The following is a 288,358-nucleotide window of genomic DNA, read 5'->3' on the forward strand; positions in this document are numbered from 1 at the left end:
GAGTCAAGATAACCACTAGGCATAATTTACAGTCTGAACAAACTATGTATTAAGAACCTAACTTGCACTAAATGAAGCAGAAATTAAATAAGATAGGACCACTGAAATGGCGGTTGCCATCATATTCCATTACCGACATTTTTTCCATATATGATATATATAAACAACTCACACTACGTTATATATACGTGTTCTGTTTGTATTATTTATATTACTGTATATGACATTACTATGATTCACAGTTTCACACAACAGCGTAGATATTTAACAAAGAAAAATATGCTTTTTAAACAGCGTGGGAACTGTGTTTGTCCCAATGGTGGTGACATCTAACGGAATACTAGCTTTGAAAGCACCCCATTGTATAATACAATGCATTTAACAGACATCTCAGCAAAAAGTTACCACCTTAATGTTTATTTAAAATATGAACACTGAAGAAACAAAATGTATATTTTAATATCAACAGTCTGCATCATTTAACGTACAAGAGGATATTAATGTGTAATAAAGTCGCACACGGGACAAGTGCCCCAGTCCCGATGGCAGAAGAGCAGACTAGATCTACCGTAGCTGCAGCTCTCGCCAGAGAGCCCACTGGGTCTTTTCTTCTCACTGTTGCCAGGTTCTGCGGCACCTGAAGGAGTTCCATCAGGTTCCTCCTCTGCCCCTGTCCCAAGTAGGAGCTCAGGAAGTGCCCACCAGGGCTGCCTGGCTGAAGGAGTGCCCATTGAGTCTTCCTCTCGCCCCTGGACTGGAGTTCCGGCAGGGTTCGTCAAACCCGCCAAGCTGGGGAGCAGGCCACTGTTCGCTCCCCCTCTGTGACTCCCGGAGCTCCTACCGAGGGCAGTGCCTCTTGCTCAGCCCGCCCTTCCTGTGGCAGTGAGGTGTCTTTCTCCCTGCCTCTCTTCTCAAGAGGGTGGGATCTGCTCCCCCGCAGGTACCCCACCAGAGACCAGTCAGGGCGAGATGTCCCCGAGGCCAGGTGTCCTGTCACTGCAGCCCCTCCTTTGCCGCTGAACTCCCCCGGAGCAAGAGGCCGTAGTCCACCCCTGACAGCCTCCTTCTGCAGGTAAGGCCGCAGTCCCCGGAGCCAGCAGGACGCCCCTGATGCCTGCTGTAGCTGCCAGACCTCTCCCAGTGCAGGCAGCCGCAGTCCCCTCCTGACAGCCGCTCCTGCTGGACGGGATTGCGGCCCAGCCAGGGCATCGCCTTCGCAGCTGACCCTCAGCCCGGGCCTCCCCAGGTTTGCCCCCAGGACCTCGACTACAACTAAGGGCCAGCACCGTGCTGTGCACTTCCTGGCCCTATTTGGCCCTAGCCCAGAGGGCTCTGCCTTGCCCAGGGACTCTGTAGAAAGAGGGCCACCCACCACACCACTCACCAACTCCCGCAGGACCCGTGGTGACCTTGCAGGTGACCTACTCCTGGATACACTCCGGACGGCCCGCCCCCAATGCCGCCTGCGGCTTCCGGCATAAGGGCCTCCTGCCCGGTGTACCCGAGTGCCTTGCTCCGCCTCCCCTGTGAGTAAAAGATTCTGAGGTTGTTTGTCCTCTAGCGACTGTGAGAAATGATCCCCTGTGTATCAGCCCCCCCTCCTTTTCCCCAGTGCTCCAAGTGTTCCCCCTCTGCCCCTCCCCATTACCTTCCCGAGTGGAACAGTGAACAGAGAAACTCACATGCGTAGTGTGTGGCGCCAGACCAAGGGCTGTCCCCAAGTATGAACTATCCCCCCCAAGTGCTATACACATCAGACTTGTCTCCCCCCTCCACAGTACCAGTGTCGTGTCTCTCTCCCCCCCCCCCATTCTCGTGGTTGTAGTATATAGCCTCCCCTCGGAACTGGCTATGTCAATGTAAGCTGAAGGTGGTACGTAAGGTATACTTCCAGTAATCAGCCCCCGTGAGAAATCCATACCGCCATAGTATTCTCCCCCCATTTCCGGCCCATGTCACGCGAATAGGTAGTAGGTGTTATATTCCCCCGTCCTACGTCACGCGCATGTAGCATAAGGATAGCCATGATATCGTCTGTGTCACGCAGATGCATATAACTAGCACAGGCGTCCATTTATGTTAGGCGAGCATATATAAGGACCTGAATATACTGCCGTCTGTGTCACGCATTTGGGTATACTGATTTTCATGTGATTGTACTTGCCACATACATGAGGACAGAGCACACCTGGTGTCTTGAATGGGCCATATGTGTATCACTGTGTGGGAATTGCCCTGTATGAGAAAAGGTAGTGTTCTGTGCATTGGTCATACTCACTTAACTAGGTGGCAACATTTAGTGTAAGAACTAATCTTCTGAGCCATCTTGTTGTTTTGTATCACGTAGTTTTGATCACGGATTGTGGTGTGTAATTGAATATTGTTAATATATAAGTGTGTCTCTGATCAGCTGTGTTTGGACTTTCCTTCCTTGCCTGTGGCTGACCCGGTCAAGAACAAAGAACCCAAGGTCGCACCGTACCTGAGCCTGAGAAGTTGGTACTCAGAATGCACTGTATATTGCTGGTGGCTAGCGGTGGTTCTTGATCCGGCAGTAGAACAGCAAGGAAAGAGAAAATCATAAACATGGCTCCCAAACCACATGCGCAACTCCCCAAGTTCGATTCCAAACTCTACAACATACACACCTACACGTCCATGATCAAAGCTACAGTATACTAGATATAAGGTTTGAGAATGACCGTGAGAAGATAGCTGTTATACTTCCCCACCTTAGAAAAATTGTTTCAAGTATAGCCACGAAAACAGTCCCGGAGTTGAAATGGGACCAATTCCAACAAATTGTGATACAAGCCGTCACACCCTTGCTAGGGAAAGTCGTTGCTTTTTCCCAGTGAGACGCACTAACATATGATGGAAATCTAGATGACACCCTCATCTAAACCCGACGTCTCGTTCCCCAGTGTTGTTAGGAAACACTTCACCACATCCGACCCGACTGGGGATATCGACAGGGACATCCAGTTGGTGAGGCGCCTACTTGCTGCCTGCACCATCCCTCAACAAATAGGGGTGGTAAGCCAAATCCCCATCCACAAACCACCCCCCACCAAACCATGAACGCCCCCCGCAAACCCGCCGTCCCCGGAACCTCCTGCTTTACCAAGAGCCATCCCCTCCAAAAAACACCCCTGTCCTAGGGAGACGTCCAACCTTATCTCCATAAACCCCTGGGAGTTTGCCGCATGCAGCCACCACTGCCCCATACATGACATCCGGGAGCAGCTGAAAGCTGCCAGACGTAGGGCAACAAACCAGGGGTGCCGCAAAGTGTCGGCCATTGAGGACGACCCACCGGACGAACCAACACCCCCCATCAATGCTCGCGACACTGAAGAGGCAGAACTAGGTGGCGAGGGAGAGGGCGCCTCACCCCAACTGGATTTTTAGGACTGCCCCCGCACCTCCCCACGATGGCAGGGGCCACCTCGCACAAATATTGCCCTCCGGTCTACGATAAGGTCAGGCTGAACAGGGTGAAAGCTTGATTGCCGGTTGAAACGGGAGCAGCCAGATCATGCTTGTACCACCATTTCTACTCCCATCACTCCAAAGCCTTCGGTCCTCTCCTCCCCACCTTGGCCCACCTTGTAGACGCAGGGGACTGCCCCCTGCCTATCTGTGGGGAGACACAGGCCCGCCATGTCCAGACACACCAGAAAGCAACCACCCAACATCAGTTCACTATATTTGACTCTACTTGCCGTGCCTATGATGGTTACCTGGGGTTGGATTTGCTACAGAAACTCTGGGCCAACATCGATTACCAAGGACGGCGGCTGCACTTCAACAAACCATCAAATCCACCTCCACAAACCCTCTGCACGTGCAACACCACGACGCCACCACCCTCACCGGACACCACCTACCCGCTCCCCCTTCCCCCACTCGATGCCATCCCCCATCCTCCTGCCTCATCCCCCACCTTCCTCGCCACCATCGCCTGTACCGTCACCATTCCCTTCCACCACGAGGCCTGGCTCCCCTTGCACCGACCTGCCGGAAACCATGTAGTATTCTCCCCAACTCCCCCGGTGGGCACCACCGCCTCCTGCCTTCTGTGCTCCATCTTCCTCACCTCCCCCCCCACCTCGCCGCAGTCCACGCGGTTAACCTTTCCACGTCATCCCTCACCCTCCCTAAGGGACTGGTGGTGGGAGAAATGGAAGAGGCTGAGCCCTGCACCGTCCCCCCCAACCTCCCATCCTTACCCCCCCTTCCCCGACCACTTCTCCCCTCAACAATCGGACAATCTTAGACACCTCATCCTGGACTTTCAGGACATCTCATCGGGACCCACAGACATTGGCCACACCACCTTCCTACACAACTGGATCCCCCATCTGGCAACCCTCACACCGGAAAAATCAACGGGCAGAGGAAGACCGGCAGGTCCAGGACATGTTAGTTGCCGGTGTCATATCACCCTCAACAAGCCCATGGTCCTCCCCCATCATCCTTGTGAAAAAAAAGAACAGGATGCTGCACTTTTGTGTAGATTATCGCTGCCTCAATGATGTCACAATCATAGATGCCACCCCCTTGCCTAGAATCAATGACTCTTTAGACTCCCTCTATGGGGCGTCCCAGTTCTCTACTCTGGATCTCCACTCAGGATACTGGCAGGTCCCCGTCCACCTCAAGGACTGAGGAAAAACGGCTTTCTCCACTAGCAACGAGAAGCACTATGAATTCAATGTGCTCCCCGTCAGCCTCTGTAACACCCCCACCACATTCTCCCGATTGGTGGAGTCTGTACTCAGCGGCCTCACTTGGGAGATATGCCTTGCCTACCTAGATGACGTTATCATCTTTAGCAAGACCTGGGCTGACCACCTCCACCACCTACGCCGGGTCTTCTCTAGGATACGCCAGGCAGTGCTTAAACTCCGCCACTCCAAGTGCATTTTGGCCCAACACTCAGTCTCCTTCCTGGGGCACGTCATGTCTAGGGAAGACATAGCCCCAGACCCCAAGAAACTCAGGGCCATCGCTGAACGCCCCCTGCCCCAAAACGTACATGAGGTCCACACAGTCGTAGGCCTCGCCTCCTACTACAGGTGCATTGTGAAAGGATTTGCAACCATCGCCAAGCTGCTACACGACCTCACCAAAAAGGGGGAGCCATTCACATGGACAGAAGATCGCCTCCAGGCCTTCCAGACCCTCAGAGATAAATTAATCACAGCCCCTATAGTGGCATTCCCTGACTATACTATCCCCTTCCGCATGTACACTGACGTATCACTCGTGGCCATCGGCGCTGTTTTAGTCCAAGTACAAGACGGCAAGGAGTACATCATCACCTGTGCCAGCTGCATCCTCAATCAGGCAAAACGTAACTATGGGGCTACAAAGCGAGAGTGCCTAGGCTTCCTATGGGGACTCGAATACTTCTGCGCTTACCTGGCAGGGACCCACATTACCATCATCATGGATCATCAATCTCTCCAATGGTTGCGCCAATCCGACACCAAAAATGCACAGATGATCCGTTGGAGAGAGACTCTAGAGGGGTTTACTTTCGACATCGTATACCGACCCGGCAAACTCCACACTAATGCCGATTCTCTCTCCTGGATCCCTGTAAATGCCATCCAGGCCACACCCACCCTCATGCAACGCTGGCAAGCCCAGGATGGCCCCGACTGGATGCCAGCCCATATCTTCTCCAAATTGCAATGGCACAGCGATTTCCTATACACCCACTCCGGCCACATCGCCCTTGACCCCGACGCCACCCTGAACACTCTCACGCACCTCCATGCCGATAACGGAATCCATCTCGGCACAAAGAAATTACTTCAAGTCTTTAACAACACCTTCTGGTCACCAAACCCCTCCAAACTCGTGCAACAAGTCGTGAAAGCCTGCCAAGCGTGTGCTCTAGGAAAGGATACCACCAGAACACCTGGCCTGTCTGGCCACCTCGTAGCCAGCAAACCCTGGCAACTACTGTCCATAGATGATGTCAGCCCCCTCCCATCTAAATCAGACTGCAGATACATAATTACATTCGTAGACACATACTCCAAATTCTTGATCGTGTGCCCGGCGAAAGAACATCACGCCTTCACCCTTACCCGCCATGTGTTCCCATATTTTGGTATCCCTCAGGCCCTTCACTCAGACAATGCGCCAGAGTTCACAGGCAAAATCTGGGCCGAGCTATCCACCCTCTTCGGGTACAATATCACACTCCTCACCGTACTGGCCCCAAGGAAATGGCATCTGTGAATGCAGTCACCGCACCCTACTCAATCAAGTGCGGACCAGGATCCAAGCCACACAAAACAACAACTGGCCAGCACACGTCAAAATAATACAATGGGGCATGAACACCTGCCCACGCGAGGATGGAATCACACCCCACGAGCGGGTATTTGGCAAGGCACCCCTGCTTTTACCCCTCCAACACCACTTACAAGTCCCTGCCAACCCTACCTCATCTGACCTTCACCATCTCAAACAAAAGCTCCACCACCTCCAAGCCACACAAGACCTAGCCCCTGACACCACACCTACCAACCCCAATAAACAGGGCATTTTGTCATGGTTGCCACCCTGCCAACTCCACACAAGCTAGCCCCCTGCAACACAGGCCCCTACGAGATCGTAAACGTCCCCACAACACCACTCGCATCTACCAGAACCGCCACATGCGTTGCTCCCCAGCACCAAACACACCACCACCCCTGCCACACTGCCCGCCAACCTCACCCCCCAGCTCCCCGCTGGAGTCGGAAAATTCCTACTCCTGCTACCTTTCCCTTTCATTCTCCTCCCCCAACACTCCCACCATGTCCGCCACCCCCACCCTGGCCACTCCCCCTCCCCTTGCTCACATCTGGGCTGCCGACATCCTCCCCCTTCCCACAATCAACCCTCCCCCCGCCTCCCCCCTCGAGCCCTGTGCCCCATAGAGAGCCATCCCCCCACTACGTACCCCTCCCACCACCTCCCCGCCACCCTCTCCTACAACCACCTCTATCCACCCTCTGCCAGCATCCATCCCCGTACCTGTCCCCGCCTCCGACGCCCACCACCAACCCCACCACACACCCCCACCATAATCACACTTCCCTCCACCTAGCCCCACCATACCGCTTGCACACCCACCCAAAACCTCCTCCTCCCCACCCATGCCTGTCCTCACCACCACCCGCACCAGATCAGGCAGATTATCCCACCCTCCAGCCCGGTACACCCACGCCCCCTCCCCACCATCAACCCCCCACCCCTAACAATGCTTCTCTCACCCTCGAATCACGCCATTCCCCTTTGAGTATCCCAATTGTCCGCCCCACTAAACCAATTAGCCGGAGACGTCCTCTTAAAAGCATGGCAGCCTCATCCCTCTCCAGTCTCCAACCGGACACAATCCACCATGCCCCTCCACCCTTGCACCCGAAATGAGAATCAAACATATTTTCTGGACCCCAAATGTAGGATGCAAGTGCTGCATCAAGGGCACCACACAGCTTCTCCACCTCCTGTGGCACACACTCATACCATCCATCCTCATCATCATCTACTCCCCGTACCAGCAGCCCAACCAGACCACCCACTGGACGACTCTCCTACACCACCTCACGCCCTCACACCTCACCCCCACTGTCGACTTTTTACAACCCCAGTCACGGGGACATGACTTCCACCCCCGCTGCGGTGGTGAAATACCCACGCGGCGGGGTAAGCCCCACACCACCACCCCAGGAGGAGAGTACAGGGGGGTGACACCCATCCCACAACGAGATGACGGGGAGGCCATTTTACCTGACGAGCCGTCCAGGCAGGAACAACATATCTCCCCCATGACCCGATGCCCCTCTTCCCCACAGCCAGACCACTGAGCAGCATATAGTGAAAGTACACTACACTCCAGAGGAGGAAACACTCGCTAGAATTGGGGTGGGACTTGCATACGAAAAGTCCCAAGCAAGCCCTCAGATGCTGTATCCACCAGATTGGCCTCCATAAAAGGAGAGCATTCAGGAGGAGCCTCTAGACTTGCTACACCCCAGAGGAGTAGCGACACAGTAGCACCCACCAGGTCTACTCTGGGTGGAGTGATCACCGGTTCTCCATCCTCTGCCACCCACCTTTGGGAGCTGGCACGTAGGCACGTCCCAAGGACGACCTTCACCGGGACTCCCCAGGAGGAAGGCAGGCCCAGGGATAGACTCCACTTGAGCTACCATTCGGGACAGGCCACCGGTCGTCCCCCAAGGCTGCCCCAACCACAATGAACAGAGGACGGACTCCACCGGAGCTGCGGCCTAGGCCAAGAGTGCCCACCAGGCCTCCCCCTCCCGTCGTCCCCGGGACAGGTGCCCCAGTCCTGATGGCAGAAGAGTAGACTCCACCGGAGCTGCGGCTGTCGCCAAGAGAGCCCATCAAGCCTCTTCTTCCTGCTGTTACCAGGTTCTGTGGCACCTGAAGGAGTTCCATCAGGTTCCTCCTCTGCCCCTGTCCCGAGTTGGAGCTTAGGCAGTGCCCACCAGGGGTGCCTGGCTGAAGGAGTGCCCATCGGGTCTCCGTTTTGCACCCCGGACCGGAGTTTCGGTAGGGTTTGTCAGGCCCGCCAAGGTGGGGAACAGGCCACAGGTCGCTCCCCCCCTATGACTCCCGGAGCTCCTACTGAGGGCAATGCCTCTTGCTCAGCCCGCCCTTCCTGTGGCAGGGCAAGGCGCCCTTCTCCCTGCCTCTCTTCTCAAGAGGGTGGGATCTGCTCCCCCGCAGGTACCCTGCCAGAGACCAGTCAGGGCAAAACGTCCCCGAGGCCAGGTGTCCTGTCACTGCAGCCCCTCCTTCGCCGCCCCCAGGAGCTGCCGGACTCCCCCGGAATGAGAGGCCGCAGTCCACCCCTGACGACCTCCTCCCGCAGAAGAGTCCACAGCCCCCAGAGCTAGCGGAATGCCCCTGACGCCTGCTGTAGCTGCCGGACCTCTCCTGGCACAGGCAGCTGGAGTCCCCTCCTGACAGCCGCCCCTGCCGGACAAGATCGCGGCCCAGCCAGGGTGCTGCCCTCTCCGCAGCTGACCCTGTGCCTGGGCCTCCCCAGATCCGCCCCAGGACCCTGACTACGACTAAGGGTCAATGCTGTGCTGTGCCTCCTGGCCCTATTCAGCCATAGCCCAGAGGGTCCTGCCTTGCCCAGGGCCTCTGTAGAAAGAGGGCCACCCACCACACCACCCACCAACTCCCACAGGACCTGTGGCGACCTTGCATGTGACCTACCCCTGGACTACATTCTGGACGGCCTGTCCCCAACGGCCGGACGCCACCTGCGGCTCCCGGCGTAAGGGCCTCCTGCCCGGTGTACCCGAGTCCCTCGCTCTGCCTCCCCCGGGAGTAAAAGACTCCCTGTGAGTAAAAGACTGAGACACAATCCCCAGTGCATCAGCCCTCTCCCTTTTCCCCAGTGCTCCCAGTGTTCCCCCTCTCCCCTCCCCGTTACCTCCCCTGTGTGGAACAGTGAACAGAGAAACTCTCACGCGGAGTGTGTGGTGCCAGACCCCGGGCTGTTCCCAAGTGTGAACTATTCCCCCCAGTGCTATACACAGTGGACTCGTCCCCCCCCCCCCACCGTAGTACCAGTGTTGTGTGTGTCTCTCCCCCCCCCCTCTCGTTCTTGTAGTTGTCATATGTAGCCCCCCCTTGGACCTGGCTATGTCAAAATAAGCCGAAGGTGGTACGTAAGGCATACTCCCAGTAATCAGCCCCCGTGAGAAATCCATACTGCCATAGTATTCCCCCCCCCCCTTTCCAACCCATGTCACGTGAATAGACAGTAGGTGTTATATTCCCCCGTCCTACGTGAAGCGCACGTAGCATAAGGATAGCTAGGATATCGTCTGTGTCATGCAGATGCATATAACTAGCATAATAGTCCATTCACGTTACGCGAGCATATATAAGGACCTGAATATACTGCTGTCTATGTCACGCGTTTGGGTATACTGAGATACATGTGATTGTACATGTCCCATACCTGAGGACAGAGCACACCTGGTGTATCGTATGGGCAATACGTGTATGACTGAGTGGGAATCGCCCTGTATGAGAAAAGGTAGAGTACTGTGCATTGGTCATACCCGCTGAACTCAATCAATCAATCAATCAATCATTTCCTGTGGCACCCCACGGGATGCATAGGGCCTCAACGAACTCTCTCCACCAATATTTGTCTCTTGCCATCTCCTTCAGGTCCCACCAACACTCCACTCCTGCTTCTTTTTTCATTGTCCTCAACCAGGTTTCCCTCGGCCTACCTCTACCTCTTCTTCCTCTAGCAGTCCACTCTGGCACATCCTGTATTAAACTACCTTCTTTTCTGTATATGTGCCTCAGCCACTTCCAGCGAGACAGTCTCACATATTCATTACCTGGTTCCACTCTCGTCATATCCCTTACTCTTGCATTTGTAACGCTATCTTGCCGCTTTACCCCAAGAATCCTTCTAAGTATTTTATTCTCAAATCCTAATACTTTCTGATCTGTTGCAATTGTACTGTACCATGACTCATGCCTGTATATTAAAATTGGTCTAACCATGGACTTGTAAATTTTCACTTTAGTATGTACCGAAAGCATATTATTATTCCAAAGAGATTTCAACATTCCAACAGCTCGCCAAGCCTGTCTAATCCTCTCCTCAATTTCATTGTTTAATGATCCATTAGTTGATACAACTGTTCCCAGATATTTAAAGTTTTCTACGTTCTTCACCACATTATTCCCAATTACACAATCGATTTGGTTCTCCACGTTCATATTAATAATTTCAGTCTTTCCACAATTTATTACCAATCCCACTTTTTCTCCTTCCTCCACCAGACAATCAAGCATCCTCTGCATCTCGTAAATACTTCCGCAAATCAGTACAATATCATCAGCATAGTCCAAATCCATCAGCTTCTTATTTTCTTTCCAGTTAATTCCTGCACCTGTTCTCCTTACAACCTTTTTCATAACATAATCCATAACCAAAACAAACAACAATGGCGAAAGAACTCCTCCTTGAATCACTCCTGACCTAACTTGAAATGGATCACTTAAAGAACCACCCACCATTACCTTACAAAAAGTACCTTCATGCAGGCTTCTAATAATATTTACAAACTTTTCTGGTATACCATAGAATCTCATAATTTTCAACACAGCTCCACGTGAAACACTATCAAACGCCTTTTCAAAATCCACAAAACACTTACTAAGTGACATTTTCATCTCATTAGCTTGTTGCATTAGATGCCTAACAATAAAAATCTGATCATTACAACCTCGACCCTTTCTAAATCCCGCTCGTTCTTCTCTTAAAATTTTATCAATTACTGGCTCAATTCTGTTCAACAAGATTTTGGAAAAGACTTTTGCAACTACAGGTGTCAAAGTTATCCCCCTCCAATTGCCACACACACTTAAATCCCTTTTTTGGTATTTTTATAATCACTCCATTTTTCCACTCTTCTGGAATTCCACCATTATCCCAAGGCACATTAAAAAGTTTCAAAAGCGCATTCATCAACTCGTCATTTTCCACCTTCAGCATTTCAGGGAATATTCCATCCTCTCCTGGGGCCTTAAAATTCTTTTTATAGATTTTGCTACCTCTTCCAAAGTTATATCCCCTGTTTCTATCTGCAAATCTCTCTCGGCTGGCAAAATGTCCTCTTCAGCTGGGATTGGTCTATTTAGAACAGATTCAAAGTGCTCTTTCCACCTTCCTTTTATATCTAAATCTTTAGTCATCAAATTACCATTTCTATCTCGTACAGGTATTTCCTTCCTTCTCTTTTCAGTCCCAGTTAACTCCTTTATGGCCTGATACGCTGCTCCTGTGCTCTGACCGTCATTTTTACTTAATTTAATTTCTGTCTCTGTCGCCTTTTCATCATATAGTCTCCTCTTATCACGTCTAACGAGTCTTTTTACTTCAGAATGTAAACTCCAGTACTTTGCTCCAAGTACTTCAACTACCTGGCCATCAACATGTTGTTCTTCACTTCCTAACTTAGTCTCTTTCCTTTTCTGAATTGCATTCCATGTTTCATCTGACATCCACTTTTTCCTTCTCGCTTTTCCCTTTTTCTTAATAGTAACCTTAGCACTCTCATGCAAAACCTCTTTTACCTCTCTCCACATTTGATTAATATCATTGTCTTCAGATTCCATCAACGTCGGCAGGACTAGAAACCTGTTCCTACATTCCCATCGAAACTTTTCCCTCGTGCTCTCATCACATCTCAGCTCATCCAAATCTTAATTATTACCTCCTGTACAATTACCATTAACGTTTCTCTTAAGTTTTATTTTAATCTTTGACACAACAAGTTGATGATCACTACCTATATCTGCCCCCCTCCATACGCAAACATCTTGCAAAATAACTCCTATGCCTTCTGCTAATTGCAATGTGGTCAATCTGGTTACAATATTTACCACATGGTGAAATCCAAGTAGTCTTATGTATTTTTCTATGCTCAAAGATAGTTCCACCCATTATAAGGTCATTTGCCAAACAAAAGCTTCCAAAGCGCACCCCATTTTCGTTCCTTATACCAACACCCTCCTTACCCATACAATCTTCAAAGCCATCCCTACTACTGCCAACAATCGCATTAAAATCACCAATGCAAACTAACGCATCATGTCTTGCCACTCTATTCACTGCATCCTGCAGCTTCTCATAAAAGTCATCCTTCATTTCATCAGCGGCCTCATTTGTCGGAGCGTACCCTACTGATATTACCATGGTCAGATTTTAAACGAGCATAAAGCAAGCGCTCATTAATTGGTTCAAACTCACATACTGCCTTACAAGCATCTCTACTCAGCAGTAAGCCTACTCCTTGATAATGATTTCCATCACTTCTGCCAGAAACCAACATGGTAATACCATCTTCCAAATACCCGCTGAACTAGGTGGAAACATTTAGTGTAATAACTAGTCTTCTGAGCCATTTTACTTTTTTGTATAACGTAGTTTTGATCACGGATTGTGGTGTGTAATTGGTTATTGTTAATATATGTGTGTCTTTGACCAGTTGTGTTTGGACTTTCCTTCCTTGCCTGTGGCTGACCCGGTTGAGAACAAAGAACCCAAGGTTGCACCATGCCTGAGCCTGAGAAGTTGGGACTCAGAATACACTGCATTAACAATATATAGTTTTATTCTTGCTGCCAAACGATTTTACCATTTAGAATACTAATACTGAAGGGTATTAATGAAGCTGTATCATCATCCAGTTCAGTCCCCCCTAAGCTGAACAAAGTCGTCGGAATAAAGAATAAAATGATTTACGTCATCAGAGTGAAGGAAGTAGTTTAATCGCCCTCATGTAGCTGCACACGCCCAAGGCTAACTTGTAATTGTCTTCTTGTTTTTTTCCTCATATAAATCAAGGTACAGCATACGAATCATGCAAATACTGGACTTAAAAACCTTGGCTAATCGCCACAATGTTTAGTAAATGAACTGAAATACCCGCTGTGGCAAACCACCGCCAAGACGTCGTGACCCCCACCCCAGGAGACCACGGAGGGGTTTGTAAGGAGCGCATATCGTCCCGACCAGATAGACATACGTCCCCTACCGCCCCGCGCCTGTATTACCTGCAACAGACCCAGCGGGAAGATTTCAGTCCGAGGGCACTACCTCCCATCCGGACTAGCCCTCGACAGGTTCAGGGTGGGACTAAGAATCTAGTCCCAGGCAGCACCCCTGTGACGGCCTCCAGCTGCACACAAGAAGGAGACGGTCTCAGCTGCTCACAAAAAGGAGACGGCCTCAGATGATCGCAAAAAGGAGATGGCAGCAGCCAGTCACAAAGAGGAGATGGCCTCAGCCACTCCCAAAAAGACGGCCTCAGCCGCTCCCAAAAAGAGACAGCCTCTAGCCACTCGGGTGCTGCTCCATCCCCCTCTCCTCCTGCAGGAACCAGCGATGGTCTTCAGCCAGGTCTGGGAAGAGACAGGTATGTCCCCTCTCTTTCTGCAGCCACCAACGGAAATAAGACACTGGTGACAGTCTCCAGCCGAACCAGCAGGCAGGTGACAGCCTCCGCTCCCACCTCGACTGCATGTCACTCCCTCTGCCTGGCACCACTGACGGCATCTAGCCGCGCCCATGGTCAGGTGACGGCCTCCGCCCACACCCTGCCCACGGTCCTGCTCAGAAGTAGGGATCCGGCGACAGCCTCCAGCTGTACCGCCAGGAAAGGGACGGCCTCTAGCCGCCCTCCCCCTGCTCTTCTTCACCGAGGCAGCCTCCAGAAGGATCCCCTTGGCCTGGAGGAAGTGTGGCACGGCCCTGTGCCACCCCTAGGAGTGTGTGCTATCCAGCCGGCACCCATGGGAGACAACCACTTGAAGGACTCCTGCCCGAGGCGACGTCACAGTCTGGCACTGACAGCAGCCCAGCAGGAGGGAGACCGCAGACGCCGGACTCCCCAAGGTGCCCCTATTCCCCTGGAGCTTCCTCTCCAGCTCCAGGCAACTCTCTCCCCAGAGTAGGCCCGGGCAAGAGCGCCTGCTCAGTCTGTTCGGTCCCACCCCAGAGGACCAGACCACTCTGGCCAGCCCCACGAGTAAAGGGCCCCTCACCATGCCCGACCACAGCCCCCAACTGACAATGTCACCACTGAGGGTCATCCCGTGGCCCTTGAGGGAAGAGACACCTGATGGGTACCCTCCAACACCTGGAACTCAACCGGTCCCCATAGTCTGACTGGAACCCCTCGGCCTGCCCAGCGTAGTAGTGACTGCCCAGTGTAAAAGTGACAATAGTACTTACAGAGCCAACACACAGTGCAGAAATGGTGCCCTAATTAACAGTCCAACATAATGTTGTGCCCAGGTGCAAGACAGTGTTGTTTGAGTGCCCATACTACTGTCTAATATCTAATGAGATGCTAGAATTCACACTGATGTACAAGCCCAACTAACACTGTGTAAAGTTAATATCTTGCGTCATACAGTGTCTGTTCAGTATCCTGCGTGATACTCACTAACCAGTCAGGACCCTATAGTCTGTCCAGCCCAAGTGATAATAAATAATGAATTGTGTGTAATTTCCATTTGTATTGTATAAAGGTTGTGACTTGGTTAATATACGTATAAAGGTGTTGCCTAGAGTTTTTGTGTCCTGCTCTTCTCATTGTGTATTCCAGCTCCGGTCTCGAGAGAGGACCCCGGCTTGATTGCAGGTGCTTTAAGAATGAGAAGTCGCCCTTAAAACACCTATGGTCGTACCATTCTAAAGTGGCGGTTTGGGTGGGGCACGAACCTCTGTACAGTGTTGTCACGTTTTCCATACTCATGATGCGTCTCTCTCTCTCTCTCTCTCCTTGGGGGATGTGCATCATCCTAGGGAATTTTGTTTATGTCTTATAAACTTGTGCTTTCATTTCTTTATTTTGTTTTTTATTATATTGTTTTACATATGGCGCCAGATGACCTCGGTGTTACGGCGCCTTTTCATTCAATCATTCTCGCTATCCTTCCTTCCCTCCCTTCATCTTTCCCTCAGCTTGACAATGCACTCAACACTGCCCCTTGCCTGCCTTCTCTCTCTCTCTCTCTCTCTCCTTGGGGAGATGTGCGTCACTCTTGGGAATTTTGTTTCTTTTATGAGTGACTTATAAACTTGTGCTTTCACTTCTTTATTTTGTTTTTATTATATATAATTATGTTTAAAAATATTATTGTTTTACATGTGGCACCAGATGACCTCGTTGTTGTGGCGCCATGATTTGTTTTCATTCAATCACTCTCTCCCTCCTTCCTTCCCTCCCTTCCTCCATCTCTCACTAATCTGCACTCAACACTGCCCCTGGTCTGCCTCCCCCCCCCTCTCTCTCTCTCGTCTGTGTTTTGGATACATTTTGGTTATTTTCTTTTACGTTATAATGTACATATTGTAAATTTGACTTTATTTCCACACCACCCAGGAGGTTAAAGTCTTGGCGTTTTTTTTTTTTTAAGAGGTGTCCCCAAACAGGCTTATTCCTCTATCCCTCACAGATGACCAGGTCGGGCTGGGTGTGTGAGTGTTGCCGCTCATGAGGGTTTAATGCATATATTTTTTTTTACTAAGAAACTGGCATATTTTTGCTTATAATCCTGCATATTATCTTATAATCATAATTGTGACATTATTACCAACCCCAGAAATATGGTAACAGACAATAAAAGTGAATATTTTTTTTAAAGCAACACTGTAAAATAATTATGCCACGTTTCTGTATTGCCGTATAAATATTTTACGCATAATCGGTTTACTGTTCTTTCATATATTATAATACACACATTACCGTTATATTCTTATGTTTATCTTATTGTGATGCCTATTACATATATCTGAGCCGTTCACTTAGCGGGTATGGAACACGTGGCACCACTGTACAGAGGTTCGTGCCCCACCCAAACCGCCACTTAAGATTGGTACCACCATAGTGTAACGTGAACTGTATGCACATTTGCCTTCACCGACAGCTAGCAAAAAGTGAGCTATGTATCATCCAAGCATGAGGACGGTAGCCTATGACTTATGGAAACAGATGTCAAGTGGCAGTATTTGGCAGATAGTAAATTTCAGAAAACTAGGGCTATGACAAGCTTCAAGAAAGCACTATTTTTACTTAAAAAGATGATACGAATGTAGGTATGAAGGCCAATTGCACTGAACTCATCAGTAACACAACGAAATGACTGTGTGAAAGGGACTGCCAGATGGAAGCCCAATGTATGCCTAGGCAAAATAGCCAGCCAAAAGAATTCATTCATGGGTGTGATATTTTTTATCAATGAGTATTTTAGTGACTTTAACCCGCTGCATACCAGCTATTTCTAGTCCTCTGGGTCACCCCAGTGCTGGCCATTTTTAAATTTTATTTATTTTTTTTGTGGCTAATATGATAGATTTTGATGTGGAAACAACAAATTTCGCCATTAAAATCCTCACCGAGGCTCAAAAATGAGTTTTATTAAGTCCTACATACTCGTGTACAGGTATAGTCGCTCTCTCACGCTCACCACGTACGTGAGAGAAAGCCGTTTCCTATGTAAGGTGTACTCAGGTATGCTGGGAAAGTATAGCAATGTTCAGTACACTTTTCTGATCACTTATTACTTCAGCATCTATCACAATTTGTGTGTCTGTCTCACTGTGAATGCATTATCTTACACTTACTTGAAGATATGTACAACCTGGGGGTAGGGGGGTTTTCAAGAATACTCCCCCAGTATCCCTGCTTGTCGTAAAAGGCGACTAAAAGGGTTGGCGGAGGGTTAGTGCCCCTCCCCGGAAAACAACTAACTAAAAATAACAAACAAGATGCCTCGGACAAGGACTTGACCAAACGATGACGACCAAGGACCGGACAAAGGACTTGGTAATGTGTACATGGAATGTAAGAGGAGCGAATGATGACGTGAGAGACTGTCCAGGTGCTTGAGGATGCGAAAGTGGGTGTATGTGGAATAACTGAAAATGGAGAGGAGAAAGTGTGAGAGAATGGGAGTATGGATGGGGTATATGTGCAGGAGTAGGTGAGAATGAGAGGGCAAAGGAAGGAGTGTGTATAGTTGTGAGTAAAAGATGGAAGAAGAGCATAAGACAGTATGGATCAGTTGGGTCAAGGATTGTGTGGGTAAAGTTGAAAGTTGGAATACAAATGTGGGCGATTGTGTGTGTGTGTGCGCCAACGCAAGATCGTGCTAGAAGAGTGAGAGAAGAGTTCTGGACAAATGTGGAAGTGTGCATGGAAAAGTTTGGAAGGAATGAGAGAGTGTTTTTGATCGGTGATATGAATGGTAAAGTTGGTAATGTGAAGGTGGATGGAATAGTTGGTGAGTGGGGTGTGCCTGCTGAGATAGATGAGAATGGGAGTGCGTTAGTGGACATCTGTGCTGGGAGTGGGTTGGTAATAGCCAATACCCTCTTCAGGCATAAAATGATCCACAGGTATACATGGCGAGTGATGAGAAGGGTGGGTGGTGAACTGAATGAAAGGAAGGCAATGATTGATTATGTGTGTGTGGATGAAAGGATGCGAAGATGTATATTGGATGCAAGAGTTTATAGAGGTTGGGGGAGTGGCCTTTCTGACCACTAATTGGTGGTGGCCAGAATTAGGATGCAAGTAAGATGGAGGAATAGAAGAAGGGAAAGACGAGAGGAAGGAGTAGTTGCAAGGAGAGTGGAAAGGTTACAAGAGGATGAGAAAAAGGCAGAGTATAAGAGAGAAGTGGAGGAACGATTGGGCAAATATGAATTGGAGCAGATGGGAGACGTGGAAGGTGTGTGTAAGATATTTACAGAAGAAATATGTGCAGCATGTGATGTGGTGTGTGGAAGGAAGAGAAGACGGAGGGGGGTGCAAGGAACAGCGTGGTGGACTGAAGAGGTGAAACAGGCTGTGGCACAAAAGAAGAAAGCATACAATGAATGGATGAGAAATAGGGGCGTGGAAGAAGTTGAGAGGCAGAAGAGAGAGTTATATGTGGAAAGGAAGAGAGAGGTGAAAAGATTAGTAAGAGAGAGTAAGAAGAGAGTGGATGAGGAATTTGGAAGGAATTTGAGTGTAAAGTGGAGGGACTGTAAGAAAATGTTCTGGAGAGAAGTGAAAAGAGTAAGACAGGGTGGAAGTGAAGTTAGCAGGGAGTGAAAGATAAACATGGTAGATTACTAGTGGAGAAGGGAGAAAAAGTGAGCAGATGGAGAGAACACTTTAAGGAATTGTTGAACGTAGAGGATGGAAGTAATGCGAGTATAGGTGGCTGGGGAATGGCTGGGAGAAGGAGGGAGGTGAGAAGACAGGTAGAAATCAGTAGGATAGAGGTTGTGGAAGCAATGAAGAAAGTTAAATCGGGGAAAGCCCCAGGAATTGATGGAGTGTGTGGTGAGATGCTGAAGCATGGGGGAGAGATAGTAGTAGAATGGATGTGGAAGATGTGCAGATTGGCCTGGGAGGAAGGTAGAGTCCCGGAGGATTGGAAGTCAGGTATAATTATTCCCTTGTACAAAGGAAAAGGGGAAAAAGAAGTGTGTGGTAATCATAGGGGCATTTGTCTTCTTAGTATAATAGGAAAAGTGTATGGTAGGATACTTATAGACAGAGTTAGAGAAAGAACAGAGAAATTAGTTGGAGAAGAACAGGGAGGCTTTAGGAAGGGAAGAGGTTGTGTAGATCAGATATTCATTCTTAGATCTTTAGTGGAAAAGTTTCTAGAGAAGGGAAAGAAGTTGTATGCGGCTTTCATGGATTTGGAGAAAGCATATGACAGGGTGGATAGACAAGGATTGTGGAAAGTGTTAAGAATATATGGAGTAGATGGGAAGTTGTTGAATGCTGTGAAGAGTATGTATGATGGTGCTAAGGCTGCAGTGCGTGTGGATGGTGAACTAAGTGAATTTTTCTCTTTGAAAGTTGGTTTGAAACAGGGATGTGTCATGTCTCCATGGTTGTTCAATCTGTACATGGATGGGGTAATAAAAGAGGTACAAGGTAGGGTAGTGGATGTTGGAGTGGCCCTGGTGAGAGAGGATAGTGTTTGGAAACTCCCTGTACTGTTGTATGCAGATGATACTGTGTTGTTGAGTGAAGATGAAGGGGAGCTGCAAGGCTTGGTGGATGAGTTTGAGAGAGTGTGTAAGAAACGGAACCTAAAGGTGAATGTAGGGAAGAGTAAAGTGATGGTCTTTGAGAGAGGTGAAGTCAGTGAATGTATAGCGAGGTTGGATGGTGAGGAATTGGAAAATGTGAGTACGTTTAAGTATTTGGGTAGTGTGATGAGTAAGGATGGAGGTTTGGAGGGTGAAGTGCTTGAAAGGGTACAGCAGGGAAGAAAGGTTGCTGGTTCCTTGAAAGCAGTGATAAGAAACAGGGAAGTGAGCATGGAAGTAAAAAAGTTACTACATGACAGTATTGTGATACCAACTCTAACGTACAGAAGTGAAGCTTGGACGTTGTTGGAAGGACACAAGTCAAGAGTGAGAGCAGTGGAAATGAGTTATTTAAGAGGAGCTTGTGGAGTCACGTGGAGAGACAGGCTGACGAATGAGGATATAAAGGAGCGTTGTGGTGTTGATGTGGATGTGATAGGAAGCGTTGTGAGGAACACACTGAGGTGGTTTGGCCATGTGGAGAGGATGGAGGGTGAAAGACTGATGAAGAGAGTGTATGTGAGTGAGGTGGAGGGTGGAAGAGGGAGGGGGAGACCGAGGATGAGATGGAGGGATGGGGTGGAGAGGTATATGAGAGAGGGGGGTGTGAGTTGGGAGCAGGGTAGTGAAATGGCGGGGGATAGGGCGACTTGGAGGCGATTTGTTTGTGGCCACCCCAAACGGGATTGAGGCGTCTGGCAATAGATAGATAGATAGATAGATGTACAACCTGACTTCATTATGTACAATCCTGGCACTTACAAGAAGGTATTTACAACTTGACTTCACTATATAGTCCTTACACCTACAAGAAAATATTTATAACTTACATTTACATGAAAATATTTACAAAATGCCTTCATTATGTACAGCACTGGGTGAGGCACACAGGCAAAGTGAGTCTGAGCGAGCGTGAGAGGGGAAGCGAGTGAGTGTATGGCCTTGACAGCCTGGGAGATGGTAGAGGAACAGTTACCTTACATGCCTGCCAATTTTTACTCGTGAATCTTGAAAAATGTGGTCACAGTGAAGTTTTTTATTTTAGACCGTTTTAAAACGGCACTGGGACTGGCCAGATTAATGGTCTATAGTGTTGCTAACTCTTGTAAGTTTACCCAGACATACAGAGTAGTCACAACAGTTATGTTACTTTTTCAGGTCTAGGACCGAGTTCTGGCTCACAAGCTAGGTGGCAGACGACACCTGGAAATCCCTCATTGGAACACTGTTCTTAGCTTGCTGTTTCTGTGTTGATGTTACTTGCGTAAGCTAAGCAGTGGGCAATGGCACTATATTTTAGCTGCACAGTGGAATATGGCACTATATTTTCCGAATCCATCAGCTGATTTCAAAAGGGGTCGATGAAGGCTGTATAAAACCTGACCCTTTTCAAAAGCTGTGTGAATAAAGTCCTCTGGTGATAGCAAGAATAAATGAAAGAAAAACATTTGGGAGCTGAATGCTAATCACCTGTCAGAATATGCTGTTGACCAAGTTACAAGCACAGCTCTGCCAGGGGAGGCCTGTGTCCACCTTTGGTGAGGCCAAGGGGCAGCGCCCCCTCTGAGGGGGGCATGGGGGCTCATCACACATAGGGGCGGGACCCCTCTGGGAAGGGGCTGGGTGGTGCTGCCCCCCCCAGGGGCTGTGGGGCACAACTCCCAGGGGTGGGCTGGGGGATGACACCACCTCCAGGGGAAAGGGGGGGCCAGGGGTCAGTGCCCCCCCAGGGCTGGCACCACCCTCTGGGGGGGCTGGGGGATGGGGCCCCCCAAGGGGGGACTGGATAGCAACACTCCTCCCTGGGGGGCCAGAAGATTTTGGCCATATCTTGATACCCTGAAAGTTTCATGTTGATAGCTCAAGCTGTTCATGAGAAATAAATATGAACCTAAAGGCAGGCAACAAACACTAGTTGACCTTCGGCAGCCATTTTGCTGACCTTGACCTTGACCCCAATGCCCATTTTCAAACTCATCCAAGATTTTGGCCATATCTTGATACCCTGAAGATTTTACGTTGATAGCTGAAGCTGTTCTTTAAATATAATGGTGCTAAATACAGACAATAAAAACTAGTTGACCTTTGGCAGCCATTTTGCAGACCTTGACCCCAACTGCACATTTTCGAACTCGTCCATCTTGATACCCTGAAGGTTTCATGTTGATGGCTCAAGCCATTCATGAAATATAATGAGAACAGATACACACACACACACACACACACACACACACGGACAAAAACATTATTGCTCTGCCTTGGTAAAAGCGGGTGATAACTATCGGATACCAAGAAGAGAGGGTAGAGGTTCTGCCACTACCATAACCCTCAATCTCACTTTCAAACACTACCGCAATGTTTTCTTTTGTATCCATTGAGTACAGTACAGTAATTCCTCATTTCACTCCTGTTGACTTCTCTTCCATTTCAGAATACAGTACAGCACTCATAAGTTCTGTTACACAGTTGATCCTGCTTATACCTGCAGCTGTTCTGAAAAACAGCACTCATAAGTTCTGTTACACAATTGATCCTGCTTATACCTGCAGCTGTTCTTAGCCATGTGTATATTTTATAAGCTAGAAAGTTCTCTGTCATCCCCATGTGAAAATCTCAATAAAACACTTTCATGCATGGTTGTCTTTACCATCATGCAAACCTTCCTATCTTTCATAATTTTCTCCAGGTACTCTTTTTTCCTAAAGTGATCTCATATTAACCTTACACTCCATTATGTAACATTTATTCAGAATAGCTTCCATTCATTTCATCACCCAAGCTTTTGTTATTGTTTTGTTGATGGAAAAGAGAACTACTGATACATCTCTCTCCCTCTCTTCTTAGTTTAGAACACATACACAACAATTTGCATATTCAATTAAATGTACAAATGTTAGGATCAAAGATGCAATAAAACAACTCTTACTGTACAAGATAAAGCATATCCACTTCTGCACTTTTATTACTAACCAATTACAGGAATACTCCACATGAGTTCCCTTGCAACCAATCATACATTACACTATCTTCTTTTTTTCCAGCATAACTAAATGAGATCTATGATTTTTCTAATAAAGTGAACTCCATTTCTTGAAATATATCTGACAGTGCTTTAAGAAATTAAGGGGAATTAATTCTTGAGTACAAATAAAGAAACTTGCTCTACTCAACATACGGGCTTTTGGTATTATCAAACAGCCATCACAAGTAAATGTACAGACTATCTTTCCTGCTTTCACATTTTATAAAACATCAGTCATTAATTATTTTAATGACTGGTAAATTTTTAACTTAAACCAACAAAAGATGCAGCTTGGCAAGAATAGGGTAAACTCAAAGCACTTGCATTCTTCACACACTCAACTTAAAATAACAGCAGGATTCACATACGCTTGCTCCCAAGTACATTAAAATAAACAATGGCTTTATGACTCCAATTAAATGAGTGTTGGGCTGACATGACCTGGCAACACTGCAGGACCAGAGGCAGTTGTGCTGATATGGTGACAGTGAACTTCATCCTTTACAATCTGCATCAATATTCATGATACCACAGTATACTGACACTGACAATCTTGACCTAAGAAACACAAACAATTTACAATCAATTCCCAACCATAACTATTTGTTTTCTCAGGAAAGACAAGGAAGGGTAAGTAGAGAATCTTACCACATGTTTTTTCCTGTGGGGGAAAAAAAAAGTTATGGCATGGAATAATAATAATAACCATGTGAATCTCAGCCCTGGGTTATACTGGAAAATATGTACTTTCACAATTCCTATACTGTTAACTTAAATCTATCCCCATAGTTTGTATGTTCTCAGAACTACACACATTCAACACTTCCTTTATGACCTCTTACAATATGGCACCAAGACAGACTGATAAACCAGGATCCAGAATAAATATCACCTACCAGTCAAAGAGGTGCAGCTTGTAACCACAAACAATCATTGTACTATCCAAACTTTAGGAATAGAAATAACAAGTACATTTTTCAACTAGCTATGCAATTGATGGTAGACCTCTTTGTAAGGACACAGTATTACACTGATACACTGTTATTCACTGACAATAGGCAACAATATAAACTGACCAACGTATCAGAATGGTAAGGTCACCCAAAGTCATTGAAAGATGCTATAATATACAGGAAGCTTGATATCTTGCACCTGTGTTCTAAAAGCTTTACAAGATGTTGGTGAACCTGAGGTTTGCTGAATCCCACTGACGGTAACACTCATTAGTGGACTGCTGCAGTTCACTGTAACTCACTGCAAGTCCTATTGGTCACTGCACAATAGCCAGATCAAAGGCAGTCCTGCAAACAACAGAGGAGTGTGTAATACAATCGTCATCATTCCTCCTTTTCTTCTTATCATCATCATAATCATAATCCTAACCCAAACCCCCATCAATGAAATGGGGTGAGGTATGACTTGGAAAGCACAAAAGTGGGAGAGTTACACTATCAAGCAGCATGCCCAGTGAAATGCACAGCACAATCATTCACACATCATCCCAGCCTGCATTATTCTGGCTCCACCTAACAAGCAGAACCATTTTTGCATTATTATTTTATTGTTTCATTATGGATGCACTTCATACACATGTGAGACAGTCATTCAGTCAACTACCACATTAACCTTAGGCATCTGCAAAACTATTCACAAATTGTCGAAATGTGCTCCAGACCTGCAGTGAGACCATAAATGGATGCTTTTTCAAAAAAACACTTCCTGTATTCCTTAGCAAAGTCTGACTGTAGCTGTATATGTACTGAAACTCTTGAGTGACAGTAATCCACTGAACTCTATCATATGGTGTGGCTTTCTCATGGGTAGCACCACATAGTTTGCGTGCCCGTTGCCAGGGGCCCAGGGCAGCACTGATGATGCTTATGCACTGAACCTGACGCCCACGTCTTTTGAAAGCAGCCAACGAATTTGGAAAATTCAGTGCCATGGTCCAATGCGCAGCTAAAACATAGTGCCATGACCCACTGCTCAGCTTAGGTAAGCAACAGCAAAACAGAAACAGCAAGCTAAGAACAGCATTCCAATTGCATTTCCATGGTGGAGGCGACAAGTGCAGGTGTTTCAATGTGGCGGCCAAAGTCACACACTCATTGCGGAGATAACCCCTCCATACTATAGAGCTCGGTGCACAGTAATTCCTCTCCCATATAGTACGGTAGACTGGAAATCCAAACTGCATTTCATGTGAAATAAGTTTTTCATATTTGTGTTCAGATCTTTCCAACTGCCAGGGGATGTGATAAAGTAAAAATATGTCAATTTTCAGGTTGATATAAGCCATATGCATATATTTTATTTTTTCCATACACCAATTTTATGGGCATAATATAAAAGAGAGGACACTGCAGTAAGGGTGTGCAAATTTTTAGGTAAATATTTACCACAGTTTGGCCATTAAGAGCTTGGATATCTTATTTTCAAAATGGAATTTATGCAAAAATGCAGCTACCATAAGTATTCACCATAAACAGATTTTATGAGTACCGCATGAAAGAATGCATGTATAAAAAATATGCAACACAAAATCAGCCCAGTATCTACCTCGTAGAGCCATTATGAAGTTTGGTGTGTTAGAACTTGACCTTCCATCATAACAATGACTTATGAGGCTTGCTAGGGGTTGGCTGTGAACAATCAAAAGGCTCCAGATACCTCCACATGATATTTTTCAAGTCATTCATCAATAATCGACCCCAAAACAATGTTCAGAAAATTTAATTTTCAACCCTACACTGGAGCTGTATGTCGCAGTTCATCTTGGAATGGCTGTGGCTGCACGCTGCAATAAATGGGCTAACTGGACCTATGAGGAGGTGGCTGGTCACAGGTCCTTGGCACAGCTTTAGCTGTGGGTGTGTGATTCTAAAGGGTAGTAACTGAGAAGATTACTCGGCTGCCCAGCATAGAGGTAAAAAGGGGGAATACAAGGCAAAATTGGAGTCTGGATAATCTAAATAGTGCTGAAAGGAAGAATATGGTACTTAAGGTGGCAATCCGGATAAAGAGGGAAAACAGGAGTATCATAAGGTGAGTGTGTGAAGAATGATGAAGGAAAGGTAGCAGTGGAAAGTGACGATACAGTATTAAAGACATCTGGAGAGAGCATTATAACCGGTTGCTAAATGAGGAGTTTGATTGGAACAGGGAAGGTTTGGAGTCAGCAGATCCAGTGTTTGACCCTTGGCCTTTGATTGATGCTGCTACTGTGAGTAGGGCAATAGGCAACATGCAGTTGGGGAAGGCAGCGGGTGTGTTTGGGTTGACTGCTGAAGTGCTGAAGGCCTCATGAGATATAGGAGTAGGTTTAGTTACTGATCTGATAAAAACAATTACATATGAGTGTGTTGTCCCAGATGACTATATAGCTGAAGAGTATGATTGTAACCACTACAACAGCCAATATATATTGATAACTGGGTCTGGTTAGTAAGACCTGGGATCACACCATATCAGGGGAAGGGCGATGTCCTGGAAAGAGGAAATTAAAGAGGCATAAAACTTTTGAACCTGATAATGATGCTAACAGAGTCCTACAAGGGAGAGAATGAACACTGATGTGATGCAGTTTAGGTAGGTTTATGTCAGGCAAATGGACCATGGATGCCATATTCACTGTCCCACAGCTTCAGGAAAATATGAACAAAAGAAAAGGGAGTTGTACTTTGTTTTTGTTGATTTGGAGAAGACATTGAGAGCATCCCTAGGGAGGTGGTGAAGTGGGGCAGTAAGAAAGCTTGGGATCATGGTGTGGCAGGTTTCAGTGGTTATGGCTATGTATGTGGGTGGTTTTCCCAGGTTAGAGTGAATGGAGATTTGAGTGATGAGTTTTCCAAAAATGTTGGCATGCATCAGGGGTAAGTCTTGAGATCCTTATTGCTTGTTAATGATGCCTGAAACTCTCACGTGACTTCAAAGATGGACTTCCATGGGAGATGTTGTATACTGATGACTCAATGTTGACTGCAGAAAATGAAAAGGAGGTGGAGGAAAGATTTCAGAAATGGAGAGATAGAATGGGGGGGGGGGGGACAGGTCTGAGAGTAAATGTGGATAAAACATAAGTGATGATATCTACACTCAATTTTTTCTATTGAGGCGAAGATGCACTTGACAGGCTGATGATGACTGGCTGAATGCAACATGTCCAAGTAACATCGCTGTATTTCAAATATTTACCAGTTTCGATTCACATTACCTGGTAATTATCTGAAATACAGTGATGTTAATCAGAAATGTTGCACTCAGCCAATCGTCACCAACCTGTCAAGTGCATCTTCGCCTCAATAAAAAAACTGAGTGGTAGTCAAAGCACTGGGAGTATGGCTATGTGCAGTTTTCACAAAAAGTGTGGGATGTAACTCCATCTTGTGCAGTGTTTGCGGTAAGTGTGTGCGTAAGACATGTAGTGGAATTTGAGGTAGATTGTGAAATAATGCTGATTTTGTGTGTGCAGTGTGTCGGGAAAAGCATACAGTATAGAGATTGTCAGGCATGAAAGGATTCATCTTATCGGAGAATCTCTTGAGTGTGTGGAAGTTTTGTTATTTGGGAAACATATTATGTGCTGGAGGTGGGCTGGAGTTAGCTCTGCGATTAGAGTAGGGAGTGGCTAGAGGGAGCTGTTGCCTCACCTGACACTAACAGGGCCCTCCCTCCATGCTAAGGGATTTTTGTATGTCCCATGTGTTAGGAGTGTAATGCTGTACAGCAGACCTGGGCAGTAATGGAAAAGAATATTTGTTGGCTTAAACATAAAGAAACAACGATGATCATATAAATAAATGTGCAGTGCATTCGTGAATGGGAGGCTTGGGGGGGGGGGGGCTAGGATAATGATTGAAGAGCTGAGAGGGATGGGACTGATGTAGTGATGATATGGGGTAGACTGAGATGGTTTGGTTGTGTTGAGAGGATGGAGGATGAAAAATGGTGTGGAGGGTGAAAAGTGTGAATATCAGGGGAAGGGCTGCACGAGGCAGACCGAAAAAGACCTGGGACGAGGCCATAGAGTGTGATTTCAGGGATAAGGGACTGAATAGGGATGCTGCCAGATATAATGCAGCATGGAAAGCTGCCATTAGGTGACCAAGGCCAACATGTGCAAGCATGTTGGAGCCTTTATAATTGAGAAGATAATAAATTATTCTAAATTTAATACACTGTAAGAAAAGAAAGGAAAATAATGAAGTAAAGGTCTATCTATCTATCTATTGCCAGACGCCTCAATCCCGTTCGGGGTGGCCACAAACAAATCGCCTCCACGTCGCCCTGTCCCCAGCCATTTCACAACCCAGCTCCCAACTCACACCCCCCTCTCTCATATACCCCTCCACCCCATCCCTCCATTTCATCCTCGGCCTCCCCCTCCCTCTACCCCCCTCCACCTCACTCACACTCTCTTCGTCAGTCTTTCACCCTCCATTCTCTCCACATGGCCAAACCACCTCAGTGTATTCCTCCTAATGCTTCCTATCACATCCACACCACAACGCTCCTTTATATCCTCATTTGTCAGCCTGTCTCTCCATGTGACTCCACAGGCTTCTCTTAAATAACTCATTTCCACTGCTCTCTCTCTTGACTTGTGTCCTTCCAGCAACGTCCAAGCTTCACTTCCATACGTTAGAGTTGGTATCACAATACTGTCATGTAGTAACTTTTTCACTTCCATGCTCACTTCCCTGCTTCTTATCACTGCTTTCAAGGAACCAGCAACCTTTTTTTCCTGCTGTACCCTTTCAAGCACTTCACCCTCCAAACCTCCATCCTTACTCATCACACTACCCAAGTACTTAAACGTACTCACATTTTCCAATTCCTCATCATCCAACCTCGCTGTACATTCACTGACTTCACCTCTCTCAAAGACCATCACTTTACTCTTCCCTACATTCACCTTTAGATTCCATTTCTTACACACTCTCCCAAACTCATCCACCAAGCCTTGCAGCTCTCCTTCGTCTTCAATCAACAACACAGTATCATCTGCAAACAAAAGTACATGGAGTTTCCAAACACTACCCTCTCTCACCAGGGCCACCCCAACATCCATTACCCTACCTTGTACCTCTTTTATTAACCCCTAAAACGCGGCTGTGTACGCGCGATCCCCCCGCTGTGGCGGGGTTGTAGCGGGGTCTGAGTACCTGTGGGAAAATATTTGCCAAAAATCATAGATTAACCCTAGAGCATTAAAATTTTTATGGCATATAGTACTTACATTCAGCTTTCTCCTGAGCCACATGTTGAGCCTTCGTTGACTACCAAAGGCCTTGTGAAGACTTGCAAAGTTGGGTAACAAAGTCTTCACTCTCACACCTCCAGAAACCCGGTTTTCTTTCTACCACAGCCTCAATCTGTCACAGTACACTTTATACAACAACGTACAGGTTGTTTGGAATCCGTATTTGTAAATAAGCACTGAAAATAAGGCTAAAATGAACGGAGCGCACGGCCGACATACAGCGCGGTAGCGATCTTCCCGTCACTATTGTCACATTTGCCTTTTCTCGGCAAAAAACACGTATACTACATTTTTTTTCATCATAGGACTTCGCAAACGTTTGCCTGTCACTATTACGGCCATAAAAATCACTGTCACTGCCAGTATTGTGGATTGGGACTGAGGAAGACCACCGCGGCGCGAGTTTATTCAGCCTTACGGCAGGCACTTTATTCTCGCTCCTGTCGGCCACTAGCACTTCATTTCTATCGCTCACTTTCACTGTATCTGTTCTTTTTTTTGCCTTATTCATCAGTGTCACTCTCCAGTGTTATAAAAATAATATTTTCTACACAACAAACTGTCACTGTCAGAACATAGAATAGGAAAATATGCTTTCATCTTCTTACACTGGAGTGACTGTCACTCGCAATACTTATATTATTACTATGTACAATTATTTACACCAAAAAACACTGTCACTGTCAGTGCTTTTACAAGTACATACACTAATTTACACTCATCAGGCTGTCACTGTCAGCACGTAAAAGAAAACTAAACAATATTATCACTGTCACTCTCAGTATTATTTCAAAGAATCTTACCCTTATTTTCAAAATCTACTTAGGCTGTGGTAGTCAAAGAAACACGGGTAAGCACAGAGGGGAACTTTGCACTCTTTGCACTGCAAGGAGGTGCGCCTAAAGGTTCTTTCCTGCCTGGTAGTGTGGCTGCACACATGACACCTCCTCAGTGCTTTCCCCCTCTTTGCAGTGGCTGGCAGTGGCTCCAGGCGGTGTCGCTGAAGGTAGGCCATACACTGTAGGCGGTCTGGAGGTGTGTGAGGGTGGCGTTTGGGACCTGCAGAAAGAACCTGGCCGTAACGCTGAAGCAGCTGGTAGACACAAGTCTTGGAAAATCGTCTGAGAGAGTAATTGGCTGGCTTCCTGTTCTTGATTTTATACAGGATGAAGGCGTTCAACATGCACATATCAATCAAGTGCAAGAACACCTTCCTGTACCAACGACGATTTTTCCTCAGGCAGTCAATCTCTCCAATCATCATATCAGACTTGTCCACCAGCCGCATATTGACGTTATAGTCAATGACAGCATCAGGCTTCATCACAGGCTCGCCAGTCCTTCTGTCAACCTTCCCTGTTGCCAGCATTTCACCTTTGTGTACTGTGGTGAGCATGTTCACGACTCTCTTATCATGCCACCTGATTGCAAGCATCTTGTCAGATTTCTTCAGGTGCACGTCTCCCCGCTTTGACTTTTCAGCCTCGAGGAAGGCAGGGTAATGTGCCCTTTTGCTTCTGACAGTGCCACAGGAGCCGACGCCATGTTCAGAGAGGTACTTGGCGAGTTTAGGAGCGGTATAGTAATTGTCCGTATACAGGACATGATTCTCGCCAAAGTACTTTTCCAAAAGCACTTTCACCACAGAACCAGAGAATCCAAGGGGGTCAGTCTTATCCAAATCGACATTGCTGGCGGTGTAAATGACGAAGTCAAGGATGAACCCCGTCTTGCAGTCGCACAGCACGAAAAACTTGATTCCAAAGCGGTGGCGTTTGCTTGGAATGTACTGGACGAACCGAAGACGGCCCCTGAACAATACCAAGGACTTGTCAATCACGACTTTCTTGAAAGGGCGCAGGAACCTCGTAAACTTATCCTTGATCATGTTCAGGATTCCCCTCACTTTCCATAATGGGTCAGTTTGGGAAGGCTCATCATTGTTCGCGAAGTGAAGATAAGTCATCAGCTGCCTAAAACGATCGCGGCTCATGTATTTATTGAAAATGGGTGTTGGGCACAGCTCGTCGGAAGTCCAGTATTCTTCTAACTTGTGTTTCCAGTTGTGCGGCATTAGCAACATCAATCCAATAAATACAAAAAGCTCGCGGATCGTAAGAGGCACCCATGCTGCCATCCGCGACGTGGATGGTGTGGCCGCCTCACCTTCTCCTTCGCGAACTGGAGCACATTGCCCCTCGTACCTGTTTGTCTCGGTACAGATGTGCTCCATAACCTCGTCGTCAAGGAAGGCCAACAGGTAGTCAAGGCATTCACCATCCTCGTCCACAGGGAAGTCAGCCTGAAGTCCACACCCACTGTCGTCAAAGGGCAGATCCTCCGGCACAAAATCTGATCCCTCTGACCACAAGAAGGCATCCAGCGTTCCCTGCCTAGGCTGGGAGGTGCTTGGGGCGGCAGGGGGGGTGAGGCAGGTCGTGTGGGAGTGGGTGAGGCAGGCGGGGCAACAGTATGTGAGGCAGAGGCTATCCCAGGTCGTGTTGGTGTTGTGGTGGTGGTGGTGGTGGTGGGGGGGACATTATCACTGGGCTCAAGGTCACTTGCGGTGGCATGACTGCTGAGTTGCCTAGTGCGAGTTCCCTCCCTACGAGCTAGCCTTATACTAAGGGACTTAACTCTACCAAGACGAACACTAGGCCTACGAAAACCTCTCAAATGTAATGTTGCACGTTTACTTCCCTTTCTTGGTGGTGAAGGAGACTCCGACGACTCAGGAGACAGGGCAGCAGAGGAGGAGGACGAGAGAACAGGGCTGGGAGTAGGTGGCGGGCTTGCGGTGGCGTGACGTGGAGTAGGGGACAATGGCGGTGAGCTGGGGTCACCGGTCCTTTCCCGTTTTTCCCCCTTCCCATACTCGAGGCCCCTTCTCACCGGAGCCTTCCCTGCTGAGGTGCTGGGCACTGACACACTCTCCTCCGGCACAGAAACAATCACTTCTGGCCCGGACTCTGCACTGGATTGTGTGTCAGACTCAGCCAGGCTCGACCACACACCGACGTCACTGCCATAATCCACTGAGGCTTTCAAAAGTTCTGAGGCTATTGCAGAGTCACTTAGCCCCTTAGTAGTTCCTGGTAAGGTTTTGAAGGGGGTTGAGGTCACAAAACCCTTTTTCGGAGGGCTAGAAGGCACAGACTCGGAAGAGCTCGAGTTAGACATGGTGTCACCGTGGCAGATTTGCGTGGACTGACGCTATTCTGGGGCAAACTGCGCGAAAAAATGACAGTGTGACAACTGGGGAAACAAGCATTTCCCAGTAGCAAAAAGTGCTTGCGAGATGACGGCGCAGATTGACACGTATCAGCCGTCCGCGCGTTGCCATATCGCACGACGAGGGAGGGCCGCGCATCGGTGCGTCGGTGGGTAAAAAAAATGAGACTTGGCAACAACCGAGGTCAGTAGTACAAAGGTCAAGTGTGCTAAACGTAGCTCACGGGTGGCGGGACTGATAGACAATACCAGCTGGAGCATGCTTGCCCGCGGTTATTCAAAATTAACTCAAATCGCAAATGCGACGACCCGCCGTTCTGCCCTCTGGGCCGACCGTCGCAAATGCGACGATCCGCGTTTTAGGGGTTAACCCATCCATGTACAGATTGAACAACCATGAAGACATGACACATCCCTGTTTCAACCCAACTTTCAAAGAGAAAAATTCACTCAGTTCACCATCCACATGCACTGCAGCCTTAGCACCATCATACATACTCCTCACAGCATTCAACAACATCCCATCTACTTCATATATTCTTAATACTTTCCACAATCCTTGTCTATCCACCCTATCATATGCTTTCTCCAAATCCATGAAAGCCGCATACAACTTCTTTCCCTTCTCTAGAAGCTTTTCCACTAAAGATCTAAGAATGGATATCTGATCTACACAACCTCTTTCCTTCCTAAAGCCTCCCTGTTTTTCTCCAACTACTGTAATTCCTCTGTTCTTTCTCTAACTCTGTCAATAAGTATCCTACCATACACCTTTCCTATTATACTAAGAAGACAGATGCCCCTATGATTACCACAAACTTCTTTTTCCCCTTTTCCTTTGTACAAGGGAATAATTATACCTGACTTCCAATCCTCTGGGACTCTACCTTCCTCTCAGGCCAATCTGCACATTTTCCACCTCCATTCTACTACTATCTCTCCCCCATACTTCAGCATTTCATCACACACTCCATCAATTCCTGGGGCTTTCCCCAATTTAACTTTCTTCATTGCTTCCACAACTTCTATCCTACTGATTTCTTCTGTCTTCACACCTCCCTCCTTCTCCAAGCCATTCCCCAGCCACTTATACTCGCATTACTTCCATCCTGTATGTTCAACAATTCCTTAAAGTGTTCTCTCCATCTGCTCACTTTTTCTCCCTTCTCCACTAGTAATCTACCATTTTTAGCTTTCACTCCCCTGCTAACTTCACTTCCACCCTGTCTTACTCTTTTCACCTCTTTCCATAACATTTTCTTTCAGTCCCTCCACTTTACACTCAAGTTCCTTCCAAATTCCTCATCCACTCTCTTCTTACTCTCTCTTACTACTCTTTTCGCCTCTCTCTTTCTTTCTACATATAACTCTCTCTTCCGCCTCTCAACTTCTTCCATGCCCCTATTTCTTATCCATTCATTGTATGCTTTCTTCTTTTGTGTCACAGCCTGTAGAGGTGTGGGCAGAATAAAACAAAATTGCTTAACACAAATTTTGTATAATCACAGGTAGTTAAATGTGTCCACATTCACATAACAGACGTTAAAAATAACTATAACCATGCATAGCTACATGGAATGTAAGGGATGCAAATGATGAGGTGAAAGAGGGGGACTGTCCAGGTGCTTGAAGGTGTGGAAGTGGATGTACTCGTATGTGGATTAACTGAAACTAAATGGGGAGGTGAGAGTGTGAGAGAATTGGAGTATGGATGGGGTATGTGTGCAGGAGTAGGTGAGAATGAGAGGGCAAAAGAAGGAGTGTGTACTGTTGTGAGTAACAAATGGAAGGAGAATATACGAGAGTATGGATCAGCTGGCTCAAGGATTGTGTAGGTAAGATTGAAAGTTGGATTACAAATGTGGGCGATTGTGTGCGTGTATGCACCAACACAAGATATGCAAGCAGAGTGAAAGAAGAGTTCTGGACAAATGTGGAAGAGTGTATGGAAAAGTTTGAAAGGAATAAGAGTGTTTTTCACCGTAAAATGTGGCTTGGGATAGGATGCGCAATCAGACATCTTCTTTTAATCAAACACTAGAGTAAAGGGAAGGCGATAGAGAAATATAAATTGTATATATGTTTAAGTCTTGGCGGAAATATTTACCTTGTTGGTATACTTTAATGTAATCAATACTGTTTTATTGAGGTGTATAATGTACATGGTACAGTTATGATGCTTCTATTCATGTATAAATCCCAGTTGTCTGTGGAGGTTTAGCACCTCTGATTTTGCTGACCCAGCACCACACCCAGAGGGGACGCCGGCTAGCTAGGGCAGGAAGCATGTATCATTACAACAAGAGGGACGTACAACTCTGAGCTCTCTGGGTCGCAGTTGTATCTTTCTGTGGCCAATAAACAGAGATTTAATCTGCTCAGTTTCAGTTCACCTGCACACGCTACCTTTTAAATTCCTCCAACAGGATCCTACGCCGATTCCCACCATCTCCAGTGTGTGAGAGGACGTTTTGGTGGAGTGTGTCAGCCGGAAGTGACTTTGACCAGGCGCAACGTTATAACCTTGCTTGGAACTGCGAGGTCACGACTCAGCTGATATATATATAAATTGGTGATCAGCTGTGGGGTTCCAAGCTGATATATTAGTGACTAGTTGAGGAATCCATACAGCCGAAACATATTTTTGGTTGCAGTGGCAGGATTCCTGCCTGCTGTTACATGCAGGAACAGCATGATGGAATGAAGAGGTGAGACAGGTTGTGGTACAAAAGAAGAAAGCACATAGTGAGTGGATGAGAAACAGAGACGTGGAAGAAGTTGATGAAGAGAAGAGAGAGGTGAAATGATCAGTAAGAGAGAGTGCAAAGAGGGTGGATAAGAATTTGGAAGGAATTTGAGTGTAAAGTGGAGAGAATGAAAGAAAATATTTTGGAAAGAGGAAATGAGAGTTAGACAGGGTGCCAAAGAAGTTAGTTGGGGAGTGAAAGATAAAAATGTCACATTACTAATGGAGAAGGGAGAAAAAGTGAGCAGATGGAAAGAACACTTTAAGGAAATGTTGAATATAGAGAATTAAAGTGAAGCAAGTGTAAGTGGCTGGGGAATGGCTGGGAGAAGGAGGGATGTGAGAAGTGAGGAAGAAATCAGTAGGATAGAAGTTGTGGAAGCAATTAAGAAAGTTAAAATGGGGAAAGCACCAGGAATTGCTGGAGTGCGTGGTGAAATGCTGAAGCATGGGGGAGAGATACCAGTAGAATGGATGTGGAAGACGTGCAGATTGGCCTGTGAGGAAGGTAGAGTTCCAGAGGATTGGAAGTCATGTATAATTATTCCTCTGTACAAAGGAAAAAGAAGTGTGTGGTAATCACTGGGACATTTGTCTTCTTAGTGTAATAGGAGAAGTATATGGTAGGATACTTATTGACAGAGTTAGGGAAATAACAGTTGGAGAAGAACAGGGAGGTTTTAGGAAGGGACAAGTGTTCGTGAGCCCTTCAGGCCCTTCGCACTTGCTCCTGTGGAGGGCTCTCGAGTTTATATGCTGTTCTAGGATAACGTTGTCACTTGGATTTTTTGCAGCTAACCAATTGATCGTGTTATTTGCAGCTTCAGGAATGGAACCCAAGTTGTCAGAACGCAAGTCCAAAATACGTTTGTTGTACCTGTGGGCAAAAAATTCTACAGAGATCCTATGCCGGGCACCAGGAGCAGCATTTTTTGGTCAATATGTGATCGCTCATTAAATATAGTGAATGTTTTTCAATCGTGATAGGACCAGGTTTTTTCACATCTGCGAATTTTTTGCTAATTTTGGTGCGATTTGAATGTGTAGTTTTGGTTGCCCAAAACACACACAAACACACAAACACACACACACACACACACACACACACACACACACACACACACAGCTACTGCTATAGTATATTAGAAGAGGTGGTGTAGATCAGATATTCATTATTAGATCTTTGGTGGAAAAGTTTCTAGAGAAGGGAAAGAAGTTGTGTGCGGCCTTCATGGATTTGGAGAAAGCATATGACTGGGTGGATAGACAAGGATTAAGGAAAGTATCAAGAATATATGGAGTAGACAGGAAGTTGCTGAATGCTGTGAAGAGTATGTATGAGGGTGCTAAGGCTGCAGTGCATGTGGATAGCGAACTTAGTGAATTTTTCTACTTGAAGGTTGGATTGAAATGGGGATGTGTCATGTCTCCATGGTTGTTCAATCTGTATATGGATGGGGTAATAAAAGACATACAAGGCAGGGCAGTGGATGCTGGAGTGGCCCTAATGAGAGAGGGCAGTGCTTTGAAATTTCCTGTACTGTTGTTTGCAGATGATATTGTGTTGTTAAGTGAAGATGAAGGGGAGCTGCAAGGCTTGGTGGATGAGTTTGGGAGAGTGTGCAGGAAATGGAATCTAAATGTGAATGTAGGGAAGAGTAAAGTTATGGCCTTTGAGTGAAGTGAAGTCAGTGAATGTACAGTGAGGCTGAATGAGGAGGAAATGGAAAATGTGAGTGCATTTAAGTATTTGGGTACTGTGATGGGTAAGGATGGAAGTAAGTGCTTGAAAGGGTACAACAAGGAAGAAAGGTTGCTGATTCCTTGAAGGCAGTGATAAGAAACAGGGAAGTGAGCATGGAAGTGAAAGTTAGTCTATCTATCTATCTATCTATAGCCCGATGCCCTAATCCCACAAAGGGCGGCCGCAGACAAAACGCCTCCAAGTCGCTCTGTCACCCACCATTTGACTACCCTCCCCCCAACTCACTCCCCCCTCCCTCATATACCTCTCAAGTCCATCCCTCCATCTCATCCTCAGTCTACCCCTCCCTCTCCCTCCCTCCATCTCACCTACATACACCCTCTTAGTCAGTCTTTCATTCTCCATTCTCTCCACATGTCCAAACCACCTTAGTGTATTTCTCCTAATCTTCTCAACCACATCCACATCCACCCCACAACGTTCCTTCACTTCTTCATTCGTCAACTTGTCCCTCCATGTCACTCCACATGCTCCTCTCAAGTAACTCATTTCCACTGCTCTCACTCTTGTCTTGTTCCCCTCTTGAAAGGTTCAAGTCTCGCTTCCATACGTCAGGGTATGGATCACAATACTATCATGCAGTGACTTCTTAGTACATGATAGCATTGTGATACCAACTCTATTAATGAGGAGAGCATATGTGAGTACGATGGAGCAGGGGAGAGGGAGGGGGAGGCTGAGGATGAGATGAAGAGGAGAGGTATATGAGAGACGGGAGTGTGCACTGGGAGCAGGGCAGTGAAATGGTAGGTGACTGGGTGACATGGAGGTGAATTGCTTGTGGTCATCCCTTACGGGATTAAGGCATCTGGCAATAGATAGATACAGTAAAACCTATATTTAATGGCACCCTAGGGGGTCCTAAGCATGACGAAAAAAACGAAATTCCGTTAGATTGGGGCTTACACCTATCAATACCCCCGGAACTCACGCAAACACATTTTTTTACACATTTTTAAGCATATAAACATGTGCAGACATATAAAATCAATTTAAAAAATTTATATTTAGAACAAAAGAAAGCAGGTATGTGTGTTGTTGTAGTAAAGTACTGTACAGTAATCCAGGTAAGTACAGTACAGTACAGTTGAGTCTTCATACAACACGTGATAGGTTATGCAGAACCTCGTGCAAAATCGATTTCATGCTGAAAAGTGACATATATTTACATATAACATAGGAGGTTAGGTTCTAGGAGCCTCATATTTTTCGTTAAAAATATATTTAAAGATAGATTACTAGAAATACGTCTGTCTTAAGAAGACAGTGTGTTTACATACGACCTCACCAACTGGACATGTCAGTGCATAGCTACTACAGTCTAACTTAACCTAATTGATTAGTTTTGCCCCCTAATACTCCCCATAAAAATTTTAATCACCAAGGATTGCCACTAAGCCTCTTGAAAGTCTATCTATCTGTCTATTGCCAGATGCCTCAATCCCGTTCAGGGTGGCCACAAACAAATCGCCTCCACGTCACCCTGTCCCTCGCCATTTCACTGCCCTGCTCCCAACTCACACCCCTCTCTCTCACATACCTCTCCATCCCATCCCTCCATCTCATCCTCGGCCTCCCCCTCCCTCTCCCCCCCTCCACCTCACTCACATACACTATCTTCATCAGTCTTTCACCCTCCATCCTCTCCACATGGCCAAACCACCTCTTGAAAGTCCTCATTAGAAATCAAGCATAAACTTGACCTAAACAACACGTGAATAATGGCCGGCCAGCATCACGCATATTTCGTTACGAATCACTTTCGGTACTAATAAAAAGAAAATACAGTGTCAAACTTTTTGAAAGCCATTAGTCATCAACAATAAAGGAAAATGAAATATAAAGAAGTCATCAGCATGGAGTGATTGCGTATGTTCTGGTGCCAATATTGTTTCCCATGACTAGTTGTAGTTTCACACTATTGTTGCATATTACAGTACATATAAAGTTGTTTATTCATAATTAACAATATGCAACGTAGTATGAATGATAAACAAACAAACACCATTTCACTGTAAAGTGTAGCTTGGGATGGGATGCGCAATCAGACATCTGTTTTTAATCACAAACCTACAGTAAAGGGAAGGCGATAGAGAAATATGAACTGTATATATGTTTAAGTCTTGGGGGAAATATTTACCTTGTTGGTATACCTTAATGTAATCAATACTATTTTATTGACGTGTATAATGTACATGGTATAATTATGATGCTTCTATTCATGTATAAATCCCAGTTGTCTGTGGGGTTTGGCATCTCTATTTTATGCTGATTCCAGTGCCACTCCCCAGTGGGGGAAGGCGGCTAACAGCAGAACGCATTTATCATTCAAACGAGAGGGACGTACATCTCTGAGCTCTCTCTGTGGCCAATAAAGAGAGATTTAATCTGCTCAGTTTCAGTTCACCTTGCACACGCTACCTCTACATTCCTTCAACAGGATTCTACACCGATTCCCACCATCTCCAGTGTGTGAGAAGACGTTTTGGTGGAGTGTGTCAGCCGGAGGTGACTTAACCAGGAGCAACGTTATAATCTTGCTTGGAACTGTGAGGTCACGACTCAGCTGATATATAATAAACTGGTGATCAGCTGTGGGGTTCCAAGCTGATATATTAGTGACTAGTTGAGGAATTCCATAGCCGAAATGATTACAGTGGCGAGATTCCTATGCTGCGATACACGTATCTCACTTCTCAGATACACACAAATGTAGAAATCATGAAAAATAAACAAGTCAGCCACACAGTATAATTTGTATGACAGTATAATTCACAAGAACTGAGCTCACATAATTATCTTGCCTAACTGTTTATGTCAACACGTAGTGTCTTCACGTATCGTAAGATCCAAATTTACTTGACTAAAGATTGTCAGTTTATAACAAAAAGATTGAGCACAAAGCCTTTTTTCTTTTTTTCACACTCATTGCACTAAAGGTGAATACATGAATTTTACTGCTCCATCATTAACTTTTTTTTCCAACAAAGAAAACTATCCACATCGTAATCATCCTGACTCATTTTATCTGTCTGATCATTTGCATTTAAGCTGCAATGCTACACGCCACTTCGTCCAACAATTTTACATTTTCATTTAGAATAAATGCTTGTGTTCATAGCACTTTCAGGGTGCTTAGGCATAACTAAAGTTAGTTTGGAACTATGTGCTCGGTTCTGAGAGGAAACGAGGAGCAAGGTAATAAGCAAATAAACTTCTCATCACAGCGACCGTTCACACAACACTGAGGTAGGCAGCAGGCTGTGGCTGGTGGTATGGGGGTCAAGTGGGTCGGGTTGGGTCAAGGAAACCAATCAGTGACCGACAAAAGCATAACACACGAGTTGTATCTGGAAATCCAATACCAAAACACCCATTTCCCACAATTTCTCTCGCACAATTGAGTGGTATTACCGTGCTATTATATAATTATGGGAGAAATTAAATGCTCGTGTTATTGTAAGATCGTTTCGTTTCGCCTCGTCTTAAATAGGGACTCTACTGTAATCCAGGTAAGTATTAGCTGGCAGGTTGGAGTAGAATAGATGGCACTACATAAATTATGAAGTCTATAACACTAGTTCATAAATCTAACCTTACATGCTAATTTTTTTCACTTTGGGGTCAGGCTAGGCGGGAGGAAGACTGGGTGTGCATAAACATACCCAGCTGGCGAGAAACTGCAAACAGACGATCGAGACGCACGCGGTGCCCACCACATTTGAATTTCTAATTTTTACCCATTTTGGGGGAAATTTTACATTTTTTTGGCATAAATAATCCTCAGGAGATTTCTGCCGTTTGTTTGGGGTTGCCGTTAGAATGAATGCCGTTAAATCGAGGTTTTACTGTAGATAGGTAGATGACTGTTAGGAAGTGCACATGACCGATATCGCACTACACCTGAGGCAGAGATCTGGCAAGAGGGTATACATCATACTGTTGATATATGTCATCAGCAATATTATTTTCATGACATTTCATTGGACTTATGGTATATAACGACACCTGATATATATCCAGCACTCTAGCACAGCACCAACATTACGGCATGTTTGTTTCTAAGACGGATGTATAAGTTTTATAGTCCACTTATCTATACCCAGATGTAATAATCCCATAATGGGTGGCCGTTTGACTTTGAGTTAGTTATTTTATGGGGAGGGACACTAACCCTCTGCCAACCCACTTGCTGACACATAGGGAACATGTATGTGTTGGTTATATGGTTACCACCCAGCACTGGAAATGGTTTCCTGGCTTACAGGAAACCATCTGGCTTGTCACTCAATGTAAAGCCACCTCCAAAGGAAAGAAAAGTAAGAAAGTGACAGGAAAGATGGAAGAAACAGGAAGAGAAGAGGACAAACACAGAAAATGATAATGGTGAAGGAAGAAGTCGATAGCACTACATCACGTGAGTGGATGACGATCACTACCACCTACCACAGAAATTTACAGATGTACAGTATGTACAGTACACCTTCAATATAATGAACTAATTGGTACCAGGCGATAGTTCGTTAAAGCGTGAACGTGGCTGTGGTAACATAGAGAATAAGAAGAAATTAGGGAGAAAACAGAATGGAGAGAGAGAGAGACAATCAACAATTAATTAAGGAGTCTTCATACAGAATGTCTGATCTCATGGTAGCAATTTATGGTGATGCAGCTTCATTAGAATATTCGATATACAAGTCTTGTGACATGATATTGTATTACAAATAATTACCACAGTTTGTTATTTCATTTTTTTCTTGTCATTCAATGTACTGCAGTTCAAGCACACATGCATGCACACACACAAACACACACACAAACATTCCCGAAGCAATGAACCCGAATGCCAAAGCTCCACACACTCACCTCCTCATTCATTCCCTTCTTACTTCCTGTCTCCGCCCCCCTCCCCTCCCTAAGAATCAATTAAAGCATCATCTACGAAAACTGTAATTTGAGTCCAAAAACTTAGTCTCACACCACCTGAAAGGGAAAGAAAAGTAACAAAAGTGACAAGAAAGACTGGAGGAAAAGGAAGATAAGGAGGGCAGACACAGAAAAAGAATAATAAAGGTGAAGAAAGAAATAGGCGGCATTACATCAAGTGAGTGGATCATGGTCACCATCACCTACCACCAAATGACAATCACAAAAAATAAAGGCCAATAAACAGTTACAAGAACTGGTTCATCTTAAAAATCCATGCTTGCAATGAGGACTTTCAATTCACCAGCAGACACCAGGTGACGGCACTGTCAATAAGTAAACACTGTTGGGTTTGTCCTTGAGTCACTTGATTGCATATCAAGTATCACCATGACTCATGCAAATATAAAATCATATAAAATAAAGGCCAATAAACAGCTACAAACACTTGTTCATCTTAAATATTCATGCCTGCATTGAGGAATTTCAGTTACATGCATCAGCAGACACCAGGTGGCAGAACTGTCAGCACTGTATGTAAACACAAGAGTTGTGGTTGTCCTTGAAGTTTTTCATAAATACTCTGAATAAACATTCAAGTGTATCTTATTTTTCACAATCTATCACCAATTTTAGTTTAAAAGTTTTTTATTGAATATTCTACCAGCGATAGGCAATTTATAAGATAACTTGCTGTAATAAGTGACTGTCCTGAACAGAGCCAGAGCTATCTCCAGTCTAACCTCAATACATTCATCTTTGAAGACGCATGGGGATTTTTCAGTGTACTTTTTAAGGGGGGGGGGGGGGAGGAATGCATCGTATACACTGCAAAATACAGTAACTGGGGGGAAGCCCAACCTGAAAAAGCCATTAGTGCATTATATCCAATGGTCCTGCCATACAGTGGAATTTCATGCACATTATGGAAAATAAATGAGTGCAACAGCATATTATTAGACTAAAAATTAAAACTATACCCATTTTACACTAACCTGGCCCATAATTTCAACATTTTGCTGCTTACTTTACATCCTTGTTATAGAAGCTCTTCATGACAAGTACATTATTACTATACAGTGATCCCTCAATTATCCGGACGTGTTCAGTATCCAGACGCTAACTAGACCTTGGCTCTATTACACCAACATCTGATTTTACTTGCTATTATCCAGATGTAAAAGTGCCCGAGAACTTCGGCCGGCCAGCCAACACGTCCAAACATTGGGTATCGTGGCCACTGGGCTCGAGCTATAAGCAGGAAGTAGTCTGTAACCCACAACCTGTCCGTCTGCCCCTGTACTGAATGGTCAAAGCCGCGCGCTTATCTGATCACTCCCAATGAACCTCCAGCACCCAAGCAATACGACTGTAAGCCGCAAGCGGTGTCAAAACGTCTGTACGCATCCCCACTCAACAAGTGGTGTCAAAACGTCTGTACGCATCCCCACTCAATGCCTAGTATCGTGCAGCCACCTGGGTAGCCCCTTCCTCACTGCCACCACCATCGAACAGAGACCACAAGCCACGAGTACATGTTCAGTGACAGCGCCTGTCCGCCTCTCTACCGAAGGTCGAAAATCACATGGCCACTGGGAGACACTCACACCATACACACAAAAAGAGAGAGAGAGAGAGAGAGAGAGAGAGAGAGAGAGAGAGAGAGAGAGAGAAAGAGAGAGAGAGAGAGAGAGGGAGATTCCTTCCCATGCTGATTACAATATCAATACAGAAATTTCTGTACCAATGCATATGATAGTACTGTACTGTACACAGTACAGTACTGTATATGTGTATGTACAATACACTACAATACTGTAGAATACACTTCCATTCGGTATGGGTATTCGTTTCAATACCACAGTCAGCCACCTTTGCCAAGCAGCCCTACTGGGATAGGATAGGATGGGTTTGGTAAGGTCAGGTAAAGCTAACCTATGTAATTATGCCTGGGAAACACATTAAGCATATCTTCGAGAAAATCCTATGGTTATTTTTTGAGCGTGGTTCCTGGCTGAGGGGTACAGGTGGCCACTGCCCATGTAAAACAGACCACAAGCCATGAGTACAGTACATGTTCGGTGACAGCACCCATCCGCCTCTCTACTAAAGGTCAAAAGTCGCGTGGCCACCGGGAGACACACATGCACACACCACACACACAAAAAGAGAGATTCCTTCCCATGCTATGATTACAATAGAAGTACAGTGAGTCCTCGAAATATGAAAACCCGAAGTACGAAATTTCAATGGTATGAAATCGATTAATATAGGACAAATTCCACAGTACTGTACGAAAACATCTGTCTTGATGATACGAAAATCGATACTCGATACGAAAGGAAATGCAGAGATAGCCCGATTATCCAGACTATATGATGTGAAGAAGTGCCCAAATAGTCTGAAATCATGATTAATCTGGCGGAAACAAAACACAAGTACTGTTAGATTGATTTATTTACTGGTAAATGTACAATGAAAGACAACTATCTTCCCAGCTCAGTCTGAAGAAAATTTACACCAGGCAAAATACAATGAAAACCCTGTTTCTACTAGTGCGTGTTTCAAATGATTCGATTTTTCCACGCTATATTCGTCAGACTTTGGGAGGATACTTGTGTCTTTCATTGTACACTTGAAGCAGCAGAAAGACCTTACCAATTCAATGCATAATCCTCCAGCTTGTTTCTGTAATTTTCTGACAACTTTCAGTTTGGCAAATTACTTTTTCTTGCTGAAAAATTTCCTCCCTGTTACAGTATTATCGTCACTTTCCCCTACGATCGTTTCCAGTGCAGTGGTAGAAACTCAATATGCTCAAAGGTGGATATCGTTTCTCAATTTCCCAACTGGAGGTTAGGTTAGGTTAAAATTATTAGGTACAGATAAGCTCGGTTAGACCAGGTTTAGTTAAACACTTAGGGAAGAACAGTCCTTTCCGCTATTTATGTTAACGAAATAAACAAGAGTTGTCACACCAGAACAGCTAAAAATGATGGGGAAACAGATTTAATAAGAAACGTTTACTGTATTTACCAACCCATAAATAATCTGAAAAATATAACAGACTGTCAGGAAGAACTGATTTGGTAAGATGCTTTTATTGCTTAAAGAAAAACGTATGTTTAGCCCCCTCAATGGCTGTGGGTTCAGATATTTGCTTGCTCCCGTGGTCAGCCTTGGGACCATTTTTTCAAAATTCTAAAATCAATTTCTTTTTCTTACATATGTGAAAAGATTCGTCTGGCACACCTGGCTCCCCCCCCCCCCCGCAAACCCATCCTGTGATTTGCTATGAATCGTGTAAGAATTAATAAAATTAGGATGCGTGTTACATCAGCATCGAAACATCAGCGAAAACATCTGGGACAAAGCGAACTGTGAACGCCACACTGCATGAGGTGGTAGCGTAGGGTTATGTAAATACACCAGTGACCCTCGTTCCCTTCCCATAATTGCTCGCAGTTTTTTATAGCTCACCCTAACTCAATGTCACTGACACCAGTACAGTAAGGCATTGTTCAGGGCCAGCAGCTATGAAAGTGATAATGGAATACATTATTGTTTCTATCAGTCCTCTCTCTTTCACACATACACATAAGAACAAACAAAAGAATGAGCAGTAAATGTACACTAACTCTAAGGAGCAGAAATAACTGTGCTCAGTCAGTCCGAAATATACTGGGAAGAGTGATATCGAACAAAGAATGTGGAACTGAAGGCTAACCTATGAGAACATGTGGGACGAAAGAGTAAATTTTTTCCGATTAGCAAACATTTTTGTTCCATATCGTCTCTAAACACTGTAAAACCCATAATCTTTCACGTAAGCATACACTCAACCCTCGGCTATCACAGGTTCTGCTATAGCGTATCTCGCTATCACGCCTATATAAAAAACTACCCAAATACCTTCATCATGCACTAAATGCCTGCTATTGTTCACTGCAAATGTTCGAAAATTTCAAAAGGGCCAGGCTCCAGTGCTCTGCCAAGCCAACAAAAGCTTCACTCCGTGATTGGTCGTGTGACGTCAGCGCCAGCCGAGCACTGATTGGCCGCCCGACTGAGTTTCCTGCCCTCCAAACCATTCAAGTGTGCACCCTCAGACCGTGAACAGTGATAACAAGAACAATAACCTTTTTTATGATATGACCATGGCCAACATACCCCCTCCCCATCCCCCTACCATCACCCAACATAATGCTGTGGCACCTGGCAGGGAAATAAAGAAGAGGAAGAACCTAAGTTATGCAGATAAACTGGAAATACGAAACTTATAGAGAACGGTGAGACCAAGCAAAGTGTGGGGAAGAAACATAACATCAATGAATCAACTGTGAGGGGTATTTATAAGAATTGTGATCACATCATAAAACATGCTCATTTTTAGACTATTATATATTAATATGTGGTACAAAAAAAGTATCTTAGGGGTAAATATTGAGGTCATGGCACCAATTAGAATTATTACCCTAAGTTCTTCAATTCGGCTATCATGGTTTCGGCTATAGCGCAACCATAGCGGGACCAACTGGGTGTGATAGCTGAGGGTTGAGTGTACAGCCTAAAGACCTTACCGATTCCCTTCATATTCCTCTAGTTTGTCTTCTATATTTTTCTGACTATTTTGAGGGTGGTAAATTATGTTCTCTTGCTGAAAGAAACTTACTCAAAATTAGGGCGCATGTAACGTAAGCATGTTAAACATCAGCAAATACATCTGGAGTGAAGAGAACGCCTGACTGATGGGATGGTAGAGTAGGGTCATGTACACACACCAGTGACCTTCATTCCCTTCCCATAATTGTTTGCAGTTTTTTATAATGCCCTAACTCGACGTCAATGACACCGAAACAGTGAAGTGTTGTTCAAGGCTGGCAGCTATGAAGGAGTTAATGGAATACTGTATGAAAAACTCAAAATGGGCGAGGTGCATAGCGCTGCACTCGCATGCCGAAAGAAAACGAACTAACCCTTCTCTGGTAAGCAAATTTTCGCGCACTTCTCAGTTGAGTTCACGTCCCTCTTCTCCTCACAGCCTCGCTGTATGTGAGGATATTTTTGCAGCCCTTCACCTTTTCGTATTGTTTTGCTATGCCTCCCAAGCGCCCTGCATCATCTCCAGCACTGGGGGAGCCCGCTGCAGAGAAGCAGCAGCACTGTACTCAAATTTTGGAAAGGAAATTGGAAATTATAAGACCCCATGAGGAGGGGCAGGGAGTCTTGGAGATTGGGAGTGCTTTAGGCCTTGCTGTTTCCACCAATGGGACTGTGATGAAGAAAATGGAGATGTACAAGAATATGGCCACCTCCTTCTCTACAATTGTACACAGGTATTGCTTACTTCTTAACAGGGGGGGGGGGCCGAGGGGGTCCTGGGATGCATCCCCCCATTTATATGTATATTTCAATAGGGAAAATTGTTCTGATATACAAAATTTCGAATTACAAAAGTTTTTTTTGGTTCCTATCCCTTTCGTATATCAAGGACTCACTGTATCTATACAAAAATTTCTGTACCAATGCATATGACAGTACAATACTGTACTATATGAAGTACAGCACTGTATGTGTGTATGTACAGTACAATACTGTACTGTACAATACACTTCCATTCGTTATGAGTATTTGTTTCAATATCACAGTTAGCCACTTAGCCAAGCAGCCCTATTGGGACAGGTTACATTTGGTATGGTTAGGTAAAGATAACCTATGTGATTTTGCCTGGGAAACGCATTGAGCATATCTTCGAGAAATTTCTATAGTTATGTTTGAACGGTGGAGGTGAGCGTTGTTCCTGGCTGAGGGGTACCGCTGGCCACCGCATGTGTAACACAGACCACAAGCCTTGAGTAAATGTATGGTAAAAATGCCCGTCGGCCTCTACACCAAATGGCGGGAGTCCTCCGGCCTCCGGGATTAGTACGGACACCCTCCACCACATGCGCCTGTCCACTTCCCTACCGAATGGTCAGAGTTGCCTGGCAGGCCGCATTAGTCATACACTGCCTGAGGTGGTGATCTACTGGTCATCCACTGTTGCCGTCACGTACTAACCCTTGCCTGGACAAACGGAAATGAACCTTATATACAGATGTCAGTTTGCTGCTTGTTGCTTCCTCTGTGCTCAAAAGCAACCATTGGGTGAGATATGGCAATGCTGTACAGCTTGCTGGCAAACAGAAGCCCGCACCTCAGTTCCTGCCTTTCTGCCCCTCGTCAGTGGTAGCACTTGCAACGATGGCTCCAATTGCAGTTGTGTTTGTGATGGTTCCCTACATTCTTCAGGATGTAGCCTTGCTCTGCTGTATTCTTGTGTGTGTGGTGATGGCCCAACCACCACCTGAGAAGCAGATGAGGAAGGTTCTGAGTCTGAAGAAGCATGAGATATTGGGCAAGGCTGACATGCACTGGACCACAGGACGCATTCTTCACAAATATGATATAGCCCGTTCAACAGTGTTCAATATCAAGAAGTCACGCGACAAGCTTATGCAGTACAGACAGGAGTCTGCCGAAAACACATGTACCGGCAACTGGAAGGTAATGGCCCAGGACCAGCACGCCATTATCAACCGGTCAACATTGATGTAGTTTCATCAGCAGGGTGATGCTGGGGTGCTAGTGCGTGGGACCAAGGTGAAGGCTGCTGCTGAGAAGTTTGCACACCTGCACAATGTGCAGGACTACAAGGCATCCGAGGGATGGCTCAATCGCTTCAAGCTCTGCCATGGACTTACTGGCCATGAGGCACATGGAGAGGCCTTGGTTGCAGCAGCGGAGGAAGTAGACCCATTTCTCCATAAAGTGCAGTGCCTGATCAAGGACGAGAGCCTTGCCCTTGGTAAAGTCTATAAAGTTGACGAAACTGGTCTGTTCTACCACTCCTTGCCCACCAACATCCTGCTTGAGGAAAGGGAGAAGTCCGTGCCTGGTCAGAAGCTGTCCAAACAACGTGTCTGTTTTGTGTTGTGCCAATGCTAACGGGACACACTGTCTCAAACCCGTTGTTGTTAGGGTTGCAAAACAACAACGTTGTCTCCATGGGTTGATGGATAGCCTGCCTGTTGTGTGATACCATTCTGTGAAGGCCTGGTTTACTGCTAAGATCATCAGAGATTGGTTCCACAGACATTTCGTCAAGGAGGTTAGCCGTTATTAAACAGTGGCTCTTGGAATCGCTCGTGACCAGGTGAAGGCACTCCTGCTCCTGGACAATGCTCCCATGCATCTGTCTGAGAAGGATTTGCTTGCTTTTGATGGGCTGATTAGCTGCATGTTTCTGCCACCTAATACAACTGCTCTGATTCAACCAATGGGCCAGGGTGTTATCATGGCTGCCAAGAGACTGTACCAACAGAGGTTCCTGAATGAGGTGATGGTGGTGCTGGAGGATGAGGACACAGTCAAGGACACACGTGGGGAGCAGACCTTGTAGACTCTTCAGTGTTACAACCTAAAGTCTGCCATGTTCAACCAGGCGAACACATGGAAGGAAGTCTCTGTCAAAACCACCAAAAGCAGTTGGTCTCGTCTCCTGCAGGGAATTGATGCTGAACATGACTTTGAGGGGTTTAACATGGATGATTTCCACAGTCACCTTAGAACAGCAGGAGAGCAGGTGGACGTCGATGACGCATGGGAGTGGCTGGAAGATGACGACAGCAATGCTGGTTACCAGACCATGGCTGACGAGAAGATCGCCGCTGCTGCCTCTGCGGGCACGGAAGAGGACAGTGGGACCAACGAGGATGAGGATGAGGACCCTGACTTGCAGCCCTCCACAACTCCTTCAGTCTCTCATCTCAGTGTCCTCCATGGTTACCTGGAGGGGCTGCTGGAGTATGCCAAGCACCCACACTGTGACAGGGAGTTTGTGCCACTCCACCTGGCGGCGGATCTGCGGGCAGTCAGGACGCTGTCATCCTTCGGCAGAATCGTCGGTCCTATCGTCAGACCAGGATTGACTCATTCTTCAAGCCTGCAACCCCCATGAGTGCAAGCTCATTCTCACCACCACCACCACCACCAGCTCATTTCCCGCCTTCACCTTTGGACCCACAACCGAGTACGTCGACAGGTGCTGAGTCTCAGTTGGCAATAAGTTTTCAGCTGTCTCTGGAGTCTCCTGAGGTGGGTAGGCCACCATCACCGTATTGCACGTTACCAATCACCACCCAGCTCCAGCAGGATAAGGATGGCGAGGAGTTTATTGACTTCCGTTAGGCGCTACTGTTTGCCACGAAGCCACATAGCACAACTCTACACCTGCTGGAGGTGGCAGGTTACGAAGCCTGGTGGCGGTGCATTGGGTGGTAAGTATCCCAACCAAATGTTTTTCAGCAGGTAACTTTAGGTTTCTTTCATATTTCCCTTGGTGCTAAAATTTATTTAGGATATTCCAATGTGTATTTTGAGGTCACAATATGACAGAATGACCGGAAAACAGTGCCACAAAATAGGAGGGGCACTGTACATACAGTAGTGTTTAGGAACGATGTTTTTTAGTTTTCGGTGTTTTTTTTTGCTTTTTTTTTGTGTGTGTGTTGAGAATTATTTTGGATAATCCTATGTGTGTTTTGAGGTCACAATATGGCAGAATGACACGAAATCAGTGCCAAAAATTGGAAGGGTACTGTACATACGGTAGTCCTTAGGTAGGGCGTTTTTTGGTTTTCAGTGCTTTTTTTGTATGATTTTCTTGTTGAAAATTATTAAGGATATTCCTATGTATGTTTTGATGTCAAAATACGCCAGACTGACCTGAAAACACTACCAAAATAAGGAGGGGCACTGAACATATAGTAGTGTATAGGTAGAGTGTTTTTTGGTTTTCAGTGGTATTCCTGCATGGTTTTCTTGGTGTTTATCATTACTTTTGATATACCTATGTGTGTTTTGATGTCTAAATATGCCTGAATGACCGGAAAACACTGCCAAATTAAGCATGGATACTGTACAAATGGGTTAGGTATAGGCTGGAGGTGGGTATACTGTAGGTAGGGTCTGGGTATGGCAGGGGAACAGTGTTCATTATCCGGATGTTGCCACTACCCGAACATACCTTTGGTTCTATTATGTCCGGATAAATGAGGGATTACTGTATATACAGGCAAACCCTGGTTTAACAATGCAATTGGTTAAGTAAAAACCTATAGCTGGGAAAGGTATTGTAAATCAGGGAGGATTTAACATGCAAAGTATAACAGTGAGTTTTTGAGCCTTGGGTTCCCCCCCAGCCATGTTCTAAACCCACCAAAACGAGTCAAAAAAGTTTAAAGCCAATCTAAATGGCCTAACAGCTGTAAAAAAAAAAAAAAAAAAAAAAGCTAACCTAAACCTAACACCTGTAAATAACTCACTAAAACCAACAAATCTATCTATCTATAGCCCAACGCCCTAATCATAAAAAATGGGTCAGAAAATATCAAACACCTCCCATCACTTACATCTTGTAGGTACATGTCCGGTCCTGGTCGTCATCCATGCTATCTCTCCAGGAGCTAGGGGATATGTGGTGCTCCCTAGCAGTCACTCATCCTCCCCAAACGTCATCATTAATCCCTAAAAGACAGGTGTCCGCATATGCTGTCCAAGGGTACTAGGGCCAAAAAGACGGGTGTCTGCATATGCGGTCATGCCTCCCCTCCCCACCAAACCCACCGCATTTCCCTACCACCACACCCACACACCACCTGCCATCCACCCCCATCCTCACCCCCCACCCCAATCCCCCGGCCTACCCTGATCACCCCCCACCACTCCACTCCCAAACCACCACCCCCGATTCCTCCCACCATCCCCTCAATACCCTCCACAGGTTTCCTACCATCCCTAACCCCTACCCTCCCACCACCCCTACCCTCCCCACCCCCACCCCCATCCCTCACAACCCCCAATCCCCAATCCCCCCAACCACTTCCCCACCACCCAGTGCCGGTTCCAGACTCCTCCATTTGGAGGGGCAGCTACACGTACTGATGGGGCACAAAGGCGTAGCTAGGGGGGCCATTTCTCTTTTCCTCCACTTCTCCCTTCCTCCATCTCTTCCCGTTCCTTCTCACCTCCCTTCCTCTTCCTCAGATTAATGGTATATCAGTAAGCTAAATTAACACATGCAAAAACAAATAAAACATTTTGAGTGCTATAAGAAAACTGCTAAACATAATTTTGATAAATGCAAAATCCTGTACATTGTAGAAGGCAGATGTGCAAAACTCAGATGAAACAATGATGATAATGATATCTCTCCCTCTCTTTCTATGACTGATTCACCTGAAGATGAACATGAACTAACAATCTCAACCACAACAAGTAAATAGTGTTCACATTTTACATGCTATGAAAACCAAGACCTTATTTTGTTTTATTGTTCAAAAAACAAATAAACCACTTCCATTACATCAATATAACACTTAAGTTGATAAAATAATAAAGCACCAGCAAACAACATCAAGGCAGATTACAAGCAAGGAAAACATAAAGACCTTTTTTTGTTTTATTGATTTTACAAATTATCCACTAATATAGTAAAGTTAAGGCATAACACAAAATTACGTTTCCCATAAAATAAGGCAAATAACATAAAGACAGAAACTGATGCTGCCAAACTTAAATTCAATTACTTTACAGCACTAACTGTCTGCATATCAGGAAATGCCATTTTTCCCATAAAATATGGCAAACATCAAAGCAGAAACTTCTGCCATAGAACTTAAGATGTAGCTTATAGCACCAACTGTCTGCATTTTTTGGCAATACATCTTACCAATTCATCCATATTTAGACTTTTAGTTATTGTTTTTTCATGGGCCAAGATCAACAAATTTTTCTTTCCGTCATGTAGCATACCGCGTCGGAAAGGAGTCAGCACTCATGAGAGCGTGGAGAATGAGCTCTTAATTGATGCTGATAACACTCCAATAACTAGGGCTGTGAAATACACCTTATGCAGTTCAGGAAATGCTTGTTTGTACTCTTGCAAATATTTACATATGGTAGATATGGAAGCATCACTGCAGCTGGAAAATTTCTTATGTAACATAGGTTTTGCAACATGTATTTCATTTCTCAAGCTCATAAAATCAGATTCTTTGTTATTATTGGCAAGTCTTTGCAAAGGACCCAGAGAGCTGAAATCCAGACATGAACCTGACTTAGGCAATAAGCAGGACACAGCTTTCAAATATCCAGGTTTTTCACAGAAAATCTGTTTTCCATTATTTTCAGCTATTGCTTTGTCTAACATGTTGAGAAGTGATCTATTTAGAGACTGACAAGAAGTGATGGTGGGATTATCAGAATCCTTAAGTCCAACAGTGGAGAGCACAATGCTTTCCGCTAGTTGCTTACTCATGGTTCTCTTCCTCTTTAAAGGAGGGTTACATATAGATGCCTCAAAATCTTCAAACCAAAAATCATCTTCTCGCAGACCTTTCAGCTTTTGTAAGCTGGCATCAACAACTTCCCTAGCACTGCACATATCAAGGTACTGAGTCTACAGCAAGGAACTGGCTGGTTTTAGAGAACCAAAGACTCAAAGAAGAAACTGACCAGTTGCAAAAAAATTCTGTTTCTTTAGCTGTACTTGAAGGTCTGATGCTTCTGTACATACATTCACTGTTGCTTCTTCATCCTCAGAAATCTCAGGCAGAATGTTGAAGATAGCATCCTTATTTTCTATTATGCACTTCTTTGAGACAGGTAAAGTCAGTGAATGTACAGTGAAGCTGGATGGTGAGGAAATGGAAAATGTGAGTACGTTTAAGTACTTGGGGAGTGTGATGAGTAAGGATGGAAGTTTGGAGGGTGAAGTGCTTGAAAGGGTGCAACAAGGAAGAAAGGGTGCAACAAGGAAGAAAGGTTGCTGGTTCCTTGAAAGCAGTGATAAGAAACAGGGAAGTGAGCATGGAAGTGAAAATGTTACTACATGATATTATTGTGATACCAACTCTAATGTATGGATGTGAAACTTAGACATTGTTGGAGGGACACAGGTCAAGAGTGAGAGCAGTGAAAATTAGTTATTTAAGAGGAGCCTGTGGAGTCACATGGAGAGACAGGCTAACAAATGAGGATATAAAGAGCGTTGTGGTGTGGATGTGGATATGATAGGATGCGTTAGTAGGAACACACCGAGGTGGTTTGGTCACGTGGAGAGGATGGAGGGTGAAAGACTGATGAGGAGAGTTATGTGAACGAGGTGGAGGGGGGAAGAGGGAAGGGGAGGCCGAGGATGAGATGGAGGGATGGAGTGGAGAGGTATATGAGAGAGGGGGGAGTGAGTTGGGAGCAGGGCAGTGAAATGGCGGGGGACAGGGTGACGTGGAGACGATGTATTTGTGGTCACCCCATACGGGATAAAGGCATCTGGCAATAGATAGATAGGTAGATAGACTTTGTCACATCATAATGATTTGTCCAACGGATTTCTAGGAGCCTTTTTATCGATGAAGTGCAATAATTATCGTACTGTTCGTACATTTACAAAGAGAACGATCACAGTGGTGTGCAGCACATTCCATATATTGATAATCTGCATTTGGGGGGACAATCGAAAAATCTGGTGGGGCACTGCCCCCCCGTGCCCCCCCCCCTAAAACTGGCCCTGATCCCCACTCAGCCCACGTTAAAATGACGCTGACTTATGATAAATCAGTATATGATAGGCTTTACTTGATGTAACCTCATCGCATACCAAGTCATGACTGTACTCAACTAAATTTAGGCTGCAGTGGCACTCAACTGGTTGTTCCATTGAATGCTTCATCTGAGGGTAAATGACCAGCCTATTACCCTTGGTAGCATCATAAGATGATAAAAACACAGGAAAAATTAACAATTATATCTGCAAATGGGAGAAACTGCTTACCCATCAGCTCATGAGGATTGTGCAGTTTTTTCAGGTGTGGCAGTGGGGGCAGTAGTGATAGCTGGTGGTGGCTGTGATGGCTGTGTAGGACGAGGGTGTTCCTTGTTCCCCCCACCTGCCTCCCTTGCACTGCTCAGTTCAACTTCCAGTTCCTTGACCCGAGCATTCAGACGTTCAATGGTGGCAGCCTGCTCCTTTACCTGAAGAATAAAGATAACCATAAAAAAATGACAATATAATGTCATCACCTTGATCACCATCCCATCTTCATTTTACATGATGTTGGGTGGGAAACTTTCAGAAACTAAAGGACTCTGGCAACATAAGTAAAAATCAGCATTGCTAAATGAAACATGCCAAACATCCATTCACCTTCATCCTATTCCAGTTCTCAAAAACATTCTGATAGGAACAAGAAATGCAAAAAAGTAAGAATCAAAAGCTCTCAGCAGTGTCAAACGAGAAAGTGAGAAACCACACATCTCTAGTCAATCTCTGTATCGATCTCTAAATTCTCAGCTTCATTCTTTGAGTTATAACTTTCCAGAACAATGGTACTATACAAGCCCTTGAGGGACAGCCATTTTAGTTGCAGGAGAGAGAGAAAAAATGGAACTCTGTACAGTGGGCTTGCACAGTACGCATGATCACAGTGCGCGAATTGCATAGCACTCAAGTGACCAAAAATCACAACCATAAAACTTTGAATGAGCGAGTTTAGCCCACAATATGCGAGGCAGAGGCAAGGAGTGGCCCAAAACCGCTATTTTCCCAGACTACGTGACCCCCCCCCCTACATGATGCGCCCATCAAGATGCTAGAGGCTCGTGGGGAAGGTGCTCAAGAGGATTCGACAGTAAGATCTCGCCAGTAACAACTTCGACAGTAACGTTTTCGGCAATAATGGTAAGTTAGAACAGATACCCGGTTTCTATAATGTTTTGATCCACTTGATTAATGTTTTTTTCATGAATGCCAAGTTGTTATACTGCAAATATGCCCATAAGAAGATGAGGAATGAAACAGACACACAAGAAGATATGAAGGAAATTGCCAAAAATTTGAGCAGTAGTGAGGAGGAGATGGAGGATCCTCCCCTCACCACCTCTCCTGACTCACCTGCCACCATCCCCTCCACCTTCACTGCCCCACCTTACTCACCAGCCACCATCCCCTCCACATCCACAGCCCCACCTTGCTCACCTGCTCCACCTGACATACCTGCAACCCCCACCATAATAACCGTTGCCACATTTCTTTGTCAAAGCCTGGAATAATACAACACTGGCAATTGTTAAACATGTGTGATGTGGCCGGTGCGGTGGGGGCACTCATGACTCTAAGTGTGTTGCCACGCCTTGGAGCCCCTGCTTTTTAAGTCCATCAGGCCTGCTGTCTACTGTTTTTAAAGTGACTGACCATATTTTTGCTAGTATATGTCTTAAAAATTTTCCCTTTATTATATCTCTAAGGTTAAAAAAATATCATGGTTTGAGGGGGTTCTGTTCCTCAGGGCTCTGTCCTATCACCAACTCTTCATTTTATTCACCAATGACCTTCTAAGCTGTACACCTAACCCTATCCACTCATATACTGATGACTCCACCCTTCACCTTTCCATTTGGTTCCCGCAACGCCCATCTCAGCAGTTACTTCAACAAACAACGGATGAGGCTAAGGCACACCTAATGTCTGACTTAGCTCATATCTCTGACTGGGGTAAAAATAATCTTGTTATTTTTAATGTATCTAAGACTCAGTTCTTACGCCTATCAACCCAACAAAATCTTCCACAGGTACATCCACTAATGTTTAATAATATTCAGCTTAATCCTGCGTCATCCTTGAACATGCTTGGGGTTTCATTTACTTGGGACTTATCTTGGAATGATCATATTACATCTTTTGTAAAATCTGCTTCCAAGAGATTGGGTGTGCTAAGCCGACTCCGTTCTTTCTTTACCCCTGCACAATTGTTGACTCTATACATGGGTTTTATCCGCCCCTGTATGGAGTACAACTCTCATGTGTGGGAAGGCTCCCCACATACAGCTCTTCTCAATAGGGTGGAGTCAAAGGTTTGTCGTCTCATTAACTCTCCTCCTCTTACTGACTCCCTTCAACCTCTGTCTCTTTGCCGCACTGTTGCATCTTTATCTCTTTTCTATCGCTACTTTAATGGTCACTGCTCCTCTGAACTGTCTGCATGCATTCCTCCACCTCTACGACGGGCGCGTAGCACCCATCTAGCAGCAAACTCTCATCCCTTTTCTGTCCAACTCTCTAATGCAAGAGTTAACTGTTACTTCCAGTCCTTCATTTATGCAACAGGTTAACTCTGGAACTGTCTCTCTCTGTCTGTATTTCCTGCTGCCTATGATCTCCAGTCTTTTAAACGCAGCGTGTCCAGGCATCTCGAAATGAATGGATCTTGAATTTGGCTCTCTCTTGTATTCTGTTTTTCTCTTGGAGGGAACTCTTATTGCGGGCTCATGGCCTTTGGTTCCTTCTTCCTCGCATTTAATAAAAAAAAAAAAAAAAAAAAAAAAAAAAAAAAAAAAAAAAGGCTATTTTTCCCATACGATTATTACGCGAAATCACAGTGTGTGAAGTCGTGGACCACCCATCCACTCGTGCACAGAGCAAGCCCACTGTACTGTGAATCTCTTTGTCAATATTCTATCTTTATTACCTCTTCTGCTGCCCCAGCTTCCATGTTCTGTGCTATTGTCAGGTTTGAGCCCTCAGCCTCAAGGCCACATAAAGGTCTTGGCCTTTAGCCTTGACCTCTAAAACTCACTCGGACCTCAACCTTGGCCTTGAGGGTAGGTGAAATGTGTAAAGGTCTTGTGATATTTCAGAGGCCAAATCCATGTGAGAGCTATACAGGTTAATCACTCATGCACACACCTTAAGAAGGGAGGAGAGAAGGCTTGTTCAAGGATATACAGTGATCTGAGGTAGGGATGGGAAGGTGGCTAATCTCAGGTAGAGAACTGTGGGACCAGCCAATGGCTGTCATAATTTTTTTTGTGTATCACCAGCACACTGCATATACATATCATGATAATATACACACACATGCAGTCAATGGATGTTCATGGTAAGTACTATGAAGGCAAACAGCATGCTGGGAAAAAGAAAATTAGTGTAGGGAAACAGTGAAAAGAAAATGTATACAAGTGGAGGGTGGGAGGGGCTGTGGTACACTAAGGCTTGGAAAGGTAGTAAGGGTGGTGAGGGATGATGAACACAAGGGGGAGAAGGTAGCTTGATTATACAAAGGAAAGCATGCAGCACCAGACCTACTGGTCCTTTTGAGGCTGATTGTTACAGGATACAAGGTGCTACCCAAAAGTTTCCAAAATTTGAAAGAACAGTGGAAACTGCTTGTTGTACACCATGTGGATGCTAGGTAGCAGTGCACATACCCTTTGTTTGTTTGCGTGTCAAGTGGCGTTGTGCAGGAAGGACGTTTGCTGCATGCATGTGTTTATTTTATTGTTCTGTTTAGTTTAGTTTGTGAATTCTGTGATCTCAAAAATAAAAATGGAGGATGTGAATGGGCAATGTGTATGCATCAAAGAGTTGTGTGAAACTCGGGAAGAATGGAGCAGAAACTCATAAAATGCTATAACAAGCATTTGGTGACAATGTTTTGGGGGTTAACACACCAACGACTGGTTTAAGCGCTTTAAAAACAGACATATGTCAACGGATAATGATGCACATTCCGGTCGCACTTCCACCAGTTCAACTCCTGACAATGTGGCCAAAGTTTATTCAACCATCCTCGAAGATGACAGGAGGACAATCCATGATGTTTGTGACACCTTTGGCCTACTGTACAGAAATTGCCAAGTGCCAACGCATTTTGTCTGGCGACGAGGTGAAAATGTCCAGACAAGTGCGTGCTTCACCATGGCAATGCACCCATGCAAGCAGCCCTTGTTGTTCAGCAGTTTTTGGCATAAAAAAAACAAGCCAACTGTAGCCCCTGTACTCATCAGGTCTGGTCCTCTGTGTTTTTTCCACTTTCCGAAAATGAAAATCTAGCTAAAGGGACTAAGATTTGACACCACTAAGGAGATCCAGGAGGAATCACAGAAGGTCCTGAATAAGCTGATGCTCAAAGACTCCCAGAATGAGTTCCAATCACAGAAAAACCACTGGGATTGATGTCTGCACACCCAATGAGACTACTTCAAAGGAGACAGTGGTGATTAGGACTTGACATAATTTTTTTTCCTTCTTTGGTCAAATTTAGGGAAATTTTGGGCAGCACCTTGTAGGCTGTCTCTAAAGCCACTCATATCCGTTGAAGACAAGGATAGGAAAGCAGGAAGGCTCCCTCCCCCACCCACCCATCAAACTCCTCCAATGGAGCTGGCAGGAAACAGATGGAACACCATGCACCATACATGGAAATTTCATAGGAAAGGATGAGAGGAAACCATGTTCTAAACTATTTCAACCTGAAAGGAAAACACACCTAGTCAACATATAAGGAAAATGTCTGTAAAGCTGCAAGGGCTTGCTAATGATGTGATGATGAAAGACTTATTACTTGCAAGATAATTACTGTACTTCCTGAAGTATCTGACGAGAGACATTGTTCAGATACACAATCTATGTGCATCTATGTTTATTTCTCACAGAGTAGTCATACCAGTGACAGGAGCTGCCTGGTATGTAGCTATATTTGCTTAATGTTTTTGATACAGTGTATCAATTGAGGACAAAATACAAATGAGAGAGAGAGAGAGAAGGGGGGGGGGTTCAGGAAGTGGATGTGAGAAGGAATACAAGAAAGAGGTAAATTTTTTTCTATACCTGACTAGGTATTAAGCATGGATTATTAATTAAAACACAGTTGCCAAACGTTTTGATTCACAAAGGACTAAAAGATAATCTGTGTGGTATGGTCTTAGCAGAACACCAGCATCCGATGAGGGCTCAATTTTCGCTATATATTAGGGGACAAAGGTCACACTTACACCATACATGATCCTCCAGTCTCACAAAAACACAACCTGATTTCATATTCAGTATGGCAACCAAATACAGAGCAGCCTCGTTATGAGATAAGGTTGTGTCAAGTGAAGACCTGCTGCATAATGAATTATCACATAATGAGGTCGATATAACATGAGTTCAACAGGGTTAGGGACGGTGACCTTGACCACGAAACCTAAAAAAAAAAAAAAAAAACTCCTATGGCCCCTCCTCCCCCCCACAGGATGTAAAACAGCTGGAGGGCCTGGATGACCACTCCACACAAAAAGAAACAGCATCACTTCACTTACTATCACACACTGCACTGTTTGCTGACAGGAGGTTGGTGAGGGATGTTAAAGTTATAGGGAGCGAGGAGTGTGTGCAGCAACACAAGTTATTGATATGTGACATGGTGCTATGGCTGCAGTGCATGTGGATGGTAAACAGAATAAATTTTTCTATGTGAATCTTGGATCGAAACAGGGATGTCATGTTCCTATGGTTTTTCAGTTTGTATACGGATGGGGTTATAAAAGAGATACAAGATAGGCATGTGGATGTTGGAGTGATCCTAATGAGAGAGGGCAATGTTTGGAAACTCCCTGTACTCTTGTTTGCAGATGATTCTGTGTTGTTATGTGAAGACGAAGGGGAATTCCAAGGCTTGGTGAACGAGTTTTGGAGTGCGAGCAAGAAATGGAATCTAAAGGTGAATGTAGCGAAGAGTAAAATTATAGTCTTTAACCCCTACACCGCGGGCTTGTTTACCAATGACTTGCGTGTGCCGCGGGGTTATTTGGGCTCCGACAGACTCTCAAAAAATATTTGCCAAAAATCAGTTATTAGTCCTAGAATAATAAAATTATATATGCTTATGGCACATACCTTCAGCTTTCTCCTGGAATGATTGTTGAGCCTTCGTCGGTTACCGTAGGACTTGTGGAGACCTCTGAAGTAGGGTACCGAAGTCTCCACTTTACACTTCCCGACAACCCGTAATATGATTACCACAGCCAGATACAAACACTATAAACACTATTCTACAATTTTCAAGTAGTTTGGGATCCATACTAAAAAAAAAAAACACTGTGAAAGCAATGGAAATTACGAGCGCGTCTGATCGTCGCACTGGCACTAGTTCGCTCTTGGTAGTCTGTCATTTATTATTCATAAAACCCCTCACACTTTATATTTCTATTACTATATAACACTTATATATATCTACAGTCTTTATCCATAAGTTTCCTTCAGTAGTATTAGTTTATTGTCACTGTAGGGATTCAATTTCTTTCAGTAAAATACGTAGCATTCACTTTCTCGTCCTGTATACTGGCATTGAGAGTGAAAGTCACTTTCATCTTCACTCTCATAACTCATAGCATTCAGACATGCTAGAGTGAAACTTTCACTTTCATTACTCCTAGGGTATATACTCGTATTCTTATATTACTACTCATTTACATTTCTATTTACATTCTCTATTTTATTTACGTTATTTATATTTCTATTTTATTTACACTGTGTTGTGCAGTCACTTGAAATAACTTATAAAACTATTTTCCATTGTTCACGTATATTTACATTCATTACTTTCACTTGCTGTTTACACATTATTTACAATTCCACTTGCACTGTTTTACTCAATAGAAAGATCGTAGTCACTCTTTTATCAATTGTCAGCCCTTTACCTCTTTCCACACGAGGTTTAGTAGGGGGTAAAGGTCACAGAGCCATTTGCATGGGGGTGAAAAAAGGCCTTGAAGTCAGCAAGAAGAAAGATATGTCCTCTCACTTCGGAAGATGAGAGTAAACTGATAACGCAGGGCCAGCCAGCCTGGAGGCCTGTTTAGGGGTTATTCAGAGTTACCAATATTACTTCTTGAAACAGCTAAGTCTAGCACTGATATGATTGGCAGGAAATCTAGACAATACATTATAAATTTGGTAGTTCCAGGTGAATGTAAATATCACTTAGGCTTCTCCCTTCCCTCCTTACATGTATATTTATTACGAAAATAGATTAGAGGCCTACTTAGGAGATATATAATCAGAGCTACCAATGTTAAATCTTGAAACAGCTTTGTGTAGCACTGATATGATTGGCAGGAAATCTAGACAATACATTATAAATTAGGTAGTTCCAGGTGAATGTAAATATCACTTAGGCTTCTCCCTTCCCTCCTTACATGTATATTTATTACGAAAATAGATTATACGGCATATTTCAAGGGGAAAAAAACAGCGAAAATTAGCGAACGAGTGCACGTGAGGTGTTGTCAGGTGATAATTAGCCAATTCCAGGTGTATGGCACTCTCACTTACCTGATTTCTTTCTTGTATGTATTATTTGGTATAAGAATACGACATAGGGCTTATTTCAATGGATGAAATCAGTGAAAAATTCCAGGGAAGATTTACTTAGCGTAGCATGGCCGGGCAGGCGAGAGGATAGGGTAATGGAGGGGGGGTAGGGAGGGGAGTCAAGAACGGGGAGAAATGGCTAAATTGTCAACAATGGATGGGAGTACAGATGAGATTAGGAGTGCTGACTAGTGTTGGACATTGTCAGTACTGATAGATGATACAAGCCCCCACTTGGAAGCCCGGGTGAATTCAAAATAACACAGAATCACAAAAGCGACGCCCCGCGGTATGATCCCTTGCTCCCAAGCATCACGAAAGTGACGCCCCGCGGTTAAGGGGTTAAGAAAAATTAAGTCACTGAATGTACAGTGAGGTTGGATGAGGAGGAAATGGAAAATATTAGAGTGTTTAAGTACTTGGGTAGTGTGATGAGTAAGGATGGAAGTTTAGAGGGTGAAGTGCTTGAAAGGGTACAACAAGGAAGAAAAATTGCTGGTTCTTTGAAAGCAGTGACAAGGAACAGGGAAGTGAGCATGGAAGTATAAAAAGTCGCTGCATGACAGTACTGTATTGTAATAGTGTACCAACTCTAACGTACGGAAGTGAAGCTTGGACCTTGTTGGGAGGACGCAAGTCAAGAGTAGGAGCAGTGGAAATAAGTTATCTGGGAGGAGCGTGTGGAGTTCCGTGGAGAGACAGATTGACAAATAAGGAAATAATGAAGCGTTGTGGTGTTGCTGTGGATGTGATAGAAAACATTATGAGAAATACACTGAAGTGGTTTGGTCATGTGAGAGGATGAAGAATGAGAGACTAATGAGAAGAGTGTATGCGAGTGAGGTGGAGGGGGGGGGGAGAGGGAGGGGGAGGCCGAGGATGAGATGGAGGGATGGAGTGGAGAGGTATATGAGAGAGGGGGGTGTGAGCTGGGGGGTGTGAGCTGGGGGGCATGACAGTGAAATGGCATTGGACAATGCAACATGGAGGTGATTTGTTTGTGGCCACCCCTTTACAGTGGTGGAGAGGGAGGGGGAGGTCGAGGATGAGATGGATGGATGGAGTGGAGAGGTATAAGAGAGAGGGGTGTGTGAGCTAGGGCATGACAGTGAAATGGCACTGGACAATGCGACATGGAGGCGATTTGTTTGTGGCCACCACTTTATGGGATTGAGGTGTCTGGCAATAGACAGACAGACATGGTGCTTAAGGAGCAGGTGATAAGAAAAAGGAGCTAAAGACCTAGGAGGAAAATATGGAAGTTGAAAAACAAGGCAGTAAAGGATGCCTTCTACAGCGAGATGAATAGAGTAGTGGCTGAACAGGGAGACGTAGACAGAAGTGTCAATGAACAGTACAGGGCCCTCAAGAAGAACCTCTTGAGGGTTACCGATTCAACATGCGGATGGACAAGGGGACCTCCCAGGACATAAAGTAACTTGGTGGTGGGATGAGGGTGTAGAAGCTGAATTTAAGGAGAAAAGAAGGTTTTCCAGATGTGGGGAAAGGGTGGTAGCAAAGAGGAATACTTGGCTGCCAAGTGTAGGGCTAGAAGAGAGGTTTACAGAGCAAAGTTTGAATCTCAGAGACTTTTACTTGATAACGTAAATAATGGGGAAAGGAAGAATCTATCTATCTGTCTATTGCCAGATGCCATAATCCCGTACGGGGTGGCCATTTGACTCTGAGTTATGTGTTTTACAGGGAGGGGCACTAACCCTCCACCAACTCACTTGACACGTAGGGAGCACGTATGGTTTGGTTATATGGTTACCACCCAGCATTGTAAATGGTTTCTTAGCTTACAGGAAACCATTTGGCTTGTCACTCAATGTAAAGCCACTTGTAACAGAAAGAAAAGCAATAAGTAGTGACAGGAATATGATACCTAAATAATGGGGAAAGGAAGAATATGATACACTCAATCCTCGTAAACCAAGGCAATTTGGGTCTGGACCACTGCCGCGGATTACAAATTCCGCGGTTTATAAATAATAACTCTTAGGGATATTCAGGGCATGTATTTAATAGAAATAAGCAAGGTTAATAGATCTCACCTTAATCCTATGACGATATTGCTTAAGTAAATGAAGTGGGGTGGTGTTGGGAAGAACTTAGAACATCTCAGCATGAGGTGGGGGTGCTCCCTCAAGCTGTTCTCCCTTCTCCAGCTCCTCAGCCTCCCACAGGAAGTCCTCAAAGTTTGCCTGGTTTTGTTTTGGTTTCTCCCTGGTTTTGTAGATAGTCCTTATGGTCGACTCATTCCTCCCATATTCTTTCACCAGGCTTGCAAACTTCTCTCCCTTCTCAAAACAACAAATGAGCTCCAAACGTTGACTGTACGACAACGGCAGCTGCTTCTTGATGCCACAGGGCTTACAGCGCTTCTTCGGGGGTTCGGGAGGGGACATGGAAGATAGGAGGTGGGGGGAAAGTGCACAAAAAAAGGCAGGTAGCTCTCATACCGCACGGTGATGCTCTGTACAGTGCGGGTTGGCGGGCAGAACAACAACAACATGGCAGCATTAGTATGCACACTTGCCACCACGGACGGGTGGTGATTGGTTGTTGGGTTGCGGTTATCAAATTGAATGCCACGGTTTACGATTCTCCTCTGAAAAGGCCCACTTCGGTGCCTAGATCCGCGATTTTCGTGACTTAACAGCGGTTTCAGGGTGCTGGCAGTCTGACAGTCACTTTGCCACGGATTACGAATCCGTGATTTATAAACACCTGGTTTACGAGGATTGAGTGTATTTAAAAGGGATATCATAGGTGAGCCATGTGAAGACTGATGAAGGAAAGGTAATGGTGAACAGTGGGGATATCAAAGACATCTAAAGAAAGCATTACAACTGGTTGTTGAATGAGGAGTTTGACTGGGAGAGGGAAGGTTTGGAGCTAGCAGATCTAATGTCTGGACCTTGGCCACTGACTGATGCTGCAACTGTGAGCAGGGCAATAGGCAGGATGCAGGTGGGGAAGGCAGCAGTTGTGTCTGAGTTAATTGCCGAAATGTTGAAAGCCTCAGGAGACAGAGGAGTGGGATTTGTCACTGATTTGATAAAATTGATTATACTGTATATGAGTGTATTGACCCAAGTGATTGGCTGAAGAGTGTGATTATAAATGTGTACAAGGGGAAGGGTGATGCCCTGGAAAAAGGAAATTATAGAAGCATAAAGCTTTTGGAACAGATAATGAAAGTAATGGAGAGAGTTCTAGTAGGTATGTTTAGAGAAGGAGCGAATATTGTACTTACAAGATGCAGTTTGGGTTTATGCCAGGCAAAGGGACCACTCATGCCATATTCACTGTTCGACAACTTCAGGGAAAAAATATACAGCAAATAAAAGGGAACTGTACTTTATTTTTGTTGATTTGGAGAATGCCTCTGACAGAGGCCCCAGAGAGATGGTAATCCGGGCAATGAGAAAGCTTGGGATCAAGGAGTGGGTGGTTAGGGTTGTTATAACCATGTGAGCTATGTGGGTGCTCACACCCAGGTAAGGGCAAATGGAGATTTGAGTGATGAGTTTTCCATGAACGTTGGTGTGCATCAGGGGTCAGTCTTGAGACCCTTGTTGTTTATTTTGGTGTCTGAAGCCCTCTCACGTGACACTAGAAATTGACTCCCATGGGAGATGTTGTATGCTGATGATTTGGTGATGATTGCAGAGAATGAAAGTAAGGCAGAGGAATTATTTAGGAAGTGGAGAGAAGGTATGGGGCAGAAGGGCTTAAGAGAAAATGCAGATAAAACAAAAGTGATGGTATCTACAGTAGGGCTGGGGGCAGTACTGTCAAAGAAGAGGGGGAGTGGCCACATGCGATTTGTCACAAAGACGTGGAAAGTAATTCCATTTTGTGCAGTGTTTGTGATAAATGGGTGAATAAGAAATGTAGTGGTGTTTGAGGCAGACTGCGAGATAACGCTGATTTCATGTGCGGTATATCATGGAGAGCAGGTGAAGATTGTCTGACGTGAAAGGACTGAACTTGCTGGTGGGTCCCTTGATAGTGTGGAAGAGTTTTGTTATTTGAGAGATATGTTATGTGCTGGAGGGGGGGCTGGAGCTAGCTTTGTGTTACAGTGAGGTGTGGTTGGAAGAAGTTCAGGTACCTGTTGCCTCTCCTGACAATGAGAGGGCTCTCCCTCCATGCTAGGGCTCTTTCTATGTGGCATGTATTAGAAGCGCAATGCTGTATAGTCGTGTGGCCCGGGCGGTAAAGGAAGAGGATATACGCAGGCTCAAACATACAGAAATGGCAATGATTACGTGGATGTGCAGAGCGTCCCTGAATGCATGGACTGGGGGCTAGGTTTATGATGGAGGAGTTGAGAAGTAGGATAGGACTGGAGTGTATTAGTGCTGTGATGAGGAGAGGTAAATTGAAATGGTTTGGGCATATGAAGGGGATAGGGGATGATAATTGGGTGCAGAAAGTGAGAAGAGTTAATGATGGGGATAGAGCAGCAAAGGGTAAAGGGAAAATGATCTGGGACAAGGCCATTAAGTGTGACCTCAGGAATAAGGGACTAAAAGAGTGAAGCTGCCTGAGATCAAGCAGCATGGACAGCTACCATTAGGTGATCAAGGTCAATGCATGCATACATGTTGGAGCCTTCAAAAGCAAAAATGAAAACGAAACGAGTAAACTCTCATTTATCTGGCATAATTCAGCCAAACCCTCCACCAGATATTGCAGAACGCCGGATATTGCGTCAGTACCCTCAATCAGGAGAGACAGGCTGACAAATGAGGATATCAAGAAGCGTTGTGGTGTGGATGTGGATGTGATAGGACGCATTAGGAGGAACACACTGAGGAGGTTTGGCCATGTGGAGAGGAGGTGAGAGACTGACGAGGACAGTGTATGTGAGTGAGGTGGAGGAGGGGGAGAGGGAGGGGGAGGCCGAGGATGAGATGGAGGGATAGAGTGGAAAGGTATATGGGGGAGAGAGGTGTGAGTTGGGAGCAGGGCAGTGAAATGGGGAGGGACAGGGTGATGTGGAGGCGATTTGTTTGTGGCCACCCTGTACGGGACTAAGGCCTCTGGCAATAGATAGATAGACAGATAGACCCCCAATCAGCTGTCCACTTGGAGTTGAGCCGGATAATGTGTCACTAACCTAAGCTACCCAGAAAACAACTAATTAAAAAGACAAAATGTGTCATACTAAGACAGACCAACAGACGACAACCAAAGACAGTACAGAGGATATGGTATGGATTTCAATGTGGAATGTACGGATTGCGAATGATGAGGTGAAATAGAGAATGCCCAGAAACTTGAGCGTGCAAAACTGCACATATGTGGACTGAATGAGACTATATGGAGAGGAGAGAGGGAGTATGGATAGGGTATATGCATGGGAGTACGTGAGAATGAGAAGGCAAAAGAGAGTATATGTATTATTCTGAGGAAGAGATGGAAGGAAAATATAAGAGAGTATGGATCAGTTGCTTCAAGGACTGTGTGGGTAAGATTGAAAGTTGGACTACAAATGTGGGCGATTGTGTGTGTAAATGAGCCAGTGGAAGACTATGTGAGCAGAGTGAAAGAATTCTGGGCAAATGTGGAAGCGTGCATGGAGAAGCTTGAGAGGACTAAGAGAATGTTTCTGATTGGCGATATGAATGAAAAAGTAGAGAATGTGAAGGTGAACGGAGTAGTTGGTGAGTGGGGTGTGCCTGCAGAAGTGGAAGAGAATGGTAGTGCTCTAGTGGACATTTGTGTGGGCATGGGGTTGGTGACAGTCAATACTCTCTTTAGGCACAAAATGATCCACAGGTATAATTATGTGACGAGTGATGAAAAGGGTGACTGAAGAGCTGAAAGAACAGAAGGCAATGACTGATTATCTGTGTGTGGATGAGAGAATGAGAAGGTATGTAATGGATGCAAGAGCATACAGAGGTTGGGGGAGTGGACTTTCTGACCACCACTTGGTGGTGGTGAAAGTCAAGGTACCAATGCGATGGACAAATAGAAGGAGAGAAGGACAGGAGGAAATAATCCATACAAGGAGAGTAGAAAGGTTGCAAGAGGATGGAAAAATGGCAGACTATAAGAGAGAAGTGAAGGAGTGATTAGGTAACTATGATTTGGAGCAGATAGGGGAGGTTGAAGGTGTATGCAAGATATTCACAGATGAAATCTGTGCAGCATGTGAGGTGATGTGTGGGGTGAAGAGAAGATGAAACAGGGTGCAAGGAACAGCATGGTGGAATGAATAGGTGAGAGAAGCTATGGCGCAAAAGAAGAAAGCATATAGTGAGTGGATGAAAAGCAGAGGCATGGAGGAAGCTGAGAGATGGAAGAAAGAGTTACATGTAGACAGAACAGATAGGTGAAAAGATTAGTAAGAGAGAGTATGAAGAGAGTGGATAAGGGATTTGTAAGGAATTTGAGTGTAAAGTGGAGGGAATGTAAGAGAATATTCTGGAAGGAGGTAAAGAAAGTAGATGGGGTGATAATGAAGGTAGCAGGGGAGTGAAAGATAAAAATGGTAGACCAATAGTGGAGAAGGGAGAAAAAGGGAGCAGATGGAGAGAACATTTAAAGGAATTTTTAAAAACAAAGAATGAAAGTAATAAGAGTATAAGTGGCTAGTGAATGGCTGGGAGAAGGAAGGAGGTGAGATGGGAAGAAGAGCTCAGTAGAATGGAAATAGTGGAAGCAATGATATAAGTCAAAATGGGGAAAGACCCAAGGAATTGATGGAGTGTGTGATGAAATGCTGAAGCATGGGGGAGGGATAGTTGCAGAATGAATATGGAAAGTGTGAAGATTGGCCTGGGAGGAAAGTACAGTCCCAGAGTCAGGTATAATTATTTCCTTGTACAAAGGAAAAGTTTGTGGTATTCATGGGGTATTTGTCTTCTTAGTGCAATAGGAAAAGTATAAAGTCTGTTCAGAATGATTTTTTTTTTTTTTTTAAATAACAGAATACAGGAAGGAAAAACAAATGAATATTAAAAAAAAAAAAAAAGTCCATTTAAATTTGGATTGCTTAACTTTTGCAAGGGTTTTACAGTACCAAATGGTGCCTACATTTAAGAATCTGCTGTATTCATGTTTTTATGGTAACAAGAATGAAATGAAGCCATTTGTTGTTAGCCAGAATTCCAAGTTATGAGTACAGTAAAACCTCGATATAATGGACTTCAATAGACCGGAATTCACTTTTATTGGAATCAAGGAGCTACCAGACTAAATTCCTATACAGTAATCCCTGTACTTTCCAGATGCCCACTTTCCAGACACCCCACTTACTGGACATTGTGGGCCTGGACCTTCGGAACCCAAAAATGGCCAAAAAAAGAAAAAAATTCCCCCAAAATCCGATATTTTTTCCCCCACCCATAATTTCAAATTGCCGCACAGCGCCGAAACAGCTGTTACAACATGGACCCTTCACCCCTTCCTTCCTCCCCCCTCCCCCCTCCCCTGTCAGGGTTGTCATTTGGTATTTTTCATTACCAAATGTGGGCCAATTTGGTAATGAAAAATTTGTTTGGTAATGAATAAGAATAATGCAATACCAAATGGATTTTTCACATGTGTGATGATACTATATCTATCTATCTATAGCCCGACGCCCTAATCCTGCAAAGGGTGGCCGCAGACAAAACGCCTCCTAGTCACTCTGTCACCCACCATTTGACTACCCTCCCCCCAACTCACCCCCCCCCCTCATATACCTCTCAACTCCATCCCTCCACCTCATCCTCGGTCTACCCCTCTCTCTCCCTCCCTCCACCTCACCTACATACACCCTCTTAGTCAGTCTTTCATTCTCCATTCTCTCCACATGTCCAAACCACCTCAGTGTATTTCTCCTAATCTTCTCAACCACATCCACATCTACCCCACAACGTTCCTTCACTTCTTCATTCGTCAACCTGTCCCTCCACATCACTCCACATGCTTCTCTCAAGTAACTCATTTCCACTGCTCTCACTCTTGACTTGTTCCCCTCTTGCAAGGTCCACGCCTCGCTTCCATACGTCAGGGTAGGGATCACAATACCATCATGCAGTGACTTCTTAACTTCCATACTCACCTCCCTATTTCTCATCACTGCTTTCAGTGTGCCAACAACCTTCCTTCCCTGCTGTACCCTTTCACGTACTTCATCCCCCAAAGTTCCATCCTTACTCATCACACTACCCATGTGTGAGGATACACAGGACGGAAATGGTGGATTGTTTGCTCTCTCTGATTAATCTGCTAGCCTATATAGCGTGAAAATAATCAACATGCTGTTAATTATAAGAAGAGTGATTACCTGAATTTCCACTTGTATATATAATTAGTGAAGAATAAATGCTTGCTTTACGAATTTGGTAATGAAAAGTTAAATTTGGTAATGAAAATTAAGGAGTTTGGTTATGTGGCCGTTGCGATCTGGCAACTCTTTTACCCCATCATCAATAGTCACAGCCTAACTCCGATCAAGAGCAAATGCTTATCGTAATGGAAGCCACACGTACTCGTTTTTTGTGAATAAACTGCAATACCTTGCCCCTACACCACACGGGAATTTACAGTGTTGAGCAGTGTTAAGAAATTAGAATTTAGAGTGCAAAGGATTAACTGTGGAGTGCAAACTGGTGGTTGAAACCAGTCCTGGATCCAGGGACTTTGTAAGTACCCAGAATGTTTAATATTTGTATAAACTCACCTCTAAAACCTCATTCGCTGTTTCTTTTGCATTTATTTCAGTCTTTTATGTCCCTTATTGGTGTGATTTGGGTCTTAAATAGGTGCTATGCATGTCCAGTAGGGAGTTGTATAGGTGTTTTTCTGAGTCAGGGTAGGTTAGGGTCCATAAGTACAAGTCCAGAAGGCTGGGGCCCACTTTCCGGACTGGACCACTTTCCGGACATGCTTTTGGCTCTATTACATCGGAAAGTGGAGGGATTACTGTATATCGGAAAAAGTCTGATAAAGCCAGACGCTGTCCAGACTGCTTGACCACTTCAGCTATGTTCATCATAATAAGGCAAATAAAAGACGTTTGTCAGTGTACAGTACAAAATTGTTACTACAGTAACCCCTCCAATATCCGGATCAATAGAGCCATCGGTAGGTTCGGATATTGGTTTCGTCCGGATATTGGGCCCCAGCTTATGGACTTGTACTTATGGACCCTAACTCAGAGAAACACCTATACAACTCCCTCCGGACATGCATAGCACCTTTTTAACACCCAAATCACACCAATAAGGCACATAAATGACTGAAATAAATGCAAAAGAAACATAAAATGTGGGTTTAGAAGTTTGTTCATACATTAATAAACATTCTGGCACTTATGGACTCTAACCGAACCTAACCTAACCGAACCGAACTGAACTCTGAAAAACACATTCCTACTGCACATGCATGAGTTAAGTATAGTATGGAAAGAAGTACAGTATGACACTTTCTGGTAAGTATATTATGGAAAAAAGTACAATATGAAACATTCTGGTAAATATAGTATGGAAAATAGTACAACATGAAACATTCTGGCTACTTACAGCAAGTCCCTGGCCACCTCGATGAATAACCGCCTCCTCTCGGACTCTGACAGTAAGAACGATTTCCTGAAGCACTTGCACTACACTCTTCCTGAAGTCTTGCACTGAACTTAGTCACTAACACACAGAAGTCCGTTCTTTTCACAGTGTTCACTTTAGTCCAAATAATGTTCCATTTTACTTTAAGTGTTGCACATTAACTTTTCCCCAGAGTTTTTAATTTTCCAAAGCCAAAACAAAGAAGGTTAGTTACGTTAAATTTCTTTTCTACTGAGTCTTTTCTCCCAACTTGAAAACCTTAACACAACACACCGTTTTTTTCACTGCACAACACTCAAAATTCCCGTGTGGTCTAGTGGAGAAGTTCTTGCTGTTTATTCACTGTCAGAGCCCGAGAGTATCGCTGGCAGGCGTCCAAGGGGTGCATCGGTGGGTCGTGGTGATGGCGTACCGACTACAGAAGACTCTGAAGACAGCCGCAAACTCATGTCGAGCGGTGACTCCACTGTAGCTGATGTGCTGGGCTGTGGCTCGGAGCATGTGGGCCTGTCTTGGGGAGGCAACGGAGTGGAACCAGGGCTTGGCACAGCGGGGGTCACGGGCCTGAAAAAACTGTCAATCGTTGACTGACGCAAGGACCGACGATTCTGGCGATTGATGATGCGCTGCCGGAAAGCACGCACTTCCTCCACGAGTCCCAAGGGCCCCATCTCCCTGTCGCAGTCCGGGTGTTTCAGGTAGTCTAGGACGAACTCTAGATGTTCCCGGAGTGCGCTCAGCTTGGGGATGGCTGGAGTAGTGTCCTGCTGAGCGGAGTCTGCATCATCATCGCCTTCGTCGTCGGAATCTTCAAGTTCGGGACTGACACCAGCAACCGAAGATGCGATCTCGATATCAGACAACGTCTGATACCCAGGATCGCCCTCGTCGTCGTCCAACCACTCACGAACATCGTCCACATCAACATCGTCTCCGTGCGTACGTAGCCATGCATGGAAGTCATCCACGTCAAACCCTAGGAAATCGTACTCCACATCTGTTCCGAGAAGCAGACGAGACCAACCATTTTCAAGAGTTTTCACAGGGACTTCCTTCCATGCACTAGCCCAGTTGTACAGCGCAGACTTCATGTTGTAGCGGCGAAGGTTTTCCAAAGTCCGCTTGCCTCGAGTGTCACGTCCTTCCCTGCGCTCGTCCTCGTCCTAAAGGACAACCATCACCTCGTCCAGGAACTTCCGACGGTACAGGCGCTTTGTTGCCACGATCACTCCTTGGTCCATTGGTTGAATGAGAGCAGTCGTATTAGGTGGCAGAAACATGCACCTAATACGGCCATTTTCAGCAAACAAGTCCTTGTCGCACGGGTGGGCAGGTGCATTGTCGAGGAGAAGGAGAGCCTTTACCTGGTCGCGAGGAATTCCCAGAGTCTTCGTCTGGTAATATATGACCTCCTTGACGAAGTGATGGTGAAACCAGTCTTTGAAAATCACAGCTGTGAACCATGCTTTCAAAGAATGGTACCATACGACAGGAAGGACATCCATCACCCCACGAAGGCACCGAGGCTGCTTTGCACGGCCAACAATAACGGGCTTAAGCCGGTGCATGCCGTTAGCATTGGCACAACACAAAGCAGATATCCGTTCCTTAGAAAGCTTGCGGCCAGGTACACGCTTCTCCGTCTCATCGGCTAGAGTGTTCGTTGGCACCGAGCGATAGAATAGGCCAGTTTCGTCAGCGTTATAGACTTGACCGAGAGTGAGGCCCTCCCTGTCGATCAAGCCTTTCACCTTGTGCCGAAACTCGTCCACTCCATCCTCGTTAGCGTCCAATGCTTCGCCATGTGCTTTACGGTTAGTAAGGCCATGTCGTAACTTGAACGCGAAGAGCCAACCCTTGGATGCCTTGAAGTCAAGGGCGTCGTGAAGCCTTGCAAACTTCTCAGCAGCAGCCTTCAGCTCCGTTCCACGTACCATCACACCAGCTGCACGTTGCTGTCAATACCAAATCAACGTGGAGCGGTCGATCTCTGCATACTTGGGGGTAAACATAACCTTCCTCTCCACGTTGCGTTTGCTTTTCGATGAGAAGTCAGCCGTGTACTGCATGAGCTTGTCTCGGGAACGCTTGATATCGAACAAAGTCGACCAGGCCAGGTTGAACTCGCAGAGAATGCGTGAGGAAGACCAACCCGCATCAACCTTCTCCAATATCTCCCGTTTCTTCTCCAGAGCCAACACCACTCTCTTCCTTTTCTCAGGAGGCGGGGCCATCATCACACACACTAAGAGTAGGGCAAAGAGCAGCAGGAGGCCTTGCAGCAAGTACGGCACCACCACAAAAGCGAGCACGTGGGCAGCCATGGCGAACAGCGTAGGTCTTGTCGCGGTGAGAGACAGGCGGGAAGTGGGGAGGATGCAGCGGCGCTCTATCGGACGTCGGAGGAATGACGAACCAAAACAATGCTCTCACACGGCGCGCGCGGCAAGTTCAAATTACGGACGGCAAAAAATCGATTTTTTTTTTTCAATTTTTTTGGATTTTCGGACCATTTTGGGAATGTTTGATCCCAGGACGATAAGGTCCGGGTAGTGGGGATGTTCGGTTATTGGGTGTCCGGATATTAGAGTGATTACTGTATATACTGTACTGTATATTATACTATTTGATTAATGTAGTGAAGTTATAACACAGTACAGTACCGCAATGATAGTCAAAACAGTTTGAAAACCATTCATGCTATCCGGACTAATGTCTGATATATCAGAAAAAGTCCGAGTTAGCAGGGGAAAGTCCGGATGTCGCTTTTATCGGAATTTCGCATTTTTTGAAGTGGCTTGGGCCCCAATAAGTCAGTTATAGTGAGATCTTACTGTAACAGGAAAAGTATATGATGAGGTATTTTTTGATAGAGTTATGGAAATAAGAGAGGAATCAGTTGGAAAAGAACAGGGAGGTTTTAGGAAGGGAAGAGACTGTGTAAATCAGATATTCATTCTTAGATCTTTAATGGATATGTTTCTAGAGATGGTAAAGAAGTTGTACGTGGCCTTCATGGATTTGGAGAAAGCATATGACAGGGTGGATACACAAGGATTGTGGAAAGTAATAATATATGGAGTAGATGGGAAGTTAGTGAATGCTGTGAAAAGTATGTATGATGGTGCTAAGACTGTAGTACATGTGGATAGTTAACTGAGTGAAGTTTTCTATTTGAAGGTTGCATTGAAACAGGGATGTGTCATGTCTTCATGGTTGTTCAATCTGTATATGGATGGGGTTATAAAAGAGATACAAAGTAGGGCAGTGGATGTTGGAGTGGCCCTAATGAGAGAGGGCGGTGTTTGGAAACTCCCTGTACTGTTGTTTGCAGATGATACTGTGTTGTTAAGCGAAGACGAAGGGGAGCTGAAAGGCCTGGTGGATGAGTTTGGGAGAGTGTGTAAGAAACAGAATCTAAAGGTAAATGTAGGGATGAGTAAAGTTATGATCTTCGAGAGAAGTGAAGTCAGCGGATGTAAAGTGAGGTTGGATGAGGACAAAATGGAAAATATGAGTGCATTTAAGTACTTGGGTACTATGATGAGTAAGGATGGAAGTTTAGAGGGTGAAATGCTTGAAAGAGTACAACAAGGAAGAAAGGTTGCTGGTTCCTTGAAAGCAGTGATAAGGAACAGGGAAGTGAACATGGAAGTGAAAAAGTTACTAAATGACAGTACTGTGATACCAACTCTAACATATGGAAGTGATGCTTGGACCTTGTTGGAGGGACACAAGCCAAGAGTGAGAGCAGTGGAAATGGGTTATTTGGGAGGAGCATGTGGAGTTACATGGAGAGAGAGACTGACATATGAGGAAGTGAAGAAGCATTGCAGTGTGGATGTGGATGTGACAGGAAGTGTTAGAAGAAACCAACTGAGGTGGTTTGGCCATGTGGAGAGAATGGAGAGTGAAAAACTGACAAGGAGAGTGTATGTGAGTGAGGTGGAGGAGGGGGAGAGGGAGGGGGGGGGCCAAGGATGAGATGGAGGGATGGAGTGGAGAGGTATAAGAGTGAGGGGTGTGTGAGCTGGGAGCAGGGTAGTGAAATGATGGGGGACAGGGCAACATGGAGGCAATTTGTTTGTGGCCATCCCTTACGGAATTAAGGCGTAGGGCAACAGACAGATAGACAGACTTCTCTTCCAGTAGCTCGTGCTCACCATTTTCTTCTTAATTTGTTACCTCTAGCAGGTATGTCCCTAGCTTTTTTCTTCTCATGTTCAATATGAATATATACAGTATACCCCTCCTCCTCAAAACATTCATGCCATTTTTCCTTATGTATCTCATCCCAAATGCTGACAATGCATCAGCCCCCCCCCCCCTTCCAAGGTCACTGCTCTCTTGCCATGAACAGCAGCCATATAGCACAATGCATCAGTCCCCCCCCCCCTTCCAAGGTCACTGCTCTCTTGCCATGAACGGCAGCCATATAGCCAATCCTACATGAGTTTTTATCAAGAAATTCTCCTGCTACTCTATGGTTAGTTTATCCCCATAAAGTCTTCTGTTTTATGTCACTCATGCTTCATCCATCTCTCTCCTCATGCATGGGTATGTCTGCCTATCCTCTTTGCCTGTCTTGTTAACCTGCCCTGCCCTGCCTTACTCTGCCTCCAAGGGTTGGATACACGGTGGGTGTGTACAGTACAGAACTATGAATCTTACCATGCTTATTACAGTACTGAAGGGTGCTTTTCTATGGCTGAACAGTTATACAGTACAGTAATAGTGTATTATAATGGGTTAGGCCCCCTTTAAGGGTGAGGTTGGGGAAGGTATCTCTCTCTCTCTCTCTCTTTAACCCCTTACCCACGGGGATGGCTGGACTGCGCCGTGCCCCTCCCGCAGGGGTAGCGAACTCTAAGTACATGATAAATTAGCTACTTCCAGGTTGATGGAAGTATCACTTATCCTTTTCCCTTTGTTATATATATATTTTTAGTATGAGAACAGGTCATAAGGGATATTTCAATGGGTAATGTGCAGGGAAAATTAGTGACCAAGTGCACGTGGGGTGTTGCCAGGTGATAAATTAGTTACTTCATGGCCAATGGCAGTATCAATTAGCTTCTTCCCTTTTCTATATATATATCTTTTAGTACAGCGAACTCTCACATTTGGTGAGTTTTTATTTGGCGAATTCACTCTTGGTGATGGGATGGGACTGTACACAACACTCAAATCTGGCAACAGAAATCTCACTTTTGGCGAGTTGTTTATAATAAACAATATAATAAAAATATATTTTATAACAACTAATTTCAACAGTTTTTTATTAATATGAATTAATTTCAACAAAATTCAGTTTGAACTGTGAAATTCAAGTCTCGTCTTCTCAAACCTCTTGAAGTAGCCAAATTGTGCTACAAGTAGCAAATTGGGCTACTTTTGGAAGCCCAATGCTGCTAAATTTTGAATTTTGCTATATATGTATATACATATATAAATATAAATATACATATGTGGATGTGATAGGAAGTGTTATGAGGAACACACTGAGGTGGTTTGGCCATGTGGAGAGGATGGAAGGTGAGAGACTGACGAAGAGAGTGTATGTGAGTGAGGTGGAGGGGGGGAAGAGGGAGGGGGAGGCTGAGGATGAGATGGAGGGATGGGGTGGAGAGGTATATGAGAGAGAGGGGTGTGAGTTGGGAGCAGGGCAGTGAAATGGCGGGGGACAGGGCGACGTGGAGGCGATTTGTTTGTGGCCACCCCAAACGGCATTGAGGCATCTGGCAATAGGTAGATAGATAGATAGATAGATATGGATATATATATACATACAGTAAACTCGCCCCAAACACGTTCTCACTGAACACACTTGCAATTATACACAGTTAGTGCTGGGATACGTATAAAACAACGTAAGATTAAAGAACCATTACGAAAACTATAAATTTACGCAAGAGAGGCCTTTGAAAGGCCAAATCCTCAAACATCAGCTCAGCACGCACGGTTTGTTTTGATCACGTGATGTGATTTGCTGTACTGCTTTTCCACAGTACTGTATTTGTAAGTTAAATATTTACAGTACTGTTCTGGTAAGTTTATGTGCAAGTTAAAGTACTATTAAATAACATTCAAGCAAGAAATAGTCTTATAACCAGTTTATCTGATAGGTGTCGGAATATTACCTTTTTTATTTGTTTGTCAAATATTTGCTGTACTGCTTTTCCACAGTACTGTATTTGTAAGTTAAATATTTACTATTCTGGTATGAACTTGTAAGTTAAAGCACTTAAAGAAAGTTAAAGCATTAAATAAAGCCTTGTAACCAGTTAACTTGATTTATATTATTACCCACGATTGGTAGGTTCCGAGACAATTCGCTGTCATGTTAATTCCCCGTCAAAACATGGACGATTCCCCGTCAGGACAATTCGCACCCTGGATGACTCCGCGTCATTCTATAAATATACTTATATTAATTAATCAATACTTTTATAAATATACTTATTATTAATTAATCAATACTTTAATAACTATATTTCAGGGGGATCCATCAAAGTCTATGTTGTCTTGTTATTGTTAAGACAGTGAACTGGCTTGACAGCGAATAGTCCTGAAACCATTTTGCTCCCTAGGTCCCCTAAATGTGGTATTTTGCTGTTATCTGCCATTGGTAATCAATATGAAGCACTTTAAGTGGTTAGAATGATTATTTAATGTTATGACTTACAAATACAGAACTGCACAGCAAAACTTCAACATACAAATATGTAAACACAAGGCAACATTCTGACGCCGATTGGTTTTGGCATTGGAATGTTGCCTTGTGTTTACATATTTGTATGTTGAAGTTTTGCTGTGCAGTACTACCCCTCTGGGGGTAGGGAGGTCTGTCAAGAATACTCCCCCAGTATCCCTGCTTGTCGTAAAAGGCGACTAAAAGGGTTGGCGGAGGGTTAGTGCCCCTCCCCGGAAAACAACTAACTAAAAAAACAAACAATAAGCCTCGGACAAGGACTGACCAAACGTTGACGACCAAGGACCGGACAAAGGACATTGCAATTGGAACGTGGAATGTAAGGGGAGCAAATGATGAGGTGAAAGAGAGAGAGATTGTCCAGGTGCTTGAGGATGCGAAAGTGGATGTATGTGGAATAACTGAAACAAAATGGGGAGGAGAAAGTGTGAGAGAATGGGAGTATGGATGGGGTATATGTGCAGGAGTAGGTGGGAATGAGAGGGCAAAGGAAGGAGTATGTATAGTTGTGAGTAAAAGATGGAAGAGGAGCATAAGACAGTATGGATCAGTTGGATCAAGGATTGTGTGGGTAAAGTTGAAAGTTGGAATACAAATGTGGGCGATTGTGTGTGTGTATGCGCCAACGCAAGATCGTGCTAGAAGAGTGAGAGAAGAGTTCTGGACAAATGTAGAAGTGTGCATGGAAAAGTTTGGAAGGAATGATTGAGTGTTTTTGATTGGTGATATGAATGGTAAAGTAGGGAATGTGAAGGTGGATGGAATAGTTGGTGAGTGGGGTGTGCCTGCTGAGATAGATGAGAATGGGAGTGCGTTAGTGGACATTTGTGCTGGGAGGGGGTTGGTGATAGCCAATACCCTCTTCAGGCATAAAATGATCCACAGGTATACATGGCGAGTGATGAGAAGGGTGGGTGGTGAATTGAGTGAAAGGAAGGCAATGATTGATTATGTGTGTGTGGATGAAAGGATGCGAAGATGTATATTGGATGCAAGAGTTTATAGAGGTTGGGGGAGTGGACTTTCTGACCACTACTTGGTGGTGGCCAGAGTTAAAGTTCAAGTAAGATGGAGGAATAGAAGAAGGGAAAGACGAGAGGAAGGACTAGTTGCAAGGAGAGTGGAAAGGTTACAAGAGGATGAGAAAAAGGCAGAGTATAAGAGAGAAGTGGAGGAACGATTGGGCAAATATGAGTTGGAGCAGATGGGGGACGTGGAAGGTGTGTGTAGAATATTTACAGAAGAAATATGTGCAGCATGTGATGTGGTGTGTGGAAGGAAGAGAAGACGGAGGGGGGTGCAAGGAACAGCGTGATGGACTGAAGAGGTGAAATGGGCTGTGGCACAAAAGAAGAAAGCATACAATGAATGGATGAGAAATAGGGACGTGGAAGAAGTTGAGAGGCGGAAGAGAGAGTTATATGTAGAAAGGAAGAGAGAGGTGAAAAGATTAGTAAGAGAGAGTAAGAAGAGAGTGGATGAGGAATTTGGAAGGAATTTGAGTGTAAAGTGGAGGGACTGTAAGAAAATGTTCTGGAAAGAGGTGAAAAAAGTAAGACAGGGTGGAAGTGAAGTTAGCAGGGGAGTGAAAGGTAAAAATGGTAGATTACTAGTGGAGAAGGAAGAAAAAGTGAGCAGATGGAGAGAACACTTTAAGGAATTGTTGAACGTGGAGGACGGAAGTAATGCAAGTATAAGTGGCTGGGGAATGGCTGGGAGAAGGAGGGAGGTGAGAAGACAGGAAGAAATCAGTAGGATAGAAGTTGTGGAAGCAATGAAGAAAGTTAAATCAGGGAAAGCCCCAGGAATTGATGGAGTGTGTGGTGAAATGTTGAAGCATGGGGGAGAGATAGTAGTAGAATGGATGTGGAAGATGTGCAGATTGGCCTGGGAGGAAGGTAGAGTCCCGGAGGATTGGAAGTCAGGTATAATTATTCCCTTGTACAAAGGAAAAGGGGAAAAAGAAGTGTGTGGTAATCATAGGGGCATTTGTCTTCTTAGTATAATAGGACAAGTGTATGGTAGGATACTTATTGACAGAGTTAGAGAAAGAACAGAGAAATTAGTTGGAGAAGAACAGGGAGGCTTTAGGAAGGGAAGAGGTTGTGTAGATCAGATATTCATCCTCAGATCTTTAGTGGAAAAGTTTCTAGAGAATGGAAAGAAGTTGTATGCGGCTTTCATGGATTTGGAGAAAGCATATGACAGGGTGGATAGACTAGGATTGTGGAAAGTGTTAAGAATATATGGAATAGATGGGAAGTTGTTGAATGCTGTGAAGAGTATGTACGATGGTGCGAAGGCTGCAGTGCGTGTGGATGGTGAACTAAGTGAATTTTTCTCTTTGAAAGTTGGGTTGAAACAGGGATGTGTCATGTCTCCATGGTTGTTCAATCTGTACATGGATGAGGTAATAAAAGAGGTACAAGGTAGGGTAGTGGATGTTGGAGTGGCCCTGGTGAGAGAGGATAGTGTTTGGAAACTCCCTGTACTGTTGTTTGCAGATGATACTGTGTTGTTGAGTGAAAACGAAGGAGAGCTGCAAGGCTTGGTGGATGAGTTTGAGAGAGTGTGTAGGAAACGGAATCTAAAGGTGAATGTAGGGAAGAGTAAAGTGATGGTCTTTGAGAGAGGTGAAGTCAGTGAATGTACAGCGAGGTTGGATGGTGAGGAATTGGAAAATGTGAGTACGTTTAAGTACTTGGGTAGTGTGATGAGTAAGGATGGAGGTTTGGAGGGTGAAGTGCTTGAAAGGGTACAGCAGGGAAGAAAGGTTGCTGGTTCTTTGAAAGCAGTGATAAGAAACAGGGAAGTGAGCATGGAAGTGAAAAAGTTACTACATGACAGTATTGTGATACCAACTCTAACGTACGGAAGTGAAGCGTGGACGTTGTTGGAAGGACACAAGTCAAGAGTGAGAGCCGTGGAAATGAGTTATTTAAGAGGAGCCTGTGGAGTCACATGGAGAGACAGGCTGACGAATGAGGATATAAAGAAGCGTTGTGGTGTTGATGTGGATGTGATAGGAAGCGTTATGAGGAACACACTGAGGTGGTTTGGCCATGTGGAGAGGATGGAGGGTGAAAGACTGACGAAGAGAGTGTATGTGAGTGAGGTGGAGGGGGAGGCCGAGGATGAGATGGAGAGATGGGGTGGAGAGGTATATGAGAGAGGGGGGTGTGAGTTGGGAGCAGGGGAGTGAAATGGCGGGGGACAGGGCAACTTGGAGAAGATTTGTTTGTGGCCACCCCAAACGGGATTGAGGCGTCTGGCAATAGATAGATAGATAGAACATTAAATAAACCTTCTAACCACTTAAAGTGCTTCATATTGATTACCAATGGCAGATAACAGCAAAAGACCACATTTAGGGGATCTAGGGAGCAAAATATGGAGTAGTTAAAACTTATGTGGCTTCACACCGAATGCGCCACGTTAGGAACGAATCCCACGCATTGGGGGCGAGCTTGCTGTGTGTATATATATATATATATATATATATATATACTGTACATAATTATGTTGGGCTACTTTATACTGAAATTCGCTACTTTTGAGGCCTGTTTCCGCAGCTTTTGGTCACAAGACTCTGGCAACACTGCTTCCAAGACATCTTTGTTTACACTTCTCTGCCAGCCACCATCACGGGCAGTACACTTCTCAGCCAACCACCATCACGTGTGCGGCATTTTGTCTGTATTTTATTGTAATTCCTACCTGTGCTGAGGGCTTGAGAACACATAATGGCTGATGAAACACAAATGAGGAATGGGTGACCTTGGCAGACCACCAACTAAGGCATCCACGCACCATACACTACGTGTACATCAAACCCATTATTGTATTTTCTTATGTGAGTTTTTCTGCTTTGTATTGTTTCTTGGCGAAAATATATTAAACTGAATCATGTTACGTGTGTTTTTCACATGATTTACACCCAGTAATGTTGTAATATAGGTGGAAAATCAGTCTAGTCATGCATGCTCAGAATCAACTTATTTTTTTCCCATTAGTTATTCACTTCAGATTTGGCAAATTCCAGTTTGGCGAGTTTTTTTTCACACCTACTACTCACCAAATGTGAGAGTTCACTGTTTGAGAATAGGACATAGGGCACATTTCAATGGAAAAAGCGAATGGACAAAACCGGACGGGAGTTGCATTGTACTGCCTGGCTGTAGCTATGCGGGGGAGGGGGTAAGGGAGGGGAGGTGGGGAGGCGTGGCAAACACAGAAAAATGGCTAAATTGGTAACACTGGATGCGAGTATTGGCGGTATTAGCAGCGCTGCCTATAGCTACACACTGGCAGTACTAATAGATGATACAAGACCGCACCTGAAGCCCAGGCAATTTAAACAATCCCTGAATCACAAAAGTGGCACCCCGCGGTACGGTACGAGCGTCATGAAAGTGACGGCCCATGGGTTAGGGGTTAAAAAAAAAAAAAAAAAAAAAAAAAAAAAAAAAAAAAAAACATACAACAAATTACTGGCATTATCCATTCATAAAAAATCTGTAACAGTTGAACTTGAACAGCTGTAGGCTGAAGTTTGGGAGGAAACAACACCGGGGAAGTGAGTTCCAGAGAGATGCAGTTCAGGAAATAAAAGGATTCTGATGGGTAGAAGTTCTGCAGTATGGCTGAGTGACATTCCAGTCATGAGCTCTACCAGATGCCCCTGCAGCACAAGGGATGGCGCTGAGAGGTGGCACAAAGAATGCAACTTCGTCTGAGCGTTTGCCATAAAAAAAAGTCTATTCTATCTATTGCCAGAAGCCTCAATCCCGTTCGGGGTGGCCACAAACAAATCGCCTACAAGTCGCCCTGTCCCCCACCATTTCACTGCCCTGCTCCCAACTCACACCCCCCTCTCTCATATACCTCTCCACCCCATCCCTCCATCTCATCCTCGGCCTCCCCCTCCCTCTTCCCCCCTCCACCTCACTCACATACACTCTCTTAGTCAGTCTTTCACCCTCCATCCTCTCCACATGGCCAAAAGTATCTGTAAAATAATGAAAGGGAGGTAACATTCCTTCTTACCTGTAGGGGAGGTAGTTTATTTGTAACAGCAGGGTTATTAATAATTTCAACATCTTTGTTCTGAATTTTGTCTACGGTACCATTAGTTGTTTTAGTGTAACCTTTCCACATCCATTCCAAGTGAGCAATATTCTAGCTGAGAGCATACATGAGTCCTATAAATTTTAGCTAACTGCTCGTCAGTGACGAAGTTACGGACTTTGCACAATAATCCGTTTCTTATAGGCGGTTTTAGCAAGTGATCTGATGTGAGAGTCCAGCTGAGGGCACTGTTAAGTGAAACACCAAGAATTACAATACTTTTGGGGATGGGAATAATAGTAGCACTGATGGTAATATATGAATCTGACAATATCTGTCTATAGTAAATTGCATATATTTGGTTTTACTAACATTAATTGAGAAATGGTTATTATGTCCACATTCACTGATCTTAGATAAGTCTTGATTTATGGAGATGGCTGCACTGAGATAAGGGTTAGAGATATTAAACTTTGTAAATGGGTGTTTGAGTGTGAATGAACTGTGAAGTGTTGAGTCATATGAATGGATGGGACTGTGGGTGACAGAAAAGAGATCATTAATAAGAACTAGGAATATGGTTGGCGTCAAAACTGGTCCTTGTGGTACGCTGGAATTAATTGAGTGGATATTCGAATATACATAATCTACTTTTACTTTTCTGTCACTAAGATATCAGGAAATCAGAGGAACAAAAGACGTTAGACCACATCAAGGGAGTTTGGATAGCAGGGAACGGTGCCACAATCTGTTGAACGCTTTAGAAATATCAAGGGCTACTGCATGAGTTTCTCCAAGTTGGTCAATTGACTGATGGATGGTATGAGTCAGGAGATTCAATATATCAATGGTGGATCTTTCGTGGCAAAAACCATACTGTCTATCACTAATTAAGTTGTTAGATTCAAGGTGTTCAACTATGTGCTTACTCATTAAGATTTCAAGTACTTTACCAAGAGAAGATGTGACAGCTATTGTTTTGTAATCAGAGGGGTCAGAGGAACTTCCTTTCTTTGGAATTGGGTGGATATTGGCTTCTTTCCATGAATTAGGGAATAAAGAAGTACGTATGCATAGTCTCAATAATTTAGCTAGAGCAAAGGTACGTTCTGGGTAGCACTTTTCAAAACAATTGGAGGAATTCCATCTGGGCCTGGAGCTTTGTTGGTTGGTAAATTGTCTAGGATGGATTTTATGTATCTAGTCTGTATAAAGAAGAGAGGGAGTCCTTCTCGAATGATGTTGATGAGTGTCTGCAGAGTTTTGGAACGAATGTGAATGTGGTAATGATGGGAGATCTGAATGCTAGAGTGGGAAATGTAGCAGTTGAAGGTGTAGTTGGTATGCATGGTGTGCCTGGAAGAAATGAAAATGGGGAACAAATGATAGCGATGTGTGTTGAGCGAGAGATGGTGATTGGAAATACTTTGTTTGAGAAGAAAGATATTTATAAGTATACATGGGTGAGACAGGAGGGTGGAAGGGTTGTTGATAGAGCTTTGATGGACTATGTGGTTGTGTCTAGGAATGTAATAGGAAGATTGTTGGATGTGAGAGTTCTGAGAGGGGAGGGTGGAGGTATGTCTGACCACTACCTAGTGGAGGGAAAGTTAAGAGTAGGTAAGAGATGGGTGAGAGCTAGGAGGGTTAGGTGTGGCAGGGAGGTTTTGAAAGTGAGTGAGCTGTATAAAAGAGAGAAAAAGATAGAGTATCAGGAGAAACTGAAAGATGAGTGGAACACAGTGAAAGATCGGGAAAATGGCAGTGTGGAGGAGGAATGGCAGTTGTTTAAGAGTGCTGTGGTGGGGCATGCAGAAGAGGTGTGTGGTGTGAGACATGTGGGTGGTGGTGTAAGAAAAGGAAGTGAATGGTGGTGTGAGGAAGTAAGTATGACTGTGGCTGAGAAGAGACGTGCATATGAAGTGTGGCTGCAGAGGAAGGATGAGTTGTCATATGAAAGGTATAAGGAAAAGAGGAATAGGGCGAGAAGGGCTGTGCGTGATGCTAAAGTGGCAGCAGATGAGAGGTGGGGTAGGCGGCTGACAGAGAATTTTCAACAGAATAAGAAAATGTTTTGGAGGGAGGTGAAAAGGGTGCAAAAGGGAGAGTCTGGGAAGGAAGAACGAGTAAAAGCAGAGGATGGAAGGATGTTATTTGAGATGGATGCAGTAAGGAAGAGGTGGGCAGAGTATTTTGAAAGATTGTTAAATGTAGAGGAGGAAAGGGTGGCTGAGATTGTGGCAGATGGAAGGGTGCAAGGAATAAATGTGTTGGGAGAGTTGAATGATTCTTTGATCACGAAGGAGGAAGTGGAGAAGGCAGTAAAGGAGATGAAAACGGGGAAAGCTGCAGGTATGGATGGGTGTGCTGTGGAATGCCTGAAGGGTGATGGAGTGACCATTGTTGACTGGTTAGTAAGATTGTTGAATGTGTGCTTTGTGAAAGGTATGGTGCCAATTGACTGGGCAAGTGCTTGTGTGGTCCCATTGTATAAAGGCAAGGGTGATAAGTATGAATGTACTAGCTTTAGGGGTATAAGTCTGTTGAGTGTTGTAGGTAAGGTGTATGGTAGAGTGTTAATTATGAGAGTTAGAGAGGGTACAGAGGGAGTGATTGGTGATGAGCAGTGTGGCTTTAGGAGAGGGAGGGGATGCGTGGATCAGGTGTTTGCTGTGAGACAAGTGTGTGAAAAGTATTTAGCGAAAGGCAAGGATGTGTTTTGGGCATTTATGGATTTAGAGAAAGCGTATGATAGAATTGATAGGGAGGCTTCGTGGACTGTTTTAAGATTCTATGGACTTCATGGCAGGTTATTAAAAGGGAAGAAAAGTTTTTATGTAAATAGTAGAGCATGTGTAAGAGTGAGAAATGCTGTGAGTGATTGATTTCCTGTGAGAGTGGGGCTGCGACAGGGATGTGTGATGTCGCCTTGGTTGTTTAATATTTACATGGATGGTGCTGTAAGGGAGGTGAATGCAAGAGTTTTAGGTGGAGGTCTGAGTCTGGTGAATGTTGACGGTGGAGAGTGGAATCTGAAGCAGCTGCTGTTTGCAGATGATACTGCACTGATTCAGAGGAGAGATTGAGACAGTTGGTAGAGGAGTTTGGAAGGGTGTGTGAAAGGAGAAAATTGAAAGTATATGAGAATAAGAGTAAAGTGATGAAGTGTACGAGGTTGGTAGATGGTAGGGGGATGAATATAGTTTTGAATGGCGAGTCGCTTGAGGAGGTAGAGTGTTTTAAATATCTAGGGTCACATGTTGCTGTGGATGGAAGAATAGATGCAGAAGTGAAGTTTAGAATAAATGAAGTAGGAAAGGTGCTGGGAAGAATGAAAAAAGTGTTTAGATGTCGTTTGCTTAGAATGGATGTAAAAAGAAGGCTGTATGATGGTGTTGTGGTACCGACTGCGTTATATGGGGCTGAAACATGGAATATAGGTGTAGCAGAGAGGAAAAGTTTGAATGTAATGGAGATGAGGTGTCTGAGGAGTATGTGTGGAGTGACGCGTATGGATCGAGTGCGAAATGATGAAGTGAGAAGGAGAACTGGAGTTGTTCGGGAGATGGTTGGTAGAGTTGAGCAGAGGGTGTTGTGATGGTTTGGGCATATGGAGAGAATGGATAATGAGCGATTGGTGAAAAAGATACCTAGATCTGATGTGAGAGGTGTAAGGCTGAGAGGAAGACCACGAACAGGATGGATGGACAGTGTGAAGAGAGCACTGGATGCAAGAGGAATGTCCGTTGAGCAAGGAAGAGTGCCTGTGTGTGACAGAAATAAATGGAGAGAAATTGTGAATGAGTAAGTGATGACGCAGCCCTGAGGGGATATTCTCCCGCATTTGGTCTGATCAGCTAGTCAGGTCAGGTGCGGGTAAGGGGATGGGTCTGTTATGATGTGGCAGGGGTAAACTAGTTCTGCTGTCGGGCTCTGCTGCGGATGTCACTGATTGCATTGCACAGTTGACCCTTGTGCGGTGTGGTGCGGTGAGGATCTGTCCGTTCTCCCCTTTGGGGCTAAGATGCAAATGAATGTGTTTGAATGGATGAGTAAATGGGGAGTGTGTCGTCCTGTCTCGGCTACCTCCCTTTCCTTGGGGGAAGCAGCCTAGGTATATAGATAGATAGATAGACAGTCTGTATTTTAAGTGGAACAATTTCGGGAGTCAAGTTCTAGTATGGAACGTTCTGGTTGACTTCCTCTATGGTAGAATTTCTGGCAAATGTACAGTACTGGCAAGGATATTCACCTTACCAGGTAGGTCATTTGTACTGTAATATTACCATCTGAAGATTTTAGTGGGGGAATGGGTAATGACTTGTTAAAGGTATTTTTGAAAGAACTGAGAGTTGATCAGAAGATTCTGTTGTCATTATTACTGTTAAGTAGTCTTGATGCTTGGTTTTGAAGAAAGTTTGATTTAGCAAAATTTATTACAGTTTTTGCATGGTTTCTAGCAATTTTAAATTGACAGAGTGATTCAGATGTTTTTTATTTTAAGTAAGAGTTATATGCCAATGACTTCTGCGCCACTGCTCTGGCACAGTTGCTATCAAACCATTTTGAAGAGTTCGATCTTTTAGTGAACTGCTGACTTGGTATGAATAAATCCATACCAGCTAGTATTAACCCGTGGACTGTAAGCCACAGCTCAGGCTGGGTAGCGTCCCGTTGCGAGCCACAGCTCAGGCTGCGCTGGCCGTGCATCACCGCTAACTACTCCACCCCTATGCAAACTTACGCATGGCACTACGCAAAGACGGAGAGAGATTTTTTTTCTTTTTCACAGATGATGCCCTGGATGCTTATCTTCAAGTTTATGATAAACATAAACAATTTTTTTTTTTTTTATTAATTTTTTCACTACTCCCCTACATAAATTTAAGCATGGCCCTAGGCAAAGAACAGAAAGAAAGAAAGAAAGAAAGAGAGAGAGAGAGAGAGAGAGAGAGAGAAATTGTTTTTTCACCAGATGATGCCCTAGATGTTTATCTTCAAGTTTATATATATATATATATATATACAGTAATCCCGCATATTTCGCGGTAGTTACGTTCTTGTAACCCCCGCGAAAAGTCAATTCCGCGAATACTCTATTAACAATTGAAAACTTGCACTTGTGTCCACCATGCTGCCCATCACACAGTCCATGTCCATACTGACTGCGAGACAATTCCCCGTCAAAACATGGATGATTCCCCTTCAGAACAATTCGCACCCTGGACGATTCCCCGCCATTCTATAAATATACTGATCAATACTTTCATCAATATACTTATTATTAATTAATCAATACTTTAATAACTATATTTCAGGGGGATCCAGCAAAGTCTATGTTCAGTAGCGTAGGTTCTGGATATTATTTATTAGTTGCACCTTTAGTCAATAATTAACTTGTTTCTTCCTCGTTGTAGTCACCTTTGAATTATATTCTAGCGTCACCCATAGCTATCTTCATTAATGAAGGCGAATTGTTTTGTGTTTGTTGTGACTGCGAATTGTCCCGAAACCTCCATACTCATCCCGAAATACCTTCTTACAAGATTGAAAGCACATACTCCATTATGAAGGAAAAACGTAAACACCGTACTGTAATACACAATTATCTACACATTTATTAACAAAACAGTACAAAATAAAAAGATGCATTAACTGGTGATAGCAAACACTCGCACGGTCGTTTCTTAGCTTGTCCAGTAACACAATTTTCTCTGCTAAGGTCATAACTTGATCGTTTTGTCACTCTGGAGTTCTTACTAATTGTATTATTAGCCTTTGGTGAGGCTGGCTTACGTCCTGGGGCCATGTGGAAAGCAAGTGGGAGGCAAGAGGCTTATATCATAGTGTGGTTACAACCACAACAGCCACTTAAGGCAGTCAGGCGTGGACTGAAGAATGCGGGGCAGAGAGCAGTGTTGCCATATCCAAACTGAAATTATGCTAGGGCAATGAAAAAATTATGCTAGATTGAGCATATTTGTTCCAAGTAAAAAATGAATTATGCTAACTTGAAGCTAAATGATAAAATTCTATACATATTCGTGCAACATATTAATTATGTATTGTTTACTATGAAAATATTAAAATGAACCTACATACAGTAAGAGGATAAATATCGGTATCTACCCATACTGCTTTTTCCCACGAAACTTACGTTTTTCTGATGGATTTTGATGTGATTCGTTCGATTTTGAGCATCTTTGGGGAATCGGGGGTTATAGGGAGGGGGGGAAACACAGAAAATGGTCATTTCCGACTGAAATGAAGCTGAAAATCGAATGAATCATACCAAAATCCATCGGAAAAACCAAGGTTTCATGGGTAAAGTACAAAGCTCAAACTTATCCTAACCTAACCGAACCTAACCTAAAACCTAACCTAACCTAACCTAACCTAATCCAACCTAACCTAACCTAACCTAATCCAACGCAACCAAGCCCAAACTGAAAGTAACCAACTATTCAAACATCTTACCTTATTCGTCTCTCTCTCTCTCTCTCTCTCTCTCTCTGATTTGTAGCTTTTATAAAATTATTCTAAAAATATTCCATTCCATTCTAAATTATGCTAGAATGATTCTAAAACTTCTGATATGCTAAAATATATTCCAGACTCGAAAATTTGATCAAAATTATGCTAAAAGAATAAAATTATGCTAGATATGGTAACACTGGCAGAGGGGCCACGGGAAAGGGGCAGAGGGTGGCGTGAGTTTACCGCGCTACAATTGGAAGCTGCAGGAATTTCAATTTTTTTTTTTTTCTGTATATTCAAGGATATTTTTGTTGAACTTATTAATGCTAAGAAAATCCGCGAGAGGGCAAAACCGTAGACAAAAAATCCGCAAAAAATGCGGGATTACTGTATATATATATATATATATATCGTTTAGTTTTCGTTTCGTTTTTAAAGGCTCCAACATGCTTGCATGTGTCGGCCTTGGTCACCAAATGGCGGCTCTCCACGCTGCACGATCCATTGCAGCCTCCCTGTTCAGTCCCTTAACCCTAAGGTCACACTTAATGACCTCGTCCCATGTCTTTCTCGGTCTACCCCTCATAACCCCACCCCGAATATTAACACTTCTCACCTTCTTCACCCAATTATCATCCCCCATCCTCTCCACATGTCCAAACCACCTCAATCTACCTCTCCTCATCACAACACCAATACACTCCAGTCCCATCCTACCTCTCAACTCTTCCATTGTAAACCCAGCCCCTCCAGGCCTTGGACGCAGGGACGCACTGCACATCCACCTAATCATTGTCGTTTCTGTACGTCTGAGCCGGCGAATATCTTCCTCCTTCACTGCCCAGGTCTCACTGCCATACAGCATTACACTCCTAACACATGCTGCATACAAAGACCCCTTAGCACGTAGGGAGAGCCCTCTCAATGTCAGGAGAGGCAAGAGCTCCCTGAACTTCTTCCAACCACTTCTCACCCTAGCCACACAGCTAGCTCCAGCCCCACCTCCAGCACACAACATGTCTCCCAAATAACAAAACTCTTCCACACACTCAAGAGATTCACCAGCAAGTTCAATCCTTTCACGTCTGACAATCTCCACCTGCTCACCCCGGCACGCCGTACACATAAAATCAGCATTATCTCGCAGTCTACCTCTGATACCACTACATCTCTTATGCACCCATTTATCACACACACCGCACAAGATGGAATTACTTCCCACGCCCTTGTGGCAAACTGCACATGGCCACTCTCCCTCGTCTTTGACAGTACCGCCACCAACCCTAGATATCATCACTTTTGTTTTATCTGCATTTACCTTTAAACCCTTTTGCCCCATACCATCTCTCCACTTCCTAAACCTTTCCTCCGCCTCCCTTTCATTCTCTGCAATCAACACCAAATCATCAGCATACAACAACTCCCACGGGAGTCCGTTTCTAAAGTCACGTGAAAGGGCTTCAAGTACCATGATAAACAACATGGGACTCAAGACTGACCCCTGATGCACACCAACATTCACGGAAAACTCATCACTCAAATCTCCATTCACTCTCACCTGGGTGTGAGCACCCACATACATGGCCATAACCACCCTAACCAGCCACTCCTCCAAGCCAAGCTTTCTCATTGCCCACTTCACCACCTCTCTAGGGACTCTGTCAAAGGCCTTTTCCAAATCAACAAAAACAATATAAAGATCCCTTCTCCTACCAATATATTTTTCCTGAAGCTGTCGAACAATGAATATGGCATCAGTGGTCCCCCTACCTGGCATAAACCCAAACTGCATCTCATCAATATTCACTCTTTCTCTAATCATACCTTCTAAAACTCTCTCCATTACCCTCATTATCTGATCTAAGAGCTTTATACCTCTATAATTTCCTCTTTCCAGGGCATCACCCTTTCCTTTATACACATTTACAATTACACTCTTCAGACAATCATCTGGGACAACACACTCATAAATAATCCTATTTATCAGGTCAGTGACTAAACTCACCCCTATATCGCCTGAGGCCTTCAACATTTCGGCAGTCAACCCAGACACACCTGCTGCCTTCCCCTCCCTCATCCTGCCTATTGCCTCACTCACAGTAGCAGTATCAATCAAAGGCCAAGGGCCAGACACTGGATCTGCTGGCTCCAAACCTTCCCTGTCCCAGTCAAACTCCTCATTCAACAACAACAACAAAAAAAAAAAAAGCTTTTTTTTCTTCAATTTTTGCACACCATGGGGTGGGATAAGAAAAGGTATTTGTGCAATCCACGGTTTAAATCATTAATGTGGGGCTGGGTAGAACTGACATCACTAGAGAAGAAAGACTGCCATGGAATGTCAGCAAGATAATTTCTAAATCCATCCAAGTTTGCCCTATCAAAGTGCCATCTGGTCACCGTCACAGTTTCAGAACGGGAAGGTCTGGGGGAGCCGACTAATGAGGCTTTGATGAGACTGCAGTCGAAGGATCCAAGTAATGATAGCATTTCTATCCTGTACTGATCTGGATTATTTGTCAGGAACAGATCTGCGAGATGGGCGTTATGGTCAGGATTATCTGGTAATCTGGTTGGTTGCTTTACCAACTGCATGAGATTAAACGATTCTACAAAAAGCTTGCATTCTAGACCAATATCGTCAGTCCTGGCAGAATGCGATAACCATTCAACATTACGTACGTTAAAATCACCTAAAACAGTAACTTCAGTGCTACGGGTATAGCTAAGGTGGATAGGGAGTCAAATACACCGTGTTCTGAAGAAACATTGGGGGAAGAGTGATAGACTACACAGACATATCTGGTAATATTTAGATAATTTAGTTTATACAGTGAGTAATCAAAATTAGTTGAAGTGAAGTTTAAAACAGTGTCAACTGCAAATTCAGATTTGATATACAACAGAAGTTTGTGAGGAGATGGTAAACAGGAAAATAAAACGGGGATATTTTGGCAGAGGGAGAGATTTGGGGTTCTGTGAGAAACAGGGCTAGATGGGATACAGACTGTAGGAAAAAATGAAATGAATTCAAACTGGTTCTGACACCATGGATTTTAGTGAAGAATATGGCCGCACCTGCATTTCAACACCCACTTCAGCCACAATATGTTGGATAATTGAGAGTTCACTGTATATTCCAGAGTTCTGATGGAAACTTTATTCCATAACAGTTGTAGATGGAAAACTTGAGGCGACAAATTGTTAAAGATTTTCCAGCATCCGCTCCCCACGTGTACCCTGAGCGAGGTCCTTCTCCTTATCTTCATAAATCACCATCACCTCATCCAGGAACTGCTGCTGGCAAAGCGTCTTCTTTGCCACAATAACTTGAGCCACTGGTTGGATGAGTGCAGTTGTAGTAGATTTAAAAAAAAAAAAAAAAAAAAAAAAAAAAAACTACCAATTCAGCCTCATCAGGATGTGCAGGGGCTTTGTTGAGCACAAGACGAGATTTTATCTGGTCTCAAGCGATACCATGGATCTTCGTCTGATTCTAAATAACCTCCTTGAAAGAGTGATTATGAAATCAATCTGAAAAGATCTTAGTGGTGAGCTACACCTTAACAGAATTGCACCAAATCACAGGCAGGATATCTAATAACCCAAGAAGGCAGCAAGCTTGTTTGGCTTGTCTGATCACCACTGGCTTGTAGTGATGCACTCCACTGGCATTCAAACAACACAAAGGAGCACTCCACTGGCATTCAAACAATACTTAAGTGTCTGCTTGCTCAGCTACTGACTTGGTAAATTTTTCTCATCCGCCAAAGTGTTACTTGGGAATCAGCAGTAAAAGTGGCCTGTTTCATCAGCTTACCAAGAACAAGACCCCTTCCTCCTTGATCTAGGTAGACAATTTCTGACAAACTATCTCAATACCCTCCTCCTAGGCATCCAAGGCCTCACCATGAGTCTTATGGATGGCAAGGCCATATCAAAGCTTGAACCTGAAGCCAAGCTTCAGAAGCATTAAAGTCAGCCACATTACGCAAATGAGCAAACTTCTCAGCAGTCCCCTTCAACTCAACTTGATGTACCAACACACCTGAAGCATGCTGCTGCCAAAACCACAGTAAAGTCAATCAGTTAAGCACCTCATGTTTCAGTTTCGACATCACTTTCTGCTTTTCCTTGTGTGAGGACTGTTGCCTGTAGTCCTCGAAGCATAGGGGGAGATCGTTTCGCGAGTTCTTGATGTCATGGTAAGTCGATCTTGGGGAGCCATACTCATTGACAATGTGATTTGTAGACCAACCCCTGCCAATTTGCAAAACATTCTCCTGTTTCTTTTTTTTCTAAGGATAAGACCTTCCAGGCTCTCTTCAAGGGTGGAGGTACTATACATATACAAACACTACACACAAATGCAGGAGCCCTTGGGAATGCCACAGAATCACCACAAAAGCCATGACTGCCATCTCAAAAGCCGTACAAAATCTGGGAGCTGCATATAATATGGGAACAATGTGCAGACTGAGGGCAAGAGGGAGGCTTCTCTGGACCCTGACTCTGTTGCCAGCACCAAGTTTACATTTTCTGGACAGATCCAGAAGCATCCAGTTATGGCCAAGTATGTTTGGATACTTTTTTTTCTTTTTGAGACACACGTGGCTTTACATTGAGTGACAAGCCAAATGGTTTCTTGTGAGCCAGGAAACCATTTACAAAGCTGGGAGGCAACCACATAACCAAACCATATGTGCTCCCTACGTGTCAGCGAGTGGGTTGGTGGAGGGTTAGTGTCCCTCCCCGTAAAACAAATAACTCAAAGTCAAATGGCCACCCCTTACAGGATTATGGCGTCTGGCAATAGACAGATAGATAGAGACATCTGGTATTATCTGAGTATGGGGGAAATTTGGATAGGATGCATCTCGATAAAGGAAATGTTACTGTGTAATCTGTAGCTGATCATAACCACTGGTCATAAGTCAAGACTGACATAACCTAGGACTGTACTGCATGTTAATATGGAGATGCTTATGACAGGGGCTGCATCTCTTTTTCAACTCAGTATTCAACAAAATCAATTAATCCCACTGATATTTTTGAAAAGCATTTAACAGGAAAAAAATACATGGTAGCGGGAGAGGACAGTTCTTATTTGTGACATGGAGCCACAGTTTGGATGGCTAATGTGAGAATGACTGTGGCCCAGTACACTAGGCATGCTGTTTGAGTTTTTCTTTCTTTCTTTCTTTAAATGTAAGGAAGAAAGAACCAAAGGCCTGGGGCCTGCATATTGTTCCCTCCAAGAAAAACAAACAAACAAGACACGAGAGCCAAATTCAAGATCCGACGATTTTGAGATTCGTGAACACAATGCGTTTGAAAGACTGGAGATAAAGGCAGTAGGAAATACAGACAGAGGAAGGCAGTTCCAGAGCTGACCTGTTGCATACATGAACAACTGTTCTTTATACAAATCCACTACAATACTCAACACACCAATATAAATGAATACCTGATTCTTAACATAGTCACATGCCACATGCCACACTGGGATGCATCAATGGTATTGGGAACCTATAGGACAACCCCAATCAGGTGGTTATTTATCTCTGGTTGCCAGGTCTACTTGGTCAGGTTAGGCAACAACAACAACATACACTGAGGATTTGTAATTCCAAATACCTAATAAATCCTGATTTATATGCACACAATCTGATATATTAAAAAATCAGCCTGAAATTATTGTAGCCTACCATAACAATAGTCATTAAAGACACTGCCAATCTATCAACACTCACTGACACTTTGCTCGCTCGTGAAAAACCGTTGGTGCGATCCTGACTAATGTCTGATAATTTTCATTTTTGAAGGCTCCAACGTGCTTGCATACGTTGGCTTTGGTCATTTAATGGCAGCTCTCCATGCTGCTCGATCTCTGGCAGCTTTCCTATTTAGTCCCTTAACCCTGAGGTCACACTCAATGACCACATCCCAAGTCTTTTTGGTCTACCTCTCACTATCCTACCCGCAACATTAATGCTTCTCACTTTCTGCACCCAATTATCATTCCCCATTCTCTCCACATGCCCAAACCATCTCAATCTACTCTCCTCACCAAAACACCAATACACTCCAGTCCCATCCTACTTCTCAACTCTTCCATCATAAACTAGCCCCCCAAGGCCTTAAACTCAAGGACGTGCTGCACATCCACCTAATCATTACCATTCCCATACTTTTGAGCCTGCGAATATCCTCTTCCTTTACTGCCCAGGTCTCTCTACTATACAGCATTACACTCCTAACACAGGCTGCATACAAAAATCCCTCAGCACAAAAGGAGAGCCCTCTCAATGTCAGGAGAGGCAACAGCTACCTAAACTTCTTCCAACCACTCCTCACTCTAGCCTCAGATCTAGCTCCAGCCCCACCTCCAGCACATAACATGTCTCCCAAATAATAAAACTCTTCCACACGCTCAACAGACTCACCAGCAAGATCAATCCTCTCACGCCTGATGAGCTCCACATGCTCTCCCAATGCACTGCACACATGAAATCAGCATTATCTCGCAGTCTGCCTCTAATACCACTACATCTCTTATGCACCCACTTATCACAAACACTGCAGAAGATGGAATTACTTCCCATGCCCTAGTGGCAAATTGCACATGGCCACTCTTCGTCTTCTTTGACAGGACCGCCCCCGGCCCTACATACCATCACTTTCGTTTTACCTGCATTTACTCTTAAGCCTTTGTGCCCCATACTATCCCACCACTTCCTAAATCTTTCCTCTGCCTCCCTTTCATTCTCTGCAATCAACACCAAATCATCAGCATACATCATCTACCACAGGAGTCCATTTCCGAAGTCAGCGAGAGGGCTTCAAGTACCACGTTAAACAACAAGGGGCTCAAGACTGACCTCTGATGCACACCAATGTTCATGGACAACTCATCACTCAAATCACCATTCACCCCTACCTGGGTGTGAGCACCCATATACATGGCCACAACCACCCTAACCAGCCACTCCTTGATCCAAAGCTTTTCATTGCCCACTTCATCACTTCTCAAAGGCCTTCTCCAGATCAATAAAAGCAAAGTACAGTTCCCTTTTCTTTCCCATATATTTTTTCTGAAGCTGTCCAACAATGAATATGGCATGGTCCCCTTGCCAAGAATAAAAACCCAAAAATGCATCTCATCAACATTCACTCTTTCTGTAATCATACCTTCTTGAACTCTCTCCATTACCTTCATTATCTGGTCTAAAAGCTTTATGCCTCTATATTTCCTCTTTCCAGGGCATCACCCTTCCCCTTGTACACATTTATAATTACTCTTCAGCCAATCATCTGGGACAACACGCTCATATAGGACCCGGAATGGTGGCGACTTCGCCATGGGTCCACGCCCAAGAGGACGTCGAAGTGGAGGACGACGACAGCACGAGAACCCGGGAGTGCCTTTGGTTGCCCGGGCAAGTATCACATCTCTCAACACAACACACACAGCACTGTTCTTTCTACACCGAGAAATGACTCCCCAGAGGTCATTTCTTGAAGACTTCTTCTAGATGGTGACACTGAGAGCAATCCAGGACCCACCAACAAATGCATATGCCCAACAAGCTCTTCGAGTTGACAGACAAAGGGTTCAGTTCAGTGCATATCCTGCAAGAACTGGACATATTACAGATGCATCCAAAGAACATTACTGAAACACCTGGACCTGCTCCTTCCCCCCACCCACCCCTCTCTTACTTCCTCCACACCTCCTCAGCCTAACCCACTGATCCTTCCCACATCATCCAATCCCTCAACCTCTCCTATTCCACCCCAATCTAATTCACCCCAACCCTTATCCCTATCACAACCTTTTCCTACCCCTTCCCCTCTACTGCCCCCCCCCCCATGCTGCAGCACCCAACAGACATCATACATACAACACTAACCCCTTAACCAGCCCCGTCCCGACTGATTTTCCACCACTGACTCCCCCCAATCCCGACCAATTTTGGATTTTGGGGGGGGGGGGCTCAAACCTCCGCTTTTGGTGAGAAACATTGAAAATTCATAAGGAAATTGCTCACCTGAGGTTTAAAATACTCAATACAGCTAGCAGTACTCCTTACATTACTGGGATTTCTATCAGGCTGGCTCCAAAGAAAACAAGTTCTATGGAAGGGTAACTATTCCACACCATTCATAAACGGTATTTATTTATTTATTTGGTACGAATTTATATGTAGTACGAGACTATATTGGTTTTCACACAGTAATATAGGCAATATGGACATTGTTTCACTCACTAACACATCAACATACCTGACCTTTTTTGGCGACATTACCTGATGATTATTTCTGACTGTTTCTTCCTCTAATGCTACGTAAACCTTGTCCTCCACATTGTCATTGATTGGGGAATCACCCTCGCCCTGAATGTCTTTATTGGCCAGGTCACTGATAACAGGTGAATTGCCGAGACAATGGCGTGCGGGGGGGAAAGAATCATGCGGGATAATGCATTGTCCCTGCCTGGCATCATGTAGAGGAAGGTGTCCCATGTATACATACCAAAAATCACGCACGAAAATTGAAAATTGAGCAAATTATGAACCTTGCAATTGAGCGATGTACTGGTACGTCGATGGGACTAGCTGTGACAAAACATTGCGATGTACCCATGCGTCGACGGGACGCCTCGGGTTACGACCACAATTATTTCAGGCAGGGTAGCCCACCAGCCGCAATTCGGGGGTGTTTTGGTGACTTTCACCAAGGGCAAATTGATTGTGTTGTGGCTAAAGAGGATGAATTTATACACCTGACAACACAACCTGCACCCCCATAGGTTTAATGGTTACCACACAATCACGTGTCAAAATTTTAAAAAGTTTATAATAGTTACCCCTCGAAAACAATCTAAATCGTGAGAATTTTGATAACTACCTATTTTTCTTATTGAAACAGGTCATTTCAAAGTGTTCTGTCACTCCAACCATGAAAACAGGTGTATGTAGGTGTGGTGTAGGCAGCTGTAGGTGTGGGGAGATTACTAGACTGTGGGGAGTAGGCCTATAGGTACAGGGGTTGGAAAAATAACCAACTTTTCGCATGAAAAGAAAGCACTTCAGTGTTTTCTGTAACATATTGGTGGCCTGATACCTCTCAGGGGTCTGTAGGGGGTGGAAGGGTAGGGAGGGACAAGGAGGAAGGGATGGGGTGGGGTCCAGGGGGGAAACAAAGCTAGCAGAGTGGGAGGAGGGGCGACAGTGGGTGGGAAGGGACACTGGTGGTGGCGGGAGAGTGACGGGGTACAAGGAGAGAGTGAGGGAGTAAAGGGTGGCATGGAGGTGGCCCAGGGGGGGGGGTGACCCGCACCGCGCGGGTTGGTCCGATCCCCCCTCACACCACCTCAGGGGTGAGTTCTCATTGGCCTGAAGCCATGTACGTCATAATCGGGCCAGAGGAAGCGCTCCGCAGTTTTATACAGGCCCTGCTCAACTCATGCGATTAGGCATTTTGGCATAAAACTCAAATTGCATCAATTGATGCATCAACAGATGGCATAACACCAAAATACAAGAACTCACACAGTTCACCAAACAACAAAATATGCACACTGCCATTTTACAAGAAAAAAAACTATGCAGATCACAAAAAACACCTATCTATCTATCTACTGCCAGACACCATAATCCTGTACGGGGTGGCCATTTGACTCTGAGTTATTTGTTTTACAGAGCGGGGCACTAAACCTCCACCAACCCACTTGACATGTAGGTAGCACGTATGGTTTGGTTATATGGTTACCACCCAGCGTTGTAAATGGTTTCCTGGCTTACAGGAAACCATTTGGCTTGTCACTTAATGTAAAGCCACCTGTAACGGAAAGAAAAGCATTACGTTGTGACAGAAAAGATGGGAGAAATAGGAAGAGAGGAGGCCAGGCACAGAAAAAGAATGATAAAGGCTAAGGAAGAAGTAGGCAGCACTACATTCATAATTTCACCATCAGACAAGACCGGGCCAATGGCGGTGGTGGTGGACTCATCAATATGGTTTACCAATCCATCAGCTTTTCAGATACCAGTGCACACACAAAATCACTTCTCCCTCACATGACACCACAACAGGAATACAATCAAAATACGTACTGGTAACAAATCACACATAACAAGAGCCAATATATACATTTCCCCCACCCAGTTATCCCCCACAGTACCACACTACAGTAATCCCGCATTTTTTGCGGATTTTTTGTCCACGGTTTTGCCCTCTCGCGGATTTTCTTAGCATTAATAAGTTCAACTAAAATATCCTTGAATATACAGAAAACAAAAAATTTGAAATTCCCGCAGCTTGCAATTGTAGCGCGGTAAACTCAGGCCACCCTCTGTCCCTTTCCCGCGGCCCCTCTGCCAGTGTTACCATATCTAGCATAATTTTATTCTTTTAGCATAATTTTGATCAAATTTTCGAGTCTGGAATATTTTTTAGCATATGAGAAGTTTTAGCATCATTCTAGCATAATTTATAATGGAATGGAATATTTTTGGAATGATTTTATAAAAGCTACAAATCAGAGAGAGAGAGAGAGAGAGAGACGAATAAGGTAAGATGTTTAAATAGTTGGTTACTTTCAGTTTGGGTTTGGTTGGGTTGGATTAGGTTAGGTTAGGTTGGATTAGGTTAGGTTAGGTTGGATTAGGTGAGGTTAGGTTAGGTTAGGTTTTAGGTTAGGTTAGGTTTTAGGTTAGGTTCAGTTAGGTTAGGTTAGGATAAGTTTGAGCTTTGTATTTTACCCATGAAACCTAGGTTTTTCCGATGGATTTTGGTATGATTCATTCAATTTTCAGCTTCATTTCAGTCGGAAATGACCATTTTCTGTTTCCCCCCCTCCCTATAACCCCTGATTCCCCAAAGATCCCCCATTATTGCAGGGGGATGGGGGGGGTCATATTTCAAAAATATGGTTATTTCCGATGGAAATGATGCTCAAAATCGAATGAATCACATCAAAATCCATCAGAAAAACGTAAGTTTCGTGGGAAAAAGCAGTATGGGCAGGAAACCGATATTTATCCTCTTACTGTATGTAGGTTCATTTTAATATTTTCACAGTAAACAATACATAATTAATATGTAGCACGAATATGTATAGAATTTTATCATTTAGCTTCAAGTTAGCATAATTCATTTTTTACTTGGAACAAATTTGCTCAATCTAGCATAATTTTTTCATTGCCCTAGCATAATTTTGTTGTTTGGATATGGCAACACTGCTCTCTGCCCTGCATTCCTCAGTTCACGCCCGACTGCCTTACGTGTCTGGTGTACTTGTAACCGCACTATGATATGAGCTTCTTGCCTCCCACTTGCTTTCCACATGGCCCCAGGACGCAAGCCAGCCTCACCAAAGGCTAATAATACAATTAGTAAGAACTCCAAAGTGACAAAACGATCAAGAAAACTTATGACCTTAGCAGAGAAAATTGTGTTACTGGACAAGCTAAGAAACGACCGTGCGAGTGTTTGCCATCACCAGTTAATGCATCTTTTTATTTTGTACTGTTTTGTGAATAAATGTGTAGATAATTGTGTATTACAGTACGGTGTTTACGTTTTTCCTTCATAATGGAGTATGTGCTTTCAATCTTGTAAGAAGGTTTTGGGATGAGTATGGAGGTTTCGGGGCAATTCGCAGTCACAACAAACACAAGACAATTCGCCTTCATTAATGAAGATAGCTATGGGTGACGCTATAATATAATTCAAAGGCGACTACAGCGAGGAAGACACAAGTTAATTATTGACTAAAGGTGCAACTAATAAATAATATCTAGAACCTACGCTACTGAACATAGATTTTACTGGATCTCCCTGAAATATAGTTATTAAAGTATTGATTAATTAATAATAAGTATATTTATAAAAGTATTGATTAGTATATTTATAGAATGGCGGGGAATCGTCCAGGGTGCGAATTGTTCTGAAGGGGAATCGTCCATGTTTTGACGGGGAATTGTCTGACGGCAAATTGTCTCGCAACCAGTATGGACATGGACTGTGTGATGGGCAGCATGGTGGACACAAGTGCAAGATTCAATTGTTAATAGAGTATTCGCGAAATTGACTTTTCGCGGGGGTTACAAGAACGTAACTACCGCGAAATATGCAGGATTACTGTATTACTCTCTTTAAATACACCACATGACTAACATACCCAACATCATCCTGGGGGTGATCTCAATGCCAAGGAGTCGACCTGGCATGTCAACAACCCTGACACAGACAAAGGGCTGGTAATACAATCCCAGACATAATCTTTTCATCCTTAGCAATCTCCACCAACATACGCAAATCCCACACCAAGCCCTCTTCCTCCCATCATCCCCAGACATCACCTTTTGCTTCGCAAATCTCACTTCCACAATATCCCGCAGCATAGTCAAAACCCTTGGCTCTGACCACTTCCCAATTATCATCGCTACCAAAACCAGAAACATCCCAGCTGGCCACACACACACACACAAATTATAAGAGAGCCAACTGGGAGGCCTTCACAACTGAAACAGAACAACACTTTGAAACATTAAACAGTACACCCATCACAACCATCAACACCATTGGGCATACTTTTAATCTATCTATCTATGTATAAGTCTGTTGAGTGTTGTAGGTAAGGTTTATGGCAGAGTGTTAATTATGAGAGTTAGAGAGGGTACAGAGGGAGTGATTGGTGAAGAGCAGTGTGGCTTTAGGAGAGGGAGGGGATGCGTGGATCAGGTGTTTGCTGTGAGACAAGTGAGTGAAAAGTATTTAGCGAAAGGCAAGGATGTGTTTGGGCATTTATGGATTTAGATGTGATAGGAAGCGTTGTGAGGAACACACTGAGGTGGTTTGGCCATGTGGAGAGGATGGAGGGTGAAAGACTGACGAAGAGAGTGTATGTGAGTGAGGTGGAGGGTGGAAGAGGGAGGGGGAGACCGAGGATGAGATGGAGGGATGGGGTGGAGAGGTATATGAGAGAGGGGGGTGTGAGTTGGGAGCAGGGTAGTGAAATGGCGGGGGACAGGGCGACTTGGAGGCGATTTGTTTGTGGCCACCCCAAACGGGATTGAGGCGTCTGGCAATAGATAGATAGATAGATAGATATGATAGAATTGATAGGGAGGCTTTGTGGACTGTTTTAAGATTGTATGGACTTGATGGTAGGTTACTAAAAGGGGTGAAAAGTTTTCATGTAAATAGTAGAGCGTGTGTAAGAGCTGGAAATGCTGTGAGTGACTGGTTTCCTGTGAGAGTGGGGCTGCGACAGGGATGTGTGATGTCGCCTTGGTTGTTTAATATTTACATGGATGGTGTTGTAAGGGAGGTGAATGTAAGAGTTTTAGGTGGGGGTCTGAGTCTGGTGAATGTTGATGGTGGAGAATGGAATCTGAAGCAGCTGCTGTTTGCAGATGATACTGCATTGGTGGCTGATTCAGAGGAGAGATTGAGACAGTTGGTAGAGGAGTTTGGAATGGTGTGTGAAAGGAGGAAATTGAAAGTAAATGAGAATAAGAGTAAAGTGATGAAGTGTAAGAGGTTGGTAGATGGTAGGGGGATGAATATAGCTTTGAGTGGCGAGCTGCTTGAGGAGGTAGAGTGTTTTAAATATCTAGGGTCACATGTTGCTGTGGATGGAAGAATAGATGCAGAAGTGAAGTTTAGAATAAATGAAGTAGGAAAGGTGCTGGGAAGAATGAAAAAAGTGTTTAGATGTTGTTCGCTTAGAATGGATGTAAAGAGAAGGCTGTATGAGGGTGTTGTGGTACCGACTGCGTTATATGGGGCTGAAACATGGAATATGGGTGTAGCAGAGAGGAAAAGTTGGAATGTAATGGAGATGAGGTGTCTGAGGAGTATGTGTGGAGTGACACGTATGGATCGAGTGCGAAATGATGAAGTGCGAAGGAGAACTGGAGTTGTTCGGGAGATGGCTGGTAGAGTTGAGCAGAGGGTGTTGTGATGGTTTGGGCATATAGAGAGAATGGATAATGAGCGATTGGTGAAAAAGATAACTAGATCTGATGTGAGAGGTGTAAGGCTGAGAGGAAGACCACAAATAGGATGGATGGACAGTGTGAAGAGAGCGCTGGATGCGAGAGGGATGTCTGTTGAGCAAGGAAGAGTGGCTGTGCGTGACAGAAATAAATGGAGAGAAATTGTGAATGAATAAGTGATGACGCAGCCCTGAGGGGATATTCTCCCGCATTTGGTCTGATCAGCTAGTCAGGTCAGGTGCGGGTAAGGGGATGGGTCTGTTATGATGTGGCAGGGGTAAACCTGCTCTGCCGTCAGGCCCTGCTGCGGATGTCAGTGATTGCATTGCGCAGTTGACCCTTGTGCGGTGTGGCGCGGTGAGGATCTGTCTGTTCTCCCCTTGGGGCTAAGATGTGAATGAATGTGTTTGAATGGATGAGTAAATGGGGAGTGTGTCATCCTGTCTCGGCTACCTCCCTTTCCTTGGGGGAAGCAGCCTAGGTATATAGACAGATAGATCTATGTATCTCTAGCCCGATGCCCTAATCCCACAAAGGGTGGCCACAGATAAAACACCTCCAAGTCGCTCTGTCACCCACCATTTGACTGCCTTTCCCCCAACTCACTCCCCTCTCCCTCATATACCTCTCAACTCCATCCCTCCACCTCATCCTCAGTTTTCCCCTCCCTCTCTCTCCCTCCGCTTCACCCACAATCACCCTCTTAGTCAGTCTTTCATTCTCCATTCTCTCCACATGTCCAAACCACCTCAGTGTATTTCTCCTAATTTTCTCAACCACATCCACATCCACCCCACAACATTCCTTCACTTCTTTGTTCGTCAACCTGTCCCTCCATGTCACTCCACATGCTCCTCTCAAGTAACTCAATTCCACTGCTCTCACTCTTGACATATTCCCCTCTAGCAAAGCCCATGCCTCGCTTCCATACGTCAGGGTAGAGTTCACAACACTATCATGAAGTGACTTCTTAACTTCCATACTCACCTCCCTATTTCTCATCACTGCTTTCCGTGAACCAACAGCCTTCCTTCCCTGCTGTACCCTTTCAGGCATTTCATCCCCAAAAGTTCCATTCTTACTCATCACACTACCCAAGTTCTTGAATGCACTCACATTCTCCATATCCTCATCATCCAACCTGAATGTGCATTCTGTGATTTCATTCCTCTCAAACACTATACTCTTGTTTACATTCACTTTCATATTCCTCTTCCTACACACTGTCCCAAATTCATTCACTAAACCTTGCTACTCCCATTCATCTTCACTCAACAATACTGTATCATCAGCAAACAGCAACACCAGAATCTTCCACATTGCACCCTCATTCATTAGAGCCACCCCCCACATCCAATGCCCGACCTTGCACCTCCTTTACAACCCCATCCATGTATATATTAAACAGCCATGGAGACATCACACATCCCTGTTTCAGTCCCACATTTATATCAAAGAACTCACTCAGCTCACCATCCACTCGCACCGTAGCCCTAGCTCCTTTGTATATACTCTTCACAGCACTCAACAATTTCCCCTCCACTCCATATATTCTTAATACCTTCCACATACCTTGCCTATCTATTCTGTCATAAGCTTTCTCCAAGTCCATGAAGGCAGCATACACTTTCTTTCCCTTCTCTAGATACTTCTCTACTAAACATCTTAGAACAAACATCTGATCTACACACCCTTTTCCCTTCCTAAATCCCCCTTGTTCTTCTCCAACTAGCTCCTCTGTTATATGCCTAACCCTATCAATGAGTATTCTACCATATATATTTCCAGTCACACTAAGAAGGCAAACACCCTTATGGTTATCATATACAGTGGAGTCTCTTTTATCCAAAATTCTTTTAACCGTAATATGCCATTACCTGTCAATTTTACTAAAACATTCTCATTTCGATTAACCGCAAAAATCTGAAATCTATCCGAAAATTCAAACACGGCCAGCTTGTTCTGCGCCACTAGCGTTAGTTTACAGTTGCTCCGCTTGTCACTAGAGCGAGCATTGGTTGCGCCAGCCTCCATCCACCACCTTGGAAGATTTGGATGATGTGGGAGATGATGTGGATGATGTGGAAATGATTTAATAAGGAAACAGAAAATATTAAAAAACAATTAGGTTTAAGACTTTATTTGTTCAAATTGCTTACAGTGAATTACGTACAGTAATCCCTCTACTATCCGATGCAAAGAGCCAAAAGCATGTCCGGAAAGTGGGTCCCAGCCTCCTAGACCTGTACTTATGGACCCTAACCTACCCTGACTCAGAAAAACACATATGCAACTCCCTACTGGACATGCATAGCACCTATTTAAGACCCAATTCACACCAATAAGGGAGATAATAGACTTAAATAAATGCAAAAATAAGAGAATGAGGTTTTAGATGTGAGTTTATACAATATTAAACATGCTGGGTACTTACAATAAGTCCCTGGCTCCTGGACTGGTACTTATGGACCCAAACGTAGCCTAACTCAGAAAAACACCTCCCTACTGCACATGCATAGAAAGAAGGGACATAAAAGAGTGAAATGAGGTTTCAGAGGTAAGTATGGAAAATACAGTACAATATGAAACATTCTGGGTACTTACAACAAGTTCTTGGCCATCTCAATGAATAACCCGCCTCCTCTCAGACTCTGAAGTAAAAAGGAGTACCTGAAGAACCTGCAGTACACTGTACATGAAGTCGTGCACTGAACTTAGTCATTTGCACTCAGTATTCCATGCTCTTAACATTGCACACTCTAGTCTTCCTTGCGCTCCACTGCACCTTAACAAAATAAGTGTCGCACTCTGCACTTAAGTCTTTGCACTCATAAATCCATTTTCTTAACACTACACACTCTCATCTAATTTGTGCTCCATTGAACGTCAATAAAATCAGTGTTGCACTCAGCACGTAAGTCTTTGCACTCAGAATTCTAATTTCTTAATACTACGCACCATTTTTTTTCACAGCACAACACTGTAAATTCCCGTGTGGTCTAGTGGCGAGTTCTTGCTGTTTATTCACTGTCAGAGTCTGAGAGTAGCTGATGCAGGTGGCCTAGGGGTGTGTCACTGGGTCGTGGTGACGGACTACCCACTGCAGATGACTCTGAAGAGAGGCGCAAACTCATATCCAGTGGTGACTCCACCGTGGCTGATGTGCTGGGCTGTGGCTCGGAGGATGAGGGCCTGTCTTGGGGAGGCAATGGTGTGGAGCCAGGGCTGGGCACAGCGGGGGTCACAGGTCTGAAAAAGCTGTCAATGGTTGTTTGACGCAAGGAATGACGATTTTGGCGATTAATGATGTGCTGCCTGAAAGCGCACACTTCCTCCACAAGTCCCAAGGGCCCCATCTCGCTCTCGCAGTCCGGGCGTTCCAGGTAGTCCAGAACGAACTCTACGTGTTCCCGGAGTGCGCTCAGCTTGAGGATAGCTGGAGTAGTGTCAAGCTGAGAGGAGTCCGTATTATCTTCGCTGTCCTCAACGGAATCTTCAAGCTGGGTACTGACACCTGCAACTGAAGATGCAATCTCGATATCAGACACGGTCTGATACCCAGGATCGCCCTCATCGTCATGCAACCACTCATGCACTTCGTCCACATCATCATCATCATCGCCGTGCGCACGTAGACGTGTATGAAAGTCATCCACGTCAGTGAACCATGCCTTCAAAGAATGGTACCGAAAGACAGGAAGGACATCCATCACCCCACGAAGACACCAAGGCTGCTATGCACGGCCAACAATAACGGGCTTAAGCCAGTGCATGCCGTTAGCATTGGCACAACACAAAGTAGGTATCCGTTGCTTGGAGGGCTTGCGGCCAGGTACATGCTTCTCTATCTCCTCAGCTAGAGTGTTCGTTGGCAAAGAGCGATAGAATAAACCAGTTTCATCACCGATGTAGACTTGACCAAGAGTGAGGCCCCTTCACCTTGTGCCGAAACTCTTCTATTCCATCCTTGTTGGCATCCAAAGCTTCGCCATGAGACTTACAGTTGGTAAGGCCATGTTGTAACTTGAACGCGAAGAGCCAACCCTTGGATGCCTTGAAGTCTGGGGTGTCGTGAAGCCTCATGAACTTCTCAGCAGCAGCCTTCAGCTCCATGACACACCAGCAGCACGTTGCTGTCGATACCAAATCAACATGGAGTGGTCGACTTCAGCATACTAGGGGGTAAACATCATCTTCCTCTCCATGTTATGTTTGTCCTTCGACGAGAAGTCAGCCGTGTACTGCATGAGTTTGTCACAGGATCTCTTGATATCAAACAAGGTAGATCGGGCCAGGTTGAATTCACGGAGGATGCGTGAGGTTGACTATCCAACGTCCACCTTGTCCAATATCTCCCTCTTCTTCTCCAGAGTCAAAACCACTCTCTTCCACTTCTCAGCCAGTGAGGCCATCATCACACACACTAACAAGAGACAGGAGAGCAGCAAGAGAGCCTGCAGCAGGTATGGCACCACCACAAAAGCGAGCACGTGGGTGGCCATGATGATGAGCGTACTCAAAACATGAGACGGGTGGTAAATGGGGAGAATGGAGGGGCGCTCTAGAGGACGGCGGCAGAACTACGCACCAAAACACAGCTGGTCCGCGCCACGCTTGCTGAGTTCAAATTATGGGGGGGAAAAAGTCGGATTTTTTTCTAATTTTTTGCGATTTTGGGGCAATTTTGGGAAAATTAAATCCCAGGACCAAAATGACCGGTAAGTGAGGTGTCCGGAAAGTGGGCATCCGGATAGCATGGGGATTACTGTAATTGTTTTGGTGAAGGTTTAATTGAGTGAAGATTTATTTAAGCTGACAGTTTCTATAACAGTTACAAACGTGCAGTAACATACGTAGTTACTACAGTGTATTAAGTGTTTTGGTGATGGCTAAGTGGCTTTTGGGGTGCTGGTGGTGGTGATGGGCTATATGTTGCCAGAAATGGGTGAGGGGTGAGTACAATACTGTTCCCTTGTATCCTACATATTATTATGGTATCTTTTATCCAAAAAAATCGAATAAATGAAACTTTGAAAGTCCCATGATTTTCGGATAAAAGAGACTCCACTATACTTCTCTCTCCCCTTTTCCTTTGTATAAAGGAACAATTATAACTGATTTCCAGTCCTCTGGAACCCTTCCCTCTTCCCAAGCCAATCTACATAACTTCCATATCCACTCCACAGCAGGCTCACCCCCATACTTCAGCATTTCACCACACACTCCACCAATTCCTGGGGCCTGTCCCATCTTGATCTTCTTCACTGCTTCCACTACTTCCACCCTACTGATCTCTTCCTCCCTCCTCTCATCTCTTCTTCTCTCAGCCATTCCCCAACCACTTACACTCGCACTGCTCTCACTCTCTACATTCAACAATTCCTCAAAGTTCTCCTTCCATCCCCTCAATATCTCTCTCTTCTCTATCATTTTTCACGCCCCTACTATTTCCCCTGTCACGCTGTCTTACTTTCTTTACCTCCTTCCAAAACAATTTCTTACTCTCCCTCCATTTTACACTCAGGTTCCTCCCAAACTCTTCATCCACTTTCTTCTTACTCTCCTTCACCGATACAATTTAATACAATTAGTAAAAATGCAAACAAAAGACACATCCTTAGAGGCAACAGAAAGAAACACAACCCCAGCTTCACACCAGAATATCAAGGCCTCATCCTTCAATGCAACAGACTACAATACTCCCCAACATCTCACACAAGACACCATACAACAAATACACAAACTCAACACTCAAATAAACAATATCAGGGCAGCAAACACTAAAGTCATATAATTATCCTTAGCCTTTATCATTCTTTTTCTGTGCCTGCCCTCCTCTCTTCCAATTTCTCCCATCTTTCCTGTCACTACTTAATGCTTTTCTTTCCGTTACAAGTGGCTTTACATTGAGTGACAAGCCAAATGGTTTCCTGTAAGCCAAGAAACCATTTACAACGCTGGGTGGTAACCATATAACCAAACCATACGTGCTCCCTACGTGTCAAGTGGGTTGGTGCCCCTCCCTGTAAAAACAAATAACTCAAAGTCAAATGGCCACCCCGTACAGGATTATGGCGTCTGGCAATAGATAGATAGATAGATAGATCTCCAAACACTTGATCATAAAACAAACACCAGCAAACTCTCTACACTAAACAGCATCACACTCGCTAACAGCCACACTACACAATCACACGCTGCCATCACAACAACAGACACCATACCCTCAAACAAACAACATATGGGGTGTTCGAAGGGAACCTCAACTTCAGAAGGAAAAGGACAATGAGCACTGACATGAAGATTTCAACATTTAAAATGTCATCATCAGTGATCTAAAAGGCAAAACATAAAAATCAAGTCATAACACTAAAAACCAATCACATTATTGTGTAAGTAAAAAACCCACACAGACACATCGTCTTGCAAGGAATTTTCTGAACAACCATTACATGCCTAAACAACCAATCTCTACTGCTAGTAAGGAGGTATTTTACCTTAGTTTACCCTACTTGGGTGATACTTTGGTTCAAATGAAAAACTGTTTAATTCACAGTCTTGTTAAATTTTATCCTCAAATTGACTTTAAGATTATAATAAGAAATTCATTCAAAACTGGCTCATTTTTTCACATTAAAGATCCTGTTCCGACCACCCTACATTCGTCTGTTGTTTATTATCTTGCTTGCCCAGCCAACCCGGGTATATTGGTAGCACAATCTGTGCTTTCAATGTTAGGACAGACAAACATATAGGTCAGTCGAGCAGGACAGGCCGAAGACTCAGGTCCCCCTCCTCATTCAGCAGTAAGAGACCAATGTGAATCTTGTGATATCATACTTAAATCAATACAGTATATATAACGACCCATAATCCATCTCTTAATACCTCTGTGTCTGCTGTACCTCTTTATGTTACATAACCATTTTAGTATCCTTTCCCATCCCCCAATTTTTTTAATTTTCTTCATATTTAGACCATGTGTCTGAGTGTGTTTTTTGTACCTACACAATTATGTGATTGGTTTTTAGTGTTCTGACTTGATTTTTTTGTTTCTCCTTTTAGAGCACTGATGATGACATTTAAAATATCGAAACATTTATAATAAAGATGCTGTTCACGTCAACACTCGTTGTTGTCCTCTTCCTTCTGAAACAACAAGCACTCTTATCAATCACTTTTCACACGTCAGCCATCTAAACATCCATCGTGATGACCGACGTGTCATCCAACAAATGAGACAGTTCCCCACAGACCCAGACTTCGCATCTTTCACTTACAACCAGACGAAGCACATCATTAGCAACCTTAAGCAACCAACTGTCTGTGGCCCAGACAACATAAGCAACATACACCTTAAACACCTTGGACCACAAAGTATACAAGCACTCACCAACATAAACTACAGCTACTCACAACTTAATACCCAACATCTGGAAGCATGGCACTATCATCATTATCCCCAAACCCAACAAGGACCCCATGTTACCATCCTCACACCGCTCCATCACACTCCTCTGCATCCCCTCTAGAGTCAATGAACGACTGCTATTACAATTAGTTACACCTCACACCCCCCCTAGCCCCATCACAACATGGTTTTAGGCCACCATACCCCACAAACACTCTTCTTACAGACCTTACACAAAGAGTTTTTGATGGCATCAATTCAGCTCGGCCACCACACAGAACACTCCTAGTCACTATCTATCTATCTATAGCCCGACGCCCTAATCCCGCAAAGGGTGGCCGCAGACAAAACGCCTCCAAGTCACTCTGTCACCCACCATTTGACTCCCCTCCCCCCAACTCACCCCCCCCTCCCTCATATACCTCTCAACTCCATCCCTACACCTCATCCTCGGTCTACCCCTCCCTCTCCCTCCCTCCACCTCACCTACATACACCCTCTTAGTCAGTCTTTCATTCTCCATCCTCTCCACATGTCCAAACCACCTCAGTGTATTTCTCCTAATCTTTTCAACCACATCCACATCTACCCCACAACGTTCCTTCACTTCTTCATTCGTCAACCTGTCCCTCCATGTCACTCCACATGCTCCTCTCAAGTAACTCATTTCCACTGCTCTCACTCTTGACTTGTTCCCCTCTTGCAAGGTCCACGCCTCGCTTCCATACGTCAGGGTAGGGATCACAATACCATCATGCAGTGACTTCTTAACTTCCATACTCACCTCCCTATTTCTCATCACTGCTTTCAGTGTGCCAACAACCTTCCTTCCCTGCTGTACCCTTTCACGTACTTCATCCCCCAAAGTTCCATCCTTACTCATCACACTACCTACGTACTTGAATGCACTCACATTCTCCATATCCTCACCATCCAACCTCACTGCACACTCTGTGACTTCATTCCTCTCAAACACCATAACTTTAATTTTGTTTACATTAACTTTCAGCTTCCTCCTCCTACACACTGTCCCAAATTCATTCACCAAACCTTGCAACTCCCATTCATCTTCACTCAACAATACTGTATCATCAGCAAACAGCAACACCGGAAGCTTCCAAATCTCACCCTCATTCATTAGGGCCACCCCCACATCCACTGCCCTACCTTGTACCTCCTTTACGACCCCATCCATATATATATTAAACAGCCATGGAGACATTACACAACCCTGTTTCAGTCCCACATTGAGATCAAAGAACTCACTCAGCTCACCATCCACTCGCACCGTAGCCCTAGCTCCCTCGTACATACTCTTCACAGCACTCAACAATTTCCCCTCCACTCCATATATTCTTAATACCTTCCACATACCTTGCCTATCTATTCTGTCATAAGCTTTCTCCAAGTCCATGAAGGCAGCGTACACTTTCCTTCCCTTCTCTAGATACTTCTCCACTAAACATCTTAGAACAAATATCTGATCTACACACCCTTTTCCCTTCCTAAATCCCCCTTGTTCTTCTCCAACTAGCTCCTCTGTCATATGCCTAACCCTATCAATGAGTATTCTACCATATATTTTACCAGTCATACTAAGAAGGCAAATACCCCTATGGTTACCACATACTTCTCTCTCCCCTTTTCCTTTGTACAGAGGAACAATTATACCTGATTTCCAGTCCTCTGGAACCCTTCCCTCTTCCCAAGCCAATCTACACAACTTCCATATCCACTCCACAACAATCTCACCCCCATACCTAAGCATTTCACCACACAATCCATTAATTCCTGGGGCCTTTCCCAGCTTAATCTTCTTCATCGCTTCCACTACTTCTGACCTACTGATCTCTTCCTCCCTCCTCTCATCTCTTCTTCTCCCAGCCATTCCCCAACCACTTATACTCACACTGCTCTCACTCTCTACATTCAACAAATCCTCAAAGTGCTCCTTCCATCTCCTCAATTTCTCTCTCTTCTCCACCAACAATCTATTATTTCTATCTTTCACTCCCCTACTATTTCCCCTTTCACACTGCCTTACTTTCTTTACCTCCTTCCAAAACAATTTCTTACTCTCCCTCCATTTCACACTCAGATTCCTCCCAAACTCTTCATCCACTTTCTGCTTACTCTCCTTCACCAGTCTCTTAACCTCCCTTCTCCTGCTCACATATACCTCTCTCTTCTCTCTCTCATCTTCTCCCCTACCTCTACTCGCCAACCATTCACCATATGCCTTCTTCTTTTGTTCCACAGCTTGTTTCACCTCATCATTCCACCATGCTGTCCCTTGCACACCCTTGCATCTCCTCCTCACTCCACAAACCGCCTCACACGCTGCGCTTATCTCTTCCGTGAATATCTTGCATACGTCTTCCACCCCTTCCATCTGCTCTAGCTCATACCTTCCCAATCTTTCTTCCACTATGCTCTTATACTCTGTCCTCTTCTCACTATCTTGCAATTTCTCCACTCTTCTCACAGGAGCTGCTTCCTCCTGTCTTCCACTTCGCCTCCTCAACCACTTTCTTTGCAGCTCTACCTTGGCCATCACTAAGTGATGGTCCGAGACTCCATTCCCCCACCCTCTCCACACCCTTGCATCCAACACTTGTCTTCTCATTCGCTCCTAGTCACACTAGGCATTATATAAGCTTTCGATGCCATCCCCCACCACAACCTTACAAACAAAATATTATACACAAACACACACAATAATACAAAAAGATAGCTAGCAAACTATTTAGATGGCAGAAGTGCACATGTAACATTTGCTGGTCAGTCATCGAACATCAGAAACTTCACAAATGACATCCCCCACGGATCAGTTTTGTCACCTACTCTCCTTAACTTATACATGCACGACATACCCACACCCCGCACGCCACAAAAACACATAGCTTCCTATACAGATGACATAACACTTACATGTACACATCAAAATGCAAACATAGCCACACACATCCTCAAACCTTACCTCAACACACTACATGAATGGTTCACCAAAAACACACACACAATAGCCCCAGCCAAATCTACAATAACCCTTCTCACAAACTGGACAGCAGAACATAGTCACATGCCATACATCGCCATAAACAACACCCCAACCACACACACACACACACACACACACACACTGAGAATGTGCAAAGGAGTTAAGTAAACCAATATTTTTAATTTTCAAGAAATCCTTGAGTCAAGGTAAACTACCTGATATTTGGAAAAAGCAAATATTGTCCCCTTATTCAAGAAAGGAAATAGACAAAATCCACTCAACTACCGACCAGTATCACTAACCAGTGTTGTAAGCAAGGTATTAGAAAAGCTTATAAGAAAAGCTTGGGTAAATCATCTAGAAGAACACAGTATGATAACAGAAAGACAGTTTGGTTTCAGAAAAGGAAAATAACAAACACAATACAGGAGAGGGAAGGATGGGTGGACAGTATCTATTTAGATTTCAAGAAAGCTTTTGACACAGTACCACACCAAAGACTTTTATGGAAACTGTACCATCAAGGAGGAATTCGAGGCAAACTGTTTTGTTGGATGCAAGACTTTCTCATAAAAAGAGAAATGAGAACAGTACTAAGAGGAAACTACTCATCATGGAAAGAAGTGACTAGTGGAGTACCACACGGTTCAGTGCTGGCACCAACCATGTTTTTAGTGTATATAAATGATATAAACAGTAACACTGGAAATGAGAGCTATCTGAATATGTTTGCAGATAATGCAAAAATACAAAGGAGAATTACTAACACAGACTCTTGTAAAGAGCTACAAGAAGAATTAAATAAACTTCATGAATGGAGTAGTACATGGCAAATGGAATTCAATGTGGACAAGTGTCATGTAATCAAGTTTGGTAAAAGTGGAAAAAGACCTGATTGGGATTATAAGTTAGGAAATAAAACCCTATACACATCAGAAAGAGAGAAAGACCTAGGTGTGATCATCAATAACAGACTATCTCCGGCTGACCACATCAGCGAGAAGGTACGGAACATGTATACACTGCTTGCAAATATGAGAATAGCATTCACATACATAAATGAAGACATGCTAAGAAGGATAATAACATCATTCATTAGACCAACCCTGGAATATGCATCAGTAGTCTGGAGTCCTCATCTCAAAAAGCATATAGACAAGATTGAAAAAGTTCAAAGGGCCGCTACAAGATGGATACCAAGCTTAAGGGACCTAAGCTACGAAGAAAGACTAAATAAACTGAATCTACCAATACTACAGGAGCAAAGGAAAAGAGGTGACATGATAATGCTATATAAGTGCATATCAGGGAAGGAGAAAATAGACATAAATGATTACTTAACACATGGAGAAGCATCAGCAAGAGGACACTGCAAAAAACTGCATAAGAAGAGAGGTGATAAAGACGTAAGGAAATTCAGTTTCCCAAACAGAGCAATTGATCAATGGAATGCACTACCGAATGAAATAATGTGTGCCAAAACAATTCACAAATTTAAGGATATGTACGATAAATATGGTTTAAGACACGGGACAGTACGAGCTTGACTCATTCCTGTAAAGATACAATTAGGTAAGAACAATTAGGTAAGGTAAGAACACCAATATCCTTGGTGTACCATACAATACATTGATGACATTTAAACAACACATCACAAACTTTGAAAATAAATTAACACCAAGACTCAAAGCCCTAAGGTCACTTGCTCATACAGCATTCTGACACAACAAAGAAACCTCCACCACACTATACATACAATATATACATTCGGTAAAGAATTATGCAAGCCTTACTTGGGCTTCTAACCTCACTAAAACACACTACAACATTCTATAGAGTACACCATACAGAATAAGGCCCTAAAAATAATACAGGATGGACACAGCTACTACACCCACAAACCACCTACACCAGAGGTTTCCAACCTGTGGGGCGTGCCCCCCGGGCTGTGTGTGTGTGTGTGTGTGTGGGGGGGGCGAGGAGGCTTGATAAAGAGGGTAATCATATTTGAAAACTATGAATTATGATGGAATTCAGTAATTCCTAAGCATGGAGAAAATATTTCAGATAAGAAATCTAGTAATCTGAATACATACACAATTTCAAAGATTATGAATCTATGATATTTATTGACGTGTGCCAACTATGTCAGTAAAATACAGTATTTGAGGAAAGGGGGCGCTGGGAACATGTCATTCATTGAGGGGAGGCAAGAATTAGAAAAGGCTGGAAACAACTGACCTACACCAAGAAAGCAAAGTCCTCAAAGTCAAGGATCATCTAGCCATGAGAGGCACATTCTTGCTGCAGCCTACACAAACCCACGCCATCAACTACACTACATGGCAGCACATCCACACACACCAAGGAATATCAAAACAATACCCAGCACATGATATCATACACAAATACTGTCTACTCTCTCCCCTCGCCTGCCTTAAACCAGCTTCCAGAAGTATATCCATGCTCTGATCACTCACCGCTCCATTCAGTCACTCTAAGACAACACACAGTAGCATGCATAGTCTCCTGACATCCACACTTCTGAATCCTACCTCCCTCGTGAGGACAGGGTCCACCTGGCCAGGCTGAGATGTGGGCATCATCTAGCCCTCTTGAGTTATAAGAAGAAGCTGGATGACTCTGTCACTGACGCCTGTCCAGGATGCAACACAGCACCCCACACTTTCAAGGATATTATGGAAGAATGCATTGCACACAATCACCTGCACCAACAACACAACATGCACTCCTTGAGAGCTCTGTGGGAAAGCCCGGTCTCGGCCGTGGCCTTGCTTAGGGACTTGGGGCTGTTTGGCCAGACTGCCTAGGGAACAAGTACTACTACTATTACACACTTGTATATAATTGTAGTTATTAGGTGAGTGACTAACCTCACTCCTATATCTCCAGTGGCTTTCAACATTTCATCCGTCAACCCAGAAACACATGCTGCCTTCCCCACCTGCATCCTGCCTATTGCCCTGCTCACAGCAGCAGCATCACTCAAAGGCCAAAGGCCAAATGCTGGATCTGCTGGCGTCAAACCTTCTCTGTCCCAGTCAAACTCCTCATTCAACAACCGGCTCTAATGCTCTCTCCATGCGTCTTTACAATCCCCACTGTTCACCACAACCCTTTCTTCAAAATTCTTCACACACTGCTCACCTATGATATCCCTATTCTCCCTCTTCATCTGATTTGCCACCATAAAAATCACATTCTTCCCTTCCACACGATTTAGGTTATCAAGTGTCTCTGTGACTCAGACTTCACCATGTAAACCTCCATAAAAATCACATTCTTCCCTTCCACATGATTTAGGTTATCATGTGTCTCTGTGACTCAGACTTCACCCTGTAAACCTCCTTTCTTGCCCTATGCTAGGCAGCCAGGTATTTCTCTTTGTTACCACCCTTCTTCCATTCCCAGAAAAAACTTCTTTTCTCTGTAACTGCATCTTCTACACCCTCATCCCACCACCAAGTCACTTTATGTCTTGGTGGGTCACTTGCCCATCCACATACTGAATCATTATTTCTCAAGAGGTTGGTCTTCAGGGCTCTGTACTGTACATTAACACTTCCGTCCACGTCTCCCTGTTCAGCCACCACTCTCCTCATCTCACTAAAGAAGGCATCCCTAACTTCCTCGTTTTTCAACTTCCATATTTTCCTCCTAGGTCTCTTTTTTTTCATCAACCCCTCCTTAAGCACCATGTCACATATCAATAACTTGTGTTGCTGCACACACTCCTCACTCCCTATACCTTTAACATCCCTCACCAACCTCTTATTAGCCCTCCTGACCAGGAAAAAGTCTGTCTGGCTGCTATTTCCCCCAGATTCGTACATAATCAACCTACTCTCTCTTTTCCTAAAATGTGTGATGCACACAATAATGTTCATTGCCTTCCAAAACTCTACCCTTTCCCCTTCATTACTTCTTGTACCACTTGCACATCCCCCATGTATTCCTCCATATCCTTGAGCTGCTTCACTGACATGACCATTTACATCCCTCCCTTCCCAAATACTACAAGCTCATCATCTCCCATACCACTTACTACAAGTATTAATACATCAGGTGGCACATCAACATGTCACCAAGGAAATGTCTGTAGCCACCGGGTGGCACATGTACGTGTTCAGGAATTTTTGTTTGTGTGCAAGTACTGGGGGCCCAAAGAGTGGTTTGGTATCAGGAAGTGGCAAGACTGAGGAGCTGCCATCATGGAAGAACTATAGTATTTTATTGTCTATTATTTTCATCGTGTAGGAGAAGTATGTCGAAGTATGTGGTACGAGACGTTTTGCTGTCATGGCAGCTTATTTGGTTCGGATAGAAGCACTGTCTGATGACTCAGATTATGTTGTCAGATGAAAGTGAGAGGAAAAAAAAAAAAATCAGTTTATCACATATCGAATGGCATACGTCTGACAGTGGAGGAGCTCCAACCAGAGGCATAACTCATGGGGGGGGGGGGACAGGGGTAATACGTTGCCCTCAACTTTTGAACTGGGGGAGGACATCATAGGTTTTGCCTCCCCCCCCCCCAACTTTTGAACCAGGGAGATGTGCATTTTTACATACAAATATCTGAGAATTTACAGGGAAAAGGACATTATATGCAGCAACCACCAACAACTGGCAATCTCGTTCACCCACTGTGTTTAAGAAATGTATGAGCACTGAATTGGACAGGTCCTGCACACGTCTACCTACAGCAACTGACCTCGTTGCGCAGCCTGGGGCTCATCAGGTCATCATCAGACTAGACTTAGTATCGTTGGTGCATCAGAATATAACTTGTCTGGACTCTGCCCTTAGACCATAGTGTGTGAATGTTGCAGGTTCATGGCTTTTCTGTATTCTAAAGAAGTTAGAGGAACACAGCATGTTCTCATGTATTTTTATTTTTTGTTGGAATGAGGTGTTACCTTTGTTATCTTTTTTCACTTCATCTTTGTAAATAATTTAGCTATGCAAATATTCACTTAGTTTCCATATTACATTTCGTAAATACTGATATTGCGTGACGCTGGTAGCTTAACATGATTGCATCAAGCTGTTTTTTCACATTACTTTTGTAAATAAATTAGCTATGCAAATGTTCAGTTAATTTTCATATTAAATTTGGTAAATACTGATACTGTGTGATGTTGGTAGATTAAAGTGAGAGCAGCAAGCTACTTCTTCGTATTACTTAAGTAAATAATGTAGCTGTGCAAAATGTTCACTTGATTTTCGTATTACACTTGATAAATATTAATACTGCTGCTATTTTTTCTTCTTTTTTTCTTTGCATGTGCTTATTACTAAAATCAGGCTACTTGAATAATTCATTGACAAGTTTGATTAGCCAATGAGTTTAAGTACTTAACACTAACCTTAGTATATTACCAAATACATTTTTTTTTTTTTTTTTTTTTTTTTTTTGTGGGGAAGAAGGAACCAGAGGCAATGAGCCCGAAAAACTGTTCCTTCCAAGAGAAAAACAAAATACAAGAGAGAGTCAAATTCAAGATCCATTCATTTCGAGATGCCTTGACACACTGCGTTTGAAAGACTGGAGATCATAGGAAGCAGGAAATATAAACAGAGGGAGACAGTTCCAGAGTTGACCTGTTGCATAAATGAAGGACTGGGAGTAACGGTTAACTCTTGCATTAGAGAGTTGGACAGAAAAGGGGTGAGAGTTTGCTGCTAGACGGGTGCTACATGCCCGTCGTAGAAGTGGAGGAATGCATGCAGGCAGTTCAGAGGAACAGTGACCATTAAAGTAGCGATTGAAAAGAGATAAAGGTGCAACATTGCAGCAAAGAGACAGAGGTTGAAGGGAGTCAGTAAGAGGGGGAGAGTTAATGAGACGAAAAGCCTTTGACTCCACCCTATTGAGAAGAGCAGTATGTGGGGAGCCTCCCCACACATGAGAGTTGTACTCCACACAGGGGCAGATAAAACCCCTGTATAGAGTCAACAATTGTGCAGGGGCAATGAAGGAACGGAGTCGGCTTAGCACACCCAATTGCTTGGAAGCAGATTTTACAAGAGATGTAATATGATCTTTCCAAGACAAGTCCCGTGCAAATGAAACCCCAAGCATGTTCAACGATGATCCAGGATAAAGTTGAGTATTATTAAACATAAGTGGGTATACCTGTGGAAGATTTTGTCGGGTTGATAGGTGCAAAAACTGAGTCATTGATGCATTAAAAACAACCGGATTATTTTTACCCCAGTCAGAGATATGAGCCAAGTCAGACATTAGGTGTGCCATAGCCTCATCCCTTGCCTGCTGAAGTAACTGCTGAGATGGATGTTGAGGGAATCGAATAGAAAGGTGAAGGGTGGAGTCATCAGCGTTTGAGTGGATAGGGTTAGATGTACAACTTAGAAGGTCATTGATGAATAAAAGGAAGAGAGTTGGTGATATGACAGAGCCCTGAGGAACACCGCTGTTCATAGATCTAGGAGAAGAACGATAGCCGTCTACAACAGCTGCTATAGAACGACCAGAAAGGAAACTAGAGATGAAGGCACAGATAGAAGGATAGAAACCGTAAGAGGGCAGTTTGGAAATTAAAGATTTATGCCAGACTCGATCGAAAGCCTTTGAGATGTCAAGTGCAATGGCAAGGCTTTCGCCAAAGTCCCGAAAGGAGGATGACCAGGAGTCTGAAAGGTAGGTGAGAAGATCGCCTGTGGAGTGTCCCTGACGGAACCCGTACTCACGATCAGAAAGAGGGTTGTGATAGGAAAGATGCTTTAAAATTTTTCTATTAAGAATAGACTCAAAAACTTTTGAGATACAGGATGTTAAAGCAATTGGACGATAATTAGAGGGTTGGGAATGGTCACCCTTCTTTGGGACTGGCTGAATGAGAGCAAACTTCCAGCATGAAGGAAAGGTACAAGTTGACTGACAAAGACGAAAGAGTTTGCCTAGGCAGGGTGTAAGCACAGAAGCAGTTCTTGAGAACAACAGGAGGGACTCCATCAGGCCCATATGCCTTATTAGTACTGAGGCCAGCAATGGCAGAAAATACATCAGCTGAAGAAATTTTAATGTTAAAAATGAGGAAGTCAGAGGGGGGAAAGTGATGGAGGAACAGCACCGGAATCGTCTAAGGTGGAATCGGAGGAGAAAGTCTGAGCAAAGAGATCTGCTTTATCAGTAGAAGAAAAAGCTATAGAGCCATCAGAGTAGAAAAGAGGAGGGAAGGATGATGAGGTAAAGTTGTTAGAAAGGTTTTTGGCAAGGTGCCAGAAGGAGCGGGAAGAGTTCGAGCTAGAGAGTTGAGAGCATTTTGTACGGATGAAATTATTTTCAGCAGAGCGAAGAACAGACTTAGCACGATTCCGGGCAGAAATGAATAAGAGATGTGATTCAGGGGTGGGTTGGCTCCGGTACCTTTTATAGGCCCTCTCCTTGTTGCGGACAGCATTAGAACAAGCGTGATTAAACCAAGGCTTTCGTGTATTAGCCAAAGGATATGAGAAAGGAATGTATGCTTCCATGCCCGAGAGAATAACCTCTGTAATGCACAAGGCACACCCAGATGGCAACCGGCCATGGAAGCAATAATCATATCCCATATGGCCTCAAAAATGTCTCTAAAATTAGTCAAACATCAAAAATTTTCTCGTGGGAGGGGGGGCGATGTACAGACTTGCTTCGAATCGCCACAGCTACCAAACCTAATATCGTTATTGTCCCCCACAACTTTTGGAAGCTAGTTATGCCCCTGGAACAGGTTTTGACAGCTCACCACACAGGTAATTAATACAGTAATCTCTCCAATATCCAATGTAATAGAGCCAAAGGCATGTCCGGGAAGTGGGATCATCCGGATACTGGGACCCTGCCTCCTGGACTGTACTTATAGACCCCAAGCCAGCCTAACTCATAAAACCACCAACATAGGCTAACTCCCTACCAGACATGCATAGCACCTATTTAAGACCCTACTCACACAAATAAGGGAAGAAAGCATGAAATAAATGAAAAGGAACCAGAGAATGAGGAATTAGAAGTGAGTATGGAAAATATTTAACAATGTACAGGGTACTTACAACACGTCCATGACCGTTACGAAGATTAACCCGCCTCCTCTAAAGATCTGGCAGTGGTGAAAATGCTTTTGAAGCACATATCCAGTGTTGTGCACTTAATCCTTTGCACTGTGAATTAAAATTGTTTACCACTGCATATTCTGTTTTCACTTGCGCCATGCCAGTTGCAACCGCCAGTTTGCACTCTGCACTTAATCCTTAGTGATGGCCAAGGCAGAGCTGCAAAGAAAGTGGTTGAGGAGACGAAGGGGAAGACAGGAGGAAGCAACTCCTGCGAGAAGAGTGGAGAAATTGCAAGATAGTGAGAAAATGACAGAGTATAAGAGCATAGTGGAAGAAAGACTGGGAATGTATGAGCTAGAGCAGATGGAAGGGGTGGAAGACGTATGTAAGATATTCACGGAAGCGATAGGCGCAGCATGTGAGGCGGTTTGTGGAGTGAGGAGGAGATGCAAGGGTGTGCAAGGGACAGCATGGTGGAATGATGAGGTGAAATGAGCTGTGGAACAAAAGAAGAAGGCATATAGTGAATGGTTAGCAAGTAGAGGTAGGGGAGAAGATGAGAGAGAGAAGAGAGAGGTATATGTGAGCAGGAGAAGGGAGGTTAAGAGACTGGTGAAGGAGAGTAAGATGAAAGTGGATGAGGAGTTTGGGAGGAATCCGAGTGTGAAATGGAGGGAGAGTAAGAAATTGTTTTGGAAGCAGGTAAAGAAAGTAAGGCAGTGTGATAGGGGAAATAGTACGGAAGTGAAAGATAGGCATAATAGATTGTTGGTGGAGAAGAGAGAGAAACTGAGGAGATGGAAGGAGCACTTTGAGGATTTGTTGAATGTGGAGAGTAAGAGTAGTGAGAGTATAAGTGGTTGGGGAATGGCTGGGAGAAGAAGAGATGAGAGGAGGGAGGAAGAGATCAGTAGGGTGGAAGTAGTGGAAGCAATGAAGAATATTAAGTTGGGAAAGGCCCCAGGAATTGATGGAGTGTGTGGTGAAATGCTTAGGTATGGGGGTGAGATTGTTGTGGAGTGGATATGGAAGTTGTGTAGATTGGCTTGGGAAGAGGGAAGGGTTCCAGAGGACTGGAAATCAGGTATAACTGTTCCTTTATACAAAGGAAAAGGAGAGAGAGAAGTATGTATTAACCATAGGGGTATTTGCCTACTTAGTGTGACTGGTAAAATATATGGTAGAATACTCACTGATAGGGTTAGGCATATGACAGAGGAGCTAGTTGGAGAAGAACAAGGGGGATTTAGGAAGGGAAAGGGTGTGTAGATCAGATATTTGTTCTAAGATGTTTAGTGGAGAAGTATCTAGAGAAGAGAAGGAAAGTGTATGCTGCCTTCATGGACTTGGAGAAAGCTTATGACAGAATAGATAGGCAAGGTATGTGGAAAGTATTAAGAATATATGGAGTGGAGGGGAAACTGTTCAGTGCTGTGAAGAGTATGTACGAGGGAGCTAGGGTTACGGTGCGAGTGGATGGTGAGCTGAGTGAGTTCTGTGATCAATGTGGGACTGAAACAGGGTTGTGTGATGTCTCCTTGGCTGTTTAATACATACATGGATGGGGTTGTAAAGGAGGTGCAGGGTAGGGCAGTGGATGTGGGGGTGGCTCTAATGAATGACGGTGAGATTTGGAAGCTTCCGGTGTTGCTGTTTGCTGATGATACAGTACTGTTGAGTGAAGATGAATGGGAGTTGCAAAGTTTGGTGAATGAATCTGGGACAGTGTGTAGGAGGAGGAAGCTGAAAGTTAATGTAAACAAAATTAAAGTTATGGTGTTTGAGAGGAATGAAGTCACAGAGTGTGCAGTGAGGTTGGATGGTGAGGATATGGAGAATGTGAGTGCATTCAAGTACTTGGGTAGTGTGATGAGTAAGGATGGAACCTTGGGGGATGAAGTGCGTGAAAGGGTACAGCAGGGAAGGAAGGTTGTTGGTACACTGAAAGCAGTGATGAGAAATAGGGAGGTGAGTATGGAAGTTAAGAAGTCACTGCATGATAGTATTGTGATCCATACCCTGACGTATGGAAGCGAGGCATGGACCTTGCAAGAGGGAAACAAGTCAAGAGTGAGAGCAGTGGAAATGAGTTACTTGAGAGGAGCATGTGGAGTGACGTGGAGGGACAGGTTGGCGAATGAAGAAGTGAAGGAACGCTGTGGGGTGGATGTGGATGTGGTTGAGAAGATTAGGAGAAATACACTGAGGTGGTTTGGTCATGTGAAGAGAATGGAGAATGAAAGACTGACTAAGAGGGTGTATGTAGGTGAGGTGGAGGGAGGGAGAGGGAGAGGTAGACCGAGGATGAGGTGGAGGGATGGAGTTGAGAGGTATATGAGAGAGGGGGGGGTGAGTTGGGGGGAGGGTAGTCAAATGGTGGGTGACAGAGCGACTTGGAGGCGTTTTGTCTGCGGCCACCCTTTGTGGGATTAGGGCGTCGGGCTATAGATAGATAGAGACTTAATCTTTTGTACTCTGGATTCTAATTTCTTAACACTGCACAACACTGTTAATTCCCATGTGGTCTAGTGGCGAGATATTGCAGTTTATTCACAAAAACAAGCATGTGCGGCAATGAGGATCTAGTCAGGATGGTAGTTAGGCGGTAACTCGGGAGTGGTGGAAGCAAGGGGCCGCGCTTAAACACAGCTCGTTGGTGCCGCTTGCCAAGTTCTAATTCTGGTTGAAAAAAAATTTGGATTTTTTTTTTTTCTTTTTAAAGTTTTTTGGCCATTTTTCGGATCCAAAGGCCCGGGACCAAAATGTCAGGACATTGGGGTGTCTGGTTACTGGGAGTCTGGATATTAGACAGATTACTGTATTCTTTTTACATCATATTAGACATAATTTCACTTAGGAAATTATCATTTATTTTTTGGTGTGGTCTATTTTAACAAAATAATGATCTTTATATATCCCAAATCACGCTGTGTGTGGGACATCCAGCCAAAAAAACATCCCCGAAGTGAAAGGGTTAAGTCATCCCAAATTCATCTTTCTCTACCTCATCCAAGCCTGCCTGTGGAGTATATGCCGATATAATTGCAAATACCATCCCATCCATCCATCCATCATCCAATCCTACATTGCCCCATGAGGAGCGAAGGAACCCGGGGCTAGGCATTTGGTCCCGACATTTAAGATGAGAGTGGCCAGCTTCACTCATCCCTGAGTGGCATTACATAAGCAATCAACCCCAACCACCCCTTGGATATAAAGCTTCACCGGCTCAATCTGACTGGAGCGCAAAAATTACCCACTAAACCACCAGGCGCCAAAATTTGGATACAGTATATGGTTAACACTCAGCATAGAAAATGGTTTCCTGGTGTACATGAAACCATTTGGCTTGTCACTCAGTGTAGAATCACCCACAGGCAGAAGGAAGAGGAAAGAATGAAGAAAAGAAAGACAAAAAAGGGAATTTAAAGTCACCCATTGGCAGAAGGACAAGGAAATAATGAAGGAAAGAAAAGACAAAAAAGGATGGTAAGAAAGGAGGTTGGAGGAGAGGAAAGGGCAGACACCCGACAGCAGCAATACATCAAGTGAATGGATGGTGAGCGCCCCCATCTACCACACAAATACCATCCCACTAAACAAAATTTTCACTGCTAATATCCTATCACTTACTCTCATAACATTCATGACATATCCCTACCATTTCTCCCAAACCAACACACCCACATTCCCATATCTATCTATCCTACCCTGCCAAAATAACTTATAACAACAATCCCTCCCACCAATCTTTCTGGCTGATCCACCCCTACAGTATACCAGATTGCTTGCACAAATCCCACATCCACCCACCTCCTACTCATAATGTCAACCACTTCCCCTGCTCTACTCCTCAAACTTCCCACATTCCACAAAGCCACTCTGATCCCCTGGGCGATTTAGCCCCTTAACTGCAGGGCATCACTTTCGTGACGCTTGGGAGCAAGGGATCATACCACGGGGCGTCACTTTTGTGATTCTGTGTTATTTTGAATTCGCCCGGGCTTTCAAGTGGTGGCTTGTATCATCAATCAGTACTGCCAATGTCCAACACTAGTCAGCACTCCTAATCTCATATGTACTCCCATCCATTGTTGACAATTTAGCCATTTCTCCCTGTTCTTGACTCCCCTCCCTATCTCCCCTCCATTACCCTCTCCTTTCGCCTGCCCAGCCATGCTGCACTAAGTAAATCTTCCCCGGAATTTTCCACTGATTTCATCCATTGAAATAAGCCCTATGCCCTATTCTTATACCAAATAATATATACAAAAAAGAAATATGGTAAGTGATAGTGCCATACACCTGGAATTGGCTAATTATCACCTGACAACATCTCATGTGCACTCGTTCGCTAATTTTCCCTGTTTATTTCCCCTTGAAATATGCCGTATAATCTATTCTCATAATAAAAATATATATAAGAAAGGAAGGGAGAAGCCTAAGTGATATTTACATTCACCTGGAACTACCTAATTTATTATGTATTGTCTAGATTTCCTGCCAATCATTTCATTGCGTATATATTAGCAGTTGTCACCACGCTGACATTGGCAGAGCTGCACTCCCCCTAGGCCACCACAGCATTCAGTTTACTGTCGTCTTTCAAGGTGAAACCACGTCGGACTCGAACCTGTCCAATTCCCCGCTTTTTAGCCCCGTGCAAAGGGCCCTGTGACCTATAACCCTACTAAACCTCGTGTGGAAAGGGGTAAAAGGCTAAGTGACTGCTGTGGAACGTGAACTGGCTAATTTATCAATGAAAATGATGGACATTGACTGCTATCTTTCTAGTGAGTAAAACAGTGCAAGTAGAAATGTAAATACAGTAATCACTCTAATATCCGGACGCCCAATACCCGAACATCCCCACTAACCGAACCTTATCGTCCTGGGATCAAACATTCCCAAAATGGTCCGAAAATCCAAAAAAAAAAAAAAAAAAAAAAAAAAAAAAATCGATTTTTTTGCCGTCCGTAATTTGAACTTGCCGCGCGCGCCGCGTGAGAGCATTGTTTTGGTTCGTCATTCCTCCGACGTCCGATAGAGCGCTGCTGCATCCTCCCCACTTCCCGCCTGTCTCTCACCGCGACAAGACCTACACTGTTCGCCATGGCTGCCCACGTGCTCACTTTTGTGGTGGTGCCGTACTTGCTGCAAGGCCTCCTGCTGCTCTCTGCCCTACTCTTAGTGTGTGTGATGATGGCCCCGCCTCCTGAGAAAAGGAAGAGAGTGGTGTTGACTCTGGAGAAGAAACGGGAGATATTGGAGAAGGTTGATGCGGGTTGGTCTTCCTCACGCATTCTCCGCGAGTTCAACCTGGCCCGGTCGACTTTGTTCGATATCAAGCGTTCCCGAGACAAGCTCATGCAGTACACGGCTGACTTCTCGTCAAGAAGCAAACGCAACATGGAGAGGAAGGTTATGTTTACCCCCAAGTATGCAGAGATCGACCGCTCCACGTTGATTTGGTATCGACAGCAACGTGCAGCTGCTGTGATGGTACGTGGAACGGAGCTGAAGGCTGCTGCTGAGAAGTTTGCAAGGCTTCACGACGCCCTTGACTTCAAGGCATCCGAGGGTTGGCTCTTCGCGTTCAAGTTACGACATGGCCTTACTAACCGTAAAGCACATGGCGAAGCATTGGACGCTAACGAGGATGGAGTGGACGAGTTTCGGCACAAGGTGAAAGGCTTGATCGACAGGGAGGGCCCCACTCTCGGTCAAGTCTATAACACTGACGAAACTGGCCTATTCTATCGCTCGGTGCCAACGAACACTCTAGCCGATGAGACGGAGAAGCGTGTACCTGGCCGCAAGCTTTCTAAGGAACGGATATCTGCTTTGTGTTGTGCCAATGCTAACGGCATGCACCGGCTTAAGCCCGTTATTGTTGGCCGTGCAAAGCAGCCTCGATGCCTTCGTGGGGTGATGGATGTCCTTCCTGTCGTATGGTACCATTCTTTGAAAGCATGGTTCACAGCTGTGATTTTCAAAGACTGGTTTCATCATCACTTCGTCAAGGAGGTCATCCATTACCAGACGAAGACACTGGGAATTCCTCGCGACCTGGTAAAGGCTCTCCTTCTCCTCGACAATGCACCTGCCCACCCGTGCGACAAGGACTTGGTTGCTGAAAATGGCCGTATTAGGTGCATGTTTCTGCCACCTAATACGACTGCTCTCATTCAACCAATGGACCAAGAAGTGATCGTGGCAACAAAGCGCCTGTACCGTCGGAAGTTCCTGGACGAGGTGATGGTTGTCCTCGAGGACGAGGACGAGCGCAGGGAAGGACATGACACTCGAGGCAAGCGGACTTTGGAAAACCTTCGCTGCTACAACATCAAGTCTGCACTGTACAACTGGGCTAGTGCATGGAAGGAAGTCCCTGTGAAAACTCTTGAAAATAGTTGGTCTCGTCTGCTTCTCGGAACAGATGTGGAGTACGATTTCCTAGGGTTTGACGTGGATGACTTCCATGCACGGCTACATACGCACGGCGACGATGTTGATGTGGACGATGTTCGTGAGTGGTTGGACGACGACGAGGGCGATCCTGGGTATCAGACGTTGTCTGATATCGAGATCGTGTCTTCGGTTGCTGGTGTCAGTCCCGAACTTGAAGATTCCGACGACGAAGGCGATGATGATGCGGACTCCTCTCAGCAGGACACTACTCCAGCCATCCCCAAGCTGAGCGCACTCCGGGAACATCTAGAGTTCGTCCTAGACTACCTGGAACACCCGGACTGCGACAGGGAGATGGGGCCCTTGGGACTCGTGGAGGAAGTGCGTGCTTTCCGGCGGCGCATCATCAATCGCCAGAATCGTCGGTCTTTGCGTCAGTCAACGATTGACAGTTTTTTCAGGCCCGTGACCCCCGCTGTGCCAAGCCCTGGTTCCACTCTGTCGCCTCCCCAAGACAGGCCCTCATGCTCCGAGCCACAGCCCAGCACATCAGCTACAGTGGAGTCACCGCTCGATGTGAGTTTGCGGCTATCTTCAGAGTCTTCTGTAGTTGGTACGCCATCACCACGACCACTGATGCACCCCTTGGTCGCCTGCCAGTGATACTCTCGGACTCTGACAGTGAATAAACAGCAAGAACTTCTCCACTAGACCACACGGGAATTTTGAGTGTTGTGCAGTGAAAAAAACGGTGTTGTGTTAAGGTTTTCAAGTTGGGAGAAAAGACTCAGTAGAAAAGAAATTTAACGTAACTAACCTTCTTTGTTTTGGCTTTGGAAAATTTAAAAAACTGGGGAAAAGTTAATGTGCAACACTTAAAGTAAAATGGAACATTATTTGGACTAAAGTGAACACTGTGAAAAGAACGGACTTCTGTGTGTTAGTGACTAAGTTCAGTGCAAGACTTCAGGAAGAGTGTAGTGCAAGTGCTTCAGGAAATCGTTCTTACTGTCAGAGTCCGAGAGGAGGCGGTTATTCATCGAGGTGGCCAGGGACTTGCTGTAAGTAGCCAGAATGTTTCATGTTGTACTATTTTCCATACTATATTTACCAGAATGTTTCATATTGTACTTTTTTCCATACTATACTTACCAGAAAGTGTCATACTGTACTTCTTTCCATACTATACTTACTTTATGCATGTGCAGTAGGAATGTGTTTTTCAGAGTTAGGTTCAGTTAGAGTCCATAAGTACCAGAATGTTTATTAATGTATGAACATACTTCTAAACCCACATTTTATGTTTCTTTTGCATTTATTTCAGTCATTTATGTGCCTTATTGGTGTGATTTGGGTGTTAAATAGGTGCTATGCATGTCCGGAGGGAGTTGTATAGGTGTTTCTCTGAGTTAGGGTCCATAAGTACAGGTCCATAAGCTGGGGCCCAATATCCGGACGAAACCAATATCCGAACCTACCGATGGCTCTATTGATCCGGATATTGGAGGGGTTACTGTAATGTGTAAACAGCAAGTGAAAGCAATGAATGTAAATATAAGTGAACAGTGGAAAATAGTTTTATAAGTTACTGCAAGTGACAGTGCATAACAGAGTAAATAAAACAGAAATGTAAATAATGTAAATAAAATAGAGAATGTAAATAGAAATGTAAATGAGTAGTAATATAAGAATACGAGTATATATACTAGGAGTAATGAAAGTGAAAGTTTCACTCTAGCATGTATGAATACTATGAGTTATGAAAGTGGAAGTGGAAGTGACAGATTCGCTCTCAATGCTAGTATACAGGACAAGAAAGTGAATGCTACGTATTTTACTGAAAGAGAAATTAGGGGTTAACGTCCTCAGGCTTGCTCTGAATTATGTTCTTTAACTTGGTCGTAATCAGTAAAATAAGATGAGGAGAGATAAGCTATAGGCCCCACCCACTAGGGAGGCGGTGGCTGATTTGGTAGAGAGGCGGCCTGCAGTCCTGATGGACCCAGGTTTGAATCCCGGCTGGGGCAGGGAACAGTTTAAGGATTTGAATTTCATAAAAAGCAGACTTTCCTGATCTACCAGATGACCCTCCGACAAGTCGTAAAAATACCCCCACTAATACCAATATACCAGTCCTGTATGAGACAGCCCTAGCATGTATTCAATATGGACGGTGGGTGTTAGCGCCGAAGTGGTGACATGTGAAGGGTAGGAGGACTACTCGGCCTTGGGATAGGCTACTGCCCCCGAGATATAGGCCTTGAAGCCTTTGCCCAGAGTCGGACACATAAAAAAAAAAAGTAAATAAATAAATAAACTACTATTACTGAAGGAAACTTATTGATAAAGACTGCAGATATATATATGTGTTACACAGTAATAGAAATATAAAGTGTGAGTGTTTTTATGAATAATAAATGACAGAATACCAGCGGCAAACGAACGCAAGTGGGAAGGTCATACGCGCTCGTAATTTTCAATGCTTTCACGGTTTTTTTTTTTTTTTTTTTTTTTGTTTTGTTTTTTTTTTGAGTATGGATACCAAACTATTTGAAAATCATAGAACAGTGTTTCTAGTGATAATATCAGGCTGTGGTAATCATATTACAGGGTGTCGGGAAGTGTAAAGTGGAGACTTCATTACCCAACTTCAGAAGTCTCCACAAGTCCTACGGTACTCGACGAAGGCTCAGCAAACATCCTGGGAGAAAGCTAAAGGTATGTGCCATATGCATATGTAATTATAATATTCTAGGACTAATAACTGATTTTTGGCAAATATTTTTACAAAGTCTCTCAGAGCGCGAATACCCTGCGGGACACGCAAGTCGAGCCAAAACAACCCCGTGGTTTAGGGGTTAACGTCCTCAGGCTTGCTCTGAATTATGTTCTTTAACTTGGTCATAATCAGTAAAATAAGAAGAGGAGAGATATGCTATAGGCCCCACCCACTGCACAGTCCCAGCACCAGACAATGGATCATGGACCCCTATCCCACCATCCTTGACCAATGGCTGCGGTAGTGTCCTTGGGGCACCCTGCAAGGACACCTACAGGGAAACCCTCCAAGCGTGCCTTGGCACTGTAACTGCCTCACTGTTACTCACCTATTGATAGGGCAGCCTCCTGGGGTGCTACTCCCAGGTTTGGGCCCCTCTCCATTGGCCAGAAGCAGCAGCCTGGGAACCACAATGCCCTGTACCCTCTGTTCCCTCTAGCACAAGTTTAAGCCCCATCTCACCCTGGTCCCATGATCTTTGCTGGCGGAGCCCTCATTACTCCTTCCCCCAAAAGGTCTGCCATTAGGTAGCAGGGCCAAAGTTTCCTGGCCACATGCCCTTGCTGGCGTCAACCACTGTGACGTAGTGGGGTACATTGTGTGATATGTAAAGTGCATGTGATGTAGTGTATGAGACAGCCAGAGGAAGTGTTTGGGAGAGTATGCTGGTCTACTCTCCATGTTGGTCACACTGAAAAGGTCAGCAAATGGGGATGGTTAGGTAGCTAATGAAACAGGTGCTCCAGCTCTCCTTATCACCAGTATTCCCATTCCCCTTGGGAGTACCACCCTGACCGGCTGGTGCTACAGAAAAAGTCTGGGTTAGCAGGGGAAAGTCCGGGTGTCACTTTTATCGGACTGGCTTGGGCCCCAATTAGTCCATTATAATGAGGTTTTACTGTGTTGTCTCCAATCCCAGAATGTAATGTATTGTCATGGACAAAGAAAGCTGGGCAGGTGAGGTGAAGCAAATGTCATATACAGTAATCCCTCCAATATCCAACGTAATAGAGCCACAGGCAGGTCCAGATACTGGTCCTGTCCGGATACTGGGCCCCAGCTTATGGACTTGTACTTATGGACCCTAACTCAGAGAAACACCTATACAACTCCCTCTGGACATGCACAGCACCTATTTAAGACCCAAATCACACCAATAAGGCACATAAATGACTGAAATAAATGCAAAAGAAGCATAAAATGAGGGTTTAGAACAGTGGTTTTCATCCTTTTTTCTCTCATGGCACACCAAGCCAGGCGTAAAATGGGCGAGGCACACCATCAGTATTTCAAAGTAGAACTAATGACCTTCATACGTCAAGCATGTTCATTACTGTTAATTATTTATTATTTTTTATGGATTATCATGGTTTTCAAAACATTACTTTCTTCTGCATATTTATTACTCCAAAATTACAGTGAAATATGATGTCCTTGACAAAGTTACCAGCTATCAAACACAATAAAAATTATGAAGATTTAAAACGCAAGATAGTGATTTTATTCACGCACAAGCATGTGTAAAAATAAATGGCCTTTTCATGGATACAAATACCATTGGGAAATGAAACATGATGTCCTTGATAAAGTTACTAGCCACTAGAAATAATATGAAGATTTGAAACTAAAGATACTAATTTTATTCGAGCACAATAACCATTAAAAATAAAAGGCCTATTCAAACAGAAATATCAATGGGAAATGAAACACGATGTCCTTGATAAAGTTACTATAGTAGGACTCGCACACGTTTGCGGCTGTGGTGTGGCCCGCACCTGTGTACAATGGTGCCACGTTTCCCCAACTTGCGATGTGAAACAGAAGCTATTTATGTACAAGGCATCACAAATTCGATAAATTCAGATGAATAAAACTTACACTTGTGTATTTTGATGGATGAATCAACAGTAATCTTATTATGCATAAAATATTTATACAGTAACACAGAAACATGGCATACATATTGTACAGTGTTGCTAAAAGAAATTGTAGTCACTTTTAATGGTTTTTAACGTAGTTTTAGGGTGGGTAATAACATCACAGTTATGGATATAAGATAATGAGCCTGAAAAAAGAAGAAATATGCCAATATCCAAAGTAAAAGAAATAATTCATGTAATTCTTTTGAGTGGCAACACTTACACACCTGGCCTAAGGTAAAGTACGTACCTCCGTAGACCCAACCATAGCTTGTACAGGTGTTGCTAGGGAAAAATGCTCACATTTACCGGCTTTTACCATAATTTTAAGGACGAGGAATAATCACATTTATAATCATAAGCTAATATGTAGGACAAAATAGTGGGCATATGCCAATACCGAAGTAAAAAAAAAAACATTATTCACTCCCGAGCGGCAACACTTCCACACCTAGTCGGTGTGAGAGAGAGAGAGAGAGAGAGAGAGAGGCAGGAGAGGGGCATGCATTGAATGCATTGTCAGCATCACTAAATATAACAAAACCAAATTAACAAATGAAAGCACAATTATAATTAACTTATAAAAGAATCAAAAGTACTCAGGGTGGCTCACATTTCCCGCCAGGAGAGAGAGAGAGAGAGAGAGAGAGAGATAACGGTATAGAAAACGTGGCAACACTGTACACAGGTGCGGGCCACACCACAGCCGCAAACGTAGGCGAGTCCTACTATAGCCATTAGAAATGTACATGAAAATTTAAAACTGAAGATATTGATTTCATTTAAGTAAAAACATGACTAAAAATAAAAGCCTTCTCCATACATACAGATATCAATGGGAAATTTGACCTTGTTGCTGTTTCATAATGTGCCTCATCCGAGGTCAAATGGTGGAGAGGCATACCCTCAAGTCCTCCTCCAGTGTCTGAAGCCCAGCGGAAAAAGGGTTACCAGTTCGTACATACAGTGTGATATGCCCTCCACAAATAGGGTATAATATAAATTCACAATTAATTAAATTCATTGTCATTAAGCCGTGACACATGATAGTGTCATATTCATAGATGTCACATTTGCCATGTGCACGTTGTTTGAGGGAGGATCAATCTTCCTTCCCCAATTCCCACGACACACCAGCAGTTGCTTCGCGGCACACCAGTGTGCCGCGGCACACTGGTTGAAAATCACTGGTTTAGAAGTAGGTTCATACAATATTAAACATTCTGGTTACTGGCTCCTGGACTGGTACTTATGGACCCTAACCTAGCCTAACTCAGAAAAACACCTTCCTACTGCACATGCATAGCTCCTAACACCCTATTCACACCAATAAAGGACATTAAAGAGTGAAATGAGGTGTTTGAGGTAAGTATAGTATGGAAAAAAGTACAGTATGAAACATTCTGCCTACTTACAGCAAGTCCATGTCCACCTCGATGAATAACCGCCTCCTCTCGGACTCTGACAGTAAGAAGGATTTCCTGGAGCACTTCCAGTACACTGTTCATGAAGTCCTGCACTGAACTTAGTCAATCGCACTCAGAAGTCCATTCTCTTCACAGTGCGCACTCTTGTCTAACTAATGCTCCATTGTAACTTACTAAGTGTTGCACTCTGCACTTTAACTTTTCCCATTCTTCTAATAATTTTCTAAAGCAAAAACAAACAAGTCTATTTACATTAAATTTTGTTCCAAATTAGTCCTTTCACTCACAACTGTAAATCCTTAACACAACACACCGTTTCTTTTCACTGCACAACAGTGTAAATTCCAGTGTGGTCTAGTGGAGAAGCTCTTGCTGTTTATTCACTGTCAGAGTCCGAGAGTATCACTGGCAGGTGACCTAGGGGTGCGTCGCTGGGTCGTGGTGATGGCGTACCCACTGCAGACGACTCTGAAGACAGACGCAAACTCACGTCGAGCGGTGACTCCACCGTGGCTGATGTGCTGGGCTGTGGCTCGGAGCATGAGGGCCTGTCTTGGGGAGGCAACGGAGTGGAGCCACGGCTGGGCACAGCGGGGGTCACGGGCCTGAAAAAACTGTCAATGGTTGATTGGCACATTAACCGATGATTCTGATGATCGATGATGCGCTGCCTGAAAGCACGCACTTCCTCCACAAGTCCCAAGGGCCCCATCTCCCTGTCGCAGTACAGGTGTTCCACGTAGTCTAGGACGAATTCTAGGTGTTCCCGGAGTGCGCTCAGCTTGGGGATGGCTGGAGAAGTGTCCTGCTGAGAGGAGTCCGCATCATCGTCGCCTTCCTCGTCGGAATCTTCAAGCTCAGTACTGACACCTGCAACTGAAGACGCGATCTCGATATCAGACAATGTCTGATACCCAGGATCGCTCTCGTCGTCATCCAACCACTCACGAACATCGTCCACATCAACATCGTCGCCGTGCGTATGTAGCCGTGCATGGAAGTCATCCACATCAAACCCTAGGAAATCGTACTCCACATCCGTTCCGAGAAGCAGACGAGACCAACCATTTTCCAGAGTCTTCACAGAGACTTCCTTCCATGCACTAGCCCAGTTGTACAGTGCAGACTTGATGTTGTAGCGGCGAAGGTTTTCCAAAGTCGGCTGGCCTCGTGTGTCCCATCCCTCCCTGCACTCGTCCTCGTCCTTGAGAACAACCATCACCTCGTCCAGGAACTTCCGTCGGTATAGGCGCTTTGTTGCCACGATCACTCCTTGGTCCATTGGTTGGATGAGAGCAGTCGTATTAGGTGGCAGAAACATGCACCTAATCTGGCCATTCTCAGCCACCAAGTCCTTGTCGCATGGGTGGGCAGATGCACTGTCGAGGAGAAGGAGGGCCTTTACCTGGTCACGTGGGATTCCCAGTGTCTCCGTCTGGTAACTGATGACCTCCTTGACGAAGTGGCGGTGGAACCAGTCTTTGAAGTTCACGGCTATAAACCATGCCTTCAAAGAATGGTACCAGACGACAGGAAGGACATCCATCATCCCACGAAGACACCGAGGCTGCTTTGCACAGCCAACAACAACGGGCTTAAGCTGGTGTATGCCGTTAGCATTGGCACAACACAAAGCAGATATCCGTTCCTTAGAAAGCTTGCGGCCAGGTACACACTTCTCCATCTCCTCGGCTAGAGTGTTTGTTGGCAAAGAGCGATAGAATAGACCAGTTTCATCAGCGTTGTAGACTTGACCGAGAGTGAGGCCCTCCCTGTCGATCAAGCCCTTCACCTTGTGCCGAAACTCATCAACTCCATCCTCGTTAGCGTCCAAAGCTACGCCATGAGTTTTACGGTTGGTAAGGCCATGCCGTAACCTGAACGCAAAGAGCCAACCCTCGGATGCCTTGAAGCCTAGGGTGTCGTGAAGCCTGGCGAACTTCTCAGCAGCAGCCTTCAGCTCCGTTCCACGTACCAACACACCAGCAGCACGTTGCTGTCGATACCAAATCAACATGGAGCAGTCGATTTCAGCAAACTTGGGAGTAAACATCACCTTCCTCTCCACGTTGCGTTTGCTTCTCAACGAGAAGTCAGCCGTGCACTGCATGAGTTTGTCTCGGGATCTCTTAATGTCGAACAAAGTAGATCGGGCCAGGTTGAACTCGCGGAGGATGCGGGAAGAAGACCACCCCGCATCTACTTTTTCCAATATCTCCCATTTCTTCTCCAGAGTCAACACCATTCTCTTCCTTTTCTCAGGTGGCGGGGCCATCATCACACACACTAAGAGGAGGCCCGAGAGCAGCAGGAGTGCCTGTAGCAGGTAAGGCACCACCATAAAAGCGAGCACGTGGGCAGCCATAACGACAAGCGTGCACTCGCAGCGAGAGACAGGCAGAAAGTGGGGAGGATGCAGCAGCGCTCTATTGGACGTCGGAGGAATGACGCGCCACAACAATGCTCTCCCACGCCACGCGCAGCAAGTCCAAATTACGGGCGGGAAAATTTTTTTTTTTTTTTTTTGCGGTTTTCGGACCATTTTGGGAATGTTGGATCCCGGGACGATTATGTCCGGTTAGTGGGGATGTTCGGATATTGGGCGTTCGGATATTAGAGGGATTACTGTATTCTCTTTTCTCCCAGCCTGTATGTCACTCTTTGTTCACGACTCCTTTTCCCCATCCCCCACCCCTCCATACCGTTTATCCTATCCTGCCCTCTTCCCTAAGCTACTCAGCTTTTTTTTTTTTTTTTTTTTTTTTTTTTAATGCGAGGAAGAAGGAACCAAAGGCCATGAGCCCGCAGTAACAGTTCCCTCCAAGAGAAAAACAAAATACAATAGAGAGCCAAATTCAAGATCCGATCATTTTGAGATGCCTGGACACACTGCGTTTGAAAGACTGGAGATCATAGGCAGCAGGAAATACAGACAGAGGGAGACAGTTCCAGAGCTGACCTGTTGCATGAATGAAAGACTGGGAGTAACGGTTAACTCTTGCATTAGAGAGTTGGACAGAAAAGGGATGAGAGTTTGCTGCCAGGACGGGTGCTACGCGCCCGTCGTAGAGGTGGAGGAATGCAAGCAGACAGTTCAGAGGGAGCAGTGACCATTAAAGTAGCGATAGAAAAGAGATAAAGATGCAACAGAAGCGGGCGAAGAGACAGAGGTTGAAGGGAGTCAGTAAGAGGAGGAGAGTTAATGAGACTGGGAAAAGCCTTTGACTCCACCCTATTGAGAAGAGCTGTATGTGGGGAGCCTCCCACACATGAGAGTTGTACTCCACACAGGGGCGGATAAAACCCCTGTATAGAGTCAACAATTGTGCAGGGGTAAAGAAAGAGCGGAGTCGGCTTAGCACACCCAATCTCTTGGAAGCAGATTTTACAAGAGATGTAATATGATCTTTCCAAGATAAGTCCCTAGTAAATGAAACCCCAAGCATAAGTTCAAGGATGATGCAGGATTAAGCTGAATATTATTAAACATTAGTGGGTATACCTGTGGAAGATTTTGTCAGGTTGATAGGTGTAAGAACTGAGTCTTAGAAGCATTAAAGACAACCATATTATTTTTACCCCAGTCAGAGATATGAGCCAAGTCAGACATTAGGTGTGCCATAGCCCTCATCCCTTGTTTCTTGAAGTAACTGTTGAGATGGGCGTTGCGGGAACCGAATGGAAAGGTGAAGGTGGAGTCATCAGCGTATGAGTGATAGGGTTAGATGTACAGCTTAAAAGATCATTGATGAATAAAAGGAAGAGAGTTGGTGATAGGACAGAGCCCTGAGGAACACCACTGTTGATAGATCTAGGAGAAGAACGATGGCTGCCCACGACAGCAGCTATAGAACGAATTCCAGAAAGGAAGCTAGCGATGAAGGTACAGATAGAAGGATAGAAACCGTAGGAGGGCAGTTTGGAAATTAAAGATTTATGCCAGACTCGATCGAAAGCCTTTGAGAGGTCAAGTGCAATGGCAAAGCTTTCGCCAAAGTCCCGAAAGGAGGATGACCAGGAGTCTGAAAGGTAGGTGAGAAGATCGCCAGTGGAGCGTCCCTGATGGAACCCATACTGACGATCGGAAAGAAGGTTGTGATAGGAAAGATGCCTTAAAATTTTTTTATTAAGAATTGACTCGAAAACTTTTGAAATACAGGACGTTAAAGCAATTGGACGATAGTTGGAGGGTTGGGAGTGGTCACCCTTCTTTGGGACTGGCTGAATGAGAGCAAACTTCCAGCAAGAAGGAAAGGTACAAGTTGACAGACAAAGGCGAAATAGTTTGCCTAGGCAGGGTGTAAGCACAGAAGCACAGTTTTTGAGAACAACAGGAGGGACCCCATCAGGCCCATATGCCTTGTTAGTACAGTACTGAGGCCAGTAATGGCAGAAAATACATCAACTGAAGAAATTTTAATGTCAGCCATGAGGAAGTCAGAAGGGGGAAGTGATGGAGGAACAGCACCGGAATCGTCTAAGGTGGAATTGGAGGAGAAAGTCTGTGCGAAGAGATCTGCTATATCAGTAGAAGAAATAGCTACAGAACCATCAGAGTAGAAAAGAGGAGGGAAGGATGATGAGGTAAAGTTGTTAGAAAGATTTTTGGCAAGGTGCCAGAAGGAGCGGGAAGAATTCGAGTTGGAGAGTTGAGAGCATTTAGTATGGATGAAATTATTTTTAGTAGAGCGAAGAACAGACTTAGCACGATTCCGGGCAGAAACGTAAAGATTATGTGATTCAGGGGTGGGTTGGCTCCGGTACCTTTTGTAGGCCTTCTCCTTGTTGCGGACAGAATTAGAACAAGCGTGATTAAACCAAGGCTTTCTTGCGTTAGTCAAAGGATATGAGAAAGGAATGTATGCTTCCATGCCCGAGAGAATAACCTCCGTAATGCGCAAGGCACACTCAGATGGCTCACGGCCATGGAAGCAATAATTATTCCAGGGAAAATCAAAGAAGTACTGCCTGAGGGCCTCCCAGTCCGCAGCTCCAAATGCCAGAGACGACGTTTCCCTGGAGGGTCCGCAGGCCGTACTGGAGCGATAGGACAGGTTAAGGTAATAAGGTTGTGATCGGAGGAGCCCAACGGAGAGAAAAGATTAACAGAGTAAGCAGAAGGATTAGTTGTGAGGAAGAGGTCAGTATGTTGGAGCTCTCTCCAAGGCGGTCAGGGATACGTGGTAGGGTGCTGTACAAGCTGCTCTAGGTCATTAAGGATAGAAAAAAGATGTAGGCTTGTTCACCAGGTGGATCCGTGAAAGGGAGAGGGAGAGCCAAAGGTGGTGGTGGAACATTGAAATCTCCAAGAATGGAGATTTCAGAGAAAGGAGAAATGGACAGAATGTGTTCCATCGTAGAAGTAAGATAGTCGAAGAATTTTTGATAGTCAGTAGAATTAGGGGATAAGTAAACAGCACAGATATATTTAGTCAGAGAATGACAGGAAAGCCGAAGCCAGAGAGTGGAGAATTCAGAAGAATCAAGTTCAGGAACACGAGAGCAAGATAAGTCGTTGCGTATGTATACACAACAGCCACCTTTGGCTTTGAAATGAGTATAGAGAAAGTAGGAGGATACAGAAAAGGGTTTGCTGTCAGTTGCCTCAGACAGCTGAGTCTCCGTTAGAAAAAGAAGGTGAGGTTTAGAGGAGGAGAGGTGGTGCTCAACAGAGCGAAAGTTAGATGAAAGGCCGCGAATGTTGCAGAAATGAAGAAGAAGAGAGTCAGACAGTGGTTCCAGGCACCTCGAGTCGTCACCGGGAGAGGGGCAGATGGCGGGGGCATTTATGGTCCCCCCCCCTGGGGACTCCGAGGCTAGGTGAATTGACGCCATTTTGGTAAATTTTGAATAGGAAGTGTAGTGTGTACTGTGCATGTAGTTTGGTGAAGATAGATAGAGAAATTTGTACTGGAGAGCATGCTGGCCTACTCTCTGTGTAACTGAGACACTGAAAAAGTTCAGCAAAGGGGGATGGTCAGGAACTAGTCCTGAGGGCTGATGAAACGGGAGCTCCAGCACTCCCTGTCATCAGCTTTCCATCCACCTCGGGAGTACTGCCCTGCTCGACTGCACACACACACACACACACACCTGGGCAGCTCACCTTCATTCTTCATATATGCACCTGCTCTCTCTCTCTTATGATTCTGTAGTAGTACTTGGTTAGTACTTGGATGGGTGACCGCCTGGGAACACCAGATGCTGTTGGCATCCCTACGTGTCAAGTGGGGTTGGTGGAGGATTAGTGCCCCTCCCTGTAAAACAATTAACTCTAAGCCCTTGGCCACCCCGTGTGGGATACATGGCGTCTGGCAATGAATGAATGAATGAATAATAATGTCAGTCCAAAGTATGCCTTTACTGTGATATAAGTGTTATAAAATAAATAAAGCTGACATTTCCACATCACACATAGGTTAAAATTTAAAAAGCAGACAAAGCAGGTTTGATCTTCAGCCTCTTGAGACGTCAGCATGTGGAACTGTCATTATTTGCCTGCAGGCCATTTAACGTCCACCTTACTCCTTGCCTACACCCTTCTGCCACAATTTTCACCAAAGCTTCATCTATATTTCCCCTGATCTTTATTTTCCAATTCAGAGCATGCCAATAGTCATGATAATAATTACACACACACACACAAACACACATATATACAGTAATACCCGTACTATCCGGACGTCCACTTTCCGGACACCCCACTTACCGGACATTGTGGGCCTGGACCTTCAGAACCCAAAAATGGCCAAAAAAAGAAAAAATCCCCCCAAAATCTGAATTCTTTCCCAACCGTAATTTGAAATTGCCGCGCGGCGCCGAACAACTGTTTACACCATGGCCCATTCACCCCTTCCTTCCTCCCCCCTCCCCTGTCAGGGTTGCCATTTGGTATTTTTCATTGTGGGCCAATTTGGCAATGAAAATACATTTGGTAATGAATCAGAATAATGCATTACCAAATGGATTTTACACATGTATGAGGATACACAGGATGGAGATGGTGGATTGTCTGCTCTCTCTGATTAATCTGCTAGCCTACATAGCGTGAAAATAATCAACATGCTGTTAGTTATAAGGAGAGTGATAACATGTATTTCCACTTGTATATATAATTAGTGAAGAATAAATGCTAGCTTTACGAATTTGGTAATGAAAAGTTAAATTTGGTAATGAAAATTGAGGAGTTTGGTAATGTGACCACTGCGATCTGGCAACCCTGTTTCCCCGCCACCAACACTGTCCAACAGTTACTGCCTAACTTCGTTCGCGAGTAGATGCTTATCGCAATGAAAGCCACACATGCTCGTTTTTTGTGAAAAACTGCAATACCTCGCCACTAGACCACACGGGAATTTACAGTGTTGTGAAGAGTTACGAAATTAGAATTTAGAGTGCAAAGGATTAACTGTGGAGTGCAAATTGGCGGTTGAAACTGGCGTGGTGCAGTTAGGAACAATGTGCAGTGTTAAACAATTATAATTCACAGTGCAAAGAATTAAGTGTAGCACAACACTGGATTACTGTACGTGCTTCAAGAGCATTTTCACCACTGCCAAAGCCTTAGAGAAGACGGCCACAGAGCTGTAAGTGCCCTGGCTGAGGTACAGTCACTTCTAATTCCTCATTCTTTGGTTCCTTTTCATTTATTTCATGCTTTATGTCCATAATTGGCGTGAAAAGGGTCTTAAATAGGTTTAAATAGGTGCTATGCAGGTCTGGTGGGGAGTTATTAAGGTGGCTTTTAAAGTTAGGCTGGGTTAGGGTCCTTAAGTACCAGTCCAGGAGCCAGGGGCCCACTTTCCGGACATGCCTTTGGCTCTATTACATCGGATAGTAGAGGGATTACTGTATATGAGAGAGAAAGAGAGAGAAAAAATGAGGAATGACCATTTGTCCCTTGACATGACTAGCCTTCCCAGGTCATATGGCATGGACAGAGAAGAGGTGAGGGAAGGAAGGGGATGGGGAGGTACGGTTCATAGTCTATGGATGAAGATTTAGTAAAAAAATCAAAAAGGAAAAAGAAACACTCAGCTCAGCCCTCGAGGGTCCAGCTTTCAATGTCCCCACCCACAAAAAAAAAAAAAAAGCAAACACATATACCATGTTTCAAACTTCCTGAGCATAAACCATGCAATAAACCTGAAAGTAAGCCAAAGCACCAGTGATACAAACTACCAAAAGAATAAGTACAGTTATGAAGTATAAAATTTTTGTTTAAACACATAAAACAAAAACTGTCAGATAATGAACACAGTACAGTATATCAATACTGTACCTTTTCCTCAAGCATGTTACATCGCAGGGTGGCCTGGTCAGCAGTGTGAGCTCCCAGGCTTGTCTTGATGTAGGAGAGAGCATCAGGGGGCCGCTGGGGCTCTTCATACAGATGCACCAGCACATCTGTTAGTGCTGACATTACACCAGACTTCTCAACATATGTACGAAACTTTTCCCTCTCTGAGTCCATGCTCTGAAACATACTCTTGGTCAACAGTGTATTCTTGTCAAGTACAGACATTCTTCATTCAGCATGCTTCCATATACCATGCTCTTCATTATAAAGCTGGTAATTAATATAGGAACACTTTTAACTTAACACACTACAGGTATTTACTATTAAGGAATAAGGATGCTCAGTAAACGGCCAAGGTTGATACAAGTCACATCTGCACATCTCTCAATACTGTACATAATTAATTTGATTAAGGATTTTCCATTCAGGACACCATCGTTCACATAACCACAACATAAAATCCATTCTAAGTCATTTATAGCTTTTTTTTTTTAACAATTATCTAAAAATCTTTCTTCTGCAACACAACCCAAACTTAACAGGGCAGTTCTAAAAACATGTCTATAATGTTAAGCAAAGAAGTATTGTACTATACATACTGCTGATATTTGTTTCTGTTTCTTCGAGTCCACGCTTTGAAACATACAGTACTCAAGTTAACAGTATGCCTGTAAATGCTACCTGTTTCTCTCTCTCTGGGTCCGTGCTGAAACATCTCTTGAAGTCACCAGCCACTTCTTGTACATACTATAGATTAAAATTATGCAAGACTCTAACATATGTCATGTACTACAAATGCCACACCAGTTTACATTTACTAAAAGAGTAACATTCATTGCTCATTACATTATACCAGTACAATTAGGCTGTACAGGGTGAACCCAGAAAACAATGTTCCCAATAACAATTTTCCAGTACAATATAACAATCTTCAATTTCTGACAGCCTTTCCTACAGTTGGCCTGACCCTTTGTAACAATCATCATTAGGGTTAGGGGTGTGTCAGATGAGTAGCACCCTATTTTTTGTTGGCATGTAAGTAATGACACCATTAGCTGTGTGACTATATACGAGTTCCAGTAATTTCAACAGAGGGAGCCAACCGTTTGCAGTTTTGCCTTTTGCCACTAGGAGAAGTCAGCAGCACCCTTTGTGCATCAGTGTGGCCCCGGCTGTGTCTGTGAGAGCACGTGTTATTGACCTATGCTTATTATTGTAACGTGGTGTGTAGGTGGTCTGGCGGTTTTGCAATGGTGGACCAATGGCGCAGCAATGTCAAGTCGATGTTGATCGCTTTCTCCGATATCCAAGGGATTATTCACAAGGAATTTGTCCTGCCCGGTCAATCTGTCAGTGGAAAGTATTACTGTGAAGTTTTGCAGCGTCTGAGGGAGAACATCCACCACAAATGTCCAAAACAGTGGAAGAACAAGGACTGGATCCTGAATCATGACAATGCCCCTGCCCACACATCAATTGTTGTCCAGAAGTTCCTGGCTTCCACTAACACAGTAGTCATTCCCCACCCACCCTATTTGCCTGATCTTGCCCCCTGCAACTTTTTCCAGCTTCCCAAGCTGAAATTACGACAGGAAGGGCGTCAATTTGACTTGATTGAGGAGATCCACACAGAATTGCAAGAGGTGCTCAAGACCATCATGCCTGAAGCCTTCCAGGGATGCATGGACTCGTGGAAAAAACGCTGGGACCACTGTATACATGCCCAAGGGGACTACTTCGAAGGAGACAGTGAGAACTAAGAGGTAACTTATTTTCCAACTACATTCAAATTACCTGAACTTATGGGTAGCATCACGTATATATAATCTCTCCATTATCTGCTGTTGCAAAATTTGGTCCAAAGCAATATCCAGTGCACTTTGATCAGCTGTGTTAAAACAACATCCGATGAAATTAAGCAATATCTGACTCAGAAATGGGAAACAATCGGTGGTACTATTATGCACTTGCTGGTGGTGAGGTGTATCATCCGGCTCAGACACAGAGCCCAATTGGCATGCAGGCAGACCCCGCAACACTCCAGTCAATCACAATGCATTGTGGGGGCGGCCCACGTGACGCACCTAGCTTATTGCCGCTCTCATTCTCTCCTGTGGGCATCATATAATGAGGACATATCTGTGCACTCTGCTTTTGTGACCCATGCATTGGCAACCCCCTAATGCTGTGACTAACCTTGTGGCCGCTCAGTGCTACATGCCCTTGTGCTCTGACTACTGTATAGTGGGGACAATCTACCCTCCATTGATGACAACACTGAGTACAGTATGATTTTGATTATATTATGTACCGTATGACTGTAGCCTACAGTGTGTACTGTACTGTATCGATACTGTATTCAATTTTGTGCTTGATTTTAATCTTTTACTCATGGGTAAAATTGCAGGAAAGTTTTTAGGATTGAGAGTTAAGACAGATAGACAGGATAGTGACACATTATCCAGTTCAAAGCTGAATGGATTGCCGATTGGGGTACCTACACAAAATCTGGTGTGGGGGTTGGCTGATCTACGCCTGATAATTGAGAGTATACTATACTAATAAAGTTATCCTAGCAACCTTACTGAATTACAGTATTAAAATAAATGATAACCCAAGATTTGGAGGTTCTAAATGAAACGAAGTTCATGAAATGTGGGAAAAGTTAAAGTAAGCACCCCTTGGCTGTTCTTTATGATCTGCAAATGTGCATACTGAACCATCTGCATGCATCCCTCCACCACTACAGTGGGCGTGTAGCACCCGTCTAACAACAAACTCTCATCTCTTTTCTGTCCAACTCTCTAATGCAAGAATTAATCATTACTCCCAGTCCTTTATGTATACATGTCAACTCTGGAACTGTCTCCATCTCTGTATTTCCTACTGCCTATGATCTCCAGTCTTCAAACGCAGTGTGTCCAAGCATCCCAAATTGAATGGATCTCGAATTTGGCTCTCTGTTTTCTTGTTTTTGTTTTTTCTTGGTGGGAACAATTTGTGGGCTCCTGGCCTTTATTTCCTCCTTCCTTGTTTAAAAAAGAAAAAAAAAAAAAAAAGTGAGATGCATGGAACCACTGTCTGACTCACTCTTGTTCATTTCTGCAACATCCATGCTTTCCTCAAATTTTCTTTCTGTTCAGCACCACCTTTTTCTGCATCTCATCATCTCTTCCTCACAGAGATCCAGATGTCTGAGGCGACCGACAGCAAAACATTCTGTTTCCTCCTACTTCATACTCACTTCAAAGCCTTGGGTGGCTGTTGTGTATAAGTGTGCAACAACATATCTTATTCCTGTGTTCCTGAACTTGAATCTTCTGAATTTTCCACTTTCTAACTTTGGCTATCTTGTCATTCTGTGACTAAATATATCTGTGTTGTGTACTTATCCACCAATTCTACTGCCCATAAAAAATTGTTTGACTATCTTACTTCTTAGAAGGAACATATCCTATCTTGGCTATTCTCTGAAATCTCTATTCTTTATGATTTCAATGTTCACCGTCACCTTTTGGTCTCCTCTCCTTTCACCAATCCACCTGGTGTACAAGTCAACATCATTTCTACCCTTAATGACCTAGAGTTGCTTGCACAGCATTCTACTTGTATCCCTGACCGCCTTTGAGAGATACAACATACCTGAATTCTTCCTCACAACTAATCCTTCTGCTAACTCTGTTTAACCTTTTCTCTTCTTTGGGCTACTCTGATCATAATCTTATCACCTTAACCTGTCCTATCACTCCAGTAAGGCCTGTGGACCCTCCCAAGATGCAGCAGCTGTGATACTTTGGAGCTGCCAATTGGGAGACCCTCAGACAGTACTGTTTTTTATTTTCCCTTAAATGATTACTGCTTACATAGCTGGGAGCTATCTGAGTGTGCCTCCTGCATTACTGAGACTATTCTCTCTGGCATGGAAGCATAAATTCCTCCTCTCTTATCCTCTGACTAATGAGAGAGAGATAGAGATAGATAGAGAGAGAGAGAGAGAGAGAGAGAGAGAGAGAGAGAGATTAATCAAGCTTCTTCTAATGCTGTCCACAACAAGGACAAGGCCAACAAATGGTACCAGAACGAACCCACCTGTGAATCTCATCTCTTTTATGTCTCTGCCCGGAACCGTGCTAAGTCCATTCTTCGCTCTGCTAATAATAATTTCATTCGTACCTAATGCTCTGAACTAACTCAAATTCCTCTCACTCCTTTGGCAACTTGCCAAAAACCTAACAACTTTACTTCATCATCCTTCCCTCCTCTTTTCTACTCTGATGACTCTGTAGCTGTGTCTCCTACTGTACCGATAAAGCAGAATGCTTTGCTCAGACTTTCTCCTCCAATTCCACCTTTGTCTTCCTCATGACTGACATCAAAATTTTTTCAACTGGTGTACTTTCTGCCGTCACTGGCCTCAATAGTAAAACCCTGCCTATGTAAACTCTTTCACCTTTGTCTGTTAAATTGTACCTTTCCTTCTTTCAGGAAGTTCACTCTCAACGAACCTGCTCCAAAGAAGGGTGACCATTCCCTACTTTCTAACTATCACCTAATTGCTTTAACATCCTGTATTTCTGATGTTATTAAATTTATTATTAACAAAAAAATATTTAAAGCACCTTTCCCATCAGAACCTTCTTTCCTATTCCCAGTATGAGTTCCGCCAGGGATGTTCCATGGGCAATCTTCACACCTTCCTATCAGACTCCTAGTCACCCTCCTTTTGACACATTGGCAAGAGCTTTGCCACTGCACTTGACATCTCAAAGGCTTTTGATTGAGTCTGGCAAAAATCTTTAATTTCCAAACTGCCCTCTTGTGGTTTCTGACCTTCTATCTGTGCCTTACCTCTAACTTCCTTTTTGGATGTTTTATGGCTGCTGTTGTGGATGGCCACTGTTCTTTTACAGCAATGAACAGTGGTGTTTCTCAGGGCTCTGTTTTATCACCAACTCTCTCTTGCCGTTCATCAATGACCTTCTAAGCTGTACATCTAACCCTATCTACTCAGACGATTATGACATCTTTCAGCTTTCCATTCGCTTCTTGCAGCGTCCATCTCAGCTATTACTCCAATAAACATGGGATGAGTCTATAGTACACTTAATGTCTGAGTTGGCTCATATCTCACAGAAGAGAGGAATCTTGTTTTTAATGCATCAAAAACTCAGTTCTTACACCTAATGACCTGTCAAATTTTTTTGCAGGAGCACTGACTAATTTTTAACAATATCCAACTCAATTCTGCACCATCTCTAAACATCCATGGGGTTTCATTCTCTTGCATTTATTTTGAAATGATCATGTTACCTCTCTTTTAAAATCTGCTTCCAATTAAGTGTGCTAAGCCAACCCCATGCCTTCTTTACCCCTGCACAGTTGTTGACTTTATAAAGGGGTTTTATTTGCCCCTGTGTACTGTAGCAACTCACAGATGGGAGGGAGGCTCCCCACATACAGCTCGTCTCAACAACTGAGTCAGAGGCTTTTCATTCCATTAACTCTCCTCTTATTGGCTCCCTTCAACTTCTGTCTCTCTGCAGCACTACTGCAGCTTTACCTTTTTTCTATCGCTACTTGAAGGGCTGGCCACTGCTTGCATCCCTCCACCACTATGGTGGGTGTGTAGCACGTCAAGCAGCACTCTTTCTTCCCTTTTTTGTCCAACTCTCTAATGCAAAAGTTAACTATTACTTCCAGTCCTTCATGTATGCAACAGGTCAACACTGGAACTGTGTTTTCTCTGTCTGAATTTCCTACTTCATAATTATGACCCAGTTTTTTAATCGCACTGTGTCCAGCCATTTTGAAACAAACGTCTCCACAATTTGGTTCTCTGTTATTTTGTTGTAATTTTTTCTTGGAGGGAACAATCTTCTCTGTTATTTTGTTTTAATTTTTACTTGGAAGGAACAATCCTGCAGGTTTCTGGTCTTTGGTTCCTTCTTCCTTGCATTAAAAAATATGTATTTATGCAAATGATATAATAGTTTTGGAGTTCCTAAGTAAAGAGACTATGTAAAGAGGAATGAGTGAATGTTGGTACAGTAAAACGGAATGGAGAAAATTAAGCTAGCTACTGGGTATGGTAAGGTGACTGACCAGCTGTGTGACTGTGGCTGTAAGTATGATGAATATCATCGGTGAATTAAAAACATGAATTACGTTCAGAAGTTTTGTGATTCTCAAGTGAAAATGATGCTGGAGAAGGCCATCTTCCCACGGTGGCATCAACAGGCCTGGATGGATGACTTGCCCGCAAGAGAAGGCTGGTGCTGTAGCTGATACGATTCACCCAACTGATAAACTGTCAATACACGTTTGCATTTTTTCCAATCCCAGTTTTTGCTTTTGGTATCAGAATCTTGAAAATGGATGGAAGACACATTAAAATGCCTTTTAATGAAGATTTTGTTTATTACCGGTATTTAACCAGATTCTCTGTGAAAGAGTGCTGATACCTTCACACTGTTATACAATTTCATAAAGAAGTCTTGCTGAAGCCAATTAAAGGTTAAAAATAAAAAATGGGTGACTGGTACAAGAGGGACAAATGTGAACTGAATGAGAGGTACACTGCGTACCAGTCGTGTGTAACTGCGGCGGCCGTACAGGTTTATGTTTATGATGTACACACACTGTCAACACATGTGCGAACTGCTAAGAATAATTTCATTCGTACACAATACTCTGAACACTCTGATTCAAATTCTTCCCGCTCCTTTTGACACCTTGCCAAAAACCTTTCTATCAACTTTACTTCATCATCCTTCCCTCCTCTTTTCTGCTCTGATGAGTCTGCAGTTATTTCTTCAACTGAAAATGCAGGACTCTTTGGCCAGACTTTTTCCTCCAATTCAACTTCAGATGATTCCATATCACTTTCCCCTTCTGACTTCCTAATGTGGGACATCACAGTATTGATTTACTTTCTGCTCTCACTGGCCTCAGTACTAACAAGGCATATGGGCCTGATGGGAGTCCCTCCTGTTGTCCTCAAGAACTGTGCTTCTGTGCGTACACCCAGCCTGGTAAACTCTTTCACCTTTGTTTGTCAACTTGTACATTACCTTCTTGCTGGAAGTTTGCATTCATTCATCCTGTCCCAATGAAGGGTGACCATTCCCAGCCCTCTATAAACCAAATGCTTTATCATCCTGAGTATCTGAAGTTTTTAAATCTATTCTTAATAAATTCTAAAGCGCCCTTCCTAGCACAGTCTTATTTCCGATCATCAGTATGTGTTCCACCAGGGACGCTCCACTGGCAATCTTCTCACCTTAAGGTACTTTCAGACTCTTGGTTATCTTTCTCTCGGAACTTTGATGAAAGCTTTGCCACTGCACTTGGCATCTTAAAGGCTTTCAGTGGAGTCTGGCATAAATCTTTAATTTCCAAACTGCCCTCTTATGATTTCTATCCTTCATCTTGCTTCCTTTCTGGTCATTCTATAGCTGCTGTTGTAGACAGCCACCATTTTTCTCCTACAGATATCAACTGTGGTGTTCTTCAGGGCTCTGTCCTATCACCAACTCTCTTCCTTTTATTCACCAACAATCTTCTAAGCTGTACATCTAACCCTATCCACTCATATGCTGACGACTCCACTCTTCACCTTCCTATTCACTTCTCACACTGAACATCTCAGCCGTTACTTCAATACACGAGGGATGAGGCTAAGGCTATAACACAATTAATATATATGTAAATATACGGTATATATTCTTTTATTTTTTCTTAAATAACAGAGGAAGGAAAAGCAAATGAATAAAAAAAAAAAAAATAATAATAATAATAATAATAATCCATACACCAGGTTACTGGTGTCCTCAATGCATAAAAAAATCTGTAACAGTTGGACCTGAACAGCTGTAGGCAGAAGTTTGGGGGAAAACAACTCTGGGGAAGTGAGTTCCTTGAAGATGCAGTTTGGGGAATAAAAGGTTTTTGATAGGCGGAAGTTCTGCAACATGGCAGTGTGACATTCCAGTCATTAGTGCTACCAGATGCCCGTGTAGCACTGGGGAAGGCATGGAGAGGTGGAACAATGGATGCAACTTTGTTTAAGCATTGGCCATTAAAGTACAGTACAGTACTTCCGGTACTAACTTTATCGGCAAGTATCAATACTGATGGCTAGGTATCGAATACTATGAGTACTAAAACAGACTGAAAACATATCATTAATACTATTTCATTGGGAAGTGATGATTTTAAGATTTATAAACGCACTGAATGGCAGTTTTGGTGCTCAAGTTCCCCTATAATAGTGGCCAAATAATTTGTTGGTGGTAGTGTTAGTAGTCAAAGTGATCATGGCAGTAGTAGTGTAGGGGTGGTGGTAGCAGACTGAGCCCACTGAGTAATTTTATTAAATTTTTAGGTAGTTCATCAGAATGAAAAGGTATTAATTAGGATACTACCTAGTTATCAGTAGCTATCAGTAATCAATACTGCCAATATAGGCCAACAGAGTATTAGGTACTGAATCTAAATATAATCACTGGTATCGCCCATCATTAGTAATCACTCAACAAATGTCAGAAAACACTTCCTTGTCAAACCATTGGAGCTGGAGAATGAGTGGGGACATGTGCCGGTACCCACCACTGAACACAATGTTGCCATATCTCTACCGGCTGAACAGGCAACTCTAACCATTTGGTAGGGAGGCAAATGGCCATTTCAGCTCAGCTGATGGGTTAGGCTAAGTTCTTTTACCAGTATGCGGCTCAGCTTGAGAGGCTGGCCAGGTGACGTTGGTCATTCGATAGGTGGGGGGAGCGGATGGCCATTTCCGCTCAGCTGGTGGGTTACATTCTTTTACCAGCGTGTGGTTAAGCTCAAGAGATTAGCCAGGCGAATTAGATCATTCGGTAGGGAGGCAGACGGCAATTTCAGCTCAGATTATGGGTTAGGGTCAGAGTGATCCAGGCAGCCAGGGGACTTTGCCTGTTCGGTGAAGAGGCAGACAGCCATTTTTGCTCAGCTGGTAGGTTAGGGCCTGTACTACTCGCACGCAGCTGGTAGCATCAGGGTGATCTGGGCGGCCGGGGAACTTTGACCATTTGGTGAAGAGGCGGACAGCCATTTCTGCTCACCTGGTGGGTTGCAGTTTGTATTACTAGCATGCAGTCGGCAGTGTCAGAGAGATCCAGGCAGCCGAGGAACTTTGACCTGTCGATGAAGAGGCAGACAGCCATTTTTGCTCAACTGGAGGGTTGCAGTCTATTACCCGCACGTGGCCAGAGAGGCTGGTCGGCCGCTCAACTGGTTTTTTTAATTTGTGGGCTGCCCAACCAGCGATGTCAGAAATTTTATGTTTGGATATGGACAAAGAAATCCAGATATGGAAATAATGGAGCCAAGGCCTAACGTTTGGATACTGAGTGTCTAGATAATAGAGGGATTACATAAAGCCCCAAGTTTAGCGACATCTTCATTCACAGTATCATGGTCAGAGGTGGTCTGCAAATATTCCCAAACACTGGCTTTTGCGTAAAAACCCCTCTGTTCACAGCGAGAAAACGTAAACAAACCAAGTGCACAGAAAGTGATTGTCATTTGTTCGCCACCATTGCCGCAGGAAAGATGCAGCACAGGATGGATGTGTTGCATGGAGAGACGGAGGCAGCAGAGGCAGTGGACGGTGTAGGTGCCAGTGGCAGCGGGGCACAGTAGCCTCACCATCTGCCTCGGAAATTACACCCCTATCTTTTCCATTAAGCACGTCACTCCAGCCTTCCAAATGAGTTCCCTTGCTTATTATGTTTTCATTCATTCATTCATTGCCAGACGCCATGTATCCCAAACGGGGTTGCCAAGGGCTTAGAGTTCATTGTTTTACAGGGAGGGGCACTAATCTTCCACCAACCACACTTGACACGTATTAATTTTTTTTTTTTCAGGTGTGATCAGTAAATTTTACATTGCATCAATGGGTTTTAGGGTGAGTTGGCATGGGACCCAGAACCAATTATGGTCCTTTCACCGCAAGAAGTCCGTTCAGGGTGGGGCCCACCTGGTGAATCACCTCTAGCGATGCTGCCAAATCAACCGTAGTACATGCCTCGCTCTCTCTTATTTCCCATCTATGTGTTATTTGAAATTGTTTTTTATATTCTGTATATAATAAAGGAAGCTATATAGAACATTGAGTATCACTTTTTAGAATTATAACAACGATTTGAATGAATTCTATGACACGTGGCAGTGCTTTTTTCCCATGTTGCCACGCCGAGGTCGGCGAGGGACCCAGGGTCAGAGAGAGGATTAGGCCTACAGGGGAAACCTCTTAAAAATAAAACGTGCCTAGACTTTTACCTCATAGGTGGTGTGGAAAAAGAGTTGAAAATAAATAATAAATATATACAATATATATATATATATATATATATATATATATATATATATATATATATAGAAATATATATATATATATAGAAATATATATATATATATATATATATATATATATAGAAATATATATATATATATATATATATAGAAAGAGAGAGAGAGAGAAACAGGTGAGATGGGGGTAGGTAATGAGACAGAGTGATAATCCGATAATTGGTAGTCAAATTGGCAACGTCGCACTCGGGGGAATTCCAACTTCTGCCACACCCTGAACGGACCTCTTGCTGCGAAAGGACCAGAGCCTATTTCCAACAGGATCAATGCTCCAACTTTGGTGGTGTCATGGTTCGATTTTCAAGGAACCAATTACGCATGAAACTTGGGGCTTTATTGTACAGTATGGTGAGGATATGGAGAATGTGAGTGCATTCAAGTACTTGGGTAGTGTGATGAGTAAGGATGGAACTTTGGGGGATGAAGTACGTGAAAGGGTACAGCAGGGAAGAAAGGTTGTTGGTACACTGAAAGCAGTGATGAGAAATAGGGAGGTGAGTATGGAAGTTAAGAAGTCACTGCATGATGGTATTGTGATCCCTACCCTGACGTATGGAAGCGAGGCATGGACCTTGCAAGAGGGGAACAAGTCAAGAGTGAGAGCAGTGGAAATGAGTTACTTAAGAGGAGCATGTGGAGTGACGTGGAGGGACAGGTTGACGAATGAAGAAGTGAAGGAACGTTGTGGGGTAGATGTGGATGTGGTTGAAAAGATTAGGAGAAATACACTGAGGTGGTTTGGACATGTGGAGAGAATGGAGAATGAAAGACTGACTAAGAGGGTGTATGTAGGTGAGGTGGAGGGAGGGAGAGGGAGGGGTAGACCGAGGATGAGGTGGAGGGATGGAGTTGAGAGGTACGGTATATGAGGGAGGGGGGGGTGAGTTGGGGGGAGGGGAGTCAAATGGTGGGTGACAGAGTGACTTGGAGGCGTTTTGTCTGCGGCCACCCTTTGCGGGATTAGGGCGTCGGGCTATAGATAGATAGATAGATAGATTTCATCATTAGTTCATTACAGTACTTTATTGTATTTTATGCTTAATTTTCACCTTTTGTTCATGGTAAAGCTTTTAGGATAAAGGGTTAAAATGGATAACAAAACATCCAGCTCGACGCCAAATACTGAGCCAATGGGGGGCGGTATTATGCAATATCTGGCATAGGGCTTGACTGAATTATGCCTGATAATTGAGTTTTCTGTATATAACATATTTTTTTTTTTTGGGGGGGGGGGGGGGGTTTGCCTCAGATTCTCCCAATTTCTCTATAACATACTACTGGTGTACTGACATTCAAAATGTACTCAAATCAACCTAATTAATATTAAAGTTGTATTAGCTAGCTTAACCTTACATATTCTATCTACCTATCTATCTATAGCCCGACGCCCTAATCCCGCAATGGGTGGCCGCAGACAAAATGTGTCCAAGTCGCTCTGTCACTCACCATTTGATTGTCCTCCCCTGAACTCACTCCCCCTTCCCTCATATAGCTACCTCTCAATTCCATCCCTCCACCTCATCCTTAGTCTCCCCTTCCCTCCACTTCACCTACATAGGACTACACCCTCTTAGTCAGTCTTTCATTCTCCACATGTCCAAACCACCTCAGTGTATTTCTCAATCACATCTGCATCCACCCCACAACGTTCTTTCACTTCTTCATTCGTCAACCTGTCCCTCCATGTCATTCCACAAGCTCCGGGGTAACTCATTTCCACTGCTCTCACTCTTGTTCCCCACAAGCAAGGTCCATGCCTTGCTTCCATACGTCAGGGTAGGGATCACAATACTATCATGCAGTGACTTCTTAACTTCCACACTCATCTCCCAATTTCTCGTCACCGCTTTCAGAGAACCAACAATCTTCTTCCCTGCTGTACCCTTCCAAGCATTTCATCCCCAAAAGTTCCATCCTTACTCATCACACTACCCAAGTACCTGAATGCATTCACATTCACATCCTATAATTACCCAACCTAAACTAATCTAACCCAACAATATATCCTAACAAAACCCAATCTAATATACCCTAACTTAACCTAACCTAACCAATAGTTACTTAACCAGACTTGCCAAAATGGAAAACCAAATTAATTTCAGTACAGTTGTGTAGCTTTCCGGTGGTGTCTGCCATTACACCCATGAAATAACATGTCAGGGAAACAAAACTTGTCTCAAAACTAGGAAACAAAATCACCAGAACACAATTGTTTCCTGCCATAAAAATGATAAAAATATGGAAAACAAACTAAAGGTAAGAAATAAATTGGTTGGGTCAATGTACAGTAACATTTTGGTAATAAAACCAACTAACAGTGAAATTCACATGTATGTCATTTTGTTCATGCAAATATAACCATCACAAATGCACTTTCAAGTACTAAATAGATACGGAGTGGGAGTGGGGACTGTTAAGCTCGTAGCTCTGTTACCAAATCTACATCCAGATTAGATTAAATTAGGTTACGTTAGATGCAATGAAAAACAGACAAGTGAGAGACTCCCTTCCCATCTTTATTATTTGCAAAGGAAAGCATTTGCAACAAATGCTTACATTCAGCAATAAGCATAGTCATTTCAGTGTCCATTAGTTTGGAGAGGGAGGGGTAGACCGAGGATGAGGTGGAGGGATGGAGTTGAGAGGTATATGAGGGAGGGGGAGGGGAGTCAAATGGTGGATGACAGAGTGACTTGGAGGCGTTTTGTCTGCGGCCACCCTTTGCGGGATTAGGGCGTCGGGCTATAGATAGATAGATAGATAGACTGCTTAATCTACACTGTACATTTACCAATTTGTTGTATCATATCATCTATTTCCTCACAATCAGGATGCCATAAGGTGGTTTTATTATAATAAGAACTTAATGTCATAAGTATTTCACCATCTGTGAATGCAGGTTCTCTCAGACGCTGTCCTTATCTGGTGCCTGACATACATCCTGTAGGTTCGGGATAGTCCATCCTTAGACAACCCATAAAGTTCCTTCCTCTCATAAACACAACACTCCTTCATTCTCTGGTTTGCCACCTCGTCCTTTCACTTGGATCAAGCTCAGTTCGAGACCTCCACATCATCTCCAAGATGTCCCAGACTCTCCTGGTCCATTCCTCACTGATCACAGCTTTTCCAAATCAAATAAAAACTGGCGCCAACGTTTGCTCTTGTTTACCGGGCCTGGGTTAACAGAACTCTTGGCCTCCACTAACCTACCAGCATGGCATGCAATGTAAGGCTTCTTACAGCTAGTATGAATTCAGTTTACTCTGACCAGCATCCTCTGGATAATAAAACAGAAAGGTTGGGGCAAGGTATACCAAATTACGAATATTTACAAATTCATGTACCTTAATGCTGCCGCTACGGTCCATGGTGTTTGTTTATACTCTCCACGTCTTACGGTTTGGTAATATAGTATACATGATGCTTCCAACTGTTTCATTAGAACTACCAAAATATACCCTCCAACACCTGACTATTTAAACTCCCACGTGTACAAATTTATGTTTTATATTAATGATCTTTGACAAGTTTGTCGGCTCCACAAACCATCGTCCATCGCTATATAAAAACACAGACACGGCAACGGTTGTATTGCAAGCGGTCGCCATCTTGGTACTCGCTATAGAATAGTGCTGCAGTGTCCTTAGAACGAATGTAGGACGTTTCGGCCACGGACGTTTTGGCCATGGGCCACCAACCTAGGACGTTTTGACCACGGGGCCACCAAAAGTGGACGTTTGGGTCACGAAACAATTTTGTTTTTAATGACATTTGGCTTATATTTCGTTTTTTTTTTTTCCCTATTGCATATATTTTGTACTGCTTAGGTGGCTGAGTGGGACAGAGGAGCGAAGCTTCGGTTTGCAGTTGTTCGTATTTTGTTGATTTTTTATGTCCTTTTGCATATATTTTGTACTGCATCTGTGGCTGAGTGGGACAGAGAGGAGCCAAGCTTCGGTTTGCAGTTGTTCATGGTTTGTTTGTTTGTTTGTTTTGAGGTCCTTTTGCATATATTTTATACTGCTTATATGGCTGAGTGGGACAGAGGAGCTTCAGTTTACAGTTGTTCATAGTTTGTTGGTGAAATACCAAGGCGGTGGGATAAGCCCGACACCACCACCTCAGGAAGAGAGAGTGAGGGATGACACCCACCCCACAAGGAGGCAACGGAGGGGCTGATTTACCTGGGCCAATTTCCAGGCAACAACGGCGCATCTCCCTCGCGACCCAGCGTCCCTCTTCCTCGCAGCCAGACCACCCGGCAGTGTACAGAAAAAAACACAGTACTCTCCAGCAAAAGGAATGCTCGCCAGAATCGGGGTGAGACTTGCAGTGTCAAGCTCCCAAGCACACCCTCGGACGCCGAGTCCTCTGGATCAGCTCCACACTTGACTGAGGACTCAGGAGGAGCCTCTAGGGTTGCTATTCCCCTGCCTAGACTGAAGGGGGGGATGCTCCGTCGGAGCTGTGGCGAGAGCCGAGAGAGTACGTCCGACCTCTTCCTTCTGACATCCCCGGGACAGGTAACCTCAACCCGACGAAGGGAAGGCATGCTTTGTCGGAGGTCTGACCTCTTCCTCCCGATGTCTCAGGGGCAGGAGGCCCTAGCCCTATGACAGGAGTGCCCCCGCACCCCTGATCCACATAGGAGCACAGGCAGTGCCCGACGGGGCTGCGTGACGAAAGGATTCACCTCTGACTCGACCCACCACCCTGGTGTTAAAGCAAGGTGCCACTCTTCCCAGCTGTCTCCTTGGAAGGCTGGAGTCTCTTCCCCTACAGACTCCCCACCTGATTCCAGAGCAGACGAGGCACCCCTGAGGCCCGGAATCCAGTCCCTCCAGCCTGGGCCACCCCAGCCACTGATGGGTTCCACCAGGACCAGAGGCCGCAGCCCTACCCTGTCGACCTCCCCCTGCAGCAAAGGCCGCAGTCCCCAGAGCCAGTGAGCTTTCCCAGGTGCTCGCTGAGGCCAAAGGGCCTCTCCTGACACGAGCAGCCGCAGTCCTTCCCTGATGGCCACCCTGGACCGGGGTGCAGGCCGCCCCACCCCGGCAGCACCCTCCTCCCGGTCGACCCTCGACCTGGGCCTCCACCTGGCCTTCCCTGGGACCCCAAAGATGACCAAGGGCCAACGACGTGCAGCCCAACTTCTGGCCCTCTTTGGTCCCAGTCCCAAGAGCCCTGTCTCCTGCAGGGCCGACGTGGTGAGAAAGCTGCCCCAGATGCCGCCCCATTACCCCCGGACTAGTGTCAATTCCATGGGCCCCACCATTCTGCACAGCTCCCCGGACAGCCCACCTCCCACGCCTGGCGACCACCTGGAGCTCCCTCCATAGGCCCTCTCACCCATGGGCCGTGGTGCCCTCTCCGTCAGAACTGTGAGCGACAGGTCTCGTGATTATATACCTCCCCAGTGGTGTGAACCCCCCCATTTAGTGAACTACCAGTAAACCGTTCCCCTGTGTTCCTTTTCATTATCCCCGTATACAACACCCCCCCTCACTCATACTGTTCCCCCTGTGTCAATAAATCGAGCCCCTGTGCATCACGTGCGGAGTGTATAACCCCAGCCCTGGGTTGTTCCCCCCTCCTTCCGACGGTGAGAGTCGAGCCCGTATGCCTCTCATGACACAGCAATATCTCAGTGTATCTCACTGCTATATCCTCCCCCCTCTCCTCCCTGCCACAGCCCGGCCCCACAGAGAGAGACCCTCCCTATCCTCATTGAGCCCCTGTCCCCCCTCCCTACTTCCCCAGTGTGACCTACGGTATATTCTCGGCCTGTGTGTTGCTTGTATAGAGGCTAAGTTAGCTAGGGACTTCCGTACACGTCACGCGGAGATGCTGTACTAGTTAGGACGTACCCGTCTATGTCACGCGAATGCCTAGGCTTAAGAACTGTCCCTGTGAGTATACTGGGTTGTGCTGTCTGTAAATCTGTCTCTGTTGATGTACTAGCTATATTGGTGGAATATTGCCTGTGATACTGTGAGGAAATAACCTAGATGTGAGACAACTAGGTGACCAGTGATTGAAATCAATATCAGTGTAAGGCATTGTGTTGTTTCGACTCTGGTCATAGAATATTGTGTGTGTAATTGTTCTCTATTAATATGCGAGTGTATCTGTTTACTCGTGGTGTTTGTGTTTCCCTTCCTTGCTAGTGCTGACCCGATCAGGAATTAAGGACCCAGCGTTGCACCAAGACTGAACCCGAGAAGTCGGGACACAGAACACGCTGCGTAACAGTTGGATTTTTATGTCCTTTTCAGTATATTTTGTACTGCTTGTTATGCAGCGTGTTCTGGGTCCCGACTCCTCAGTTCCAGACACGGTGTGGTTCTGGGTTCTTTATTCCCGACTGGGTCAGTGTCAGCAAGGAAGGAAAATATAAACACCATGGGTCAAAAGCACACATATATTGTCACAGGCAAGTACACATAAGGTTCTGTGATCAAAACAAAGGAACTGCAATGACTCAATTAAAATAACAGATACAATAATTACTCTCCACCTAGTTCAGCAAGTCTTACTCTTTACACGGAATTACGCCTTCCTGATACAGTGTTACAAGCAAAGCTTCACAGGGATGTCAGACAACACTCAGTGTATCCTCTCTCTAATGCGTATGACAGTGTATCTCCAGTCCTTAACTCTAGGCATCCGCGTCACAGTTATGAGATCCTAGCAAATACATGTATCTGCGTGACAGTTACGAGGTCCTAGCTAGTCTTAGTCCTTACACACGTTATAGGGGAGAGGCTATATAATGTCTGGCACTAGGTACGACAGGTATGTACCGCCTGGGACGATTATATATTCTGACCCTGAAGTCTAGGTGTCTGCATGACAGGTACGAGCTCCTAGATAATATTTTATAATACATCCAAATAGCCTGGATAGTGTCCTAGCTAACCTTATTCTACACACGCGGTACAGGGGACGGTTGTACACACTACCTGGCACTAATCGTTATGGGAGAGGGGGGGTGGAGAGTCTGGGGAGGGTGAGTACACTGGGGAGAGCGGGACGGGGGAGGGACGCAGATGCTGGGGAGGATCACACTGGGAATTGCTGTTCCGTGAGGGAGCGAGTAACACTTTGGAGGGCGGTTACTGTAGGGAAACTGTCCCGTATATGGGCGTCGGGCACTCCGTGCGAGTAATAGAGTTCACTGTGGCGTACTGGGGGCAAGTCACACTGGGGAGGGTTGAGAGAGTATCACTATGGTCTGGGGACAGGGAGAGGACCTTCGTGAGAGCCGAGACACTCGGGAGGGATTTGGGAGGGGCACAAACAGGAATCTATTACTCACAGTTCTGGCGGAGTGGAAGACAGGCCCACGGGGGAGGAAGGCCTATGCCGGGAGCTTCAGGCGTCAGCCTGGCATGGGAGGTGGGGCACCCGGTGAGTAGTACAGGAGCGAGTGCTCTGCAGGGTTGCCACAAGTCCTCGGGGAGTAAGTAGGTGGTGTATTGGGTGGCTCCCTAGCTGCTGCGGCCCAGCAGGAGGGTGGGATCTTGGGGTTGGGGCTGAAGAGGGCCAGGAGGCGTACTGCTCGGTGCCGGCCCTCTGTCATAGTCGGGGTCCTGGGGGAGGACCAGGGGAGGCCCGGGGCTGAGGTCGGGCGTGGAGAGGGCAGCCGTCTGAGCGGGACTGTGGTCTCGCCGTCAGGAGGAGGCCGTCAGGGGTGAGCTGTGGCCTCTCATCCTAGAGGAGTCCAACAACACCGGGGGCTGCAGGGACAGGACACCGGCTCTCAGGGACGTCAAGTCCACTCCGGCCTCTGGTGGGGTCCCTGAAACGAGACAGGAGTCGTCCTCTGGTGAAGAGGGACGGGCAGAGGGACACCTCACTTTGCCACCGGTGGGGTGGTCGGGGCAGAAGGTGCCTGTCTCTACCGGAGCCTGGAGATGGACTGGGGGAGAGCGGCCAGGGACTGACTCTGCAGCCTCCACAGACCCTGATGGCAGGCAGTAGGTGCTTGATGGATATGCCCAGCTACTGCCACAGCTCTGACGAAGGCTGCACTCCGGCCGTTATTCTGACGGCGGGGAGAAGGCGCCCGATGGATACCCCCAGCTATGGCCACAGCTCCAACAGAGGCTGCTCTCTGGTCGTTGTCCCGAAGTTGGGGAGAAGGCATCCCATGGATACACCCGGCTCTTGCCACAGCTCCGACGGAGGCTGCTCTCTGGCCTTTGGGTCTGGAACTCCTGTTCCGGAGACAGCACGGTGATGACTTGTCCGCTGCTTGTTGTGGGGGATAGCAGCCCTTGAGGCTTCTCCTGAGTCCTCTGTCAGAAAGGAGACCAGTCCAGGGGACTCGGCGTCCGAGGGTCTGCTTGGGAGCTTGTCTTTACAAGTCCCACCCCGATTCTGGTGAGCGTTCCCTCTGCTGGAGTGGAGTGTCATTTTCCTGCATACTGCCGGGTGGTCTGGCTGCTGAGAAGAGGGACGTCGGAGTGCGAGGGATATAAGATGCTCTTGCCCGAAGCTGTGACAGGTGAGCCCGCCTGCCTGTCATCTCCTAGTGGGTTGAGTATTGCTTCCCCGTACTCTCCTCCTGGGATGGTGGTGTCTGGCTCACCCCGCTGCATGGGTATTTCACTGCTTATGTGGTTGAGTGGGACAGAAAGGAGTGAAGCTTTGGTTTGCAGTTGTTCGTAGTTTGTTTTTTGTTTTTTTTATGTCCTTTTGCATATATTTTGTACTGCTTATGTGGCTTAGTGGGACAGAGAGGAGCGAAGCTTCAGCTTGCAGTTGTCTGTATGACGGGAGGGTTGTTTGTGTTAAACTAGGTGAGAAGAGGAGAGGAGGGAGTCTGGTGGGAACTACGGTGCACAGTGGTGGCCGTCAGTGTTTTTTTCTGTATTTCAGCTGCTACACAATCATGTCAGCTTAGGTTGAGGTCATCACATCCAAGCAAGGAAGTCAGAAGATCTGTCTGGATGGCTTCATGTACACCAAGAAGCATGTTGCCAAATGCCAAGGCAGTTGATGAAATCGTTTGGTGATGTGTCAAGCGGTCCACCCTCAAGTGCCCTGCTATCCTACAGACCACCAAGAGTCTCAGTGAACCTAAAGTTGTGTCAGTGCATAACCACCTTTCCGACACCTTTCTGACACAGTAGGATGCCAAATGGAGCAGGCTCGTCAGGCTATGAAGAGGAAGGCTGCCAGCACCAACGATGAACCCAACCAGATCGTCACCTTTGCTGTTGCAGCACTGCTGGAGGAGGTCAAGGCATGCATGCCTTGGTCCGATTCCTGCAAACATGTCCTTTATCGCATCCAGGCTGCACACCGTCCAAAGGATCCGTAGTCTCTTCAAGAGTTGGAGATCACCAGTGACTGGGCATCCCACCTCCACTATGACAACAGGCCGGAGGCAGATTCTTCACATCCCCCAGTCATCTGGAGCCGCTAGCGGGCTATGAAGACTGATGCATGGACGGCACATTTTTGGTAGTTCCAAGACTCTTCACCCAGCTCTACACCATCCAGGGTCGAGTCAACAGAGTCTACCTTCCTCTGTTGTATTCCTTGCTGCAATGCAAGACACAAACCAGCTACAAGCAGGTCTTCAGGGTCCACAAGAAGAGTGGCTGTGATCCCAGCACAGTCATCATAGACTCGGAGAGGCCTGTGGAGCTGGACCTTCGTGTGGTGTTCAGGGAGCAGGTCCAGGTGCGGTTCTGCTTCTACCACCTGAGTCAGTCCATCTGGAGGCAGATCCAGAACCTGGATCTCAAGAATCTCTACAAGTCCAAAGATGAGTTCCTCCTGTTCTGTGGTCAGGTGGGTGCACTCGCCTTCCTGCCCCCAGAGGATGTAAAGGATGGCATGGCACACCTTCGTTTTACCATGCCTGAGGAGGCTGCCGCACTCTTGGAGTACTTCGACTCCACCTACATCTCAGGCCAATGCCCTCATCGCCGGCATGTCACCTCCAGGCCAGGATGCATAAAGCTGGTCCGTCTACATCGCACGCCACCCACGTTTCAACCCAAGAAGTGGAACGTGCACCACGCCACCCACAACAACCAGCCCAGAGCCACCAGCATCTGCGAAGGGTGGAACAATAAATTTTTCCTCCTGGTGGGACACGCCAACTCCACTGTGTGGAAACTTATCTAGTGTCTACAAGCGGATGCTGCCACTGCATATGGAATCCCGCTCCAGGAGGAACGTGGGATTTGCCCTACCAAGCGTGGGAAGAAGGTGTACCAGAAACTGCAGACGTGCCTCCACAGCCTTGTGGTTCACCTGAAGGAAGGCAAGAAACAATCCCAGATTTCCTTTGTGGCATCAGCCACAACCTTCGAGGTGGACAGCCTAATATGTAGCCATAAAATCTATTTCGTCTGTGCTATTTTGTACTTTTTAAATATATGTACTGTTATGCATCATGTTCTGAGTCCTGACTTCTTGGTCACAGACACGGTACGGTTCTGGGTTCTTTGTTCCAGACCGGGTCAGTACAGGCAAGGAGGGAAAACACAAACACCACTGGTCAAAAGGCACACTTATATATTACCAAAAGACATATACACACACGTTCTATGAGCAAAACTGAGGAACTTACAAAGACTCAAAATAGTGTTTACAACAGTCACTTTCCACTTAGTTCAGCAAGTCTGACCTTTACTCGGAGTTACACCTTCCCTGATATGGAGTGATGTCCACACAGTGTCACAGACAATATTTCACAGATGCACCAGGTACGTTATGTTCAGTATACACAGACAATATAGCGCAGTACACCCAATACGATATACATGTGACATGGACGATAATATATATTCAAGCCCTTATGGTTGCATGACATGGATGGATTCCTAGCTGGTAGAATACATCCACGTGACATGGATGATACCCTAGCTAACCTTATACTATGTATGCATTACATAGGACGAGCGTATGTAATATCCTGCACTGGTCAGGGGGAAGGAGGGGGGGAGGGGTAATAGCAAGTCTAGGGTGGGTCTGTCCACGTGAGGACAGGGACTGGGGGCCTGGGGGGGGGAGAGTGCACTGGGGACGGTTACACTGACGTATAGTGTCCTGTGGGGTAACACTGGGGGAGGGTTGTCACTGTTGGGGAACCGACCCGTGTATGGGCGTCGAACACTTCACGAGCGAGATCATAGGTAGTAGAATTCACTATGGCACGCCGAGGGGGAGGGACACCGAGGCTGCCGGGGGGTGGGAAGAGGGAATAGAGCACGAGGGTAAGGTTGATCAACACTGGGAGAGAGGCACTAAGGTATAGGGGGAGTCGCAGAAGCTGATTTACTCGGGGGGAGGGGGTCACAAACACTGGGGAATGCACAACCATAGGGTCTAGTACTCACGATTCTGGTGGAGTGGAGGGCCCAGACCACAGAGCTTCAGATGCCGGCCAGGCGTGGGAGGTGGGCCGTCCGGTGTGTAGTACAGGGGAGAGTGGTCCATGTGGTCACCACAAGTCTTGGAGGAGTGGGAGTGTGGTGTGTTAGGCGGCTCCCTAGCCGCAATGGTCTGTCAGGAGGCAGGGCTCTCTGGGCTAGGACCGAAGGGGGCCAGGGGGCGTGCTGCTTGGCGCTGGCCCTTAGTCATCATTGGGGTTCAAGGAGAGGACCTGGGGCGGCCTGGAGCTGCGGTCGAGCATGGGGAGGGCGGTGCCTGGGCTGTGCTTCCGCTTCATCCCACAGAAGCAGCTGTCAGGGAGGGTCTGCAGCCGCCATCGCTAAGGGAGGCTCGGCTACTGCAGCAGGCTTCAGGGGAGGCCTGCTGACTCTGGGGGCTGTGGTCTCGCCATCAGGAGGAGGCCGGCAGGGGTGAGCTGCAGCCTCTCGTCCTGGAGGAGTCCAACAACACCTGGGGCTGCAGGGACAGAACACCAGGCCTCGGGGATGTCACGCCCGCTCTGGTCTCTGGTGGGGTCCCTGGAAAGAAGCAGAAACCGCCCTCTCGTGTGGAGGAGCGGGGAGAGGGGCACCTTACTCTGCCACTGGAGTGGTGGAGGGGGCAAGAGGTACCTTCCTATACAGGAGCCTGGGGACAGGCGGAGGGAGAGCGGCCAAGGGGCGACTCTCCTACTTGCCGGGGCGGGGAGGCCCTGCTGGAACTCCAGTCCGGGCTAGACGGGGGAGGTCCAGGGGACTTTCCCTCAATCAGGCAGCCCCATTGGGCACTGCCTGGGCTCCTACGGGGGACAGGAGGGCAAGAGGAGTCGGGGGAGGCTCCTCTGGGTACTACAGACCCTGGCAGCAGGGAGAAGGCGCCCAATGGATATGCCTGGCTATTGCCACAGCTCCGACAGAGGATGCACTCCAGCCGTAGGGTCTGGGACTCCCGTTCTGGAGACAGCACTGGGGGACGGCAATGCTTCATCCCACACGGTACCTCTGGCAGAGAGTACCCCAGGGCCCGCCTTCCTCCTTGCTGGTGCCGGCGAAGGTCGTCTGGTGCACGTGCCGACGTGTTGGCTCCCGAAGGTGGTTGGCAGAGGATGGCTAACCGACGGTCCTTCCACCCACAGTATACCCAAAGGGTGATACTGTGCCGCTGCACCTTTGGGGGAATAGCAACCCTTGAGGCTCCTCCTGAGTCCTCTGTTAAAAAGGAGGCCGATCCGGAGGACTCGGCATCCGAGGGTTTGCTGGGGAACTTGCCACTGCAAGTCCCACCCCGATTCTGGTGAGCGTTCCCTCCACCAGAGTGTACTGTACTTTTCCTGTACACTTCCGGGCTGTCTGGCTGCAGGGAAGGGGGGTGTCGGGTCACGAGGAAGATAAGACGCTCTTGCCTGGAAGGTATGGCAGGTGAGCCAGCCTCTCTCTCATCGCCTGGTGGGGTGGGTATCCCCCCCCCGTACTCTCCTCCTGGGGTTGTGGTGTCTGGTTCACCCCGCCGTGCGGGTATGTCATGTACTTTTTAAATATATGTAGATTGTAAACTGTGAAATGAAATCAAACGCTATTGTAAAGGAAATTAGTGTTTTTTTTCATTTCTTGTCCTGTGGCCCGAATGTCCTACCTTCCATGGCCGAAACGTCCAATGTTGGTGGCCCATGGCCAAATTGTCCAAGGTTGGTGGCCCATGGCCAAAACGTCCGTGGCCCAAACATCCGAGGTCGAAACGGCCGTCTTATGCATTTTTGAGATCCGATAATTCAGCACTGTGCCACCGTATGCAGTGATCAACTGCACAAACAGACAGTTCAAGGGCAGTGGGAGAACTTTTCGTTGGTAAGCAGGCATGATAAAGAATATTTCACGGGAGAGGCCAGATCCTACCTGCATAGCCACTATTTCTCCAGTCATAAGTCGACCTTCGGCCTGCTATTCCCAACGGCTACTCATCTGTGGACATGGGGGATGGCCCCCTGCCGATTTGTGGGGAAACACGGGCACTGTGTGTCGACACCCATCAACCAGCATCGACACACCACAAGTTCATTGTGTTTACTCTTGCTGCTGCAATTACAACGGATATCTGGGACTGGACCTGCTACAGAAGTTAGCAGTCACCATCGATTGTTGCAGCAGACAGCCCCAGTTCCAGAAATCCCCCAACCCCCCCTCTCCCTCTGGCCGTTTGCACCTGCACACCACGGACCCAGCCAGAAGACTCCATGCCCCTCCTCCTCCCTCTTCCCCCCTGATCTCCCTCCCCCCTCCCTTGTTCCCCGCCACCATTTCCTCCGCCGTCACCATTCCCTCCCCACCATGAAGCCTGGGTGCCCCTCAACCGGCCCTCAGGTACATCCGTCCTGTTCTCCCCACACTTGCCACCTGGAACCCTCTCGGCCTGACTCCTGCGCCCAACTTTCCTCCCCCTTCATCACACGGTAGTCCGAATTGCCAACCTTACCCCCTTGCCCCTCAGCCTCCCTAAAGGGCTCATAATAGGAGAGATAGAGGAAGCTGAGCCCTGTGCCCCCTCCCCCTCCAGCTCCCCAATCCCTCTGCCCCCATTCCCGACCATCTCTCCACCCACCAGACACCCTCCGCTGCCTCCTCCTGGATTTCCAGGACCTTTTGCGGTGGGACCCGCTGATATTGGACATACCACCTACCTGGCTCACGAGATCCACACAACGGGCCCACTGATCTGGCAGCCATCCCGGCAGGAGAATCCCAAATAGTGGGAAGAGGAAGACCGCCAGGTTCAAGAGATGATTGAAGCCGGAGTCGTCTCCCCCTCCACCAGTCCCTGGTCCTCCCCCGTCGTCCTCGTGAAGAAGAAGGATGGCGAGATGCGGTTCTGCGTAGATTACTGCCAGCTTAATGACATAACCACCAGGGACGCTACTTCACTCCCACACATAGACAACTCCCTAGATTCCGTGTATGGTGCCTCCTGGTTCTCCACCCTCGACCTCCAGTCAGGGTATTGGCAGGTCCCAATGCGACCAGAAGACAGAGGCAAGGCTGCTTTCTTGACCAGCAACGGGAAACATTACGAATTTAATGTTCTACCCTTCGGCCTCTGTAACACCCTTGTCACCTTCTCAAGACTAATTGAATCAAATGCTATTGTAAAGGAAATTAGTGTTTTTTTTTCATTTCTTGTCCTGTGGCCCGAATGTCCTACCTTCCATGGCCAAAACGTCCAATGTTGGTGGCCCATGGCCAAATTGTCCAAGGTTGGTGGCCCATGGCCAAAACGTCCGTGGCCCAAACATCCGAGGTCGAAACGTCCTTCTTACGTATTTTTGAGATCCGATAATTCAGCACTGTGCCACCATATGCAGTGATCAACTGCACAAACAGACAGTTCAAGGGCAGTGGGAGAACTTTTCATTGATAAGCAGGCATGATAAAGAATATTTCACGGGAGAGGCCAGATCCTGCCTGCATAGCCACTATTTCTCCAGTCATAAGTCGACCTTCAGCCTGCTATTCCCAACGGCTACTCATCTTGTGGACATGGGGGATGGCCCCCTGCCGATTTGTGGGGAAACACGGGCACTGCGTGTCGACACCCATCAACCAGCATCGACACACCACAAGTTCATTGTGTTTACTCTTGCTGCCGCAATTACAACGGATATCTGGGACTGGACCTGCTACAGAAGTTAGCAGTCACCATCGATTGTCGCAACAGACAGCCCCAGTTCCAGAAATCCCCCAACCCCCCCTCCCCCTCTGGCCGTTTGCACCTGCACACCACGGACCCAGCCAGAAGACTCCATGCCCCTCCTCCTCCCTCTTCCCCCCTGATCTCCCTCCCCCCTCCCTTGTTCCCCGCCACCATTTCCTCCGCCGTCACCATTCCCTCCCCACCATGAAGCCTGGGTGCCCCTCAACCGGCCCTCAGGTACATCCGTCCTATTCTCCCCACACTTGCCACCTGGAACCCTCTCGGCCTGACTTCTGTGCCCAACTTTCCTCCCCCTTCATCACACGGTAGTCCGAATTGCCAACCTTACCCCCTTGCCCCTCAGCCTCCCTAAAGGGCTCATAATAGGAGAGATAGAGGAAGCTGAGCCCTGTGCCCCCTCCCCCTCCAGCTCCCCAATCCCTCTGCCCCCATTCCCGACCATCTCTCCACCCACCAGACACCCTCCGCTGCCTCCTCCTGGATTTCCAGGACCTTTTGCGGTGGGACCCACTGATATTGGACATACCACCTACCTGGCTCACGAGATCCACACAACGGGCCCACTGATCTGGCAGCCATCCCGGCAGGAGAATCCCAAATAGTGGGAAGAGGAAGACCGCCAGGTTCAAGAGATGATTGAAGCCGGAGTCGTCTCCCCCTCCACCAGTCCCTGGTCCTCCCCCGTCGTCCTCTTGAAGAAGAAGGATGGCGAGATGCAGTTCTGCTTAGATTACTGCCAGCTTAATGACATAACCACCAGGGACGCTACTTCACTCCCACACATAGACAACTCCCTAGATTCTGTGCATGGTGCCTCCTGGTTCTCCACCCTCGACCTCCAGTCAGGGTATTGGCAGGTCCTAATGCGACCAGAAGACAGAGGCAAGGCTGCTTTCTTGACCAGCAACGGGAAACATTATGAATTTAATGTTCTACCCTTCGGCCTCTGTAACACCCCTGCCACCTTCTCAAGACTAATTGAATCTGTCCTCAGTGGCCTCACATGGGAGATCTGTCTAGCATACTTGGACGACATCGTCTTTAGCAAGACCTGGGCCGACTACCTTCAATGCCTTTGCTAGGTCTTCACCAGAATCCGAAAAGCAGGCCTCAAACTCCGGCCCTCCAAATGTGTCCTGGCTGCCAGAACCTTCTCATTCCTGGGACCTGTCATCTCCCAGGCTGGCATATCTCCCGACCCAGACAAGCTCTGCGCTATCGCGGACATACCCTCACCACAAGACGTTCAAGGAATTCGAGCCTTCCTTGGCCTAACATCCTATTACTGACGTTTCGTGAAGGGGTTTGCTCACACCGCTAAGCCACTCCATGACCTGACCCGAAAGGGAGAACCGTTCATCTGGACAGATGAGACGAGGTGCCTTCCAACAACTTAAGGACAAACTCGTTTCTGCCCAGGTCATGGCCTTTCCTGACTATGCCCTCCCATTCCAACTCTACACCGACGTCTCCTTGATCCCGATCGGCGCTGTGCTGGCCCAAGTCCAAGAGAGCGCCAAGCACATCATCGCCTGCGCCAGCCATACCCTCAACCAAGCGGAAAACAATTACGCTGCCACGAATAGGGAGTGCCTAGGCATCATCTGGGCATTAGAGCACTTCCTGGCATCCCTATCAGGGACTCAAGTTACCATCATTACTGATCACCAGTCCCTCCAATGGCTGTGGCAGTCGGACACCCACAACACCCAGCTCATCAGATGGTGCTAGACACTGGAGGAGTTCAACTATGAAATCTTGTACCGCCCCAGCAAACTCCACACCAGTGCAGATGCTCTCTCCTGGCTCCCCCTCAATGTCGTCCAGCCGGAGCCAGATCTCCAACAGTGGATTCCCCAGCATCTCTTCAGAAAGCTATATCACCAGGGCAACCACCTGCTTGCTCCGTCCGGGCATATCATCCTAGCCCCTGACACCGCTCTTGATGCCCTCTGACACCTGCATACCCACAACGGAATTCACCTGGGCACAAAAAAAACTCATACAGGTTTTTAACGACACCTACTGGCGCCCAGTCCCTCCACCCTAGCCAAGGGGATTATCCAATCTTGCCGAGCGTGTGCCTTGGGTAAGGACATCACCCGCACCGCCGTTCCATCAGGGCACATTACCACCGACAAACCTTGGCAGTTGTTGGCGACCGACGTAGTGGGACCTCTACCCCCGAAATCAGGCTATCGGTACATGATCACGTTCGTTGATATGTATTCAAAATTCGTCATAGCCTGCCCAGCAAAAGAAAACCATGCTGTCGCAGTGGCTGACGCCCTGATTTGGCACGTCTTTCCATACTTTGGTATCCCACAGGCAATCCACTATGATAAAGCACCAGAGTTCACCAGCAAAATCTGGGAGCAGCTAGACCACATCTTCTGCTACAACATCTCTCACTCGTCCCCAAGGAAATGCCATCTGCGAATGAAGCCATTGTATGTTAATGAATCAACTCCGTACCCAGATAGAAGCCACCAAAGACAACGACTGGCCCGCCCACGTAAAAATTGTGCAATGGGGCATAAACTCCTGCCCCCAAGAGGACGGAATTTCACTGCGCAAGCAAGTGTTTGGGGAAACACCTCTCCTCCTACTCCTGCGACAACATTTGCAGCCCCCACCTCATCTCCCACATCTGACCCCCTTCACCACCTCCAGCGGCAGCTATCCCACCTTCTGAACAACCTGGACCTTTGCCCTGACATTGCCCCCAACCGCTACAAACCAGGCGACTCTCTCTTGATAGCACAGCTCCCCACCCCCCACAAGCTCGTGCCATGATTCACGGGGCCCCATACCATCATTCGCGTCCCTAACTCCTACCAAGTGACAGTTGAATATCACGGCACCCCTCGCACTCTCAGACATCGTCACATACGCCCCTTTCACGCTCCCACATCCCCCGCCCCTGCCCCGCGCCCCGCCCCACCAGGTATTCCCACTCTGCTCCCCTCTACCTCCTATGACTGCTACATCTCCCCTTCACCGTTCCTCTCTCTCTCTCTCCCCCTCCCCCACTGCCTCCACCTCACCCCCCACCACGCTGCCTCACACTTCACCAGAAGGTTCACCATCACCACCAAGTCCGGATCTCTCCCCCACCTCCTTGCCACCAACCACCCCATCCTCCACGCCCAGCATCACGTGCCCCACCCACACGCCCACACCTCCTCCAACCACCACACCCCCACTCCAATCATTGGCCACCCCCGGCCCCGAATCTCCCCATCTGCAGCCCTCACACACCCCCTCAGCCCCACCTGCCGCATCTCTCACACCAGATCCCACCTGTGCCGCCCACGCACCCACTACACCGCTACCCACTAGGCCCGCACCCCACCCAATGCCCCGTGCCACCCCCACCCCTACCGCCTCACATCTGCCCCCGCACACCTCACACACATGCCGACACCGCACTCACACATCACTGCCCACACCCTCCCTTAAAACAACCATCACACGCTCCGGCCGCCTCTCACGCCCACCTGTCCAATACACCAACACTCCCACCCCACCCACCTCGCCGCAGAATCACACTCCACCTCCTTCCCTAAATCACCTCACATTTATGCTACACCAGGCCCAAATCCCAGCCACCCACACTCCCCAGAGACTTCGCGCCGCATCACTCCGGCATAAAACCTCACACTCGATGTCCGTCTCCAGCATTCAGCACAGCCCTCCACAAGAGACAACACCTGCCACCATGAGGATTCGCCAAGCCATATGGGTGCCGCCCTTCGGACGTAAACACTGAGTCCGTGGACCCCTCCACCTCCTATGACTCCTCCGCTCCTCCACCAATCCATCCACCCTCTTCATCACCTGTGATGCTCAGCTAGATGAAAATCCCACCACCATAGCCTGGCACGCCCTCCTCCAACACCTGCAGCCAGTCTACCGCACCTATGACACAAAAGTTTGCAATTTCCAGTCACAGGGACGTGACTTTTTCCTGGAAGACGGTGGTAAAATGCAGTGCAGTCTCACAGAGGACAGTCCAACACTCCCAGAAGGAGCATATGGAGGGGCAAATAGAGCACGACCTGACTCCGGACGACAGGGACATAAGTCCGCCCGGGCCGCACGCCCCTATGACCCGGAGCTCGCCCTCTGCCACCATGGCAGGAAAGTGAGACTACGTTCCGGGCAAGCCGACCACCAACAACCACAGGGTGCAGCTATTACTCTAGCTTCAGTCAGCAACCCTGAGACGGCCGTTAGCTGCTCAACCCTTCTACAGGAGACGGCCTGCAGTCACTCTGGAGGTAATAAGGAGACAGTCGGTAGCCGCTCCCGCCTTCATCAGGAGACGGCCAGAAGCCGCTCTGAAGGTGCCCTTAAAGAGATGGCCTGTAGCCGCTTGGCCCTCCCACAGGAGACGGCCGGTAGCCATTCTGAAGGTAATAAGGAGACGGCCAGTAGCCACTTCCGCCTTCGTCAGGAGATGGCCGGTAGCCGCTCCTGCCTTCATCAGGAGACGGCCGGTAGCCGCTCCGAAGGTGCCCTAATAGAGACGGCCTGTAGCTGCTCGACCCTCCTGCAGGAGATGGCCAGCAGCTGCTCCAGAGGTAACCAGGAGACGGCCAGTAGCCACTCCCACCTTCATCAGGAGACGGCTGGTAGTCTCTCCGAAGGTGCCCTCGAGTTGGCCTGTAGCCGCTCCCTTCTCCATGCCATGGCCAGTAGCCAGGCCTTAGCGACAGCCGGTAGCTGCGCCCCTAGATGGCCACAGCCAGTAGCCGGGCCCTACGGCAGGAGACGGCCGGTAGTTGCTCATCCATCAGGTTCTGACTCCCATACATGAGACTATGACTCACAGGGAGACCCCAGCCTGGAGGACTACTGGAGAGGCCCCGTAACCACCACCGGGTTCTTCTCACCGCAGCCGGTTCCTGAGAGGACTCGGTTGATGGACCCCGACGGATGCCAACGCTGCAGCCCACTCCTGACGGCGTCCCTGACCACCGGAGACTGCAGCCCATGGGACCTCCAGACCACCCCCAGGACCCCTGGGCAGGACATCCCTACACCCCGACAACGGAGACCTTTGACCTTCGTCAGGCGCCTAAACGAGAGGTTCAGGTAGTTGTTCGGCCCCAGCCCAGAGGGCCAGACTCCCGCCCCAAGCCCTGAGAGTGTGGGACCCTTCGCCACCAGCAGCTCCGGACGAGAAAGGACACCTCTACGCGAGATCCCGCGGCCCCTGGAGGAGCTCAGACCTGTCAGTAGTTAGGCTGAGTTGTTACCGCCGCCCTTGTACCTGACCGCCACTACACCGAGTCCCGAAAGTAAGTGACGGTGAAAGCACAGTGAAAGTGATAAAGTGAAACAGGGCAGAACAGTGAATTATCAGAATATGGGAAGTCAGAAATAAAAGCGTCAGTGTTAGTGTAAAAGAAAGATGGAATAAATAAAGTAACTGTGAGATAGTGAATGTGGCCGGGCAGTGAAATAAGTATCTGTCTGAGTGAACACGCTACCATCTTAGTGATATAGCCTCACGCCGAGATCTTACAGAGGCTCCCGTGCAAGAACAATAATTAATAACACGACGGACAAACAAGTTAGACTTCCGACAGCGAAAACAGTGCCACGGCCCTAGTGAACAGAGCTCCACCCGATAGATAAAACCTGGACTTCCCCCAAGTGATAGTATTTGGTTTCACTGCCCTAGGACTCCTGATCGAAGTGCTACTCACTTTACCTGATCCTGTCCCAAATAGTATCCTGCATGATACTTGTAATGCTAGGTGAAAAAAGCCCGACTCCTCGGTCCTAAAACACCTAACGTGTAGCGGGGTCCTCTTTCGAGACCGGGGCTTAGTGCAATAAAGAGAGGTAGGACACAAAAACTCCAGGCAATAACCTTTACACGTATATTACCACAGTCAGACACAGGACGAAACAGCAGATATTCAACACAGTACTGTATATGGTAGAGAAATAAAACTTTAACTAGGATATTAGGATCTCGCAGGATACTGGCTTAACTGATACTGATGCCAACACAGTAATTCCAGTGCACAGGTGTACAGGGAATACAGGTGTGCGTGGAAGCGCGGGGAGTGTCTCTCACACGGGGGGGGGGGGGAGTGACTAGCGGCGGGTCAGAACAGAGTTATAGTAATATTGGGAGAGAGTTAGTATTATTAATTCAAACTTAGTATTTTCTGATAGCAAAGGGGTTTTGACAATTGATTCTATTCCTCGTTTACGTTCACACTAGCTGCTGGGAGGAGATTCTCAAAGAGAGGGTGGAGGACACTGGGAATTCACTGTGTTTACGGTAATATAAGCGGGAGAATATTATTAAGACTTTTCTCTACTGTTTCCTGTAACAAAGGACATTGGTGTATTTTACTATAGAGGTTCTGGGGTAGTAGTTTTACTGGTTTTCTGCAAGGGCGTCCTCGTGAGTCTGATTCACCAGAACTTAGTTTCTGCACTCGTCCTTACTCATCCGCCCGTGATTTCACTCGCCCCGATATTCAACATACATTAAGTCACAGAATCACTGTTACACTAATTCTGGGGCAACGTCACACTTAGCATAAGTCACTTAACTAATTCTGGGGCAACACCACACTTAACATAATTCACTCATATAGTGGGGGCAGCAGGGAGACACGCCGGCGACAACTCTGCCGGAATAGGGGCACCGCCAAGAGGGTGCGTGCCGAGAGGGCACGGGACGACTCGCAGGGTCGTCCTCTCTCATCTAGGGCTGCATGTGGCGAAGGGGCCCGTAGTCTTCAGGCTAGGTTCAGGAGTGTGGCACTCAGGACTGGGGCCAAACAGGTCCAGGAAGCTCTGGCTCAGGTCTTGGCCGGAGGTGGAGGTCTTACGTCGTCTTGGGGGCGTAGAGAGATCACGCCTGGGCGTCCTGGGGAGGGTCTGGAGTGACTGAGGGCTGCGGTCCCCAGAGTCGAGGGGCGCCGTCAGGGAGGGGCTGCAGCACCGACCTGCACTAGGGTCCTTCAAGTGGGTCTTCTCCAGGGCCAGGCGTAGGGAGCGGAGGCCAGGGGAAGCTGTAAGGCCTTGCTGGGTTTCTCCGATGCTGGAGATCCGGGCTCTCGTCTCACACTGGGGCAATGACACTGCCGACACCTCTCCCTGGCCGTGGGGCCTGGCAATCGGCTGTGGCTGCCCAGGGGCGCAACTGTGAGGCGCCAAGGCCCGGCTACTGGTCGTGGCCTGAGTGGGGGAATCAGCGCGCCTCTGGACACCTTCGGAGCTGCACTCGGCCGTCTGACGAAGGCGGGAGCGGCCACAGGCCGTCTCCTTCTGCCGGAGGGAGGAGCGGCAGTTGGCTGACTCGGGGGCAGCACCTTCGGAGCGGCAATCGGCCGTCTGACGAAGGCAGGAGTGGCCACAGGCCGTCTCCTTCTGCCAGATTGTGGAGCGGCAATAGGCCGACTCGGGGGCAGCACCTTTGGAGCGGCAATCGGCCGTCTGACGAAGGCGGGAGCGGCAATTGGCTGTCTCCTTCTGCCGGAGGGAGGAGCGGCAATAGGATGACTCGGGGGCAGCACCTTCGGAGCGGCAATCGGCCGTCTGACAAAGGCGGGAGCGGCAATCGGCCGTCTCCTTCTGCCGGAGGGAGGAGCGGCAATAGGACTACTTGGGGGAAGCACCTTCGGAGCGGCAATCGGCTGTCTGATGAAGGCGGGAGCGGCTATAGGCACACTCCTGAGGGGCGTTGTTTGGAGCTGGATAAGCAGCTCCACCCCGATCCAATCTGTCGGTCCCACTCCCCGAAGGTAGTGTCATTTTCCTGCTAGGGCGACGGTGCGATGGCTGGATGCTATAGGGGCGCATGGCCCGGGTTGACTTATGCCGTTGTCGCACGGCATCCCGTGGTTCGGCTGCGGCTACTCTGTGGGGTCCGGGTGGGGGTGTCGGTGAGTTTCCGAGGACACTGCTGTACACCACGCATTTCAGTACTAATACCCACGATCTAGGCCTAAGGTTTATAATTGTTCAGTATAATTACTCCTGTGATATCTACCCGTTCCACTTGTAGAATTTAGCAATACACGTGTAAGGTTGTTGCCTTGAGTTTTTGTGTCCTGCCTCTCTCTTATTTGTCTAGGCTCCGGTCTAGAAAGACAATCCAACTACACATTAGGCGTTAGAGGGACGGGAAGCAGACCCCAAAACACCTAGCATTACATAGACCTTTGGTAGAATTTTAGTTCTTGGAAACTTCCCAACAATGTGGCACAAGTATGTGGTGTGTCTGTTCTTTCATCTAGTAAACTTTGCTAAGGGAAAATAAGGTTGGATTCTGTCCTGAAGATGATTGGAGTGTTAGGGCACATCTGCTACGATGGCCACATAGTGCCCGTTGGATTCTGTTTTAGCCATATCTATTTCATAATGGTTCTGTTATTGAATGTTATATAAAGTGGTGGCTATTATGAAACTAATACTTTCCTTCTGTGTTTGCAAGTCATTTAAAGTTACCTAACTGTTGCTGTTAAATCTTCTGTTTTCACTTGGTGTGCCATGTCTTGTAGAAGGTTGCTATCGATGTGCCAATTTTCAGAGAAAATGGGAAAACTACTTTTTGGTTCTAGAATGCTCATTTCATGTGAATACACGCGCGTGTAAGGATTAGATGGGTGTACAATGGCGGCTTCCGTCGCTGTGCAGTGGCTTCACCGATTGCACTGAGCCGTGCGTACCAAGAGTACTCCATCTATAGAGATCAGGGCAGTGTCGCAAACACTGCTGTATAACATGGAGGGGCTATTCCGGCAAGAGCGTGTGACTTTGGCCGCCATATTGAAACACAGCACTCCTTGCCTCCACCTTGCATGGTAATGCTATTGGTACACTGTTCTTAGCTCGCTGTCTCTATTCCGCTGTTGCTTCCGTAAGCTGCGCAGTGGACCATGACATTTCGGATTCAATGGCTGATTTCAAAATGTGCGGGCATCAGACGAGGTGCATAAACATGGCTGATACTAAATCAGCGCGTCAGTGGGGCCCTGGCGGCTGGCACACAAATTACGCTCCCGGCGCTACCTATGCTAATGCCTCTTCCGCTGGCCGTTTCCTGTCTGCATAGGCGATCGGTTGATCCAAGGCCAAGCAACTTATAGGTTTATCATGATCGCTTGCTCGTCGCCCGCTCGCTAGCAAAACAATCATGTTGGAGAGGTGACTACAGTACCGGGGTTTCCATTCTTGGACCTGACTGGCTGTTATTACGAGGAGAAACGGGTGTTAAGTAGCTCGTCGTGTTTCGAAAGTGGAGGAGTTAAAAAGCGAGTTTAGACCTAGAGTTATGAGGGAATTAATATAAGAAGAGAATGTAAAAGAGTGATGGGAGAAAACGGCAGGATAATTGTAATCCTGAGTAGAATTTGGCTCGACTTCTCGTTCCAAATCAACTCAACACTGAGCGGGGTCCTCTTTCGAGACCGGAGCTAGTGCAATGAAGAGAGGCAGGACATAAAAACTTTCGGCAACACCATACACGTATATTATTTCAGTTAGACACATTTCAGTAGACATTACATCACAATATAGAGCAATACAAAACCTTATCTAAAATATTGTGTATCTCGCAGGATACTAGCTTCCTAGATATTAATGACAATACAATAAATCTTAGTACTAGGAGTACAGTAAATACCCGTGCGCGCGGAGCGCGTGAGGGGAGAGAGGGGGGGGGGTTTGTGATTTACCAGGAAGGGGAGGGGGAGGTAGGGAGACACGGAGAGTGACTTAGAACAGCGAGGGAGAAGTTATGATAATATTTAATGAGGTTCGATATTAACAAGGGAGTTTAGGTGTTTTCTATTGGCAAGAATTCTTTGATAACTCTGGTTCTTATTTGGACTTTAAGAGCGGGGGTGAGGAGTGGGGAGGGTTTTCAGGGATAGCGTGCGGAACAGGGGAGTACAATTATCACTCGCGGTCCTCGTAGTTTTGGTAACACTAGATTTCCGTCAGCACAACTTATATACTACACATCTCCCGGGTAGGTTATGTAGACTCGCACTTCCCAACGCGTAACAAAGTCGGAACCCTCGTAAATTCTATTCCACTGTATTACTCAGAGTTTAACCAATAGCACTCCAATAATGTATTATCCTTTCTTTGGGCTCTAGGGAGAAGTCCTTAGTAAACTCGGGATGACACTCGCACGTATCTTCACTTGGGGTCTCTACCCATATTCTCGCCCGTTAATGTAGCATTATGTCCTGGGTTACCCCAATGGAAATTACATGAAATCACTGCACTAGTCTTATTCTAAGAGAAAAGGAGTCACACTTAACCTACTTCACAATTGCAGGATCCTCGTATCTCTCGTGGAGAGAAACACGGTTACCTCAGTGATGATCCGGTCGGACTGAGGGCGTCGCCAGGGTAGGGCGAGCCGGGAGGGCACGGGGCGACTCACTAGGGCGTCCTCTCACGTCCGGGGGCTTCCGGACTGGGCTCCGGACTGGGGCCGAAGAGGGCTAGGAACCTCTGGGTCAGGTCCCGGCGTCGCGGGGGCGTGGTGAGGTCTCGCCCGGGTGTCCTGGGGCGGGCCGGAAGAGGCGACGGACTGCGGTCTCCTATGGGCAGGGGCGCCGGCAGGGAAGGACTGCGGCAGCAGCTGTCACGGGGGCCCGACAAGTGGGTCTTCTCAAGGGCCTCGCGCAGGGAACAGAGGCCGGGGGAGACAGGGAGGTCTTTCCTCCTCACTATACCCTGGGAGCGACCATCGATCGTCTCCACCGGGGTGCTGAGGGAGCGACCGTGGATCGTCTCTACCTGAGCTTTCAGGGAGCGACCATTGATCGTCTCTTCCTGATTTTTGTGTGAGCGACCATAGATCGTCTCTATCTTTTTTTCATGGGAGCGACCATTGATCGTCTCTACCGGTGTGCTGAGGGAGCGACCGTTGATCGTCTCTACCCGAGCTTTCAGGGAGCGACCATTGATCGTCTCTACCTGATTTTGTTGTGAGCGACCATAGATCGTCTCTGTCTTTTTTTTATGGGAGCGACCATTGATCGTCTCTACCAGTGTGCTGAGGGAGCGACCGTTGATCGTCTCTACCTTAGCTTTCAGGGAGCGACCATTGATCGTCTCTACCTGATTTTGTTGTGAGCGACCATAGATCGTCTCTGTCTTTTTTTATGGGAGCGACCATTGATCGTCTCTACCAGTGTGCTGAGGGAGCGACCGTTGATTTTGTTGTGAGCGACCATAGATCGTCTCTGTCTTTTTTTTTATGGGAGCGACCATTCATCGTCTCTACCTGGTTGTGGAGGGAGCGACCGTTGATCGTCTCTACCTTGCCACTATTAGAGCGACCATAGATCGTCTCTACCTTAGGGGTGCTGTCTGGAGTACAGTTTCTGACTGCACCCCTAGCTAACTCGGTGATTCCGCCACACGAAGGTAGTGTCTTTTGCCTACGGTGGCGGCGGCACGGTGGTTGCGTCTCACAAGGGCGCATGGCCCGGGCTGACGTACGCCGCTGTTGCCCGGAGTGGTGGTGGCTGGCGGCGGCTACCCCGGGGAGTCCGAGTGGGGGTCCGAGTGGGGGTGTCGGCATTTTTGAGGGCAGACTCCACTGCTCCTGGTCCGCCTTGATGTCGGGGAGACTGCGGTATTCTCCGGAATATTCCGGAGAATCGATGCGGTCAAAACCACGCATTTCAATAATTAAGTAGGTGGGGGAAAGAACTGCTGGGCAAATCATCTGGAAAAAGCTTCCCACGAGATAAGGAAACATGATGGTGGCATGAGGAGATGCAGGAAAGAGTCAATGAGATAAAAGAGAGGAACAAGATATTTGAGAGAACTGGGAATGAAGAAGACACACTAAAAACAGAAAAAAAAAAAAAAAACAGCCAAAATAGCGGCAGCAAGAGCAAAGGCAAGAGCAGTGGATCATCGCTATGAGGAACTGGAAACACCGGAAGGATAGATCATCTTTGCGTTCGGAAAAAGAAGAAACAAAGTGACAAAAGATCTTACACATATAAAGCAGATAAAGCTAGGTACTGAGTGCAGAGGGGGGCATAAAAGGAGGGTGGAAAGAGTATTTCGAAAAGTTCCTAAACAAGGAAAAAGAGAGGAGATGCCAAATGAGAGAGAAACACCTAAAATTAGTACAGAGAAAGTTATCACAGAAAAAGATGAAAAATGGGAAGGCAGCGGGACCGGATGAAATACCAGCAGAGGCATGGAAAAGCTTGGGAGAAGATAGAGTAGATGTACTAATAGATTAAATGCAGATTATATGATCACGAGAAAATAACGGAGGCCTGGCGAGAAAGTGCGACAGTACCGATCTGGAAGGAAAAGGTGACATTCAGGATTGTAGGTGTCAGGACTCCATATTATAATAATACAAATTCATAATAGATAGGAACACAAATGTGTAGTCTTGAAGGTGCGGGAATAGGATTTATGTCAGCGAGAGTTGACCAAAGGAAATGTGTTTGCGATTTCAGTGGGAAAGGAAATGTGTCTGCATTTCTGTAAGGAATGCCAGGCGTGCACTATGTCACCGGAAACGCTACATACACACACATACACACACGGGCTTCTCGAACATTCACATGTGTCTTGCAAACGTGACACTAGCCCTCCTTGGGAAGAATGGAAGAGTTAGAGAGGCAGAAGGGGGCTAACTATAGAACCAAAAGGTTGTACAGAGAGGGAGAGAGAGAAGGGGTCTAGCGAGACAAGTCTGGGAGGTAACAGCGGGACTCTACTTCATACTCCACCCGTGTGTGAGAGACTTTAGTTAATCTTTTCAAGACAAATAAAATTATACGTAGTCCCATACTCATCTCTACCTCTCCTGTCATTGCATGACAATGGGAACTAAGATTATCTACTTACAAACCTACTCACGTATAATTACCTCTCGTCCAAGAGTATAACTTACGCTTAACTGATCTACAGAACACATTACAAGAAGTTACGAAGTTCTACATACGGACTATCGGGGTATAAAGCTGATATCACGCAATGAAAATATAAGCGAGAATAATAGGGAAAAGGTTGAGGAAGAAAACAGAGATTAGTGAACAATTGTTCGGATTCATGCCAGGAAAAGGAACAACAGATGCAATCTTTACAGTGCGTCAAATCCAGGAAAAATTTGGAGAGAAACAGAGAAAGATGCATATGATTTTTGTCGACTTGGAAAAAGCATATGATACTGTTCCAAGGCAGGATGTATGGAGATGTTTGAGGGAGAAGGGCGTTTCAGAAAAGTATGTCTATCTATTGATCTATTGCCAGACATGTTATGCTGAGTGTTTTTAGGTCGACTCCTCGTCCTAAAAACACTAGCGACTGAGCGGGGTCCTCTTTCCGGACCGGAAGTAAAACACCAACAAAGGAACAGGACATAAAAACTAGGCAGTACACCTTAACACATCTATTACCTTAATTCTAACACCGTTACAATATAACATAGAATGATATTCTGGACAGGGGATACAGATATACAAAGTTACGTTAAGATAACATGGGATATTCAACATACACTGTAATTACACTTTACAATGGGTTGGGGTTCTATAAGTGGAGGTCATTGTCTTGCATCAAAGCCCAAAAGGTCTCCGTTCACGGTCACAAGAGGAATATACAGGTTTAATGGTCTAGGGGAGGAATATTACTATAAAAAGACAGGGGGACGGATCACGACAATTGACTTGTTGGACTAGGCGCGGTGACATTCACCCGCGCGTACACTGACAAGGGGGAACTCCTCTATTCTGGGCTGGGGGAACAACACTAAACTCACTGTTTCGGAATTACGGGCTTTAATAAGGGGCAGGTGAGTTTGTGGGAATCACGGGCACTTATAGGTTGAATTCCTCTAGATCACACTGTCACTCTGTCACTGTTCCGGTTCCACTTTCTCGGGTATAGGAAGGGGTGTCACTGATCTTACCCATTTTTCTGGGGCGATATTACTCTGTCACTTTATAGGGGGGACCTCCGGGGGCTCTACCCGTGGCGGGAATCACCGTACCCGCTGGGGGTAGACTCTACCCGGGTCCGATCCACTGAGGCGTTGCAGGGAGACCCTCTTGCCTGGGGTCTCGACCTGATGTAGACCCTCCTCTCGGGTCTCGTCGTCGTGGTGCAGGGAGGCCCGTCTATGTGGGGCCTCGACCTGGTGTAGACCCTCCTCTCGAGGTCTCGTCGTTGTGGTGCAGGGAGGCCCGCCTATGTGGGGCCTCGACCTTGTGTGGTGGCCCTCAGGACTGAAGCCAAACAGGTGGAGAAGTCGTGTCTGGCGTCGGAGGCTCTGGGGCGGGAGGAGGACAGCGTTGGTAGGCTGCTGGGCTCGCCTGGGGGTCCAGGGACTGTGGAGGTCTGTCAGGGGACGCGCCGTCAGGTGTGGGCTGCGGCCTCGTCTCCTGCTGGTGCCTGGGGGAGACAAGAATTTCCCTGGAGTGGGAGGTAGGTCCCGACTGGGACTAGGTCTTTGCTCAGGGGACACCTTCGGGGCAACTCTCCCGAGTGGTGTCAGGTACTCCTGCAGGAGTTGGCTGAAGATAGAAGACACAAGGAGGCCGTGTTCTCTCTCTTACACAGGGAGGGTAGCACAGAGGCGACTCTCTCTCTTGTCTCCGACACAGCCGTGGCGGCAGGTCGATCGGCCCTGAGACCCACTTTTGGCTTTATACAAGGGGCTCTTACCCTTGGGGTGGCTAGGGGTGTTGGCCCCTTATAGCTCACTATTGGGCCTCCTGCCCTGTTTGTGATAGAGGGTATTTCTCCCTCACAGTTCACTAAAGGACCTCCTGTCCTGGTTGTGGCAGAGGGTATTTCTCCCTCGTGGCTCACTGTGGCAGTGGGTACTAGCCCCTCGTGGCTCACCAGAGTTGTGGCAGAGGGTGGTGTTCCCTCGTGGCTCACTGTGGCAGAGGTGAGAACACCTCGTGGCTCACCAAGGGACCTCCTGCCCTTAAGGGGTGTAACTATGGTCGTCACCACAAACCTACTAGGGACTGATTTTATATCAGTCCCACCCCACTGCTATCGATGGTCAACCCACCGTTGAAGTTGTTGTGGATCTAGGCTCACCTGGCGTTGGGGCAGTTGCGGGGAGAAGGGGCACAGGTCAGTGGTGGTTGGGTGACCCTTTTGCCCTGGGTCATTAACCTCCCCATTATCACCTCCTCGGGTGGTGGGGTGGTGGTGGCCCGGTGGTGGGGTGGGGGGTGGAGGGGCGGAAGGCCCGGCAGCGGGCATTTTACCACCGTCGTTCGTGAAAAAGTCACGACCCCTTGACTGCAGGTGGTAGGTGATTGTGGTGAATGTCTTGTTGATCAGGGTGAGGTGCTGCAGGAGGTTGATCCAGTGGTTGGTCATTGTGTTCGGTTCCTGGGCTGGGTTGAAAAAGAGGCGGATGGAGGATGGGCGGTTTGTGTGGCGTAGGCAGCGAAGAAGCTGGGGCGTCTGTTGGATTTTGATGGGTGGCTGGCTGTAGGGTAGCCACTGGACGCGGGTGATCCTCATGTTGGTGGTTGGTGCTTGGTGAGGCGGCCGTAGCTGAATGCTGGCGAGGGTTGGTGGGTAGGTGCTGTTATGGGGGATGGGTCTGTGGATGGAGGATTTCACTTTGGGGAATTGGGATTTGGGATTTTTCCATCGTGCTTGGTGGAGAGGGAGGGTGATGGGGGAGGTGTTTGGGGTAGGGGGGTTTTGTGGTTGTGGGTGGCGGGCTGGTTGGTTACTACGGGGTGGTGTTGGGGTGTATCTGGGTGGTGGGCTTGAGAGGCGACCAGATCTGGTAGTGGTGGTGCTGTGGGTGTGGGTGGTGAGGTTGGTTGAGCACGTGGTGGTGGTGAGGGTGTGCGGGTGTTGGGGGGTGAGGTGGGTGGCAGTGCGGTGTGGCGGGTATAGTGAGCATGGTCGCTGGGGAGGGGGGGAGCGTTTGCTGGGGTGGGTATGGGCGTGGTGCGGGCGCAGGTGGGTGAGGGTTGAGGAGTGCGGTTTGAGGAGGTAGTGGTTTGGGGTGGCGGTGGTGAGGCAGGTGATGGAGGGGACGTGGTGTGGGGGGTGGTATGGGAATGGGTGGTGGAGGGTGGTGCGGGACTTGGTGAGTGGGTGGTGGTGCTGGGTGGGGGTGGTGGTGAGGGCGGCGGATGAGGTGAGTCAGGATCCGGTGTGGTGGGGGATGGTGTGGTTGTAGGTGAGGTGCTGGGTGGGGGTGAGAAATAGTAGGCGTAGGAGTGTGGGGGATAATTCCCGGAAGTGTCATCGTGGCCAGGTGGTCGGGCAGAGGTGCGGGGCGCGCGGGTGCGGGGGTGGTCATTGTTGGGTGGGTGGAAAGGTCGCACGTGGCGGTTGCGATACGTGCATTGCTGGCCTTGTTGATTGATGATCACTTGGTACGGGTTGGGGACTTGGGTTATGGTGAAGGGTACGATGAATCGGGGTGCAATCTTATTTGGGGTAGGGAGTTGGGCGACGACAACGGATTGGCCAGGTTTGTAGGGGTTGGTGTGGTTGGTGTCGGGCGTAAGGTCTTGTTGTGCTCGTAGGTGGTGGAGGCGGCGTTTGAGATGGTGGAGGGGGTCGGTGGTGGAGAGTGGGGAGGGTGGCTGGAGGTGGTGGCGGAGTGGGAGGAGGAGTGGGGTTTCCCCAAATACTCGCTTGTGTGGTGTTATGCCGTCTTCTTGCGGGCATGTGTTTAGGCCCCATTGAACAATTTTGACATGAGCAGGCCAGTCTTCATTTCCTGTCTGCGTAATGCGAGTGCGGACCTGATTTAGGAGGGAGCGATGGCTTCTTTCACAGATGCTGTTGCCTTGGGGCCAGTAGGGGGATGAGTGGGAGATGTGGAATCCAAATATTTTAGCTAATTCTTGCCAGACTTTTCCGGTGAATTCTGGTGCATTGTCGGAGTGTAACGCCTGGGGAATGCCAAAGTATGGAAATACGTGGCGAGTCAGAGCATCAGCGACGGACACTGCACTGTGATCTTTAGCAGGACATGCTATTATGAATTTGGAATAGACGTCAACGAAGGTGATTATATATTTATATCCTGCTTTGGGGGTGAGTGGTCCGACGACGTCGAGGGATAGTAGTTGCCAGGGTTTTGTTGCCATTAGTTTTCCGGATGGGCCTGGTGTGCGGGTGATATCTTTTCCTAGTGCACAGGCACGGCAGGATTGTATGATGTTCTTGGCGATGGTGGTGGGGTTCGGTGTCCAGTACATGTCATTGGACACTTGGGTGAGTTTCTTGGTGCCTAGGTGAATGCCGTTGTTGGCGTGGAGGTGCAGCATGGTGTCGTGGGCGGTGGTGGGGCTCAGGATGATGTGGCCATTAGGGTCGAACAGGTGTTCGCCGTGTAGGTGGAGTTTGCCGAAAATGTTCGACGGAATCCAGGCAGGGCGTTGCTTATCTTGCCTCATCTTGATGAGGTCGGGTTCTGGTGAGATGGCATTGATGGGTAATCTTGATAGGGCGTCGGCGTTCGTGTGGAGCTTGCCTGGACGATATGATATTTCAAAATCGTATTCTTCTAGGGTTTCTCGCCATCTCGTGAGCTGGGCGTTTGTGGTGCTGGATTGGCGCAACCACTGTAGGGACTGGTGATCAGTGATGATGATCACACGGGTGCCTGAGATGTATGAGCGGAAGTACTCAAGTGACCATATTATCCCTAGGCATTGACGTTTGGTGGCCGCATAATTCTTTTCCGCAGAGTTCAGGGTGCGGCTGGCACAGGCGATGATGTGTTCGTGGCCATCTTGTACTTGCGCAAGGACCGCCCCTATGGCGTGGAGTGAGACATCGGTATACAGGCAGAACAGTAGGTTGTAGTCTGGGAAGGTGACGACTGGGGCGGAAGTGAGTTTGGCTTTGAGGGTGATGAATGCATTGTTTCGGGGTTCAGCCCAGACGAAGGGTTCTCCCTTTTTTGTAAGGTCGTGCAAGGGTTTGGCGATGTTCGCGAAACCTTTCACGAAACGCCGATAATAGGAGGTTAGTCCTAGGAAGGCCCTGGTTTCGTGCACATCGCGGGGTGGTGGAATGTCGGCGATTGCACGTAGCTTGTCGGGGTCGGGGGAGATGTCCTCTGCGCTGATCAGGTGTCCGAGGAAGGAGACTGATTGTTCAGCTAGAACACATTTGGTGGGTTTTAGCTTAAGTCCGGCCTGGCGTATGCACTGGAATACCTGTTTGAGGCGGTGGAGGTGGTCGTCCCAGGTATGGCTGAAAACTATTACATCATCCAGGTAAGCCAAGCAGGTTTCCCAGGTAAGTCTGCTCAGCACAGATTCCATAAGGCGGGAGAATGTAGCAGGGGCGTTGCAGAGTCCGAAGGGAAGGACATTGAATTCGTAGTGCTTCCTGTTTGATGTTGAGAAGGCGGTTTTGTGTTTGTCGTCGGGGTGGATTGGAACCTGCCAATAGCCTGATTGCAGGTCTAGGGTAGAGAACCAGGTCGATCCGTGTAGGGAGTCTAGGGAGTCGTCGATCCTGGGTAGTGGCGTAGTGTCTTTGATGGTAACGTCGTTCACTTTGCGGTAATCGACGCAGAAGCGCATGGTTCCGTCCTTTTTTCGCACGAGTACTACAGGTGAGGACCACGGGCTGGTGGAGTTTGATATGACACCAGCATCAAGCATTTCCTGGACCTGCTGGTCTTCTTTTGCCTGTTGTTTAGGATTTTTTCTGCGAGATGGTTGGCGAATGGGAGGTCCTGTAGTATGGATTTCGTGGCTTAGGTATGTGGTATGGCCAAGATCGGTCGGGCCGACGGAGAATAAGTCCTGAAAGTCCAGGAGTAGTTGGTGGAGGCTGTTTGATTGGGAAGGGGAAAGATGTGGTGGTATGTTGGGGAGGGTGAGGTGATTGGGGGGTGGTGTTGAGCATGGTTCTGCTTCTTCTGTGTCACCAATGATGAGTCCTCGAGGCAGGGTTAAGGGTGTTGTGGCGAGATTGGCAATACGGATTTGGTGGGCGTGGGGGAGGAGGAAGGTGGGGGAGACTAAACAGGATGACAGGGGTCCGGTGGGGATGGACGGTGAAAAAAAGGACTGATGTACCTGAGGGTCTGGTGAGTGTAACCCATGCTTCGTGGTGAGGTGGAATGGTAACGGTGGAAGCAATAGTGGCAGGGAATGAGGGAGTCTGGGGTAGCAAGGGTGGAGTGGGGGATGGGGTTGGAAGGGGATGAAGTGAGGCATTTAGCGAGGTTAGGTTGGGTTTACATGTACAGGTGGGTTGGGGACGGTGAGTGTGGTAGGGTGGTGTGTGTGTGGGCGGTGTGGGGGTGGTGGTGTTGTTTTTTTCTTTTTTTTTCTTTCCTTGTCGGTGGATGCTTGGTTAGGGTGGGCCGGACCGAAGTGGAGACGACGTTGATAGCAATCAATGGTCGCATGGAGTTTCTGAAGCAGGTCCAGGCCAAGATATCCATCATATTGGCTACATGAGGAGTCAAAAATGATGAATGGGCGGTCGGTGGAGACTCGTTGGTGGGTGGTGGTTTGTAAGGCCCTGGTTTCCCCACGGATGGGTAGAGGGCCATCCCCTGCGTCTACGAGGTTGACTGAACTGGGGAGGAGTGGGCCGAATGCTGAGATGTGGCGGGAGTAAAAATGGGAGTAGAGGCAAGACCTGGCTGCTCCCGTATCCACCAGTAATCTTGCCTTGGCCCCGTTCAGCCATATCTTGTTGTAGACTGGGGGCCTGTAGCTACGTGAGGTGGCCCCCGCCACCGTGGGCAGGTGCGAGGGTGGGCCTAAAAATCCATCTGCTGAGGATGGGGGTAGTCGTCGTGCTCGTCGTCGTCCGGTCCTTGGTAGAGCAGTGGTGGTACGTCGTCCTCCTGGGCGTCGTCGTCAAGGGAGGAAACTTTCCTACGGCCTTGTTGGGGATTCTTGCGCCGATTCGCCTTGAGTTGCTCCCTTATGTCATGAAGGGGGCAGGTGCGGCTGCAAGCCGTGAACTCCCAAGGGTTTATACTAATTAAGTTACCTTGTTCCCTGGGGTTATGGCGCTTCCTTTGCGGGTAAGCCCTGGGTACTGTGGGAGGCGGTTCTGCAGGCGACTGGTTAGGCGGCGGCTTGGGTTTTGGTGGGGGGTTGTGGTTTGTGGGGAACTTTGTCACTGCATGAAGTGGTTGTGGTGTGGGACGGGCAGCGAGGAGACGTCTGACGAGCTGCAGGTCTTGATCCATATTTCCTGAGGGATCATAAATGAAGAAGTGTTCCCTGACTATGCTCGTGAGGATCCTCAGCAGGGCGTTGAAGGTATGGGTATCCCGAGTATTTATTTCTGCGTCGGGATAAGCGGCGGTGACGAGGCGCCGAGCCTGGATGGAAGAGTCATCCAAGTTACCGTCGTAGGTGAGGGCGTTGAGTTGTGAGAGTGCGACAACTCTGCCCATGCAAGGCATAAAAGCCTGTTTCACTGTCTGAGTGAACTGGTCCCATGACAGTTCTGGGACTATTTTAGGTGCGACATTTGCGATAATTTTCCCCAGATTAGGTAGTGTGACTGCAATTTTCTCCTTATCCGAGTCAAACCCTATGTCTAAAAGGGGTTTGATCATGTCCAAATAAACAATCATGTCACATTGGTCTGAGTTGAATTTTGGTAACTGAATGTGCGGTTTAGCTGCCATTGTGCAAGTTTCCTTTTATGTTCCTCCGTGCTTTTACTCGGATCCAGAACCACCGCTTGCCACCAGTATTATGCTGAGTGTTTTTAGGTCGACTCCTCGTCCTAAAAACACTAGCGACTGAGCGGGATCCTCTTTCCGGACCGGAAGTAAAACACCAACAAAGGAACAGGACATAAAAACTAGGCAGTACACCTTAACACATCTATTACCTTAATTCTAACACCGTTACAATATTACATAGAATGATATTCTGGACAGGGGATACAGATATACAAAGTTACATTAGGATAACATGGGATATTCAACATACACTGTAATTACACTTTACAATGGGTTGAGGTTCTATATTGGAGGTGATTGTCTTTCATCAAAGCCCAAAAGGTCTCCATTCACAGTCACAAGAGGAATATACAGGTTTAATGGTCTAGGGGAGGAATATTACTATAAAAAGACAGGGGGACGGATCACGACAATTGACTTGTTGGACTAGGCGCGGTGACATTCGCCCGCGAGTACACTGACAAGGGGGAACTCCTCTATTCTGGGCTGGGGGAACAACACTAAACTCACTGTTTCGGAATTACGGGCTTTAATAAGGGGCAGGTGAGTTTGTGGGAATCACGGGCACTTATAGGTTGAATTCCTCTAGATCACACTGTCACTCTGTCACTGTTCTGGTTCCACTTTCTCGGGTATAGGAAGGGGTGTCACTGATCTTACCCGTTTTTCTGGGGCGATATCACTCTGTCACTTTATAGGGGGGACCTCTGGGGGCTCTACCCGTGGCGGGAATCACCGTACCCGCTGGGGGGAGACTCTACCCTGGTCCGATCCGCGAGGCATTGCAGGGAGACCCTCTTGCCTGGGGTCTCGACCTGATGTAGACCCTCCTCTCGGGTCTCGTCGTCGTGGTGCAGGGAGGCCCGTCTATGTGGGGCCTCGACCTGGTGTAGACCCTCCTCTCGGGGTCTCGTCGTTGTGGTGCAGGGAGGCCCGCCTATGTGGGGCCTCGACCTTGTGTGGTGGCCCTCAGGACTGGAGCCAAACAGGTGGAGAAGTTGTGTCTGGCGTTGGAGGCTCCGGGGCGGGAGGAGGACAGCGTTGGTAGGCTGCTGGGCTCGCTTGGGGGTCCGGGGACTGTGGAGGTCTGTCAGGGGACGCACCGTCAGGTGTGGGCTGCGGCCTCATCTCCTTCTGGTGCCTGGGGGAGACAAGAATTTCCCTGGAGTGGGAGGTAGGTCCCGACTGGGACTAGGTCTTTGCTCAGGGGACACCTTCGGGGCAACTCTCCCAAGTGGTGTCCAGCTACTCCTGCAGGAGTTGGCTAAAGATAGAAGACACACGGAGGCCGTGTTCTCTCTCTTACACAGGGAGGGTAGCACAGAAGCGACTCTCTCTCTTGTCTCCGACACAGCCGCGGCGCCAGATCGATCGGCCCTGGGACCCACTTTCGGCTTTATACAAGGGGCTCTTACCCTTGGGGTGGCTAGGGGTGTTGGCCCCTTACAGCTCACTTTTGGGCCTCCTGCCCTGTTTGTGATAAAGGGTATTTCTCCCTCGCAGTTCACTAAAGGACCTCCTGTCCTGTTTGTGGCTAAGGGTATTTCTCCCTCGTGGCTCACTGTGGCAGAGGGTACTAGCCCCTCGTGGCTCACCAGAGTTGTGGCAGAGGGTGGTGTTCCCTTGTGGCTCACTGTGGCAGAGGTGCGAACACTTCGTGGCTCACCAAGGGACCTCCTGCCCTTAAGGGGTGTAACTATGGTCGTCACCACAAAGCTACTAGGGACTGATTTTATATCAGTCCCACCCCACTGCTGTCGATGGTCAACCCGCCGTTGAAGTTGTTGCAGATCTAGGCTCACCTGGCGTTGGGGCAGTTGCGGGGAGAAGGGGCACAGGTCAGTGGTGGTTGGGTGACCCTTTTGCCCTGGGTCATTAACCTCCCCGTTATCTCCTCCTCGGGTGGTGGGGTGGTGGTGGCCCGGTGGTGGGGTGGGGGGTAGCGGGGCGGAAGGCCCAGCAGCGGGCATTTTAAGACACCATCCCGTAAGGGGTGGCCACAAACAAATCGCCTCTATGTCGCCCTGTCCCCCGCCATTGCATTGCCCTGCTCCCGGCTCACCCCCCCCCTCTCATCTACCTCTCCACTCTATCCCTCCCACTCATCCTGGCCTCCCTCTTGTCTCCCCCCTTTCACCTCGCTCACATACACTCTCCTCGTCAGTCTCTCGCTGTCCATCCTGTCCACATGGCCAAACCACCTCAGTGTGGTTCTAGCGCTTCCTATTAATCCACATCCACACCACAATGCTCCTTCACTTCCTCATTTTTCAGTCTGTCTTTCCATGTGACTCCACATGCTCCTCTCAAATACCTCATTTGCACTGCTTTCACTGTTGACTTGTGTCTCTCCAACAAGGTCAAAGCTTCACCTTCCATGAGTTAGAGTTGGTATCACAATACTGTCATGCAGTAACTTTTTCACTTCTATGCTCACTTCCGTGTTTCGCATCACTGCTTTCAAAGAACCAGCAACCTTTCTTCCTTGTTGTACTCTTTCAAGCTTTGTAATGGGGTGTATAAAAGCCCACGTTACCTAGAGACAAAGTGGGGCTCCTCTCTTTGGCTCAGTGGTAACGTGTGCGCATATGAAGCGCGAGGGCCTGAGATCAAATCTCGGCCACGATGGTGATTAATTTGTTAAGCTTCCTTTCAGTTATTACATTGGTGGCAGCAGTGGGATGTGAGGAGGGGCTCGTTTGGCAATTTGATGTTGGTTCTTGGTTAGCTGACAGCGTCCCTCTCCTTACATCCCAGGGATGGGCTGTTTCGGTGTGGTCCACAGCCTCCTCATGGTGACCTCCGATGCCTACGCTACCTTGTGTGTTCGAAACTCATCGAATTAATCACAGGGGGAGAAAAGAGGCACGTAATGGTGTGTACAAAAGCCCACATTGCCTAGAGGCAAAGTGGGGATCCTCTCTTTGGCTCAGTGGTAACGTGCGCTCATGTGAAGCTCGAGGGCCTGAGATTGAGTCTCGGCCAAGACAGTGATATATTTGTTAAGTTTCCTTTCAGTTATAACAGCACTTCACCCTGTAAACGTCCATCCTTACTCATCACACTACCCAAGTACGTGCACGCATGTGAAGCACGAGGGCCTGAGATTGAATCTCAGCCACAACAGTGATTTATTTGTTAAGTTTCCTTTCAGTTATTACAGCACTTCACCCTGTAAACGTCCATCCTTACTCATCACACTACCCAAGTACTTAAACGCACTCACATTTTCCATTTCTTCCTCATCCAACCCCACTGTACATTCACTGACTTCGTTTCCCTCGAAGACCATAACTTTACACTCCCCTACATTCACCTTTAGATTCCGTTTCTTACACACTTTCCCAAACCCATTCACCAGGCCTTGCAGCTCTCCTTCGTCTTCACTTAACAACTCAGTATCATCTGCAAACAACAGTACAGGGAATTTCCAAACGCTGTCCTTTCTCATTAGGGCCGCTCCAACATCCACTGCCCTACCTTTGAGCAGTGGCAGTATCGTAACCAATGAGGTCTTGCCTAAGTGACGTATTTGCTGCTGCCATAAAGCTCAAATTGGGAAAAGTTGTAAAATGCCGTCCTAGCACTTTTGCAGCTCCTCGGTTTAGGTTACCTTTCCTAGAAGGGTAGTCAAATCGTATCCCACCTGCTCGTGATGACCTTGGAGACACCTTTTTTTTTTTTTTATCTCTGTTGTTTCTTTGTGTATGTTTTTTTTTTTGGTTTTCTTTTTTTCCCTCCCTAAATTAGGGTGACACAAACGGGGGCGGCAGTACCCAGGTTTTTCCCGGGTAATATTGTATATACTTTTTGCTGTTGTTGTTGTCGTTGCTTGCTTTTGTTTTGTTCTTTGTTTATCACCAGCCATGAGCAAATAACACCAGTGCCCTTGCTACAGTAGGTCTGTAGCAAAAAGTGCACAAGCACTGAAGTGCGCCTACTGCAGCGAGTGGGTTCATTTGACATGCAAAAATATGGATGCTAATGATTATCCATCTGTGAAGAAGAGCCACCAGCTAGGCTTCCGCTGGCCAGTAGCCAATGTGTTGCACCAGTGGATGAGGTTTTGGCCTGTGGAGGAAATAGAGCTACTAAGAAGGAGCTGGAAGATGGGGTTGTTGGGCCGATATTTCAGGCTATCAAACAGATTTGAGGCACTAGAGACTGAGGTCTCATCTCCCATGGCTGTCACCCAAGGCCAGGCCAAGTCATTTGCAGATGATGTTCGGGGGTGTCTCGTGGGAGAGAGAAAGGATCTGCCTGGGATCGTGGTTGAGATAAGTGCTCATGGCCAGAAAAAAAAAAAAAAAAAGCCATTCGTAGTCAACAGGTACTGATCGTAAAACCAAAGAGAAGTGCTGAAGCTCCAACAAGCCATATGGAACCAGAAGACATCAGAGGTGTATTTGACTTGATACCAGTTGATAGTTGTCTCGAGACCAAGGCTGGTGGGCTAGAAATGAAGTTTCCATCAGCCGAAGCCAAAGATGAAGCGGCTTAGATAATGAGTGATCATTTTTACTCTTTTTGTAATCAGAGCCAAAGAAAATGCTGCCAAAAATAACCGTGACAGGCCTTTCCTCTTCCTTGGGCGACTCTGACATCATCCCTAGTATTCTGAATAAAAACAATAAAATTAAGATGCTCGTTGATCGACGTTGCATTCTCAACCTTCTCTTCACAAGATCTAGAAATGATACTAAAACTGCTGTCTTGACGATGTTACCAGTGGTGAGATCCTCCATCATGGAACAGGACAATTATGTCCATGTGGATCTTACAAGATGCTATGCTTTTGACAGATTCTGGATTACACAGTATCATCACTGTCAGGGTTTTAGTCATACATCTGAGAGGTGTTCTAGGAAAAATGATGAACCTAAATGTGTTTTTTGTGTTGGGGCCCATAAGTATAAGGATATTAATTATTAAATAAGATAGACCATATCAATGATGCTCTAAATCAGCACGAGCTTGACATTTTGTGCTTGACTGAAACCTGGTTGTATGAGTCTGATATTAATTGTATTCGTAGTGCTTTGCCTAAGACAGTTTCTATTATAAATATTCCCAGGCCTGCTACTTGGCAGCACTTGCAAACGTTTCACTCATAAACTCAGACCTGACCCCATCTTCATTTGAATTTATGGAAGTATTAATAAATTTCCATCAGAATACCATTATGTTATGCAGCGTATTCTGAGTCCTGACTTCTCGAGTTCAGGTATGGTGCAGCCTTAGGTTCTTTGTTCTTGACCGGGTCAGTCACAGGCAAGGAAGGAAAGTCCAAATACAACTGGTCAAAAGGCACACTTATATATTAACAATAGACAATTACATATACAATCTGTACTAAAAACTATGGGACATACAATAACCAGATAATTTCAGAATTATAAATATTTCCACCTAGTTCAGCCATTTTGACCCTTACACAGTATTCTACCTTTCTTTACATACAATAATTCCCACACAGTGTCATATATATGGTTCACACTATACACCATGTGCGCCAGGTTTCAGGCATATGACAAAGACAGTCAAATATCTCTCAATATACCCAAACTCGTGACATAGGCGGCGGTGTATACTCAAATCCTTATATATACAGTCGCGTAACATAAACGGTTTCCTATGCTAGCTACTGTATATGCACCCACGTGACACAGATGATACCCAAAGTATCCTTATGCTACGTGCGCGTTACAGAGGAAGAGGATTATAGCACTTACGATCTATCCGAGCGTGAGGGGCTAATGGGGGGGGGGTGACAGAATTTCTTAACCCCTTAACTGCGGGGCATCACTTTCGTGACACTTGGCCACAATGGATCATACCGCGGGGCGTCACTTTTGTGATTCTGTGTTATTTTGAATGATCTCGGGCTCTCAAGTGGTGGCTTGTATCATCTATCAGTACCGTCAATGTCCAACACTAGTCAGCACTCCAAATCTCATCTGTACTCCCATCCATTGTTGACATTTTAGCGATTTTACCCCCTTCGTGACTCCCCTCCCTACCTGCCCTCCATTACCCTGTCCTCTCACCTCCCACGCCGCGCTGCGCTACGCAAATTTCCCCCGGATTTTTCCACAGTTTTCATCCATTGAAATAAGCCCTATGCCCTATACTTATACAAAATAATATATACCAAAAAAAAATCAGGTAAGTAATAGTGTTATACACCAGGAATTGGCTAATTATCACCTGACAACACCTCACGTGCATTCATTCGCTACATTACCACAGTAATTTCCCCTTTGAATTATGCCTTGTAATCGATGTCTGTAATAAAAATATATATCAGAAAGGAAGGGAGAATCCTAACTGACATTTACATTCACCTAGAACTACCTATTTCTTTATGTATTGCCGAGATTTTCTACCTATAAAAAATTAGCATGTAAGTTAGCAGCAGTCAGCCTAATTGTCATTGTCAACCCTTCCCTTCTCAGATAAGCCCCGGCATTTAGTTCCTTGTCCTCCACTGTAGTGAAACAATGTCGCACTCGTGCCCCGCCATTCCTGCCGTTTCTGCGCCCATTGCAAAGGGCCCCGTGACCTCTACCCCTAAGAAAAGTAGTGAGGGAAGCAGGAAAGGCCTTAGTGACTCTGCAGTGGCACGTGAACTGGCAGAATTGTCCATGGTGATGATGGACAGTGATTTTGACGATTCGGGTGAATCGTGTGATGAGCCGGGTGAGGTTATCGTGCCAGAAACTGCTACAACGAGTGCTTCAGTGTCGGAAGTAGTCTCTAGCTCCAAGGGAAAGGAGCCTTTAGTGCAGCAAGGCAAGGAATTTGGGAAGGGAGTGAAAAGGCGGCGTGTTAGCCCCAGAACAATGCCCCACGTGACCCAGCCTGCCATGAGTCATGAGTGCATTCACCTCCCCATTCCCCAAGCCCCGCTTCACTCATTTCTTCATCATTGTCGGCTGAATTATCTCCGGAGTCTTCGTCGTCGGAGTCACCACCAGCATCAACAGTGAAGGCAGGCCGTAGAGGAAGATGTAAATCAAGGAGAGTGAAAAGTAGTTTAGCTAGTAGGGTAAGGGCTGCTAGTGCTGTACGGCAACCCAGGGTCAGTGCGAGTGACCTTGACCGAGATAAATCTGCCTCACAGCCAACCTCCACCACCACCACCACCCCCTGCCCTACACCGCCACGACAGGGAATCCTGGACGCCTTCGCGTGGACGGAAGGGTCAGATTTTGTGCCTGAAAATTTATTATTTGATGAGAGCTCCTCAGAAGTTCAGCCTGCCTTCACTATTGACGAAAATCCTGAGTGTGTGGACTACCTTTTGGCCTTCCTAGATGACGAAGTCATGCAGTACATATGTGATGAGACCAACAGGTATGAATCACAACGTGCTGCAAGTGGTACAGGTGCAGCCAAGATGCAACAGTGGTCCATGCTGGGAGTGCAGGAGCTGTATGTGTTCTTTGCCCTCATGCTTCTCATGCCACACTCCAAGAAGCATGAGTTGGAGGAATACTGGTCCATGGACCCCTTACTACCCTCACCCACCTTCAATAAGTACATGGCCAGAGATCACTTCCGGAACATCATGGGAAACCTGCACTTTGCCAACAACGATGTACCTTCCCAAACCGACCCACTCTGGAAGATCCGGGAGATTCTGAGCAGAATGAAGGATAAGTTTATGTCATTCTTCCACCCCTTTCAGAAGGTTGTCATTGACGAATCCTTGGTTTTGTTCACAGGACGTCTTCGGTTTGTTCAGTACATTCCAAGCAAACGCCATCGCTTTGGAATTAAGTTCTTTGTACTGTGCGACTGTAAGACGGGGTACATCCTTGACTTCGTCATATATTCAGCCAGCACTGTCGATCTGGATAAAACACACCCCCTTGGCTTCTCAGGCTGTGTAGTGAAAGTGCTCCTAGAAAAGTATTTTGGTGAGAATCTTGTGCTGTATACAGACAACTACTATACAGCACTGAAACTTGCCAAATACCTTTCTGAGCACGGCATTGGCTCCTGCGGCACTGTGAAAAGTAATCGTGCCCACTTCCCCAAATTCCTAGAGGCAGGAACCTCGCAGCGAGGAGACATGCACCTACGCAAGTCTGAGAAGATGCTGGCAATACGGTGGCATGACAAGAGGGTCGTGCACATGCTCACCACCGTACATAAGGGGGAGATGACAGACAGTGGGAAGGTCGACCGTAGGACAGGCGAACCTCTGATGAAACCTGATGCTGTGTTGGGCTATAATATCAACCTGCGGCTGGTGGACAAGTCCGACATGATGATTGGTGAGATCGACTGCCTCAGGAAGAATACTAGGTGGTACAGGAAAGTTTTCCTGCATCTCATAGATATGACGATGCTGAACGCCTTCATCCTGTACAAGATGAAGGTCAAGGCACCCAAGTCCTTCTCCCTGAGGTTGTTCGCCAGGACTTGTGTTACTGGATGGCGCCTTGGAGTTGCTGGAAAGATATGGTAGGGTGACAGCAGCAACTCCAAGGCGCCATCCAGTAACACTTCCCGACCGACTTGAGCAGAGGGCGTATATGGATCGGCACAGACTTGAGCTTATGCCTGCCACAGGGAAAAGGAAGGCTGTGATTCGCAGGTGTCAGGTATGTGCACATACCACCCGCCGCACACCTGAGCACAAACGCACCTCTTGGCAGTGCACTGAGTGCCAGGTTCCCCTCTGTGTTACCTGCTTCTTCGATTACCACAGCCAGAAGCAGTTCTAACAGTGCAAGTGTGAAAGCAGAATAATTTGGAAATAATGTGTAAATAATGTGTAAATAGCAGGTGAAAGCAATGGATGTTCAGTACATATGATTGAACAGTGTATTACAGTTTTATCTAACTGAAAGTGACAGTGAATAACATAGTGTAAGTAAAATAGAAGGGTAAATATTGAAAATAGAATAGAAAATGTAAATAGTAATGTAAGTAATTAGTAATATAAGAATATGAGTACAAATAATTTATGTTATAACAGTGAAAGTGAATCCGTGGCTCTCTACGTATTTTACTGAATGAAAAATTGAATGACTTCAGTGACAATAAACTAATACGACTGAAGGAAACTTATGGAGAAAGACTCCAGATATATATAAGTGTGATATAGTAATAGAAATATAAAGTTTGAGCGGTTTTATGAATAATAAATGACAGCGTACCAAGAGCGAACTAGCGCAAGTGCGACGATCAGACGCGCTCGTAATTTCCATTGCTTTCACAGTGTTTTTTTTTTTTTTTTTGGAGTATGGATCCCAAACTACTTGAAAATCATAGAGTAGTGTTTATAGTGTTTATATCTGGCTGTGGGAATCATATTACGGGTTGTCGGGAAGTGTAAAGTGGAGACTTCGTTACACAACTTCAGAGGTCTCCACAAGTCCTACGGTAACTGACGAAGGCTCAACAAACATTCCAGGAGAAAGCTGAAGGTATGTACCATAAGCATATTTAATTTTAATATTCTAGGACTAATAACTGATTTTTGGCAAATATTTTTTGAGAGTCTGTCGGAGCCCGAATAACCCCGCGGGACACGCAAAACATTGGTAAACATGCCCACGGTGTAGGGGTTAAGGGGGAGGTAATTGGGGGGTATATCACTTGTGATTCGCTTCAGCAAGGACAACACAAGGGGTGGAAGGGAGAGAGGGGGGCACTGGTGCTGTCTGTCCATATGTAACACTGGGGGGGGGGGGATAGTCACACTTGGGGCAATCCGTGGCCTGGCGCCACGCACTCTGCGCGTAAGGTTATTGGTACGGGAGTTCACAATTCCACATGGGGAGATAACACTGGGGAAGCCTGGGGGGGGGTGCACTGAGGGTGAGGAAGAAAATGGGTTGGTCCACTGGGGTAGGGGCTCACGGACACTAGGGGAAAAACAACCTCAGAGTTTCTTACTCACGGCACTGGCGGAGAGGAGGGCTCAGGTCATGGGAAGCAGGAGGCCCTACACCGGGAACTGCAGGTGGTGGCCGGGCATTGGGGACAGGCCGTCCGGAGTGTAGTCCAGTGGTAGATCACCTGTGGGATTGCCACTAGTTCCATAGGAGTTGGTGGGTGGCGTGGTGGGCGGCCCTCTTTCCGTAGAGGCTCTGGGGGATGTGGGGCTCTCTTGGCTAAGGCTGAAAAGGGCCAGGAGGCGCGCTGCACGGCGCTGGACCTTAGTCGTTGTCGGGGTCCTGAGGGCAGACATGGGGAGGCCCGGGTCGAGGGTCAGCTGCGGTGTGGGCGGCGCCTTGGCTGTGCTGCAATCTCGTCCAGCAGGAGCGGCCATCAGGGAAGAACTGTGGCCACCTGCTCTGGGGAAGGTTTGGCAGCTACAGCAGGCATCGGGGGAGGCCCACTGACTCTGAGGGCCGCCGCCTCATCTGCGGGAGGAGGCTGTCAGCAATGGACTGTGGCCTAGCACTCCGGCGGAGTCCGGCAGTGCCTGTGGAGTACGGGGCTGCAGGGACATGACACCTGGCCTCGGGGACATCTCACCCGGTCTGGTCTCTGGCGGGGCACCTGCAGGGGAGCAGATCCCACCCATTTGGGGAGAGAGGTGGGGAGAGGGGGGCCTCCCTCTGCCACAGGAGGGGTGGGCAGAGCAAGAGGACTACCCTCTGTAGGAGCCCTGAGACTTGCGGAGGGAGAGCAGCTGAGGGCCTGCTCTACTACTTGGCGGGCCTGACAAGCTCTGCCGAAACTCCAGTCCGGGGTGTGCATGGGAGGTCCGGGGGACACTCCCTCCACCAGGCAGTCCCGTTGGGCACTGCCTGCACTCCTACTGGGGACAGGGGTGGAGGGGGAGTCTGAGGGGACTTCTCCAGGGACCACAGACCCTGGTGACTGGAAGAAGGCACCCGGTGGGCACTCCTGGCAACAGCCACAGCTCCAGTGGAGACTGCTCTTCCACTGTAGGGACTGGGACGCCTGTTCCGGGGACGTCAGGAGGAGGAGGCCAGGTGGGCACTCCTGGCCTAAGCCACAGCTCCAGTGGAGTCTGTGTTTCGTCCGTTGGGGTTGGGGCAGCCTTGGGGGATGACCGGTGGTCAGTCCCGAGTGGTATCTCTGGTGGAGTCTACCCCAGGGCCCGCCTCCCTCCTGGGGAGAACTGGCGAAGGTCGTCTGGTAGACGTGCCGACGTGCCAGCTCCCGAAGGTGGGTGATAGAGGGTGGAGAACTGGTGGTCACTCCACCCACAGTACATCCGGTGGGTTCTACTGTGCCACTGCACTCTTGGGATGTAACAAACCTCGAGTCTCCTCCTGAGTCCTCTTTCTTGGTGGAGGCTGATCCGGTGGACTCAGCGTCCGAGGGTTTGGGATCTTGCCACTGCAAGTCCTACCCCGATTCTGGTGAGTGTTCCCTCTGTTGAGGTGTAGTGCAGTTTTACTGTACACTGCCAGGTGGTCTGGCTGCAGGGAAGAAGGGCGTCAGGTCACGAGAGAATGTCGTTCCTGCCTGGACAGCGCATCAGGGAAAACAACCTCTCCGTCATCTCCTTACGGGGTGGGTGTCACCCCTTGTACTTTCCTCCTGGGGTGGATGTGTCGGGTTCACCCTGCCACGCGGGTATTTCGCATTAGAATTGCAATTGTCTATCGACCAGGTCATGCAGGCACAGATAGAGGTTTTATGGAGGAGTTTGGGCAGTTTCTTGAAGTGTTTTCTCTTAACACTGGTGGACTTCTTGTTTGTGGTGATTTCAGTTATTGGGTTGACAGTCCGCAGTCAAAACCATTTTCTTCTGAATTCCTTGAGCTGATCACCCAGAATAATTTCTTCAATCATGTGAGTGATCAGCTCATGTCTCGGGACATGCCCTTGACTTGATTTTGTCCCCTGTTGGTTGCAGGCGTGTGTCGGATGTGGAGGTAGCCTTAGTTAACTCCCTCATCTCTGATCATGCTCTGCTCACTATTACTTTTGATATCCCGAAATCCCCTTCCTATAAAAAGGTCATCAGGTTCAGAAATTACAGAAACGTTGACCGCCATTTGATGTGTCATAAATTGATCAGCGTTTAAATTGCACTGATTCTTCAGATCTTTCTTCTGATGATTTGGTTGATTTATATAACAATAAGCTTGAGTTAATTTTTGACCATTATTGTCCTGAGGTAGTAAAAATAATCATTGTACGTGATAATTCTCCGTGGTATGGTCCGTCATTTAATTCTTTGCGTAGACAACGGGGAAAGGAAGAGCGTGAGTGGTGCTAGCAATGTGAGAAGAGCGGTTGTTCACACTGTAAAAGCCCAGAGGGCAAGGTATTATCAAAATAAAGTTGATTCATGTGGTGGTGATTAAAAAAATGCAGTTGTGAAATGTTATGCAATGTATTCTGCACCCGACTCCTCGGGTTCGGATACGGTGCGGGCCTTGGGTTCTTTGTTCTTGACCAGGCCAGAGTATGCAGACAAGGAGGTGAGGCTCAAATACAAACTGATCAAGTGTGCACGTGTATTAAACAATGAACAGAGTATAAAAACACAGACAACGATACACACGGCAGTACATGACCAATTCTACACAGTACAAATATATTAAACAATACAGAGCAATATGAGTCACACTTACATTAACTATACACCACAATACAATACACAGAGGGCACTTATAGGCCGCTAGGTAGGTCTCCTTGGAACACCCGTAGGGATGGGAGCGCAATAGGGCCTTCGGCATAGTCTATCTCATTATGAATATATACTCGTGACATGGATGGGAATATTACCTCACTTCACAGTACACTCGCGTGACATGAAAGCAACAGGGTATCTCTCATAGTATGCCCGCATGACATGAACGGGATATACGTTACTTTACGATGTACTCGCGTGACATGAACGCAACGTTATATCACTCACGTGACATAGACGGGATATCTGCTGCCTTATAAGTCACTCGCGAGACATGTGTGGGAGGGTATATCACTCATAATACACTCTCGTGACACGGACGGGAGATGGCACTATTTCACAGTACACTCACGTGATATGAACGCATCAGAACATTACTCCCAGTACACTCACGTAACATAAATGGGGTATAACCATGGAATATGGTATATTACACACAAGAGCCCAGGAGGTAGGGACACAACACTTGTACATCAACTGAGTTAATTGTGTATTGCACGGGGGGGGGGGAACACAAGTGGGATGGCTGGGACTGGTTTCACTGTACCAATGACAGTACTCAACGTAGACTCTCCCCTGGGGTCACGATTTAGCACACACTGGGGCCTGGATATCACTTAGGGTAACGCGGGGGGGGTGGAGGAAACACTTTTCAGTTTTACTCACGGGTACAGGTGGGCGGTGAGTGGCGCTAGGGGCGTGCCTGGGCCCACTACACTGGCAGCTGCAGGTGGCGGCCGGGAGTAGGGGGAGGGCCGTCAGAGATGTGTTCCTGATGGGAGTCACTGTCGGCATCGCCTGGAGCCTGGCTGGAGCTGAAGGGCGGAGTGGTGGGCAGCCCTTTCCTTGTGGGGGCACTGGGAGAGTTGTGGCCCTTGGGACTAGGGCTGAACAGGACCAGGAGGTACTCATCACAGCACCTGTCCTTAGTTGTGGTGGGCGTCATAGGGGTGGACGTGACCTGGTTCGGGCCAAGAATCGGCCACGGGACTATCATTGCCTCCCAGGAGCCGTGGTCTCACCTAGGGGAGGCGGCCGTCAGGGGATGACTGCAGCCATCTGCACTGGAGGGAGTCTGGCAGCTGCTGTGGGTGTTAGGGGCGGCTCACTGGTGCCTAGGATTGTGGTCTCGCCTAGGGGAGGAGGCCGTCAGGGGTGGTCTGTGGCCACTCACTCTGGGGGAGTCCATCAGTGGCTGCAGGTGACAAGGGTGGTGCCGCAACGACAAGATGCCTGGCCATGGAGTGGTCTTGCCCTGTCTGGTCTGTGGCAGGGTACCTGTGGGGGAGCAGTCTCCACTCTCCATACAGGAGGGGAGGTAAGATGGGCACCTCACTCTGCCACAGGATGGGCAGGCTAAGCTAGAGGCATTGCCCTCGAAGGGAACCTCCGGAGTCACGGAGGAGGAACGACCGGTGGTCTGTTCCCCTGCTTTGCGGGCCTGATGGTCTCTGCCGGAACTCCGTGCCGGGGCACGAGAAGGAGGTCCAGAGGACGCCCCTTCGGCCAGGCAGATCTGGTGGATACTGCCTAGGCTTCCACCTGGGGTAGCAGCTGAAGGAGGTCCGGTGGACGCTCCTTCAGGAGACCACTCGTCCCGAGGATGACAGGAGGGGGAGGCCTGTGGGGTCTCCTGGCAGGTGCTGCAGGTCTGGTGGACACTACCCTCCTGCCGTCGGGGAATTGTGCAGCTGGGGGATGACTGGTGGTCTGCTCCCTGGAGGTATATCCTGTGGATACTACCACTGGGCCCGCCGCCCTCCTGGGGAGTACCAGCGAAGGTCATCTGAGAGATGTGCCGACGTGCTGGCTCCTGGAGGTGGGTGGCAGAAGGAGGAGAACCTGTGGTCACCCCTACTACAGAAGATCAGGTGGATACTACTGTGCTGCTGGTCCCCTAGGGTAAAGTAGGACTTAGAGCTCTGGTGGAGTCCCTTCCTCTTTTAGAGGCAGATCTGTTGGACACTGCGTCCGAGGGCCTAATGGGACTTGGCTACTGCAAGTCTCTCCCTGATTCTGGCACGTGCTTGCTTCGTCGGAGTGTAATGCACTCACACTGAATATTGCCTGATTGTCTGGCTGCGTGGAAGAAGGGGATTGGGTCACTGGGGATGTGTGTCTTTTCCGCTTGGAGCGCGGAAATACCTTCCCATTGTCTCCTTGTGGGGTGGGGGTTACTTCCCTATGCCCTCCTCTTGGGGTGGTGGTGTCAGGCTCGCTCTGCCGGGCGGATATTTCTTGAAAAATTTGGTTGGTCAGAGGGATGTAACTGATCAACCAACTTCTGTATCTGATGCCTAATTGGTTTCTGATTTTCTTCATTTTTTACAACTAAGATATCTCGCATAGGAAACTATTTAGACAACAGTTCTTCAGTGAAAAGTACTCAGTTGACTTCCAAACATGGTGCATAGGGGGTCATTTGCTTTCAACATTTCATCCACTGAATGTAAATAAAATCAAATGTTACATCAGCGAACTCAACAATACATTTTGCCCACTCGATCCGTGTAACTTGTCACAACTGCCTAATGTGTACGAGCACGCACCAGACTTTATCTGCAACATAATAAATAGATGCTTCTTAGAAAGTAATTTTATGCAGTCTGAGAAACGTGCCTTGCTTAGGCCCATAATCAAGAAACCTGGCCCTGATGTCGAAAGCATGACAAATTATGAGAGCATGACAAATTATCGCCCTGTCTCTAACCTGTCTTTCTTATCCCAATTAATTGAGTGGGCCATACTTGATCAACTCTTACCACAACTGGAACATAAGAGTTGATCCTGTTGTTCAGTCACCATAAAGAGTATTTCAGTGACTTGGTGGCAAACACCAGTGGTGGGATGTCCTCTCCTAGTTCTGTTGGATCTGTCTGCAGCTTTTGATACAGTAGATCATAAGCTACTGTTGGATGATCTGTATTTTTATGGCGTTCGTGATAGTGCTCTTTTGCTCCTTAATATGTTCCTTGTAATTTACCTTTGAATTAAACACCCAGATTTCGAACAGAACTGACTGGATGAAGCTGTGACACACCAATGTTCAAAGCCAGGGCATTATCAGTGTCGTCACCCCTTCTGTTTCTGCCGATGATGATGACCTCAGTTTTACCAACATTCAGCTAAAATTTCCTCCTTGCCATCCAAATTTTAATATCAGACAACAATGATTCAAGCTTAGTCTTAGTATCATTGATATCTGACATCTTAACCTAGAGCTGGGTGTCGTCAGCATAAAAATGATAGGACACGTCGTGAGAATCGAGTAAAGACGATAAACTACCAGTGCAGGTAGTAAATAGAATTGGACCCAAAACTGATCCTTGGGGGACTCTGAACAGAAGGCGAGCAGAATCAGAGCTAGCGTAGTCAACAACCACTCTCTGAGAGCTGTCCGACAGATAAGACTTGAATTGTCAGAGGGTGTAACTTGCATATCAGAAATCTGTACTCTGTGAGAAAATTCCTGAATAGATGTTGCCTCTTAACATTGGTCCATGCAGTGGTCTTGTCTCGTGCTGATTATTGTAATTCACTGTGGATTGGTCTTCCAAATAATATACTAACAAAAGTTCAGTCTGTGTTGAACAAGGCAGCACGGGTTATTTTTGGTCTCCCCCCAGGAACCTCGGCTACACCGTTCCTGATTGAGCTGCATTGGTTACCAGTAAAGGTTAGAACTGAATTTAAATTGTGTCTTATTACATTCAAGGTTCTTAAGTTTGGTGAACCGAAGTATCTTGCTGGATTGCTAAAACTCCCATCGGCACGCCCATGTGTGATGTTAGGCAGTGAAGATGATTCATTGCGTCTTGACGAGCCTGGAGCCATTCACCAGTCATCTTTCTCTGATCGTTCTTTTGTGTATAGGCTAGAGCCCCTAGATCATATAATAGATTGTCATTGTCCATGAGACAACTCTCTTCTGTTGAGTCCTCTAAGAGACAGCTGAAAGCCTTTCTGTTTTCAGAATGCTGTGACCTGGAGAGAGGTTCTATTACGGATGATTATAGGGTTTAATTGAAATATTCACCTGGCAGAGCGATCCCAACACCACCACCCCAGGAGGAGGACATGGGGAGATAGCCCCCATCCCAAGAGGAGGCAATGGGGAGGTACACCCACGTTCCGCACCACAGCGACATGCATCCTCCATGACCCAATGCCCCTCTTCCATGCAGCCGGACCAACAGGCACTACTCAGATTGAGAGCGTTACTCTCTGACGGAGAGAGCACTCACCAGAATCGGGGTGAGACTTGCACTAGCAAAGTCCCAAGTAGGCCCTCGGACATAGAGTCCACTGAACCTGCCTCTAAGGGAGGATGAGCTGCAATTAGAGCTCATACCCCCACTACATCCCAGGGGAGCAGCAGCACAGAAGTATCCTCCGGATCTACTGTAGGAGGGTTTCCACCGGATCTTCTCCTTCTGCCACCCACCTCTAGGAGCCAGTGTGTCTGACCATCTCGCTGACGACCTTCGTTTGTGCTCCCCAGGAGGGCGGCGGGTCCCATGGTGGTACCCACCGGAAGTGCCACAGGGGGAGAAACCACAGGTCGTCCCCCAGCTGCACTATCCCCCGACGGGAGGAGGGCAGCAGAGTCCACTAGACCTGCAGCACAAGCCAGAAGACCCTATGGGACTTCTCCTCCAGCCGTCCCTGGGACGAGTGGTCCCCTGGCAGTGTCCACCGGATCTGCCAGCTGGAAGGAGTATCCACCGGATCTCCCTCGACCACCACCCCAGGAGGGAGCCTAGGCAGTGTCCTCTGGACCTGCCCAGCCGAGGGAGTGTCTTCCGGACCTCCTTCTTATGCCCCGGCACAGAGTTTCAGCAGGGACCACCAGGCCCACCAGGCTGGGGAACAGGCCACTGGTCATTCCCCCTCTGTGACCCCTGAGGCTCCCTATGAGGGCGACTCCTCTCACTCAGCCCACCCCTCCTGTGGCCAAGTGAGGTGCCCCTCCTGCCTCCCCACCTTGATGGAGATGGAGACTGCTCCCCCACAGGACCCCTGCCAGAGAGTACCTGGGACGAGACTACTCTGAGGCCAGGTGTCCTGTCGCTGTGGCACAGCTCCCGACGCCTGCAGCTGCTAACGGACTCGCCCAGAGCGAGCAGCTGCAGTCCACCCTTGATGGCCTCTTCCTCCAGGCAAGACCGCAGCCTCCAGGCGACAGTGAGCCGCCCCTGATGCCCCCAACAGCTGCCAGACTCCCCCAGTATAGGTGGCCGCAGCCAACCCCCGATGGCCGCCTTCTTCAGGTGAGACTGCAGCCCCAGGGAAGTGATGAGTGCCCTGTGGCCGATCCTCGGCTTTGACCAGCCCAGGTCTGCCCCCAGGACTCCCACCATTATGAAGGGCAGGTGCTGTGCTGAGCGCCTCTTATCCCTATTTGGCCCTAGCCCAGAGGGCCACCATACTCCCAAGGCCCCCACTAGGAAAGGGCTGCCCATCAATCTGCCCTTCAGCTCAACCCGGACCCAAACTATGCCGCCAGAGACTCGCACCGGAAGCACACCCCAGATGGCCCTCCTCTCACACCTGGCTGCCACTTACTGCTGCCTGTGTAGTGGCCATAGGCATGCCCCTCGCGCCCACCGACGACCAGCTATACCGTGAGTTGTAGTGCCACAGACTTTGTGTTTATACCCCTCCCTCATACCTAACGTACTGCACTCCTATGTACGCCCTATACTTGTACCAACCCCCCTCCCCCTTGTGTTAGTGTACGCCCTTGTGAGAAGTTCCCCTGTTGCTCCAAGTGACAGCCCCTTCTTTTACTTCTCTGTGCGACACCCTGATACTCCCCCGTGTGCTCTAGACCCTACTAGTGGTAATAAACTGTGATTCAGTGTAAAGGGGCTACCCAGCCTTGTCCCCGTCACATACTGTAGCAGTATACCTCAGTGTAGTGAAACCATTCCTGGGCTGTCAAGCGTGTTGTTCCCTCCCCCGTGCAATACATACCTGACCTGACTCTACTGTATATCCCAGTCTAGTGTCTAAGTATTGTGTTTATACCACATAGGCGTATTGTGTAGTGATATACCGTGCCTGTTGTCATATCACGTCCATGTTATGCGCGTGTGGTGTATAGTGATATATCGTATCCCACGAGGTATTGCGTTCATGTCACACGTGTATACTTCTACTGTGATATATTGTCTTAGGCTATATTGTGTTCATACCCCTATGTGTATTATATTGAGATATATCTAGTGTTTTCCATAGTGTGTTCAGGCTCCCCTGTCTGTATTATATCGAGATACATTTAGTGTACTTGTGCTATATATTGTACTGTGTCATCTAGTGTACTTGTATGTTATATAGGGTTGCCCATGTACTTGTGTGTGAATTGTTGTACTCTGTTTGGTTATATACGTGTAAATCTGGTTAGCCGGTGTTTGAGCCCTATCCCCTTGTCTGTATACTCTGGCCCGCTCAAGAATAAAGAACCCAAGGCCCGCACAGTATCTGAACCCAAGAAGTGGGGCGCAGAATACGCTGCATAACATAAATCTTACTCATATTATGCTTTCCAGTGTTTGTACATTATTTTTTTGCCCTCAGTTTTAAGATGTCCAGGCAAATTTACTGCTTTTAGTAATTTTCACTTATCAATTCGTTAAAGATAATGCATGTTCTGCAAAGGACTGAGGTTGATATCAGCGAAATGTTATTTGCTTAATAAATGAAAATAATAGTATAGTATTAAATAAATAAAATAAAATAAATATAAATAATAGATAATAATAGGCCTATATACATGGCATTTAATTTTTTTTTTTTTTTTCAGAGGCACGAGGGTCAGGAGCCGCAGCCAACAGCAGCTGGCGAGGATGTTGCTGCTGCAGTAGAGGATGGCCCTCCTCCAAGACCATCCCAGCCTTCCTCAGGCAGTACCACGGAGACAAAGCCTGGCACTGATGTCACTGGTGCCTCCGTCAGGCACAGGAAAACTGGACGCGGACAGGGAACTGCTGAACTGCTGGAGAAGGTAAAAAAAAAAAAAAATTATTTTAGTTAGTTAATTTAAAGCACTGTTTGATTTAAGAGCTAGAAATACTACAGCTTATAACAAAGCCCTCTGGCTTGACAATTAACTTTCCATATACTTCTCTCTCTCTCTCTCTCTCTCTCTCTCTCTTTCTCTGTGATTGACTTTGCACAACGTCAAACCTCACTAATTGTTTTTTTTTTTTTTTTTTTTTTCGGAACAGATTAGGAAAAGTCAGCAGGAAAACACGGAACTGACCAACAAGTGGCTGTCGCTCTTTGATGCCCAGTCCTCCTACTCCCAGGTGGTGAAGCAGTTTCGCCAGTGGCTGGTTACAGTAGGGGAGCAATTCGATCAGAGGACCGCGGATCCAATCCCACAGTCTCACCCACAGCATCACCCACTGCCTCCTCAATAGCCATTGCAACAGCCACACTCATCCCGCTTCGTCAATCCGCCTCCACCAGAAAATGTCCCTGGCACCTCCCACCGACAACCACGGTGGCAACCCCCAGCAACGCCACGCACGAAACATCTGAGCCTCCAGCACTCCAACCTACGGTCGTCCTGAGGCCTATCCTGCCCAGAAGTCCCCAGTGCGCCCCTCAGCATCACACTACAATCCAGACTGGTCCATCAGATGCCTGGACAGGATACTCGGGGATTGCCACAAGGAAGTGGGGGGTGAGGACCTACACACCCCACGATAATTACAAAACACACACACAACAACACAAGCAAAAACACAAGACAAACAAACAACAACTGCCTACATTAAACATTATTCACTTACACCATATATCTACTGCACTATGTTTTCCTTGTATGATTAATAATAAAAGTTTTTTTGTGAAATCAATTTTGTCTACTCTTAACCAATTGCATGCATTAATTTTATGGTAAATTTAATCATGAGACACATTTTACATGAACAAGTTGCAATGTTCAAATAAAATAGAACAATAATTAAACAAAATAAACTAAATAAAATAAAATACAGTACAGTAAATTAATAAAAATGATTAACATAGTAATATAGCATAACAAATATTATACATTAACTAAAAAAAAAAAATGGTGAACAAAGATATGTCTCCTGTTGTAAGATGAAAGATTACAAGATTTAAAGAATAACGATAAAAATATTAAAGATTAAAAGAGTACACGATACAAGATCGTAAGATTAAGGATAATATATACAGTAAAAGCTCGATTAACTGGAATGCATGGGGATTCTTCCATTCCGGATATGGAATTTTCTGGATAATCGAATGTTACTCTTAGAAATTTTCTGGGAGGTCAAACAAATGAAATAGTACCAAACTTGAGACTTTATTTCATAAAGTACATTATTCAGTATTAGATACAGTACAGGTAAGATACAGTACAGGTACACTCTCGCTCACTAATATCTGCCCTGGGGTGTTCCCTTCCTACCTCAGAATACCCAGGGAAGATGGGAGGTGGGGGGGACGAAACGAGCTCCACCCGCCACTATCCCAGCTCCCGACAATCCCCCCTACCCCTACCCAACCCCCCCCTCGTCATTCTTAACTAGCAGTTACATCTCAAGCTGATTTCATGCTTAACACTCTTGGTCCCACTACTAATACAAACAAAGAATATTAGGATATGTTAAAAGAATATAACTATCAACATGTTGCAGCGAGAAATTAATGCATTATGACATTGACAGTAAAACAAAAACGTCAACAACGGCCACCTCAGGCTTCCTGTGTTGGGTGTACTGCTTTGCAAACACACACACACACACACACACACACACACACACACACACTCAAAAACACAGACATAAACACACCCAAACATGTAGGCACAGACACGGACGCACGCAAACACCCAACGCATGAGGCCTGGGATGGCCGTTGTTAACGTTTTTGTTTTGTCAACGTTATAATGCATTAATTTCTTGCTGCAGCACATTCATAGCTGTATTATATACTTTTTACATATTTTAGTGTTTTATATTTGTGTATTAGTAATATGACTATGAGCGTGAAGTATGAGGTTAGCTTGAGATGTAACTGCCAGTTAAGAATGACGAGTGGGGGCCTGGGAGGGGTAGGGATATGGGGGAGGGTTGGGAGCTGGGGTAGAGGCGGGTGGAGCTCGTTTCTTCCCCCTCCCGTCTTCCCTGGGTATATGGGGTTACGAAGGGGGCATCCCTGAGCAGAAATTAGTGATCGTGAGTGTACACTACAATACACACAACGAGACCGGTATCTGAAATATTTTCAACCCCATGCTGGATCGAATTTGCGCTCCGGTTATACGGATGTGCCAATGCATCGGATGGCGGTTAATCGAGCTTTTATTGTAATATATAAATGTACATAAAGAATTCGCGGGTACTTACCACTCACAGTTAGCCCTCCTGCCACGGCAAATGGTTCTCAAGCCTGCTGTAGAAGTCCTTGAGGTACTCCCTTACCACCTTGGTTGATCCTGGTATTATCTTACGACCTCAAGGCTGCAAGCCTTCCAGCCTCATGTTGCTCCTCCACCCGCCCTGGGTAATCTCCATCGTCATTGGGTTCTTGTGGTTTAAAAACTTCGTAACTTCTTGTAGTGTGTTTTATAGATCAGTTATGCATAAGTTATACTCTTGGACGAGAGGTAGTTATACGTGAGTAGGCTTGTAAGTAGATAATCTTAGTTCCCTTTGTCATGCAATGACAGGAGAGGTAAAGATTAGTATGGGACCATTTATAATTTTGTCTTGAAATTATTAACTAAAGTCTCTCACACACGAGTGAAGTACAGAGTCCCGCTGTTACCTCCCAGATTGTCTCGTTAGACTCCTTTTCTCTCTCCCTCTCTCATACAACCTCTCGGTTCTATAGCTAGCCCCCTTCTGACTCTCTAATCCTTCCTGACTTCTCTAGGAGGGCTAGTGTCACGTGTACTGGACACATGTTCAAATATTCGAGAAGCCCATGTGTCTGTGTGTATGTAGCATTTCTGGTGACACAGTGCACATCTGGCATTCCTTACAGACATGCAAACACATTTCCTTTCCCACTGAAATCGTAAACACATTTCCTTTCCCACTGAAATCGCAAACACATTTCCTTTCCCACTGAAATCGCAAACACATTTCCTTTCCCACTGAAATAGCAAACACATTTCCTTTCCCACCTAGCTTGACTACCTTTAAGACTACACATTTGTGTTCCTGTCTATTATGATTTGTATTATTATAATATGGAGTCCTGACATCGCTCGGTCACGCCAGCTGCCAATCCTCCGACAACATTTAACAGTGACACACTCAAATCTATTAAAACATAATACTGATTATAATATTGTATAGACATAATATTCATGATAACATTGTACTGACCTAATAATATTCTAGAAACATAGTACATTGTAAACATATTGTATACATAATGGAGCAAATGCTATGTAGTTAAACTGAGTATGGAATATTCTATAAATTAATGTAAAATGTGTATGTATAACGGACATACGCATATAATTGTGCAATGGTAATACTGCTAGGTCATTATGTTACATATGGACTTATCCTTTCAGTAATGCCTAATATTTCACCTAACTTGTATGATGATTCTGGTAATACAGAATTGTAGTAACACTGTATGAATTGTTATATAATTGTCTTGTTACATAATTGTATTTTTATTGTACATAATTGTAATTGTTACATATCGTTTGTAGTTACATAATAGTAGCAACTGTGACATAACTGCAGTAATGCAATTGTTTGTCATTACATAATTGTAGTAACTGCAGTAATACTGTAGTAACTACAGTCCTGACATCGCTAATCCAGTCATGCTGCGGTCACGTGCTCTTTGTTTCACTTTTAGGAGTTTATGCTGTGTTGTGGCATTTGTATTAACAGTTACACTTATTTTCGTTTGTTTGTTATGCGATCTTATTGTATTTTTTGTATGTATTGATTATCTATAGTTTGTTTTTCTTCGTTTGTCTATGCGTTTTAGGTGTTGTCCGAGGTTGCATAATTGCTGGCTAATCCTTGGAACCCCTTTTTAAGGCTTAGTTTATACTGCACAGATAATATTGAAAATGATGTCATATAACGCCATAATTTGTTATTTTATATTAAAAAATATATACACTATATACAACATTAACTACAGTATATACAGTACACTCACTTGTTCATTTGTACCTATCGTGGGCCATGTGTCAGCACTGTGTGGAATTCTTTGTCTTCACAATTGTGTGGAAAATGTTCATTCTTGCTAACGTCATTTGTATTGGCCATTTTTTTCTTTTCCTGGGTTTCCTTGCAATTTAGTCTGACTGGTTCCACTAGGTAGCTTAAATTAATAAATGCTTATTACAGTTCTTTTAATCGCTTACTGACTAACTTTGATTGTATATTTTAATTATAATTTTGTAGATGTAATAATGTGTAGTTGTACGTATGAAACAATTATGTATGTATAAATGGTAACAATCGTTGGGAATAAATGAATGCTAACAAGTAGGCCTATTTAGTGATTGAATTATGCAGACAACTGAAGTAGGTATGTGTACCTAAGTTGTAACTATACAGCACGTTTTATATGTTTGTGGAGAAAGTTTTGTCTAGCACTGTGTCTGTCACTGTGTATTTTATAAATGAAGTAACTATGTAACTAACTTATTTTTACAGTGGTAGGAATGGTGTTAGTGATGGTGCAGGTGGTGAGTTGATTGTCCTGTTGTGGTGTCCTCAGCTTCTCAGCAAAACGCTAGCAACATCGACTTCTCACACTCTGGTAGCTGTGGTGAGTAAATGAGTAGCGATGAGTAACTTGAGTGAAGAAGGATAAGTAAGATGAGTTGTGAATGTGGGCTTCGGTATTTGCCGCAGTCGTCTTGACCTCTTCACTCCTGCATCAACGTGGTGATGTTGGTGGAGGTAAGGGGCGGTTGGAGAGAGAGGTGGGGGTTTGTTTCTGTGTTATTGCTCTTCGTTTGTTTGTTTTGTTTTATTTTCTCAATGTCTTCTCGGTCCTTTCTTATTGTGATTTACTCGTTGTGGGATGAAGGCTGCTGCTACTTGTAGGTGCGTGCAGAAGAATATAGAGATGTCTCGTAGACTTGATACTTGTAGTTAATCATAGAGCTTGTCAGGACTGCAGTTACTACAATATTACTGCAATTACTACAATTATGTAATGACAAACGTTTCCATTACTGCAATTATGTTACAGTTGCTACAATTATGTAACTACAAACTACAGGTATATGTAACAATTATAAGACAATTATGTACAATACAATTATTATGTAACAATACAGTTATGTAACAATTCATACAATGTTATTACAATTCTGTATTACTACAACGTTACTACAATGTTACTAAAGTTATGTTACAGTTGCTACAATTATGTAACTACAAACGAATTGTAACAATTACAATACAATTATGTACAATAAAAATACAATTATGCAACAATACAATTATGTAAAAATTCATACAATGTTACTACAATTCTGTATTACCAGAATCATCATATAAGTTAGGTATTAGGCATTACTAAAAGGATAATTCCATATGTAATATAATGACCTAGTAGTATTACCATTGCACAGTTATATGCGTATGGCCGTTATAGATACACATTTTACAATATGTTATTCAATGTTCCATACTCAGTTTAACTATATTGCATTTGCTCCATTATGTATACAATATGTTTACAATGTATTATGTTTCTAGAATATTATTAGGTCAGTACAACATTGTCATGAATATTATGTCTATACAATAGTATAATCAGCATTATGTATTAATAGATTAGAGTGTGTCACTGATAAATACTGTCGGAGGATCGCCGGCTGGCGTGACCGAGCGATGTCAGGACTCCATATTATAATAATACAAATCATAATAGACAGGAACACAAATGTCTAGTCTTAAAGGTAGTCAAGCTAGGTGGGAAAGGAATTGTGTTTGCGATTTCAGTGGGAAAGGAAATGTGTTTGTATTTCTGTAAAGGAATGCCAGATGTGCAGTGTCACTAGAAATGCTACATACACACAGACACATGGGCTTCTCGAATATTTGAACATGTGTCCAGTACACGTGACACAAGCCCTTCTAGAGAAGTCAGGAAAGATTAGATAGTCAGAAGGGGGCTAGCTATAGAACCGAGAGGTTGTATGAGAGAGGGAGAGAGAAAAGGAGTCTAACGAGACAATCTGGGAGGTAACAGCGGGACTCTGTACTTCACTCGTGTGTGAGAGACTTTAGTTCATCTTTTCAAAACAAATAAAATTATAAATAGTCCCATACTAATCTTTACCTCCCCTGTCATTGTATGACAAAGGGAACTAAGATTATCTACTTACAAACCTACTCACATATAACCACCTCTCGTCCAATAGTATAACTTAAGTATAACTGATCTACAAAACACACTACTAGAAGTTATATATTCTCTCCACAACCTTTCGGTCCTTCTGACTCTCTAATCCTTCTTGACTTCTCTAGGAGGGCTTGTGTCACGTGTACTGGACACATGTTTGAATGTTCGAGAAGCCCATGTGTCTGTGTGTATGTAGCGTTACAGAAATGCAAACACATTTCCTTTCCCACTGAAATCGCAAACATATTTCCTTTCCCACTGAAATCGCAAACATATTTCCTTTCCCACCTAGCTTGACTACCTTTAAGACTACACATTTGTGTTCCTATCTATTATGATTTGTACTATTATAACATGGAGTTCAGACACTGGTCCATAGCTGCAATGGCAAAGGAGGGATGCTTGAGTCTGAGTATGTTGTGGAGACAGCAGCAGGCCAGGACCACCTTCTCCACTGTCTTGGGACACAGGGCCATCGTGGTCAGGAGGCATCAGAGTCTGTGAGTAATATTGCAGGAATAATTAGCGCCAATTCAAAAACAAAACTACCAATTTTGCCCAGGATTACAGGAAAGCATTTACAATGCTGGGTGGTAACCTTACAACCAACCAACATGTGTTCCTTACATGACAGTAGGGGGGGTTGGCGGAGGGTTAGTGCCTCTCCCCGGAAAACAACTAACTAAAAATGTGAACAAGAAGCCTCGGACAAGGACTGACCAAAAGATGACGACTAAGGACCGAACAAACGACATGATAAGATGGCGACATGGAATGTAAGGGGTGCAAATAATGAGGTGAAAGAGAGAGATTGTCCAGGTGCTTGAGGGTGCGAAAGTGGATGTATGTGGATTAACTGGAACTAAATGGAGAGGAGAAAATGTGAGAGAATGGAAGTATGGATGAGGTGTGTATGCAGGAGTAGGTGAGAATGAGAGGGCAAAAGAAGGAGTATGTATTGTGAGTAACAGATGGAAGAATAATATAAGAGAGTATGGATCAGTTGGCTCAAGGATAGTATGGGTAAGACTGAAAGTTGGACTACACATGTGGGCGATTGTGTGCGTGTATGCACCAACACAAGATCGTGCAAGCAAAGTGAGAGAAGAGTTCTGGACAAATGTGGAAGTGTGCATGGAAAAGCTTGAAAGGAATGAGAAAGTGTTTTTGACTGGTGATATGAATGGTAAAGTAGGGAATGTGAAGGTGGATGGAATACAGTAGTTGGTGAGTGGGATATGCCTGCTAAGACAGATGAGAATGGCAGTGCTTTAGTCGACATTTCTGCCAAGAGGGGGTTGGTGATAGCCAATACCCTCTTTGGGCACAAAATGATCCACAGGTATGCATGGCAAGTGATGAGAAGGGTGGATGCTGAACTGAATCAAAGGAAGGCAGCGATTGATTATGTGTATGTGGATGATAGAATGTGAAGGTGTGTAATGGATGCAAAAACATATAGAGGCTGGGGAAGTGGACTTTCTGACCACCACTTGGTGGTGGTCAGAATCAAGGTCCATGTAAAATGGATAAATAGAAGGGAAGGACGGGAGGAAGGAGTAGATGTAAGGAGAGTGGAAAGGTTACAAGAGGATGAGAAAAAGGCAGAATATTAGAGAGAAGTGGAGGAATGATTGGGTAAATATGGACTGGAGCAGATGGGGGATGTGGAAGATGTGTGCAAGATATTCACAGAATATGTGCAGCATATGAGGTGATGTGTGGGGTGAAGAGAAGACAAAAAGGGGTGCAAGGAACAGCATGATGGAATGACGAGGTGAGACAGGCTGTGACACAAAAGAAGAAAGCATATAATGAATGGATGAGAAACAGGGGCGTGGAAGAGGTTGAGAAACGGGAGAGAGAGTTATATGTAGAAGGGAAGAGAGAGGTGAAAAGATTAGTAAGAGAAAGAAGAGAGTAGAAGATGAATTTGGAAGGAAGTTGAGTGTAAAGTGTAGGGAATGTAAGAAAATGTTCTGGAAAGAGGTAAAGAGAGTTTGACAGGGTGGCAATGAAGTTAGTCGGGGAGTGAAAGAAAAATGGTAGATTACTAGTGGAGAAGGGAGAAAAAGTGAGCAGATGGAGAGAACACTTTAAGGAATTGCTGAACATAGAGAATGAAAGTAATGCGAGTATAAGTAGCTGGGGAATGACTAGGAGAAGAAGGGAGGTGAGAAGACAGGAAGAAATCAGTAGGATGGAAGTTGTGGAAGCAATGAAGAAAGGCACAATGGGGAAAGTCCCAGGAATTGATAGTGTGGTGAAATGCTGAAGCATGAGGGAGAGATAGTAGTAGAATGGATGTGGAAGACGTCCAGATTGGCTTCGGAGGAAGGTAGAGTCCCGGAGGATTGGAAGTCAGGTATAATTATTCCCTTGTACAAAGGAAAAGGGGAAAAAGAAGTGTGTGGTAATCATAGGGGCATTTGTCTTGTTAGTGTATTAGACAGGATACTCACTGACAGAGTTAGAGAAATAACAGAGGAATTAGTTGGAGAAGAACAGGGAGGTTTTAGGAAGGGAAGAGGTTGTGGAGATCAGATATTCATTTTTAGATCTTTAGTGGAAAAGTTTCTAGAGAAGGGAAAGAAGTATGCGGCCTTCATGGATATGGAGAATGCATATGACAGGGTGGATAGGCAAGGATTGTGGAAAGTATTAAGAATACATGGAGTAAATAGGAAGTTGCTGAATGCTTTGAAGAGTATGTATGAGGGTTACAAGGCTGCAGTGCATGTGGATAGTGAACTGAGTGAATTTTTCTAACTGAAGGTTGGATTGAAACAGGGATGTGTCATGTCTCCGTGGTTGTTCAGTCTGTACATGGATGAGGTTATAAAAGAGATACAAGGCAGGGCAGTGGATGTTGGAGTGGCCCAAATGAGAGAGGGCAGTGTTTGGAAACTCCCTGTACCGTTGTTTGCAGACGATACTGTGTTGTTTAGTGAAGACGAAGGGGAGCTGCAAGACTTGGTGGATGAGTTTGGGACAGTGTGTAAGAAATGGAATCTAAAGGTGAATGTAGGGAAACGTAAGGTTATGGTCTTCGAGAGAAGTGAAGTCAGTGAGTGTACAGTGAGGTTGGACGAGGAGGAAATGGAAAATGTGAGTACGTTAAGTATTTGGGTAGTGTCATGAGTAAGGATGGAAGTTTGGAGGGTGAAGTGCTTGAAAGGGTACAACAAGGAAGAAAGGTTGTGGTTCCTTGAATGCAGTGATAAGAAACGGGGAAGTGAGCATGGAAGTGAAAAAGTTACTACGCGACAGTATTGTGATACCAACTCTAACATATGGAAGTGAAGCTTGGACCTTGTTGGAGAGACACAAGTCAAGAGTGAGAGCAGTGGGAATGAGTTATTTGAGAGGAGCATGTGGAGTCACATGGAGAGACAGACTGACGAATGAGGAAGTGAAGGAGCGCTGTGGTGTGGATGTGGATGTGATAGGAAGCGTTAGGAAAAACACAATGAGGTGGTTTGGCAATGTGGAGAGGATGGAGAGTGAGAGACTGACGAGAAGAGTGTATGTGAGTGAAGTGGAGGGGGAGAGAGGGAGGGGGAGGCCAAGGATGAGATGGAGGGATGGAGTGGAGAGGTATATGAGAGAGGGGTGTGTGTGCTGGGAGCAGGGCAGTGAAATGGTGCGGGACAGGGTGACGTGGAGGCTATTTGTTTGTGGTCACCCTGTATGGGATTAACGCGTCTGGCAATAGACAGATAGATTACAAATCAAGTTACGTGTAATTCAGATACACATTTTCGTATAATAATTGACAATACAATAGATAACTGGACAAATTAAAAGGTCAAGTACACATCTATTGGCCAGAATCCCGAGGGCATTCTCCACTACCCTCCTGGCCCTCAACAGATGGTAGTTGTTGTTCCTATCATTTGGATCAAGTCCTTGGTGGGGATACGGCTTCTGAAGTCACTCCCTCATAGGGAAGGCACCATCCCCACGATGAAATAGTGCACTGGCTGGCCGCCCCCAGGTAATGGCTCTCGTGAAGGTAGGCCAGCTGCATTGTCCTCGAGGGCAAGGTGGTGATAAGTCATTTGGAAGATCCCCACGTCAGATGCTGACCCGTTGGCACCCACGTTCACATACAAGAAGTTGTAGTCAGCGTCCACGAGTGCCAGGAGGACGATGGAGTGAAATCCCTTGTTGCTATAGTATAGGGATCCCCTATTTGGGGGTGCCTGAATGATGATGTGTTTGCTGTCCAAGGCAGTCAACGTGTGGTGGAAGTTCCACTTGTCATAGAAGCCCTCTGCTACCTTCTTCCAATCTTCTAGGGTCAATGGGCATACGATGACTTCCTCCATAAACTCCTGTATGATGGCCTCACATGTTTCTCAGACCAAAACAGAGAAGGTGTTGTGGGCCACCCTGAAGTTATGGGCCATGCTCTTCTAGGACTCCTCCGTGGCCAGGAAGTAGATGGTCATGCTCCAAGGGCTTACTCATGTTGGTCTCCTGCTTCTGGATCCTTGGTGTGAGGCGCTCGAGGATCTCCTTGAACAATGCCTCATCCATCCTCATGAATTCCTGTAGGCGGTCTGATCACAATTGATAAGGATCATAAGAAGGGCTTCGTAATGGCCATGTAAGGGGTCATTCAATGATCCACTCCTGTGCCCAACATGATCATGCTTTGCGCTGTTGCCTCCTCCTCTGTCGTCTCCTGAGTAATAGAAGGTGGTTCAAACTCAGCAGATTATTGTAAGATCTGATGCAGGTGTAGAGGGCTAAGGCCTTGGCAGCTTCGTTGTAGGTGAACTTGTTGACGATAAGCTCCACAGACTCCATGGCAGCTAGTACTGGTCGGCAAGGGGGGCAGGTGATCGAGTGGCAGGTAATCAAAGGGTGCCCCCAAATATATATATGCCACTATTGCAGTCGTATTGGATTTGTGGTTGGTTCCAATTATTTGTGTAATTCATGTGCGTTTTGTGTGCATCATTCAGCTTTCGTGTGCACTTCGTGTGGAAAACGACCAACTTCGGCCAATGTTCATCAATGTCTGCGTGAGGAATTTGTGCAAAATTCGTGCTGAATTCGTTTGTTATCGTATTTTGTTCTGACTACGTTCGTGTGATTATAACAGTTACCGTGTGGCAATTGTGTTGGGTTCATGGGCATTGTGTGGTGTTCGTGTTGGCGATTTTTTGTGGCCGGTTCGTTCAATGACTTGCAAGTTCCGAGAAATGTGTAAACCATCCCAATTCTTGCAGGTTCGTACTATCGTGTGACACGGGCTTTAGCAAAAGCCTCAACTGGAATTCAAGCATTTGGAAGTGTTTTCTTTCCATATCTCATCTTCTGTGACACTTCATTGCAGATGACCCCTGAGATTCTTAATGACGCCCAGGGGGATTCTTGCTGATCCCCAGGGGAGATTAATAATCTCAAAGGGGGGGAGGAGATATTTGGCGATGGAAGTGTCATAGAAGGAATATGTCAGCAAATGGCGAGATGTAAACAAGCTCCTCAAACTTAATATTTACCTGCTCTGTTAGCAAAAGACATTAACCTACTAGCCAGTCGTTTCGGCCACAGGAGTATAGTGCCAGGAGCGTTGTGTAGCCGGCATAAATTCGGAGTGGTTTGGTAACTTAAATATTTTAAAAAATACATCACTGAACAGAAGTTCCTGTGACTCTCGTAGTCAGCAGTAATAAAGCTCCATTTACTATTTACTGTACCATTTATGCAAGAAATATATTATGGTTACTGAAATGGGTCAATAAGTGTAAGCAAAAGAGGGAACGATGAATACTTTCGAAACCTCTGCCATGGCAGCCACCTTGTCTTGGTGCGGAAACTTCCTAGCAGGGTTTCCCATGCTGGACACTTTGCTAGTGAGGGCACAACCAAAAGCTGCCAACCCCCTGGGGATGGGGGCAGGGGAGACTACTTTCCCAGTATCCCTGCTTGTCGTAAGTGGTAACTGTAAGGGACCCTTTTGAATCTCATCTTTTTTCTCTTACTGTCCTTTTCTGTTCTACCTATTTTGTTGATATTTCTGCGTTTCTTCCAGCCTTTATTTTCCCTCTACTCCTGTTAGGTTAGACGTTTGATTCCATGACATGAATATTTTAAGGACTTTCGACTGACACTGAACCTTTCTCTCTTAAGCCCCGGTCACACACAAGCGACTCAAGGTCAGACCACCGCGAGAGTCACGGTCGTAACGCATTTTTTCATTGTCCGTTGATTCGCCGGCAAAGCCCGGACTCTTTCGGGCACTCGTGAGCTGCTGGAACGACTCATTGGGCCTCACGACTTGCCGAAAGTCGTGTCACAGTTGCGTTGCAGTTGGGAGTGTCATGTCAGTCGTGAAGCAGTCTTAGCTCAATCGGATGTGTCGTGTTTCGGTCGTTGCGTGTTGTGATGCTGTCGCTGATAAAAAAAAAGTTACGACTGCGTGTCCCTCATCAACTGACTAAACACAGGAGAGGTCCCTTCCCCATGCTGGGTGTCATTGGTGGTCCAGGTGTGATGCCCTGCCCCACACTGGGTATCATTGATGGTCCAGGAGTGATGCCCCACCCCATGGATCGGTCGTGGGGGGGTCGTGGGGGGATCGGAGTGCATTCCCCAAACATGTCACGCAGTCGTCTTGCGTTCGTGGGCGGTCATGTCACGGTCGTTGCTGACAAAAAATTTTTAAATTAAAAATTTGAAGACTCGTAGCTATGTCGCCTCGCGGTCGCCTCATGATCTTGTCGCGTTCTTGAGGACATCACGACGGGTTGTGAGACAGTCATGATGCGGTCGTGAGGCAGTCGTGAGCAGAGCAGATTCGGGCCAGTTGGAAGGCATGGGAGTCAACTAAGACATGACCTTAAGTCGTACGATGGTCGGACCTTGAGTCACTTGTGTGTGACAAGGGCTTTGCACCACTTTCACACCAAGACGATTTCAATGCCAGACTAAATGCCACACAGCCATATTATGGGATGGTGCTAGTTCTTCACTATTCTTCCTTCCTTCAAAACCTCTGTTTTAAATACATACCAGTAAAGTACAAAAATATCAATACGAAAACGACTTGTTTAAATATCAAGGAAGTTAGCTGATTAAACGAAGTTCATTGTTCCTAACATGCCCAATAATGAGAGACTTTCAGAGTGTCGTCTGCTATCTAGCTGGCGAGTGGCGAGCCTAATTCGGTCCTATGCCCGAGAAAGTACAAAACTATTGTGACTCTTCTTTACGATTGGGTAAACTCACGAGATTTAGCAAGACTATAGACCATTAAAGTCACTAAAATACTCGTTGATAAAAAAAAATCACTCCCGTGAATGAATAGTTTTGACTGGCATTTGCATATGCTTACATTGCTCTCCCAGCAATCAGTTACTCACAGTCAGTATGTCTAATGAGCTCGGTGGTGTTGGCTTTCATATCTACGTTTGTATCGTGTTTCTGAGAATGAATAGTCCTTCCTGAAAGCTTGTTATTCCATTGGTTTTTTGAAATACAACATTTGCCAAATACCGCCATTTGACATTTGTTTCCACACGTCATAGGCGACTGGCGACCATCCCCAAGACGGATAAACCATAGCTCATTTTTCATTAGCTCTGATCGGCGCAGGTGGATCACTGAACTCTATTGTATTGTTACGTCCCCGTCCCACACTGCCACAGTCTCCAACAGCAGTAGATCAGTACAGGAAGGACGTTGCCCAGTGAGTTGTTCTTCCTAGAGGCAGTCTTCAGTGTACAAAAACACAGAGCAGCATAGACGTTGTAAATAAACACTGGCTTCTTAAGTTCACCTCCTTTACTTTCCAAATAATTACACTTTGAAATACCAGCACCAGGAAGACCAGCACCAACGGGGGACCACGGGGAGGCATGGGAAGGGCCTGAGCCAAATGGGCATACATTCCCTGCCACAAGACGCCCTTCTTCCCCTCAACAGAGCCCGCGGGAAGTACGCCACCCCATAGCACTCCTCTTCAGCCAGGCCAGCACTCGCCAGGATCAGGGTGGGACTTGTGCCTTAACAGTCCCAGGTAGAACCGTGACGACGGCCACCATCTGCACTGGGGAGAAGATGGCCACCATACACTTCCTACCTACCACCCCCTGCAGGACCATGGCGGCGTCCACTGTACCTGCCAGGGAGGGAACAACCACCATCCGACCCTCTTCTGCAGCCTCTGTTGGGAGCAGAACCACGGCGACAGCCACTGTCTGTGCCAGAGGGAGAACGGCCACCATCTGACTCTCACCTGCTGACCCAGGGCAAGGCAGGACAGCGGCGATGGCCACCATCTGCGCTGGGGAGAGAACAGCCACCATCCAACTCTCATCTGCCGAACACGGTGGCGCTTTCAGTGCCCATCGGGGAGGGAACGGCCACCATCCAACCCTCATCTGTCATCTCTACAAGGAGCTGGACCGTGGCGACAGCCACTATCTTCATTGGGGAGAGAACAGCCACCATCTGACTCTCACCTGCTGTCCCAGCATCAAGGGGAACCACAGCGGCGCCCCCTGTACCCGTCAGGGAGGAAATAGCCACTGTCCGTCCCTCATCTACTACCCTTGTAACTCCCCTCAAGGGTAACGTCCCCTGCTCACCTCACTCCTCCAGAGGAGTGGGACACCCCTCTCGCTCTCCCCACAAAGCCAGCCCCCCAATAGAGTTGCAGCTGGAGAGGATCTGGAGTGACCCTGTAGTGAGTCTGGGGATTCGCTCACTGCAGCCAGTGCCCCCACATTACCCCTCGCTGTCGGACTCCTGGAGGAAGAGACACTGCAGGCAGCCCCTGATGGCCTCTTGACCCAAGCAAGGCCGCAGCCCCCAGCCACCCAGGGGTGTCCCCAGGACTCCAGGACGAGACCTCCCCAGCCCCACCAACGAGTAGCCATTCTCCAGAAGCAGGCGTAGGAAAGAGCGCCTGGTCAACCTGTTTAGCCCCAGTCCCGAGGGCCGACCTACCCACCGAGGCCCCACCAGGGAAAGGGTTCCCTCTGCACCGTCCAGCAGCCCACCTCGGACGACCCGGCCCCTGACGGTGGTCCGTGCCTCCTGCAAGAGAGCACACCTGACAGGACCCCTCCCACACCTGGACGACACTTGTAGCTGCCCAGTCACTGGTAGCTCAACCTTGGTCCTCTGTGTCCCTGATAGTGTATTTGATCTGTATAGTGTACTGTGTCTGGCATTGCAAATCTTTGCAGCAATGTATGTGTAAGGTTGGTTGACCTGAGTTTTTATGCCCTGTTCCTCTAGTTGAATGCTCTAGACCTGGTATTGAAGGAAACCCCGGCCCAGTTGCTCATGTACAGAAAGCAAGGAGTTGAGCTCTGAAAACGTAGCATAACACATTTAATGCTTGCCAACTACACTCCACTGTTTTCACAAGTACCAGAGCTATATAATCTACAATTACACTGCACCAACACCGAACTAAACTCAAACTGAATTGAAAACTGACTGAAACCCCTTTAGTCTCTTCCCCATCCCTATATAAGCTTGAATTACTCTCGAAGCATCTAGTACACTCTCGACAGGCAACTGTTGCCAGCTCAGAGACATCCAAAACATGCCAGAGTTTACTTACATTGCATAACATTCAAAATGCTTCAGCATACAAACTGAAAATTACATAATTTAACAATCACATAAACAAAACATTATTGAGAAATAGAGCATAAAAATTAATGTATAACTTGCAAAACACCTTCACTCCCAAATAGCAGGCTAAATGGCAACTCTGACACATAGTGGAACTACGAGAAATATCGGGAATTCTCGAGCACTACCTAATTAACAAATCCCGCCTCTTAACACTTCCCCCTCCCCAGTCCTTTGTCGTTCCGACAAAACTACACAAGGTATATAAACATAATCATTCATCCAAACGAAACATTTAATAATACATAAAATAATCCTTCAACTTATCAGGTCTTCTGCTATGCTGCTTCCGATGACGTCCCTGCTCCTTCTCACAATCTCCTCCTCCTGGAAGGTCTTGGTCCTCTTCCTGATTCACTTCTTCCCTTGGGAAACTGCCACTGTCCTCTTGTACTTCAACTCCTTGGTCCTCCTCAACATCTTCGGCTGCGGGTCAGCACGATTCCTCGGAGGCATTCCAGTTGTACTGTCCTGGCCCATGGTTCTGCTACAGTCAGTTCATGTGTACTACCTTTGGACGAGATTTCCTGCCTCCCCAAATCCAATATGATACACCTGACAGGCAGTCCATCACAGTGTAAGGCCCATCCCATGGGCTCTGCAGCTTCAGTGACTGTCTCTTCTGCTGATGATTGAAAGACCAAATTTTGTCACCATCCTTGAAGCTCACCTCACTTGCCTTGGCAACATACCTGTACTTGCACTGCATCACTTCACCTGAAAACTTAAGGACTCCTTGCTTTTGATGATGTACCTCAGCCAGCCTTCCCTGAAGATGCTCTTCAACATCCTGCCACATACCAGTCCAATAAAACCTTTGTTGTGGCCGACTTAGAGTTTTCTTCACTCCCAAGTGCCCACTAGTGATCTGGTTATGGTAATCATCCAAGATCTCGGACCTCCTTTTCTTCAGAACCACCAGTTGCCAGTACTTGCTGAGGCCATCGGGTTTCTCCCACTGATGCTCCAGTAGTCTGTTCTTCAAATGAAGAAGGTCCCACTGACTCCAGTAGTGCTTGGTCACAGGGCTGAACCTGGAAACCTCTTCCCAAGATGGTCGCACTGAACCCCATTGCAGCCACTCTAGCACTGGTTGTAAATCTGCATCCTCCATCTCCATCCTCTTCGGGCCTTCTTCATCTGATGCTGGCCCTGTCATTGCAGAATGGCAGCATCTCTTGCTTATATTTGCATTCCTACTGCACTGCTTGCTGTCTGTTCTATCTTCCCGCACACTATCAATCAAGGTTCTCTTGCATTTCCTCAGTGGTGAGACTTCTTGGGAAAAACTGGCTGGTTTTTGGCTCTTGTCACCTTTACTAATTTACTTTCATCCTCCTCGTCTTCTGCAGCATTCTTCTTGCCATCCTTCACATATGGATAATCATAGCTGAAATGTCCCACCTCACCACCTGTCCAACAACCGTTTGTTGCAATCATGGGTTTCCTTCCACTGTTCCATTCTTGTTCCTTTTTCCATTTGTAACAATCCACTTTCTTGTGTCTTGGCATCCTGCAGAACCAGCAACCTCCTCTGGTCTTCTCCTGTTCCCTCTTCCACTTACAACGGTCCTCTTTCCTAAGTCCTGGCTTTTCACAGTACCAGCAACTTCTTTCAAATTTTTCCACTTCATGTACCTGCCCCTTTCATGTCTTGAATCCTGCACTATGACCTACCTGAAAAGTGGGCATACTGGACCTGACGTAGAACTCAAATTCTAGAGCTCTGGCTAGTGTTTCTTGCACTGTCAAGAGCATCGATGAACTGGTCCCTCAGAAGAACTGTCAACAGGTTATGTGCTGTTCCAGGGTACGCTTGTATGCCACACTCTCCAGGTCACGGGCAAGCTGCTGTTGGGATTTGCCCCGAGCCAGTACATGCGTCTGGAATCTTGCTCTGTAAACCTCAGTCTGCTACATGGTCCCGTACCAGCACTCCAGTACTTCTACTAAGGACTGCTAACTGTTCCTCTCCTCTACTGCCATCTGGTCCAGAATTTCCACTGCGGCACCCTTGAGGCTAGTAGCCAGCTGCACTGCCCTCTGCCTCTCATCCCAACCATTCTGATCAACAAGTAGCTCAAACTGCGCACATAAGCTTCCCAAGATACTCTATTGGACCTCTATGATAGTCATGCACTTCGTTCATTTAGGGCCTAAAAACTGGGGCATCATAATTAAGTCCAGGACTTAAAACTTCTGCATTCTGATTGTTCAGCCCTATAATGCTACCTTTAGATGCATGGGATCCGTCAAGATTCACCATACACTGTCCATTCTTTTCATATGCTTCCTGAACATTAGCCTGAGGCTCAGCAGTGCAATATTTCTCTACAGTCTCAATTTTCTCACTAATTACAGTATTCTCACATGATCGACTGCATGCTTCAACTGGTTATCTACATGCTGTCTGCACTCCATGACTATTTCCTCAATAATTGTCTTCAACTGGTTGTCTACATGCCGTTTGCACTCCGTCACATTATTGCTTACCTCATAATTCTGCTGCTGTATAGCTCAGTGTGTACATCCTCCTTCAATTGTTCCTGTTCATCTTTCATTTCCTACATGAAAACGTCTAGCTATCCTTACATGCTCAGTTGTAATTCCCTCTGTTGCTCCTGTCATGCCTCTTGAAGCTGTTCATATAATTCACTCTTTTCATAACTTTGTGCCTGTAATTGTTCACTGATCTCGTGCTGTCGTTCACTTTGTGCCTGTAATTGTTCTTTGAGTTCTTTCTGGGCTTCATTCTGTGCTTGTAATAACCTCATAATTTCAGCCAGCGATGCCTCCTCTTGCCTTGGTTGGCCTCGTGTCTGTACACCTTCTGCATCCAAATCGAAGGTTAGACTCACTGCAACACTTTATGATCCACACTCCTGACACCACTGTTATGTCCCTGTCCCACACCCACAGGCTTCAATAGCAGTAGATCAGTATAGGAAGGATGTTGCCCAGTGAGTTGTTCTTCCTAGAGGCAGCCTTTCAGTGTACAAAACACAGAGCAGCACAGACATTGTAAATAAACACTGTCTTTATTTTCCAGATAATTACACATAATGCTTGCCAAGTACACTTCACTGTTTTCACAAGTATCAGAGCTATGCAATCTGCAATTATGCTGCACTGACACTGAACTAAACTCAAACTGAACTGAAAACTGACCGAAACCCTTCTAGTCTCTTCCCCATCCTTATAATTATAAGTTTGCATTACTCTCAAAGCATCTAGTACACTCTCGACGGGCAACAGTTGCCAACTTGGAGACATCCAAAACATGCCAGAGTTTACTTACACTGCATAACACTCTAAATGCTTTAGCATACAAACCAAGATAAAATTACATAATTAAACAGTCACATAAATAAAACGTTATAGAGACAAAGAGCATAAAAATTAATGAATAGGCTAACTTACGAAATACCTCCACTCATAAATAGCAGGCTAACTGGCAACTTTGATGCATAGCGGAACTACGAGAAATGCCGGGAATTCTTCAGCATTACCTAACTAGCAAATCCCGCTTCTTAACAGTATGGAGGAGCTTTCTCATGGGTTGTACCGCGTGATTTGTGTGATTGCCAACAGGGCGGCACTGGTATGGTGGCACCGTGGCAGCCATGTTACACCATGCCTGATGCCCTCGGTTTTTGTACTGAGCTGCTCAGTGGGTTTTTGAAAGCAGCTGATGATTCCGGAAAATACAGCACCATGGTCCTCTGTGCAGCTTACTTGTACTGTCACTTCAGCGATCCAGACTTTTACTTGGTCAAAAGAGGCAGAAAACAAGTCACTATTGATGACCAATGTGTGCTGGAACGGTCGGGAACTCAGATTGACGGAGACTCTCTCCCATTAGCGGCCTCTTCGGTTGCGTTACATTTCACAAGTGGTCAAGTTAAGAATGATAGCATGCCTAAATGACGGGGCCAGTCTCCAACTAGGCCAACCCAAGCCCAACCTTTGCAGTTTCCCAGAATGCTTCTATGTTGCACATTAATAACTACTAGGCAAGCTCTATACCACCAGTTCTCAAGGGTTATACAAACAATAAAGTTCGAGTGGGAGGAAATGTGTATTAACAAGACCAAAAGGTAGAAATCTTCCCCATCTACATGCTTTACAGATTAAACCTGAATCAGTTGGCACATTGTTCGAAAAAATATATCTCTATATGGTCCTAATATCAAATCCACAAAACTTAGCTCCTCTGTCCCGGTCCAATGTGTTTCTTTATAATCGTCCCTCTGAGCACAAATTTCACTGGTCCAGTCCTCTTCCACTCACGACCTTAACTTCCACACTGGGACCTTGATTCACTGAGACTTTGACCTCCACGCCTGGACTTGGACTCACTCACCGGTACTTAGACCTCCACACTTGGACCCACTAGAAGTTAATATGTATAATGAATAACTATTCTCCCCAATGCGAGTAATCCCATCACATGATCAGGAAAGTCTCATAATAAAGAAACATGAGTTACAACACTCGGCATCTCAAGTAATAACAAAATAACACATGGCACTACAGACACATAGGTCTGCTCAAAATAATATTTATTGTAGGGATAACATGGAAGAAAAAGTACTATAACAAATACAGTACGCATGAATAACTGTAACTCTAACCATGAAAATCGTCACTGCATCAATATCATTGTGCCTCACAAAGTAACTACGTGAACATTAACTTACAACATAGCTCTAATCAGTACTGAACTGCAAAGTCATCTCAACGTATTAATAAATAATTCACAGTTCCTGGGCACCTGATACTTGGCCCACAAAAATCACATTTATCTGAGGCTCAGACAGAACTAGCTAGCATTCTCGTATTCTAGTTACTAAATAATAATATAAAGTACAGTACACAAATATATAGGAAATACCTCACTATTCAGCTCAAAAATGTAGGGGAGGTGAGCGGGAACACAGGACTCGCTTCTCCAAAGGCTAATGGCGTCACCGTTACACTTCCTGAGGAACGACGACACTTCGATTCTACCCCGAGTGTATTTCTCTATTTCGTCACTATTATCACTCGTGGAGTATCATTGTTTGCACTTCAACATACCAGACATCATTAATATCAAATTACTTACAGAATTCCTTGGAGGGGGGGGGGAGGAGGATGACGACAGTACCAACCACCGCCACCCATCACGGCAGGTGAACGAGTCAGACACGCCAAAACTGCGTGGTGCAAGGGGGAGGAGGGATGACGGTGTATGCAATTTAAGATTTTAATTATTATAGACTCGTGATAGACTCAGTGTGATATCTTTCCCCTTACAATCGATTACCAGAAAGAAATGACGTTCTCCAGTTACTACAACCACTCAACAACACCTCTCTCTTTATACCCTTACATCGAAAAACCATAATAATTATCGTGCTCTACATCACTTTGCGCACACGTACATTATGCTGGATCACGTGACCAAAGGCACATGTTCCCATCTCACTCGAGTTTTATAAAGAGACTTAATGCTAGTAAATTACAATAGGAAAAAAAAAATGAGTTAGCAACTAGGTAACTTAATCTATGTTCTGGTCACGTCCGCATGGAAACAGCCATGCCTGGCCACACTCTCTCACTTAACCGAACTTTTGGTCATATAAAATGAACTAGATACAACTCATTATCATTTCCGGGCACTACATACTGAGGGAAAAATGAGCACAGCAATTCATCGAAGAGAGATGGCATTACATTTCACAAGTAAGAAATATATCTTGTTGCTAATTCTATAAGATAACTTCCCCTTGGGGAGGGGCGGAAAGATTCTTCCCCAGTATCCCTGCATGTATGAGGCAACTAAAAGGGACCCATTCATCTCCAGTCTTTCTCTCCATGTCCTCTTCTCTGTTCACGCCCTCTTGTTAATATTTCCATGTTTCTTCCGGCCTTTATCGATTTCAACATTCGGTTTCATGGCATGGATAGTCTAAGGACTTCTCACACCAATTCAGCACCATTACTTCGATGTAAAACATCTTCAACATCACTATCACTTTAATTTTGATACCACACCATCTTTTCCTTTTCTACTATTACCATTCTCTGCCTTAGTGCCATAAAGGTAGGTTCTGCACTGCAGGAACCTATATGGTGTTGTTTTATATTCTTGGCTAATTGTACCCCATATAATTCACTGAACTAGGCAGAAAAAAACATCATAATCCATATATGTTTTTGTATTATAAGTGAAGAGTGCAAGTATTTCAATTTGGCGGCCAAAGTCACACACTCGCGGCGGAGATAGCCCCTCCATACCAACCCTGCTGCGGAGGGTCACCTTGATGTGGTGGCAGGGCTTGAAGCATGGTTGGTGGTGCCACCTACTATGGAGCCGTGCCTATCTTTGTAGGATTCGGCATTTGTCAGCCTCGTGGACCAAGAATTCCCTACATCACAGGTAGAGGAGGCCCGCTGGTGATAATAGTCCCTACCCATTTGCCATCTTGGGCGGGGCTGTTGCCTCCCCACGTGTTTGCTATGCGTGGCTTCCCGTAATGCTAGGAGACAGGAGTCCTGAGTGATGCTGCACGATGCGCCCTGCAGCTAGCAACACACATCTTTGGTCCCTTATTCTGGCTAGACAGGCGGCCTGGTTGGGCCCGACCAGGTCAATCGGCTGGTCATGCATTGGCTAGGGTCAAGTGGGCACTGGGGGGCCTGGTGGCTCCTATCGTCCTGGAGTAACCCTCGCCCAGATCCCTCAGTGGTTATCCGAGTATACTCTCCTGCTACCTCTGGGGTCACCAGTGGTGTTGTCGCTGTTGTAAGACCTCCCCTTGTTGGGTTCCATGGGGGGTGGAGGGGTTGGGAAATGAAGTTTTTGAAGATGCATATGGCTGACAATAAACAAACTTTCGTTGACAGCTTTAGATCTGTCCATGGAAACCCCCTTATTGCCACCTGAGAGCCTGGTAAGGCTCTCAGGTGGCAATAAGGGATGAATGTCCACCTTTGCCCCAGCATTCAGCTGGGACTGGGAGGCGGTCACGTCGGGTATGTACAGCTCTGGGGCTGAGCACAGAAGAGCCGGTGCCTGTATCATATGCAAAATACCTGGTGCTGAAATCCTCCGTAGGAGGGTCAGTCCTAGATATTGCACCATGCCATTGTGTCGTCCCTTGGAAGAGAGCCCAAGATCTCATCCCAGAGGGATGGAAGTATTTTAATTGATGTGTCCTCCCCAGAAGAGAGCTCCCGTCTAATGACTCTGACCTCTCTTGCTGGCTCTGCTGTTATCTGTGTTCCTCATGGAACCTTTAACCAAAGTAATTTTCTCTCATGACCTCCGATACTCAGAGGAGCGACTGTTGGATGGGCTGCAGTCGTTTGGAGTGGTGAAGGTTGAACACCTTCAGAAAAAGATAGATGGGATTCTGACCCCGACCCCAACATTGTTCTTGACTTTTGACAAACTAGCATTGCCTAGATCTGTGAAACTAGCATGGTTATCAATTCCTGTGACGCTGTATGTGCCAACCCCAAAGTGCTGCTTCCAGTGCCAGGGGTATGGACATGTTAGTTGTTTTTGCTGCCGTGCACAGGCTGGCCTTCCTGGTGTCTGTATCTCCTGTGGCAGACCAAGTCATATCGGTGACTGTCCAGGACCACATAAATGCTATCATTGTGGGGGTCCTCATGCTGTATCTTCTAAATGTTGTCCTCGCTATTGCTTAGAAAAGGAGATTTTGTCTATTCGAACATTTGAGAAGGTTTCGTTTCCGTAGGCTAAGAAGAGGGTCCAGACTTGCTCTTCCAGCCTGTTGTTACTTATGCTTCTGTCCTTTCTGGAATGCCAGTGCATTGCCCTATATCTCTGAGACGGCCTTGAACCAATCCGTTCATACTGTTTATGAAAATGAACATTGCCCACTCCCTACTCAGACTGTTTCCGTCCCCACTCAGTGGCTGACGGCTTCCACAATTCTGTTGTGGTGGCAGATGTCCATGTTGACCAGACTCCTTCTCCTGTCCTACCCAGTATGCCCAAGGCTCTACCTGTACCTGGCAAACGTCACTAATGTTCGTCAAAGTCCTCTGAGCATGAAGACCGGCCACCTGAGGTCTCTGTGTTGACCCTTCTGTCGACACGTCTCCTATTCCCACTGCCCAGGAGGCTGAGTGATCTAACCAGGCGACATCTGAAACTGCAGGTTCACTTCCGGTCCCATCCCCACCTGGGGATGTTGTTGGATAGCTCGTTGGTGCTTCAGATCTGAAGCATGGGATGGCCTCCTCAAAAGATTCGAGTCCTGTGGACTCTACTTCCACTTATGGGGCTTCTGGTGGGAGCACTGACCATCCTACATCTTCAAAGGCAGCCCCCAAACTGCCTTCCAAGCAAACTGGTATGGCCACTCTGAGGAAGAATGTTGTATAACTAACTTCCTCATCCTCACAGCTGCCTTCGGATGTTAGACAGAGGATGCGGGTTTCTGGTGCTGGGCAGGCTCCTCCAAAGGGCTCTCATAAACATCAATCCAAACCCGCTAAGGGGGCAAGGTTGTCTCCCCCCTCCTCCTGATTCTTCCTTCACTATGGTACTATGGCATTCTCACCCAGTATACTACAGTGGAATTGTCGAGGGCTGCATGGTAATTGGGAGGAGCTGCAGACCTTCTTGACTTGTTCCCTTATGTGTGTATGTCTCCAGGAAACTCCTGTAGGGTTTGCACTCCCCATGTACCACCTGGGTACAATTCTTTTTACTCAGCACCAGCCCAGGGTCCTGTTGGAGGTGGTGCTGTTTTGGTGAGAGCTGACATCCCTCATCAACCAGTCCACCTCCAGTCTGACCTCCAGTGTGTTGCTGTGCAGCTGTATGCCCATCGCTGGTACACAATTTGTTCCATTTATTTACCACCCAACACAGCAGGCAGTAGGGTGGAACTTGAGAACCTTCTTGGCCAGTTACCTACGCCCTTTCCTCTCTTGGGGGACTTTAATGGTTGCCACCCCTTGTGGGGTGACTGTCTTATTAATCAACGTGGGAGTTTGTTGGAGTCCTTATCGGAGGATGAGGATCTTGCCCTGTTCAATATTGGGGTGCTTAAACATTTTCACCCCCAAACGGGTTCATTTACTGTAACTGACATCTCTATCTGCTCTCCTGACTGTCTCCTGGACTTTACTCGGGAGGTTATGGAAGATCTTCATGGAAGTGAGCAATTTCCCACCCTCCTTACTGCAGCAGTATATAGTCCCTGTTCTCCTTTACCAAGATGGAGAGTGCATAAGGCAAAATGGTCCCTTTTCTCTTCTCTGATTTCTGTTAATGCCTCAGTTGAAGACTTTCCGCATACTGATGAGGCTGTTTCATTCTTTACCTCCGTTCTGCATTTTGCTGCCCTTCATGCTGTTCCTAAAACCTCTGGCACTTATCACTATCGACCTGTCCCATGGTGGAATGAGGATTTCAGTGTAGCTGTACGTGCTAAGAAGTTAGCTTTCTCCCGTTATCATAGATGTAGAACAGAGCATGATCTTGTTGAGTTCAGAAGGGTGTGGGCTAAGGCTCGTTGGATACTGAAACAAGCTAGGTGAGACTCTTGGAGGGCTTATGTGTCATCTGTAAACTCAATGACGTTAGTGTCTCAGGTGTGGAAGAGGGTGCAAAAGATTTCAGGAAAATTCACTCAAAGCAGGTCCCCGGTGCTGTTGTCTAATGGTGAGCCTGTTGGTGACCCTGCAGCAGTGGCCAATATTTTTGCGTCTGCCTTTGTGACGGTCAGTCATAGAAATACTTGCTCACCAATTTTTGCCAGACAACGGGAGATAGAGGAGGCAAGGGTGCTGGACTTCCGTTCAAGGAATGTGGAGTCCCTACAACCTCCCTTTCTCTTACTGTAAACTCCAAGCTGCCCTTTCTCTCTGTCATGACACCTCACCAGGGCCGGATGATATTCCCTACACGATGCTTCAGCACCTCAATGGAGATGCACTGTCATTTCTCCTCACACTTTTTAATAGAATCTGGAAGGACTCTTCATTTCCCTCCTCTTGGTGTGAGGCTATTGTCCTGCCATTCCAGAAGGCAGGAAGGCAGGTTACAGTCCCCTGGAGTACCGGCCTTAACATCTTGCCTGTGTAAATTATTTGAGAAAATGGTCAACACGCGCCTAATGTATTTCCTAGAGAGGAAAGAATGTCTCTCTCAGTGTCAGTCTGGTTTTCGAAAATATCACGCAACAACGGATGCCCTGGTCCATCTTGAGGCTGCAGCTTGTGATTCTTCTGCTAGGCAGCAGCATCTGGTGTGCGTTTTCTTTGACCTAGAAAAGGCATATGACACTACATGGCAGTTTGGTATCTTCCGACAACTCCATTCTTTAGGTTTATGTGGCAGGCTGCCCCTATTTATAGTAAATTTTCTGCATAACTGCTCATGCATTGGACGGCATTGTGCCCTCAATTCCAGATGGGATGTCGGCCACACTATATGTTGATGGTTTGGCTCTATGGTATGGTGCATCCCGAATGTCCGCAGCTGAACGTCACATGCAGCTCGCTCTGGACACGATCTCTCAGTGGGCCACCATGCACGGCTTCCATTTCTCCCCAACATAGATGGTGGCCTTGCATTTCTGCCGTTTGAGAGGTATACACCCAAACCCAGACCTCCAGTTATATGGGCACAGGGTGTGATGTGTGGATGAGACAAGGTTTCTTGGTCTCGTTTTTGACAGGAGACTGACATGGGTACCACATATCCGTTCCTTACGACTATCATGCCTCCATGCCTCGTCTCTCTTACTGACTCCATCTCACTTGTCTTGAGGCGCTGGCTGAACCATCCTGCCCCACCTTTACCGTGCCTTAGTAAGGAGCAAATTGGACTATGGGTGTGTGGTATACTCTTCTGCTTCTGAGGCAAGGCCGCGGCCACTAAATTCGGTCTGTCATGCTGGGATTCGTCTGTCTACTGGGGCTTTCCAGTCTTCCCTAATTGAAAGTCTATTGGTTGATGCAAACGAACCGCTACTGGATCTCTGCTGGCAGTCCTTAATGGTGCAGTGTTGGCACCGCCTTCACCATTTTCCGGCCTCACTGAGTTGTAAGGCTGTCTCCGAGATCGCTCTTCTCCCCTTTTTTAACACCCACCCACGCTATCCACACCCGTCTGGGTACAGAGAGAGGGCTGCCATGGGGGAGTTGGGTGTTCAGTCCTCCCCTGTTTGCCCTATGCGTGTCCCCCAAGTGGCTTCCTGACTTCTCCCAGAGGTACAACCACGTGATTGCCTCCTTCAAAGGAAGGCCTCCTTCTCCTCTCAGGCAGCTTTGTCCTATTTTTTAGAACACGCCTGTGCTCACAGTGACTCGATTCATGTATATACTGATGGCTCTAAATCCCATATGGGGACAGGCTTTGGTGTAATTTTTCGTGATTTTAGCCGTCGTGGGAGTCTCTCTCCTCCTGCATCTATTTTTACCGATGAAATTGCTGCCGTATTAGTATAGTTGAATTGCCTTTTAGATTTCCACCAGCATCTTTTACCATTTTTAGTGACTCAGCCAGTGCCCTACAAGCTTTGTCTCGTGGTTTCCCATCATATCCCCTAGTCTTGTCTGTCTTGGAGTGGCTCTACTTATTATGTAGGTGAGGATACTCTGTACAACTGTGTTGGGTCCCTGCACATGTGGGGAGCATGGGCAATGAGTATGCTGACTCTTTGGCGAGAGCAGCTGCCTCTTGCCCTGTGTCTCCTCATTACAGTGTCCCATCTGAGGACTTTGTACAGCCATTGTAGAGGCTGTCCGTTTCTGCTGGCAGAGGAGGTGGGATGCAGCAGGGGCGAACAAACTCTGCAGCATTCGTCTGAACCTAGGCGATGAGGGGTATGTGGGACTGTCCTGACAGTGAGAAACAACTTTGGCCCGTTTCCAAATTGGGCACACTAGGCTGACTCATGGTTTTTCAATGGGGAGGGCACCCCCTCCCTATTGTGATGACTGTCTGGTTGCTTTGACTGTAAGGCATCTTCTTGTGGAATGCCTCAGTCTTGAGGACCTTCATAGGTGGTACCTTTTCGGGTGCCGAGCCTGCAACGGATCGTACCTTCTCTCCTCGGTGCTAGGGAAAGAACCTTGTGCTATGGGGGGAGGTACCTTCTCCTCTATGTTGAGCTCTGGCCTTCTCCACAAGCAGTAGGGCTTTAGCAAATTTTAGTTTGTGTTTTAATGATAATGTTCTCGTTTAACCTCAATCTTTCCACCACATTTTAGTTTTGGTTGTTTCTTTTATACTGTTCGTTGTTTTATACATCATTTTCCCCTTGCATTTTATGGTTTATATATATTTTGACTCTCTTTTAATGTTTGTGTTCAGTGCTGTTGCGCCGCCATGTCACATTTTCATTCAGTCATTCATTCATTCCCTCCATACCAAGGTGTGTATAGAGGTATGTGCATGTGCGGCTCAAGGATATTGACGAGTTGGCATCTTAAACTCGGGCCTCCCCGGCCACGCCCCCTTACCACAGCCTATCCGTACACGCACAGAGATATAAAATGCCGGTAGCTCCCTGGGGAAAAAAAACTGGCATAAACTGATACTGCATGCTATGCTAGGCATTTTTAGGTTGGCTTCCTGCCCTAAGAATGCCTAGGGTGCAGCTGGGTTCCCTTTCTAGACCGTAGCTTAGACACAGTCTGAAAGGAACAGGGCATAAAAACATAGGGCAACAACCTTACACGTATATTAACAAATTCCCTGCTACAGAACGGGAAGACAGTTCACACGATATGCTAAACAAAGTTAATACACAGGCTGGGAGATGGGTTTCGTGTATCACACAGGAGACAAGATAGACAATGGGCTCAGTCTGGGTAGAGGTAATACACAGTTTCACAGTCCTTGTATGTGAGGCTCGTTTCACAGTGAGAGGGTAAAATATAGGTTTTACTGTGCATGGGATAGTTCAAGAGTCCTTAATCTGACACTGACACTGTTCCTCGATCGTAGGACATATACATATATTGTCACTGGATTTTATCTCTCAGGTTACACAAGGTGGATATGCACTGTCACAAGAGTTAGTATTATGACACCGAGTATTGCCTCTTGTTCTACACAAGGTGAGTATGCACTGGCACAAGCGTCTTTATCACTGGCACTGGAATTCACTGCTTATCTGCACTGCACAGTCTGTGCCTCTCACTCTCTGTCTATGTATCACAATCACTGGTCGGGCAAGGGGAGGAGGGAAGGCCTGGGGACTTACAGTTGTCGGCCTGGAGTAGGTGGTGTCCCTTCAGGAGTCCCTTCATCCCACGGTCAAGGGACAATTCACAGAGGCGTCGTCTCCCGTTGAGGGCTGTGGTTGGGCATGGTGAAGAGCCCCTCACTGTCAGGGCTGGGGACTGGGGTCTGGCCCTCAGGTCTAGGGCCAAACAAGTTTTGGAGGTGCTCCCGCAGGGGCCTGGTGAAGGAAGGGTGTCGCCTTCATCAGGGAGAGGAGAGGTCTCACCCTGGGTCCTGCGGGTGCCCTCGAGGGTCCATCGGCTGTGGTCTTCCTGCTGCGCTGCTGTCAGGGTGGAGCTGTGGGGTCACTCCGGGCAGAAGTCCGTCAGGTGGAGGTCCCCCTCAGGGGCCGACTGGATGGAGAACAACCCCGGGGATAACACCGAGCCTCTCTGCCAGTCCTCGGGGTGGAAGTCCTCTTGGAGGTTGCCTCAGTCTGAGTAGACAGAGATGCGACCTGCGCCCCTGCCAGTAGGCAGGGCTGATGGCAGGTCACCCTCACATTGTGGAGTCACAGAGGGGGAGGGACTTTGGTGGTGTCCCTCCTTGGTGCGGCTACCGGCCATTGCCGAGGTCCCTTGGGCAACAGACGGAGGGTGGCTACAGGCTGTCCCTTCGCTGTCAGTGCAGCTACCGGCCATCACCAGGATCCGACTCCCTGACTGGACCGCAGACAAAGCGCAGCTACAGGCAATGGCCAAAGTCCCATATGGCGAGTGACGTGTAGGCAAGGAGCGGCTACAGGCTGTCACCTGCCTACTGGCGTGGCTAAAGGCCGTCGCTGGTGTGCGCAGCCCAGTGGGGCTTATGTCTGTATTACATGGACGTGGCACACACACTATATACCCCTCCATAGTCTCCTCCTGGGGGAGTAGTGGTGCCCTGAGTTGCCACGGCTGGTATTTCACTGCAATTATATTAGCAAAGACAATACCCAGTTTAGGAACCTGCAATAACCTGACAAGCTTAAAAAGCAAAACCAACCGAAACTAAGGGGGAAAAAACCATCCTAACTAATCCTCACTCCATCATGCCTTACTGTAATTATGAAGCGTAATCTGAAAGACTTTATCTTGTCAAACTTTATGATAAGGAAGGCATAGGCTAAGGCATTACTGATAGGAACCTTGATTATATAAGAATTTAAATGACAACCAAATGCTGTTAATTACACAGTAGCAAATCCATGTTACTATACAGAATGTCCAGCGAGTTTTGGCATTAGCAATTGGTGATCATTATTCAAGACATTCTAAGCAAAAAAAAAAAAAAGGAAAAAAGAAATAGAAAAAAATTTCATTAACATGTTTTTTGCAATAGTAATAGTTAATACACAATTGTTTGGTATTATTATTAACAGAAAATTGTCTTTGCCGCATAAACAAAGAAAAATTAATTACATGGGAAAGCTAATGCAATATTCCATATATACATAATTTATTTCATACATAACATTAATGAAGACTTTCACTAGACAACCTGTATATTCAGTAGCCCATTCTGTGCATTTAAAACAATAGTCTAGTCTGATGAGAATACTGCACCTCCACAACTGTGACAACAAAATCTAGAGAACTATCAAGTAATGCTGAAATTGACAGAAGTGTTATCATTGTGTCACTTAATGGATAACTGAAAAGGTACTGAAAGCTTAAATCTTTTATTTCCAATAAAAAAAATCTAATGTTCTGAAAGCAAAAAGTCAGCACCGGTAAAATACTTATTGTGATCTTCATATGAAACAGGACTTTGAATGTTGCTTCCTACTAGTCTTGATAGATTTAAAGCAGGGCATGAACTTTGCTTTACAGAGAGCCTGACATTGTCATATGACAAAGGGGGGAAAATGCAGAGAGCAAATGAAATGCCATGGTTTTACTTGTTTGATGTGTGATAGAGCTTTTCTTTTGCAAGGATCTATGGCCACTTTCATAATACCTTTTGTTGGTTTTGTGGAAATGCATGAAAAGTTACAAACTTCCTTCTCTTTCTTGAATTACCTTTGCATGTTGCAACAGCACAACACACCATGGCTACAAATATAGACTGTAAACACAAACTGCCTTCCTGCCAAGTGATGTGTGGTAAGGCAGTGGAACTAGTGATATCATAATAGCTAGAAAATCAGGACACAGATGGGACTGCCATATACTGATACATAGAGAATTACTGTTATTACATATTTGGTGTTAACAAAAGTATCAGGAATAAAACAAAAGTTCCCTTTCTTTATTTTGATGAAGTATTTAGTCTACTAACCCATCCCGTCCGGGGAACATGTATACGTCCTCCTGGGGCTGTCTGGGGGTCATGTATACATGATCTAGTAATTCATGCCTGTCACAAGGTTTTTAAAATAAATGCTTATATTATTTAAATGATAATGTTCAATGTTCAATAACATTGCAGAGCAGGGACAATGATTGTCTTGCTAAATCAAGCAGCGATTACTTTACGCTGGCTTGCTTCGCATGATTCTCTAAGAACGAGAATTTATAAACTTTCTCAACAGTACACAGCAGAGACTAATTACTCAATTGCTGTTTATTAGTACTGTTAGCCTCTGGAGAAAGTTACTTCACCCCTGACAATAAATAACTAATACTAATAATAGTATCAGGTTCTTGCTGGTGCTTAACTCCTAGAAGGCACAACGGATTTTAAACTTAATACAACAAGACTGGCCTAAGTACCAGTTATGAATAGCAAAACGTTTATGCAAGCTAGGAGCTATATGGGAAATAAGATTAATTATGGAGAAATGAAACACGACTTTACATTACATTAAGCTCAAGAAAAAGAACTGTTAAATTTATTGATTACAAAATAAATTTAACGTTACATTTCAAAATCAAATTAATGAGATCGTACTCACTCACTCACTCAAGAGCTAAATTCTTACGCCTAGGAAAAACACCTTAACTAAGCTCCCTAAGACTAGGAAAACAAAAAGAAATACTGGTCAATGAATGCGGTGTATCACCAACAATGGGTGGGAGCCTGAAGAACTGTAGTCTAGTGGAGCCTGGGTTGACCTCTCACTTCTGGAGCACAGAACCTCACTCCGTCACAGCAGACACTGGACTAACTCGTGGGAAAGATAAGGGAGCGCTAGGCCGCATTTTTTAACAGTTGAGTGAGCGAAACACGCCCAAAACAAATTGCTCAGCGGAAGCACTAATGTCTCACACAAAGACGATCACGTATGACAATGAAAAATTGATTTGAAAAGGCTCCCATCTGAATGAACGGTTACTGAACGATAAACTGGGATTCCACTTGAGTTCGTGGTTTCCCACAAAAGCCAATGTCACTAGCCGACTCGTGACATTACGCCCCATGAAAATCAAATCTTTCTTTCTTCAGAAAGAAAGATTTCAATATACATACATATAAATCCTAACTCAGTCACACAAGATTCACACTGTGGTGTGTGTGCTATCCTGCTACAGGAGAAAGTCGCAGCCGCCAGTGAGCGAAAAAAAAAACTCGTATTTACGTTAATAGAAGCAAGCTTGAGGGAAAAAACTCCGTGACGACGGTGAAAATCCTGTACTCAGGTCAAACTGAGCGAGACTTCGCTACATTTGCACTGACAACTAATTGTTTTGTAGCGTGGTGTATGTAATACACGGTGTAGGTGTGACAGTTGTAGTGTAACTGTACCTACGTGTAAAATGACATAGTAAATATTTATAATATGGCGACAACGAAGGCAGAGGAGAAGAGGCGGCAGCGTGCGGCAGACGATCAGCTGGCCCGCACAGCAAAACTGCTACACCCATTGCTGTACCTGCAAAATCAATTAAGGTGGAGCATGAAAAGTGTCAATGAGACAAAATTCTTATTGCGTTACAATTACTCTCTCTGCCTAGCAATCAGTGCATGCTACGAAAAGTACGCTCTAGCTGAAAAATACGAGTGACAGCCTAAGCTTCGTACATCCGAGGTAACCATTAATTACAGCACACGATTAGTGTCAGCAAGTTGAGAATCCTTGTGCAAACTCGGGCTTCCGTAGCCTCGAACTGCACACGGGTCCTCAACCTGTGCCTTAACCTACAGTACTTATATTAATATCGGGGAGCTGAGAATCCTTGTGCAAACTTGTGCTTCCATAGACTCGAGCTGCCTCTGCGGAGTTCTCTCTCGAACTTCCCCCTTAACCTACAGTACTTATATTAATATCGGGGAGCTGAGAATCCTTGTGCAAACTTGGGCTTCCATAGCCTCAAGTCGACTCTGTGGAGTTCTCTCTCGAACTTCCCCCTTAACCCACAGTACTTATATTAATATCGGTGAGCTGAGAATCCTAGTGCAAACTCGAGCTTCCATAGCCTCGAGTTGCCTCTGCAGAGTTCTCTCTCGAACTTCCCCCTTAAACTACGGAATACGTGTATGTACAGGCCCTGGACATACTGTGTCCTGTGGGGCCAACAAGTGAGACGTCAGGTCTACACTTTTGACTGGGAACCAGGCTGGTCCTTGGATTACTCAAATCTCTGAGGACGTCTATCACGGAACCCAGCATGCAACAACTGCCCATGCTAGTCAGCAGTTAGCAGGCGAGACATCAGGTCTGCACCTACGTTATCACTTCCCTTGATGTACCTCACAACAAGGTTAAACTGCTGTAAATACAGTGTCCAGTGTGTCAATCTTGCATTAGCCGTCTTGGTCGTGCTAAGACTAGTGAGTGGCATATGGTCAGTTTCCAGAGTAAATGATGCCCCAAATAAATAATAATAATATTTTTTAACACCATCAACCACAGCCAAGAGTTCCTTCTCTACAGTACTGTAATTCCTCTCGGCGGGTTTTAGCCTACGGCTGTGGTATGCCACTGGGAAGATTCCACCTTCCGATTCCTGCATCAATACGGCAATACTCCATCTTGTGAAGCATCAGTGTGCAGTATGAAAGGTTTGCTGGAATCAGGCAACTACAAGATAGGCTCCTTGCACAACATATTCTTGAGGGTGGCAAAAGATCTCTCTTGCGATTCTCCCCATTCAATGGTGTTTGGAGCATATTTCCGTAGCACTTCGTACAACGGTTGGGCAATGAGAGCAATGGGGATAAAACTCCTATAATATCCCACTAGGCCAAGGAATGTCCTAACCTGATTCTTGGTCACGGGTCTCGGGGCTTCTCTAATCTTCATGATTTTGTCACCCTGACACCTGCAGTGATTGTTGCCGACAATATGTCCGAGGAACTCCACCTCACTGTGAGCAATCTTGCATTTGCTAGGCTTCACAGTCATGTTGAAACTCTGGAGTATACTGAAGACAATTTCCAAGAGTCTGAGGTGCTCCTCCAACGTGGGGAAATGAACGAGGACATTGTCAACGAACATCTCTACTCCAACAATACCATGGAGCACTTGTCTCATGGCACGATTGAATACTGCTGGGGAATTGGTAAGTCCAAATGGGAGGACTTTATACTGGTACAACCCCCTAGAACTAGCAAAGGCAGTGAACTGACGACTCTCAGGATGAAGGGGAATCTGGAAGAATCCCTTCGCTAGGTCGAGCTTCATGAAATACCGTGACCCTGCCAGCTTGGAGAAGATGGCAATATGGTCACCCATTGGCTCAGCATCCACTTTGGTGATTGCATTGAGCCTTCTATAGTCACCACAAATCCTGACTCCACCATCTTTCTTGCGGACTACTACCATCGGACTACAGTAAGGAGATGAGGACTTTTCGATAATGCCTGCAGTCTCCATGTCAGCAATTTCCTTATCTACTGCACCCTGTAGTCACATGGGAATCGGATATGGCTTAACCTTTACAGGAGCATTGCTGGTCAACTCAATTTTATGACACGCAACCTTTGCAAGTCTAGGTTGGTCTGAGAAGACATCAGCATACTGACAGAGCAGTGACCATAAGGCATTTTGGTCTCCTACTGCTAAGTCAGGGTTAAGTAAAACATCTCCGACAGTCTCTTCCTGACGGGACTGAGCGGTTAAGGGCTTGTCATCATGGTCATCAGCTGGGATCACCGCGGCTGCCCCGGTTTCTTCCAGTGGCTGGTCACTATCATCAGCTACTCGTAGGCCAGTCTCCTCGGGGTCTGACTCATGATAAGCCTTCAACATGTTAATGTGGAACCTTTTACGAAGATTCCCCATCTGTATTATGTAGTTGAGGTCTGAAATGCGCTCTACTACATCGAATGGACCCTTCCACTGCGCCAACAACTTGTTCTGGGCAGTGGGGAGTAATACCAAGCATTTATCGCCTGGACTAAACTTCCGAAGCTTTGCCTTCTTATCGTAATAAGCCTTTTGAACTTCACGCGCCTTGATCAGTTCTTCCTTAGCTAACTCGCACATCGACTGAGGCGGTCAGCCAAATCAAGGACGTAGGTGTAGGTGGTCTTGACTTCAGGGTCGGGTTCTTCATCGTCCCATAACTCACGAAGGACTTGAAGTGGGCCCCAGACCGACCTCCCATACACCAGTTCAAAGGGTGAGAATTTCAATGAATGCTGTGGGGCTTCTCGATAAGCAAATAGAAGAGGAGCAATGAACCGCGGCCATTCCTTTGGCTGTTCGGCGGTCATGTGCCTCAACATCTTCTTGAGAGTTCCATTGAACCTCTCACACAACCCGTTACACATGGGATGATACGGCGTAGTTCGTAAGCCTCGGATGGACAGCAACCTGAACGCTTCGTTCATCATTGCTGAAGTGAACTGCGAACCCTGGTCACTTAAGACCTCCTTAGGGATACCTACACGGCAGAACACTTCAATTAATGCCTCAGCAACAGTGACGGCCTCTATATTCTTAAGGGCCACGGCTTCAGGCCACCAACTATGTCAACTGCTACTCTCTCGAACGGTTCAGAGATTATAGGCATTGGCTTCAATGGCGCAGGACGGACACGTCCCCGGTCAGTGGTACGCTGACACACATCACAGGAAAGTACAAGCCTCGTTATTTCCCGTCCCATTCCTGGCCAGAAAAAGTCAGCATGGATGCGGTCAGAGGTCTTCTTTTGACCCATGTGACCTCCCATCGCAGAACAGTGACCTAATTCAAACACTGCTCGGTGATACTTTGCAGGAATGACAAACTGCAGTCGAACCTCACCCTGGGGTGTCTGTGACTCACGGTACAGCCGTCTTCGCTTACGAAGGAACCTGGCTTGTCCTCCCCGTGAATACTTAATCACTTTACCCTCCAGCTTCTTGCGCACTGAGGCAAGTGTCGAGTCAGTCTGTTGCTCTTGGACAACATCTTGACTACGAATCAGATCTTGCGGCGTTGCGACGGTCAACAGAGTGACACGATTTGGAGCCTTGGCCATGGCTCGTGTTACCACAGCAGCCGAAGTCTAAGTAGCAACATCTACGGCGCAACTATTTTTGACACCAGGTATGTTGCCTAATATGAGGTCAAATAAAGGTGCTGGCATGACAACTGCAGCTGTCAGGCCAGTGAAAAATGGAGATGCCACCTGGATACGTGCCTCAGGGAACAATCTCACTGATCCATCAATAAATCTGACTTGGATCTGTCAACCTGTATACTCATGAGGCCGAACTAAACTCTGCTTAACAGAGCAACCTGAGGAACCATTGTCCTTCAGAACATTTACAGAAACACCTCCCACAGACACTGGCTGAACAAGAAAGGCAGTGTTGCTGGTGGAGGGGTCTGAGGAGGTAGCAGCCAGTCATTCATGAGACTGCGGAACAACCGATGCAGCAAACGTGGTGCCCTGGGAACTAGGTGTCTGAGGAGTCGTACTCACCATCTGAGGAGGTGGAGCATTGACTACCTGTAGAGGAGAGTTCATGGTCAGAGGAGGACTCGTGAACTGTTGGGAAGTACCTGTACTGGTAGAGATGGCACCACCGTGTGCTTGTCGTGGAATGAAGGCTGCATTTGCCTCCTGCCTCTGACACACTAATTGACCTGACTGAGGGTTACGTGGCTTGTCCTTGTATTGCTGCTGCTTGGGGAATTGCTGCTGGTTGGGGTGCTTGTTGTACCGCTTCCAAGCAGGCTGCTGTGTATTTTGCCCATGGTCCTTCTGCAGTTTGCTTGGACTTTGGCCATTATTCTGAGAACGGCCTTGGTGCTGGGATTCAGTCTGAGACGGCTTCCCAGACTTGGCAGTATCTTTTCTGCTGTTCCAGGTGTTTTGCTTACGAGTTTGATACCCGTATGCAGTAAAATATGCGTCAGCCTTTTCTGCCATTTGGCTGGCATCTTTCACCTGGCAGATCTTAAGCTGTGCTATGAGCTCAGCAGGCCACGACCTCTCTAGCTGTGTACGCAGCATAAGGTCAATTATCCCCTCACGTGTGGAAGGAGTTTCATCTTTCTCCATCCACTCACCTAAGTAAGCAGTGAGACGGTCGAGGAACTGGACAGCTGTCTCCTTGTCTTGGAGACGAGCTCGCATGAACTGAACTTTGGCGTCGTCTACTGTGAGACCATACGCCTTAGTGAGTGCAGCTTTCATCATCTCATATGTGAGATTGTCTCCACGAATTCTGTGGAGAATATCGAGGGCAGGGCCCTCAAATAAACTAAGAAATTGGAGCCGCTTAGCTGCCTCATCCAGTTGATACATGTCTGCCATGTCCTCAAAATGAGCTATGTATGGCTCGATTCGCTCGCCTTCCTTGTATGAAGGAAGCTTGATCCGTGGGGTCGCCAGGACATGTGCAGGGAGAAAGCTCGTGGAACTTGGACTAACTGCACCAGATGTGTCTGAAGCCAAGGAATCTCGCTTGAGCTTCAGCATTTCATATTCGTGTTTTTCGCGTGCTTCTCGCTTGGCACGTTCGTGCTCTCGTTCTCTGTCTCGTTGTTCACGCTCATATTCGTGCTGTTCTCGCTCTTGTACTAGCTCGAGTTCGCGTTGTTCTTGCTTGTGTTCGTGCTGTTGTCGCTCTTTTTCTAACTCGAGCTCGCGTTGTTTCTGCTCGTGTTCGCGCTGTTCTCGCTCGTATTCACACTGTTCTCGCTCACGTTCATGTTGTTCGCGCTCGTATTGGCGCTGTTCTCGCTCACGTTCATGTTGTTTGCGCTCGTATTCGCGCTCTTTCTCACGCTGCTCCTGATTATGCTGTGAGAGTATATCCTCTTTAAATTCGGTTGGGTCCGTAAGACCCATTTCTTTGGCTTCCTGTAAAAATACAGTGGTAGCCATGACGCTAATTTACTAACCAAGCCGAAACTGAGTACTGACTGCTGCTTCGCAAACGAATGCTAATAAACACAAGTAAAGAATACAGACACAAGCTAGTGGTGACCAGTCTTATCTAGTTAACTGGAAAAGAATAAAGCAAAAATGCAAATGACTGGGAAGACTCAATAATTAACACAATGGGTACGGCGACTTCCCAGGAGCGAATAAAATAGTCTGGCGTTATCAAGAATAAACTAGAGTTAAGTACTCTATTGATTAATAAAGCAAAAATTCACTTGCTAAATTAACGATAAACACCAGTAAACTTGTCCCTATAAACTTTAGTGATAAATACCTAAATATGAACGAGTGAGTATTATCTCGTGAATAGCTTTAGAGCTAGGAGTTAATATCCTGGTGAGGTCGCCAATTGTCACGGGTTTTTTAAAATAAATGCTTATATTATTTAAATGATAATGTTCAATGTTCAATAATATTGCAGAGCAGGGACAATGATTGTCTTGGTAAATCAAGCAGCGATTACTTTACGCTGGCTTGCTTCGCACGATTCTCTAAGAACGAGAATTTATAAACTTTCTCAACAGTACACAGCAGAGACTAATTACTCAATTGCTGTTTATTAGTACTGTTAGCCTCTGGAGAAAGTTACTTCACCCCTGACAATAAATAACTAATATTAATAATAGTATCAGGTTCTTGCTGGTGCTTAACTCCTAGAAGGCACAACGGATTTTAAACTTAATACAACAAGACTGGCCTAAGTACCAGTTATGAATAGCAAAACGTTTATGCAAGCTAGGAGCTATATGGGAAATAAGCTTAATTATGGAGAAATGAAACACGACTTTACATTACATTAAGCTCAAGAAAAAGAACTGTTAAATTTATTGATTACAAAATAAATTTAACGTTACATTTCAAAATCAAATTAATGAGATCATACTCACTCACTCACTCAAGAGCTAAATTCTTACGCCTAGGAAAAACACCTTAACTAAGCTCTTAAGACTAGGAAAACGAAAAGAAATACTGGTCAATGAATGTGGTGTATCACCAACGAAGGGTGGGAGCCTGGAGAACTGTAGTCTAGTGGAGCCTGGGTTGACCTCTCACTTCTGGAGCACAGAACCTCACTCCGTCACAGCAGACACTGGACTGAGTAACTCGTGGGAAAGAAAAGGGAGCGCTAGGCCGCATTTTTTAACAGTCGAGTGAGCGAAACGCGCCCAAAACAAATCACTCAGCGGAAGCGCTAATATCTCACACAAAGACAATCACGTATGACAATGAAAAATTGATTTGAAAAGGCTCCCGTCTGAATGAGCGGTTACTGAACGATAAACTGGGATTCCACTTGAGTTCGTGGTTTCCCACAAAAACCAATGTCACTAGCCGACTCGTGACAATGCCATTGTTTGAATATTCAGCTGGTTATTTCCTCCACATGCACTCATTGGCAACCCTCCCACATGCATCCCAGTCACCTTGCAGTTGCCTGCAACACCTCCGTCATGGATAGACCTACGCAAATAGATATTCCTGTGTCCAGACCCTTGGGTGACTGCCCACGCCCGCCAACTTTGACACCAATGAAGTCGAAAGGTCCTAAGAGGAAAGGCCTAAGTGATAGTGCGATAGGGAGGAAGTTAGATATATCATTATCGCCAAGAGTGAGTGGGGAAAGTGACTCCTCTTCTGAGGAAAGTGATATCACAATGCTGAGCATGGAAAAGTATGCATCAGAGGAGGAGAGTGACCATGAATTCTCCACTGTGCAGTGATATTTTCCCTCTGCACGATCATCAGTCTTTTCTGATGATGAAGGGTCAGATGTAGCTGATGATCCTGCAGAGGGTGATATACACTCAGAGGAGAAAGTGGCAGGGGAGGTAATGAGTGAAGGAAGGGAGGAGATGGAGGGTGGCGGGAGGAGGAGGAGGAAATGCCACAGGCTGAGCCGCTGCACACCTGAGTGGCCTAGGGTGGAAATTTCCACCTATACAACATCACCACCACCTTCACCCACACAGCCTGCATTGGTTCCTGCATCACCACATGCCTCATCACGCCGGTCTGTATCACTACATGCCTCACCATGCCACATCCCTCACCATGCCAGCCTACCTCACCATATGCCTCATCACGCCGGCCTGCATCACTACATGCCTGACCACGTGGCTCGCCATGCCGGCCGGCCTCACCACGTGGCTCGACACGCCGACCTGCCTGACCAAGTGCCTTATCACCACAACCCAGCACATCAGTTATGTTGGTGCAGGTGCTCACTGGCAGGCATGTGCCTGCCGATGCCTTTCACCAACGCCATCATCACCATGATCACCTTCACCAGCATCATCACCTGCCTCATCTAGTGGTGAGTTGGCAGAGTTGCCACCAAGCCGCCATGCTAGGGGCCATGGCAGGGCATGGGGCAGGCCAAGTGCACGGCAGACAAGGCAGGAAGCTAAGACTGGTAGGTTGGAAACTTTTGCCTGGGAGGAAGGGAGGGGGTTTCAGCTTGAGGTACCTGTGTCTAATGACAAACGCAGGTGTGCAGCCAGAATTTCCATGTAACAGAGCTGCTTCTGCAGTTGACTTCTTCCTTTCTTTTTTCACTATAGCAATGATGGAGTTCATTGTGAAAGAAGTGAATAGTTTCAGGGAATTCTGCTGCAACTAGGCTGAGACCTTGCACCTGAGGGAGTGCGAAAATGGAAGAACGGAGTGCGACGAGTGTGAGCGAAATGTGTATTTGGCTAGCATTGATAATGTTGATGCCTCATATTAGGAAACATAATACTGTATTCATGATTATTGGCTCGTGAAAGATATTGCTGCAACGCCAATATTCAGTAGGTATATGCCACGTGACCACTATCTTGACATCCTGAGGTATTGCAGTTTTCCACGAATATGGGCCCACATCCGAAAGATAGGCTGTGGAAAATTTGGTCAATTCTGGAGATGATGAAGGAAAAATTTTCATCTTTTATCAGGCCATTCCAGAAGGTTGTTATCGACGAGTCACTTGTTTTGTTCAGGAGACACTCCTGCCTTCATTCAGTACATTCCCTCAAAGAGACATCGTTTCGGAATAAAGTTTTTTGTATTGTGTGGTTACAAGATTGGGTACGTGCTGGATTTCATTATGTATACAGTGAGTGATGCGGTGTTGTCAAAGGACGATCCCCGTGGTTTCTCTGGCTCAGTTGTCAAGAAGCTAATGGACAGGTACTTCGGTGGCAACCATATCCTTTACACTGATAATTATTACATGGCACCAAGTCTTGCAAAGTACCTGCAAGAACACCAAATTGGATCGTGTGGCACTGTCCATGCAAAAAAGAAGCATTGGCCATCCTTTCCGAAAGGCATCATGAAGGGGGAGTCCAGGACCTTGAAATTGGGTAAACTCCTCACAATTCACTGGCACGATAAGAGAACGGTGAATGTCCTCTCCACGGTCCATGAAGGTAGGTTGATTGACACAGGCAAGGTCGATAGAAGAACGAGGCAGCCAGTCTTCAAGCCTGAAGCTGTTATGGACCATAACGTGAACATGCGACTCGTCGATAAATCAGATATGCAGATCGGCACCATTGACTGTCTGAGGAGGTGTTGTAAGTGGTATATGAAGGCATTCCTACATGTACTGGACATCTGTGTACTGAATGCCTTCATTCTGTTACACAGACCAGCACATCCCCCAGACAGTTCAAGAAGGATGTAATTTTCGGCCTTCTGGAGAGGTATGAACAGGTAAATCCTTCCGTGAAACGGAGGAACAGTGTGCAGCAACTGCCTGACTGCCTGCAGTGCAGGGACTACCTTAGCAGACTTTTCACGGAAATACTACCTAGCACACCTGCAGGCATTGCTATGTTTGCGTCAATTCATCATGCCGACCACAGCAACGCCGTATGATGAGGTGGTGGTGTGCTGAATATGAGATGGCACTGTGTACTGACTGTTTCTTCACTTTCCACTCAAAGACCGAGTCGTAGGAGTCTGGGTATTATGCATTAGTTCTGTACATACCAGTGTGTTGTATTTTGTGTAAATAGAAATAATGATTTTACTGCTCTGCGTTTGTTTATGTGAATAATGGAAGCAGAAATTTTGTTTCACGATAAACTCGCTGCCCCATTTTATTTTGAAAACATTTGTTTATACATTTTTCTTATGATGAAAAAGTAAAACTCAAAGGAAAGAGAAAGTCAAAGTGGTATTTCCGGTTATGGGCAATGCGTAAGTAACTGCCGGGACTCTGTTCACAATATATATATATATATATATATATATATATATATATATATATATATATATATATATATATATATATATATTTTAGTTTTTTTGCAGCAGTACTTCTAGTGGTAGTAGCAGTGGTAGTATGTGTTGTAGATGTGGCAGTAATAGTAGTAGTTGTGGTAGTTGTAATAGTAGTAGTTGTGACAGTGGTAGCAGTAGTATTAGTAGTACTTGTAGTAGTTGTAGTTGTAGTATTAGTAGTAGTTGTTTTAGTGGTAGTTTGTACTTGTACTTCTAGTAATAATAGTATTATTTCTAGCAGTCGTAATACCCAGAGTTCTACTCGCTCAGGGATGCCAGAATCGAGTAACAATCCTAACCAAACATACATTTGTGTGTGTGTGTGTGTGTGTGTGTGTGTGTGTGTGTGTGTGTGTGTGTGTGTGTGTGTGTGTGTGTGTGTGTGTGTGTGTGTGTTTACCTTACCTAAATGTATCTTTACACGAAAGAGTCAAGCTCGTACTGCCCTGTGTCTTAAACCATTTTCATCATACAACTCTGTAAATTAATGAATTGTTCTGGCACACAACACATAGCCTCGGAGTCCCCAGGGAGGGGAGGGGACCATAAATTGCCCCTACCTACCGCCTCTCTCCCGGTGACGACTCGAGCTGCCTGCAGCCACTGTCTGACTCACGTCTTCTTCATTTCTGCAACATTCGCGGCCTTTCCTCTAATTTTCGCTCTGTTGAGCACCACCTCTCCTCATTTAAACTTCACTTTCTTTTCCTAACTGAGACTCAGCTGTCTGAGGCAACTGACAGCAAACCCTTTTCTGTATCCTCCTACTTTCTCTATACTCATTTCAAAGCCAAAGGTAGCTGTTGTGTATATGTACACAACGACTTATCTTGCTCTCGTGTTCCTGAACTCGATTTTTCTGAAATCTCTACACTCTAGCTTCTGCTTTCTTGTCATTCTCTGACAAAATATATCTGCACTGTTAACTTATCCCCTAATTCTACTATCAAAAATTCTTCAACTATATTACTTCTATGATGGAACACATTTTATCCATTTCTCCTTCTCTGAAATCTCCATTCTAGGAGCTTTCAACGTTCACCACCACCTTTGGCTCTCCTTTCACTGATCCACCTGGTGAACAAGCCTACATCTTTTCTATCCTTAATGACCTAGAGCAGCTTGCACAGCACCCTACCCGTATCCTTGACCGCCGTGGAGAGAGCTCCAACATTCTTGACCTTTTTCTTACAACTAATCCTTCTGCTTACACTGCTAACCTTTTCTCTCCACTGGGCTCCTCCGATCACATTATTACCTTAACCTGTCCTATCGCTCAGGTACGGCCTGTGGATCCTCCAAAGAAACGTCTGTGGCACTTTGGAGCTGCGAATTGGGAGGCCCTCAGGCTGTACTTCTTTGATTTTCCCTGGAATGATTATTGCTTCCATGACCGGGAGCAATATGAGTGTGCCTTGCGCATTAAGGAGGTTATTCTCTCGGGCATGGAAGCATACATTCCTTTCTCATATCCTTTGACTAATGCAAGAAAGTCTTGGTTTAATCACGTTTGTTCTAATGCTGTCTGCAACAAGTAGAGGGCCTATAAAAGATACCGGAGCCAACCCACCCCTGAATCATATCTTATTTATGTTTCTGCCCGGAATCATGCTAAGTCTGTTCTTCGCTCTGCTAAAAATAATTTCATTCATACTAAATGCTCTCAACTCTCCAACTCAAATTCTTCCTGTTCCTTCCGGCACCTTGCCAAAAACTTTTTTAACAACTTTACCTCAACATCCTTCCCTCCTCTTTTCTACTCTGATGGTTCTGTAACTATTTCTTCTACTGATAAAGGAGATCTCATCGTTCAGGCTTTCTCCTCAAATTCCACCTTAGATGATTCTGGTGGTGATCCTCCATCACTTCCCCCCTCTGACTTCCTCATGGCTGACATTAAAATTTCTTCAGCTGATGTATTTTCTGCTATCACAGACCTCAGTATTAACAAGGCATATGGGCCTGATGGAGTCCCTCCTGTTGTTCTCAAGAACTGTGCATCTGTGCTTACACCCTGCCTAGGCAAACTCTTTTGCCTCTGTCTGTCAACTTGTACCTTTCCTTCTTGCTGGAAGTTTGCTCACATTCAGCCAATCCCAAAGAAGGGTGACCATTTCCAACCCTCTAACTATCGTCCAATTGCTTTAACATCCTGTATCTCAAAAGTTTTCGAGTCAAATCTTAACAGAAAAATTTTAAAGCATCTTTCCTATCACAACCTTCTTTCTGATCGTCAGTATTGGTTCCGTCAGGGACGCTCCACTGGCGATCTTCTCGCCTACCTTTCAGACTCCTGGTCATCCTCCTTTCGGGACTTTGGCGAAAGCTTTGCTATTGCACTTGACATCTCTAAGGCTTTCGATCGAGTCTGGCATAAAACTTTAATTTCCAAACTGCCCTTTTACGGTTTCTATCCTTCTAGCTGTGCCTTCATCTATAGCTTCCGTTTTGGTGGTTCTATAGCTGCTGTTGTAGACGGCCATCGTTCTTCTCTTAGACCAATCAACAGTGGTGTTCCTCAGAGCTCTGTCCTATCACCAACTCTTTTTTTTTTTTTTCATCAATGACCTTCTAAGCTGTACATCTAACCCTATCCACTTATACCATGATGACTTCACCCTTCACCTTTCCATTCGGTTCCCACAACGTCCATCTCTGCAGTTACTTCAACAAACAAGGGATGAGGCTATGGCACACCTAATGTCTGACTTGGCTCGAATCTCTGACTGGGGTAAAAATAATCTGGTTGTTTTTAATGCATCAAAGACTCAGTTTTTACACCTACCAACCCGACAAAATCTTCCACAGATGTACCCACCAAGGTTTAATAATATTCAGCTTACTCCTGCATCATCCTTGCACATGCTTGGGATTTCATTCGCTCGAGACTTATCTTGGAAAGATCATATTACATCTCTCGTAATATCTGCTTCCAAGAGATTAGGTGTGCTAAGCCGACTCCGTTCCTTCTTTACCCCTGCACAATTGTTGACTCCATACATATGTTTTATCCACCCCTGTGTGGAGTACAACTCTCATGTGTGGGAAGGCTCCCCACATACTACTGTACTCAATAGGGTGGAGTCAAAGGCTTTTCATCTCATTAACTCTTTTCCTCTTACTGGCTCCCTTCAACCTCTGTCTCTTTGCTGCACTGTTGCATCTGTATCTCTTTTCTATCGCTACTTCAATGGTCACTGCTCCTCTGAACTGTCTGCTTGCATTCCTCCACATCTACAATGGGCACATAGCACCCATCTAGCAGAAAACTCTCATCCCTTTTCTGTCCAACTCTCTAATGCAAGAGTTAACCGTTACTCCCAGTCCTTCATTTATGCAACAGGTCAACTCTGTAACTGTCTCCCTCTGTCTGTATTTTCTGCTAGCTATGATCTTCAGTCTTTCAAGTGCACTGTGTCCAGGCATCTCGAAATGATCTGATCTTGAATTTTTCTGGCTCTTGTATTTTATTTTTCTCTTGGAAGGAACAGTTATTGTGGGTTCGTGGCCTTTGGTCCCTTCTTCCTCGCATAAAAAAAAATACTCAGACAAACTAGGAGAGAGATAACAGTAAAAAGGATCCCTTCTGTTGTGACTTGGTGGATGTAGAGGAATTTGAAATGTTAGCAGAAAGAGTTAAGAAGTTAGGGGAAGAAATCTTTAAAGATTAAAAGGGAATTACAATATAATAGGGAAAGAAACGAAGAATTAGAAAAAAAATGAAGAACTGACAATATAGGTAAACATAAAGAGCTCTGAAATATGCGAAATGTCAGCAGAAGTATATGATTTGAAAAGCTCTATGAGAGAAGTGAGTATTGAAGTAGATCACCTCAAATGTTAAGCAATGGGAAAATGATGAAGAAATAAACAGGCAAATAATGTATTAGAAAAGAACAAAGTGTTTGAAGAATCGGTTGACAGTCTGCACAGCAAAGGGTGAGGTAAAAAAAAAAAAATGCTCAGATTTTAAAGGAAAAGGTTGAGCTAAATGGCAGACAAAGCACTGATCCAATAGGGTTTGAAAATGTAAACATGCAGGAAGTTATGGAGGTAATAGGGAAAAATCCAAGTTCACTAAGTGAGACAGCTGGCATGAACAAATCAATAATAGTGGGGAAGAAAGAGGAAGAATAACGAATAAGGTAAAAAAAAAAAAAAAAAAAAAAAATGGAATGAGCATTATCATGAAAAATTAAATAAATAGGAGCATCAGAAAAAGATACTAAGGAATTTTACAGAGAAGGAAAATAGGAATATATAAACACAGGCCAGTGATAGTAAAATTCCAAAGCTCAAATATGGTGGAAGATGTACGGTAATGAGATATGCAGAAAAAAACTACTCGAAGAGGAAGAAATGAAAAACATATGGATAAGGAGATGCTAAAACAAAGAAGATAGAAAAATGTTAAAAGAAATACTTGAAAAGGCAAAAAGGAAAAGTAATGAGAGGATTGAAGAGAAGAAAGAAATTTTTTCCTCAAGGTAGCCTACTGTGGCTACAAGTGAGGAGGTGGCATATAAACAGAAGAGCCAATAGAAGTGTTCGCGCCCCTGGAGAAATGCCAGATGTCACCAGTATTTTAATTTTCCAGATGGAAAAATCACATGTTGGGCAATAACTGAATGTCCTTTTTCATGCTTCTTACTTACTGTAAAAATACATAAATATTCTTGTTTCTTCTCTTTAAAACCATATTGTGTCAGTGCAGCATGAACAAAAGTAATTATTTAAAAAAAATATTCCACAGCAGTTGCAGCCTGGTTTATGCATGCATAGAAATATATATCTTTATCCAATAACAGAATTTAGTTATAATTTATACTGACAAATTAAACTCCCTGCGAATAAGAATAAAACTTAATTCACTTCATGAAAGCATGTTGATATTTACCCCTTCATACATGATGATGTGTTTGTCATCATTAGGATGTGGCTGTGCCCATACAAATTGACGCTTTTGTCGTCATTAAAGCATACAAACTTTCGTCAGAGGAAAAGTTTTTGGCCGATCTGCGTCATTTTTGGAGGCTTCCCTGCTCCTCATCAAAAATAATGAGTTGGCAACTGTGGGTCCCGATACCAGCAAGAGAGCAGAAAGGTTATTCAGTACCAAATGAGCTGTGAGTGGGGAAGGTACTGTGCAGTTCTGCCCCTTTAAATTTCCATTCTTACCCCCATCCCAGCCGTGCAACATATTTCACTATACCAGTAGTGCTTATGTCTAGTGTTTGGGCACTGTTGTGATTAGATTTGGTGCTTGCAATAGGAAATTTAGTGTTTGTGAAGCATTCCTGGTCATTATCACCCATTGGCCCAATGAAGATTGTGCTACTGTTTCTAACCAACTACACTGCCTCTACTGTGCACCAAATGTGAGTATCCAGCTATAAAAAATAGTGACAGTGAATCATAAGAAAATAGTGTGCATATTTAGTGTACAAAGAATTGGTGAAATACGTGCAGTTGCTTAGAGAAAGGCAGGAAACCTCCCTACAGTCACGACACGGCATGGGTACACTGTAGTTTTTTACATTTTTCTTGAAAACTATGAGGCCTAGGATCACCGTTGTGGCTCAAATGAAAACCAACGAAATTCTGCATAGGATGATAAACTAAAAACATAACAGTGGTGGAAAAGTTTTTCGCTAGAGCTCCCTGAATAAAAAATCTGTTGTCTGTCAGTAATGGGTTTACTTTTTCCTATTACTCGAACATTATACCTCTTATCAAACTGGGACCTCTGGCATTCGAAAGCTAATAAAATTCTCTCTCCAATGATGGAATAACATGTAGAGATTGTTTAGTAAACATTCGACTTATGATGTTGGGAGGTGAGGTGTATGCTCCTGAATGTTTATTCACACGGCCCTAACGTACATATGGTTTTTTTTTTTTTTTTTTTGCTTATCGTGAACAAACATCGACGAATAGGAATATGTGGGCTTTGTGGCAAAATAAATATGTCTGGGTGGTGAAAATAAGCTGGGAATACACATTTTTGGAGCATGCGGCGGGTAGGGGGGGAGGGGAGAAAAGCTGATGCGTCATGTCCCAGAAAACTGATTAACTTATCTGCACATGAAAGAGTTTATACGCTGCCTCCGGTAAAAAAAAGTTTGCTCAGGAAACTGAAACAGCCGTCTGTCTTCACTGCCTGATCTAATCCATCACCATGCTTGCTCATACGTTTGGCAGCGCTAGGCTTTGATACACCCTAACATTTTAGAGTCTAATAAATATTAAACTATGGATAGACCATACGTCATAGGTACTGGTAAAAAAGATAAATACACAGGTACAGTCTGGAGAGACCTGGAAAGGCATACCTGACTCCATGTTCCCAGCCAGTTAAGGCAAGGACAAGACCTGCTCAGAGAAGAAAAAAAAAATGAGTATATACAATATATACACCATACTCCCATCATCTACGATTCTATGTGTACTGCAACCTTTCAGGCGGTCTCTGGGATCTTACACTAGGCAGTGTCTCCTTCTCTTCCTCACTGGTCAAAAACTTGTGATTTACCGTACTCAGTAAGGCATCTCTCTCAACTTATCTTTTGACTTTTTCAGCTGCCCTACTCAAGACGGTGCCATCAAACACATTTTCTAACTCATAGGCTCTAACCTGATCAATAACTTTGACAATCTTGTAAGGACTCTACCACTTTCTATTTAGCTTTGATGCCATACCAGGCAAGCACTCTTCGACATAGATCCAAACTAATTCAGCTGCTTCTAGAGAATCATTCCTACGTGCTTCATTTCCCCTGTTAAGCTATCCTGCTGTCATCCGACATTGTGTCTCCTTGAGTATCTGTTTGACATCTATTTTCTCTACACAGTTTTCATCAGTGGGCAACTGCAAGTCTCCTACCTCGCGATTTGGATGACGTCCATAAAAAGCAAAGAATGGTGATGTACCTAGGGACGTATGCACTGCTTCATTTAATGCTTTCTCAGTGCCATACAGGTGCACGGGCCACGTATTCGGGTGTTCTTGGCTCAAGATCGCCAGTACTGTCTTTAAGGTCCTATGTGCTCTCTCAATAACTGAATTTCCTCAGGGATGGTAGGGTAGACAGAAACCTTGCTTAATCCCGGCTCTCCTACAAAAATCTCTAAACTCTGCACTGGTAAATTCTCCTCCATTGTCCATGATGACTGCCTGTGGCTTGCCATACCTACAGATGTCCTTCTAAAATTTTTCGGCTACGGCTGTACTGGATTTTGTACGAAGGGAATAGATACGTAGATACCTTGAAAAATGGTCTATCACTGTGAGACAATACCTGTGACCACTCCTACTATAATGCAAATCTATGAGACCTATCGCAACTCTCTGACCATTATCATCTACTGGTGGCAATTCCTTAAAATGGTGCACAATCTTCCCGTGACCCTTGAACTGCTGACATGACTTGCATGATTTAATAAAATGTCGCACATTGGTCAGAAGAGACGGCCAATAGAAAAACTGTCTTGCCTTGGCTACCGTCTTGCATTCCCCTAGATGTGAAGGGTTATGAACAATTGAACAGGCAATAGCAACTAAAGACATGGGTGCTCCCAGGCACAGTCTAGATTTTCCCATTTCTTCTCTTCGCACATACAGAATCTCCTCGTTCATTTCGAAAGCGTACATGGGACGATTACCAGACAACTTCCTGGGTAACTGACCTCCTTCTAAATACTGAATTACCTGCCTCCACCTTGGGTCTGCTCTTTGGGCTTCCCAGACCTTGTCCACCATAAGGCCCAGCCACTGAAATTCTGCATTAGATTGTGTTATATCTGAGGCCTCCTCAATTGCTCCTACTGGTCTACTTAAAGCATCTGGGACATAATGATTCTCTCATCTACAACAAATAACGCGACATACGAGGGCATTTAGTCTTTTTCTTAAAAATGGTGGTTAAAGGTTTATGGTCAGTAACGATGGAAAATAGTGGCTGAAAAATCTACACGCACTCACTACTGCCATGGCTTCCTTGTCGGTTATTGAGTATCTTTTTTGTTTTGGGATAAGCTTCTTCGAAAAGTATCCAGTAGGTCTCAGATCTTTCTCGCCCTCCAGCTGTATAAGAGCTCTGCCAATGTGCGAGTCACTAGGATCTGTGCATAACTCGAACGGTTTAGTTAAATCTGCCTTTATTAGTACTGGAGCTGACACTAACTTCTGTTTAAGGACTAAGAATGCATTCTCACACTCCTCTGACCATTCAAATTTTGCGTCCATCCTAAGCAAATTTATGAGAGGACTGGCAATGGCAGCAAAGTCGGGAATGTGTTTACGATAAAAGATACACATGCCCACAAAGCGTCTCACTTCCTTGGCCTTCGCTGCTTGTGACATCCATTCAATGGCTTCAAGATTCTTACTGTCAGGGCGTACTCCTTTCTCTGACACTATATGTCCCAAGAACTTAATTTCTCGCTTTATGAATGAGAATTTACTAACATTCAGCTTCATTCTAGACTCGGTTAAACTTCCAAAGGCAATCTTCAGTCAGTCTAGCATCTGACCGAGTCTGGCCAAATCACAACATCGTCTAGGTAGTTACAGCACCAACCTTCTCCAACTAAAGGGGCTAACACTTGCTGCATTTTCCTCGTGAAAATAGTTGGACTCACAGACAATCCAAGAGGTAAGCGCTTGTATCTAAACAAATTAACCCCATCAGAAAAAGCTGTCAAGTCTCGAAAGCTCTCATCCAACTGAACTTGGAGGTAGGCATCTTTCATATCAAGGGTGCAGTAAAATTTTTCCCAGCACTTTCCTCTATCAGTTCGCCTAATCGGGGTAGAGGTTGGATATCTATCTTGACCTTTTTATTAACCTGTCACGTCCCGATCACTTTCGCACCTCCGACACCCCCCAGTCCCGACCATTTTTGGAAAAAAAATTTTTTGGCTCAAGCCTCCACTTTTGGTGACAAACATCGAAAATTCATAGAGAAATCGCTCACCTGAGGTTTAAAATACTCGATACAGGTAGGAGTACCTCCTTACCTTACAGGGTTTTCTATCAGGCTGGCTGCAAAGAAAACGAGTTCTATGTGAGGATAACTATTCCACACCACTCCTAAACGGTATTTATTTACTTATTTGGTACGAATTTATATGTAGTATGAGAGTATATTGGTTTTCAAACAGTAATATAGGCATTATAAGCATTGTTTCACTCACTAACTCATCACCATTCCTGACCTTCTTTTGCCACATTACCTGTTCATCATTTCTGACTGTTTCTTCCTCTAATGCTATATAAACTTTGTCCTCCACATTGTCATCGATTGGGGAATCACTGTGGCCCTGAATGTCTTTATTGGCCAGGTCACTGGTAACAGGTGAATTGCTGAGACAATGGGGGGGAGGGAGGTTATGAGGTGTAAGGCATTGTCCCTGCTTGGCATCTTGCAGAGGAATAGAGGAGGGTGTCCCTTGTATTCTTACTAAAAATCACACGCAAAAATTGAAAATTGTGCAAATTAGGGACCTTGCAATTGCAAAACGTACCAGTACGTCGATGGGACTGGCAAATCCAAAATGTTGCAACGTACCCATACGTCGACAGGACGTCTCGGGTTAAGAGCTTGATAATCAATACACATCGTTTTATTGCCGTCCGGCTTGCTGACTAAGACTATGGGGGCTAAATATGCAGCATTCGATTCCTCAGTCACATCTTTATCTATCAACTCATCGATCATCTTGGAAATTATCTTCCTTGCTTGCTTAGGATGCCAATACAAGGGCATACGCATGGGGTCAGAGTCGATGGTATCAATGTGGGTTTCAGGTACTTTAAGGGTACCAATTTCCATCGGACCAAGAATGAACAGTGCATGATTATCGAATATCAACTCTCTCAATTTGTCCCTCTGTGACAGACAAATGTGTCCACTTCAGCCCTTTGAGAATTGAATTAAAAGCAGCACTTCGGTCACTCCCATCCTGTGCCTTATCCATGTGTGGTAACAAAGCATTAATGACTCAAACTACTGGTGCCACAAGGTCACCTTCTGCCTCGCCCTCTGGTTGCACTAATTCAGGTGGACTTCTGTCCTGCTTCTTGTGGCTAAGATAAGTAATACTCGATTCGTCAACAACATGGTACGTCCCGAACATTTGCCCTGGGTTTAGCTTCACTGGCCCCTTGGTTACGTTGGTAATGGGTAAATAGCATGTCGCGTTCTCACAAACTCACACGCAACTGTTTGGTGCTAATGAAGCTTTACCCCTGGCATTCTGAAATTTACTAACATGTAAGACATCTCCAGGTTTTCTGTCTTTTAACGCAACGGGTACTAACATCAGTGTCTGTGCGGGTACCACAGTCCTACACTTCACTTGTACTAGCTCTTCTTCTGCCTGTCTTGTATGGTTAGACCGGAACCTTATTCTATTCACTGTCTGGCAACGCTTATTTTGGACCTCATACTGCTGACCACCCCAATGCATCACCTGACCTTCTCCGTCCCAAGTGAAAATTGCCCTAACAATTAAGTCTGCACCCATGAGCACTTCTGTTGACAAATAATAGTCAGGGACCACTACAAATCGCTGCATTATGCTTGTCTCAGGGGCAATATGCACTACCGGCGAAACCTGGCCAACAACAGTTAACTTATGGATGGATACTGAATGCAGTGAATGCCGGCACTTGCTAATCATTAATCCTAATCTATTCGCTGTACTCTCTTTCATCAATGTTGCTACACTACCAGTATCTGCAAAAGCTGAAACCTGATACTGTCCCAAAATCAAGCATATCACTGGAATGTCTACTTCACCTCGAACTTTTTGGTCTTCCTCCACCTCAGCATATAGAAGGTTCTGACAACTCTCACTCTGTTTTACATCCTGTACGCTACACACGACATGACTGGCAGCCTTCATTACCTCAGGGGCCTCTAGTCATTCCCTAGGTGGTTGGGAGTCTGATGTAATTGAGAATTCTGTTGTGGGAGAGGATTAGCTGTTGCGGGGGTAATACTTGGCATGCTTCTCTCTGGTTTTCTACTCAGGTTAGGTCTACCATGGCATTCCTCATGTCCCCTTCTAGAGTTAGCTTTCAAGCAATCAAACCTTCATCCCTGCTCTGGTTTCCTTGGGCAACTCGCCCAGTCATGTTTAATGCCATTTGAACACCTCCCACAAGGCCTCATCATAGGTCTAGGTTTAAAGGATACCTCACATACGGGTACTCAAGTCACTGGACGAGTGTTGTCACTCGCAACTGGATGTGTGATTTTAGCAGGGGTTGGAACATAATCAACATCAGACTCTTGCTCATCCACAACTTTTGCCACTCTACGCCACTGTCTATAACCTCTTTCTCTAATTCTGAAATAAAGGTCTCCTCCATTCCCAGGTCTTTAAACAACTCTAATAGTTCCCTAACTTCCTGGGGTACATTTCGTAGCACTGCTTTCTTCCACCCTCCACGTTGGGAGGGTTAATATGGAGATGTTCTCAACAAATTGCCCTAAAGTTACTCTTGAATTGTCTAACAACTCTCTTAGGTGGGTCCTCAAAGTTATACTACATTTAGGCAAGCTCACTGAATGCATCAGCGATCCCTGTGGGACCACTGAACTCTTGTTGCAACAATGTCTTGATTTCCTAATAAGTACCACCTGCCTCACATCAGCTTAACTCTCCCAGAACATATGTATGCAACTCTGTGTCCATACGGGTGAGTGCTGCCACCTTCCATTGTTTTACGTAGGCAGTCAGCGACTCCACCAGCATTAAAAAGTGATCCACCAGGGTCCTAGTATGTAGACCATACATTTCACTCATCCTTAGAACGTCAACATCCTTGCACTCTAGTAGTACCGAATTTCCCTGATAGCTCTGCATACCTCCTACAGGCAAGTTTGACCACTGTGGAGTTGACTACCTAAATGGACTTCCAGACTTCATGGGCCTCCAACCTTGGTCGGGGTGAGTCCAGGTGGGCTTAACATCAAAGCTCCAATACGCTCAAAACACTCATCAATTGCCGATGGTTCCTGCTTCACACTTAGTCCCTCAAGCATTTCAGTCTCAAGGTCGATTAATTTTCAAAACGGGACTCCATCATGAATTATACAAACGTGAGCAACCCCAGGAGGTGAATGCTCAACTATTAAAATGCCAAACTGCAACACCATGATAGTACACACTACAAATAAACATATCTTATACTTCTACATATAATGCCAAGCACATATATCTTTGAGAAATGGGGGATGAGCTATTACCATAATTCGATTTAATGACAGTCTAAATGACCGCTCAATTACTGCTTACAAGTTAAATTACCCTCACATTAATAGGTCATCCCAACGGTGTGCCACCACTTGTACTGGGCAGTGGGCACCTCTGCGATCCAGACTGTTGCATGGTCAAAAGGGGCAAAAATCAAGTTACTGGTGACGACCACTGCAGGCTGGAATGGTCGGGAACTCAGGTTGACGAAGACTCTCTCCCAGTAGCAGCCTCTTCGGTTGCGTTCGTTACTTTTCAAGCGGTCAAGAGTGGTAGCATGCCAAAATGACGGGGTCAGTCTCCAACTCAGCCAACCCACCCCAACCTTCGCAATTTCCCAAAATGCTCCCGGGTTAACATTAACAAGCTACTAGGTCAACCCTATACCACCAGTTCTCAAGGGTTATACAAACACTAGTTCGAGTGGGAGGAAATATGTATTAACAAGACCAAAAGGGGAAAAAAAGTAAAATCTTCCTAGCTACTAGCCTTACAGAATAATCCTGAATCAGTTGGCACGTTTTTAAAATATGTATATATATATATATATATATATATATATATATATATATATATATATATATATATATATATGGTTCTAATATCAAATTTCACAAAACTTAGCTACTTTGTCCCAGGTTCAGTCCACCGTGGCTCTCCATAACCGTCCTTCAGAGCTCATAGTTCACTGGTCCAATCTTCTCATATTCTTGACCTTGACTTCCACACTGGGACCTTGACCTTGATCCACTCACTGGGACTGTCCTCCACACTTTGACCAGCTAAAAGATAATATGTATAATGAATAACTATTCTTCCTAATTCAAGTAATCCCTTCACATGATCAAGAAAGTCTCATAATAAAGAAACATGAGTTACAACACTCGACATTTCAGTTACAAACAGAATAACACATGGCACTACAGACACATAGGTTTCCTCAGAATAATACATGTTGTAGGGATAACATGGAAGAAAAAGTACTATAAGAAATAAGCATGAATAATCCTACTCTGATCATGAAAAACATCACTGCATCAACATCATTGTGCCTCACAAAGTAAATAGTGAACATTAACTCACAACGAACACAGCCTTAATAAGTACTAAATTGCAAAATCATGCAAACACATATTAATAAATAATTCACAGTACCAGGGCACCTGATATTAGGCCCACAAAAATCACACATTTATCTGAGGCTCAGACAGAACTGTGTAGCTAGCATTCTCTTATTCCAGTTACTAAATACTACTACTACACCAGTACACAAATATATGGGAAATACCTCACTGTCCAGCTCAAAAAATACAAGGGAGGTGAGCGGGAACAGATTCGCTTCTCCAAAGACTAATGGCTTCACCTCGCGTGATCGTTACACACTTCCTGACGAACGACAACACTGATACTAACACGAGTCTTTTTCTTATTTTCGTCACTATTATCACTCGTGAAGTATCACTTATTCGCGCTTCAAAACATCAAACAACAATATTATCAAATTACTTACAGAATTCCCTGGAGGGGGTGGGGAGGGTGAGGAGGATGACGACCGTACCAACCATCCGTCACATATCACGGACGGTGAGCGAGTGAGCACGCCGGTCTTGCGTGGTGGAAAAGGAGTGGGGGAGGATGACGACTTACACAATTTAGACTCGAGATATAGACTCGAGATAGACTCAGTGTGATGCCTTTCCCCTTACAATTGCTTACCTGAAAAAAATGACATTCCGTAGTTACAATAATTACGTTATAACAATGTCTTCACGCTTGCATCAAAAAAAACAATGAAGAATCATCGTGCCCTACATCACTTGGCACATGCGCACACTATGCTAGATTACATGACCATAGGCACATATTCCTTCTCACTCGAGTTTTTATATTATAAAGAGACCTAATACTAGTAAATTACAGTAGGAAAAAAAAAAAAGACTCAGCAACTAGGTAATTTAATCCACGCTCTGATCACGTCCGCACGGAAACAACCATATCCAGCCCAAGGTCCATTGAGTATGAGGTCGACTCACCAGTAATCTGGTGTATGGATTATTATTATTTTTTTACTCATTTGCTTTTTCTTCCTCCGTTCTGTTATTTATAAAAAAAAAAAAAGTGTGCCCATTTTCAAACCAACTCGTGCATGACGTCAACAGGAGGACGGGCCACTGCTCCCGAGAACTCTCGGCCCTTAGTCAACAGGTGGAGGCACAGGCGTGAAGTGTCTCTCTCGCGAGAAGTAGTTACAATATTTTTTTTTTTCTCGAGTGTAAATATAAAACTGGTAAAATATAAGTGCAATGCCCTGCTGTTGTTCAGTTTTGCGGATGCAAGTCTGTATTCAGTAAAGAAGATGTATTCTTTCATAAGTTTCCAAACAATGAAGAACTTCAGTGCAAGTGGATTAGTCTCTGCAAGAGAAAGGACAGCATTAATCCAGCCACTGCAAGGATATGCAGCTGTCATTTTGAAAACGCAGTGTATGAAAGAAACCTCAAATACTAACTTCTTGGACTACCACTACCTCATAGGCAAATCAGAATCAAGCCAGGAGCATTATCAACACTGTACTTACCCACTGGTGAAGGTGAGTTTCTAACCCAGACTTTTGCCTATTTTGTTACGTAATAACATAATAATTTATTTACAGGTACTATTCTCAACAATCCTAAAAAGTTAACCTACACCAAATATTATAATTTTAAATGAGACTAAGCAGTGGATATTTATAGGCTTAGTGTTTTGTGCAACTGCTGATATGGTAATATTTGTTTAGAATAAACTGTTAGGTACTTTTTTTTTAAGCATATTTTTATACTAAAAACACCGCCACTAAGCACTTTCTATCCTTCAGACAAATCATCTAACTCCCAATATTGTCTATTCAGGCAATTGCTGTCCCCGTCGACCGTTACTTTATTAATTTAATTTAAACCGATAGTGCTTGAACGTCATGTATGAGAGCTTAGGCCCTACTATTTTGGTGTTCTGGCTATGAATTGTTATTTCAGGATTATAAATTAAGTTTTCTAATAATGTTTAAGCTAGGGCATCATAAGGTTAAATTCATTGCAGGGAGGGGGCACAGTGACTCATGAAATTCTAAAACCTAGCCTAACATCAGTTTAGCTTAGCTGCTTAGGTAATGTCTGGTAACATATTATCATAATGCCCACTGGGAAATATTCGAAGCACTGAAATACACAACAGAATTCGTACAATACATTTTATAAATGGAAAGTGCTTTTTATTAGACGAGAAACAGTGAAACAGCAGTAACCCCAGCAGTTATGTTACAATCAGTTGTTTTGTATAATCAGTTTTGCAGGAAAAAATAATAAAATTACTGTGTACAAGGAAGAAGTGTGAGGTGTTGTGGTAGCGGGTGGCAGTGTTGGGTGTTGTGGTACAGTGGGGTGTTATGGCAGTGTGTGGTGTTGTGGTACTGTGGGGTGTTGTGGTACTGTGGGGTGTTGTGGTATAGTGGGGTGTTGTGGCAGTGTGGGGTGTTGTGGTACTGTGGGATGTTGTGTCAGTGTGGGGTGTTGTAGCAGTGCTGGGTATTGTGGTATAATGGGGCGTGGCAATGTGGGGTGTTGTGGCAGTGTGGGGTGTTGTGGCAGTGTGGGGTGTTGTAGCAGTGCTGGGTGTTGTGGTATAATGGGTCGTGGCAATGTGGGGTGTTGTGGCAGTGTTGGGTGTTGTGGTACAGTGGGGTTTTGTGGTACAGTGGGGTGTTGTGGCAGTGTGGGGTGTTGTGGCAGTGCGGGGTGTTGTGGCAGTGTGGGGTGTTGTGGCAGTGTGGGGTGTTGTGGCAGTGCGGGGTGTTGTGGCAGTGTGGGGTGTTGTGGCAGTGTGGGTGTTGTGGCAGTGTGGGGTGTTGTGGCAGTGTGGGGTTTTGTGGCAGTGTGGGGTGTTGTGGCAGTGTGGGGTGTTGTGGCAGTGGGGGGTGTTGTAGCAGTGCTGGGTGTTTTGGCAGTGTGGGGTGTTGTGGCAGTGTGGGATGTTATAAGTTAGCAGTGTGGGGTGTTGTGGCAGTGTTGGGTGTTGTGGCAGTGTGGGGTGTTGTGGCAGTGTGGGGTGTTGTGGCAGTGTGGGGTGTTGTAGCAATGTTGGGTGTTGTGGCAGTGTGGGGTGTTGTGACAGTGTGGGGTGTTGTGGCAGTGTGGAGTGTTGTGGCAGTGTGGGGTGTTGTGGCAGCGTGGGGTGTTGTGGCAGTGTGGGGTGTTGTGGCAGTGTGGGGTGTTGTAAGTTAGCAGTGTGGGGCGTTGTAGCAATGTTGGGTGTTGTGGCAGTGTGGGGTGTTGTGGCAGTGTGGGGTGTTGTGGCAGTGTGGGGTGTTGTAGCAATGTTGGGTGTTGTGGCAGTGTGGGGTGTTGTGGCAGTGTGGGGTGTTGTGGCAGTGTGGAGTGTTGTGGCAGTGTGGGGTGTTGTGGCAGTGTGGGGTGTTGTGGCAGTGTGGGGTGTTGTGGCAATGGGGGGTGTTGTGGCAGTGTGGGGTGTTGTGGCAGTGTGGGGTGTTGTGGCAGTGTGGGGTGTTGTGGCACTGGGGGGTGTTTTGGCAGTGGGGGGTGTTGTGGCAGTGTGGGGTGTTGTGGCAGTGTGGGGTGTTGTGGCAGTGTGGGGTGTTGTGGCAGTGTGGGGTGTTGTGGCAATGGGGGGTGTTGTGGCAGTGGGGGGTGTTGTAAGTTAGCAGTGTGGGGTGTTGTGGCAGTGTTGGGTGTTGTGGCAGTGTGGGGTGTTGTGGCAGTGTGGGGTGTGTCGCAGTGTAGGGTGTGTCGCAGTGAAGGGTGTTGTGTTTTGTTAGGGCTAAGTACGTGAAGAGCGGTTGCCACAGGTTTTATACAAATGCCAAGTGCAAATGCTGGAGTTAATAATTTGAAATTAACGTTACCTAAACTGTTAGACACTTATCCCACACTACGACACACCCCACACTGCAAACAACACTCCACTATGCCACAACACCCAGCTTTGCTTTAATTGTGGCATGGTTCGTGTACAGACTGATGTTATTATATACTTGTGTCTAATTTAACATGTTTCAGAAAACAATGCACCTGTTTTCCCTGTCTGTAGTGATACAAGGAAGAAGATGAGAGTACCAGTACCAGCAGATGGTACAGCTGTGACAACCAGCCATGCACCAGTTAAAGATAAAGGTAGGAAGTACCTCTGTACACCTGGCTAGGAAATGGAACTGTTTCTGTGAAGTATAAAGTCACAGTGCAAAATATTTGTTCTTACTACTACGTGTCAAGTGGGGTTGTTGGAGGATTAGTGCCCCTCCCTGTAAAACAATTAACTCTAAGCCCTTGGCCACCCCGTTTGGGATACATGGCGTCTGGCAATGAATGAATGAATGAACCTAATTGTATCTCTACAGGAATGAGTCAAGCTCGTGCTGTCCCGTGTCTTAAACCATATTTATCGTACATATCCTTAAATTTATTAATTGTTTTGACACACACTATTTCATTCGGTAGTGCATTCCACTGATCAATTGCTCTGTTTGGGAAACTGAATTTCCTCACGTCTTTGTCACCTCTCTTCTTATGCAGTTTTTTCCAGTGTCCTCTTGCTGATGCTTCCCCATATGTTAAGTAATCATTTATGTCTATTTTCTTCTTCCCTGATATGCATTTATATAGCATTATCATGTCACCTCTTTTCCTTCTCTCCTGTAGTGTTGGTAGATTCAGTTGATTTAGTCTTTCTTCGTAGCTTAGATCCCCTAAGCTTGGTATCCATCTTGTAGAGGCCCTTTGAACTTTTTCAATCTTGTCTATGTGTTTTTTGAGATGAGGACTCCAGACTACTGATGCATACTCCAGGGTTGGTCTGATGAATAATGTTATTATCCTTCTTAGCATGTCTTCATTTATGTATGTGAATGCTATTCTCATATTTGCGAGCAGTGTATATATGTTCCGTACCTTCTCGCTGATGTGGTCAGCCGGAGATAGTCTATTATTGATAATCACACGTATGTCCTTCTCTCTTTCTGATGTGTGTAGGGTTTTATTTCCTAACGTATAATCCCAGTCAGGTCTTTTTCCACTTTTACCAAACTTCATTACATGACACTTGTCCACATTGAATTCCATTTGCCATTTATTACACCATTCATGAAGTTTATTTAATTCTTCTTGTAGCTCTTTACAAGAGTCTGTGTTAGTAATTCTCCTTTGTATTTTTGCATCATCTGCAAACTTATTTAGATAGCTCTCATTTCCAGTGTTACTGTCAATATCATTTATATACACTAAAAACATGATTGGTGCCAGCACTGAGCCCTGTGGTACTCCACTAGTCACTTCTTTCCATGATGAGTAGTTTCCCCTTAGTACTGTTCTCATTTCTCTTTTTATGAGAAAATCTTGCATCCAACAAAACAGTTTGCCTCGGATTCCTCCTTGATGGTACAGTTTCCATAAAAGTCTTTGGTGTGGTACTGTGTCAAATGCTTTCTTGAATTCTAAATAGATACTGTCCACCCATCCTTCTCTTTCCTGTATTGTGTCTGTTACTCTGTCATAGTAACTCAACAGATTAGTAACACATGATTTTCCTTTTCTGAAACCAAACTGTCTTTCTGTTATCATATTGTGTTCTTCTAGATGATTTACCCAAGCTTTTCTTATAAGCTTTTCTAATACCTTGCTTACAACACTGGTCAGTGATACTGGTCGGTAGTTGAGTGGATTTTGTCTATTTCCTTTCTTGCATAAGGGAACAATATTTGCTTTCTTCCAAATATCAGGTAGTTTACCTTGACTCAAGGATTTCTTGAAAATTAAAAATATTGGATTACTGTACTTAACTCCTTTGCACATTCTCGTAGTACTCAACATGAAATTTCATCAGGACCATTTGCTTTTCCTCTGTCTAATTTACTTAACTCCTCCTGTATTACTTTTTCTGCTATTTGTATATCTGGTAGTATGTGTGCGCATGCATGTTCCACATAGTCCCTCTCAAAATTTTTTTCTTCTGTAAAAACTGATTGGAAATTCTTATTTAGTGCTTCACAAATATCTTTCTCTTGTGTATAGGTGATTCCCTCGTCAGTAATGGATTGTATTATATCTTTTACTTTGGTTTTGCTTCTGATGTAGCTGTAAAATAGCTTCGGTTGATTACTACTTTTATTTATGATATTCTCCTCAAACTGTTTTTGGGCTTCCCTCCTTATTCTTGTATAATCGTTTCTTGCCTGTTTGTAAATATTATATGCCCTTTCACTATTGTGTCTTCTGTATCTATTCCACAACAAATCTCTTCTTTCTTTTGATTGTTTACATTCGTATTGAACTATTTCTGTATTTTCTTATCTGCTTCTTTGTGCTGTGAGATGTACTTCTGGACTCCTATTTCATAAAATTCACAGAAAGTTTTTATATACAGCATTTAAATCTTGTCCTCTAAGCTCATTTTCCCAACCAACTTCTAAGAAATACATCTTTAGGTCATGATAATTTCCCTTTTTATAATTTAGGCTATTTTTGTAACTTTCATTGCTGTTAACTATGGGCATTTGCTATCCTGAAGTTGCAATTTAGTACTTCATGGTCGCTTTTGCCGAGTGGATGGTGATATCTTAAACTGTCAATATCATATTCTTGCCTAGTAAATATGAGATCTAACATTGAAGGTACATCGAGTCCTCTTTTTCTGGTGGTTTCCCTCACATGTTGCGTTAGGAAAAACTCTTGCACGAGATCCAGGAGCTTTTGGTCCCAACAGCTTTCTTGGCTTATTATATCTAGAGTATTCCAATTTATATTTGTATTAAAATCTCCAGTTAGTTTAATTCTTTCCGATTTCTCTTCCATTTTATGTAGTAATGCTCTTAAATTCTGAATTGTACTCTCTGCTAGGTCCTCATATTCGTCTCTTTCCCATGTGTTTGATCTGGGTGGCATGTACCAATTGGCTACAATTACTTTCCCTTCAGATGTGTTGATCTCTACTGCAATCAGTTCTACTTGTGAGGGTATACCTAGTTTTTTTTATATATCTATTTGTATATCTATTTATTTGTCTGTGTGTGTGTGTGTGTGTGTGTGTGTGTGTGTGTGTGTGTGTTTCATATAAAGGCCTGGCTTATTTCACTCCCGCCTTGTCTACCTGTGTTGCTTTGTATTACTTCCTCTCTCTTCTCCCACTTTTTTCATCATCTTTCATTGCCTCCGAATCCCTCATTCCTTTACCCAGCCATTGCTTTAATTGTGGCACAGTTGGTGTATAGGTTATCTGATGATATACTCGCGCCTAATTTAACATAATGTTTCAGAAAACACTGAACCTGCCTTCCCAGTCTGTAGTCATGCAAGGAAGAAGATAAGAGTATCAGAAGATGCTACAGCTGTGACAACCATCCATGCACCAGTTGAAGATAAAGGTAGGAAGTACTCTACTTCTGTACACCTGGCTAGGATATGGAACTGTTCCTGCGATGTATAATGTAATAATATGCAAAATGTGTGTGTGTGTGTGTGTGTGTGTGTGTGTGTGTGTGTGTGTTCTTACCTAATTGTTCTTACCTAATTGTATCTTTACAGGAATGAGTCAAGCTCGTACTGTCCCGTGTCTTAAACCATATTTATCGTACATATCCTTAAATTTGTGAATTGTTTTGGCACACACTATTTCATTCGGTACTGCATTCCATTGATCAATTGCTCTGTTTGGGAAACTGAATTTCCTTACGTCTTTATCACCTCTCTTCTTATGCAGTTTTTTGCAGTGTCCTCTTGCTGATGCTTCTCCATATGTTAAGTAATCATTTATGTCTATTTTCTCCTTTCCTGATATGCACTTATATAGCATTATCATGTCACCTCTTTTCCTTCTCTCCTGTTGTGTTGGTAGATTCAGTTGATTTAGTCTTTCTTAGCTTAGATCCCTTAAGCTTGGTATCCATCTTGTAGCGGCCCTTTGAACTTTTTCAATCTTGTCTATATGCTTTTTGAGATGAGGACTCCAGACTACTGATGCATATTCCAGGGTTGGCCTAATGAATGATGTTATTACCCTTCTTAGCTTGTTTTCATTTATGTATGTGTATGCTAGTCTCATATTTGCAAGCAGTGTATACGTGTTCCGTACCTTCTCGCTGATGTGGTCAGCCGGAGATAGTCTGTTATTGATAATCACACCTAGGTCTTTCTCTCTTTCTGATGTGTATAGGGTTTTATTTCCTAACTTATAATCCCAATCAGGTCTTTTTCCACTTTTTTACCAAACTTGATTACATGACATTTGTCCACATTGAATTCCATTTGCCATGTACTACTCCATTCATGAAGTTTATTTAATTCTTCTTGTAGCTCCCTACAAGAGTCTGTGCTAGTAATTCTCCTTTGTATTTTTGCATCATCTGCAAACATATTCAGATAGCTCTCATTTCCAGTGTTACTGTTTATATCATTTATATACACTAAAAACATGATTGGTGCCAGCACTGAGCCCTGTGGTACTCCACTAATCACTTCTTTCCATGATGAGTAGTTTCCTCATAGTACTGTCCTCATTTCCTTTTTTATGAGAAAGTCTTTCATCCAACAAAACAGTTTGCCTCGAATTCCTCCTTGATGGTACAGTTTCCATAAAAGTCTTTGGTGTGGTACTGTGTCAAAAGCTTTCTTGAAATCTAAATAGATACTGTCCACCCATCCTTCCCTTTCCTGTATTGTGTTTGTTACTCTGTCATAGTAGCTCAACAGATTAGTAACACATGATTTTCCTTTTCTGAAACCAAACTGTCTTTCTGTTATCATACTGTGTTCTTCTAGATGATTTACCCAAGCTTTTCTTATAAGTTTTTCTAATACCTTGCTTACAACACTGGTCAGTGATACTGGTCGGTAGTTGAGAGGATTTTGTCTATTTCCTTTCTTGAATAAGGGGACTATATTTCCTTTTTTCCAAATATCAGGTAGTTTACCTTGACTCAAGGATTTCTTGAAAATTAAAAATAATGGTTTACTTAACTCCTTTCCACATTTTCGTAATACCCAACATGAAATTTCATTAGGACCACTTGCTTTTCCTCCGTCTAATCTACTTAACTCCTCCTGTATTACTTTTTCTGCTATTTGTATATCTGGTAGTATGTGTGGACATGCTTATTCCACATAGTCCCTCTCAAATTTTTTTTCTTCTGTAAAAACTAATTGGAAATTCGTATTTAGTGCTTCACAAATATCTTTCTCTTGTGTAGGCTATAAGTGATTCCCTCGTCCGTAATTGATTGTATTATATCTTTTACTTTGGTTTTGCTTCTGATATAGCTGTAAAACAGCTTTGGTTGATCACTACTTTTATTTATTATATCCTTCTCAAACTGTTTTTGGGCTTCCCTCCTTATTCTTGTATAGTCGTTTCTTGCCTGTTTGTAATTATTATACTTCCTTTCACTATTGTGTCTTCTGTCTCTATTCCACAACAAATCTCTTCTTTCTTTTGATTTTTTACATTTTGTATTGAACCATTTCTGTATTTTCTTATCTGCTTCTTTGTGCTGTGGGATGTACTTCTGGACTCCCATTTTATAAAATTCACAGAATTTTTTATATACAGCATTTAAATTTGTCCTCTAAGCTCCTTTTCCCAATCAACTTCTAAGAAATACTTCTTTAGGTCTTGATAATTTCCCTTTTTATAGTTTAGGCTCTTTTTGTAACTATCATTGCTGTTTACTATGTCATATGCTATCCTGAATTTATAATTTAGTATCGCATGATCGCTTTTGCCGAGTGGAGGGTGATATATTAAACTGTCAATATCATTTTCTTGCCTAGTAAATATTAGATCTAGCACTGAAGGTACATCAAGTCCTCTTTTTCTGGTGGTTTCCCTCACATGTTGCGTTAGGAAAACTCATGTACGAGATCCAGGAGCTTTTGGTCCCAACAGCTTTCTTGGCTATTTATATCTAGAGTAATCCAATTTATATTTGTATTGAAGTCCCCAGTTAGTATAATTCTTTCCGATTTCTCTTCCATTTTATGTAGCAATGATCTTATACTCTGAATTGTACTCTCTGCCAGGTCCTCATATTCATCTCTTTCCCATGTGTTTGATCTGGGTGGCATGTATAAATTGGCTACAATTACTTTACCTTCAGATGTGTTGATCTCTACTGCAATCATTTCTACTTGTGATAGTATATCTAGGTTTATTCCCTTGACTTTTAGATTTTTCTTAGTGAATATTATAATTCCTCCTCCTTTTTTTAAATTTCTGTCTCTTCTCCATATATTGTATTCCTCTAAGTTTAGTATGTCATTGGATATCCTTGGTGTTAATTTTGTCTCAGTTAGGCATATTATTTGTGGTTCATTTTCTCTGACATAATCATTCTATCTATCTATCTATCTATTGCCAGACGCCTCAGTCCCGTTTGGGGTGGCCACAAACAAATCGCCTCCAAGTCGCCCTGTCCCCCGCCATTTCACTCCCCTGCTCCCAACTCACACCCCCCTCTCTCATATACCTCTCCACCCCATCCCTCCATCTCATCCTCGGCCTCCCCCTCCCTCTTTCCCCCTCCACCTCACTCACATACACTCTCTTCGTCAGTCTTTCACCCTCCATCCTCTCCACATGGCCAAACCACCTCAGTATGTTCCTCATAACGCTTCCTATCACATCCACATCAACACCACAACGCTCTTTTATATCCTCATTCGTCAGCCTGTCTCTCCATGTGACTCCACAGGCTCCTCTTAAATAACTCATTTCCACTGCTCTCACTCTTGACTTGTGTCCTTCCAACAACGTCCAAGCTTCACTTCCGTACGTTAGAGTTGGTATCACAATACTGTCATGTAGTAACTTTTTCACTTCCATGCTCACTTCCCTGTTTCTTATCACTGCTTTCAAAGAACCAGCAACCTTTCTTCCCTTCTGTACCCTTTCAAGCACTTCACCCTCCAAACCTCCATCCTTACTCATCACACTACCCAAGTACTTAAACGTACTCACATTTTCCAATTCCTCACCATCCAACCTCGCTGTACATTCACTGACTTCACCTCTCTCAAAGACCATCACTTTACTCTTCCCTACATTCACCTTTAGATTCCGTTTCTTACACACTCTCCCAAACTCATCCACCAAGCCTTGCAGCTCCCCTTCGTCTTCACTCAACAACACAGTATCATCTGCAAACAACAGCACAGGGAGTTTGCAAACACTATCCTCTCTCACCAGGGCCACTCCAACATCCACTACCCTACCTTGTACCTCTTTTATTACCCCATCCATGTACAGATTGAACAACCATGGAGACATGACACATCCCTGTTTCAACCCAACCTCCAGAGAGAAAAATTCACTTAGTTCACCATCCACACGCACTGCAGCCTTCGCACCATCGTACATACTCTTCACAGCATTCAACAACTTCCCATCTACTCCATATATTCTTAACACTTTCCACAATCCTAGTCTATCCACCCTGTCATATGCTTTCTCCAAATCCATGAAAGCCGCATACAACTTCTTTCCCTTCTCTAGAAACTTTTCCACTAAAGATCTGAGAATGAATATCTGATCTACACAACCTTTTTCCTTCCTAAAGCCTCCCTGTTCTTCTCCAACTAATTCCTCTGTTCTTTCTCTAACTCTGTCAATAAGTATCCTACCATACACTTTTCCTATTATACTAAGAAGACAAATGCCCCTATGATTACCACACACTTCTTTTTCCCCTTTTCCTTTGTACAAGGGAATAATTATACCTGACTTCCAATCCTCCGGGACTCTACCTTCCTCCCAGGCCAATCTGCACATCTTCCACATCCATTCTACTACTATCTCTCCCCCATGCTTCAGCATTTCACCACACACTCCATCAATTCCTGGGGCTTTCCCTGATTTAACTTTCTTCATTGCTTCCACAACTTCTATCCTACTGATTTCTTCCTGTCTTCTCACCTCCCTCCTTCTCCCAGCCATTCCCCAGCCACTTATACTCGCATTATTTCCATCCTCCACGTTCAACAACTCCTTAAAGTGTTCTCTCCATCTGCTCACTTTTTCTCCCTTCTCCACTAGTAATCTACCATTTTTATCTTTCACTCCCCTGCTAACTTCACTTCCACCCTGTCTTACTCTTTTCACCTCTCTCCAGAACATTTTCTTACAGTCCCTCCACTTTACACTCAAATTCCTTCCAAATTCCTCATCCACTCTCTTCTTACTCTCTCTTACTAATCTTTTCACCTCTCTCTTTCTTTCAACATATAACTCTCTCTTCCGCCTCTCAACCTCTTCCACGCCCCTATTCCTCATCCATTCATTGTATGCTTTCTTCTTTTGTGCCACAGCCTGTTTCACCTCTTCAGTCCACCACGCTGTTCCTTGCACCCCCCTCCGTCTTCTCTTCCTTCCACACACCACATCACATGCTGCACATATTTCTTCTGTAAATATTCTACACACACCTTCCACGTCCCCCATCTGCTCCAATTCATATTTGCCCAATCGTTCCTCCACTTCTCTCTTATACTCTGCCTTTTTCTCATCCTCTTGTAACCTTTCCACTCTCCTTGCAACTACTCCTTCCTCTCGTCTTTCCCTTCTTCTGTTCCTCCATCTTACTTGGACTTTAATTCTGGCCACCACCAAGTAGTGGTCAGAAAGTCCACTCCCCCAACCTCTATAAACTCTTGCATCCAATATACATCTTCGCATCCTTTCATCCACACACACATAATCAATCATTGCCTTCCTTTCATTCAGTTCGCCACCCACCCTTCTCATCACTCGCCATGTATACCTGTGGATCATTTTATGCCTGAAGAGGGTATTGGCTATCACCAACCCCCTCCCAGCACAAATGTCCACTAATGCACTGCCATTCTCATCTATCTCAGCAGGCACATCCCACTCACCAACTATTCCATCCACCTTCACATTCCCAACTTTACCATTCATATCACCAATCAAAAACACTCTCTCATTCCTTCCAAACTTTTCCATGCACACTTCTACATTTGTCCAGAACTCTTCTCTCACTCTTCTAGCACGATCTTGCGTTGGTGCATACACACACACAATCGCCCACATTTGTATTCCAACTTTCAACTTTACCCACACAATCCTTGATCCAGCTGATCCATACTGTCTTATGCTCCTCTTCCATCTTTTACTCACAACTATACAAACTCCTTCCTTTGCCCTCTCATTCTCACCTACTCCTGCACATACAGTATACCCCATCCATACTCCCATTCTCTCACACTTTCTCCTCCCCATTTTGTTTCAGTTATTCCACATACATCCACTTTCGCATCCTCAAGCACCTGGACAATCTCTCTCTCTTTCACCTCATCATTCGCTCCCCTTACATTCCACGTTCCAATTGCAATGTCCTTTGTCCGGTCCTTGGTCGTCAACGTTTGGTCAGTCCTTGTCCGAGGCTTATTGTTTGTTTTTTTAGTTAGTTGTTTTCCGGGGAGAGACACTAACCCTCCGCCAACCCTTTTAGTTGATGTAGCAATGATCTTATACTCTGAATTGTACTCTCTGCCAGGTCCTCATATTCATCTCTTTCCCATGTGTTTGATCTGGGTGGCATCTAATCATTCATCTAATCATTCATCTCTAGTAATTTAGATACTATTCCATTCACATTTGAGTACATCAACTTTATCATTTTGTTTATATACTTGTCATGACATGGTTCTACTACCTTCCTCCTTTTTCTTCCATCCTGTTTGTGTACCACTTTCGTACCTGCAATCCTATTACTTTGTAAAAAAATTTCTTCTCGTCTTCTGATCTTCCCTCATTTTTTGTTTTTGCTTCTTCCCTTTTCTCTTTCAGTAATTCCAGTTCCTCTTGTGTTAGGCATCTTTTTATCCATACATTTTTGAACTCCTCTTTTTCCATAAGATTCTTTGCATTTTTTAGTATCTCTTCCACAGTGTTTACACTCTGGAAAGTCACCTTTAGAGTCTTGTCTTGCTTTTCTCGTATTTCCCTAACCTTTTTATGTTCCTCCATGTCTTTACTACAGATTTCCTCTGATACTTCTTTCAGTAAGCTCATTACATTTGCCATCTCCTTTTTGTCTCTAGTGATCTTGTTTTTAACTTCTTCCTCTTCTATACCAGTGATTACTAAATGAAAAATCATTTAGTCTAAACTGGTACAGAGCTTGACTCATACAAAGATACTAATTTAGGTAATGCCACTGGCCGTGTTGGTTTGGTACGGAGCGCCGATGTCGGACGTCTGCATCTGATGATTCCCTCTGTGTGTGTCAAGTACAGTACAGTAGTCAATCACGAGAGTGTTATGGAAGAGTTCAAAAATGACACAGAGACAATTAGGCAAGGAAGTAGTCTTATGGACCAGAGCAGTGATATTGAGGAGAAGATAACACAGGTGAATGAAGCTGTGCAAAGCTACAAAAATGATGTGGAAACCACGTATGCTGAAATGGTGAAAGTAAAAAAAGACTAAGAAACAAGGGTGGAGGAAAAAAACATTAAAAAGGAAGTGAAAAGAATAATCCAAAACAATCCAAAGTTAGTCAGAGATTCAGTAGAGATAAACAAATCAATAGTAATCACTGGTATAGAAGAGGAAGAAGTAAAAAACAAGATCACAAGAGACAAAAAGGAGATGGCAAATGTAATGAGCTTACTGAAAGAAGTATCAGAGGAAATCTGCAGTAAAGACATAGAGGAATACAAAAGGTTAGGGAAATACGAGAAAAGCAAGACAAGACCTCTAAAGGTGACTTTCCAGAGTGTAAACACTGTGGAAGAGATACTAAAAAATGCAAAGAATCTTATGGAGAACGAGTTCAAAAATGTATGGATAAAAAGATGCCTAACATAAGAGGAGCTGGAATTACTGAAAGAGAAAAGGGAGGAAGAAAAAACAAAAAATGAGGGAAGATCAGAAGAGGAAGGGAAGAAATTTTTTTTACAAAAGTAATAGGATTGCAGGTACGAAAGTGGTACACAAACAGGATGGAAGAAAAAGGAGGAAGGTAGTAGAACCATGTCATGACAAGTATATAAACAAAATGATAAAGTTGATGTACTCAAATGAGGATGGAATGGTATCTAAATTACTAGAGATGAATGATTATGTCAGAGAAAATGAACCACAAATAATTTGCCTAACTGAAACAAAATTAACACCAAGGATATCCAATGACATACTAAACTTAGAGGAATACAATATATGGAGAAGAGACAGAAATTTAAAAAAAGGAGGAGGAATTATAATACTAACTAAGAAAAATCTAAAAGTCAAGGAAATAAACCTAGATATACCATCACAAGTAGAACTGATTGCAGTAGAGATCAACACATCTGAAGGTAAAGTAATTGTAGCCAATTTGTACATGCCACCCAGATCAAACACATGGGAAAGAGAAGAATATGAGGACCTGGCAGAGAGTACAATTCAAAGTATGAGATCATTACTACATAAAATGGAAGAGAAATCGGAAAGAATTATACTAACTGGGGACTTCAATACAAATATAAATTGGATTACTCTAGATATAATTAGCCAAGAAAGCTGTTGGGACCAAAAGCTCCTGGATCTAATACAAGAGTTTTTCCTAACGCAACATGTGAGGGAAACCACCAGAAAAAGAGGACTTGATGTACCTTCAGTGCTAGATCTAATATTTACTAGGCAAGAAAATGATATTGACAGTTTAATATATCACCCTCCACTCGGCAAAAGCGATCATGCAGTACTAAATTATAACATCAGGATAGCATATGGCATAGTAAACAGCAATGACAGTTACAAAAAGAGCCTAAACTATAAAAAGGGAAATTATTAAGACCTAAAGAAGTATTTCTTAGAAGTTGATTGGGAAAATGAGCTTAGAGGACAAGATTTAAATGCTGTATATAAAAAATGTTGTGAATTTTATGAAATAGGAGTCCAGAAGTACATCCCACAGCACAAAGAAGCAGATAAGAAAATACAGAAATGGTTCAATACAGAATGTAAAAAATCAAAAGAAAGAAGAGATTTGTTGTGGAATAGATACAGAAGACACAATAGTGAGAGGGCGTATAATAACTACAAACAGGCAAGAAACGACTATACAAGAATAAGGAGGGAAGCCCCAAAACAGTTTGAGGAGGATATAATAAATAAAAGTAGTGATCAACCAAAGCTGTTTTACAGCTATATCAGAAGCAAAACCAAAGTAAAAGATATAATACAATCAATTACGGACGAGGGAATCACTTATACACAAGAGAAAGATATTTGTGAAGCACTAAATAAGAATTTCCAATTAGATTATACAGAAGAAAAAAATTTTGAGAGGGACTATGTGGAGCACGCATGTCCACACATACTACCAGATATACAAATAGCAGAAAAAGTAATACAGGAGGAGTTAAGTAGATTAGACAGAGGTAAAGCAAGTGGTCCTGATGAAATTTCATGTTGGGTATTACGAGAATGTGCAAAGGAGTTAAGTAAACCATTATTTTTAATTTTCAAGAAATCCTTGAGTCAAGGTAAACTACCTGATATTTGGAAAAAAGCAAATATTGTCCCTTTATTCAAGAAAGGAAATAGACAAAATCCACTCAACTACCAACCAGTATCACTGACCAGTGTTGTAAGCAAGGTATTAGAAAAGCTCATAAGAAAAGCTTGGGTAAATCATCTAAAAGAACACAGTATGATAACAGAAAGACAGTTTGGTTTCAGAAAAGGAAAATCATGTGTTACTAATCTGTTGAGCTACTATGACAGAGTAACAAACACAATACAGGAAAGGGAAGGATGGGTGGACAGTATCTATTTAGATTTCAAGAAAGCTTTTGACACAGTACCACACCAAAGACTTTTATGGAAACTGTACCATCAAGGAGGAATTCGAGGCAAACTGTTTTGTTGGATGCAAGGCTTTCTCATAAAAAGAGAAATGAGGACAGTACTAAGAGGAAACTACTCATCATGGAAAGAAGTGACTAGTGGAGTACCACAAGGTACATGTTTTTAGTGTATATAAATGATATAAACAGTAACACTGAAAATGACAGCTATCTGAATATGTTTGCAGATGATGCAAAAATACAAAGGAGAATTACTAGCACAGACTCTTGTAGGGAGCTACAAGAAGAATTAAATAAACTTCATGAATGGAGTAGTACATGGCAAATGGAATTCAATGTGGACAAGTGTCATGTAATCAAGTTTGGTAAAAGTGGAAAAAGACCTGATTGGGATTATAAGTTAGGAAATAAAACCCTATACACATCAGAAAGATAGAAAGACCTAGGTGTGATTATCAATAACAGACTATCTCCGGCTGACCACATCAGCGAGAAGGTACGGAACATGTATACACTGCTTGCAAATATGAGAATAGCATTCACATACATAAATGAAGACATGCTAAGAAGGATAATAACATCATTCATTAGACCAACCCTGGAATATGCATCAGTAGTCTGGAGTCCTCATCTCAAAAAGCACATAGACAAGATTGAAAAAGTTCAAAGGGCAGCTACAAGATGGATACCAAGCTTAAGGGACCTAAGCTACGAAGAAAGACTAAATAAACTGAATCTACCAACACAACAGGAGAGAAGGAAAAGCGGTGACATGATAATGCTATATAAATGCATATCAGGAAAGGAGAAAATAGACATAAATGATTACTTAACATATGGAGAAGCATCAGCAAGAGGACACTGCAAAAAACTGCATAAGAAGAGAGGTGATAAAGACGTAAGGAAATTCAGTTTCCCAAACAGAGCAATTGATCAATGGAATGCAGTACCGAATGAAATAGTGTGTGCCAAAACAATTCACAAATTTAAGGATATGTACGATAAATATGGTTTAAGACACGGGACAGTACGAGCTTGACTCATTCCTGTAAAGATACAATTAGGTAAGAACAATTAGGTAGGTCAGAACACACACACACACAAATGGTCCTGACAAAATTTCAGGTTGGGTACTACATGAAAACACATAGATAAGATTAAAACTGTACAAAGGGTAGCTACAAGCTGGGTACCAAGCTTAAGGGATCTAAGCTACGAAGAAAGCCTAGAAAAACTGAATCTACCAACACTACAGGAGAGAAGGAAAAGAGGAGGCATGATTATGCTATATAAATGCATCTCAGGGAAAGAGAAAATAGACATAAATAAATATATAATATATAACCTAAGGGAATGCATCAGCGAGAGGACACTGCAAAAAATTACATAAAAAGAGAGGCAATAAAGACGTAAGGGAATTCGGTTTCCCAAACAGGACAATTGATCAGTGGAATGCACTACCGAATGAAACAGTGTGTGCCAAAACTATTCATAAATGTAAGGATATATATGATAAAAATGGATTAGTATACGGGACAGTACGAGCTTGACTCATTCCTGTAAAGATACAATTAGGTAAGAACACACACACACACACACACACACACACACACACACACACACACACACACACACACACACACACGATATATTTCACTTAAAACGTATTGACGCTAAATACAAATTATTTTTAATATCACGGTGTTTTCCTTATATATTTTTTTTCATTAATTGTAGGTGACTTGGAGGCCCCCTCAGAATGCTTGAGGGGAGCGAGCGCCCCTCGCTCACCCCCCCCCCCACCAATGACGCCCCTGCTCTCGCATGTTAGGAGAGGTAGGTGGGTTTCGCTCGGTCTCTCTGGACAGAACGCAGTGGAGCGGCTCGTGTTACATTCAGCTAAGCACAAAGTTTCTCCTTGTAGCAGGGCATTCTCCTTTTGAGTAATGTCCCTGGTGAGTGATATACGTCGTCAGTTGCATATCGTGAGTAGCATGAAAAAATTTACTCGTGGTAGGGGATTTTTTTTTTTTTTTTCTGCGGACAGGATAGACGCCGACTGTTCTCGAACATGGAGCCGTATATGTAATATCCTACAGTCGCAGTATAGGACAGGTTGGCTGGTGTCTTTGAAGGCGTGTAGATTGGTTTCCCTTCACGGGCAAGGAGCGTGTGGAACACCCCATAGTAGCAGTATTGAGGGAGACTGGTCAAGTATGTGAATTTATGTACAGAGTTTAAGTATGGGTACTGGGTATTTCCGAGGAGTTCAGGTCCATTTGCCCGAACTTTTGGTCTTCCTTAACCGGGGGCGAATGTAGTACCCGGAGGTGATAATGAGTTGTATCTAGTTTATTTTACGACCAAAACTTCAGTTTAGTGAGAGAGTGTGGGCAGGATATGGTTGTTTCCGTGTGGACGTGATCAGAACGTGGATTAAGTTACCTAATTGCTGAGTCTTTTTTTTTTCCTACTGTAATTTACTACTACTGGGTCTCTTTATAATATAAAAACTCGAGTGAGAAGGAATATGTGCCTATGGTCATGTAATCTAGCATTGTGTTCGCATGCGCCAAATGATGTAGGGAACGATGATTCTTCATTGTTTTTTCGATGCAAGCATATAGAGATTGTTGTAAAGTAATTATTGTAACTATGGAATGTCATTTTTTTCGAGTAATCAATTGTAAGGGGAAAGGCATCACACTGAGTCTATCACGAGTCTATAGTAATGAAAAATTTAAATTGTGTAAGCCGTCATCCTCCTCCCCTCCCTTTCCACCACGCAAGACCGGCGTACTCACTTGCTCACTGTCCGTGATATGTGAAGGGTGGCCGGTATTATCGACATCTTCCTCATCCCCCCCACCCTCTCCAAGGAATTCTGTAAGTAATTTGATAATTAAAATGCAGTATAGTGCCCCCAAGAACACCGAGACACCCCCACAAGGAGCCCACAGAGGAGCAGCGACAGTGCGCCGGGACTTGGAGCGACAATGGCATGTCAGCCCGGGTCGCACGCCCCTATGACCTGGAGCTCACCCGCCTCCACCATAACAGGAATACCACACTACCTTCCGAGCGAGTCTTCACCAACCAGCTAAGGGGTGGAGCTGCCTATCCAGCTCCTGCCAGCATCCCAGAGACGGCCTGTAGCCGCTCACCCCTGTTTAAGAAGACAGCCTTTAGCTGCTCTGAGGGTTCCAAAGAGAAGGCCTGTAGCCACTCCCGCCTTTGACAGGAGACTGCCTGTAGCCGCTTTGAAGGTGTCTTCCTTGAGACGGCCTGTAGCTGCTTGCCCCTCACTAAAGAGACAGCCTGTAGCTGCTCTGAGGGTAATCAGGAGATGGCCTGTAGCTGCTCCCACCTTCATCAGGAGATGGCCTGTAGCCGCTCCGAAGGTGTTCCCCCTGGGACGGCCTGTAGCCGCTCACCCCTCCAGAAGGAGATGGCCTGTAGCCGCTCTGAGGGTAACGAGACGGCCTGTAGCCGCTCCAGCCTTCGTCAGGAGATGGCCTGTAGCCGCTCCCGCCTTCGTCAGGAGACGGCCTGTAGCCGCTCCGAAGGTGTTCCCCCTGAGACAGCCTGTAGCAGCTCAACACCCCTCCTGTAGGAGACAGCCTGTAGCCCCTCCCACCTTTGTCAGATAGCCTGTAGCCGCTCCGAAGGTGTTCCCCCTGAGACGGCCTTTAGCTGCTCACCCCTCCTGAGGGAGACGGCCTGTAACCACTCTGAGGGTAATGAGGAGATGGCCTGTAGCCACTCCTGCCTTCGTCAGACGGCCTGTAGCCGCTCCGAAGGTGTTCCCCCTGAGACGGCCTGTAACCGCTCCTGCCTTCGTCAGACGGCCTGTAGCCGCTCCGAAGGTGTTCCCCCTGAGACGGCCTGTAGCCGCTCAACACCCCTCCTGCAGGAGTCGGCCTGTAGCCGCTCCCGCCTTCGTCAGATGGCCTGTAGCTGCCCTGAAGGTGACCCTGGGTTTGCTGGCAGCCACCCACTCTCTCAGGCCACGGCCAGTAGCCAGGCCTTGGCGACGGCCTGTAGCTGCGCCCCCAGGAAGCCATGGCCAGTAGCCAGGCCCTACGGCAGGAGACGGCCTGTAGCCGCTCTGCCATCTGGAACTGACGCCTGTTCCCCAACCCCTGACACAGAGGGAGTCTCGGACATAGAGGAGTATTGGAAAGGCCCTGTAGTCTCACCCATCCTCTGCTCCCTACAACTGGCTCTGGAGGAAACCCACCTGACGGACCCTGATGGAGACTGGTGCCTCAGCCCCATCCTGTCGGTGTCGCCAAGCCCTGGGGACCGGAGCCCTCGGGAACTCCAGACCACCCCCAGAACTCCCGGGTGGGAACTCCCCACACCTCGACGGTGGAGGTCCTCATCCTCCATCAGGAGCCTGAACAACTGGTTCAGGCAATTGTTCGGCCCTAGCCCTGAGGGCCACAATCCTGTCCCCAGCCCTGAAAGCGGGGAATCCTTCGCCTCCCACAGCCCTGGACGAGAACGGACACCCCTGTGTGTGATCCCGTGCCCTCTGAGTACGGAGGCCCCTTGTGGTGCTCAGCTCCGTCAGTAGCGGAGCTGTGCAGCCCCTCCGCCCCCGTCCCTGGAGCCAGATACCACCGGAGTGACCATAATTGTGCAAATATCAGTGATCAAGCAGTGTCTAGGCAGAACAGTAAATTGACCCTCTAGTGGAAGTCAGTGACAATACCAAAGTGTTGGAGAAAGAATATATACAGTGAACAGTGTACGGAATCATTCAGTAATATAATCAAAGTGGTGGAGTAAGTGATAATAATTGTTTAAGAGCAAAATACAAGTTGAGGTTAACAAAGTACATACGCTACCATCAGAAATTATCTCGTAATACTAAAACCATAATCAGACCCCAGTGCCTTGTAACCTTAACAAATCCACACGCATAGTGACCCTGGACTTCCCTAATTAAGAACGCTCTGCCTCACTGTGACTCAAAACAGTATCCTGCGATATACTACTAACCATATCTAGACATAAGAGTTTATAATCGCCCAACATACTTGTGCCTGTAACATCTACTTATTCCCCTGTCCAAGTAAACAATACACGTGTAAGGTTGTTGCCTGGAGTTTTTGTGCCCTGCCTCTCTCTTATTTGTCTAAGCCCCGGTCTTGAAAGAGACTACAGGACGTGTCAGGGGGAACACCTTCAGAGCGGCTACAGGCCGTCTCCTTGTTACCCTCAGAGCAGCTACGGGCCGTCTCCTTCAGGAGGAGTGAGGGGCTACAGGCCGTCTCAGGGGCGACACCTTCGGAGCAGCTACAGGCCGTATCCAGACGAAGGTGGGAGCGGCTACAGGCCATCTCCTTCAGGAGGGGGCTTAAATGGCTACAGGCCGTCTCAGGAAGAACACCTTCAGAACGGCTACAGACCGTCTCAGGAAGAACACCTTCAGAGCGGCTACAGGCCGTCTCAGGAAGAACACCTTCAGAATGGCTACAGACCGTCTCAGGAAGAACACCTTCAGAACGGCTACAGGCCGTCTCAGGAAGAACACCTTCAGAACGGCTACAGGCCGTCTCCTGATTACCGTCAGAGTGGCTACAGGCCATCTCCTTAGCGAGGGGCAAGCGGCTACAGGCCGTCTCCTTAGCGAAGGGCAAGTAGCTACAGGCCGTCTCCTTGAAACCCTTAGAGTGGCTACAGGCCGTCTCCTTAGCAAGGGGTGGGTGGCTACAGGCTGTCTCTGGGGTGCTGGTAGAAGCTGGATAGGCAGCTCATCCCCTTAGCTGGTTGGTGAAGGCTCACCCGGAAGGTAGTCTGGTATTCCTGCTATGGTGGTGGTGGGCAAGCTCCGGTTCATAGGGGCGCACTGCCCGGGCTGATTTAAGCCGTTGTCACTCCGAGTCACAGCGCGCTGTCGTTGCTCTTCTGTGGACTCCATGTGGGAGTGTCTGGGCTTTCTCGTGGGCACTATACTACATTTTACCACCGTCTGCTGGGAAAAAGTCACGTCCCCGTGACTGGAGGTGGTAGATTTTGGTGGCGTAGACTGGCTGCAGGTGTTGGAGGAGGGCATGCCAGGCTGTGGTGGCGGTGTTCTTGCTTTGTTCCTCATCGCAGGTGAGGAAGAGGGTGGATGTGGCGGTGGAGGAGCAGAGGATTTGCAGGAGGTGGTGTAGTCCTCAGACTCGCTTGTTACGTCCAATGGACGGTGCCTATACAGCTTGCCGTATTTTCATGGTGGTAGTCATTGTCCATGGTATGGTGTGGTGTTGAATGCTGGAGATGGACGGTGAGTGTGGGGTTTTATGTCAGGGTAATGCAGCTTAGCATCTCTGGGGAGTGTAGGTGGCTGGGGTTTGTGCTTGATGTATCATGAGTGTGAGAGGTTTTAGGATGGGTAGGAGTGTGATTTTGCAGCGAGGTGGGTGGGGTGGGAGAGTGGGTGTATTGGGTGGGTGGGCAAGAGAGGTGCCCAGAGTGTGTGATGGTTGTTTTGAGGGTGGGTGTGAGTGGTGATGTAGGTGTGCGGGGTTGGC

At 45.6% G+C, this 288,358-nt stretch overlaps 2 protein-coding genes and 1 pseudogene across 2 annotated transcripts; 1 reads left to right on the forward strand and 2 right to left on the reverse strand.

The window, feature by feature from the left end:
- Positions 1–22,612: 22,612 nt before the first annotated feature.
- Positions 22,613–156,818, reverse strand: LOC145404820 (c-Myc-binding protein homolog). The gene is made up of 4 exons (XM_080276309.1): positions 156,799–156,818; positions 143,021–143,215; positions 54,517–54,716; positions 22,613–24,013 (listed from the first exon to the last, which is right to left on the reverse strand). The coding sequence occupies exons 2-3, from the start codon at positions 143,210–143,212 to the stop codon at positions 54,525–54,527; spliced, it is 384 nt and encodes a 127-aa protein (XP_080132435.1). The 5' UTR covers positions 143,213–143,215; positions 156,799–156,818; the 3' UTR covers positions 22,613–24,013; positions 54,517–54,524.
- Positions 156,819–162,350: 5,532 nt separating this feature from the next.
- Positions 162,351–163,332, forward strand: LOC145405096 (uncharacterized; annotated as a pseudogene).
- Positions 163,333–219,215: 55,883 nt separating this feature from the next.
- Positions 219,216–219,605, reverse strand: LOC145404944 (uncharacterized). Its single transcript, XM_080276449.1, has one exon. It carries the CDS (start codon positions 219,603–219,605, stop codon positions 219,216–219,218), a length of 390 nt encoding a protein of 129 aa, XP_080132575.1.
- Positions 219,606–288,358: the final 68,753 nt, after the last annotated feature.

This window comes from Coenobita brevimanus, chromosome 65, assembly GCF_032717465.1.
Source record: "Coenobita brevimanus isolate Jiangsu-jjx chromosome 65, ASM3271746v2, whole genome shotgun sequence".
NCBI lineage: Eukaryota > Metazoa > Arthropoda > Malacostraca > Decapoda > Coenobitidae > Coenobita > Coenobita brevimanus.

Excerpts from the sequence above, each read along its gene's own strand:
- LOC145404820 (XM_080276309.1), bottom strand. The coding sequence starts at position 143,212 with ATGGACTCAGAGAGGGAAAAGTTTCGTACATATGTTGAGAAGTCTGGT. Across the intron at positions 54,717-143,020 it reads GTAACATGCTTGAGGAAAAG|GTAAAGGAGCAGGCTGCCAC; the intron begins GTACAGTATTGA and ends TTTATTCTTCAG.
- LOC145404944 (XM_080276449.1), bottom strand. The coding sequence starts at position 219,605 with ATGGAGGAAGTCATCGTATGCCCATTGACCCTAGAAGATTGGAAGAAG.